General features: G+C 45.8%; 3 protein-coding genes and 1 non-coding gene across 8 annotated transcripts; 1 reads left to right on the forward strand and 3 right to left on the reverse strand.

Moving 5' to 3' along the window:
• Positions 1 to 13451: 13451 nt before the first annotated feature.
• Positions 13452 to 209109, reverse strand: LOC148454266 (uncharacterized). The gene is made up of 6 exons (XM_088461122.1): positions 209076 to 209109; positions 208859 to 208956; positions 208300 to 208420; positions 203848 to 204714; positions 98273 to 98794; positions 13452 to 14128 (listed from the first exon to the last, which is right to left on the reverse strand). Exons 1-6 carry the CDS (start codon positions 209107 to 209109, stop codon positions 13452 to 13454), a joined length of 2319 nt encoding a protein of 772 aa, XP_088317248.1.
• LOC148454267 (uncharacterized) lies at positions 14141 to 37982 on the reverse strand. Its single transcript, XM_088461121.1, has 8 exons — positions 37937 to 37982; positions 35329 to 35445; positions 34235 to 34257; positions 33712 to 34051; positions 29742 to 29846; positions 18254 to 18520; positions 14272 to 14590; positions 14141 to 14165 (listed from the first exon to the last, which is right to left on the reverse strand). The coding sequence occupies exons 1-8, from the start codon at positions 37980 to 37982 to the stop codon at positions 14141 to 14143; spliced, it is 1242 nt and encodes a 413-aa protein (XP_088317247.1).
• On the reverse strand, positions 135553 to 135669 carry LOC148454268 (U5 spliceosomal RNA). Its single transcript, XR_015874820.1, has one exon. It is a non-coding gene; the product is annotated as a U5 spliceosomal RNA (small nuclear RNA).
• LOC148454269 (uncharacterized) lies at positions 139803 to 160360 on the forward strand. 5 transcript variants are annotated; one of them, XM_088461116.1, is made up of 7 exons: positions 139803 to 139901; positions 142074 to 142223; positions 142791 to 142982; positions 143415 to 143493; positions 143613 to 143710; positions 155815 to 155974; positions 158370 to 160360. In XM_088461116.1, exons 2-7 carry the CDS (start codon positions 142146 to 142148, stop codon positions 159224 to 159226), a joined length of 1464 nt encoding a protein of 487 aa, XP_088317242.1. In that variant the 5' UTR covers positions 139803 to 139901; positions 142074 to 142145; the 3' UTR covers positions 159227 to 160360. The 5 variants fall into 5 exon arrangements, with proteins under 5 accessions (XP_088317242.1, XP_088317246.1, XP_088317243.1 ...); XM_088461120.1 differs by having other exon boundaries at positions 158373 to 160360; XM_088461117.1 differs by having other exon boundaries at positions 139825 to 139901; positions 142078 to 142223.
• Positions 209110 to 288358: the final 79249 nt, after the last annotated feature.

The following is a 288358-nucleotide window of genomic DNA, read 5'->3' on the forward strand; positions in this document are numbered from 1 at the left end:
ACACTGCTCCATGCTAACATATTACTGGTGTCATACAGGGGCTGTGACCGCTGGTGCTTTCCCTACTAGATAATCATCACACTGACTGCACACACTGCTCCATGCTAACATATTACTGGTGTCATACAGGGGCTGTGACCGCTGGTGCTTTCCCTGCTAGATAATCATCACACTGACTGAACATCACACTGACAGCACACACTGCTCCATGCTAACATATTACTGGTGTCATACAGGGGCTGTGACCGCTGGTGCTTTCCCCGCTAGATAATCATCACACTGACTGCACACACTGCTCCATGCTAACATATTACTGGTGTCATACAGGGGCTGTGACCGCTGGTGCTTTCCCCGCTAGATAATCATCACACTGACTGAACACACTGCTCCATGCTAACATATTACTGGTGTCATACAGGGGCTGTGACCGCTGGTGCTTTCCCCGCTATATAATCATCACACTGACTGCACACACTGCTCCATGCTAACATATTACTGGTGTCATACAGGGGCTGTGACCGCTGGTGCTTTCCCTGCTAAATAATCATCACACTGACTGCACACACGGCTCCATGCTAACATATTACTGGTGTCATACAGGGGCTGTGACCGCTGATGCTTTCCCTGCTAGATAATCATCACACTGACTGCACACACTGCTCCATGCTAACATATTACTGCTGTCATACAGGGGCTGTGACCGCTGGTGCTTTCCCCGCTAGATAATCATCACACTGACTGCACACACTGCTCCATGCTAACATATTACTGGTGTCATACAGGGGCTGTGACCGCTGGCGCTTTCCCTGCTATATAATCATCACACTGACTGCACACACTGCTCCATGCTAACATATTACTGGTGTCATACAAGGGCTGTGACCGCTGGTGCTTTCCCTGCTATATAATCATCACACTGACTATACACACTGCTCCATGCTAACATATTACTGGTGTCATACAGGGGCTGTGACCGCTGGTGCTTTCCCTGCTAGATAATCATCACACTGACTGCACACACTGCTCCATGCTAACATATTACTGGTGTCATACAGGGGCTGTGACTGCTGGTGCTTTCCCGGCTATATAATCATCACACTGACTGCACACACTGCTCCATGCTAACATATTACTGGTGTCATACAGGGGCTGTGACCGCTGGTGCTTTCCCTGCTATATAATCATCACACTGACAGCACACACTGCTCCATGCTAACATATTACTGGTGTCATACAGGGGCTGTGACCGATGGTGCTTTCCCCGCTAGATAATCATCACACTGACTGCACACACTGCTCCATGCTTACATATTACTGGTGTCATACAGGGGCTGTGACCGCTGGTGCATTCCCCGCTAGATAATCATCACACTGACTGCACACACTGCTCCATGCTAACATATTACTGGTGTCATACAGGGGCTGTGACCGCTGGTGCATTCCCCGCTAGATAATCATCACACTGACTGCACACACTTCTCCATGCTAACATATTACTGGTGTCATACAGGGGCTGTGACCGCTGGTGCTTTCCCTGCTAGATAATCATCACACTGACTGCACACACTGCTCCATGCTAACATATTACTGGTGTCATACAGGGGCTGTGACCGCTGGTGCTTTCCCTGCTAGATAATCATCACACTGACTGAACATCACACTGACAGCACACACTGCTCCATGCTAACATATTACTGGTGTCATACAGGGGCTGTGACCGCTGGTGCTTTCCCCGCTAGATAATCATCACACTGACTGCACACACTGCTCCATGCTAACATATTACTGGTGTCATACAGGGGCTGTGACCGCTGGTGCTTTCCCCGCTAGATAATCATCACACTGACTGCACACACTGCTCCATGCTAACATATTACTGGTGTCATACAGGGGCTGTGACCGCTGGTGCTTTCCCCGCTATATAATCATCACACTGACAGCACACACTGCTCCATGCTAACATATTACTGGTGTCATACAGGGGCTGTGACCGCTGGTGCTTTCCCCGCTAGATAATCATCACACTGACTGCACACACTGCTCCATGCTAACATATTACTGGTGTCATACAGGGGCTGTGACCGCTGGTGCTTTCCCCGCTAGATAATCATCACACTGACTGCACACACTGCTCCATGCTAACATATTACTGGTGTCATACAGGGGCTGTGACCGCTGGTGCTTTCCCTGCTAGATAATCATCACACTGACTGCACACACTGCTCCATGCTAACATATTACTGGTGTCATACAGGTGCTGTGACTGCTGGTGCTTTCCCGGCTATATAATCATCACACTGACTGCACACACTGCTCCATGCTAACATATTACTGGTGTCATACAGGGGCTGTGACCGCTGGTGCTTTCCCTGCTATATAATCATCACACTGACTGCACACACTGCTCCATGCTAACATATTACTGGTGTCATACAGGGGCTATGACCGCTGGTGCTTTCCCTGCTAGATAATCATCACACTGACTGAACATCACACTGACAGCACACACTGCTCCATGCTAACATATTACTGGTGTCATACAGGGGCTGTGACCGCTGGTGCTTTCCCCGCTAGATAATCATCACACTGACTGCACACACTGCTCCATGCTAACATATTACTGGTGTCATACAGGGGCTGTGACCGCTGGTGCTTTCCCCGCTAGATAATCATCACACTGACTGCACACACTGCTCCATGCTAACATATTACTGGTGTCATACAGGGGCTGTGACCGCTGGTGCTTTCCCCGCTATATAATCATCACACTGACAGCACACACTGCTCCATGCTAACATATTACTGGTGTCATACAGGGGCTGTGACCGCTGGTGCTTTCCCCGCTAGATAATCATCACACTGACTGCACACACTGCTCCATGCTAACATATTACTGGTGTCATACAGGGGCTGTGACCGCTGGTGCTTTCCCCGCTAGATAATCATCACACTGACTGCACACACTGCTCCATGCTAACATATTACTGGTGTCATACAGGGGCTGTGACCGCTGGTGCTTTCCCTGCTAGATAATCATCACACTGACTGCACACACTGCTCCATGCTAACATATTACTGGTGTCATACAGGTGCTGTGACTGCTGGTGCTTTCCCGGCTATATAATCATCACACTGACTGCACACACTGCTCCATGCTAACATATTACTGGTGTCATACAGGGGCTGTGACCGCTGGTGCTTTCCCTGCTATATAATCATCACACTGACTGCACACACTGCTCCATGCTAACATATTACTGGTGTCATACAGGGGCTATGACCGCTGGTGCTTTCCCTGCTAGATAATCATCACACTGACTGAACATCACACTGACAGCACACACTGCTCCATGCTAACATATTACTGGTGTCATACAGGGGCTGTGACCGATGGTGCTTTCCCCGCTAGATAATCATCACACTGACTGCACACACTGCTCCATGCTAACATATTACTGGTGTCATACAGGGGCTGTGACCGCTGGTGCTTTCCCCGCTAGATAATCATCACACTGACTGCACACACTGCTCCATGCTAACATATTACTGGTGTCATACAGGGGCTGTGACCGCTGGTGCATTCCCCGATAGATAATCATCACACTGACTGCACACACTGCTCCATGCTAACATATTACTGGTGTCATACAGGGGCTGTGACCGCTGGTGCTTTCCCTGCTAGATAATCATCACACTGACTGCACACACTGCTCCATGCTAACATATTACTGGTGTCATACAGGGGCTGTGACCGCTGGTGCTTTCCCTGCTAGATAATCATCACACTGACTGAACATCACACTGACAGCACACACTGCTCCATGCTAACATATTACTGGTGTCATACAGGGGCTGTGACCGCTGGTGCTTTCCCCGCTAGATAATCATCACACTGACTGCACACACTGCTCCATGCTAACATATTACTGGTGTCATACAGGGGCTGTGACCGCTGGTGCTTTCCCCGCTAGATAATCATCACACTGACTGCACACACTGCTCCATGCTAACATATTACTGGTGTCATACAGGGGCTGTGACCGCTGGTGCTTTCCCCGCTATATAATCATCACACTGACTGCACACACTGCTCCATGCTAACATATTACTGGTGTCATACAGGGGCTGTGACCGCTGGTGCTTTCCCTGCTAAATAATCATCACACTGACTGCACACACGGCTCCATGCTAACATATTACTGGTGTCATACAGGGGCTGTGACCGCTGATGCTTTCCCTGCTAGATAATCATCACACTGACTGCACACACTGCTCCATGCTAACATATTACTGGTGTCATACAGGGGCTGTGACCGCTGGTGCTTTCCCCGCTAGATAATCATCACACTGACTGCACACACTGCTCCATGCTAACATATTACTGGTGTCATACAGGGGCTGTGACCGCTGGTGCTTTCCCCGCTAGATAATCATCACACTGACTGCACACACTGCTCCATGCTAACATATTACTGGTGTCATACAGGGGCTGTGATCGCTGGTGCATTCCCCGCTAGATAATCATCACACTGACTGCACACACTGCTCCATGCTAACATATTACTGGTGTCATACAGGGGCTGTGACCGCTGGTGCTTTCCCCGCTAGATAATCATCACAATGACTGCACACACTGCTCCATGCTAACATATTACTGGTGTCATACAGGGGCTGTGACCGCTGGTGCTTTCCCTGCTAGATAATCATCACACTGACTGAACATCACACTGACAGCACACACTGCTCCATGCTAACATATTACTGGTGTCATACAGGGGCTGTGACCGCTGGTGCTTTCCCCGCTAGATAATCATCACACTGACTGCACACACTGCTCCATGCTAACATATTACTGGTGTCATACAGGGGCTGTGACCGCTGGTGCTTTCCCCGCTAGATAATCATCACACTGACTGCACACACTGCTCCATGCTAACATATTACTGGTGTCATACAGGGGCTGTGACCGCTGGTGCTTTCCCTGCTAGATAATCATCACACTAACTGCACACACTGCTCCATGCTAACATATTACTGGTGTCATACAGGGGCTGTGACCGCTGGTGCTTTTCCTGCTAAATAATCATCACACTGACTGCACACACTGCTCCATGCTAACATATTACTGGTGTCATACAGGGGCTGTGACCGCTGATGCTTTCCCCGCTAGATAATCATCACACTGACTGCACACACTGCTCCATGCTAACATATTACTGCTGTCATACAGGGGCTGTGACCGCTGGTGCTTTCCCCGCTAGATAATCATCACACTGACTGCACACACTGCTCCATGCTAACATATTACTGGTGTCATACAGGGGCTGTGACCGCTGGTGCTTTCCCCACTAGATAATCATCACACTGACTGCACACACTGCTCCATGCTAACATATTACTCGTGTCATACAGGGGCTGTGACCGCTGGTGCATTCCCCGCTAGATAATCATCACACTGACTGCACACACTGCTCCATGCTAACATATTACTGGTGTCATACAGGGGCTGTGACCGCTGGTGCTTTCCCCGCTAGATAATCATCACACTGACTGCACACACTGCTCCATGCTAACATATTACTGGTGTCATACAGGGGCTGTGACCGCTGGTGCATTCCCCGCTAGATAATCATCACACTGACTGCACACACTGCTCCATGCTAACATATTACTGGTGTCATACAGGGGCTGTGACCGCTGGTGCTTTCCCTGCTAGATAATCATCACACTGACTGCACACACTGCTCCATGCTAACATATTACTGGTGTCATACAGGGGCTGTGACCGCTGGTGCTTTCCCTGCTAGATAATCATCACACTGACTGAACATCACACTGACAGCACACACTGCTCCATGCTAACATATTACTGGTGTCATACAGGGGCTGTGACCGCTGGTGCTTTCCCCGCTAAATAATCATCACACTGTCTGCACACACTGCTCCATGCTAACATATTACTGGTGTCATACAGGGGCTGTGACCGCTGATGCTTTCCCTGCTAGATAATTATCACACTGACTGCACACACTGCTCCATGCTAACATATTACTGCTGTCATACAGGGGCTGTGACCGCTGGTGCTTTCCCCGCTAGATAATCATCACACTGACTGCACACACTGCTCCATGCTAACATATTACTGGTGTCATACAGGGGCTGTGACCGCTGGTGCTTTCCCCGCTAGATAATCATCACACTGACTGCACACACTGCTCCATGCTAACATATTACTGGTGTCATACAGGGGCTGTGACCGCTGGTGCTTTCCCTACTAGATAATCATCACACTGACTGCACACACTGCTCCATGCTAACATATTACTGGTGTCATACAGGGGCTGTGACCGCTGGTGCTTTCCCTGCTAGATAATCATCACACTGACTGAACATCACACTGACAGCACACACTGCTCCATGCTAACATATTACTGGTGTCATACAGGGGCTGTGACCGCTGGTGCTTTCCCCGCTAGATAATCATCACACTGACTGCACACACTGCTCCATGCTAACATATTACTGGTGTCATACAGGGGCTGTGACCGCTGGTGCTTTCCCCGCTAGATAATCATCACACTGACTGCACACACTGCTCCATGCTAACATATTACTGGTGTCATACAGGGGCTGTGACCGCTGGTGCTTTCCCCGCTATATAATCATCACACTGACTGCACACACTGCTCCATGCTAACATATTACTGGTGTCATACAGGGGCTGTGACCGCTGGTGCTTTCCCTGCTAAATAATCATCACACTGACTGCACACACGGCTCCATGCTAACATATTACTGGTGTCATACAGGGGCTGTGACCGCTGATGCTTTCCCTGCTAGATAATCATCACACTGACTGCACACACTGCTCCATGCTAACATATTACTGCTGTCATACAGGGGCTGTGACCGCTGGTGCTTTCCCCGCTAGATAATCATCACACTGACTGCACACACTGCTCCATGCTAACATATTACTGGTGTCATACAGGGGCTGTGACCGCTGGCGCTTTCCCTGCTATATAATCATCACACTGACTGCACACACTGCTCCATGCTAACATATTACTGGTGTCATACAAGGGCTGTGACCGCTGGTGCTTTCCCTGCTATATAATCATCACACTGACTATACACACTGCTCCATGCTAACATATTACTGGTGTCATACAGGGGCTGTGACCGCTGGTGCTTTCCCTGCTAGATAATCATCACACTGACTGCACACACTGCTCCATGCTAACATATTACTGGTGTCATACAGGGGCTGTGACTGCTGGTGCTTTCCCGGCTATATAATCATCACACTGACTGCACACACTGCTCCATGCTAACATATTACTGGTGTCATACAGGGGCTGTGACCGCTGGTGCTTTCCCTGCTATATAATCATCACACTGACAGCACACACTGCTCCATGCTAACATATTACTGGTGTCATACAGGGGCTGTGACCGATGGTGCTTTCCCCGCTAGATAATCATCACACTGACTGCACACACTGCTCCATGCTAACATATTACTGGTGTCATACAGGGGCTGTGACTGCTGGTGCTTTCCCCGCTAGATAATCATCACACTGACTGCACACACTGCTCCATGCTTACATATTACTGGTGTCATACAGGGGCTGTGACCGCTGGTGCATTCCCCGCTAGATAATCATCACACTGACTGCACACACTGCTCCATGCTAACATATTACTGGTGTCATACAGGGGCTGTGACCGCTGGTGCATTCCCCGCTAGATAATCATCACACTGACTGCACACACTTCTCCATGCTAACATATTACTGGTGTCATACAGGGGCTGTGACCGCTGGTGCTTTCCCTGCTAGATAATCATCACACTGACTGCACACACTGCTCCATGCTAACATATTACTGGTGTCATACAGGGGCTGTGACCGCTGGTGCTTTCCCTGCTAGATAATCATCACACTGACTGAACATCACACTGACAGCACACACTGCTCCATGCTAACATATTACTGGTGTCATACAGGGGCTGTGACCGCTGGTGCTTTCCCCGCTAGATAATCATCACACTGACTGCACACACTGCTCCATGCTAACATATTACTGGTGTCATACAGGGGCTGTGACCGCTGGTGCTTTCCCCGCTAGATAATCATCACACTGACTGCACACACTGCTCCATGCTAACATATTACTGGTGTCATACAGGGGCTGTGACCGCTGGTGCTTTCCCCGCTATATAATCATCACACTGACAGCACACACTGCTCCATGCTAACATATTACTGGTGTCATACAGGGGCTGTGACCGCTGGTGCTTTCCCCGCTAGATAATCATCACACTGACTGCACACACTGCTCCATGCTAACATATTACTGGTGTCATACAGGGGCTGTGACCGCTGGTGCTTTCCCCGCTAGATAATCATCACACTGACTGCACACACTGCTCCATGCTAACATATTACTGGTGTCATACAGGGGCTGTGACCGCTGGTGCTTTCCCTGCTAGATAATCATCACACTGACTGCACACACTGCTCCATGCTAACATATTACTGGTGTCATACAGGTGCTGTGACTGCTGGTGCTTTCCCGGCTATATAATCATCACACTGACTGCACACACTGCTCCATGCTAACATATTACTGGTGTCATACAGGGGCTGTGACCGCTGGTGCTTTCCCTGCTATATAATCATCACACTGACTGCACACACTGCTCCATGCTAACATATTACTGGTGTCATACAGGGGCTATGACCGCTGGTGCTTTCCCTGCTAGATAATCATCACACTGACTGAACATCACACTGACAGCACACACTGCTCCATGCTAACATATTACTGGTGTCATACAGGGGCTGTGACCGATGGTGCTTTCCCCGCTAGATAATCATCACACTGACTGCACACACTGCTCCATGCTAACATATTACTGGTGTCATACAGGGGCTGTGACCGCTGGTGCTTTCCCCGCTAGATAATCATCACACTGACTGCACACACTGCTCCATGCTAACATATTACTGGTGTCATACAGGGGCTGTGACCGCTGGTGCATTCCCCGATAGATAATCATCACACTGACTGCACACACTGCTCCATGCTAACATATTACTGGTGTCATACAGGGGCTGTGACCGCTGGTGCTTTCCCTGCTAGATAATCATCACACTGACTGCACACACTGCTCCATGCTAACATATTACTGGTGTCATACAGGGGCTGTGACCGCTGGTGCTTTCCCTGCTAGATAATCATCACACTGACTGAACATCACACTGACAGCACACACTGCTCCATGCTAACATATTACTGGTGTCATACAGGGGCTGTGACCGCTGGTGCTTTCCCCGCTAGATAATCATCACACTGACTGCACACACTGCTCCATGCTAACATATTACTGGTGTCATACAGGGGCTGTGACCGCTGGTGCTTTCCCCGCTAGATAATCATCACACTGACTGCACACACTGCTCCATGCTAACATATTACTGGTGTCATACAGGGGCTGTGACCGCTGGTGCTTTCCCCGCTATATAATCATCACACTGACTGCACACACTGCTCCATGCTAACATATTACTGGTGTCATACAGGGGCTGTGACCGCTGGTGCTTTCCCTGCTAAATAATCATCACACTGACTGCACACACGGCTCCATGCTAACATATTACTGGTGTCATACAGGGGCTGTGACCGCTGATGCTTTCCCTGCTAGATAATCATCACACTGACTGCACACACTGCTCCATGCTAACATATTACTGGTGTCATACAGGGGCTGTGACCGCTGGTGCTTTCCCCGCTAGATAATCATCACACTGACTGCACACACTGCTCCATGCTAACATATTACTGGTGTCATACAGGGGCTGTGACCGCTGGTGCTTTCCCCGCTAGATAATCATCACACTGACTGCACACACTGCTCCATGCTGACATATTACTGGTGTCATACAGGGGCTGTGACCGCTGGTGCATTCCCCGCTAGATAATCATCACACTGACTGCACACACTGCTCCATGCTAACATATTACTGGTGTCATACAGGGGCTGTGACCGCTGGTGCTTTCCCCGCTAGATAATCATCACACTGACTGCACACACTGCTCCATGCTAACATATTACTGGTGTCATACAGGGGCTGTGACCGCTGGTGCTTTCCCTGCTAGATAATCATCACACTGACTGAACATCACACTGACAGCACACACTGCTCCATGCTAACATATTACTGGTGTCATACAGGGGCTGTGACCGCTGGTGCTTTCCCCGCTAGATAATCATCACACTGACTGCACACACTGCTCCATGCTAACATATTACTGGTGTCATACAGGGGCTGTGACCGCTGGTGCTTTCCCCGCTAGATAATCATCACACTGACTGCACACACTGCTCCATGCTAACATATTACTGGTGTCATACAGGGGCTGTGACCGCTGGTGCTTTCCCTGCTAGATAATCATCACACTAACTGCACACACTGCTCCATGCTAACATATTACTGGTGTCATACAGGGGCTGTGACCGCTGGTGCTTTTCCTGCTAAATAATCATCACACTGACTGCACACACTGCTCCATGCTAACATATTACTGGTGTCATACAGGGGCTGTGACCGCTGATGCTTTCCCCGCTAGATAATCATCACACTGACTGCACACACTGCTCCATGCTAACATATTACTGCTGTCATACAGGGGCTGTGACCGCTGGTGCTTTCCCCACTAGATAATCATCACACTGACTGCACACACTGCTCCATGCTAACATATTACTGGTGTCATACAGGGGCTGTGACCGCTGGTGCTTTCCCCACTAGATAATCATCACACTGACTGCACACACTGCTCCATGCTAACATATTACTCGTGTCATACAGGGGCTGTGACCGCTGGTGCATTCCCCGCTAGATAATCATCACACTGACTGCACACACTGCTCCATGCTAACATATTACTGGTGTCATACAGGGGCTGTGACCGCTGGTGCTTTCCCCGCTAGATAATCATCACACTGACTGCACACACTGCTCCATGCTAACATATTACTGGTGTCATACAGGGGCTGTGACCGCTGGTGCATTCCCCGCTAGATAATCATCACACTGACTGCACACACTGCTCCATGCTAACATATTACTGGTGTCATACAGGGGCTGTGACCGCTGGTGCTTTCCCTGCTAGATAATCATCACACTGACTGCACACACTGCTCCATGCTAACATATTACTGGTGTCATACAGGGGCTGTGACCGCTGGTGCTTTCCCTGCTAGATAATCATCACACTGACTGAACATCACACTGACAGCACACACTGCTCCATGCTAACATATTACTGGTGTCATACAGGGGCTGTGACCGCTGGTGCTTTCCCCGCTAAATAATCATCACACTGTCTGCACACACTGCTCCATGCTAACATATTACTGGTGTCATACAGGGGCTGTGACCGCTGATGCTTTCCCTGCTAGATAATTATCACACTGACTGCACACACTGCTCCATGCTAACATATTACTGCTGTCATACAGGGGCTGTGACCGCTGGTGCTTTCCCCGCTAGATAATCATCACACTGACTGCACACACTGCTCCATGCTAACATATTACTGGTGTCATACAGGGGCTGTGACCGCTGGTGCTTTCCCCGCTAGATAATCATCACACTGACTGCACACACTGCTCCATGCTAACATATTACTGATGTCATACAGGGGCTGTGACCGCTGGTGCTTTCCCCGCTAGATAATCATCACACTGACTGCACACACTGCTCCATGCTAACATATTACTGGTGTCATACAGGGGCTGTGACCGCTGGTGCTTTCCCTGCTGGATAATCATCACACTGACTGCACACACTGCTCCATGCTAACATATTACTGGTGTCATACAGGGGCTGTGACCGCTGGTGCTTTCCCTGCTAAATAATCATCACACTGACTGCACACACTGCTCCATGCTAACATATTACTGGTGTCATACAGGGGCTGTGACCGCTGATGCTTTCCCTGCTAGATAATCATCACACTGACTGCACACTCTGCTCCATGCTAACATATTACTGCTGTCATACAGGGGCTGTGACCGCTGGTGCTTTTCCTGCTAGATAATCATCACACTGACTGCACACACTGCTCCATGCTAACATATTACTGCTGTCATACAGGGGCTGTGAACGCTGGTGCTTTCCCTGCTAGATAATCATCATTTTTATTCCTCTTTGGATAAACTGTGATGAGTATTTTTACTCTGCTGAAAAAAATGTGGCACAGCCATTGCCAAATGTACACTCGCAGAGATTTAGCTGCACAAGTGTATCCGCAGGTGTCTCCTTATACTGCAAAGCCCAGTTGAGTATGGTGACCACTTCTAGTGTATACGCTGTTAGCCTGTAAGAATGAAGCTGGTAATCACACACAGCACTCAGATGTGTCTCAAGAGATCGATATACCACAATATTCATGGATCCCCCAGGGAGACAGCAGCTTTGTAGTGGGAGTGATCCAATTGCTGCATAACATTAGCCCACAGATGTTTGTGGACCTTCTAGTTTGTGTACATGACATATAAAACAAAATAAACCGTAAAGAAAAAATTGGATGAATGAAACTGGTTCAGTATAATAAATAGCAGTTTTTAATAATACTTTGTTTAGTTAATTAACATATGACAAACATTTGGTCCCTCGAATCCCAATACATGAAGATGATTGGCTGCATTTTGTACATGGAGAACCAGAGAAATAAAACTACACAATATTACAATGTAGCATGTATACAATTATTAGTACATACAACACAATATTACATTTCATAGATCTTTATAGCCTCTTTCTCTAAACTCGGGAAGGAGAGAGAATAGTATATATACATACACAGAAATATACACATACTGGGGACACCACTCGGAGCACCAGGGACATGCACATATAGGACAGTCCTTACTGCTCACGGTTGTTGTGCCCTGATAATGATATATATATATAATTATTTGTCACACTAACTGTTTATATCTACCCATTGCTCTGGGTACTTGGTCTCCTTGCAGGATATAATGGAGGGGAGGGGGCTGGTGTCAGAAACTTTTCTGTCAGGTCTCAGAACTTATGGTCTGTTATTAGATGACAGAACTCTGTTTCCGCCTTGGTCACTGTTCCTAGTGTCATTCTACACCCTTTTATACCATTTGGGTGATCCAAATCCAAAAACTACTACACACACTGCAGTCACTTTCCGTTCAAAATAGAGCAAGAGAAGTAACAGCAGATATGAGGACTGTAATACAAACTATGACCACTCACAAAACAGAAATGTCAGAGGTCAGGATAAATGCAGTTTAATAAGATGTTATTTTTTAAAAATACATTTTCATTTGTAAACACTGCTTCTCTAGTGTAAATAAAGGGTGGTCTAATTATACCTAATTTCTGATGATCAGGACATGAGAGTAGCTAATCTGTGTGACATCTTTTATGTGAAACAAGATCTGATTTCTGTGTAATAGTTTTCCCACACTCAGAACATGGAAATGTCTTTTCCCCTGTGTGACATCTCTGATGTGTAACAAGACCTGATTTCTGTGTAAAACATTTCCCACACTCAGAGCATGAAAATGGTTTCTCACCTGTGTGATATCTCTGATGTATAACAAGATATGATTTCTGTGTAAAACATTTCCCACACTCAGAGCATGGAGATGGTTTCTCACCTGTGTGACGTCTCTGATGTGTAACAAGATCTGATTTCTGTGTAAAACATTTCCCACACTCAGAGCATGAAAATGGTTTCTCACCTGTGTGACATCTCTGATGTGCAACAAGATATGATTTCCGTGTAAAACATTTCGCACACTCAGAACATGGAAATGGCCTCTCACCTGTGTGAGTTCTCTGATGTATAACAAGATCTGATTTCTGCGTAAAACATTTCCCACACTCAGAGCATGGAAATAGTTTCTCATATGTGTGACTTTTCTGATGTGTAACAAGAACTGATTTCTGTGTAAAACATTTCCCACACTGAGAACATGAAAATGGTTTCTCACCTGTGTGACTTCTCAGATGTATACGAAGCTGTGATTTCTGTGTAAAACATTTCCCACACTCAGAACATGGAAATGGTTTCTCACCTGTGTAACTTCTCAGATGTATACGAAGCTTTGATTTCTGTGTAAAACATTTCCCACACTCAGAACATGGAAATGGTTTCTCACCTGTATGACGTCTCTTATGTATAACAAGCTCCGATTTCAGTGGAAACCATTTTCCACACTCAGAGCATGGAAATGGCCTCTCACATACCTTAGGTGGCTGATGGGTAATATGATTTGTATTCTGTGTAAGACATTTGGCATCTATAGAAGAGGGAAATACTTTATCTGCTCTAAAGGCTGTAATAGAGGTACCAGGAGAGCATTCCTTATTATACACAGGATCAGGTGATACATCTGCAATGTGAGGTACGTTATGTATAATTTGGGTAATGGGGTTTTCTCCCAGGGAATCTTGTTTGATGTCATTATCTTCTACTTCACAATCTGTAGATAAAACTATATTCTCCTTCCAGAAATTCCTGCTGTTACATCCATCTGCTGGGAATAAAATAAATATATGAATGTACCATAAAAATTATTTTTCATAAGGACTGTTATCAAAAGGTCCTTATATCACCATCAAATAGATAGTCATTTTATTAAATTGTCTAATGTTTAAGATTTTCACACGACTCTATTTTTATACCAGATATTTACCAGTCAATCATTTCATGGTTATTGCATTTACTAGCCACACATGCGCCGTAGTGTGTATACACACATCTTTGGTTCAAATAGATAAAGTCACAATGCTCTAAGGTACAATGCAACACTCATCACCTGAGATGTTACGCTGTTATGTATACAGCAGGGATTACATCTTTATTATAGTCTTTTGTGCTGGTTACTCTGTAACATAAGAGCAACATGCAGTGATAACACAGTACAGTGATGACATAAACCTCTCTGCATATTATCAGGGTTAGTGCTGGCATCTGACTGTGACATAACCCTGTCCCCCCTAACTACGGTGTATACCCATTAACACAGGGCTCGACAAATCCTGGGGTCCAGTTCACCATGGTGACCAGATTTTGCAAGGAGGGCGGAAGCAGATCCTTGTCAGCCCCAGCGGAGATTAGTTTCTGTAGCATTGCAGTGGTCATTTCATGCACAGGAGTGCATGTGCTGAGAGTTGCCTGTGGTGACTGCTGTGCCTGACCATCCTGGACCGCGCAGACTCTTCCTCTCCATCCCAGCCTGTGGTGACGTCACCACTCTGTCCCGGCCTGCAGCAACTCCTCCTCTCTACCCCAGTCAGAATCCTAACTCCGGCTACATAGACCTCTCCGGTAAGAGGGTCTATGCATGGCCAGGGATTGCAGAGCAGCTTCAGAAAGATAGCGGTGTGACCACGAGGGGGAATGGAGGGCTAGATGGTTCCAGAGGGGTGGTTTGCCGTCGGGTACCCTATAGTTGTGTGGCCATTGCAGTTAATTTAACGGGGGGGTAAGGTTAGCTGCTCATTATTGTGGCCGTGGGGAAGGGTTTGTCTGCCTGGGGGACAGCTGCACAGCATTGTGGCTGCGGAGGAGTGGTTTGCCTGGGGTAACCCCTTTGTAGCGGGGGTTGTAGTACTTTCTGGCTCCATTGTTTTATGTGCAAATGGGGTCTGTTATTATTAGGGGGGGGTGGAGCAGAAGAGCTGTGCAGAGAAGTGAGGAGGGCTCCATGTTACTATATCCATTCAACTGCGGCCATTTTGTGGACTAGTATAGTGTGTATAACAGTTGCAAAACACACAGAGCTGTGCTCCTCACTCAAATAATTTTTTTTTTTTTAGGGGGGGGGACGGTGGTCTGGCTCTTACACTTTCATCCTGGCTCCTAGATTTTAGAAAAATGTGACAAGCCCGGCATTAACACTTATTTTATCAGCAAGTTACAAATCAATTTAAGAGGATTATACTACCATTCCAATTATTATTATTCACAGACATTGGGATTAGTCTATATGATCGTGAGAGGAGGCAGTTAGTCCTACTTGGATGTTGTTTTGATGTATAGTGATAATAATATATAGATTTATTATTGTAAAACATCTGTATTATGCTGGGGCCCATGCAATATCTATTAGACAACTTTTAATAAATTAGATATTCTTCTGAATTGCACCTGGGAATTACATTTAGCACACAGACTGGTATAGCGCAGTTCATGTGATGTTTTTCTTTGGTTCATATTTATGAAGCTGCAGAGATTCTTTTTTTTAACAGCTGCTTAGCCAGTTCTAAGGGATTATTATTATTTATGTTAGTGTTAATTAGCACCATGTGGTTTTGTATAAGTATAAAAATCCTGGTTATTCTATCATCCAATCAGGGGGACACCGGACCATGGGACATTCAGAAGCTGTCCCTAGGGGAGGGTACACTCAGAGAACCCAACACTAGCATCCTTGCATGCAAACAGCCGGTCGCCCCTCACAAGCTGGAAGCCCCTGGATACAAGGAGAGACAGGAGGGCTGGGCTCCACAGACTGGTGTGTGACCTCCGGAACTTGGTGACCAGGAACAAAGTGCTGTCCTGTCTCTATGTCTGTCATTGGGAGTTTTATGTACACTCTGCTTGTATATTTCCAACTGCCTCCAGATCAGTACAGCCACCCCTTCAGGCTCCAGCCTCTGTACTCTGTGTCATCCAGTACAAGCAGACCTCGGGCAGCAGGCAGTGGGAGGTGGTAACAGCGATGGAAGAATGTAACAGGGGCCGAGGCTGCAGCAGCCAACAGCAGAGAAGCTGGGCTCTTCAGCAGCAGGATGCTGGCGCTTGGTTCTGCCTCCTTCCAGCAGCACCCCCTCTTCTGCAGCCGACTCCATCTTCCATTCTGTTTCCATCTGCTCCCCCCCTTATCTCTACCACTTCCTACTGCTCCTTCCTTCCTTTTCCCAGCTTTCCTGGTGCCCCCCAAGGGCTAGATCTAGGTTTAGATTCCTAATAAACCAGCAGCAGTTGCATGGCATGGCCAGGGTGACCCACTACTACAACCTGCTCCAGTGCCCATCACCTCTTCCAAATCCTATCTCCTCTGCCCTGAGTGGGCCAGGTATGGACAGAAATGACAGCAGACCCCCATAGGGAGTATGGTAACCCCACTTCCCTCCATTATGAACAAAGAGGAGAGTAACAACCACTGAGAACCATCACCATCACGTAATGTCCCCAGCAGGTAGTGGTGGATGTTATTTCTGCTACTTTCCAAATTGCCAAGAGAACGACCAATGAAAATGTGTCGGACAAGTTTACAGTGTACACAAAGTTTATACAGTCACTGCTGGGTACTCTCATTACATAGGACATTAGTGACCGGCCTTACTATAACTACAAACCATGGCTGCTACTGTACCCATGAGATCATGGAATGTAGGGAAGAAATAAAGTAACATAACAAGAAGGCGCTCATAGTGTAGTAAATAAAACACGAAATTAAAAGTATGGTTCCACTCATGGGTAATAGAAATCAGGATTACGTCTTCCACTTGGACACTTTTTGAACCACTTTTAATGATGTCAAAATCTGGAATACAGCCCTGCACCAAGCACACAGAGAACTACTAAATGCGTCAGTATAAAACATCTAGTGGGTTAGACCGTGCACTCATCCACTGACTTATTTCAGAGCCCTGATTCATCACAGTGGGCAGAGTGTGTGTGGAAACCAGTCTACAAAAGTGAGGTGAGGATTCACATATTTCTACTTGATACATACTACGGGTTACAGTCCGTATCCCAGCAGCCACAATGCCGGCACTGATATTACCGGAGCCGGAATACTGATGCCTATCACAATCCCAACATCCTGACCACCAGAATAACGAAGGTAAGTAGCGGGTTGGGGGGAGGGTTAGCTTACCGAACAAAAAGTGTAGGTATTCTAGATGACTGCCGGCATCCCATACCAATTCCTATACTAAGATCCACCATTTATGCTATTGTCTGGTATGAGTAAAACATGACATCCATTAAAGACATTCAGTCATGGTCTGATTACCTTTCCATGTCTCATTTAAATTGTGGACAGATCTGCAGTAACCGCCTATAATTAGCTTTAGAAATTAACAAACTGCTCACTAACAGAGGAGGGTGTAGGATAAGAGATTGTTGTAGTGACTGAGCAAGGAGAATTCGCAACTCTTTTCTGTAATACGTGTTTATTACTCACCTGTACTGATATCTGTAGGGATTTCCTCCTCTTCTACCTTTATATCAGTCACATACGTCTCCTCTTCTCCCTCTATATCTTCTGCCTTCATAACAGTCACATATGTCTCTTCTTCTCCTTCTGTATCTTCTGCCTTCATATCAGTCACATATGTCTCTTCTCCCTCTATATCTTCTGCCTTTATATCTGTCACATACGTCTCTTCTTCTCCCTCTGTATCTTCTGCCTTATCAGTCACATATGTCTCCTCTTCTCCCTCTGTATCTTCTGCCTTCATAACAGTCACATATGTCTCTTCTTCTCCTTCTGTATCTTCTGCCTTCATATCAGTCACATACTTCTCTTCTCCCTCTATATCTTCTGCCTTTATATCAGTCACATACATCTCTTCTTCTCCATCTATATCTTCTGCCTTTATATCAGTCACATACGTCTCTTCTTCTCCATCTATATCTTCTGCCTTTATATCAGTCACATACGTCTCTTCTTCTCCCTCTGTATCTTCTGCCTTATCAGTCACATATGTCTCTTCTTCACCCTCTGTATCTTCTGCCTTCATAACAGTCACATACGTCTCTTCTTCTCCTTCTGTATCTTCTGCCTTTATATCAGTCACATATGTCTCTTCTTCTCCATCTATATCTTCTGCCTTTATATCAGTCACATACGTCTCTTCTGCCTTCATATCAGTCACATACGTCTCTTCTGCCTTCATATCAGTCACATACGTCTCTTCTGCCTTCATATCAGTCACATACGTCTCTTCTTCTCCCTCTGTATCTTCTGCCTTATTATCAGTCACATACAGCTCTTCTTCTCCCTCTATATCTCTTGCCTTCACATCAGTTACATAACTCTCTTCTCCCTCTATGTCTTCTGCCTTAATATCAATCAGGTCTTCATCCTATATTACCCACCAAACAACAAAATAATATTTTAATAATGTCTGAGTAATTTATATCTAAGTAAATATTATAATGGTATAATATCAGCATGTAATACAATCAATTAGGTGCAGATTAATTATTTAATGCAGGTCAATTAATGAAAAGTCACCTTTGTATTTCAATTTTCGGGAAGAGCCTCTATTACCTGATGCCCCTGTGCGATCCTGTGATTCTCCTTTGTACAGTCCTGTGAATAAAGAGGACGGGGACATCTCTCTGGGGTATTTCTGTTACTGGGTCCATCTGTAGGAGACACACAGTGACTGAGTACATTGTATATAAGTGATGTGTGTACAGTAACCTAACCATATATACTGGATGGGGAAAGCTCTCTAGGTATAACTCCTTATGAGGCATTTACCAAGTATATAAGGAGGCTTCTCATAAATGTTGCAATAAACAGGTTGGAACAATAGGAAATGTCAAAGCTCTTTATATCAGGGAATAAATATCTATCATTAGTGTTTCATTTTAACATATTTCCAAAATATATTGTCCATAGTATCTCTAAGGGTCTCCTCACCCCCATCAGTGTGACAAGGCAGACGTGTGACACTATGTCTAGGGTCCCCACATCCCCAGCAGTGTGAAGGGCAGATCTGTGACACTATGTCTAGGGTCCCCACATCCCCAGCAGTGTGACAGGGCAGATCTGTGACATTATGTCTAGGGTCATCACATCCCCAGCAGTGTGACAGGGCAGATCTGTGACATTATGTCTAGGGTCCTCACATCCCCAGCAGTGCGACAGGGTAGATCTGTGACATTATGTCTAAGGTCCACACATCCCCAGCAGTGCGACAGGGCAGATCTGTGACACTATGTCTAGGGTCCCCACATCCCCAGCAGTGTGATGGGGCAGATCTGTGACACTATGTCTAGGGTCCTCACATCCCCAGCAGTGTGACAGGGCAGATCTGTGACACTATGTCTAGGGTCCTCACATCCCCAGCAGTGTGACAGGGCAGATCTGTGACATTATGTCTAGGGTACCCACATCCCCAGCAGTGTGACAGGACAGATATGTGATACTAGGTCTAGGGTCCCCACTTCCCCAGCAGTGTGACAGGGCAGATCTGTGACACTATGTCTAGGGTCCCCACATCCCCAGCAGTGTGACAGGACAGATCTATGACACTATGTCTATGGTCCTCACATCCCCCGCAGTGTGACAGGGCAGATCTGTGACATTATGTCTAGGGTCCTCACATCCCCAGCAGTGTGATGGGGCAGATCTGTGACATTATGTCTAGGGTCATCACATCCCCAGCAGTGTGACAGGGCAGATCTGTGACATTACGTCTAGGGTCCTCACATCCCCAGCAGTGTGACAGGGCAGATCTGTGACACTACGTCTATGGTCCTCACACCCCCAGCAGTGTGACAGGGCAGATCTGTGACACTACGTCTATGGTACTCACATCCCCAGCAGCGTGATGGGGCAGACCTGTGATATTATGTCTAGGGTCCTCACATCCCCAGCAGTGTGACGGGGCAGATCTGTGACATTATGTCTAAGGTCCTCACATCCCCAGCATTGTGACGGGGCAGACCTGTGACATTACGTCTAGGGTCCCCACATCCCCAGCATTGTGACGGGGCAGATCTGTGACACTATGTCTAGGGTCCTCACATCCCCAGCAGTGTGACGGGGCAGATCTGTGACACTATGTCTAGGGTCCCCACATCCCCAGCAGTGTGACGGGGCAGATCTGTGACATTATGTCTAGGGTCCCCACATCACCAGCAGTGTGACGGGGCAGATCTGTGACATTATGTCTAGGGTCCTCACATCCCCAGCAGTGTGACGGGGCAGATCTGTGACATTACGTCTAGGGTCCTCACATCCCCAGCAGTGTGACGGGGCAGATCTGTGACACTATGTCTAGGGTCCTCACATCCCCAGCATTGTGATGGGGCAGATCTGTGACACTATGTCTAGGGTCCCCACATCTCCAGCAGTGTGACGGGGCAGATATGTGACACTATGTCTAGGGTCCCCACATCCCCAGCAGTGTGACGGGGCAGATCTGTGACACTATGTCTAGGGTCCTCACATCCCCAGCAGTGTGACAGGGCAGATCTGTGACATTATGTCTAGGGTCCTCACATCCCCAGCAGTGTGACACGGCAGATCTATGACATTATGTCTAGGGTCCCCAAATCCCCAGCAGTGTGACAGGACAGATATGTGATACTAGGTCTAAAGTCCTCACTTCCCCAGCAGTGTGACAGGGCAGATCTGTGACACTATGTCTAGAGTCCCCACATCCCCAGCAGTGTGACAGGACAGATCTATGACACTATGTCTATGGTCCTCACATCCCCAGCAGTGTGACAGGGCAGATCTGTGACATTATGTCTAGGGTCCTCACATCCCCAGCAGTGTGACGGGGCAGATCTGTGACATTATGTCTAGGGTCATCACATCCCCAGTAGTGTGAAAGGGCAGATCTGTGACATTATGTCTAGGGTCCTCACATCCCCAGCAGTGTGACAGGGCAGATCTGTGACATTACGTCTAGGGTCCTCACATCCCCAGCAGTGTGACAGGGCAGATCTGTGACACTACGTCTAGGGTCCTCACATCCCCAGCAGTGTGACAGGGCAGATCTGTGACACTACGTCTAGGGTCCTCACATCCCCAGCAGTGTGACAGGGCAGATCTGTGACACTACGTCTATGGTCCCGACATCCCCAGCAGTGTGACAGGGCAGATCTGTGACACTACGCCTAGGGTCCTCACATCCCCAGCAGTGAGACGGGGCAGATCTGTGACATTATGTCTAGGGTCCTCACATCCCCAGCAGTGTGATGGGGCAGACCTGTGACATTATGTCTAGGGTCCTCACATCCCCAGCAGTGTGATGGGGCAGACCTGTGACATTACGTCTAGGGTCCTCACATCCCCAGCAGTGTGACGGGGCAGACCTGTGACATTACGTCTAAGGTCCTCACATCCCCAGCAGTGTGACGGGGCAGATCTGTGACACTATGTCTAGGGTCCTCACATCCCCAGCAGTGTGACGGGGCTCTTCTGTGACACTATGTCTAGGGTCCTCACATCCCCAGCAGTGTGACGGGGCAGATCTGTGACACTATGTCTAGGGTCCCCACATCCCCAGCAGTGTGACGGGGCAGATCTGTGACATTATGTCTACGGTCCCCACATCACCAGCAGTGTTACGGGGCAGATCTGTGACATTAAGTCTAGGGTCCTCACATCACCAGCAGTGTGACGGGGCAGATCTGTGACACTATGTCTAGGGTCCTCACATCCCCAGCAGTGTGACGGGGCAGATCTGTGACATTATGTCTAGGGTCCTCACATCCCCAGCAGTGTGACAGGGCAGATCTGTGACATTATGTCTAGGGTCCCCACATCCACAGCAGTGTGACAGGGCAGATCTGTGACATTATGTCTAGGATCCCCACATCCAGATGTCAGAGAAAAATACCTAAAGAGCGTCCAGGAGAAACGCCAAACAATAAAGTAACAGCAGCCCAGGTGACAGCAGGAGGAGAGCAGGAGTATAATAGGGGCTGATGGCTACTGATATATGAGATACACCAGAGAGTGTGGGGAGGAGACTGGTCAGATCTCTGGGCTGGTAACACACAGTGACATGATGTGATGAGAGCAGGAGTATAATAGGGGCTGATGGCTCCTGATATATGAGATAATATGAGATATGGTAAGAACTTACCCTTGTTATCTCTATTTCTACGAAGTCCATAGGGTTCCACAGGATACCTTGGGTATAGGTGATGATGTCAGGCATCGGGCACCATAGAGTTAAGTTTTCAGCCTCCCAGGATGCACTAGGGTCCCCCTCCTATACCCCGCCCCCGAGCCAAGGCATCTCAGTTTCGTACCAAGCCATAGGCCGGAGGAGGAGAAGGAAGAGAGAGAAAAAAGATCTGGACACACACAAGAATCACATTCTCACCAAAGGGAGACGGAAAAAACGGTGACCAGAGCAAAGCCCATCTGCAGCACAGGTGTGACAGGGCGGGAGTCCTGTGGAACCCTATGGACTTCATAGAAATAGAGATAACAAGGGTTTCTTACCATATCTCATATTTTCTACTTCAGGGTCCATAGGGTATCCACAGGATACCTTGGGGATGTCCCAAAGCAGTATCCTTTAAGGGTGGGGACGCTCCTCTGCTGAAAGGAGAATCTGCCGCCCGAAGGAAGCATCCTGAGAGGCAAAGGTGTCAAACGCGTAATACCTCACAAAGGTATGGACAGAGGACCACGTGGCTGCCTTGCAGATCTGGACTGTAAAGGCACCACATCGAGCTGCCCACAAAGGACCCACAGACCTAGTGGAATGAGCCTTCACAGAAGGAGGAACCGGCAGGCCTTCATGAAGATAAACTTCTGAAATCGCCATACGGATCCACACTGCCAAAGTTTGCTTTGAAGCAGGCCAACCCTTTTTACGAAAGCCATAGAGGACAAACAAGGCGTCCGACTTCCTAAACGAAGAAGTGAGGTCAACATAAGTCCTTAAGGCCCGCACAACATCCAAAGTGGCCTCACCCACAGAAAGGCCAGGTGAGTTAAAAGCCGGTACAACTATTTCCTCGTTAACATGAAACCAGGAAACAACTTTGGGAAGAAATTCAGGACGAGTGCGTAGCACTGCCCTGTTCCCATGAAAAATCAAGAAAGGGTGTCTACAAGAGAGAGCCCCTAAATCAGAAACACGTCTGGCCGAAGCAATAGCCAGAAGGAAAACAGTCTTAGCTGTCAGCCATTTAAGATCGACTGAGCCCAGTGGTTCAAACGGCGGTCCCTGGAGAGCCCTCAGGACCACAGCCAAGTCCCAAGGCGCCACAGGTGGAACAAAAGGCAGCTGAATTCGCAGAACACCTTGCATAAAGGTGCACACATCAGGGATTGTAGCAATCCTACGATGAAACCAGACAGACAGGGCAGACACCTGCACCTTTAAAGAAGCAAGGCGAAGCCCATGGTCTAGTCCCGCTTGTAGGAAGGCTAGCACTCTAGACAGACGAAACTCCCGCGGTGCATAACCTCTCGGTAGACACCACTGGAAGAACGTATGCCACACGCGATGATATATTCTCGTGGAAGACGGTTTCCGAGCTCTTAGCATGGTTCGCACTACAGAGCTGGAAAACCCCCTGGACCTCAACATGGCCGTCTCAACAGCCACGCCGTCAAAGACAGCCGAGTCAGGTCCGGGTGAAGACAAGGACCCTGTGACAGAAGGTCCGGTCGTAGCAGTAACCGCAGAGGACTGTCCACGGACAGATCCTGCAGGTCTGAGAACCAGTGCTGTCTGGGCTATGCGGGAGCTACCAACAGGAGCGTCCCTCCTTCCTGTTTGAATTTCCAGATCACTCACGGAAGGGAAACCGGAGGAAACAGATACGCGAAATGGAACATCCACCGGACGGACAGAGCATCCACCAGAGACGCCTTTTCGTCTCTTGTGTGAGACCTGTACACCGGCAACTTGTTGTTGTGCCGGGACGCCATGAGGTAGATCTCTGGAAGACCCCACCTGTCCACCAGTAGTTGAAAAACGTCCGGGTGCAGAGACCATTCCCCCAGATGAACGTCCTGGCGACTGAGAAAGTCCACCTCTCAGTTTAGCACTCCCGGGATGAAGACTGCTGATATGGCTGGAAGATTGCGCTCCGCCCATACCAGGATTCGGGACACCTCTACGAGAGCCCCCCGACTTCGGGTTCCTCCTTGCCGATTTATGTAGGCCACGGTGAGTCCACCTGCCCTGGAACAAGTGTGGACCCGAGACTGCTCCCCAGCCCTGAAGACTGGCGTCCATTGTTAACAGGACCCAATTCCCCACCCAGAACGGACGACCCTTGTTGAGATGGGTCGTCTGCAACCACCAGGCAAGAGACAGGCGAACCTCCGGAGTAAGCACCATCATCTGGGACTTTAGGCTCTGAGGCAGTCCATTCCATTTGGACAAGATCAGGTGCTGCAGAGGTCTGGAGTGAAACGGCATATTCCACCATGTCGAAAACTGACACCATGGAACCCAGTAACCTCATCGCCGAGTGTAGAGACACCCGGCGGCTCTGCAGACAACTGCGCACCCGCAACTGCAAGGCAGAGATCTTTTTCCCCGTCACAAAGATCCTTTGCTGTCCAGAGTCCAATAAGGCTCCGAGGTGCAGAATCCGCTGAGACGGGATCAGGGTGGACTTCTGCCAGTTTATTAACCAGCCGTGCCGTTGCAGTACCGCAATGGTCAGGTCCAAGTGGCGTAGAAGGAGCTCCAGAGATCCTGCCACTAAGAGAAGGTTGTCCAAGTACGGCAACATGCTGACTCCCTGCAGCCGCAGGGAAGCCGCCATGACCGCCATCACCTTGGTGAAAACACGTGGTGCTGTCGCCAGCCCAAAAGGTAACACCCGGAACTGAAAGTGGTCGCTGCGGATTGCAAACCTGAGGAACTGCTGATGGCGTAAAAGAATAGGGACATGCAGGTAAGCGTCCTGTATGTCCAATGACACTATGTAATCCCCAGGTTCCAGCGCCAGAATGATGGACCGTAGGGTCTCCATCCAAAACTTTGGCACCCGCAAAGACTTGTTGAGAGCTTTGAGGTTGAGTATCGGACGAAACGACCCATTGGGTTTCTGCACCAAAAAGAGATTCTAATAGAAACCCTGGCCCTTCTGGGAGAATGGAACAGGCACTATAACTCCAGCCTGGAGCATAGTGTGCAAGACCTTCCACAGCTCCGCGGCTTTGTTCCGGTCTGATGGCAGACCCATGATGAAAAAACGAGACGGGGGTCTGTGCCGGAAGGAGAGGGCATACCCGTGTGAGACCACCTTGAGAACCCAAGTGTCTCTCGTGGTGACCGACCAACACCGGGCAAACTGCAGCGGGCACCTCCCACTTTGGGATCCCGAAAGGGAGGCCCGGACCGCCAGGCCGCAGGCTTGTCGTCTGGCTTAGGGGCCGGACGTCTGGTACTCCAGGCCTGCTTCCGGGGCTTGGCCGATTTTTTGGGGCCAGCCTGTCGGGGAAAGGACTGTGCTTTAGGCCTACCCTGGGCCCTATAAGGCCGAAAGGACGACGTACCTGAACCGGAAGGAACTGCAGCAGACGGGAGACAAGCCAATTTGTCTGCCGCCAGCGTGGTTACAATTTTGTCCAGGTCCGGACCAAAGAGAACTTCTCCGTTAAAAGGCAACTCTTCCAAACCCTTTTTGGAATCAGCGTCCACCTTCCAAGATCGCAACCACAAGGTACGACGAGCAGCTACAGCTGCCGAAAAAATTCGAGACGCCAGGGAACTAATATCCAAGGCCGCTTCGTTGATATAAGTGGCCGAATCCCGGAGATTTCCGATCAACTCCGTCTGTTCAGCCGAACAGTCGGATTCTAAGGACGCCTCCAACGTATCCGCCCAGCGCTCCATAGCTCTGGAAACCCAGCAAGTAGCCATGGCTGGCCACGCTGCCCCCCCCCCCCGCAAGGGAATAAACGGACTTTAGGCAGATCTCCACCTTGCGATCCGTAGCATCCTTAAGGGAGGACATGGATGGCATGGGTAAAGTGGCACTACGGACGAGGCGTGTCACATGAGAATCCACCTGTGGAGGGGATTCCCACTTAGAAAAATAATTATCCGCGAACGGATAAGCCACCGCCAAACGCCTCTGCGGCTGGTATCGTTTGCCAGGCTGTTTCCACGCCTCCTCTAAATGGTCCACCAACTGACCCGAAAGAGGAAAGACTGTGGCGTCACCCTTAACATCCTTAAAAAAGGCATATTTGGATTTAGACGCCGGAGGCACTTCGTCCTCAATCACCAAAGCTGTGCGGACTGCCCGAATAAGTCCAGGAATATATACCTTGGACCTAGCGTCCGCCTCTTTAGTATGGAGAGGTTCCTGGTCGGAAAGATCCAGAATCTCCCCATCATCAGACGTCACTTCGTCATCCTCATAAGGAGCAGACAGAGACGCCACCGGCCGCATATGTGGCCGCAACACAGACTCCCCTTGTAACACCTCTGACAAGTGCTGTACAGAACTAGTCAGGGAATTAACTCACGCTGGCTCCTGAGAGATCGGGAGAGGGGAAATAGGGAGACTGCGGGGTACCACCAATTGCCTCGGGAAACCGTGTAAGGGTGACGACACCACTGATTGCTGGGACAATCCCATCTGTGAGAACGTGGGCTGCGGAGCTAACTGGCCCACTAAGGTTGTAAGCGCCTGAGCGAAACAAGCCCAGGGCAGCTCCGGTACCGGTGCTGTGATCGTAATTGGCCGCGCCAATAAAAAACACTTCCGGCATAGGCCCTCCGCGTTACCCTCCCCCTCCGCTATAGGTACTTTACACGTAGTACACTGAAGCTGGAGAGGAAAGTCACTCTCAGACATAATGGTAGAAAGTATGTGACCCCTCTCACCAATACTTTTAGTATAGCGAGAGACCACCCTGCAGCACCGCACCGCAAGGGCTTTAGCAGAAAGAGCAGGGACAGTGATAAGGCTGACAGTTTTAGAAAAGAAAAGTACAGGCAGCAGCGCTAGCACAGTCACATACAATGCAAAGAAAATTAATTCCTGCACTAACAGCGCTGATAAATCAACTACACAGACACAGAGTTTGGTAGGACACAGCGCTGCATACACAGACCTGACCACAGCGGAGGAGAGGTATGCGGGGGGACCCAGACCACAATGCCTCCGTCCAGACTTCCAGCATGCGTTCTAGAAGATGGCCACCGAGGAGCATAGAGGAGGCTGGCCTGGGGGAGGAGCGCTGCCACAGGGCAAGTCGGCGTGTGCAGAGAGGGCTGTGTGCAGCGGGGGAGGCGCCGGCTGTGAGACAGGGAAGGCGCGCTCCCCTGGAATGCATTTAACCCCTGGGAAGCTGCAGCGCTACCGCTCTGCCGCAGTCCTGATGTACCAGGGGGGTAGTGGAAGCGCAGGTTAGTACCTGGCTCCATGCTGCAGCCAGTCCCCAGGGAGCCCCCTGCCTGGGGACTCTGGACCATGTATCAGTGGGGACCCACCGCGGGACCCCGCTGCGTACCTGCTGACCCCCTTAAACCGGCCATGGTCCTAAACATCTGGGGTCACCGCTAGCTGTGACCCCAGATGCCTAACAGCATCCCCGGATCGGTACCGGCGTTCTGGTACCGGCGGGGGTGTAGGGAAGACAGCATGGACGTCAGGACTGACTGTCCATGCTGTACTTCCAGATGTGCAGCCACAGCTGCATGATGAAAACTTCAGGGGCTCTTCATGGCCCCCCTCTAACATGTGCATCCGACTCCGGCCGGGCACCAAACTAAACTGAGATGCCTTGGCTCGGGGGCGGGGTATAGGAGGGGGACCCTAGTGCATCCTGGGAGGCTGAAAACTTAACTCTATGGTGCCCGATGCCTGACATCATCACCTATACCAAAGGTATCCTGTGGATACCCTATGGACCCTGAAGTAGAAACACCAGAGAGTGTGGGGAGGAGACTGGTGAGATCTCTGGGCTGGTAATACACAGTGACATGATGTGAGGAGGAGAGCAGGAGTATAATAGGGGCTGATGGCTCCTGATATATGAGATACACCAGAGAGTGTGGGGAGGAGACTGGTCAGATCTCTGGGCTGGTAACACACAGTGACATGATGTGAGGAGAGCAGGAGTATAATAGGGGCTGATGGCTCCTGATCTATGAGATACACCAGAGAGTGTGAGGAGGAGACTGGTCAGATCTCTGGGCTGGTAACACACAGTGACATGATGTGAGGGGGAGAGCAGGAGTATAATAAGGGCTGATGGCTCCTGATGTACAAGATACTCCAGAGAGTGTGGGGAGGAGACTGGTCAGATCTCTGGGCTGGTAACACACAGTGACATGATGTGAGGGTGAGAGTAGGAGTATAATTGGGGCTTATGGATCCTGATGTATGAGATACACCAGAGAGTGTGGGGAGGAGACTGGTTAGATCTCTGGGCTGGTAACACACAGTGACATGATGTGAGGAGGAGAGCAGGAGTATAATAGGGGCTGATGGCTCCTGATGTATGAGATACACCAGAGAGTGTGGGGAGGAGACTGGTCAGATCTTTGGGCTGGTAACACACAGTGACATGATGTGAGGGTGAGAGTAGGAGTATAATAGGGGCTGATGGATCCTGATGTATGAGATACACCAGAGAGTGTGGGGAGGAGACTGGTCAGATCTCTGGGCTGGTAACACACAGTGACATGATGTGAGGAGGAGAGCAGGAGTATAATAGGGGCTGATGGCTCCTGATGTATGAGATACACCAGAGAGTGTGGGGAGGAGACTGGTCAGATCTCTGGGCTGGTAACACACAGTGACATGATGTGAGGAGGAGAGCAGGAGTATAATAGGGGCTGATGGCTCCTGACTCTCCAACTGGGCAGATACATTTCCCTCATTAGTTTGTAGTGACAGAGGAGGGTGAAGGATTAGAGATTGTTGTAGTGACTGTACAAGGAGAAAATGTGACTCTTCAGTAATAAGTGTTTGTTACTTACCTGCGCTGATATATATAGTGATTTCCTCCACTTTAAACTGCTGACTACCCATCATATATGCCTCCTCCATTATATCTTCTGCCTTTAGATCAGTAATTTCTTTACCTTATAAAACACAAATAACACATAAATACCAATAAATGATACAAGACATAAGTAAAACAGAAGAATATCAGTGTGGAAGGTTAACTACAGCTGCTCTAAGAGCATATCTATATAATACGCGAGAAAGCGTGCATCTGTCTGTTTGTCCTTTATACACGGCCAGAGTTTTATACCTAGCTTCACTAAATCTAAAGTGAAGTCTGAAGGTCGTCAGGGCCATGGAGATCTAACATGGTGCCTACCAACTAGGCCGTGGAGTCTCTCATTTGAAATTTTAGTTTAATCAAGTTTCGCTCCGGGTGGTTTCCAGTGCCTAAAACAGCACTGATCTCAAGGCACAGGATATGTACCAGTGGGGGGCAGGCAGAACTCCAACGGGAGAGCAGTGAGTCAGATGATCAACTGTCACACTGCACCTGCACTGATAGTTACTAATTACCTCCAGCTATCACACTACACCCTCACTGACCATTACTAATTACCTCCAACTGTCACAATGCACCTGCACTGACAGAAGTAGAAAAAAACCTATTCTCTCTGCGAACCAAACTTAATGAGGTGCAGGTTAAATAAATATTTGTGACCTACACATGTTTATTGACTTTTATTTAAGAAGATTTGATGGCTGTTATTTACACAAGTGACTATTCCCTATACCTCAGAGGAGCGCTTATTTTTTCACATGCACTGACAGTTACTAATTACCTCCAACTGTCACACTGCACCTGCACTGACCGTTACTAATTACCTCCAACTGTCTCACTGCACTGACAGATGCTCTTCAAGGTCATTCTGCAACCAAGGCAATGCCGGGTATCCCAGCTAGTACTAAATGTGAAATTTTGTACGTGTTACTAGAAATATGGCACACACCACTATAAGTATACTATGGAATAGTACAAGAAGAAGCAGAAATTTGTTCATGGCCCTCACAGACACTGGCAAATTATAAATAGCCACATAAACATTATGTCACTACAAACCTGTTTTGATAGTTTGAAAAAATACAAACGCACGGTAGAATCCCTGACTTCTGCCCAAGTTTGGCTGATAACGGCCACACTTACATACCAATGCGCAATCCTGGACTCTCCCCTTTATAATAATAATAATGCAACATATCAGTGTGTGCTGTGTTATTCCTCCTCATATCACTGTACAATCCCCTCTCCCCTATATAATAATAATACCACATATCAGTGTGTGCTGGGAGCTGTGTTATTCCCCCCTCATATATCACTGTACAGTCCTCTCTCCCATTATAATAATAATACCACATATCAGTGTGTGCTGGGAGCTGTGTTATTCCCCCTCATATATCACTGTACAGTTCCCTCTCCCCTATATAAAAATAATACCACATATCAGTGTGTGCTGGGAGCTGTGTTATTCCTCCTCATATATCACTGTACGGTCCCCTCCCCCTATATAATAATAATAATACCACATATCAGTGTGTGCTGGGAGCTGTGTTATTCCCCCCTCATATCACTGTACGGTCTCCTCTCCCCCTATATAATAATAATACCACCTATCAGTGTGTACTAGGAGCTTTGTTACTCCCCCTCATTTATCACTGTTCAGTCCCCTCTCCCCCTATATAATAATAATACCACCTATCAGTGTATACTGGGAGCTTTGTTACTCCCCCTCACATATCACTGTTCAGTCCCCTCTCCCCTATATAATAATAATACCACCTATCAGTGTGTGCTGGGAGCTGTGTTATTCCCCCTCATATATCACTGTACAGTCCCCTCTCTCCTATATAATAATAATACCACATATCAGTGTGTGCTGGGAGCTGTGTTATTCCCCCTCATATATCACTGTACAGTCCCCTCTCCCCTATATAATAATAATACCACATATCAGTGTGTGCTGGGAGCTGTGTTATTCCCCCTCATATATCACTGTACAGTCCTCTCTCCCCTATATAATAATAATACTACATATCAGTGTGTGCTGGGAGCTGTGTTATTCCCCCTCATATATCACTGTACAGTCCCCTCTCCCCTATATAATAATAATACCACCTATCAGTGTGTGCTGGGAGCTTTGTTACTCCCCCTCATATATCACTGTTCAGACCCCTCTCCCCTATATAATAATAATACCACATATCAGTGTGTGCTGGGAGCTATGTTATTCCCCCTCATATATCAGTGTACAGTCCCCTCTCCCCTATATAATAATAATACCACATATCAGTGTGTGCTGGGAGCTGTGTTATTCACCCTCATATAGCACTGTACAGTCCCCTCTCCCCTATATAATAATAATAATACTACATATGTGTGTGTGCTGGGGGCTGTGTTATTCCTCCTCATATATCACTGTACAGTCCCCTCTCCCCTATATAATAATAATACCACATATCAGTGTGTGCTGGGAGCTGTGTTATTCCCCCTCATATATCACTGTACAGTACCCTCTCCCCTATATAATAATAATAATACCACATATCAGTGTGTGCTGGGAGCTGTGTTATTCCCCCTCATATATCACTGTACAGTCCCCTCTACCCCTATATAATAATAATATAATATATACAGGACGTGTTACCTGGTTCTGGCTGTCAGGAATGTCTATGACACAATGGCAGCTAAAGCCCCTGTGGCCCTGACTGGGAGACTATAAGAAAATGGCTGCCGGTCACTTTATATGAGGACACCATTTGACTATACGGTTGTTACTCTAGTGATGAAGCTGGTTGCTAGTTACAGGACATCTCTCCTACTTTGTGGCGCCCGATTGGATACTCACTGCTGCCAATCACCGCACTGAGGGGAATGAGAGGAGGGCGGGGACTATGATATGAGGGGCGGGGCAGGCAGTAGCCATAGCTACACGGGGGATAGAGAGGGGCATGGTTATGTATAGGGGGCGTTTTTCTATTACAGGAAGAGGCAGAGAGCGGCTGGGAGCAGGTAATTGTATGTAATTATTATTATTATACAGGGGGAGCAGACTGTGGTGTCCTGTTGTTGTTATTATTATTATACAGGGGGAGCAGTCTGTGGTGTCCTGTTATTATTATACAGGTGGAGCAGCCTGGGGTGTCCTGTTATTATTATTATGAGGGAGGAGCAGCCTGTGGTGTCCTGTTATTATTATTATACAGGAGTAGCAGCCTGTGGTGTCATGTTATTATCATTATACAGGAGGAGCAGCCTGTGGTGTCCTGTTATTATTATTATGCAAGAGGAGCAGCCTGTGGTGTCGTGTTATTATCATTATACAGGTGGAGCAGCCTGTGGTGTCCTGTTATTTTTATTATACAGGAGGCGCAGCATGTGGTGTCATGTTATTATCATTTAAGGCGTCCATAACTTTATTGCAATTAAACACAATATATAACAGCTTACACTAACTTATACTAAAATAAAGACAGGACACAGACTGCTTTGGTTAAATGGTCATAACTTTCTTTATTAAAGGTATGACCCTGAATTATACTTAAATTATTGAATTTACTTAATTGGGAGGCAAAGAAGGATGCTACAACCAGCTCCAGCCATATGATCTTAGCCAATATTAGGGGACGACTGATACGCCCCCCCTGTGGCCATTGTGACCAATATTAGGGAGCGACTGAAACGCCCCCCCTGTGGTCATTGTAAGCTAAGCTGCGAAGACTCACAACCCCTATGATATTGCATAGTACGAGCATGTCCGCAGAGACTGACGCCAAAAGTTCTCCCGCAGAGGTAGGCCATACTACGACCATTTAAAGGATATGTGCTCCACAACGAATACTCTTACACTTTACGTGGCCGCTGGATTGTAGCACCTTCCCGCCACCGCCAGGTTCCAAAGAACCGCAGCCTGCCACCCAAACCAAAACACTAGACCGCATCCAAACAGGAAATAACATCACCCAAAAACACACCTAACCCCAAATCTGATAAATGCACCCCATCAGGGCGAAAAAACGGAGCCTGCTCTAAACGTAAACTTGGGTGCCGAACCACCAAACCACCTGACCCGGAGATAAAACGAGAAACAGCCTTGTTAATCTTCCTGCGAGCCTTATCCAAAGCCAACAAGTCCCTTGAACCCCTCCATACATGGCGAGGAATAATTTCCGACCATACCAAGCGCACCTCCGGCCACTGGGACCGAAGGGCGCACAAATCAGCCTGCATCCGCAAGATCAGATCTATACCCTTAGACTGCCCCACATCATTGCCTCCGAGGTGAATCACCAGCCATGCCGGGCGCCCACAGCGCATCTCCTGCTGAAACAAGAATTCTAAAAGAGCTGGCCACCGCATGCCCCTGACTCCAAACCAACTAACCTGACGCCCCCCTAACAACAGGGATGCCCTTTTTACCATCGCATGCCTTTCAGCCCAATAAATAAACGAATGGCCCACAAGCCAGACTTGCTCAGAAGACACGGACATAGCTGTAAAAGAGCAAAAGGAACTAAAACGTCAGTAAAGAAACATTATATGAAGAGGATAGAGGTAACTTAGGAGGAGAATGTTAGTAACAATGCCCAGGCGAAGGAGAAAATCCAAAAAACCTCCTTTTTGTCTTAGTGATCCATGAGCCGTGTATAATAAGCCAATTGAATTACGGCCCTTTTTTCTTTGGATGAAAAATTAAAAAATCCCTTCACACCCTCAATTTTTGAATGCTAGCCATTCAAAAACTGGCGGGTAAACTACGTTTCTGGGTGAGAAAAACACAACTTAAAGCTTATCACATCTAACATATGATTTATAGGCGGATGACCTCCATCTCCCAATTGCTTGAATGGCAGATGGAGGCAATCCGCTAGCTGCTGCACAAGTAGCCGCGCCAATACGGAAAGAATGCGTCCCGTAATGTGCAACATCTAAACCCAGCTGACCCAAACAGCGCTTAAACACAGCAGCAAACTGAAACTTAGTCAAAGGAGAGGAGTCAGCATGTAATAACCATTGCACGCCAACCGACGGGCGCAGACCCGCATATATCCCAGCCAAGCGCAAAGGGCAAATCTCAGAATTAGCATGCGGCTTGATGGTAACCCAACGCCCACGCCCTAACTGATCAGTTTTGGAACGTGGAATTTTGCACAGGATAGCCCCCGCCTGGATTACCACATGCTTAAATAATAGCCCTGAATCAGCAGACCTCTTACTAGATGCCACAAGCTCACTAATCCGAAACGCGCCAAAAAAAGCAAGCGCAAATGCTAAACGTAACAAAAAAGACTAAAATTCGGAAGATGTAATCAATGAAACTACCCCTATCAACCTCTGCAGCAGGGCCAGGTCAATCGGCCGGCGAGAATCAGCCACCCTGGGATTTTCTTTAGCCCAACCCTTAAGGGCCTTAGACAGCACAAAGGACTTTGTGGGATCATGACCGCCATGAAGGCGAGAGAAAAAAACAATACCTGCAAGGGCGGAAGCCATGGCCGCCTTAGATCGGCCCCTCTGATAATGGTCCCACACAAATTCAACTAAACACTGATCTAAAGACTTACCCACCGCAGGATGCCTAACCCGATAAGCCTCCCAGTCGCGCCAAGCTGCCTCGTAAACTCGCAAAGTTGACGGAGCCAGGGACTTCCGGGCCAGACCAATTAGTCCGGCTCGACAATCTGCCAGACAGAAGACGGACACGTCATCCCAATCGGATTAGCCTCAGGGGCCAACACCCGAAACCTATCAAATTGAAAGCGGGATAGTGAATCCGCTATCCCGTTTTCAATGCCCGGTACATGCCTCGCCCTAAAGACAATATTCGCCTTCAAACATCTCAAAACTAAAAACCTCAACAGACGCAGCGCCATAGGAGAAGAAGAACGCTGATTATTAATAGCGTGCACCACGCCCAGGTTGTCACACCAAAAAATTATGTTCTGGTTAGACAAACTGTCAGCCCACAAATCCACAGCCACAATTATCGGAAAAAGTTCCAATAACAACAGGTTATACTGCCATCCGCGAGCTATCCATGATGCCGGCCATGGAGCAGCGCACCATTCCCCCTGAAAATATGCCCCGAAGCCAGTTGAACCTGCAGCATCGGTGAACAACTGCAATTCAGCATTGTCAACCGGCTGCAATGGCCAAATTAACTCGAGGTTGAAATCCAACAAAAATGAAGCCCACACCCGGAGGTCATCTAGGATTTCCCTGGAAAGGCGAACACTAAAATGCGGGTTGGAGACCCCCGCAATGGCCCGCTCCAATTTACGGCAAAACACCCTCCCCATCGGGATGATCCGACACGCAAAGTGAAATGAACCGAGAACCGACTGCACATGGCGCAATTTAACCCGCCGAGAATCTAAGCAACATTGAATCTGACCTAGCAATCGCTGCACGTTATCATCCGGCAAACGGCAGCACCCAGCAACTGTGTCCACTTCGATACCTAGGTAAGACAAGCAAGAAGTCGGACCCTCTGTCTTGTCTGTGGCCACAGGAATGCCGAGCACCCGAAAAAGGGCCTGCGCAGAAAACAACACATCCCCACAAACTGTGCTATCATGCGGGCCGACGAACAAAAAGTCGTCCAAATAATGTGCGATACCGGCATGGCCAGTGCCAGCCTGGATACACCAATGCAAAAAGGTGCTGAACTTTTCAAAATAAGCACACGAGATAGCACAGCCCATGGGGAGGCACCTGTCAACAAAAAATTGACCATCCAACATAAAACCCATAAAACGTAGGGACTCGGGGTGCAACGGAAGCAGGCGGAAAGCAGATTCCACATCCAATTTTGCCATCAACGCCCCAGGACCAAAACCCCTAATCATAGCGAGCGCCTCATCAAATAGCTGGTACTGCACTTGGCAAAGCGAGTGGGGTATAGCATCGTTCACAGAGCCCCCATGAGGGTACGACAAATGCTGTATCAAACGGAGTTTACCCTGGACCTTTTTGGGCATGACTCCAAGGGGAGAAATGCATAGGTCCTGCAAAGGAGGGGAGGGAAAAGGCCCGGACATACGGCCCAATGCCACTTCAGCAAAGACTTTCAGTCGTACCACATGGGGAAGCTCTCTGGCCAACCGCAAGTTCCGGGAGGAGACTACATGCAAAGCGCCAGCTACAGGTAATCGGAAACCCAAACGAAAACCATCCAGCAAAAATTGGGACTCGTCCCGCAAAGGATACCAGCCCAACCATTTAGCTAACTCGTCTAGTACCACCGGAGAATAGGCCTTACTTGTCAACTCCGGTAGCGTCAGACCTGCTCCCTGAACCACCCTTTGTTCCTGACTTACAGTCTTTAGTGGGGTGACTACCGTTACAGATGCGGCAGGAGTGACGAAAACGACACCCTGACCTCCGGGAACACCGAGAGTCATTATAGGCGAAACACTTCCCTTTACCGAGCATGTTCGCTCCAGCACGCGAAGGGAGAGAAGCCTTCCTACCTTGTGCCCCTTCCGCAGGCGCCTTAGTTTCCTGTGTAACAGCTAACCAGACCTCCACATCTTTACGGCCCAGAGGCATAACCAGCTGACCGTCCTGCTTCCTACGAAACTGTTCGTCGTAATCTCTCCAAACAAAGCCCTTGGATTTGATAAAAATATCATGCACCAAATGAATATACTTTATTACATTACGGTGCTCCGTTGGGCGCGTTTCAAGGTAGCAGGCCGAAAAAAACAGTATACCGCTAAGCCAATGATGAAAACCACGGCAAGAATCCTCCCCGCCACCCCCAGGTTTTTTGGCTTTATCTAAAGCTTTCTTCATGTCTTCGGTTAGAGAAAAAACATCCACAAACTTACCCTTGCGAATCTTGTCCCTAACTCGCTTACGCAAACCCGTCCACTGCCGTATTGGCACAGTGAACCATACCCGCATCTTCAACAGGCGCTACAACAGCAGCCGGAGCTGACTGACGCTTAGCCGCTTTCTTAACCAAACGCTGCGCAACCAGTTTAGCTCATTTTCGCGGGTGCGGCGGAGAGCTAGACGAGGAGCTACTATCGCTAGACCCTGAAGATTCCGTATCGAACTGCAAAGGAGGGACAGCAGACTCACCACCAGCCAGACCCGACATCCCGTCACCGACAGCCTCCGGCACCGCAACATCAGGGGCAACGATCACGTCCCCTGTATCAGGACCGGCCACGGCGCTACCACTCGAGATCCCCGCACCACCAGAAGCCATCGCTGGAGCACTAGGCAAAACACTGCGGTGAGACATAGAGGATGGTAAATCACTGGACACCGCAGCGGGGGTACTCGGAACTGTTGCTGGGTGAAAAACCGGGACAGGAGGAGAAGGAGTTAAAGGGGGAGGGGCGGCGCAAACCGCACTGAGAAAAGGCACTGGTGGGCGTGGGGCAGGACCCTGTGGGGGAACAAACTGTTGCGGCCAAGATGGGGCGGAAGGAGAATTAACAGGCACAGGGTAATTTGGGAAAGTATAAGGCTGGGCAAAAGAGGGGTGCCAATAAGGAAAAGGGGCCCCCGCAGGAGGAAAAAGGGGGTAATTGGAAAATTGGCCAGGAAAAGTAGGAAAAACCGAAGGTTGGGAAACTGAAGGAAAAACTGGGGAGGACCATGAAGTGAGGGAATGGAGGACTGGGCCCCCCGCAGCTTGGTACAGCATCACGGGGGTGAAGGGGCTTGCAGTGCTGGCCGGAAGGTGGGCCGGGACCCCCGCAGCCTTATACAGCGCCACGGGGGGGCACCCGGCAGCGGAGGACATCATGGGGACAGGAGCGAAGGGAGGAGGCGCCTGGCTGGAGCCGCCTGCGGGCGCAATGAAGGCCGGGCCCCCCACAGCTTTATACAGCGCAGCGGGGGGGGACCCGGCAACGGGGGGCATCAGGAGGCCAGGAGCGGAGGAAGGAAGGGCCGGGATGTAGATGCGCGCGGGCACCGGAGGTGACCGCGCGCCCGCGAGCAGTTGGAGGGAGGTTGCCGGAGCGAGCGGTGACCCCGCAGGAGACGGGGACCGCTCGCCCGGGGAGGAATAAGGCCCGGCAGGAGGGAGGCTGTAGTCGGCGGCGGGGGGCGTGGCCAGTCCCCAGGCAGCATTTGAGACTTCTGCCGGGGACAAAATGGATTGCAAACTCAGGTGGCGCCGAGCAGGAGGAGGTGGGGGGGGCTTGAGAATCCATAAATTGGCGGGGGGGGGTACTGAATGTTTTGGGCGAGGCATGAAAAAAAGGGGGGGGTGGACAGAGGTGAAAGGGAAAGGGAAAGTGATAAATTGAAGAAGAGTGAAAAAGAAAAATGAAAAAACCAGAGGGGAAGCAAACAGACAAGAGGTGCACAAAAACAGGAGAATACAAGGCACAGGGAGATATAAAAGACAGGGAGATACAAGTATAAATGTCACCGGATACAGTTCCTGAGAATGGCACCCAGGACAAACACCGTCCAGAAAAGGAAGTTGCTGGGCATACCCCAGTCCTATAAAGTCCACCAAGCCACTCCCACGAGCTCCCACATGGTCAGCGACCAACCAACCATGACAACCCCCCCCAAACTACTCTACCTAGCAACTACTGACAAATTCCAACCAATTACAAAAAACTAAGGACTCTTATATAGATTTAAACTTAGTCAGTTCTCATCTCTTCATACAAGAGGAGCAGCCTGTGGTGTCCTGTTATTATTATACAGGAGGAGCAGCCTATGGTGTCCTGTTATTATTATTTTCATACAGGAGGAGCAGCCTGTGGTGTCCTGTTATTATTATTATACAAGAGGAGCAGCCTTTGGTGTCGTGTTATTATCATTATACAGGAGGAGCAGCCTGTGGTGTCCTGTTGTTATATAGCAGCAGATGCAGAGTAATAATAACACTAATGAGCTGTCAGAGAAAGAAATAACACATAATATGTATAACATGTATGTATGAGAATTAGTCTGTATCCTGACAGTCAGAATCCTGATGCGCCCAATACCGTCTGCTGGATTCGGACGGGTCCAAATGCCGACAACTTGAAATGGTGAATTTTAGGGTTAGGTTGCGGGAGTGGAGAGTTAGAGTACCAAAGGGGAGGGTTACGGTAAGGCCGCGGGGGGCTGTTAGGGTTAGGTTGCGGGAGTGGAGGGTTAGGGTACCAATGGGGAGGGTTATGGTAAGGCTGCTGAAATTAGGTAAGGCCGCAGAGGGGGTGTGTGGTTAGGGTTAGGCTGTGGGAGGGGAGGGAACTGGTGCCAAAGGAGATGGTTAAGCTAAGGCTGAGGGTAGAGGGGGGGTGGTTAGGGTTAGGGTGCGGGAGTATGGGTTAGGTTTAGCCTTAGAATACTTACTGAAAATCGCCCGCATTTTCACTGTCAGGATTCCGATGCCGGCATTCTGACCATCTGGATTGTAAGATGGCGGGGCTGGCGGTAACATGGTCACACATTAAGGTGCATAGTGTGATCAGATTTCTGTGTATAAAGGGCACATCAGCAGCTGTAATTCATCACCAGCTTATTGGGGTGTACGGTGATAATGTCATGGTAACAGGTTTGGGGTTGGTGTCTTTGATAATGGCAGGACATACATTCAAGATGAGAAGCCAAGAACATCCACTTAGCCAACCGCACATGTGTGTTGTTACAGTGCTACCATTGGGAGGTACTGGACCATCCTCCCTACTGCCCTGACCTGGCACTAAGTCATTCCCATCTCTTTGGACCATGGAAGAAGTACCTGGGTGGAAGGCGATTCACAGCCAACTGTGGATAAACAATCTGTACCATGGCTATACTATTTATTATACGTATATGTACAAGGTGAATACATTTACGCAATGAGAGGTCTTGTTACTTTATTTATTGAACCACCCTCGTATATACCAGATGATACATAACAGGAGCTGGGGAAGGATGTGTGAGAAGGACACAGACAGGCCATGTAACAAAGGGCTGCACTCACTCAGCTGAGACTGTCTGTCAGGGTGTCTTGTTATCCTGAGCAATAGAGACTCTCTCAGTGACAGCCAGTGGCTGTGACAGTCCGCAGAGTGTCACTGATTATCCCCCAGGACATGTCTCACCCCATCTTACGCTGCACACACACGGCCGGCAGGCTGGTCACCAGGGATCGCAAAATACGCACTATATCGCGTTTTTACGCGCTACAGGCACTGTGGGACTCAGTTTCTAAAAATGAGTGGGTCCCACATGACGCGCTGTCAGTCACTGGTCTGTGCTCACCGCAACAGCCAATGGCAATAACAGCCCTCAAAGTCTCCCCAACCAATCACAGGTGGCACAGTTTTCTTGTCCAATTGCCGCCAGAACCCTGCAGACAACCTCCCTCTGCCTCCTACCCTTCCCCCGGCAGTTGCTATGATGTTATCGCGGGCTGCCGCTTGTGACTGCAGGGACTGCTGCCTCCTCCCTGGTAAGCTAACTGGGAGGGGATTGCCTGTATGACCCACGGGCCGTGGCTGTATTGTAATCGGCCCTGCAGTGTCTTGTCATGCAGGGCCGGTTCGAGGGCTGTTCCAGTGTGCCTACAACTGGGCACATGATTTGTGATAACCCCCCAGGCGCCGGCAACAGTGCTGGGGTCTAGGGCAAGTGACACTGTCAGTGTGCCACTGGCCACCCTACTATGCCTCCAGTCTGCCCCTCCCCGGAAGCCACTAGGATATTATTGCAGGCTGGTCCTTGGGATTGTTGGTACTGCTGCGCCTCTCCAGTAAACGGCTCCCTGAGGGGACTGCCTATTTCATCTGCGGCTGCATCATAGTCGGCTCAGAATTTTCAGGTCACACAGGGCAGCCACCACTGAGACCTTGACTTGTGCTGAACCTCAACTGTCAACAACAGTACGAGGGTCCAGGGCAGGTGACATTGTCAGTGCACCACTGCCCAGCCCACTCTGCATCCATCTGCCCTGCAGCTTCAAGTTCCTCTGTCTGGGCCTGGCTGCCGGCATTGCGCCCCTCCTGCCATTATGCGAAGACTCCCAGGCTACAGACTTATCAGCATTTCGGCCTCTCCCACAGTCCACGGACAAAACTCAAAAGTAAGCAGTTAACCCCCTTCCTGCCTTCCACTACTGCCCCAGCTGCTATATATCCTTACCCCTCACCCTAACACCAATACTGCCTGCCCTTATCCCCCCATTACCGCCAGTACTGCCCCAGCTGTTATCTATCCTTACCTCCTCCCTACACTGCCTGTTGCTAACCCCCTCCTTGCCCCCAGTACTGCCCTATCTGCTATCTACCCTTACCGCTCGCCCTAACCCCATTACCCCCAGCCTTTAACCCCCATTACCCCCAGCTGCTATCTATCCTTACCCCTCACCCTAACCCCAGTACTGCCTGCCCTTATTCCCCCATTACCCCCAGTACTGCCCCAGCTGTTATCTATCCTTAACTCTTCCCTACTCCCTGCACTGCCTGCTGCTAACCCCATCCTTGCCACCAGTACTGCTACTGCCCCAGCTGCTATCTACCCTTATCCTACCCTTACACCTCACCCTAACCATAGTACTGCCTGCCTTTAACACCCCCTTACCCCCAGTAATGCCCCAGCTGCTGTCTATACTTACTCCTCACCCTAACCCCAGTATTGCCTGCCCTTAAGCCCCCCTTACCCCCAGTACTGCCCCAGCTGTTATCGGTTACCTCCTCCCTACCCCCAGTAGTGCCTGCCATTAACCCTCATTACTGCCCTAGTAGCTATCCCTACCCCTCCACCTAACTCCAGTACTACCTGTCTTTAACCTCCTGTTACCCCCAGTACTGCCCCAGCTGTTATATATCCTTACCTCCTCCCTAACCCAGTACTGCCTGCCGCTAACCCCAACTACTGCCCTAGCTGCTATCTATCCTTACCCCTCCCCCTAATTCCAGTACTGCCTGCCCTTAACACCCCTCCTTGCCCCCAGAGCTGTCCCATCTGTTGTCTGCCCTCATCCCCATAATATGTGATGGGACCCAGAAACCATGGAGTAGGACCCCAATTTCTTAAAGTGAGGGGACCCTGGTACCCACAAATTTTTTGCGACTAGCGTGATCACTGGTCACACATGACACCTACATCAGAGGTGCTGTAATTTGTGATTTTGTCATTTGTGCAGAGTGACTGATGGAATTCTGAATTGCTTAACCCTTTGTCTTCTGGGCTGCCTGCTCTCCTATTTCTGTGTTATTATCCTCTTCTGTTCCCTTCCCCATCCCCTATGTTACTGCCACCTCTACAGCTGTTACACCCTCTGCTGTGTGCTGACATAACTGGGGAGATGAGGGGATCTGTATTCAGTGATATTTTGAGTCTCCCCCAATACACAGGATTACACAGTAGTGAAGAAGACATCCGGTGAGTGTGAGACAAACAGCAGCCATCCCCGTGTGTCAGGAGGACTGAGCAGGACCCAGAGCCCTATCACGGTGCCTCCACCTCACTCACTGATACATGAGAGACACAATGACCAGAAGATCCTGGAACTCACCAATGCGGTCATTCAGCTGCTGACTGGTGATTGCTGTGAATGGGACATTATACAGTAACACCAGTGGATGTGTCTGGGTGATGACTGGAGAGGTGACTGCTGGGAATGGCACATTATACAGTAACACCAGATGACTGTATCATTGTGTGTGTCAGGTTCCAATAAGGTGTCAGTATGTCACTGTCTATGGCTCCATACAGGAGGGGGAGTATATAGAGGAACACGGGTCTATACAAGAATATGATGATGGAGAATCGCCAGCCCCTCACATCACTGGGTAAGAGAAGACTGACATTTATTATACAGGGGAGAGCAGCTATGGGGGCCCTCCTATATACACACATCATCTGATAATCACATAGATCCAACATACTCAGTCGCTGTGTGTCTCCTACAGATGGACCCAGTAACAGAAATACCCCAGAGAGATGTCCCCATCCTCTTTATTCACTGGATTGTATAGAGGAGAATCACAGGGTCCCCCAGGAGCATCAGGTAGGTGGGATTTAGGGTCTCACCAGTATACCAAAGTGACAGTCACTATATGATGTGTAGAGATGCAGTGTGTGTTTTATCCACTGATATTGTACTGTTTATTCTCAATCAATGAAATCAAACATTTTTACAAAAAAACAATTTTTGATTAGGGTACAGCTCAGACTAATAAGGTAGAAGATATAGAGGGAGAAGAAGAGACATATGCAACTGATATAAAGGCAGAAGATATAGAGGAAGAAGAAGAGACGTATGTGACTGATAATAAGACAGATGATACAGAGGGAGAAGAGACTTATGTGACTGATATGAAGGCAGAAGATATAGAGGGAGAAGAAGAGACGTATGTGACTAATATGAAGGCAGAAGATACAGAGGCAGAAGAAGAGATGTATGTGACTGATATAAAGGCAGAAGATATAGAGGGAGAAGAAGAGACGTATGTGACTGATATAAACACAGAAGATATAGAGGGAGAAGAGACGTATGTGACTGATATAAAGGTAGAAGATATAGAGGGAGAAGAGGAGACGCATGTGACTGAAATGAAAGCAGAAGATACAGAGGGAAAAGAAGAGGCGTATGTGACTGATGGGAAGGCAGAAGATATAGAGGGAGAAAAAGAGACGTATGTGGCTGATATGAAGGTAGAAGATGTAGAGGGAGAAGAAGAGACGTATGTGACTGATATGAAGGCAGAATATATAGAGGGAGAAGAAGAGACGTATGTGACTGATATGAAAGCAGAAGATACAGAGGGAGAAGAAGAGGCATATGTGACTGATAATAAGGCAGAAGATATAGAGGGAGAAGAAGAGATGTATGTGACTGATATGAAGGCAGAAGATATAGAGGGAGAAGAAGAGACATATGTGACTAATATGAAGGCAGAAGATATAGAGGGAGAAGAAGAGATATATGTGAGGAGTGATCAGCAGTGTAAGGAGGAGGAAATACCTACAGATATCAGCACAGGTGAGTAATAAACACATGACAAAAAAAAATCACATATTCTCCTTTCTAAGTCACTTCAACAATCTCTTATACACCTTCCACTGTCAGTACAAACTAATGAGGAAAATGTATCTGCCCAGTTGGGGAGTTGGGAGCCATCAGCCCCTATTATACTCCTGCTCTCCCCCTCACATCATGTCACTGTGTGTTACCAGCCCAGAGATCTGATCAGTCTCCTCCCCACACTCTCTGGTGTATCTCATACATCAGGAGCCATCAGCCCCTATTATACTCCTGCTCTCCCCCTCACATCATGTCACTGTGTGTTACCAGCCCAAAGATCTGACCAGTCTCCTCCCCACACTCTCTGGTGTATCTCACTTACTGAGATATAGATCACAGCAGGGTGCAGCTAGTATGACCTGTGTGTGATATAATGTATAGGCCACGCCTGCACTCTGTTACACATACTGAGATGGAGATCCGGTGAGTGTGAGTACACAGGAAGATGCAGCTAGTATGACCTATGTGTGATATAATGTGTAGACCAAGGGGTAGCTAATCTCGGTCCTCGAGAGCTACCAGCAGTTCACATTTTCCAGGTCACCCAACATGTGCACAGGTGTAGTTATTACTCACTGACACATTTGAAAAGATCCACAGGTGGAGCAAATTATTTCACTTGCGATTCTGTGAGGAGACCTGGAAAACATGCACTGTTAGTAGCTCTCGAGGACCAGGGCTGGCTAACCCTGGAATAGACCATGCCTGCACTGTGCTACACATACTGTGATGGAGATCCAGAGAGTGTGAGGACACAGCAGGGTGCAGCTAGTATGTCCTGTGTGTGATATAATGTATGGAATAGGCCCACACCCTTTTACACATACTGTGATGGAGATTCAGAGTGTGTGAGATCACAGCAGGATGCAGCTAGTATGACCTGTGTGTGATATAATATATAGACCATGTCTGCACTCTGTTACACATACTGAGAAGGAGATACGGAGAGTGTGAGGACACAGCAGGCTGCAGCTAGTATGACCTGTGTGTGATATAATGTATAGACCATGCCTGCACTCTGTTACACATACTGAGATGGAGATCAGGAGAGTGTGAGGACACAGCAGGATACAGCTAGTATGATGTGTGTGATATAATGTATAGACCATGCCTGCACTCTTTTACACATACTGAGATGGAGATATGGAGAGTGTGAGGACACAGCAGGGTGCAGCTAGTATGTCCTGTGTGTGATATAATGTATAGACCATGCCTGCACTCTGTTACACATACTGAGAGGGAGATCCGGAGAGTGTGAGGACACTGCAGGATGCAGCTAGTATGACCTGTGTGTGATATAATGTATAGACCATGCCTGCACTCTGTTACACATACTGAGATGGAGATACGGAGAGTTTGAGGACACATCAGGGTGCAGCTAGTATGACCAGTGTGTGATATAATGTATAGACAATGCCTGCACTCTGTTACACATACTGAGGAGATACGAAGAGTGTGAGGACAAAGCAGGGTGCAGATAGTATGACCTGTGTGTGATATAATATATAGACGATGCCTGCCCTCTGTTACACATACTGAGATGGAGATACGGAGAGTGTGAGGACACAGCAGAGTTAGTATGACCTGTGTGTGATATAATGTATAGACCATGCCTGCACTCTGTTACACATACTGAGATGGAGATACGGAGAGTGTGAGGACACAGCAGAGTTAGTATGACCTGTGTGTGATATAATGTATAGACCATGCCTGTACTCTGTTACACATACTGAGATGGAGATCCAGAGAGTGTGAGGACACAGCAGGATGCAGTTAGTATGACCTGTGTGTGATATAATGTATAGACCATGCCTGGACTCTGTTACACATACTGAGATGGAGATCCGGAGAGTGTGAGGACACAGCAGGATACAGCTAGTATGACCTGTGTGTGATATAATGTATAGACCATGCCTGCACTCTGTTACATATATTGAGATGGAGATACGGAGAGTGTGAGGACACAGCAGGGTGCAGCTAGTATGACCTGTGTGTGATATAATGTATAGACCATGCCTGCACTCTGTTACACATACTGAGATGGAGATACGGAGAGTGTGAGGACACAGCAGGGTGCAGCTAGTATGACCTGTGTGTGATATAAAGTATAGACCATGCCTGCACTCTGCTACACATACTGAGATGGAGATACGGAGTGTGAGGACACAGCAGGATGCAGCTAGTATGACCTGTGTGTGATATAATGTATAGACCATGCCTACACTCTGTTACACATACTGAGATGGAGATCAGGAGTGTGAGGTCACAGCAGGATGCAGCTAGTATGACCTGTGTGTGATATAATGTATAGACCTTGCCTGCACTCTGCTACACATACTGAGATGGAGATCCGGAGAGTGTGAGGTCACAGCAGGATGCAGCTAGTATGACCTGTGTGTGATATAATGTACAGACCATGCCTGCACTCTGTTACACATACTGAGATGGAGATCCGGAGAGTGTGAGGACACAGCAGGATACAGCTAGTATGACCTGTGTGTGATATAATGTATAGACCATGCCTGCACTCTGTTACACATACTGAGATGGAGATACGGAGTGTGAGGACACAGCAGGGTGCAGCTAGTATGACCTGTGTGTAATATAATGTATAGACCATGCCTGCACTCTGCTACACATACTGAGATGGAGATCAGGAGAGTGTGAGGTCACAGCAGGATGCAGCTAGTATGTCCTGTGTGTGATATAATGTATAGCCCATGCCTACACTCTGTTACACATACTGAGATGGAGATCAGGAGAGTGTGAGGTCACAGCAGGATGCAGCTAGTATGACCTGTGTGTGATATAATGTATAGACCTTGCCTGCACTCTGCTACACATACTGAGATGGAGATCAGGAGAGTGTGAGGTCACAGCAGGATGCAGCTAGTATGACCTGTGTGTGATATAATGTACAGACCATGCCTGCACTCTGTTACACATACTGAGATGGAGATCCGGAGAGTGCGAGGACACAGCAGGATACAGCTAGTATGACCTGTGTGTGATATAATGTATAGACCATGCCTGCACTCTGTTACACATACTGAGATGGAGATACGGAGTGTGAGGACACAGCAGGGTGCAGTTAGTATGACCTGTGTGTGATATAATGTATAGACCATGCCTGGACTCTGTTACACATACTGAGATGGAGATCCGGAGAGTGTGAGGACACAGCAGGATACAGCTAGTATGACCTGTGTGTGATATAATGTATAGACCATGCCTGCACTCTGTTACATATATTGAGATGGAGATACGGAGAGTGTGAGGACACAGCAGGGTGCAGCTAGTATGACCTGTGTGTGATATAATGTATAGACCATGCCTGCACTCTGTTACACATACTGAGATGGAGATACGGAGAGTGTGAGGACACAGCAGGGTGCAGCTAGTATGACCTGTGTGTGATATAAAGTATAGACCATGCCTGCACTCTGCTACACATACTGAGATGGAGATACGGAGTGTGAGGACACAGCAGGATGCAGCTAGTATGACCTGTGTGTGATATAATGTATAGACCATGCCTACACTCTGTTACACATACTGAGATGGAGATCAGGAGTGTGAGGTCACAGCAGGATGCAGCTAGTATGACCTGTGTGTGATATAATGTATAGACCTTGCCTGCACTCTGCTACACATACTGAGATGGAGATCCGGATAGTGTGAGGTCACAGCAGGATGCAGCTAGTATGACCTGTGTGTGATATAATGTACAGACCATGCCTGCACTCTGTTACACATACTGAGATGGAGATCCGGAGAGTGTGAGGACACAGCAGGATACAGCTAGTATGACCTGTGTGTGATATAATGTATAGACCATGCCTGCACTCTGTTACACATACTGAGATGGAGATACGGAGTGTGAGGACACAGCAGGGTGCAGCTAGTATGACCTGTGTGTAATATAATGTATAGACCATGCCTGCACTCTGCTACACATACTGAGATGGAGATCAGGAGAGTGTGAGGTCACAGCAGGATGCAGCTAGTATGTCCTGTGTGTGATATAATGTATAGCCCATGCCTACACTCTGTTACACATACTGAGATGGAGATCAGGAGAGTGTGAGGTCACAGCAGGATGCAGCTAGTATGACCTGTGTGTGATATAATGTATAGACCTTGCCTGCACTCTGCTACACATACTGAGATGGAGATCAGGAGAGTGTGAGGTCACAGCAGGATGCAGCTAGTATGACCTGTGTGTGATATAATGTACAGACCATGCCTGCACTCTGTTACACATACTGAGATGGAGATCCGGAGAGTGCGAGGACACAGCAGGATACAGCTAGTATGACCTGTGTGTGATATAATGTATAGACCATGCCTGCACTCTGTTACACATACTGAGATGGAGATACGGAGTGTGAGGACACAGCAGGGTGCAGCTAGTATGACCTGTGTGTAATATAATGTATAGACCATGCCTGCACTCTGCTACACATACTGAGATGGAGATCAGGAGAGTGTGAGGTCACAGCAGGATGCAGCTAGTATGTCCTGTGTGTGATATAATGTATAGCCCATGCCTACACTCTGTTACACATACTGAGATGGAGATCAGGAGAGTGTGAGGTCACAGCAGGATGCAGCTAGTATGACCTGTGTGTGATATAATGTATAGACCTTGCCTGCACTCTGCTACACATACTGAGATGGAAATCAGGAGAGTGTGAGGTCACAGCAGGATGCAGCTAGTATGACCTGTGTGTGATATAATGTACAGACCATGCCTGCACTCTGTTACACATACTGAGATGGAGATCCGGAGAGTGTGAGGACACAGCAGGATACAGCTAGTATGACCTGTGTATGATATAATGTATAGACCATGCCTGCACTTTGTTACACATGCTGAGATAGAGATCCGGAGAGTGTGAGGACACAGCAGGGTGCAGCTAGTATGACCTTTGTGTGATATAATGTATAGACCATGCCTGCACTCTGTTACACATACTGAGATGGAGATACGGAGAGTGTGAGGATACAGCAGGATGCAGCTAGTATGAGCTGTTTGTGATCTAATGTATAGACTATGCCTGCACTCTGTTACACATACTGAGATGGAGATCTTATTATCATTACAGAGTATGGATATGTATGGGTACAGCCGGGCACGTCTTATAGCTACACAGTATGGAGATGTTGGGGTACTGCCGGGCATGTCTTATTATAGTTACACATCATGGAGATGTTGGGGTACAGCTGGGCACGTCTTATAGTTACACAGTATGAGATGTTGGGGTACAGCCGGGCATGTCTTATTATAGTTACACAGTATGGAGATGTTGGGGTACATATGGGGACGTCTTATTATAGTTACACAGTATGGTATAGCTCTGCAGGGAGGCTAATTCCCATATAATCTGTTCCCAGCAGATGGACAAAGCAGCAGGAATAACTCGGGGAGACGTCTCATATTATTTCCAGATTGTGACCTAGATGATAACTTCTCTCAGGACTCTCCAGGAGAAAACCCCATTACCCCCAGTATACATCCAGCATCTCACAGTGCAGATATGTCATCTGATCCCTCTAACCATGAGGAATGCTCCCCTGATAATCCCAGTAGTGTTACACACAGCTCAGAACACACAGGTGATAAACCATTGTCATGTTCTGAATGTGGGAAAGGAATTACCAAGCAGATCAGTCTTTCTATACATCAGAAGAGAGTTCACGCAGCTGAAAGGCCTTTTCTGTGTTCTGGGTGTGGGAAATGTTTTACACTTAAATCAGTTCTTGTTACACATCAGAGAACTCACACAGGTGAGAAACTATTTCCATGCTCTGAGTGTGGGAAATGTTTTACACAGAAATCATTTCTTGTTAGACATCACAGAAGTCACACAGGTGAGAAACCTTTTCCATGTTTTGAGTGTGGGAAATGTTTTACACAGAAATCAAGTCTTGTTTCACATCACAGATGTCACACAGGTGATAGGCCATTTTCATGTTCTGCGTGTGGGAAATGTTTTACATTTAAATCAGATCTTGTTAGACATCAGAGACGTCACACAGGTGAGAAACCATTTCCATGTCCTGAGTGTGGGAAATGTTTTAAACGGAAATCAAATCTTGTTGAACATCAGAGAAGTCACACAGGTGAGAATATATTTCCATGTACTGAATGTGGGAAATGTTTTACATTTAAATCAGATCTTGTTACACATCAGAGACGTCACACAGGTGAGAAACCTTTTTCATGCTCTGAGTGTGGGAGATGTTTTACACAGAAATCAGCACTTGTTCGACATCAAAGACGTCACACAGGTGAGAAACCATTTACATGTCATGAGTGTGGGAAATGTTTTGCACAGAAATCACATCTTGTTATACATCAAAGACGTCACACAGGTGACAAACCATTTCCATGCTCTGAGTGTGGGAAATGTTTTACACAGAAATCAGAACTTGTTAAACATCAGAGACGTCACACAGGTGAGAAATCATTTCCATGCTCTGAGTGTGGGAAATATTTTACATGCTATTCAATACTTGCTTCTCATAAGAGAACTCACTCGCGTGAGAGGCCATTTTCATGTTTTGAGTGTGGGAAATGTTTTACATTTAAATCAGATCTTGTTACACATCAGAGAACTCACACTGGTGAGAAACCATTTCCATGTCCTGAGTGTGGGAAATGTTTTGCACAGAAATCACAGCTTGTTATACATCAGAGACGTCACACTGGTGAGAAACTATTTCCATGTCCTGAGTGTGGAAAATTGTTTACAAAGAAATCAGCTCTTGTTGCGCATCAGAGAAGTCACATAGGTGAGAAACCATTTTCATGTTCTCAGTGTGGGAAATGTTTTACACAGAAATCACATCTTGTTAGACATCAGAGAAGTCACACAGGTGAGAAACCATTTCCATGTTCTGAATGTGGGAAAAGTTTTACACGTAAACCATACCTTGTTGTACATCAGAGAAGTCACACAGGTGAGAAACCATTTCCATGTTCTGAATGTGGAAAATGTTTTACACTTAAATAAAATCTTGTTAGACATAAGAGACATCACATAGGTGAGAAACCATTTCCATGTTCTGAGTGTGGGAAATGTTTTACAACGAAATCTGCTCTTTTTAGTCATCAGAAACGTCACACAGGAGAAAAACAATGTGTATGAGCCTATAGAAATATATAGAAATTGCAGCGGTATTTGCAGTACTGTCATTTTATTGAATATTTTCAGAGGCATAAATACAGTTTTAGCCTAGATTGCTGTCCCTGCTTGATGAAGGGTAAATTATATTTGCATTATCACACTGTGGGTCTGATTCAGCAGCGGAAGCAAATGTAGCTGCAGTCTCTTACAGATTGCAGGTACTAATATATGCTAATGCCGAGGTACAGCCGCCATAACCACGCCCACTGCTGCCTTCTCATCATCCAATGTCACCCTCCTGTGTAATCATCAGTACCATCTCCGCACAAAAAGCAGTCACATAGCATTTACATCAGGTCTGACCAGCCGCAGACACTGCAGCTCTCCTAACATGCAGAGAGGTGCAACTGCCATCGCTATGGCTAATTTATATATGCCCATGACATGGTGATCACACGGACAGACACGGCTGCAGTTTTCTGTCCACCCCCCTGCTACCTCCCTGAAACATTGTCACCCTGCCACTTTCTATGTGATGAATTCCTCTGTGCATCCGTAATAGCAATGTGATCGCTGTGTGTGCGCAGTGTAACTTATACGTAGGTGTGATGGGAGACAATCGCTCTATCTGCGTAACTATCATCATTGTGTCCTCTGCTGAATCAGCCCCTATATACTAATATATTACACTTTATTATATATCCACACGGATGTCACCAACATAGGGCTCCAACAGGTTCCTCATGTAATGGCTTTCAGTTTCCTTATTCTATAAGATCAGAGGTTCCCAAACTCCGCTATTACAGGCCAGGTATTAAGGATAATCCATGCTTGAGCACAGGTTACTTAATTTAACCATTTGGACTGAAGCATGGATATCCTTAAGCTCTGGCCTGTAATGGGGGAGTTTGGGAAGTTCTGTATTAAATTATTATTGTGCTATTGGCCTATTTGTGAAATAACAAGACCACTTGATGTAATATAGGGACATAACTAATCTGTCACCATGACAATGTGCTGGGGATGTAATATGGAAGGTGGGAAACTATAACATCATGTGATGACTGGGCTGTATGTGACGGGGTGAGATGGATGATATAATGAAATATGTAACCTCTGATTTTATCTCACTGGATCCAGTATTCTCTGGTTGGGTTTCCTGGTAAATGGATCTCTAATCTCCTTACAGCAGTCTGATGTCTAGGTTACAGAGGATCTAATTAGAATTAAGCAGTTACACTATTCCAAAGGATAAGAACATTAAAATCATGATCACTTATGTAATTTATACATTATTAGGTAATGTTGTTAGTGTAGGGACATGGGAAGCTGCTGGTCCTGGTATAAACCACTAACAGTAATGTCCATTAGGTGCATCAGGCTCCTGATAAGCCCAGCAGAATACAGATGTGAGCAGGGTACATAGTAATGGAGGAATAATACAGGGACATCACAGGTTAAGTAGGATCAGTACCGATTGTCCTCAGTATGTCCTGCACTGTTATAAACCTACAAAAATATGAGCTCAAAGAGTTTGGTAACAAGTAAGAAAACCAGACACTGCACGATCCTGTCTGACGTCCATGTGGGGTAACACAGCTGCGTGTGGTGCTTGTTTGTTAGTATTTTCCACACTTTTTTGACCTGAATGTTTTTGTACATTGTTAGTAAAGCTGGAATAGTGCCCAGTTGTCCTCTTGGTGGTGCACATGTTCTGTGATGGCCTAGATGTAAGATCTAGTGATTTGCTGTAAGACGGGATTTAGTGAAAACACTGATGTTACCAGAGATGTCACAAGGAAGTATAGAGGTTTCTGCATGAGGGTGAGTTGTGTCTCATGGGCTTGTCACACTAGGCCACAGCTGGCAAAAGAAAATAACAGAGATAGGGACAGGGCAGTTAGCTATTGACCAGGGTACAAGCCAAGGTCAGGGCCACCGAAGAACAAATGTCAGACATAAGCCGGGTCAGTATTGGTCAGTCAGACAATTACTATGGACCATATTCAATTAGGCTGCGAAAATACATCATTTTTGCAGGTTTGACTTATCCCTGTATACAATTTTCATGACTTTTCGCCGGAGCGAAAAGTCAATGTATCAGACCCAGCGAAAAAGTACCACCTATGAATAGGTGGCAAAATAAAGTGCAGAACTGGGGTTTTGGGGTACAAACTTAAAAAAAAAAACACCCTACACCCCTTGGACAGTCCCCAAAAGATGTTCTGTGTTAAAAAAAAATTAAAAGCACCACAGGAAACCCCAAAAAAGGTACTTTCATTTTGGGGCCGAAAAAAAAAAAGTTGGGGGACAAACTTCTAACTAGCAAAATAGATTTCAGGGGGGGGGTCCCCAAGTATGCCCCAGGTGTTTTTTTTTATTGCAGGTGGTTGCATCAGGTGGATTTTTCACGATTTTTAAAACTTCACATTAGCCACTTTAAAATATGCTAGTACCCATTTTCTTGTACCCCAAATTTAATGGGACACCTTATTTTCACCCCCAAAATACTGCTAAATGCTATTCACCACTAGTGCAAAGACACTAAATATCACCTATTGAGACCATTTAAAGACCCCAAATACCTTTCAGCAGGGCTATTCGGGGGTACCCATAGTGAACCCCCATGTCAGAGCATCTTTTGGGGGGTGTCAGACTGATTTGGGCAAAAATTACAGGACTTTTTGCTGATTTCGTTTTTTTGCCGGGTCCCGTTTTCAACGATTTGGAATTGAATACGGGAATACGCGGGGAAGAGCGCGATAAGTTTTTGACCCTGCAACCTGTGATGACGCAAAAAGTCCGGCAACTGACTTTTCGCTCCAAATTGAATATAGCCCTATGTCTCATTCAGAACTGGATATAAACTGACATAAAGCTGTATTACTCTGTCACTTTAGGTACCGGTGATTATAGGTATATATTGGGGTGACTATAGGTATATATTGGGGTGATTATAGGTATATATTGGGGTGATTATAGGTATATATTGGGGTGATTATAGGTATATATTGGGGTGATTATAGGTATATATTGGGTGATTATAGGTATATATTGGGGTGATTATAGGTATATATTGGGTGATTATAGGTATATATTGGGGTGATTATAGGTATATATTGGGGTGATTATAGGTATATATATTGGGGCTGTACCAGCTCTCCGTATTCCCAGGTTCTTGTTATGCAGTTTTTTATTGTTTGTTTTTTAGATTTATCCTAACTTTGCTTTTAGTACCTTTATACTGTGACTGTCTTAGTATCCATTTCTCATACCCAAACAAGAAAGGTTTTGTCTTACACGTGTGCCCCTCTTTCCTGTCTCCTGTCACTGTGACACCGCTCTGGTGTTGGGGATTTGCTCTCTGATGGGCACCTGCATGGATACACTGGCCTGTCCTGTTATTACCTCCTATCATGGTATATATCAGCATTTTGTTGGTACATATGTAATAGATAATATGTCATCTCTATTGTATGTGTCATGGATGAAATGACAGCACTGTGCGAGTATCATATCCTGCAGCTTATAATACATGAGTAATACAGAAATGACACATTGTACACAAGCCATGAATAATAACAGGAATTGCTCTGTATGAATAACTGGACGTTACAGGACTATTATGTGCAGGATGTTACTCTCATCATTAATGTAAGGACCATATTATACCAAAGAGAGAAAGCCAGGACAGCTATTCCTCATGGATGGCTCCTAATACGTACAGACCCCACTTGATGGAAAATGCCAGGATGCTGCACATCTCTGAGCGTTGGATGTATGATCTGTTATCTATATACAGGTGCACAGCACAGCGTCACTGCACCAGTATGCCGGGAGCCTCACATCATTACTCTGTACTGTTACCTAGCTGTATCCTTGTCAGTCTTGTCTGATCATAGTTGTAATGGAGTTATATGAGCTGAAATACTCTGTGCTGCTGTTACTTTCACGCTCCACCCACCTTATCTGCTGCTTGTGTGTCTGCCCCCAGGTTTGCAGGATACAGCAGCTGCTCATTTTATATTCTGCTTTTCTTGCCATATTCACACAATATTAAAGTAAACTGTGGTATTACGTATGCAATAAATAACATTCCAAGTGTTACTACAGGAGGAAACTATATTGTAATCTTGCAATAAAATGACACTGATGTAGAAAATTCTGCCTCACTGCTGTGTTTGGTATAACTTGGGTGTAAAGGGGCCTATCCATTAGCAGATCTTTCTGATAGACAAAAGATTTATCTTTTGAAAACTCCTGGGGCTGCTGTGACAGATATCTGACATGTACATGACAGATTTTTTGCAAACGACGAACGATATCGCATGACATCATCAGTGGATTTTTTTTTATGTTTCTATTCATTTACATTAAAAAAATCGTTCGTCGTTTACCGCAACAGATATTTCTAATATCTGTCAGCGATAAACGATAATTGACCAACTTGTTGGAGAGACAAAAGACCAAATTTGTCGGCCGCGGGAGTGTGCAATTTTATAGTTCAGAGCCTGTCCATTAGCAGATAAATGGAATGACTGAATGATAAATCGTTCATCTTTCAAATTTATCTGCTAATGGATAGGCCCCTTAAAGGAAAGGGCGGGGTGTGGGGGGAATGAGGGAGAGCGTGATATAAATATAATGCTAATGTTCAGTAATCGGGAAATATAATTGATTGAAAAAAAAAACTACAAATGTAAGTAAAGCCCATAATGTGGTGTAATGGGTACGAGGACCTGTGTATAATGTGGTGTAATGTGTACGAGGACCTGTGTATAATTTGGTGTAATGGGTACGAGGACCTGTGTATAATGTGGTGTAATGGGTACGAGGACCTGTGTATAATTTGGTGTAATGGGTACGAGGACCTGTGTATAATGTGGTGTAATGTGTACAAGGACCTGCGTGTAATGTGGTGTAATGGGTACGAGGACCTGTGTATAATGTGGTGTAATGGGTACGAGGACCTGTGTATAATGTGGTGTAATGTGTACGAGGACCTGTGTATAATGTGGTGTAATGTGTACGAGGACCTGTGTATAATGTGGTGTAATGGGTACAAGGACCTGTGTATAATGTGGTGTAATGGGTACGAGGACCTGTGTATAATTTGGTGTAATGGGTACAAGGACCTGCGTGTAATGTGGTGTAATGGGTACGAGGACCTGTGTATAATTTGGTGTAATGGGTACGAGGACCTGTGTATAATGTGGTGTAATGGGTACAAGGACCTGTGTATAATGTGGTGTAATGGGTACAAGGACCTGTGTATAATTTGGGGTAATGGGTACGAGGACCTGTGTATAATGTGGTGTAATGGGTACGAGGACCTGTGTATAATTTGGTGTAATGGGTACGAGGACCTGTGTATAATGTGGTGTAATGGGTACGAGGACCTGTGTATAATGTGGTGTAATGGGTACAAGGACCTGTGTATAATTTGGGGTAATGGGTACGAGGACCTGTGTATAATTTGGTGTAATGGTACGAGGACCTGTGTATAATGTGGTGTAATGGGTACGAGGACCTGTGTATAATGTGGTGTAATGGGTACAAGGACCTGTGTATAATTTGGTGTAATGGGTACGAGGACCTGTGTGTAATGTGGTGTAATGGGTACAAGGACCTGTGTATAATGTGGTGTAATGGGTACAAGGACCTGTGTATAATTTGGGGTAATGGGTACGAGGACCTGTGTATAATGTGGTGTAATGGGTACGAGGACCTGTGTATAATTTGGTGTAATGGGTACGAGGACCTGTGTATAATGTGGTGTAATGGGTACGAGGACCTGTGTATAATGTGGTGTAATGGGTACGAGGACCTGTGTATAATTTGGTGTAATGGGTACGAGGACCTGTGTATAATGTGGTGTAATGGGTACAAGGACCTGTGTATAATGTGGTGTAATGGGTACAAGGACCTGTGTATAATTTGGGGTAATGGGTACGAGGACCTGTGTATAATGTGGTGTAATGGGTACGAGGACCTGTGTATAATTTGGTGTAATGGGTACGAGGACCTGTGTATAATGTGGTGTAATGGGTACGAGGACCTGTGTATAATTTGGTGTAATGGGTACGAGGACCTGTGTATAATGTGGTGTAATGGGTACGAGGACCTGTGTATAATGTGGTGTAATGGGTACAAGGACCTGTGTATAATTTGGGGTAATGGGTACGAGGACCTGTGTATAATGTGGTGTAATGGGTACGAGGACCTGTGTATAATTTGGTGTAATGGGTACGAGGACCTGTGTGTAATGTGGTGTAATGGGTACAAGGACCTGTGTATAATGTGGTGTAATGGGTACAAGGACCTGTGTATAATTTGGGGTAATGGGTACGAGGACCTGTGTATAATGTGGTGTAATGGGTACGAGGACCTGTGTATAATTTGGTGTAATGGGTACGAGGACCTGTGTATAATGTGGTGTAATGGGTACGAGGACCTGTGTATAATGTGGTGTAATGGGTACGAGGACCTGTGTATAATTTGGTGTAATGGGTACGAGGACCTGTGTATAATGTGGTGTAATGGGTACGAGGACCTGTGTATAATGTGGTGTAATGGGTACGAGGACCTGTGTATAATTTGGTGTAATGGGTACGAGGACCTGTGTATGATGTGGTGTAATGGGTACAAGGACCTGTGTATAATTTGGTGTAATGGATACGAGGACCTGTGTATAATGTGGTGTAATGGGTACGAGGACCTGTGTATAATGTGGTGTAATGGGTACGAGGACCTGTGTATAATGTGCTGTAATGGGTACGAGGACCTGTGTATAATGTGGGGTAATGGGTATGAGGACCTGTGTATAATGTGGGGTAATGGGTACGATGACCTGTGTATAATGTGGGGTAATGGGTATGAGGACCTGTGTATAATGTGGGGTAATGGCTGCGAGGACCTGTGTATAATGTGGGGTAATGGGTACGAGGACCTGTGTATAATGTGGTGTAATGGGTACGAGGACCTGTGTATAATGTGGTGTAATGGGTATGAGGACCTGTGTATAATGTGGTGTAATGGGTACGAGGACCTGTGAGTAATATGGTGTAATGGGTACGAGGACCTGTGTGTAATGGGTACGAGGACCTGTGTGTAATGTGGTGTAATGGGTACGAGGACCTGTGTATAATGTGGTGTAATGGGTACGAGGACCTGTGTGTAATGTGGTGTAATGGGTACGAGGACCTGTGTGTAATGTGGTGTAATGGGTATGAGGACCTGTGAGTAATGTGGTGTAATGGGTACGAGGACCTGTGTGTAATGTGGTGTAATGGGTACGAGGACCTGTGTGTAATGTGGTGTAATGGGTATGAGGACCTGTGTGTAATGTGGTGTAATGGGTACGAGGACCTGTGTGTAATGTGGTGTAATGGGTACGAGGACCTGTGTATAATGTGGTGTATTGGGTACGAGGACCTGTGTATAATGTGGTGTAATGGGTACGAGGACCTGTGTATAGTGTGGTGTAATGGGTACGAGGACCTGTGTATAATGTGGTGTAATGGGTACGAGGACCTGTGTATAAGCCTGTCTGGGTCACAGCGTCTCCCTATGTCAGTAATGTGTCTATTTGCTCTATGTCGGTCATACAGATATAATTGGACAATACCACCTTATACATGGACACATGTAGCTGCCCCTCTGCACATTTCCCACCTTTAGTTACAGGACTGGAGGAAGTTACATCATTGCTGGAACCATCTATGATAAATCTCCACATTTTCTCACATGACAGCATTAATAACTAGTGTTACAGATGTTTGTATTATAGTAGGGATTGGACATAGTTTCAGTGTAATTAGCATTCATCACACAACATTGTTTAGGCCTAAGCACTGATCCCGGAACATCGATGGTTTTCCGATGTTTTCACACAAGACTCCTCGTCGTCTCCTCAGGGCTGGCTGAGCTGACTCCTCCTGTTACTAATAGTGGTGGACTGGCTGCTGCTGTGCTTCATGTTCTGCAGTGATCACACATTGCTCCGCAACCATGTGACTGCCCTGACAGACTGTGAGCTTAACCAATCGCTGAGTGCCACCCTCACGTCATAGACACAGTGACAGGCTCAGAGTGACTGCCCACCACCCAAGATACCTGCTCCTGTGCTGCATGCCTGACTGATAATTCTCTGCAATAGGCGGGGAAAGGCCGCGGGAGCGAGTTACACTGAGCCAACATCGGAACAACACTATTGTGAGGAAACATCGGAACCTCACCATCTTTGGATAAACCATCGACCACTGAAAACAAACCAATCAACTCCCATCATTACCTTATAGCTGACCATAGTGTTAGAGCCACTCAGTTATATTTGGTGAGGTAAAGCCTATAGGTCCATTCATGGCTCATTTGGCTTCCATCATGATTTTTTTTTTTTTTTTTTTTTTAAACCTTTTTTTATTGGTATCCAAAATACAATACAAAAAAAAAAAACCATATGGAGATTAGTCAACATAATGGGTAATATACATTAAAAAAAGAATATTTTTTTACTGGAGACAGAGAGTAGTATAAACAAAATGCACCAGTATATAATTAAAGTAATAACAAACATTGCAAATCATACAATATGGAGTATTAGTGGCGTATGATGAAAATCGAAAGGTTTAGCATTATCCTCTATCTCACACTCCATAGCAACCATAAAAATAAGGTCTAAATACCAATATTTCAACATTAAAAAAAGAGGGACAAATAAAAATAAGGGAAAAAATTAGAGAGAAATTGAAGAAACTTTATATTGTTACTTTACTATAGATACAAATGGCATAGAAAGAGATTATCATTTGGTTGTTAAGTAATATTCCATAGCCAAAAAACTTACGGTTTCACATGTCCCATTAAACTTCAAAAAGCAATAAAATCATGATCATTAAGGCTAACGCCTTAATGGACGTGTTCCTTGCATAATACAGATATGGTATGCCATCACACCCTGTGGTTAACTGCAGATTCAGCACTCTCTTCCCTGGCCCTTCCCCATGAGGCCATGGCCTTTTTTCAGGTGCACTATCTAATGTCTCTATTTATAAAAAGGTGGAGGGAGGGCACCAATGCTCTCTCTGGCAAAGGGTACCAAAAAGTTTAGTTACGGCTCTGGTGTATTCCAATGAGCACACAATTCTGTAAATTAGCAGCTCCACCATTTTGTGACTGACAGCATTCACACTCTGTAAGAGTGCTGAATCTGCAGTTAACCACATGGTGTGATGGCATACCATATCTGTATTATGCAAGGAACACGTCCACTAAGGCGTCAGCCTTAATGCTCGTATTTTCATTGCTTTCTAAAGTTTGAGTGGCAGAAATTCAATAGGTTTTGTGAAATTTCAGATCATGTCTAAGAAGCCCTAATGAGACATGAGAAACCGTGACCAGTGGCAGCAGTGCACAGGGGCATCAGCGGTGCTCACTGGCGCTGGACATGCATCTAAGAAAGTAAGACAGATGCATGGATGAATCAATGAGATGCATCTGTGTTAAAATGTAAATTTGTGTAAAGTCAAAAAAGGGAAATCCCCCCCAAACACAAACAGCCCCTGGCTTTTCACCGCCGGTCCTGGTTGTGAAAATATGGAGTACAAATGACGTAGGGGTCCTCCATATTAAGCACAACCATCACCAGGCTTTTCTGAACCAGTCCTGGTTGCCAAAATATGGGGGACAAAAGACGTTGGGGTCCCCCATATTCAGCACAACCAGCACTGGGCTCTGAGCCGGTCCTGGAAATACAGGGGGAAAAAAGTATGGTTCCTCTGTATTTACCAGAACCAGCACCAGACTTTTTCTAGCGGGGGGCTGATGCCACAGCCAGGGGAGCCCTAACACCAGGCCCCCCAGCCGAAGCATTAACATTGACCGCTAGTCAGCCCAGGCCGGGGATCCCTGCGGACCCCCAATAAAGTGGTCCCCCTCTCTAGGGCACCCCAGGCCCAGGCTGATAACCCGGGGCTATCCCCGGCACCCCTGGGGAGGTGGGTGCCAGGTTGATAGTGTAATGTGGTGTAAAAAAATAGAACTATAATATTGTCTTTTGCAGTAGAACTACAGGTCCCAGCAAGCCTCCCCCGTATGCTGGTACTTGGAGAACCACAAGTACCAGCAAGCAGGGCATTAATGGCCCTCTAGTACCTATAGTACCCCTGTAAAAGAAATATATAAAAAAAAAAACAGACCTATTGTTTTAACATTTTATTGTTCTGCTCCTTCACCTGGGGGGCAGCAGCCTTTAAGCTTTTTTACATGGCTGCCTCCTGCCACAGGACTTCCATGGCATTTTCACCTGGAGGGTGGCGGCCTTTAAGCTCTTTTGTATAGCCACCGCCCATCTAGGACTTCCCCGGCGTCTTCTGTCTTCGGCAGCACTTCATTGCTGCCACTCGGCTGACATACTGGCTGGACAACGCCTCATGCTGGCTTTATATAAGGCAACTGAGGGGGTGGGGCGATGATATCACAAGCCATGATTGGCTTGCGGCGGCCATCTTTGAATTTCAAAAATGGTGCAGAGGCGCCATTTTTTAAATGGGCACCCGCGGTTCTCACCATTGAAGTCAATGGTGAGAACAGCTCATTGGCTAAGAGGCGGAAGGCTCACCTCTCAGCCAAAGAGCGCTCTGCACTGGGATTTCTGTACTGAAATCCAGTGGCGGAGCTGTCATCAGCATGGGTCCGGGTATTTTTGTTTTGCCGCATTTTTTTCCCCCTGTATTTCCAGAACTAGGACTGGCTCAGAGGCCAGTGCTGGTTGTGCTGAATACGGGGGACCCCTACATCATTGGTCCCCAGTATTTTGGAAACCAGGACTGGTTCTGAAAAGCCAGGGGCTGGTTGTGCTTAATACAGGGGACCCCTAAGTCATATGTCCCCTGTATTTAGCAGTACCAGTACTGGGTCTCCAAAGCCCAGTGCTGGTTAGGTTTTTTTAGGGGCGGCACAAATTTTTTTTTTTTTTTTTAACACAGGTTTTTTTTTTTTTCAAACACAGAAGCACAGTCAGGTCTCACTGATCCATCCCTGCTTCTGTTTGTTTATTTAAACACAGATGCAGGTATCACGGATTTTTCAGATCCGAGCCTGCATCTGTCTCCTGCTACCTTCTCTGGGTCCTGCCACCCGCACCACCGCCACCTGCACTGCTGCTGCTGCCTGCACTGCCGCCGCTAATGTCATCTACTATCCCCGGGTACTGGCTGCAGCTAAAGCCCGCTACCCACCTCCCCCGGGTCCCGGCCACAGCTAATGACAGCATTCTTCTCCAGAGCCCACCATCGCTACCACCTGCTAGAGGCAGCCATCTTGGTACACCCAAGTAAAGCCACAGTGAGTACACCTGCTGAAGGTTCCTACTGAGGCTGCGCAAGGACTTGAGGTGAGCCTCGGGGATACAACTTATTACTCAATACTTTAATAAAGGAACGATCATAATTTGTAGGGGCATAAATATCACATAAAGTGTAAAGAACACCAGAAAGCGTAATCTGAGGAATAACAAATCGGGCATTTGGTTCAGATATCTGCTTTTCAACTACAAATGGGAGCCCTTTCCGTATAAGAATAGAAACTCCACGCACTTTAGAGGTATACGATGAAAAAGCTACAACCCGTTGTCCCAACATAGATAATTTCACATGTTCCGAATCGGTCAGGTGTTTCCTGTAAAAAAAGATATATCGGCTTTTTTCAAATTGAGATATGAAGTTGTTTTGTGACATTTCACAGGGGAATTGGGGCCTGATTCAGACCCACTTGCGAGCGCATAGCATAGCGCTCGCAAGCGGGTCGATGGTGGCGCGGTGCACACGTGCGGTGCGCAAGCCCCATAGCGAGTGAGAACTTCACTTCCTCCGGGGCTCGCAACAAAATGGGGCAGCTGTCGATGTTGATCGTCAGCTCGCCCCATTTTGTGGGCGGGTAGGGAGGTAGGGACTCGCCCCATTTTGTAGGCGGGCAGTGGACTTCCTGCTCTATTACAGCAGGAAGTCCACTCGGCATTGAGAGTGCTGAGACCCTACCTTAGGGTCTCCTCGCAATGCCGATGGTCGTGATAATCGCAACCATCTCCAGCCCGCTCTCAGAAGCTGTGGGTGGGCACCCACAGCTTAGCGATAGGGCAGGAGAAAAAAAGAAATAAAAATCCTGCCCTGATTCAGAGCTCTTAATGCCTTGGACATTCCAAGAACACACTCTAATATTATTCAATATTTAGGGAGTTTAGAGAAAATAGTGCAGACATCCCACACAAAAAAGCACACCATCGCATTGCTATAGAACAAAAAACATTGATTTTATTAGTTGTAACATCTCCCCAATCTCGGAAAAAAGAGGAAAACAGAAGAAAATAAAGGAAAAGAAGGAACCAGAGAAAAAATGGAAAAAATTTAAATAAAACAGAAATAATCCACGGTATGAATACAGTTAGAGACATACGAGAACAAGGAAGAGCCGCGCGCCCCTGTAATAATGTTGATAAAAATATATAGAGTAGTGGTGTCAAAATCGGGCCCTTCAGCTGCAATGGAACTACACATCCCAGCATGCACTGTCAGAGTTTTGCTATTAGGACTTGCTAAAATTGTGGCAGGGCATGCTGGGATATGTAGTCCCACAGCAGCTGGAGGGCCCGAGTTTGACACCACTGATATAGAGTATCAGAAAGAAATATATACATAGGCATATCAATATCAGATGTTCAAATAATAATATGCCGGAATATTTCTAACATGAAAAGCACAAAAGTCTAAAGAGAAAAATCGGTTAGAATTAAACCAATTTTAAATATGCTACAAAGTTTCAACAATGATATCCCAGGGCAGCAACATAAAAGTGCAACCATATAGAAAAACCATCATCGAAAAACACACAACAGAATCAAAGTATTAATTGTATTAGAGCAAAGCAGTATCTGAGAGTCCAGTACAAGAATCTGACAATAAGTAGAAAATGATACTTAGGTATATCAAAGAAGTCTATCAGTCAGGATTAGCCATGTGCTCTTTCTCCTCCTCTTCCAAGTACGCTCGGGCATCGGCGGGCACAGTAAAGTCTTTAAAATCTTTACCTTGGAAGGTTCTGAGCTTAGCGAGATAAAGAAGAGCGAATTTCCTCTGTGTCTGGACAAGCTTTGAGCAGATAGGGCTCATCTCCTTGCAGGCCCTAGTGACTTTGGCCGATTAGTCTAGAAAAATGAGCAGGTGATGGTTATTCCACATAATCCTGTCCATTTTACGAGCAGCAGACCATAAAGTCATTTTATGAGCAGAGTTCAAGCAACAAAGTATCACTGTGCGTGGGCGCGAGGAATCGGAGAAAGATCCTAAACGGTGCGCCCTTTCAACAGTAAAGTCAGGTATAACATCAGCAACTCCCAAAATCTGTGGTAGATCAGAGGGTAGGAATTTGATGAGGTCAGGGCCCCTCAGACTTTCTGGAAGGCCTACCTCACGCAAATTATTCAGGCGGGAATGATTTTCCAAGTCATCTACTTTGCCGATCAGCTGGTAGCTGGATTTTTGCAGGGATGCTGCCTGTTCTTTCAATTCGAAGATATCTTGTTCATGCTCACTAATCTTCTGTTCGTTAGATACCGGTGGAATCAAGTTGGGATTTTACCTCTTTCAGAGCTGCCGCAAATGTAGCAGACTGCTGTTGCATAATTGGGGCCATTGTATCCTTAATCGCTCTCACCATATCTTCATAGACTAATGGAAATGCAGGGGAGCATCTGCTTGGGGCCCTGTGGAGAGTGGTAAGTTGGTGGTACTCATAGAGGACGTCTGAGAAGACATCCCGACTAGCGATGAAGGCTCTGCAGGGATAGCAATATCTCCACGTTTACCCGATTTGTTTCTGAGGGTTTTTCCTGGGGTAGGAACCATTACGAATTTCTCCATGTCCCGTATTGATAATATTGATAAGTAGGCATGTACTATATAGATTATGAGCACCACTAGTAGCAGATGAGGTGTAATAAAGCAAAACAGTAGTTCCGAAAAATAGTAGGCAAGAAATAGATCAGGATGGATACCCTTGCGCACTGAGTGTGTGTTTGTGTAACTAAGGTAAGTGCTGCTGCCACGAGTGGGGATACTAGAAAATTGGGTTGTGTAGCGCTCAGACATATTGCTAAGTGGTATTGTTATAAATGATTGGGTGATGTGTAAAAGAAGAATGGACCCAAAATGTTGTAAGATACAGTAATAGTTTACTGGTCTCAATAGACAGCAGCAGTAAACAGAATATTGGTGCTTGTACAGAGAGATGTAGCAATAATAGATGTGGGTTGGTTGGTATGAACAAATATTGTAATGTGCACAATGACACAAGTGGGGCAATCTTGGACATGCAGGATGCAGCAAATCAAAAACAAATGCAAAACAAGTCAGTGTGGCAATGTCCAGTATGCACTCATACTCCCTGAGGAAGGAAACATAAGTTAGGAACCAGAACTAGGCTGCAGGGCCAGTCTGTTTTAATTATAGGGGGAAAAAACTGTCCCCTTATAATTAAAACCAGCACCGGACCCTTTCTAGCGGGGGGCTAATGCCACAGCCAGGGGAGCCCTTTCACCGGGCCCCCCAGCCGCAGCATCAGTCCTGACCGCTAGTCAGCCCTGGCCAGGGATCCCTGGGGAGTTGGGGACCCCACCAATAATTTGTGAGACGTTATAAAGGAGGATAGTTACAGGATATATATATATATATATATATATATATTATAGGATTAGTTATAGGTGTATAGTTACACCAAATTATACACAGGTCCTCGTACCCATTACACCACATTATACACAGGTCCTCGTACCCATTACACCAAATTATACACAGGTCCTCGTACCCATTACACCACATTATACACAGGTCCTCGTACCCATTATACACAGGTCCTCGTACCCATTACACCACATTATACACAGGTCCTCGTACCCATTACACCAACTTATACACAGGTCCTCGTACCCATTACACCAAATTATGGGCTTTACTTACATTTGTAGTTTTTTTCCCATGGTTATATTTTATTACTGACCATTATATTATATTATATATCACCCTCTCCCTCATTCACTCCACACCCACCTTTTCCTTTATACCCAAGTTATTACTAAACACAGCAGTGAGGCAGAATTTCCTACATCAGAGTCATTTTATTACAAGTTTACAAGAATCTAGTTTCCTTCTGAAGTAAACACTTGGAATGTTATTTGTTGAATATTTAATACTACAGATTACTATAATATTGTGTGAATGCAAGAAAAGCAGATTATAAAATGAGCAGCTGCTGTATCCTGCAAACCTGGGGGCAGACACACAAGCAGAAGATAAGGTGGATGAAGCTGGAAATCTTTGCTACAAAGAGAATGGTAACAGCAGCACAGAGTATTTCAGCTCATACAACTCCATTACAACTATGATCAGACAAGACTGACATGGATACAGCTAGGTAACAGTACAGAGTAATAATGTGAGGCTCCCGGCATACTGGTGCAGTGACGCTGTGCTGTGCTCCTGTATATAGATAACAGATCATACATCCAACGCTCAGAGATGTGCAGCATCCTGGCATTTTCCATCAGGTGGGGTCTGTACGTATTAGGGGCCATCCATGAGGAATAGCTGTCCTGGCTTTCTCTCTTTGGTATAATATGGTCCTTACATTAATGATGAGAGTAACATCCTGCACATAATAGTCCTGTAACGTCCAGTTACTCATACAGAGCAATTCCTGTTATTATTCATGGCTTGTGTACAATGTGTCATTTCTGTATTACTCATGTATTATAAGCTGCAGGATATGATACTCGCACAGTGCTGTCATTCCGTCCATGACACACATACAATAGAGATGACTGATTATCTAAGACATATGTACCAGCAAAATGCTGATATATACCATGATAGGAGGTAATAACAGGACAGGCCAGTGTATCCATGCAGGTGCCCATCAGAGAGCAAATCCCCAACACCAGAGCGGTGTCACAGTGACAGGAGACAGGAAAGAGGGGCACACGTGTAAGACAAAACCTTTCTTGTTTGGGTATGAGAAATGGATACTAAGACAGTCACAGTATAAAGATACTAAAAGCAAAGTTAGGATAAATCTAAAAAGCAAACAATAAAAAACTGCATAACAAGAACCTAGGAATACGGTGAGCTGTTGCAACCCCATATATATACACAGCGGGAAAATAAGTATTGAACACATCAACATTTTTCTCAGTAAATATCTGTAATGGGGCTATTGTAATGACATTTTCACCAAATGTCAGCAACAACCCATGCAATCCACACATGCAAAGAAATCAAAACATAGATGTCCATAAATTAAGTTATGTGTAATAATATGAAATGACACAGGGAAAAAAGTATTGAACACATGAAGGAAGGTGCAAAAAGGCATGGAAAGCCAAGACATCAGCTGAAATCTATCAGTAATTAGAAAGCGATCCTGCATCTTGTCAGTGCAAATGAATATAAACTGGTTCAATCCCAACTGACCACCTATAAAAAGGTGTCTCATTATCAAGGTGTCACACAAGATACATCTCATGATGGGACAAAGCATTCTCTTAAGACCTTCGCAACCTTATTGTTAACATACTGATGGCATTAGTTACAGAAGGATTTCTAAACTTCTGAATGTTCCATTGAGCACTGTTGGGGCCATAATCCGGAAGTGGAAAGAACATAAATTGACCATAAACACTGCCTTGAGAAAGCAGCCTTCTGGTGAAACATGCGTCGGCGTTTCCCGATTAGTCACCATTTAGTATGTTGTAATTTGACAGTATACCTTTGTCTATTGTTATAATAATCTGATTTAGAAGAGACGGTATATGGGATTGGGCATAGAGTGAAAATAATGACGTTTTGCGCAGTTGAGCCGGGATCATAAGAGAGGTCTGAACCTCGCAGATATATAAATAGATCCTGTGGAGAGTACTAAAGAAAGTAACATATTGTCCACTAATAGATACTGGGGAGACTGCGGACACTGAGTTGCAGGAAATAAATCAGCAACGTGATAGATATATTGGTTGGATGTGAGAAATCACTTAGAAAGACAACAGACTGTCCCTTATTACATACTGTCCCTTATTACAGACTGTCCCTTATTACATACTGTCCATTATTACATACTGGGGACAGTGAGATACAAAGTTGCAGATTCTGATAATATATCTGCAGTGTGACAGATCTTTTTATTAAACAACCACCTTATATCGTGCTCTCACTATAAACTGCAAAGGACCTATTATATTTATGTATATGCCAGCTACAATATCATATTACATAATTAGCTGTTTAATACACTATGCTACCAGTGACATATAAGTTTGATCACTGAGATAATTAAACAGCTATATACCGTATATTATTTAGTAACGTTGATCTTATACGTTGATAGTAAGATCAGTAGATTATTATACTATATATGACTAGCAGTGAAAGGGAATTTTAATCTATTTCTTTCTTATCATTTCACATTCTAACTACAAGCACGATCTATAATTATAACCAATATTTCGCCTTTCCTTTTTTCTTGAACACATTATTTTTAGTGATATTATAAAGATGGATATATTTTAATACTTATTGACAGAAGAATAAATGGGGGAGGTGAGAGTGGAGGACATACTGAGGACAATCTGTACTGATCCTACTTATCCTGTGATGTCCCTGTATTATTCCCCCATTACTACGTACCCTGCTCACATCTGTATTCTGCTGGGGATATCGGGAGCTGGATGCACATTACTGTTGATGTCACCACTGTGGGAGGTGACAGTGCAGGACATACTGAGGACAATCTGTAAATGGTCATGATGACAGAATAGTTATGTTCCCATATTACATCATGTAGTCTTGTTATTGCACAAATAGGCCAATAGTACTATAATAATCTAATACAGAGAGTTTTCCAAATTCCGCCATTACAGGCCAGGGTTTAAGGCTATCCATGCTTGAATCCATATGGTTAAATCAAACTGACTGAGGCACTAATTGAGTAACCCTGTGCTCAAGCATGAAATTCCTTTAAGTCTGGCCTGTAATAGTGGAGTTTGGGAACCTCTGATCTGATAGAATAAGGAAACTAAAAGCCATTACATGAGGAACCGGTTAGAGCCCTATGTTGGTGACATCCATGTGGATATATAATAAAGTATAATATATTAGTATATAGGGGCTGATTCACCAGAGGACACAATGGCGATAGTTACACAGACAGAGCGAATGTTTGCCATCACACCTGTGTATAAGTCACACTGCGCATACACAGCGATCACACTGCGATCACAGACGCACAGAGGATACATCACATAGTGAGCGGCAGGGTGACCGTTTGGGGGAGGTAATGGGGGTGGACAGAAAACTACAGGCATCTCTGTCCGTGTGATCGCCATATCATGGTCGTGTGTCCGTGTGATCGCCATGTCATGGGCGTGTCTGTCCGTGTGATCGCCATGTCATGGGCGTGTGTCCGTGTGATCGCCATGTCATGGGCGTGTCTGTCCGTGTGATCGTCATGTCATGGGCGTGTATAAATTAGACATAGCGATGGCCGCTGCAGCATGAGACCTCTCTGGGTGGCAAAAAAGCTGAGTGATATATAAATCCTGTTTCTGAGATCCACATAAACCTGTGACCATCTGAGAGGCCATAGATGAGAGCTTCTCTGGTGGGTCACACCAATGACTAAACACAATCACAATGACCATCCTGCTGTACAAAATACTGCCTGTGAGATAACCAGCCATGTGTGACCATCTGAGAGTCCATAGATAAGAGCTGTCCTGTTGGGTCGCACCAATGACTAAGCACAATCACAATGACCACCATGCTGTACAAGATCCCGCATGTGAGAGATAACCAGCCATCTGTGACCAAGTGACTTAATTTCCTGATATTGTGGAGAGAAGACAAACCAAGCTGGCACAGTGATACCTGAGAGCCCAGCCCCTGCATGATGTATGAGACTTTCCTGGGATCTAAGAGGACTCTGGACCTATGGACATTGAGTTTCAACCAAGGACATTTGCATACAAGCAATAGGGATTAAGTAATGTCACTTTACATTCTCCAAGATGAAGATTGAGGACACTGATTACATGTTGGCACTGGTTATTTATGAATACTGTAATGAGCTATAAAGTGAATGTTGTAATGAGATACTTAGCTTTCAGAATTGAAGCCGAGACATGCATGTAGCTGTGCGATATCTATATGCCAATGACTGCAGACTGGTAATTCCCTGATATAAAAACATCATATAAAGAAGATGATTTGTTTTTACCTTTTCCCTGATGCACAAGTTATTCCCAACTTTAACACCGGGATAGTGCATTTGTACCTGCAATTCTGTGTAGTCCCTCCTGGGTGACTCAGATGCCTCTGATGAAGCTGTATCATGCAGGGAAACGCATTAGCCAGACTTCAGGCATGGACCCCAGACCCAATTGTGTTTACGGTAACTTCATCACTCATCACATAAACATCGGATAAAGCTAAAGACCACCATCTGATGATGATGATGTAATACTTCATTTTGCTGGTCCAACTCAAGTCCTAATGATCCAAATATCAGCAATATAGGAGTCACCCAGGAGGAACTGCACAGAGCTGGAGGCACAAATCCAACACCCTGGGTATCCTGCCGGTTACATTGGACTATTCACAGTGGACACTATAATATTACATGTACTCTACCTACCTGCAGGTCATTATTATGTGAGGTATCATGTGACTCTGACACAAACATCCTATTGGTCAGGGCCTTATATCTACTGGTTATAGCTATACATTTATTTTATATATTTTACCAACATGTAATTGTACTATACATTTTCTATGCTAAATGTGAATAAATGTTATTGTTAGATACACCCTATTGAACAGTGTTTAAATACTAATCAATACTTTTGTTTTTTAAATATATTTATGCTCTACATGATCTCAGGTGACCTGATTTTATACAACAGCAAATGTGTATGAAGATATTTTGTACCCTATAGTTCATTCTAATTGGGGTATAACAGTATCGCTGTGCCCTATAAAATTGAGTCTCATATTTCCTGTAGGACACAGAAGTGACACCAGGTAGCACAGTCCTTTAGTTTCTTTATTCCTATGTGGAAGAAGTTGGGAATCTTCAACTTCCAGGTAAACAAAGTCTGTATAAAATGGGATTGGTGACCCAAGATATCCTGAAAGGGCCGATGTAGCCTGGGGCAGACTTCATGAAGGATACTCGTAGATGCAGTTTTATTAATGCACAGGCTGCACATTAGGAATGGCTTTCCTTCTCTTCTACTAAAATATTGGAAACCATAGAAAATTCTACTGCACTGGAGTCTAAATATTTTAATCCATTGTTTTCCCTCCCTTCAGACACATCAAAGGTATAACAGTAAATGATATAGTTAATGGAGTCAGATAGAGAGGGGTGCTACCAAAGATTAACCATAGATACAAAAATATTTATTACAGGGAATGGGGAAATGGGAAAAGAATCTTTTAACTAGGTGCACATAAACAATGTATTACATATAAAATATAACTTTTAATAGATCATGTAAAATGTTTATTATTGATGAGCACATGTGAAGCTAGCGAAATAAAAACAAGACATAAAGAAGAATGTGAAGAAAAGTAAATACAAGTGTTTAAAATGAAATTCCGCTGACGTATAGATAACTCGGCATCCAAAATATATTTGTGCTTTTCACCTTAATATAATGATGAGAAGTAGTGCTATTCTTACTATCTAGTGTGCAGTTGTAATAGACCACACATAGATTATGCAGAGATTTCTCCTATAATCATAACATGGTAATATTATAATGTTCATTCAGGCTATCAACAAAATTGTTATATATTAATTGTATCCAAAAGCCGATATTTATAACACCACACTGTAATCAGATGAATATGTTTAACTCAGTGATGATAGTATGATATGGCTCCTAAAATCACTGCCGTCAGGGACCTGACATCCAGCAGAGTCAATATATCACTGGAACAAGGTATCTTAATATGGATACATAATGGGGTCTCAGGGAGATAGTTTCCTATCAGTTTATACTGGCAATGCGGTGTTCACGTCCAACATGCATATGTATACTGTATCTCCCATGTATAGCCCCATACTGTGACAGCATAAATGTATATTTAACTCAGTGATGATAGTCTAACACGGCTCCTAAAGTCACTGCCGTCAGGGACCTGTCATCCAACAGGTGTTCGCGTCCATCATGCACGTGTGCACTGTATAGGTCTACAAACACATTTACTGCATAGCACTAGTTCTAAAACTCCTTGTACGGAGTCACATAATCACAAATAGCATATTAATACATATACATTGGTACATTCTTTCAGCGGAACTGCCGCGGCAGTTTGTAGACCTATGGGAGATACAGTGCACACGTGCATGATGGACGCGAACACTGCGTTGCTAATATAGATTGATAGAAACTATCTCCCTGAGACCTCGTTACTATGTACTCATATCAAGATACCTCATTCCAGTGATACATTGACTCTGTTGGATGACAGGTCCCTGACGGCAGTGACTTTAGGAGCCGTGTTAGACTATCATCACTGAGTTAAATATACATTTATGCTGTCACAGTATGGGGCTATACATGGGAGATACAGTATACATATGCATGTTGGACATGAACACCGCATTGCCAGTATAAACTGATAGGAAACTATCTCCCTGAGACCCCATTATGTATCCATATTAAGATACCTTGTTCCAGTGATATATTGACTCTGCTGGATGTCAGGTCCCTGACGGCAGTGATTTTAGGAGCCATATCATACTATCATCACTGAGTTAAACATATTCATCTGATTACAGTGTGGTGTTATAAATATCGGCTTTTGGATACAATTAATATATAACAATTTTGTTGATAGCCTGAATGAACATCATAATATTACCATGTTATGATTATAGGAGAAATCTCTGCATAATCTATGTGTGGTCTATTACAACTGCACACTAGATAGTAAGAATAGCACTACTTCTCATCATTATATTAAGGTGAAAAGCACAAATATATTTTGGATGCCGAGTTATCTATATGTCAGCGGAATTTCATTTTAAACACTTGTATTTACTTTTCTTCACATTCTTCTTTATGTCTTGTTTTTATTTCGCTAGCTTCACATGTGCTCATCAATAATAAACATTTTACATGATCTATTAAAAGTTATATTTTATATGTAATACATTGTTTATGTGCACCTAGTTAAAAGATTCTTTTCCCATTTCCCCATTCCCTGTAATAAATATTTTTACTAAAATATTGGATGCAGATAAGAAAAGTCATGGCGTAGAAATTTGGCAGCTAGATCTGAAGGAGGAGGGATGGAAGAGAAGGAAGGAACCTGGGGACGCATACCATGGACTGTATGGATGGGAATAGTAGAGGATGACTCATGGTAGTGATTGTTGTGAGTTAGTTCTGCTGAAGGGTGACGCTCGGACCAGTTATCCTGAGATGAGAGAATGTACACACTTGTAATGTCTGACACAAAGACCTCCAGAATTTGGCCACAAACTGTACACCCCGGTCAGAGACTATTCCAATAATACAGCCGGAGACAGAATATATTTATTTAGTTGAGCTGGAGCAGAAGGAAGATCTCGGAGTGTTATGAAATAGGCCATTTTGGAGAATTCTACTCATGAAGAGATGCTGGTGTATTAGTTTAAGGTTGGTAGCTTGGCCCATGGAAATGTTTGACCAGGGAATGCTTGGAATGGGCAGCAGTAGTAACTGTCCTGCTGGAAACTGCCAGGGACATTTACGTTGAAAACACTGGAAATAGGTGACCACAAAGTGCTTGTTATCATTGTATCAGTTTTTCTCACCACTCATATGACTGAGAATTCTCATCTATTTATATTCATTCTTCTTAATCCCAGAACACTCCGATACTTACCTTCCCCTTCACTATTCCTTCATCACTGACCTTGGCACATTCCCCACATTCATTCCCACTGTGATCAATGATGAGACTCGCTTCCTATAACAATATAATTACACATGATGCTACCTCTATATGTCCCCTCTCGTTTCCCTCTTATTCCTATGTTAATATATATGTACGTACACATTGACATATTTATAAACACAATTTTTATTTATTTTTCATTTTATTTTCATGACTTATTATTATCTTTTGTAGCAATTATATCGATTATTTGTGTCTATACACACACCCCTTATGTTTGATTAATTTTCCACTTTCTGTTAATTTTCTTATTTCATATTTTGGTGATTCGCTGTAGTTAAAATCCCCCTGATAGATACTGCCAATCTCCTATACTGTCACATAAACCAAGATCACTATAAGTAACATAGTGGAGTCTCAGAATGACTCCCTTCTGGTTACGATGCGATTAATTTACGTTTGCAGTTGGATATAGACTCCGGAGCTAATATATTAATATAGAGATGTACCAGTATGACACAAACCCGGCAGGGAGATGGGTGGATCGTATGACCAATCCACATACCCTTACCTGCATATCCGGGGTCGAATTAATGACTATAGAGAGAGGTTTAAATATTACAGACTTCCGTCAGGGAGACGAATGGATCATATGATTGATCCACACACCCTCACCTGCCTTTGTTTCACTACTCACAGAGGCACGACATGACTGACCATAGGACACGCTGGATAGGTGGTTGTACTTCCGAGTCAGAATTGCACACAATGATTGGTCATGCGCAGACCTACATGTGATCACAAACCCCAGGGAATACCAAGCTCTCAATGATATGTTGAAATGTCAATCATGCATCTGGTTACATGATTGGTTCAACTACGCCTGTATTTGAGAACTGTTTGGGATACACACATGACTAATCTGTGAACAAACCCTACACGGGTGAAACAGATAGGACTGCATATTCTTGAGCACTCTCCCTGAACATCAGGTATTCTGACAATCTCTAATCTGGTTCCCTACCTTCACCAAGTTTTCATTCCAACCAGCCAGATTGGACAGATATCTGACAGATAATTGTATAGTGTATGGTCAGCATAAGATACACTATACAAGTGTTTAATTGTCACATTACGCTTTACATGTGATTTTTTTTTCTTAGTACAATTAGATGCACCAGGAATATCAGTCTGGTCTAATTATTTGAACCAGCTATGATTACGGGCTCATCAAAGATTTTGGATGAGCCATAGATGTATTATTATTTGAATTAAGGATCAAAGCTGCAAGCTATTATTTGAAACAATCAAAGGTTATGTTTTAACTGTGTGATTTATGATAAGAGTGCCCCCACAAAGGAATGACTTTACACTCTTAGCAAAGTGTAAACCACCACGATCCTGGAGAATGAGTTCTAGTGTCTTCAGCACTCCTGCATGTCCAGTAACTCGGGAACAGTGTGCCCATTGAAGACTTTTCATTTCCATTGTCTAGGAGGAATAAAACTATTCCTGTAAGGAGTGAAAATTTGCGTAACAGCTGTCACTCATTCAGGATTGAGAATATGCCATTTCTCTTCTAGTGATGGTTCCTCATTCCATACCATGGATAGAGAGTCTGCATTACAGTCATGGTGTCCAGGGCAAATGGAGATATAGGGCCGTATTCAACTATTAATATTACCAGTTATTTATATAGCGCAATTTTTTACAGAGAATATTTGCCAATTCAAATCAGTCCCTGCCCCAGTGTAGCTTACAATCTATATTCCCTATCACATACACACACACTAGGGTTATTTTTGTTGGGAGCCAATTAACCTACCAGTATATTTTTGGAGTGTGGGAGGAAACCGGAGCACTCCCACATACATACAAGCATACAAACTCTGCACAGTTAGGGCCATGGTGGGAAATGAACCCACAACTTTAGTGTTGTGAGGCAGTAACGCTAACCATTACACCATCTGTGCTTCGGAGCAAGAAGTCAGTTTTTGCAGATAAGTTTCGCCAATGACGTCATTTTTGCCCATGTTCACTTATCCCCGTATTCAATTTTACGTATTTTTGCCGGTGCAAAAACGCAATGCAATGTAATAGGCGAAAAAGTTTCTCCTATGAATACCTGGTGGAAAAAGTGCAGAATTGGAGTTATGGGGTGCAGAGGTGCGGAAACCACCCTGTACCCTTTGTACACCCCCTTCTCGCAAATTGTGTAACAAAATGCAAAAAATCCCACAAAGGACACCCCAGAAAAGCACTTTGAAAAAATGGGCGATAAAAATTAAAAGTGGGCGTACAAATTCAAAAACTAGCGAAATAGAGTTTGGGGGGGTCTGCTAGTATGGGGGAGGTGTATTTTTGATTGCAGGTGCTTGCTGAAGGTGCGTTTTTGGTGCTATTTAATGCTTGACTTTAGCAACTTTAAAATATGCTTGCACCCATATTCATGTACCCCAAATTTGATGGGACTACTTATTTTCCCCCCAAAAAGCTGCTAAATACTATTCTTCGCCACTTAACCAAAGACGCTAATTAGCACCTATTGAGACCATTTATAAACCCCAAATACCTTTTGCAGGGCTATTCGGGGGTACCCATAGTGAACTCCCATGTCAGAGCATTTTTGGGGGGATCTCCCCAAAAATTACTCTTCCGCTCATTCCAGTTTCGCCGTGTCCTGTTTTTGCCGATTTTCAATTGAATACGGGGAATCGTGGGTGCGCATGTGATACTTTTTCGCCGGCAAAACCTCTGATGACGGCGAAAAGTCCGGCCTCTGACTTTTTGCTTCAAATTGAATACAGGCCATAGATGTAAAAGATTGGTAAGAACAAAGATCATCGAGCCAGAGGATGAGTCATACTTTAGGCTGACATGAGGTATAGAAGGTTCTTTTGGTCAATGTAGATGGTTAAAGGACATCAAGCTCCTTTAAAAAATGTCCATACTCCTTTTAAAATCAGTTTCATGGCCAGCAGCTCTGTCACCAAAGGAATAGATTAGTTTTAGATGGCAGATATTTCTTAGAGAGGAACCCACATGGGTGAAATATGCCATCTGCCACGCTCTGGGGGAGAACTGCTTCCACTCCAACTGAAGATGCGTCTACCTCCAAGCAGGATGGGAGTCAGATTTGAGGATGGGTGCAGAGTTGAAGGCTTGTTTTTGTTAGCACTTTCCAGGAAATCTACTGGATTGTAACCCTTCTTGGTAAGGGCCATAATAAAGAGTCCACTCTTGGGTATCCTCGTGAGAACTTGCAGCAATAGTATGCGAACCCAATAAACTATTGTGTGGCTATAAGACTCGTGTTTTGCAGCCAATTAAGGATAGCCTGGACTTTTTCTTATTCCATCTGGTTGGTGTTGACCTCGACAAGACATTTCTCTGATTTGCAGAATTAATTACACATTATTGACTGAGTAGTATTTGTTTTACATTCTTATGAAGGGAATCTAGGTTTTGGAGAACATTAGAACGTTATCTGAATATACTACAATGGTTACATATAGCATGTCCTGGAAGATCTCATTAATAATGTTTTTGAAAACTGCAGGAGCACTGCATAAACCATAGTGCATCTGTTTTCCATTTATCCACTTGATGAGGTTGTAAGCCCCTTAGAGAGCCAGTTTAGTGAGGATGTTCACCCTTTGACTTGATGAAATAAATCAGAAATCATGTCATTCAGCCCACTAATGTTTGGAGCTCACCATCTTCTTAACAAATAAGATCCCAGCAATGGCTAGAGTGGTGGAATGGTGGATAAAACCCCTTACCGTGTTTTCTTTAATGAACCCTGGTATGGACTGTGTTTCGGTAAAGAAAAGAGGGTAAGCCCTTCCTACGGGAGGTGTTTTTCTCTGCATTACATCTATAGGACAGTCCCAGTCTCGGAGATAATGTTTCAGCTGCTTGTTTGTTAAACATCATGGAACTCTTTGTAGACTAGAGGAATGGCAGGATTCTCAGAAGCAGAGATTGTAGGAAGGACTTGTTCAGATCACAGTCTGGCACAACAGGAACCTCTGGCCAAGATTTGAAGAGACCAGTCAACATGTGAATTATGCAGACATACAGTAACCATAGAAGTCGAAGGATGACTGGGGGGCTTTTGGGATGACTAGGAAGGAAACTGACTCAGCATAAAGAACAAATATGGAGAGGCTCACCACATTAGTATGTTAAAGAATGGTACTGCCAGGTATGACTTCTGTCCAGGTACGAATAGATGTTATTGGAACTGCTAACTCCTTTCCAAAGGCAAAGGAAATTAAGTTACCAGCTGCTCTGGAATTGAGCAGGGCCAGTAAGTATACAGACCCCTTAGGATATTTTATAGTCATGGAGATGAAACCGCCCTGTTTGTTACTTAAACCAGGAGAGCAAGTGGAAACTCCTGCGCTGACCAGTCCACCATCAGTTAAGATCGTACATGTCCAGACTCCTTGGACATGAACCTAGCACATATTTGGGCCGGCATAGTAGAGGAACAATTTCTCCTGAAACCATCATCATTCATTGGAAAAAGAGGCAACAATTACCTAATTGCATTGGCTTTTCCATGCAGGTTGGTGGAGGTTGTAAGCATGGAGCCGGGTGAAGCTTGGGATGCTCCAGTCTGCTCCTCTCCTGAGCTCTTTCTTGGAAGCAGAGAGTTTAGTTCATCCAGGTTAGTATGTAGTTTATGGAAAGATAATGTTTTTAATACAGTCTAATAGACCTTGCCAGAAGATAGTGACAAGCACCTGTTCCATTGGAGTTCAGATAAGAGTCTGACACTGCACCACATATTGCCCCATTGCGAGCCATCGATGAATTGCCAGATGTCAGATTCTGAAGACTTCGTTCTCCAGGGATGATCGAATATCCTTTGAAAGGTGGCTAGGAAGCTGATGGAGTATGACAGGATAAGATCAGATCCTTCCCATAGCATAGATGACAATGCCATGGCTTGCTGGGAGAGCAAGAAGATAATGTAGGCTATTTTGGTCCTGTCTGTAGGGAAGTTCCCAGGCTGTAGCAGAAAGTGAATATCACATTGGTTAAGGAAACCCCAACAGGCCTTAGCAGAGCCTGGATGCCAAAAATGGTGATCTGGGCCTCTCCTGATTAGGCATCAGTGGTGCAGCTTGGTTATTTTGATTTTACTTGGATTGCATCCATATGATTAAACAGGTGCTGTAGGAACTGCATAAATTAGCCGTGATGATTTTTTTGTTTTTCCAGTCAGTTTCTGTTACAACACACTTGTATACATCAGATGGCTTCCTGAAACTAGCTCTGCCCCACCAGCTCTCTCTATTGTCTGGCTGCTAGTAAGTGTCAGAAGCCCTGCCCACTGGACCCCACAATCCTTTTATGCTTCACACAATCCAGAGCAGTCACATCCATGCAGTGCAGCTGTGTGTAAAACCTTTCCTTTCCTGTAGAAGACAGCAGTATCCATAACAATGTCTGCCATTTGTCCTAGGGAGCAAGTCCTGTTCTGTACATCAGAGCATGGCAAAGTACCCTCTTTGCCACAAACCCTTCCACTTTAGATGGTGAAGCTGACTTTATCTGGAATAGATTTCCCTTTTCCCAGCTCTCAGCCCTCTCTTCGCATCGCCAACTTTGCCGAATCAGCTGCTCTGAGCAGCGCAAACTTCCATGAGAGGGTATTGGCATTTATATGGAAAACCCCAGCTCTACGTTCCATCCACTGTCACAAGCTGCCGAGACCTCCGCAACAGACCTCGCTGCTTACCTGTCCAGGTGCTGTCCCGCGGCGCTCTGACTCACCGCCGATCCTCTGCTGCTGCTGCCCCTGCACTTGCTCCCCGCCGGCACCTGCACTCCATTTCCCTCTGCTGGGCTATCATCCACGAGTGCTCCAACCGCACTTCCAGTGAACATGGGCGCAGCCATCTTGGCTGTAGACATGTGATGCTGTCTCCACCAATGGAGCAGCTCCCCCTCTGGCTCTGGCCAGTCAGCTTCCAGCAGCTGGTATAAAGGGACCTCCTGTCCCACTAGCAAATTGCCAGTGCAACTAGTTTCTTAGTTTACTAAGTGAGCCTTCCCACTGTGCTCCATAGGTGTTTATTGCTATCTGGCTTAGCATTCACCTTACGGCTACCCAGCCACTCCAAGTAGTGCCCCAGCTACCACTGTCACCTTATGACTACCCAGCTGCTCCAAGTAGCATCCCAGCTACCACCGTCACCTTACAGCTACCCAGCCGCTCCAAGTAGTGTCCCAGCTACCACCGTCACCTTACGGCTACCCAGCTGCTCCAAGTAGCGTCCCAGCTACCACCGTCACCTTAAGGCTACCCAACCGCTCCAAGTAGCGTCCACACTACCACCATCTCCATACGGCTCCCTAGCTGCACCAAGTAGTTTTCACGCTACCACCTCACGGCTTCTCAGCCACTCCAGGCAGTCCGTACTGCCACCTCTCACGTCACGGCTTCTCAGCTGCTCCAAGCAGTCTGTACTGCCACCCTTCACCTAGTGGCTGCCCAATTGCATCAAGCAGTCTCCAAGTTGAACCAAACTCTCCACCAGTCTTCTGTATCTGCTCATGCGGAGAAACTTCATAAAACCAAGTCTCCAGAGAGCACCTGAGTTGAGTAATCCAGGGCCCAACCCGGGAGCACAGCCTCAAAATCCCACGATTGTGACACACTGTAGCAGGGCATGGTCAGTGACCATTGTGAACACCCTACCAAACAGTTAGTACTTGAGGGACTCCACTGTCCACTTAATGGCCAGGCATTCCTGCCCCACTGTAGCATACATTTTATCTCTTGGGAGTAGTTTGGTTCTTTTCCTCAGGAGTAGTCTTTCCTCATCCTTCACTCTCTGTGACAACACTTTCCCCGAAATTAGTTGCCTGCAGCTCTGGTGCTATATACCGTATAAGGCTTCTTTCAAATCCCTCCATGTGGCCTCCGAGTATTCTGACCAATGTAACCTTTCCAGTTTGTTCTTTTTCAGGGAGTCTGTCAATAGACTGGCCCTAGTAGCAAAGTTTTGAATATATCGCCAGCAGTAACTGACTAAAGCCAGAAAGTCTGTAGCTGAGATTTCCTTTCTGGTTTTGGCCATTCCCTCACTGCTTCTACGTTATTCACCTGGGGTTTTACATTTCCCCGGGTGACCTCATAGCCTAGGTACTTGGCCTCTGACATGGCTATTGCATATTTGGCACAAGACTGTGGTGTCTCAAAGAATTTAGAACAGTCTCCACCTTGGGAAAATGGGATTCCCAGTCTTGACTATGGATGACTGTCATTGAGATAAGCGGTGGCATATTCTCTGTGAGGCTTTAGCAGTCTATCTATTTCCCGCTGGAATGTGGTTAGTGCCCCATGCAGGCCAATCAGTAACATCTTTTACTGGAACTGCCCTTTCAGTGTATTAAAATCCTGTTTTGGGTTTGGCTGAGGCAGTGAGTGGTATTTGTATGTATCCTATTGTTACATCTGGGGTAGTCAAATATGGACTACTGGCCAGATTCTCCACCAGCTCATCCACACGTGGCATTGGAAAGTCGTTAAACCTGGACACATTATTCAATTTCCTAAAATCATTGCAAAAGTGAATTGTTTCCAAGAGTTTTGGTACCAGGACTATGGGATTATTCCCCTCGCTGGTGGATTCTCCCACTACCCTGAGTTACTACCTGTCCTCCACTTCTCACTTCACTGCAGCCCTTCTTGCCTCAGGTATTTTATACGGCCGTTGCTTAACTATAACTTCTGATGGAGTAACGATATTATGCTCAGTTATCTTAGTATGTCCTGGAATAGCTGAAAAATATCCTTATTCTGAGCTACCATTTCCAACGCTTGTTGTCTTTGAGTTGGTGTGAGGGAAGACTCTATGGGAACTAAGCAGTCCTTGGTTTTGAAACAAGAACAATGGTATGATCCCAGTGTGGACAAAAAAGCTGCCTATGCTCAACAACTGAACAAAGATTCACACACCAGCTCTTAAGTGATATTTGTAGAGACATATATGTGACTGTGTTACACCAGAAAGTATTGTGTTTGTTCTTTTTCATGTTTATACAACCTTGAGTCATACGCTAAAAGAAAGGATTCTCCCACTGACCATCACAAGAGAAGTGACATCCATTTTCATTTGGGTATATGTTACGTTGAGCACCACTTGCTGATGACTGTTATCCATTGTTTGTTTAGTCCTCAGTTTTTCATGGTTTCACATATTCCAATGTTAGTATTAGAGATTCCTCCCCCCATGATTGTAACAGGTTGATGTGATATACTTGCTCTATTTGCCGTCTACCCAGCTGCCATACTCGATGGTTCACAGGTCCTACGGCCTCTGTCACTTCATAAAGGCCTTGCCAATGTGTATTCAACTTGCTCTCTTGGGTGGGCACCAGGACAAGCACCTTGTCACCTGGATTAGAGGTGTGTATGGTGGCTTGGGTATCGTAACCCCTCTTTTGCTGCCCCTATGATACCATTAGGTGTTGCTTACCTATGGAACTATACGTTGTAATCATACAATTGGGCCACAAACTACCACATTAATTCCCTGCTGTTCCCACTCTTTAAGAATATCCAAATTTCCTCAGGGTGCCTCCCAAATAGAAGTTCAAAGGGAATGAACCCTGCTAACACTTGGGGCACCTCCTATACTGCGAACATGAGGTAAGGCAACAGGGTATCCCAGTCTTTTTTTCTTGGGCCATGGCTCACCTAATTATTTATTTATGGGTCCTATTCAACAGCTCAACCAATTTATGTGTCTGTGGGTGATAGACCGAGGTCTGTAGCCTCTGTACCACCAGCAACTTACACAACTCCTTCATTAAACCTGACATGAAGGGAGTGCCCTGATCAGTCAGGATTACTTTTGGGATTCCTAGACAAGTGTTTAGTAGTAGCTCTTTTTGCTATTGTACTTGACTTAATATTCCAAAGCAGTATTTCCACAGGATATCATGTCGCTAGTCAAGTACTACTGCCTGGGATTCCGGCATATACACATAGGCTCACTGTGCTTTGCCCATCAAATAAGGAGCAAATTGTGCCACACACTCTTCTATTGGCCACTTAAGCCGATTTGCCGTCCCCTAAAAGGACAACCGAAAGGCCTCAACATCATCTGAGGGTGTCATCTTCTGCATCACAGCAGGCCCGTGTCCACCCAGCTGGAGCTGACTGAGCTCTGCCCACAACTATTTGTTGCTCTCCACCTGGGCCTCAGCAATGATTAGCAATTGGGCCTGCTGAGTCTATTACACAGTAGACAAGTTAATTAAGACCGGAAGGATTTCTGTCTGAGCCAATGGAGTAGCATAATTGGGTCTCCCTAACATACACCGACAAGCCATTCATATAATTTTATCTGTCAGTGGCTGCTGCGTATTACCTCCTGAGTAGGAATAACACACACATACACAAAAAAAAATTTTCCCCTGTCTACGTCAGGGTCCATAGGGGGTCCACAGGGTTGACCTTGGGGTATAGCTGGATCTGGATACACGGGCACCACACAGTTAAAGCTTTCACTGCTCCCAGGATGCACTTGGGTCCATCCTCCTCTATACCCCGCCCCCGAGCCACAGGCACCTCAGTTTTAGTTGGTGCCCGGCCGGAGTCGGGTCACCCTGTCGCAGTGGGGCTGTAGGAGCAGCCCTTAAGCTTTTTTTTTTTTTTTTAAATATTTTTATTATTGTAATATTGTAAATCAAACATACAAAGTTAATAAAAGAAAATTACAATGTATTACAGGTATTCTTCTTTTCTTGAGACATAGTTTTATACACTATAAGTACCATATGAAGCACACCTATATATATATTCCAAGAACCTTGTTAGTGCATTCAAAGACAAAAATGTGAACCTTTGAGACTATATAATATAGATTTTATATATAAAAAACTGGGAACAACCAGTATTCCCTATATTAGTCTCCAGAGATTGATACATACTGTATATGCAGAATATAAAATAAAGTACCATACATACATATAGGACATACAGATGACTCACAGGGGTAAAGAAGAAACAATAGGGAAGAGAGACATAGGGTAATTTGGACATTACAAGTGTCCTATGATCATATATCATAAATACTATTCATGTATCACTGTAATCTTTGGTATAAATACCAATTGGTGTATTCAAAAAGTTTTAGAACTTTTTCTTTAGAAGAGGAGTCTAGGGTTTCAATATATGGCCCCATTTTTTATAAAAACAAAATCCTCCATTTTCTATATCGGGAAGTATACACTGTCTCTCCAAATAGAGTGTACGCATAATAGCTGTAGTTACATGTTCCAGTCTTGGAGAAGACCGCTCTATCCACTTATTGAGTATCACCTTTCTGGCAAGAGTTATAATAACAGTGATCAAAGGTATAAGGTGTTTATTAGAAGAGTCCAGTTCCTATGATGAGAAGTTGGCACACACTAAAGCAACTGGATCTAATCGTAAATTAAGTTTAAAGATATCATTCATATACACAATTATTTTGTTCCAAAATTTTTGTATCTTTGGACAGGACCAGAAATTGTGAAAAAATAAAGCATCAGGAGCACCACACTTGGGGCAGTGTCCTGTCTCTTCCCTGACCATGTGTTTACGTTGTCCTTGTGAAATGTATGCTCTATGCAATGTTTGAATATGGACTTCTTGTAATTGAGCAGAGCTTAAATATCTAAGAGTAACTTCCATTCCTGACAATTTATCAGAGGGGGATGTAATACTTGGACAATCGGAAGTCCATTTACACACCGTTGCCCCCCATATTTTTTTTAAGTTAGAGGGAATCAAATCCCAGTATAATAAACAAGTTTTATAGGGAAGGGCTGACACAAATTGCAATAGTGATACTAAAGAGTCCGACTCATTATCCGATTAATGAGCTTGCGGTAATGAATGTACATAATGTCTAAGTTGTAGGTACATGTAAAACTGTCTATTGTCTATACCATATTTACTAACCATCTCCTGGAATGAGAGCAAAGCCCCCCAGGGTCAAAAACATCCTTAATTTTTGCTATACCCTTGACGCCCCAGGTCTGGAATTGTGAATTTTCCAGTCCTGGTTGGAAGTTAGGATTTCCACAAAACATAATGTAAGGAGAGATCAGTGGATTTCTATTTAATGATCTGTTAATGGCCCACCACGAAAGATACGTGTCTCTGAATAAAATGTTATGCATGACCGTCTGAGGAAGAGAGCCTCTCGGAATGTGCAATAATGTGCCAGGCGTAAATGGGGAAAGTAATGATTTCTCAATCTCCAGATTAACATAGGAAGATCTACAATGCAGCCAAACCGACACATATCGGAAATGAATCGCGCGAGGAAAAGCAAGTACATCTGGTACTGCCAATCCTCCATCTTTTCGCCCCTAAGCTTTCTTTAATGGAAGACATTTTTTTTATTTTTTTCTGTTTTTACACTGTAAGAGCGGCAGCATCAGACTGTCCTTTAGGACGGCCACGCTGCCGCTCTTATCCCTGCTGGCGCTGCAACACCAGTACAGATCTGGGGATCGTGGCGGGACCCCAGAGTCTGTACTAGCCGGGCTCTGGGGATTCCCAAGACTGCTGCCGGAAGTGCCGGGGATCAAGGTAAGCCGCGGGTCGCCGCGTGCTGCATCCCGCGGATACTTATTATGCAGTCGGCTGACTCCGGTCTCTGGGGACAGACTGGAGGCACTAGCAGCAGCGGCAGGCTCCCCCTCTCTGAGGCATACCCCGCGTGACCGCTAGATCACCAGGGTAACAGGCTGGAAGCGGGACCGGCAACCCTGGGGTTAATTGCTAGCTAGAGGAGGCAGCTTTCCCTGTCTAGCGGCTCCTCCACTCAGCTGAGCGTGCCTTTCTACTTGGGTCTGGCGTCGCTGAGCTGCTGTTATCTCTTGGCCACTCCTCCTCTGAGGTCTCCGGCGGCCATCCTCTCTTGGCAGATCGCAGAGCTCCCAGGTGGTACAAGTGGACCGGTCCCCCTGTGTACCTCTCCCCTGCTAAAGGACAGTGTACACAGCACTATAGCCCTCCCAGACACTGAATCGGGGTGGTTGATTGTGGCGGAAGATGCAGTGAGTATTACTTTCTGCATGTATGTGACTTTTGCTAGTGCTGCCTGTCTGTGACTTATTTCTACTTACTGTCAGCTTATACCTATCCCTTTCCTTCTCCTACGGCCCAGCAGGTGTGTGGGGGAAGGGCATTTTCTGTGGACCTCACATATATAAAACACATATTTGTGGGGTCAGTCACATACAGTTGTGTGCTACACAGTACCATATTTTGGGCTGTCTGTGTTGCATACTGGTGAGTGCATGGGTGTTGGCACCATAATTCCTCTGGTAATACGTATTTATTGAGTATTTACTGTATCATGTCTGATGAGGAGATTGAGCGCTCCGTGGCTCCTGTGTTGGTATCCTGCAGACACTGTTCTGCAGGGGTTGATAGGGAGGATTTATCTCAGGATGGTCTGTGCGGGTGGTGCTAGCTGGTACCTGGCCCCTCTAAACCCCCTGTAGTGCAGGATCCTCCTTGGGCGATGTTTGCCCAGGTGCTGGCATCAATTGCGGACCGTTTATCGGTGCCAACAATGGTCCCTTCCAGGGCATTGCCCCAGCCCACCATCCCCCGTTCCATGGGTATTCCGCAAGTATTGCAGTCTCCCCCCGGATCCCAGACTGTGGGTCCCTATACGGGGCTGCCTGTGTATGTTCAGTCTCCCCCTGTGATGCATCAGTCTGTGGTGCCTTTTCAGTTTTCCTCACCCACCCTGGGTGGATGTTCTCTCCAGTTCTGTTCAGAGTCTGGTGGCCTCATCTTCGATGTTCCAGTTCATGTTGTAGAGTGATGTGCCACCAAAGGCGTCCAAGCGTCATGTCGTGGGTTCACGGACGACGCAATTGTCGGACTCGGATGTGTCTTCAGATGACGGAGAGATTCATGAGGACTCGGACTCTGATGCCATGGGCCAGGAGGTGGAGACTAAGTCCTCCATTAATGTGCCGGCATTGGTTAGGGCGGTGCGGGCTATCCTCCATATAGAGGATGATGCGCCAGCTCCTAGGTCGAAGTATCCAAATTTAAAAAAAGCTAAGGTAACGTCTAATGTTTTTCCCCTGTCTGACCAATTGTCGGATTGTATGGCGGTGGCCTGGCAGTTGCCCAGTAAGAGATTCCAACCACAGAAAATGTTGGCGTCTAATTATCCTTTTCCTGAAACTCATTGCAGGAAATGGGAAACCCCACCGGCGGTGGATTCCCACGTCACCCGCTTGATTAAAAGCGCTACGCTGCCATTGCCGTCCATCTCTTTGAAGGATCCCACAGACAGGAAGGTGGAGACTTGTTTGAAGTCCATTTACTCTCTCTCAGGGGAGGTGGCTCAGCCGTCCATGGCCATCTCCTGGGTGGCTAAAGCCATTGAGAGCTGGGCCAATGCTTTGGAGGATTCCTTTCCTGAGGATGCTCCGGACATCCAGAGAGCGTTAATAGGACAGATGAGGGATGCGGCTTCCTATATTGGGGAAGCGTCATTGGATGCCAGTCTGCTGACCTCTAGGGTTTCCGCTGCAGCTGTGTCTGCTCGTCAGTCCTTGTGGCTGAGGTCCTGGAGGGCTGATGCAGACTCCAAAAATGGCCTGGAGGCTTTGCCGTTTAATGGCGAGTTGCTATTTGGTCCAGACTTGGACAAAATAGTAGATACCCTGGCTAAATCGTAGTCGTCTTTCCTCCCTTTGGCTTCAGCGCCGGCTAAGGTGAGGAGCTCTGCTTTTTCGGTCCTTTCGGGTTCAGGGTAAGGCCAAGGGTCAGTCCTTCCTGAGGCATTCGGTGACCAAGGCCGTCTCAAAGCCCAAGAAGCAAGCATGGAGTGCTAGGCGCCCTTCTTCCAAGCAGGAGGATAAACCTGCTGCCTGATGGGACGGTCCTCCCTCTGGGGGACCTCAGAGTGGGGGGCCGACTTCTTCAATTTGCCCAGTGCTGGCACAATACCACCATGGATGCTTGGGTTTGAGAAGTAGTCTTCCAGGGGTACGCCCTGTCTTTTCGGTTCAGGCCACTGCACCAGTTTTTCTGCATGAGTCCTTCTCTGGACAAGACCAAAGCCTCACAGATTCAGGTAGCTATAGAGTCCTTGCTGCAAGCAGGGGTCATTGTTCCCATTCCACAGTCTCAACATGGGATGGGGTACTACTCTACTCTGTTTCTGGAGCAGAAGTCCAATGGTTCTCATCGTCCTATCCTCAATTTGAAGTCTCTGAACAAATACCTCAGAGTTCCCAAATCCAGGATGGAAACCTTGCATTCCATCATTCTGGCGATGGAACCCGGGGATTACATGGTCTCCCTGGATATCTAGGATGCCTAACTTCATGTGCACATAGCACCTGCAAACCAGCTGTATCTGAGGTTTGCTACTCTGCAACATCATTACCAGTTTCAGGCATTACCTTTTGGCCTTTCCACGGCTCCGAGGGTGTTCACCAAGGTGATGGCAATTATGGCCGCCCACCTTCGGAGCCAGGGTATATGGCTGTTGCCGTATCTGGACGATCTTCTGCTGGCAAGCTCCCCAGAGGTACTGCTTCGACATCTCCACCTGACAATTGCTTGTCTGCAAGCACACAGGTGGTTAATAAATTGGAAGAAGTCCTCTCTGATCCCATCACAATGGATGGTCCATTTGGGAGCCCTTCTGGATTCTCGTCAGCAAAGGATCTTTCTGACTCCGGAAAAGGTCTCCTCCCTACAGCTGAGGATACACAGTTGCCTGAGCAGTGGCAGGGTGTCGGTCCACTCGGCAATGAGAGTCCTAGGGTCCATGGTGTCGGCATTCAACATGGTGGAGTTTGCCCAGTTCCATTCCAGACCCCTGCAGGGGCAGATTCTATCCGAATGGAACAGGTTACCTCACCGGATCCAATCCCAGAGACTGGTGTTGTCTCCGGAAGTGCACCTGTCTCTAGCTTGGTGGCTTCAGACAGCTCATCTCATCGAGGGTCGCCCCTTTTGGATCCCGGACTGGGTTCTGCTCACAACAGATGCCAGTCTCCGGGGTTGGGGGGCAGTGACCGGCTCGTTGTCTCTTCAGGGCCGTTGGTCTGCGGAGGAAGCAGTTCTTCCCATAAATGTTCTGGAGCTGCGGGCCGTGTACAGGGCTCTGCTGTCGTCAGGCACCGCTCTTCACGGAAGGGCGGTTCAGGTGCAATCCGAAAATGCCACCACGGTGGCGTACATCAATCACCAGGGAGGAACTCGCAGTCGAGCAGCGATGTCGGAGGTGTCTCGGAACCTGGCTTGGGCGGAGTGCTACCTTCCTGCAATCTCAGCCGTCTTCATCCCAGGAGTCCTCAATTGGGAGGTGGACTTCCTCAGCCAGCACGACGTGCATCCCGGGGAATGGTCGCTTCACCCGGAGGTGTTTCAACTTCTCGTGGACAAATGGGGACTGCCGGAGTTGGACCTGATGGCCTCCCGTCACAACTACAAGTTGCCCGTGTACGGCTCAAGGACAAGAGACGCAGGCGCAAGTCTGGTGGATGCGCTATCAGTGAAATGGACATTTCACCTTGCGTACCTGTTTCCTCCGATCTCCCTGCTGCCTCGAGAACTAATAAAAATCAAACAGGATGGAGGCATGTGTCTGCTGGTAGCTCCAGCGTGGCCCAGACATCCTCGGTACTCCGATCTCAGGAGCTGGTCCATTGACGTTCCGTACCCTCTGCCTCAGCGTCGGGAGCTGCTCTCAGGTGCCCTGCCTTTACCCGGATCTGGGTCGGCTGTCTTTGACGGCGTGGCTCTTGAGACAGCCGTGTTAAGGTCCCAGGGCTTTTCCAGCACTGTCATCAGTACCATGCTGAGGGCACGTAAGCCATCTTCAGCATGGATTTACCACAGAGTGTGGCACACTTACTTTCAGTGGTGTGAGTCCAGATACCTTGATCCTCAGGTGTTCAGGGTTTCTAAGGTTCTGGCTTTTCTTCAGTCAGGTCTGGACCTGGGCTTACGTCTTGCTTCCCTGAAGGTTCACGTGTCTGCCTTGTCGGTGTGGTTTCAACGTAGAATCGCTACTCTGCTACTCTGTCTGACATACACACCTTTTTCCAGGGGGTTCTTAGAATCCAGCCTCCCTTTGTGCCTCCAGTGGCTCCGTGGGATTTGGCGGTGGTTCTTCGGGTCCTGCAGGGCCCTCCTTTTGAACCCCTTGGGTCGGTTGATCTCAAATGGTTAACACTCAAGACTGTTTTTCCCCCAACTCTGCCAGGAGGGTGTCAGAGTTGGGGGCACTCTCCTGTAGTCCCCCCTTCTTAATTTTTCACCAGGACAGAGCGGTGCTCCGCACTCGTCCTGAGTTTTTGCCTAAAGTGGTTTCAAAGTTCCACATCAATCAGGAACCAGCTTTTCAGTCTCCTGATCTTTCAGCTGGTGAGGCTTCATTGGATGTAGTCCGTGCTCTCAGAATTTATGTGGACCGGACTGCTTCTGTTTGGAAGTCCGATTCTTCGTTTGTCCTCTTTGGTTTTCACAGGAGGGGTTGGCCTGCCAACAAACAAACTTTAGCCCATTGGCTTTGTTCTGTTACTCGTGAGGCTTATATACAGGAACGTTTGCCTGTACCAGCCTTTGTTAAGGCTCATTCCACTCAGTCTGTGGGTCCTTCTTGGGCTGCTAGACCTGGTGCCTCTGCTGTTCAGCTATGTTCAGACATTTTTAAGGTTTTATGCGTTTGACATCTTTGCCTCTCAGGATGCATCCTTCGGGTGCAGGATTCTCCTTTCTGCACAGGAGCGTCCCCGCCCTTAGTTGGACTGCTTTGGGACATCCCAAAGGTCAACCCTGTGGACCTCTTATGGACCCTGAAGTAGAAAACAAGAGATATGTTAAGAACTTACCTTTGTTATCTGTTTCGACGAAGTTCATAGTGTCCACAGGGCGCCCGCCCTGACGCACCTGGCTTCATATGGGCTGTGTAACTGGTCACTGGTTTTTCCATCTCCCGTTTCTGCGAGTATGGTTTTCTTGTGTGTTCCAGTCTTCCTTCTCTCTGTTTAGTCTCCTCCTCCGGCCTTGACTTCTTACCAACTGAGCTGCCTGTGGCTCAGGGGGGCGGGGTATAGAGGAGGATGGACCCAAGTGCATTCTGGGAGCAGTGAAAGCTTTAACTGCATGGTGCCCGTGGATCCAGCTATAAACCAAGGTCAACCCTGTGGACCCTATGGACTTCGTATAAATAGAGATAACAAAGTTCTTACCATATCTCTTGTTTTAACTGGGTTTACCAACTCGCAAATTATTTTTTTGCTCACAATACACACAGGGACAATTACTCTGGTAACTCTCTGAAACACCTTGTTTTAAAGAGCCAGAGAAACTTTTTTCTTTAACCCTTTTTCTGCTGCAAAATATTTCACAAACAGCTGCTTTAAAATGTTCACCGTGTAAACACTTAGGGGCATATTCAATAGGCTGCAAGAATAGCAAAAAAACAGCACCTGCTAGGTTTATCCTGCAGGTTTTTTGCTATTCTATTAGGTGCGTGGTTTTTTATTAAACACGCACTGGGAGGTTTTCTACACGCACCTCCTGAGCAAGCGTGATTTTCCTAAATTGTTGATTACATCTCCCAGCAGCCCCTGGGACTCCCAGCAGCCCCCTCTCCAGTAAGAAGAGGGGAGGCCACCGGGAGCTGCGGAGATGACTGGAGACCCCCGGTAAGGTATGTGGTTTTTTTTTCAGTAAAAAATACGTGCTGCAGGGTTTTCAGAACTGAAAACCCTGTGACCAGTATTTTTGAAATTGAATACCGCAGGTATCGGGAGCGCACATACCCGCGGTATTTCTAAATTGGGCGCAAAAACATAATATGAGGATTTGGGATTACCGTATATACTCGAGTATAAGCCAAGTTTTTCAGCACATTTTTTGTGCTGAAAAAGCCCCCCCTCGGCTTATACTCGAGTGATGCCCGCATGGTACGCAGCTGAGTAGCGTACCATGCGGGCCGCAGTGCAGACTGTGTCTCTGTGACACAGCTGCACCGCGCATGTAGCGCTGACCGGACAGAGTTCGGTCAGTGCTACACAGTGCCAAACACACAGCCGCCGGTGCTGGCAGCTGTGTTTGTTTCAGCAGCTGATGAGTCTGTCAGACTCTCATCGGCTGCTGTAGCTCCCACTGCGGGAGCCATCTTCCGGCTCCCGCAGTGGGTAATGGGAGAGACGTCATGATGACATCTCTCCCATAATGCAAAGCGGCCGGAGGAGCCAGTAGCAGCGTCGGGACCAGGAGCGGGGTTTCAGGTTAAGTGTTTTTTTTTATATTACATCTCTCTCTACTGGGGGGGCTACTACTGGGGGCAGTACCAGGGGGGGATTACTACTGGGGGTACTACCAGGGGGGATTAATACTGGGGGCACTACCAGGGGGGATATTTCTACTAGGGGCACTACCAGGGGGGGATATTTCTACTGGGGGCACTACCAGGGGGGATATTACTACTGGGGCACTACCAGGGGGGTATTACTACTGGGGGCACTACCAGAGGGGGAATATTACTACTGGGGGCAGTACCAGGGGGGGGATTACTACTGGGGCACTACCAGGGGGGGATTAATACTGGGGGCACTACCTGGGGGGATTACTACCAGTAGCTGCTGCATTTCCCACCCTAGGCTTATACTTGAGTCAATAAGTTTTCCCAGTTTTTTGTGGTAAAATTAGGTACCTCGGCTTATATTCGGGTCGACTTATACTCGAGTACGGTAATCTAAAGCTTCAACTGTGAGTTTTCTCTGACACTCTGTTAGGACCACTTTTCTGCTGTTCTCTATGGAGGATTTTTGGGAAGGCATAACTCAGGCTAGGGGGCAAATTTAGATTTAGGGTGTCTTATTAGGTAGCTATTGTTCCAGGGTAGGTGCTTTTGGGGTTCAGGTAAATTAGAAAGTTCGTTATTAAACTATTACCTCAAGAATCTGCCATTGTAGAGATAGGAAGATTCAACTTGTTGTGCAGCCTCAATAGGAGCCTCCAGCTGGTGTACTCACTGTGGCTTCACTTGGGTGAACCAAGATGGCTATCCTATGCGGGCGATAACGGGCCGTGTCCGGGGGGAAGCCAGCATTTGCTGTGGCTGGGACCCTGGGGAGGGTAGCGGGTGTTAGCGGCAGCTGAGACCCAGGGGGAGAAAGCAGGAGGCGGCAGAAGCAGTGCGGCCATTAGTGGCCGAGGCGGGGTGAGCAGCAGGCAGTAGGACCCGGGGGAGGTAACCAGTGTCTAAAAATATGGAGGACAAGCTTTTAGTGACACAATGCTGATTGTGCTAAATATGGAGGACAATCGACATAGGAGGCTAATCAGAACCAGTCCTGGTTGCCATGTGTGTATTCCAATGGGCACACAATTCTGTGAATTAGCAGCTCCACCATTTTGTAATTGACAGCAATCTCACTGTGAGAGTGCTGAATATGCCGTTAACCATATGGTGTCATGGCATACCATATCTGTTTGACGGAAGAAACATGTCCATTAAGGTGTCAGCCTTAATGATCATAATTTCATTGCTTTTTGATGTTTGAGTGACAGAAATTCAATAGGTTTTGTGAAATTTCAGATCATGTCTAAGAAGCCTTAATGGGACATGTGAAGCCGTAAGGTCTTTTGTCTATGGAATATATATATATATATATATATATATATATTAGTACATACTGCAAAATATCACAATATATCAGATATAAATATATTAGTACATACTACACAATATTATATTTTAGAAAATATCTTTATAGCATCATCCTCTAAGCTTAGGAAAGAGCCATAGAGAGAAAAGTGTATTTATAGCAAATTGATTTTATTAAATAACAGTACCAAGTCATTACAGACATAAGAAAGAAAAAAAACATCAAAATTGGTAATACAAAATGAACTTGCAAAGTGAGGTTTCAATCAGATCCTAAGAATATAAAATTTCCTGATCATAATAGAGAAAACCTCTATAATCAAAATATTACATATTGAAACATTGATTAGAGACTATGACATTTAGGGGAGAGACAAGACAATTTGTAAAAGGGGGAAGGGAAAATACTAAATTATACAAAGAGGAAAGAAGGAGTCAAAGAATTAAAGATACCGTATATATAAACAAAAAAGAAAAAAGGGGGAATATAGAAGAGAGGAAAAAGAAAGTTGCTGCATGATTGAAGTGTAGATCAAAAACGAGGCCATGACAATTTTTAAGCTATATATTGTCTCCGCTAGGTCACATAGGGCCCATGCAGGGAATAGCTAAAACTTACACAGGTGTAGGTCGGCTCGAGAAAATGGTTCTAGAATAAATCTATTTTCCTGAACCAATCAGTTACCGTGGGAGAAGAGGAGCGCTATCTCACCGGAATAACAGCCTTTGCCCCGTTATTCAAATGACATAATAAAGACCTTTTGTACCTCGAGAGGGTCCCGGACGACAGATGGAATAACCAAAACGGGGTCCGTGGGAATCAGTTCACCAAGAATTATGGTTGAGAGGCAAATCACTTCTGACCAAAAGGGCCGGAAAAGTTGGCATTGCCACCAGATATGAAAAGGGTTAACCGGGGCATTAGAGCAGCACCAACATATATTGGGCACTCCAATCCCCATGTTAGAGTATCTGGGCATCAGTACCATCTAGAGATGAGCTTGTACTGAGTCTCCACAACGGTGGTACTCTTAGAGCAAGCGTGTGCTAGTGCAAATATTTTTCTCCATTGAGTTTCATCTAGACTGGAATCAAGGTTACGGTACCATTGCTCAGTAAAGCTGGGGAGGGAGATACCAGCATCTGAGGAGAGAGAGCTGTAGAGTTATGAAATAGTATGAGTGGGAGGAGTGGGACCTGCGCGCAGCCGCTCAAAAGGAGCTTAAACCCTGCTCGGTGTCTGGGGTGTTCCCAAGGAGTGTAAGAAGTGATGGACCTGGAAATAGTGCCAGTATTAATTAGCCTGCAACTGCCATCGCTCACATACCTCTGCAAAAGATAATACGCTACCATTGCTAACCAACTGTCCGACTCTAAAAAGGCCTACCTTCAACCAAGAATGGAAGGCAATATGGTGCATCCCCAGAGGGAAACTATCATTATAGAGGAACGATGTCAGAGGGGAGTTAGGAGCAAATATCGATGGGGATCTCATGTTCCTCCAACAGGAGAACATAGGACCAATAGAGGGGTGCATGATATTGGGGAGGACAGGAAGCCACAGAGCTATTGACAGGGGGGACTCAAGTGCTTGTTCTATACGTATCCATTGTTTAGGGGAGACAGATCTAGTCCATTCTAAAATGCAGTGTAGAAGGCATGCTTGATGGTATCTTTTAATATTTGGAAGGCAAATGCCGCCTCTGTCCTTGTGATGGGACATAAGATCTAACTTCAAATGATGTCTACTTCCCTTCCAGATGAAGTCTATAATTAGAGTTTGGCCATCTAGTATCCACTTAGGTGGTAGTTTGATTGGGAGAGTTTGTAGGAGGTATAGGATCCTAGGTAAGAAGTTAATCTTTAGCACACCTAGTCTTCCAAACCACGAAAACGGTTTGGTTTTCCATATCTGCAAGTCTGAACGGAGTTTGGCTAGCAGGGGGACAAAATTAGATTCACATAGGTGTGTAAGGTTTCTAGTTATGGTAACACCGAGATATTTTAAATTTGTTGTATGCCAGGCAAAGGGGAATGATGATTTGAGACCAGCTACCATCTGGGAAGGGGCAGTAATGTTTAGAGCAACAGATTTCGAGTAGTTACTTTAAAGTTAGAAAGGTCCCCAAAGATCTTAAACTCCTCTAATAAATTTGGAAGTGAGACTATAGGGTTCGTAATTGTGGCCAATAAATAGTCGGCAAATTATATTCCTTCCTGGCTACTCTGAAACCCGATATATCTAAGTTTAAGCGTATGGGTTGTGCCAGGGCTTCCATACAAAGCACAAAAATCAGGGGAGGCAATGGGCATCCCTGTCTGGTTCCATTTGATATGGAGAAAGAGTTTGAGAGGGAGCCATTAATTCTGATTCTCGCAGATGGAGACCTATATAAGGCAAGGATACGTTGAAGATAAATAGGACGCAATCACAATTGCCTCAAAACCCGACATAAAATCCCAATCAACGTGATCGAACGCCTTCTCAGCGTCGGTAGACAGAATAGCTGGGGTATCCAACGAGGAAATATGGTGGATAAGAGCTATAAGTTTGGAGGTGTTATCTCTGGCCTCGCGTCCTGTGACAAACCCCACCTGGTTGCTATGAATGAGAGAAGGTAGGGAATGTTTTAGTCTATTTGCGAGAAACTTTGCGAACAGTTTGACATCAATATTAAGAAGGGAAATTGGTCGATACCTGGGGCAGAGAGGAAAAGTGTATTTAAATACACAGAAATATACACATAGTGGGACACCACCCGGAGCACCAGGAACACCCATATATTTTTTATTTTATTACCAATTATTTATATAGCGCCCACACATTATGCAGCACTTTACAGAGAATATTTGCCCATTCACCTCCCTGGCCCAGTGGAGCAATCTATATTATGTACATGCACATACACACTAGGGGTAATGTTTTGCCAGGAGGAGCCAATTAACCTACCAGTATGTTTTTGGAATGTGGGAGGAAACCCACACAAGCACAGGGAGAATATACAAACTCCAGTTAGGGCCATGGTGGGAATCAGTGCTGTGAGGCAGTAATGCTAACCATTACACCAACCATTCCGCCCAAGGCAGTCCTTACTCCTCACTGTTGCTGTGTCCTGATGGTGTGTGACAGATGTTATTTCTTTCTCTAGCAAATCATTCTCTGATATAACTTAGTGTTTATATTCTCCCATTGCTCTGGCCTCCCTGCAGCATATAATAGGTATTACATAGAGGGGAGGAGGTGGGTGGCAGGAACTTCTATTATTACATGATAGCACTCTGCTACCACCTTAGTGGTCACTGTTCCTTGTGTCTTCTTTACACTTTTATACCATTCAGGTGATCCAATTCCAAATACTGCTATACACACTGCAGAGTAATTCTCCATACAAAATAGATTAGATATAACAAGAATACAATAAGGACAGTAATACAAAAAATTACTATTCAACCTTCTGGATTACACAACAGAAGAGGCCAATGAAGCAGTCGGGTCGGAGAAATACTATCCTTAAGTAGTATTCATTTTATTTGTAGAATTTACACTGGAGAAACTTTGCATGTCTACAAGTGTAAATTAAAGATGAATTAACAAGATCTAATTTCTGTAATTTCTATCAATGAGAATAGCTAATCTGTGTGAAGTCTCTGGTGTCTATAAAGAGCTGATTTCTGTGTAAAACATTTCCCACACTCAGAACATGGAAATGGTTTCTCACCTGTGTGACTTCTCTGATGTGTAACAAGATGTGATTTCCGTGTAAAACATTTCCCACACTCAGAACATGGAAATGGCCTCTCACCTGTGTGACTTCTCTGATGTGTAACAAGATGTGATTTCTGTGCAAAACATTTCCCACACCCCGAACATACAAATAATTTCTCAACTGTGTGACTCCTCTGATGTGTAACAAGATGAGATATATTTGAAAAACATTTCCCACACTGAAAGCATGAATATGGTTTCTCACCTGTGTGAGTTCTCTGATGTATAACAAGATCATTTTTATTTGTAAAACATTTCCCACACTCAGAGCATGGAAATGGTTTCACACCTGTGTGACTTCTTTGATGTATAACAAGACACGATTTTTGTTTAAAATATTTCCCACACTCATAGCATGGAAATGGTTTCTCCGCTGTGTGACTTCTCTGATGTGTAATAAGATGTGATTTCTTTATAAAACATTTCCCACACTGAGAACATGGAAATGGCCTCTCACCTGTGTGATGTTTCTCATGTATAACAAGAGTTGACTTGTCTATAAAACATTTCCCACACGCAGAACATGGAAATGGCCTCTCACCTGTATGACGTCTCTGATGTCTAATAAGCTGTGATTTGTATGTAAAACATTTGCCACACTCAGAACATAGAACTGGTTTACCTGCCTTAGCTGGCTGCTGGGTAATATGCTTTTTATTCTGTGTAAAACATTTGTCATCTCTAGAAGAGGGAAATACTTTATCTACACTAAGAGCTGTAATAGATGTACCAGGAGAACATTCCTCATTATAAGCAGGATCAGGAGATACATCTGCAATGTGAGGTACTGGATGTATAATTGGGGTAATGGGGTTTTCTCTTGGAGAATCTTCTTTGATGTCATTATCTTCTATTTCACAATCTGGAGATAAAATTAGATTTTCCTTTGAGATATTCCTGCTGTTACATCCATCTGCTGGGAATAAAATAAATATATAAATGATGCCCCATAAATTAAATTTTTCAATAAAGACTTATCAAAGATTCTTATATCACCATCAAATGGATAAATTCACGATGCTCTAACGTACAAAGTAAAACTCATCACCTGACATTTACGCTCGGTTATGCATAGAGCAGGGATTACAGCTTTATTATAATCATTTGTGCTGGAATTTACTCTCTAACATGAAAGCAAAGTGTTATAACACGTTGAAAGCAATACAGCTATAACATGTGCTGTAATATATTAGACCGGTGTTTATAAAAAAATGACAGCAGAAATGTGTGAGAATAATACGGCTGCCTCCAGGCTTGTAGGTAAGATGAGCAATATCCAGGAGAACCGTACCTGCAGCAATGCAGAGGTGTCACCATCTCTCTATACTACTGTGATTAGCTACACCACCATGGTGTACCGTGATTAGCTGTACCGCCATGGTGTACCGTGATTAGCTGTACCGCCACAGTGTACCGTGATTAGCTGTACCGCCACGGTGTACCGTGATTAGCTGCACTGCCACGGTGTACCGTGATTAGCTGTACCGCCATGGTGTACCGTGATTAGCTGTACCGCCACGGTGTACCGTGATTAGCTGTACCGCTACGGCATACCGTGATTAGCTGTACCGCCATGGTGTACCGTGCTTAGCTGTACCGCCATGGTGTACCGTGATTAGCTGTACAACCATGGTGCACTGTAATTAGCTGTACCGCCATGGTGTGCTGTGATTAGCTGTACTCCCATGGTGTACTGTGATTAGATATACCGCCATATTGTGCTGTAGCTGTACCACCATGGTGTGCTGTGATTAGCTGTACCACCATGGTGTGCTGTGATTAGCTGTACCGCCATGGTGTACCGTGATTAGCTGTACCGCCATGGTGTGCTGTGAATAGCTGTACCGCCATGGTGTAGGGTCCTTCTTTGTTGGTTTTCCCACAATGGACACCGGACAGTGTAAAGATCAGTTTTCATGGTGAGAATACAGTGAGATGTTAAATTGCATAAATTCAATGAAAAATGTCCCAGACCATTCCCAAAATTGAGGCCTTAAAATGTCTAAGGAACGTAACAATAACAACAAGATGGGTCATCCTCAAGTACCGGAGCACACTATGCATAATGTACAGTCCCTGATCCGCTATAGCTGAGTCATGTGCATAATGTACAGTCCATGATCCGCTATTGCTCTCAGAGGCATGTGTGTATTATACAGTCCCTGGCCCGCTATTGCTCTCAGAGGCACGTGTGTAATATACAGTCCCTGGCCCGCTATTGCTCTCAGAGGCATGTGCAAAGACCGTACAAAATGTAGAAGGAATGAGAGAATTTATACATCTACACCCTACACAGGAGAGGTCTCCAATGATTACTCCGAGTTACTTTCCTCCAGCTCTGGCAAATGACCTTTCTACCTTCCTTCCACGGCACAGGCCGGCCCTTATCCTGTATGATGACATTTATACCTTCCTCCCACGGCACAGGCCGGCCCTTATCCTGTATGATGACCTTTCTACCTTCCTCTCACGGCACAGGACGGCCCTTATCCTGTATGATGACCTTTCTGCCTTCCTCCCACGGCACAGGACGGCCCTTATCCAGTATGATGACCTTTCAACCTTCCTCCCACGGCACAGGCCAGCCCTTATCCAGTATGATGACCTTTCTACCTTCCTTCCACGGCACAGGCCGGCCCTTATCCAGTATGATGACCTTTCTACCTTCCTCCCACGGCACAGGACGGCCCTTATCCAGTATGATGACCTTTCTACCTTCCTCCCACGGCACAGGACGGCCCTTATCCAGTATGATGACATTTATACCTTCCTCCCATGGCACAGGCCGGCCTTTATTCAGTATGATGACCTTTTTCTTTGTTCTGACTCATGTGAAAGTTCTCTATCAGATACCAAAGACCTGATCCATTTCCTTCCCCAGAATGGACAGTGTATCTAAAATTAAATTGCAAGCAGCCACTCTGCCTCCAAAGGACAGCTTACACATACATTCACTTTCTGCCCCACTTGATACCCGTCATTGACATGGATAGGATCACTGCATTGCAACAATCAATGGCAGCTTTCAAACCTCCCCATGTGGGAAAACAATTGGTGTAGTCAACTGCCTCCAGCAATATGGGTAGTCTATTATGGTGTTATGAGTTGCCAGCGTGTCTCATCACTTCAGCAGGTTCCGGTCCCGCCAGTTGCTGAGCGATTGAGATGCCGGGTGGCCACAGGGCACTCTGGGTCGGAATTTACTTGACAGCCAGGGCCTGGGTGTACGTGCCTTTACGCACATGCTATTATCATTAGAGGGGCTGGTCCTCTACTCAGCTGGAGATTGGTTCATACTCTTGTTATTACCCAGGCAGTGCTGCACTTCCACGCTGGTGATAGCTTATACCTCAGTGTTGATGCCTGGTCCGTTCTATGTGTATCGTTCTGGTCTCCCACTCTGCATATGCCCAGACGTGTCTGTTTCCAGTTTACTACGTTCTTGTGGAACTTTAATTATTGTTTCTACCAACTGCAAGTACTACCAAATCTACACAGTGATCTCTATCTCTGCTGTCTTCCAACTACAAGTACTACCTAATCTACACAGTGATCTCTACCTCTGCTGTATTCCAACTGCCAGTACTACCTAATCTACACAGTGATCTCTCTCTCTGCTGTATTCCAACTGCAAGTACTACCAAATCTACACAGTGATCTCTATCTCTGCTGTATTCCAACTGCAAGTACTACCAAATCTACACAGTGATCTCTATCTCTGCTGTATTCCAACTGCAAGTACTACCAAATCTACACAGTGATCTCTCTCTCTGCTGTATTCCAACTGCAAGTACTACCAAATCTACACAGTGATCTCTATCTCTGCTGTCTTCCAACTGCCAGTACACAGTGATCTCTATCTCTGCTGTCTTCCAACTGCCAGTACTACCAAATCTACACAGTGATCTCTATCTCTGCTGTCTTCCAACTGCCAGTACTACCAAATCTACACAGTGATCTCTATCTCTGCTGTATTCCAACTGCCAGTACTACCAAATCTACACAGTGATCTCTATCTCTGCTGTATTCCAACTGCCAGTACTACCAAATGTACACAGTGATCTCTATCTCTGCTGTATTCCAACTGCCAGTACTACCAAATGTACACAGTGATCTCTATCTCTGCTGTATTCCAACTGCCAGTACTACCAAATCTACACAGTGATCTCTATCTCTGCTGTCTTCCAACTGCAAGTACTACCAAATCTACACAGTGATCTCTATCTCTGCTGTCTTCCAACTGCCAGTACTACCAAATCTACACAGTGATCTCTATCTCTGCTGTATTCCAACTGCCAGTACTACCAAATCTACACAGTGATCTCTATCTCTGCTGTATTCCAACTGCCAGTACTACCAAATCTACAGTGATCTCTATCTCTGCTGTATTCCAACTGCCAGTACTACCAAATCTACACAGTGATCTCTATCTCTGCTGTATTCCAACTGCCAGTACTACCAAATCTACACAGTGATCTCTATCTCTGCTGTATTCCAACTGCCAGTACTACCAAATCTACACAGTGATCTCTATCTCTGCTGTATTCCAACTGCCAGTACTACCAAATCTACACAGTGATCTCTATCTCTGCTGTCTTCCAACTGCCAGTACTACCAAATCTACACAGTGATCTCTATCTCTCCTATATTCCAACTGCCAGTACTACCAAATCTACACAGTGATCTCTATCTCTGCTGTATTCCAACTGCCAGTACTACCAAATCTACACAGTGATCTCTATCTCTGCTGTATTCCAACTGCAAGTACTACCAAATCTACACAGTGATCTCTATCTCTGCTGTCTTCCAACTGCCAGTACACAGTGATCTCTATCTCTGTTGTCTTCCAACTGCCAGTACTACCAAATCTACACAGTGATCTCTATCTCTGCTGTCTTCCAACTGCCAGTACTACCAAATCTACACAGTGATCTCTATCTCTGCTGTATTCCAACTGCCAGTACTACCAAATCTACACAGTGATCTCTATCTCTGCTGTATTCCAACTGCCAGTACTACCAAATCTACACAGTGATCTCTATCTCTGCTGTATTCCAACTGCAAGTACTACCAAATCTACACAGTGATCTCTATCTCTGCTGTATTCCAACTGCCAGTACAGTGATCTCTATCTCTGCTGTCTTCCAACTGCAAGTTATATCTATCTATGTTCACACTGCAAGTACAAATGCTATTCTGCTAATTACCAACGTGGAGCTATAGTACCTCTGCCATTCAATATATGCTGTGTTGTATTCTATGCTGTTGCTATATCTGCTAGTCTTGCTGATGTGGATAATTGTTTCTGTCTGCTAAATTCACCTGGTTGCTATCCAGACAATCTGTCCTGCAATTAACCCTGTTGATGCTGGTTCTTGTTCTGCAATTATCCTGACCCTTTTATTGTATCTGTATCTACTCCAGTCAATATCTTGCGATCACCCTTGTATAAGCCCTTACTCCCTGAACTTAAGACCTGGTGGCCGCCTAAGTACCGGTGAGTGTATTCAACTCTCTGGGAATAACAGGTTGCTGTTATAGGCAGAATATCTCAGTAGGAGGCTCTAGGGATCTTATACATATGCAGGGGTGTTTCATAACATTTTCACCGCCCAACAAACAGCTGGTAGTAATGCAGTGAATTATGGCGCAGACTCCACAAAGTCCAGTGCGAATCCTGGCAAATAAAATCCAGAATTTAACCCAGATGGTTCAAGAGTAAACCTTATGGGTAACGTCACAGGAAGAAAATCGTAGGTTGGCTCCAATTGCCCGGGGTGCCATAAACAAACCCAAAATCATCCTGCCTGTTTGTTTCTCTGGTGACCGGAATATATTCTTTAATTTCAGAGAAAGCTGCAAACTTTATTTTTAATTAAGGCCATATATCTCTGGCCCTGAAGCACAAAGAGTTGGAATCATAATCTCTTTATTAAAAGAGGATCCACAAACATGGGCTTTGGATTAACCCTGGAACACCCAGCTCTGTTAACCTTGGAAGCATTCTTTAAAGTGCTTGGCATCTTGTATGATGATCCTGACCGGGTCTCGTCTGCTTAATCACATCTTCAGGCCCTTAGGCAGAGCCAAAATTCTGCTGAGATTTACAGCATGGAATTCAGACACTGGGCCACGGACCGTGGATGGAAGCTTTGCGCAGCCAGTTCCACCTTGTCCTATCGGAACAAATTAAGGACTTCCTAATCCAATACTCGATTCCTGAGTCCCTGGCCAGTCTCATGCAGCTAGCAATTCAAATTGACAGGCTAATTAGAGAACAAAAGACGGAAAGAGATTTGCCTCAGTGGTCGTCTTCTGCCTCTGTATCTACTACTCAGGAGGATTCTGTAGAAATTATGCAGATTGGAGCATTCCAGATTTCTGCAGAAGAGAAAAACAGGAGACAGATTCTAGGATTATACCTCTATTGTAGTGGCAAAGGTGTCCTAGACATGGCCTAAATGAAATGGAAGGGATTCATATAGGTATACGCTCTGTCTCTTCCAAAAACTCTGTACTAATTCCTGCCCAGATCTCTTTCAACAAGTGGAGGACTAAGATTTCTCCCTTTTTAGACAGTTTTGCTTAAACTATTGGTATTCTCACTCTGGATATAACTCCAGCCATTACTATCTGTGGCCTTGATGGTAACCCACTTTTGGATGGCAAGATTTCTTTGCAGACACCCACAGTTCTTTAGCTATTGATGCTCTTCACACTGGGACTTTGAGCTTCTATTTGGTACAGTGTCCTATGGTTCCTCCTCGGTCATCCTTGGCTGAGGGTACACAACCCTGTGATCAATTGGTAGACTGGAGAGATTATGCTGTGGGGTATCGGATTGTGCTAACGGGAGTTTGTCTCTACCTCTCAGAAGTGTACAAGTTCCAGAAGGACTACCTCCCAAATATCACAAATTCCTTATAGGTTTTCTCTAAAAACAAGGCAGATACCTTGCCTCCCCATCATGATTACGATTCTGCCATTAAGTTGATGCCAGGTACTCGGTTGCCTAAAGGTAGGCTGTATGCCTGGTCCATTCCAAAAACTAAAGCTATGGACAAGTACAACCAGGAAAACCTTATTAAGAGGTTCATCCGACCCTCCAAGTCACCGGTGGGTGCAGGGTTTTTCTTTGTTGTAAAAAAGGATGGCAGTCTCAGGCCTTGCATTGAATATAGGGGTCTAAACAAAATCACAATTAAAAACACCCATTACCATTAATTTCTGTGTTGTTTGACCACCTCAGAGAAGTTACCATTTGACTTGCGGGGTGCATATAACCTAATCCGCATCAAAGACGGCGTTTAACACTCACTCTAAGCACTATAAATATCTGGTGATGCCCTTTGGACTCTCTAACGCTCCTGCTTTCAAGATTTTATCAGTGATGTGTTATGTGAATTCTCTGGGAGATTTGTGGACGTCTATTTAGACGATATTTTGATTTATTCTCGGTCCTTGGAAAAACATTGCAGTCATGTCCAGCAAGTTCTGATAAAACTCTGTGAATATCACCTGTTTGCAAAACTTGAAAAATGCGATTTTGAGGACAAAGAAGTGTCTCTCCTGGGCTATGTCATCACTCTTTAAGGGTTCTCCATGGACCCCGGAAAACGTAAATCAATACTCAACTGGGAACAGCCCAATAACCTTAAAGCTATCCAGAGGTTTTTGGGTTTCGCTAATTATTATAGGTGGTTTATTCCAGCATTTTCTGTCTTAGTTGTTCCCATCACCGCCTTGACAAAAAAAAAAAGGATCTGACGCTTGCAATTAGTTCCCACAAGCAATCCAAGCCAGTGAAGCCTTAAAACAGGCCTTAATCTCAGCACCAGTTCTTCTCCATCCAAACACAGAGTTACCCTTTATCATTGAGGTCGGAGCCTCCAGAGCTGGAGTGGGAGCAATTCTTTCTAACAAACTCCATCCTTCTGCTTTTTTATCTCGAAAATTTCCTTTGGCAGAGACTAATGATGAGGTTGGTAATGGAGAGTTTCTCGCTGTCACATGGGCATTGCAGAATGGAGATATTGGCTGGAAGGGGCTAAGCATACCATTACGGTCTTTACCCATCACAAAAACATTATATATAGTGAATTCAGCTCAACGTTTAAGCTCCAGACAGGCGCGGTGGGCATTATTCTTCAATATACTATCCTGCACTCCCGATTCAGCAAGGAACGCAGATAAGAATTCACTTGCAGTCGGCCGATGATTGCGTTCTACACATGCATACGCATCGCATTGAGCGAACTAGCCACTGCGACTGGGGAAGCGGTCGCAGGGTATACGCAGACCCATCAACCATTAATTGACAGGAAGTGTTGTTTGTGGGTGGTGACGGGGGGGGGTCAAGTGAACGCAGGTGTGCCAGTGCGTTGGAACGGCGTTGCAGGGGCGTGCATGAATTACCCACTGTGGCGGTATACGCAGCCTGAGATCTAGATGCACACAGGAAGTTTAGCAGTTTGTGAGTGAGGTCAGGTCAGCCATAACTGTGCATATGGGTCCGATGGTTCCCGATTGTACCGATGTTTTTGCAGACTTGCCACGATGTTTTTGCAGACTTGCCAGGTATTCCGGATGTGAGTAAAGGAAAGTGGGCGGATTTATGTACTGTTGGACGTCTGCATATCATGCTGCGGCGGCTTTGCCATCACATTCTTTTGGAAAATTTCGCAGCGGTAGGGTGCGTACGTGTTAGAACTTGTGATCCGTGCTGAACCAGGCCCTCAGTCCCAATATTTCAGGGACCGACAGATTTGGCTTGCGACCCAAATATATGTATAATATTGGTCAAATAGTGCTGAACAATCCGAAAACAGCAGGAAGGAACTAATAATATAACCAGGCTGCTAGGAGTAAGGTATAGAGGAGACAGGAGCCCGAGCTTCTCTCCCTGCATGTGCTGAGGCAATGTCATTACAATGGCCGCCCAGCTGTAATTAGGGGGTGGAGGGGGGAGATTTGAATCACCTGAGAAAGGCTGTCTGCACTGAGGGAGCGCGCTCAGATGTGGCGGTAGGGGATAACCGGAGGAGCCTGCCTCCCCCTCTGTTATGGTCCCCAACGCAATGGTCTCCACTGCTACAAGCAGTGTTCCTATTCTAAATGCCCTGGTGGTTTGGTATACAGAGCAGGTATCCATGGACCGACACTATACGAGCACCACCGGTGATCTCCACACTGGTGGTGCAAAGCCGCAAGTATGTGGCTCGGTGTAAGCAGGGAGCAGCACTTACCTGGCCTCCCCTTGTGTCCGGCTGTGGCTGTGGGCTCTGAAAGGTGAGTGCAAAACACTATGGAGCCAGCGGCATAGTGCACAACCCAGTTGTCGATGCTGCCACCCTGGCACTGGGGTTGCTAGAGCGGCAGTGAGAGAGTGCATAGGAAGCCTTTCACTGCCCGCTCTCTAAACAATAAAAATGAAACAAAATAAAGTACGGGGGACAACTTAAGCAATCCACCTAGCAAACGGTGCCGATATTGTCACCACCTAACTGAAAACTGTCTAGCAGTCGGCTGTGGGTGGGGTATAGGAGGGAGCCCTGGACTGCTAGGTAATTAAAATTAACTATTTAGTGCCAAGACTCTCCTCTACAGGCTATACCCTTAGTCCTCCCTGTGCCCCCTAATGGAGGAAGAACGGATCCAAGCCTTCCAGAGATTTAGGAAGCCCTCACACCCTAATATGGTTATACCTGTGATGACTTCTAAAATGTTTAAATGATAGATAGCAGGAGTATAATAAGGGCTGATGTCTCCTGATGTGTGAGATACACCAGAGAGTGTGGGGAGGAGACTGGTCAGATCTCTGGGCTGGTAAAACACAGTGACATGATGTGAGGAGGAGAGCAGGAGTATAATAGGGGCTGATGGCTCCTATGTATGAAAATATGAGATATGGTAAGAACTTACCCTTGTTATCTCTATTTCTACGAAGTCCATAGGGTTCCACAGGATACCTTGGGGGGGTATAGGTGTGACGTCAGTCGCAGGGCACCAACGAGTTAAGCTTTCAGCCTCCCAGGATGCACTAGGTCCCCCTCCTATACCCCGCCCCCGGGCCAAGGCACCTCAGTTAGTTACCAAGCCATAGGCCGGAGGAGGAGAAGGAAGAGAGAGAACAAAGATCTGGACACATACAAGAATCACATTCTCACCAGAGGGAGACGGAAAACCGGTGACCAGAGCAAAGCCCATCTGCAGCACAGGTGCGACAGGGCGGGAGTCCTGTGGAACCCTATGGACTTCGTAGAAATAGAGATAACAAGGGTAAGTTCTTACCATATCTCATATTTTCTACTTCAGGGTCCATAGGGTATCCACAGGATACCTTGGGGATGTCCCAAAGCAGTATCCTTTAAGGGTGGGGACGCTCCTGTGCAGAAAGGAGAATCCGCCGCCCGAAGGAAGCATCCTGAGAGGCGAAGGTGTCAAACCTGTAATACCTCACGAAGGTATGGACAGAAGACCACGTAGCAGCCTTGCAGATCTGAACTGCCGAGGCACCACGTCGAGCTGCCCACGAAGGACCCACAGACCTAGTGGAATGAGCCTTCAGAGAAGGAGGGACCGGTAGGCCTTCATGAAGATAAGCTTCAGAAATAGCCATACGGATCCAGGCTGCCAAAGTTTGCTTTGAAGCAGGCCAACCCTTTTTACAGAAGCCATAGAGGACAACAAAGCGTCCGACTTCCTAAACAAAGAAGTGCGGTCAACATAAGTCCTTAAGGCCCGCACAACATCCAAAGAGGCCTCACCCACGGAAAGACCCGGTGATTTAAAGGCCGGAACAACTATTTCCTCGTTAACATGAAACTGGGAAACAACTTTGGGAAGAAACTCGGGCCGAGTGCGGAGCACTGCCCTGTTCCCATGAAAAACCAAGAAAGGGGGTCTACAAGAAAGAGCCCCTAACTCAGAAACTCGTCTGGCTGAAGCAACGGCCAGAAGGAAAACAGTCTTAGCTGTTAGCCATTTAATATCCACTGAGCCCAGTGGTTCAAACGGCGGTCCTTGGAGAGCCCTCAGGACCACAGCCAAATCCCAAGGCGCCACAGGTGGAACAAAGGGCGGCTGAATACGGAGAACACCTTGCATAAAGGTGCGCACATCCGGGATTGTAGCAATCCTACGGTGAAACCAGACAGATAGGGCCGAAACCTGTACCTTCAAAGAAGCAAGGCGAAGCCCATGATCTAGTCCCACTTGCAGGAAGGCGAGAATCCGAGACAGACGAAACTCCCGCGGTGCATAACCTCTCGGTCGACACCACTGGAAGAACGTATGCCACACGCGATGGTATATCCTCGCGGAAGACGGTTTCCGAGCTCGTAACATGGTACGCACCACAGAGCTGGAAAACCCCCAGGACCTCAGCATGGCCGTCTCAACAGCCACGCCGCCAAAGACAGCCGAGTCAGGTCCGGGTGAAGACAAGGACCCTGAGACAGAAGGTCCGGTCGTAGCGGCAACAGCAGAGGACTGTCCACGGACAGACCCTGAAGGTCTGAGAACCAGTGCCGTCTGGGCCACGCGGGAGCTATCAACAGGAGCGTCCCTCCTTCCTGTTTGAATTTCCGGATTACCCGTGGAAGAAGGGAGACCGGAGGGAACAGGTATGCGAACCTGAACGTCCACCGGACGGACAGAGCATCCACCAGAGACGCCCCTTCGTCTCTTGTGCGAGACCCGTACACCGGCAACTTGTTGTTGTGCCGGGACGCCATGAGGTCGATTTCTGGAAGACCCCACCTGTCCACCAGTAGTTGAAAAACGTCCGGGTGCAGGGACCATTCCCCTGGATGAACGTCCTGGCGACTTAGAAAGTCTGCCTCCCAATTTAGCACTCCCGGGATGAAGACCGCTGATATGGCCGGAAGATTGCGCTCCGCCCAAACCAGGATCCGAGAGACCTCTACGAGAGCCGCCCGACTGCGAGTTCCTCCTTGCCTGTTTATGTAGGCCACGGTGGTAGCATTGTCCGACTGGACCTGCACCGGGTGACCCTGGAGAAACCGCTGTGCCTGCAGGAGAGCATTGAAGACCGCACGGAGTTCCAAGATATTTATTGGAAGCTCCGCTTCTGTCGGCGTCCACCTGCCCTGGAACAAGTGTGGACCCGAAACTGCTCCCCAGCCCCGAAGACTGGCGTCCGTTGTCAACAGGACCCAATTTGGAACCCAGAACGGACGTCCCTTGTTGAGGTGGGTCGTCTGTAACCACCACGTAAGGGACAGGCGAACCTCCTGGGTGAGCACAATCGTCTGGGACTTCAGAGACTGAGTCAGCCCGTTCCACTTGGACAGGATCAGGTGCTGCAGAGGTCTGGAGTGAAACTGGGCGTATTCCACCATGTCGAACACCGACACCATGGAGCCCAGTAACCTCATCGCCGAGTGTAAGGACACCCGGCGGCTGTGCAGACAACTGCGCACCCTTGACTGTAAAGCAGAGATCTTGTCCTCCATCACGAAGATCCTTTGCTGTCCCGAGTCCAATAAGGCTCCAAGATGCAGAATCCTCCGAGACGGGATTAGAGTGGACTTCTGCCAGTTGATTAGCCAGCCGTGCCGTTGCAGCAGTGCAATGGTCAGGTCCAAGTGGTGTAACAGGAGCTCTGGAGATCCTGCCACCAATAACAGGTCGTCCAAGTACGGCAACATGCGGACTCCTTGCAGCCGCAGAGAAGCCGCCATGACCACCATAGCGTCCTGTATGTCCAATGACACCATGTAGTCCCCAGGTTCCAGCGCCAGAATGATGGACCGTAGGGTCTCCATCCGAAACTTCGGGACCCGCAAAGACTTGTTGAGTGCTTTGAGGTTGAGAATCGGATGATATGACCCATTGGGTTTCTGTACCAAAAATAGATTTGAATAGAAACCCTGGCCCCTCTGGGAGAATGGAACAGGCACTATAACTCCAGCCTGGAGCATAGTGTGCAATACCTTCCGCAGCTCCGTAGCCTTGTTCCGGTCTGATGGTAGACCCGTGGTGAAGAATCGAGCCGGGGGTCTGTGCCGGAAGGAGAGGGCGTACCCGTGAGAGACCACCTCCAGAACCCAAGTGTCTGTCGTAGTGAACGACCAACACCGGGAGAACTGCAGCAGGCGGCCTCCCACCCTGGGATCCCCCAAGGGGAGACCCGGACCGTCAGGCCGCAGGCTTGTCATCTGGCTTGGGGGCCGGACGTCTGGTACTCCATGCCTGTTTCCGGGGCTTGACCGATTTCTTAGGGCCAGCCTGTCGAGGAAACGACTGTGGTTTGGGCCTGCCCTGGGCCCTAGATGACCGAAAGGACGATGGTCCAGAACCAGAAGGAGCAGCGGCCGACGGGAGACAAGCAGATTTGGCTGCCGCCAGCGTGGCCACAATCTTATCCAGATCCGGACCGAAGAGAACTTCTCCGGTAAACGGCAACGCTTCCAGACCTTTCTTGGATCTGCGTCCGCCTTCCAGGATCGCAGCCACAAGGTGCGACGAGCAGCTACCGCTGCTGAAGAAATTCTAGACACCAGAGTACTAATGTCTAGAGCCGCCTCGTTGATGTAGGTGGCCGAATCACGGAGATTGCCAATCAACTCCGCCTGATCGGCCGGACAGTCGGATTCAAAAGAAGCCTCTAATGAATCCGCCCAGCGCTCCATCGCTCTGGCAACCCAGCAAATGGCCATAGCCGGCCGTGCTGCCCCCCCTGCAAGGGAATAAGCGGACTTCAGGCAGATTTCTACCTTGCGGTCCGTAGCATCCTTAAGGGAGGACATGGATGGCATCGGCAATGTGGCACTACGGACAAGACGGGTCACGTGAGAATCCACCTGTGGAGGGGATTCCCACTTCGCAAAATAATTATCCGCGAACGGATAAGCCACCGCCAGGCGTCTCTGCGGCTGGTATCTTTTGCCAGGTTGTTTCCACGCCTCCTCTAAATGGTCCACCAACTGACCCGAAAGAGGAAAGACTGTGGCATCGCCCTTCACATCTTTGAAAAAGGCATACTTAGATTTAGCCGCTGGGGGAACTTCGTCCTCAATCACCAAGGCTGTGCGGACCGCCCGAATAAGTCCAGGAATATATACTTTGGACTTAGCATCAGCGTCCTTAGTATGGAGAGGTTCCTGATCGTAAGGATCTAGAATCTCCCCATCATCAGACGTCCCTTCGTCATCCTCATAAGGAGCGGACAGAGACGCCACCGGCCTTTTATGAGACCGCATCACAGACTCCCCTTGCAACACATCCGACAAGTGCTGTACAGAACTCGTCAGGGAGTTAACCCACGCTGGCTCCTGAGAACCCGGGAGCGGGGAAATAGGGAGACTGTGGGGTACCACCAATTGTCGTGGGAACCCCTGCATGGGTGACGACACCACAGACTGCTGGGACAAACCCATCGGAGTAAACGCGGGCTGCGGAGCTAACTGGCCCACTAAAGCTGTTAACGCCTGAGCGAAACAAGCCCAGGGCGGCTCCTGTACCGGTGCTGTAACCGTAATAGGCCGCGCCATGGACAAACACTGCCGGCAAAGGCCCTCCGCGCTACCCTCCCCCTCCGCTAACGGTACTTTGCACGTGGTACACTGTAGCCGGAGGGGAAAATCACTTTCAGACATGATGGCACCACGTATGTGACCTCTCTCACCAATTAAGTATTAAATAGGCGAGAGACCACCCTGCAGCACCGCACCGCAAGGGCTTTAGCAGAAAGAACAGGGACAGTAATAAAGCTGACAGTTTAGAGAAGAAAAGTTACAGGCAGCGCTAGCACAGTCACATACAATGCAGAGAAATAACAATTCCTGCACTAACAGCGCTGATCACTCAACTACACAGACACAGGGCCTGGTAGGACACAGCGCTGCATACACAGACCTGAGCCACAGCGGAGGAGAGGTATGCGGGGGGACCCAGACCACGATGCTTCCTTCCAGACTTCCAGCAGCGTTCACCATGCGTTGCAGAGAAGATGGCCGCCGAGGAGCAGAGAGAAGCTGGCCTGGGGGAGGAGCGCTGACACAGGACCAGTCAGCACAGTGCAGAGAGGGCTGTGTGCAGCGGGGGAGGCGCCGGCTGTGAGACAGGGAAGGCGCGCTCCCCTGGCATGCATTTAACCCCTGGGACGCTGCAGCGCTACCGCTCTGCTGCGGTCCGCTGTCCCAGGGGGTAGTGGAAGCGCAGGTTGGTCGCCTGGCTCCACGCTGCAGCCAGTCCCCAGGGAGCCCCCTGCCTGGGGACTTAGGACCATGTGATCAGCGGGGACCCACCGCGGGACCCCGCTGCTTACCTCTGTCCCCCTTGAATCCGGCCATGGTCCGGAGCATCTGGGGTCACCGCTAGCTGTGACCCCAGACGCCCACCAGCATCCCCGGATCAGTACCGGCGTTCTGGTACCGGCGGGGTGTAGGGAAGACAGCATGGACGTCAGGACTGACTGTCCATGCTGTTCATCCAGATGTGCAGCCACAGCTGCATGAAGAAAAAGCTTCAGGGGCTCTTCTAGCCCCCACTCCAACAGGTGCACCCGACTCCGGCCGGGCACCAAACTAAACTGAGGTGCCTTGGCCCGGGGGCGGGGTATAGGAGGGGGACCTAGTGCATCCTGGGAGGCTGAAAGCTTAACTCGTTGGTGCCCTGCGACTGACGTCACACCTATACCCCCCCAAGGTATCCTGTGGATACCCTATGGACCCTGAAGTAGAAATACACCAGAGAGTGTGAGGAGGAGACTGGTCAGATCTCTGGGCTGGTAACACACAGTGACATGATGTGAGGGGGAGAGCAGGAGTATAATAGGCGCTGATGGCTCCTGATGTATGAGATACACCAGAGAGTGTGGGGAGGAGACTGGTCAGATCTCTGTGCTGGTAACACACAGTGACATGATGTGAGGGGGAGAGCAGGAGTATAATAGGGACTGATGTCTCCTGATGTATGAGATACACCAGAGAGTGTGGGGAGGAGACTGGTCAGATCTCTGGGCTGGTAACACAAAGTGACATGATGTGAGGAGGAGAGCAGGAGTATAATAGGGACTGATGGCTCCTATGTATGAAATACACCAGGGAGTGTGAGGAGGAGACAGGTCAGATCTCTGGGCTGGTAACACACAGTGACATGATGTGAGGGGGAGAGCAGGAGTATAATAGGGACTGATGGCTCCTGATGTATGAGATACACCAGAGAGCGTGGGGAGGAGACTGGTCAGATCCCTGGGCTGGTAACACACAGTGACATGATGTGAGGGGGAGAGCAGGAGTATAATACGGACTGATGTCTCCTGATGTGTGAGATACACCAGAGAGTGTGGGGAAGAGACTGGTCAGATCTCTGGGCTGGTAACACACAGTGATATGATGTGAGGAGGAGAGCAGGAGTATAATAGGGACTGATGTCTCCTGATGTATGAGATACACAAGAGAGTGTGGGGAGGAGACTGGTCAGATCTCTGGGCTGGTAACACACACTGACATATTGTGAGGGGGAGAGCAAGAGTATAATAGGGACTGATGGCTCCTGATGTATGAGATACACCAGAGAGTGTGGGGAGGAGACTGATCAGATTTCTGGGCTGGTAACACACAGTGACATGATGTGAGGGGGAGAGCAGGAGTATAATAGGGACTGATGGCTCCTGATGTATGAGATACACCAGAGAGCGTGGGGAGGAGACTGGTCAGATCCCTGGGCTGGTAACACACAGTGACATGATGTGAGGGGGAGAGCAGGAGTATAATACGGACTGATGTCTCCTGATGTGTGAGATACACCAGAGAGTGTGGGGAAGAGACTGGTCAGATCTCTGGGCTGGTAACACACAGTGATATGATGTGAGGAGGAGAGCAGGAGTATAATAGGGACTGAAGTCTCCTGATGTATGAGATACACAAGAGAGTGTGGGGAGGAGACTGGTCAGATCTCTGGGCTGGTAACACACACTGACATATTGTGAGGGGGAGAGCAAGAGTATAATAGGGACTGATGGCTCCTGATGTATAAGATACACCAGAGAGTGTGGGGAGGAGACTGATCAGATTTCTGGGCTGGTAACACACAGTGACATGATGTGAGGGGGAGAGCAGGAGTATAATAGGGGCTGATGGCTCCTGATGTATGAGATACACCAGAGAGTGTGGGGAGGAGACTGGTCAGATCTCTGGGCTGGTAACACACAGTGACATGATGTGAGGGGGAGAGCAGGAGTATAATAGGGGCTGATGGCTCCTATGTATGAAATACACCAGGGAGTGTGAGGAGGAGACTGGTCAGATCTCTGGGCTGGTAACACACAGTGACATGATGTGAGGGGGAGAGCAGGAGTATAATAGGGACTGATGGCTCCTGATGTATGAGATACACCAGAGAGTGTGGGGAGGAGACTGGTCAGATCTCTGGGCTGGTAACACACAGTGACATGATGTGAGGAGAGCAGGAGTATAATAGGGGGTGATGGCTCCTGATGTATGAGATACACCAGAGAGTGTGGGGAGGAGACTGGTCAGATCTCTGGGCTGGTAACACACAGTGACATGATGTAAGGGGGAAGAGCAGGAGTATAATAGGGACTGATGGGTCCTGACACCCCCACTTGGCAGATACATTTAACTCTTTAGTCTGTACTGAAAGAAGTGGGTATAGGATAAGAGATTGTTGTAGTGACTGAGCAAGGAGAATATGTGTGACTAGTTTCTGTAATAAGTGTTTATTACTCACCTGTGCTGATATCTGTAGGAATTTCCTCCTCCTTACACTGCTGATCATCCATCATATACATTTCTTCTTCTACCTCTGTATCTTCTCCCTTATTATCAGTCACATACGTTTCTTCTTCTCTCTCTACATCTTCTGCCTTTATATGAGTCACATACGTGTCTTCTTCCTCTATAACTTCAACCTTTATAAATGCCAGACCTTCATCCTAAATAACCCACAACACAAAAAATAATTTTCGAAAGTCTGATTAAATTACATGAAATAAAACACAAAAAAAAAATCAGTGTTTAAGACACACACAGCTTCTCTACAGATCATATAAAGACACTTTGGTATATTGGTGAGACCATAAATCCCATCTACCTGATGCTCCTGTGGGGTCTTGCGATTCTCCTCTGTACAGTCCAGTGAATACAGAAAACGGGGACATCTCTCTGGGGTATTTCTAATACTGGGTCCATCTGTAGGAGACACACAGTGACTGAGTACATTGTATATATGTGATTATCAGGTGATGTGTATATAGGGGCCCCCCATACCTGCTCTCCCCTGTACAATAAATGACAGTCTCCTCTTACCCAGTGATGTGACGGGCCGGTGATTCTCCATTATCACGTCCTTGTACAGACTCCTGTGTTCCTCTATATACTCCCCCTCCTGCATGGAGACATAGACAGTGACATCCTGACACCTTATAGGAACCTGACACACACAATGATACAGTCATAACCCAGACACATCCCCTGGTGTTACTGTATAATGTCCCATTCCCAGCAGTCACCTCTCCAGTCATCACCCAGACACATCCCCTGGTGTTACTGTATAATGTCCCATTCCCAGCAGTCACCTCCCCAGTCATCACCCAGACACATCCCCTGGTGTTGCTGTATAATGTCCCATTCCCAGCAGTCACCTCTCCAGTCAGCGGCTGAATTACCTTGTTGGTGAGTTCCAGGATCTTCTGGTCATTGTGTCTCTCATGTATTAGTGAGTGAGGTGGAGGCACCGTGATGGGGCTCTGGGTCCTGCTCAGTCCTCCTGACACACGGGGATGGCTGCTGGGTGTCTCACACTCACCGGATGTCTTCTTCACTACTGTGTAATCCTGAATATTGGGGAGACAACAATGAAAAGGTCAATTAAACCTCACCTAAATGGGTCTGTTCATTCAGGTGGTTACTTTGCATAATATACAAGAAGACTACCACTTAGACCTAAATGGGTGGATGATTTGGGTCCATTAGAGGATGAAGAGTGGTCTTTAATGCTGAAAAGCCCTCTGTCTGCCACCTCTGCAATGCCATTTCAACAGATTCAGTTCTTTTTATTACACAGGGTGTATCTTACCCCCTTATTACTGAGTAGACTTGGGACTGGTGCATCTGGTAGGGGTCCTAAATGATCTACTCCACAGTGCTCATTGGCATCTCCTCTGGGAGTGTTCTGCTGTCCGGGTGTTTTGGTCACCAACTCTATCACCAACACGGGAGGTGCTATTCCCCTTTTATTCCCTAAAATGTGTATTTTTGGTTTGGGTCTCTTGAACAGGGTTCATTGTTTAACGGGCCAATACGTAATTAATGCATTGACTCTGGCCAAGGTTTGTATTGCCCGTACTTGGATAGCATCTAGGGGCCCTACCTTTGCTGAGTGGTGTGGACTGATGAATGAAGTAGTGGGGCATGAACGATTTCTATATACTATATACTAATTGTAATCTCAAATATGGTCATATTTGGGGCCCAAGGATTGCTTCTTCCCATTACGTTGCTGGAGGGAGTGAGATTTCAGACGCTGATGGGTTGGCACCCAGCGGGGTGGCACAAAAATGTATGGAGTCTTTCCTTGTGATTTTTCTGCTGAATTGGACAGCTGAGAATTATTTTATGCAGATATCTTAATTTTGTTTTATTTATTATATATTGGATATGACTTGTACTTGTATTAATGAGTCTATATGTTAATGGATGAATCTTATGATTTTTGGCTGATATATATATTTATGTATACATTTTTTCTGGGGGGGGGTTTATTAGGGGCGGGGGGATTTTGTTTCTTGTATTGTTGTTTCTTTCTGTTATGGAAAAAGTTTTATAAATAAACTCAATTTCAAAAAACTATATATACAAGAAGACTATTTCACAATATCAAGTCTTGTAAGAATCTCATATATAGGAAAATGTTGTCATGACCAGGGGTTCCTTACTGGTAAGTCCGCGGTCTTTGCCCGTTAGGGCACTCTGGCGTGGGCCTTCCGGTGGCGGTGCTGGAGTATGGAGCAGGCACGGGGTGCATCTGGTGGTTCCTTGTTGGTAGGCCGTGCCAGCATGGGAGTGTTGCGCAGCGTTTTCACGCTGCGGTTCTATGGGCGCCACCATCTTGCATTGGGCCATGTGACCTAGGGAACCAATCCTCTAAAAGGTCAGCTGTTCTGTCCGGCCAATCTCGCTCTGCTGTTGGGGATTTCGGGGAGTTCACAGCTCCCTTACTTTGCCAGTGCAACGTGTATCAGCCGAGTCTGTTCACATTTATTTGAGCTCCTCTACGCTGCTGACCAGTTCTGCCTAGCTTCCTGCCGGTTTCAGGTAGCCTCAGGAATCCCAGCATCTACCAGCAACTCCTCCTCCCGCTACTGTTGTAACCCCACTCACCAGCCAGACTACCTACTTACCGCATCGACCCATGTCTACAGTTTGTTTCCCTCTGGACATACCTAAACATTATCGTTCCACTCCTGTTACCTTCATTCCGGATTTTATTATTTGACTCTGACCCATCTTCACTTTTGTCCTGGGCTTGCTTCTTTCACGTCTACCAATCCATTCATTAAACAACCCAAGTTTTTCTACAGTTCTGATTCTGTGTCCCCTCCTGTATCCACCCCGGGTCTACAAGAAAACCAACCCCTGACAGTTTGCACTGGCCAAATGGATTCGGCCAATGGACAGTCCAGAACAGTTCTGCTTCAGGACATAGCTACTGGGTAACATGGAGACTTTCAGCAGCAAATGACACAGTTCCTAAAGGAAGTAGCCCACCGGCAATATACCCTGCAGGCCTCACTGACCTCCACCAGATCCTCTGCTGTAACATCAGTACCCACATCGGTGGTTCAGCTTCAGGAGCAGTTCCTCCTCTACATCTACTTACCCCAAGTAAATTCGATGGGAACACCAAGCTATGCCGTGGATTTATCAATCAGTGTGATGTACATTTCAACCTACAGCCCTCCAACTTCCCTACCTCTAAAGCCAAAGTGGCATATATGTGTCTTTGTTATCCGGCCCAGCCTTGGACTGGGTTTCTCCGCTCTGATCCCATTCTGGATGACTATTCAGTGTTTCTGACCTCTTTTAGGAGGATATTTGATGAGCCAGGGAGAACTACTTCTGCAGCATCTGCTATTATGGGCTTGAATCAAGGTACTCGTCTTGTCAGCCAGTACGTTATGCAATTTCAAACATTAGCATCCGAGCTAAGGTGGAATGAGGAGGCCCTAACATCAGCCTTCTGGCACGGACTTTCTGATTGTATTAAATATGACCTGGCCACTCGAGACCGCCCTACAAATTTAAATGATCTTATCTCCTTGTTTAACAAAGTGGATCTTCGTTTTAGGGAATGTCAAGCTGAGAAGCAGCTTAAAACCGACCGTCTTAGGTCTTACCAGGCTACCCCATCTGCTCCTATCCCTCCTGCACCTACCGATGAAGAGCCTATGCAGGTCAACCATACCTGTCTCTCCAGAGGAGAATGCTTGAGGCATCGCAGAGAGAATCTCTGCATGTATTGTGGAGAGGCAGGACATCTTGTGGCTTCTTGTACTCGCAGGCCGGAAAACTCCTGCTCCTAACTAACTCCGGGGACACCCAGTTAGGAGTGATACTTCCGTTCCCTAAGAAAAAAAAAGCCTCTGAGCTGTCCTTAGCCATATACTTTAAAAATGGTCCCATTGTAGAGTCAGCTCTTCTGGATTCTGGTGCCGCAGAAAATTTCCTGACCTCCCAGATGGCTGATCAACTTCAGGTGCCCTGTGAGAATTTAAGTCTTCCCATCACTTTGACCTCCATCGATGGGGGACCCATTTCTAATGGAATTGTGACCAGGAAGTCGATTGGAATACCATGCAAGTAATGTTCTGGAGTGAGGAGTGTCGGAGGTCTTGCCTACCCAAGATTCGACCTGTAAGAGAGATACAAATTTCTGAAGAGTCACGGATTCCTGTGGAGTATCGATCCTTCGCGGATGTGTTCTCTGAGAGAAAGGCCAATACCTTGCCTCCACATTGGGACTGGGACTGTCCTATTGAGTTAATTCCGGGTAAAACCCCTCCACGAGGGCAAACCTATCCCTTATTGGTACCAGAGACAAGTGCCATGTCAGAATACATTTTAGAAAACTTGAGAAAAGGCTTTATAAGACCTTTTACATCACCTGCTGGCGTGGGATTCTTTTTTGTTTCCAAGAAGGATGGGTCTCTCAGACCTTGCATTGACTATAGAGGACTGAATGACGTTACAATTAAGAACAGATATCCTTTACCTCTCATTACGGAGCTCTTTGATAATGTTAAAGGATCCACCATTTTTTCAAAATTAGACTTGAGAGGAGCCTACAATCTTATTAGAATCCGGGTTGGAGACGAATGGAAAACCGCGTTCAATACGCGTGATGGGCACTTCCAATACCTGGTTATGCCCTTCGGGCTCTGCAATGCACCTGCAGTTTTCCAAGGGTTCGATATTTAGAGATCTGTTGTATGTTTCGGTCGTGGTTTATCTGGAAGACATTTTCATTTTTTCATCCTCTCTTCCGGAACATCACAGTCATGACAAAAAAGTCTTGTGGCGATTGAGACAGAATCATCTTTACTGTAAACTGGAGGTGTCTCTTTAGTGTATCCAGTATTCCTTTCTTGGGATATTTTTTCCGGTTCTGGTTTGGAGATGGACCCTCAGAAGGTCAAGGCAGTCCTGGATTGGTCCCGACCTACCTCCTTGAAAGCCATTCAGAGACTCCTCGGGTTCACCAACTATTACCGACGCTTCATCAAGGGATGCTCCTCATTGGTTGCCCTGATTATCGCTTTGACACGCAAAGGTGCTGATCCATCCCGATGGCCTCCTGAAGCTGAGTCTACCTTCCAGCTTCTAAAACAAGTCTTTATATCCGCTTCGGTTTAGAAACAACTTTACATTGACAGACTGTTTCTTTTGGAGGTTGATGCCTCATCAGAAGCCATTGGTGCTGTTCTCTCCCAGAAATTCAAAGATGGTAAGATCCACCCATGTGGGTTTTTCTCAAAGAAATTTTCACCTGCAGAGAGAAACTACGCCATCGGAGAGCAAGAGTTACTGGCAGTCAAATTGGCACTTGAGGAGTGGCAATACTTAATAGAAGGTGCCAAACATCCCTTCATTGTCTTCACGGACCATCGGAATCTACTCTTCCTGAAGAGCATACAGTGCGTTAGCCCTCACTTGGCTACTTGGGCAATTTTCTTTTCCCGCTTCAAGTTTACCCTTACCTATCATTCTGGATCCCTCAACCAGAAAGCAGACGCACTTTCCTGTTCCTTTCTTATGGACAATAATCTGGATCTACTCCGGGAGTCCCCCGTTCTGAATACTAAAGTTTTTGCCACAGTTAAATTGCAGCCTCCTACCGGGAAAACATACGTACCTCCTGATTTGCGAAAACAGCTTCTAACCTAGGCACATTCATCTCGCTTTGCCAGACATTCGGGCACTCATAAGACCCTGGAGTTCTTGCAACGCTCCTACTGGAGGCCTTTTATGAGATCTGAAGTAGCAGAGTTCATCGCTTCGTGTAACCAGTGTGCCCAGCACAAGACTCCTCGTCAAGCATTTATACCTCTTCCGCTTCCTTCCCATCCTTGGTCTCACCTATCCATGGATTTTGTGACGGACTTGACTCCTTCCAATGGGTATACTACCATCTGGGTGGTGGGCGACCGGTTCTCTAAAATGGTTCATTATACACCACTCAAGAAGTTGCCTTCGGCTCCGGAGCTGGCTCGTCTTTTCATCCTCCACATCTTCCGTTTGCATGGGCTCCCAACGGAGATAGTGTCTGACCGTGGGGTACAGTTTGTTGGACAGTTCTGGAGAGCTTTATGTTCCACCATGCAAATCAAGCTGAACTTTTCTACAGCCTATCATCCTCAGCGCAACGGTTCCACTGAGAGGGTGAACTAAGACCTTGAAACATTCCACCGCATTTATGTCATCATCACAAGATAACTGGTCAGAGTCCCTTACGTGGGTCGAGTTTGCTCACAATTCCTCATACCATTCATCCTCCGGTCAGTCTCCTTTCTTCGTTGTTTTTGGTCGTTACCCAAGGATTCCGGAATTCCAAAGTCTGCCTGACTATGATGTGCCAGCCGTTAATTCCACCATAAAGGATTTTGCATCCATTTGGTCTCAGGTCCATGTTGCCCTGCTGAAAGCTTCTTCCAGGTACAAGAAGGGAGTCAACAAGAAGCGCAGGGTCATTCCCAGAATGCTAGTCGGTGACCAGGTGTGGCTCTTTAACAGTAACCTTTGCCTTCGTGTTCCTTCGCACCTCACTTCATTGGTCCCTTTGCCATTATTGAGGTGATCAACCCCGTGGCCTACAGACTGCAGCCTCCCTCTTATCTCCAAGTCCGGCACGGACATTTGCAGTACCTTCTGGATTGGAGGGATTATGGCCCAGAGGAGTGCTGCTGGATCCGAGCGGATGACGTCCATGGTTCTGCTCTTGTTCTCAGTTTTCACCGGGACCATCCCGACAAACCCAGAAGGTGTCCTGAAGCCACCCAAAAGGAGGGGGTACTGTCACTACCAGGGGTTCCTTACCGGTAAATCCGTGGTCTTTGCCCATTAGGGCACTCTGGCGTGGGCCTTCCGGTGGCGGTGCTGGAGTATGGAGACTGAGACGGGGTGCATCTGGTGGTTCTTTGTTGGTAGGCCGTGCCAGCATGGGAGTGTTGCGCAGCGTTTCCACGCTGCGGTTCTATGGGCGCCGCCATGTTGCATTGGGCCATGTGACCTAGGGAACCAATCCCCTAAAGGTCAGCTGTTCTGTCCAGCCAACCGCGCTCTACTTTTGGGGATTTCGGGGAGTTCACAGCTCCCTTACTTTGCCAGTGCAACGTGCATCAGCTGAGTCTATTCACTTTTATCTGAGCTCCTCTACGCTGCTGACTTCGGTTCTGCCTAGCTTCCTGCCTGTTTCAGGTAGCCTCAGGAATCCCAACACCTACCAGCAGATCCTCCTCCCACTACTGTTGTATTCCCACTCACCAGCCAGACTACCTTCTTACCGCATCGACGCCTGTCTACAGTTTGTTTCCCTCTGGACATATAACATTATTGCTCCACTCCTGTTACCTTCATTCCGGATTTTATTATTTGCTGCTGGACTTATTATTTGACTCTGCCCAATTTTCACATTTGTCCTGCGCTTGGTTTTTTCATGTCTACCATTCCATTCATTAAACAACTCAAGTTTTTCTACAGTTCTGATTCTGTGCCCCCTCTTGTAACCACCCCGGGTTCACAAGAAAACTAACCCCTGACAAATGTAGACTATAGTCTACAGATCTAACATGTTTGTGTCAGTGACAAAAAGAAAAGAACATACAATGTGCTAAATCCCAACTTCAGTGAGGACTGTGGGATGTATACTAGATCTGAGGCTGGCTACCTGCTGCTCGGTTATTACTATAGATATAAGTGATATCACTGTGATACTCCCAGATCCCCTCACCTCCCCAGTCATGTTCCTGTATTATTACTATAGATATAAGTGATATCACTGTGACACTCCCAGATCCCTTCACCTCCCCAGTCATGTCCCTGTATTATTAGTATAAATATAAGTGATGTCACTGTGACACTCCCAGATCCCCTCATCTCCCCATTCATGTCCCTGTATTATTACTATAGATATAAGTGATGTCACTGTGACACTCCCAGATCCCCTCACCTCTCCAGTCAGCTCGTAGATGATCTCCAGGATGAGATGTAAGATCCTCTCAGTCCTGTGACTCCCATCCTTGTCCATCCTCAGTGAATCAGAGAGAATATAGAATGTGTAATAAATAATAATAAAGACTCTGGTTCCTCAGAGCAGGGCTGTCTAGGAGTAAATAGAATAAATATAACAGACATCACAGAGAACACATGTAACACAGACATGTAACACTGAGTGTTTCCCCAGTGTCATTTCATGTCAAATCACCCAGAAAAAAATATATTATGACACTCACCAACTCATATTTTCCTGAAACTTTGTACACTTGATACTACCACATAGCAACTAACCCATGTACATTTTTTTCTTCTCTAGCCCTCATAGTTTTTGAGATATAGGGGGGACAAAGTTTTAAAAAATTGCTCGGAAATACCACTCCTGATGCTTCGTTTTTATGTGAGGTGTATGTGGAAAAACATTCCTATCTCAGTGCCTAATCCACATATCACTTTGAAATTTTGGCCCTTTGTCAATCAGAATATGTAGATTCCAGAAAAAATGTTTTATCAACCTTGCCCGACTCTGAGAGTCATTATACAGTCCTTACTTCATTATTTTTTTTGTGCCAAAAAGGTGGGTACAATACTCATTATCAATCTAAGGCAAATGCGTTATGTCCGTTGTTTTTTTACATTTAACCTTTTAAGTATATTTTAAAAGCCTGTGAAAGAAAAATAATGGGATTTTGATCGCCTGTATGAGTATTTTAATGTTTAATTAAAAATCTCTCTTTAAAAACAAAAATTACTATTAGGTATAATTTTGCCCCTCAGGGGGAGTATTTTAATTTGTATATTTCTATATATATATGTGCATCATTTCCTATTACACATAGGGGGGTATTCAATTAATGCAAAAAACTGCTATTTTACAGTGAAAACCCCTATTCAATTAGCCACAATAATTTATCAGCGGTAAAGTCTTTTTTTGGGATAACAAAGAGAAAAGTGATGGAATTTTGGATTCAAGGTATGGGGCAGGTATACTGGGGTGCTTTATGAGTGAAACAAGTGTTTTTAGTCTTGCAGGTAGGGGTAGTCTTTTTGCACTTTATTTTTAAACTTCCCTAAAATGACCCAAATATATATTTATAGTTATACCCATTTTTATCTACCCCAAATTTAATGAGAGCACTTATTTTGCTGAAAAAAATAGCTTTTTATCATTTTGTTGAATTTTTTTCAAATGCATATAACATCCATTTGACTGAATTTAAGTATCCCAAGTCTATCTAATATGACATCTAATACACTTCTATACTGTTATCCTTTGTTAGTTTGGTATTTTTTGGGGTACAGGCTGATTTCCCCATTTTTATCTACACTTTTCACAGCAAGAATGTTCACTCAAATCCTGTTTTTGCGAGTTTGGAATTGAATAGGTGCGAAAACAGGAGCGAGCATACACACTAAAAGCCGTTTTATATACATCAGCTTATTAATCTTACTTATTATTAACCCGAGATGCTTGATGTCTAACTGAAGATGAGACTGTACTGCCATTGTACATAATCAACTTCCTTTTCAGGGAAGTAATACATCCTCCCAGTACCCTTCGTGATAGGAGGACAGAAAGAGGAAATTATATTGCACATAGGAACATTACAGATGTCTTCTTTCTTCTGTAGAGGCCAGTGACATGATCGCGCAGGGCCATAGGTGTGCATGAACTTAACTTCAACATCACATTCCTCCTCATCTTATCCAAAAAACAACAACGATTATCGTAAACACATGCTATGTATGTAGTGTTAACTCTAGCTCCGGCGGCAGGCAGGGCACCGGAGCTAGACAGGGCAATTTTATGCGCGCGCCCGAAAAGGGGGCGTGGTCATGAAATGGGGGCGTGTCTATAAGACGCGTTCCCTTTTCGTCATACTTGGGGGCGTGCCCGGCGCTTACGGAGCCCCCAAGCGCTGCAGAAAGGGATAATAGATGCCGGGTGCATGCGCCCGGCGTCTATTCTCCGATGGTGACCGGGTCACCGCATGTTTCTCCACCCGCGGGACACTGCATCCCGCGGGTGAGAACGGCACCCGCAGGCTGTGAGGGCAGGGCGCTTTCTGCCCTTCTCCTGGAGGGCAGGGTGCTTTTTGCCCTCCATAAGGAGGGCAGGGCGCCCCGCTAAAACAGCCTAGCGGGAACGCTATGTATGAATCTGTACAGATCTGTGACATAATGACTGGTGTTAGATTGTTCTGATCTGAGAAATGGAAAATGGAACTGAAGTTTTTATCTGACCTGAGTCGCTATGTTCCTATGGAAGCTTCAGATATAGGGGTGAAGTGATGAAATCCTCTTGTACCAGGTACTGTTTTTGCCTGGGAAAATCGGTCTTGCAGCTGCTTGCGTGTTTCTTTAGATATTAGACGTAACTTTATATTTGCAATTCTTGACTTGCAGAAATGTAAGACTTCTTCAGCTGAGTCAATCCGATCACCTGTTAGTCTCCGTAGGCTCTCTCTGGCAACCAGAGGATTAATTGTTCCACCAATGCCATCACAAGGAGATTTACCGTGGCTGGTGGCAAAAAAGTATGTTTAGGAGAGCACCTCAGAGACATAAAAAAGGCCTGGGATCTCATGCTCTCTCTAATCATTTTAAACAACATCATAATTGCTCTACCTCTGCTATTAAATGCTTTTTGGGCTTGCAATGGGTGAAAGGACATTGGCGACGAAGAGATTTAACTAACCAATTGGCCAAAGCAAGGATGAGAACAATTTATGATTTGGGAACCTTACAACCAGGAGGTCTCAACATAGATTTTGGGGTAAAGTGGTTTTTATGATGCTTTTTAGATATTTATGGTTAGAAATAGAGGGAATACAGAAATAATATTGGTGCTATCTTCATATTTAACATTTTATACACAGATGCTATATTATATGTACTATATTGGATGTTTTATGTGTACTTATATTAAATTACTCTTGTTTTATATACCCTCTTTAGATATGATGCACTTTAAGGAAATCCCGATCAGAGACTAAAGCTTACCACCTCCTAAGAAAAAGGGATCAGTAGAAATATATGAAATCGAGTTAGTGATCTCTTTACATACGTGGACTGTTTGCTAACAATGTGAGAGGCAGGAGGATAAGGGACGCCTAAGAGCGCTATGGCAACAGACTTGACAGCTATCGTGAGAACTTCTCACTCCTGTGTAAAGCATCTGACGTTTAGTATTGTGACTAGAGACCACCGAGATACAGACGAATGGCCGCGTCTAAGCCTCGCCATGGCAACTATAGACCTGTTGCTGCAGCCGGGTTCACACACGGAAGACTGAAGAAACAAAAAATAAAAATACCAAGACTCAGGGAGCCATAGGTGGTACAAAAGGTGGCTGCACCCGCAACACCCCCTGAAGAATGACTGCATCGCCGGTAGGAGGCCCAACATGCATTGAAAGAAAATAGAAATTTGCACTTTTAATGATCCTAGGCAAAGACTAGAATCTAATCTCGTTTGGAGAGAAGTAAAAACGGGAGAACGAAACACCCCTAACGGAAGGCCCCAACTGTAAGACCCTATGCAATGATAATGCGCAGCCGAAATCGGTTTCCTGGCGCGAAGCATGGTGGGAATACCCGAGTCTGGGATGCCCGTCCATCTTAAGATATCGGATTCAAGAGCCACCACGTTACACGCAGTTGTGCTAAGTTGGGGTGGACTAAAGGACCCTGCTGCAGAAGGTCCGGACGAAGAGGAAGTGGCCCGGATCGACTGCCAAGAAGGACCGAAGAACCAACTCCTCCTAGGCCAGGTCGGTGTCACGAGAATGACTAAGGCCGATTCGTGTTTTATTCGTTTTAGTAGACGAGGAATTAGTGGAATCGGAGGAAACAGGTAAACCATGTCGTAGGTCCATGGAATTGTTAGGGCGTCAACAGCCTCTGCCTGCGGATCCAGAGTTCTTGACACGTATCTTGGTCACTGATGTTTAAATCGAGACGCCCTGAGGTCCGCCTAAAGACGACCCCAGTGCGTGAAACGCGTGTGGGTGAAGCTTCCATTCCCCAGAATGGATATCCTGGCGACTTAGGTAATCTGCTTTCCAGTTGTCCACTCCAAGGATGAATACTGCCGACAAGATTACTTGACTGACTCTCGTCCCACTAGAGAACCTGAGATACTTCTCTCATTGCCATGCGACTACGATTGCCGGTCCGGCGTGGATGTAAGCGACGGCCGTCGCGTTGTCTGACAGAACTCGTACAGGAAGAGACCTTAGACACTGTGCTGCTTCTAGCAGAGCATGGGAAACTGCTCTGAGTTCCAACATTTATGGGCCACTGTCTTTTCTGTAGGGACCACCAATGAAAGTGATAGACGAGGACAACCGGTCCCCATCCTCGGAGGCTGGCGCCTGTCATATCCACCCAAGGAGTACCACCCTGGTTACCAGGGCCAAATGGATCAGTTGATATAGATGCAGGCGAGACCCTGACCCCTGTGTTAGCAGGGCCAGCTGGAACACTCGGAAGTGGAATCGTCCATATTGTAGTGCCTTGAAAGCAGCTAACATCTTCCCCAAGAGACGAAGACCAAGAACACACTCCTTGATCCTAGGGCTAGCTGAAAGAGCAACTCGATTTTCCTGGCCTTGTCTTCCGGAAGGAAAATCCTCTGTAATGTCGTATCTAGGACCATCCCCAGAACTGGAGTCTTTCGGACGGACTCAGATTGGGTAACTAGAAATTGATGATGTCAGTAAGTCATAGTCCAAGAGAAGTGATTCCGATGGAGCCTTGATTAACTAGTCGTCATGACAGACAAACTTAGTGGAAACACGGGGAGCCGAGGATAACCCGAACAGCCAAGCCCGAAACTGATTGTGAGTTTGCAAAACCGCAAAATGCTGTAAAGCCTGATGCGGTTCCCAATTTGGGACATGGTGATGCGCATCCTTTATATACAGAGAAACTCTGCCAGTTCCAAGCTTGCAATGACAAACTGAAGCGACTCCATAGTGAAATGCTACAGTTTAAGATATTGGTTTAAGACTTTAGGTTTAATAGGGGCCTTGTCCGTGGGCACCGGCAGACTCATAGAAAAGAACCGATGTGGAGTGGAAAGCTCGAAAGCTATTCGGAACCGCACGGAAAGCAAGGTCCCATCGCAGGAGATCCCAGGCGGGATGGGAGACAGTCAGCCACCTGTTGGTCGACTGGTCTTTGATCCTGTCGACGTGTAACTGTATGTGGGCAACCTTTTCCTCTGCCACCCCTAATGTGCGAGGGGGTATCTCTGGCCCTTTAACAAAAGGGATGGGCACGAAAATATGAGATATGGTAAGAACTTACCCTTGTTATCTCTATTTCTACGAAGTCCATAGGGTTCCACAGGATACCTTGGGGTATAGGTGTGACGTCAGTCGCAGGGCACCAAAGAGTTAAGCTTTCAGCCTCCCAGGATGCACTAGGTCCCCCTCCTATACCCCGCCCCCGGGCCAAGGCACCTCAGTTAGTTACCAAGCCATAGGCCGGAGGAGGAGAAGGAAGAGAGAGAACAAAGATCTGGACACATACAAGAATCACATTCTCACCAGAGGGAGACGGAAAACCGGTGACCAGAGCAAAGCCCATCTGCAGCACAGGTGCGACAGGGCGGGAGTCCTGTGGAACCCTATGGACTTCGTAGAAATAGAGATAACAAGGGTAAGTTCTTACCATATCTCATATTTTCTACTTCAGGGTCCATAGGGTATCCACAGGATACCTTGGGGATGTCCCAAAGCAGTATCCTTTAAGGGTGGGGACGCTCCTGTGCAGAAAGGAGAATCCGCTGCCCGAAGGAAGCATCCTGAGAGGCGAAGGTGTCAAACCTGTAATACCTCACGAAGGTATGGACAGAAGACCACGTAGCAGCCTTGCAGATCTGAACTGCCGAGGCACCACGTCGAGCTGCCCACGAAGGACCCACAGACCTAGTGGAATGAGCCTTCAGAGAAGGAGGGACCGGTAGGCCTTCATGAAGATAAGCTTCAGAAATAGCCATACGGATCCAGGCTGCCAAAGTTTGCTTTGAAGCAGGCCAACCCTTTTTACGGAAGCCAAAGAGGACAAACAAAGCGTCCGACTTCCTAAACGAAGAAGTGCGGTCAACATAAGTCCTTAAGGCCCGCACAACATCCAAAGAGGCCTCACCCACGGAAAGACCCGGTGAGTTAAAGGCCGGAACAACTATTTCCTCGTTAATATGAAACTGGGAAACAACTTTGGGAAGAAACTCGGGCCGAGTGCGGAGCACTGCCCTGTTCCCATAAAAAACCAAGAAAGGGGGTCTACAAGAAAGAGCCCCTAACTCAGAAACACGTCTGGCCGAAGCAATGGCCAGAAGGAAAACAGTCTTAGCTGTTAGCCATTTAATATCCACTGAGCCCAGTGGTTCAAACAGCGGTCCTTGGAGAGCCCTCAGGACCACAGCCAAATCCCAAGGCGCCACAGGTGGAACAAAGGGCGGCTGAATGCGGAGAACACCCTGCATAAAGGTGCGCACATCCGGGATTGTAGCAATCCTACGGTGAAACCAGACAGATATTGCCGAAACCTGTACCTTCAAAGAAGCAAGGCGAAGCCCATGATCTAGTCCCGCTTGCAGGAAGGCGAGAATCCGAGACAGACGAAACTCCCGCGGTGCATAACCTCTCGGTCGACACCACTGGAAGAACGTATGCCACACGCGATGGTATATCCTCGCGGAAGACGGTTTCCGAGCTCGTAACATGGTACGCACCACAGAGCTGGAAAACCCCCGGGACCTCAGCATGGCCATCTCAACAGCCACGCCGTCAAAGACAGCCGAGTCAGGTCCGGGTGAAGGCAAGGACCCTGAGACAGAAGGTCCGGTCGTAGCGGCAACCGCAGAGGAATGTCCACGGACAGACCCTGAAGGTCTGAGAACCAGTGCCGTCTGGGCCACGCGGGAGCTATCAACAGGAGCGTCCCTCCTTCCTGTTTGAATTTTCGGATTACCCGTGGAAGAAGGGAGACCGGAGGGAACAGGTATGCGAACCGGAACGTCCACCGGACGGACAGAGCATCCACCAGAGACGCCCCTTCGTCTCTTGTGCGAGACCCGTACACCGGCAACTTGTTGTTGTGCCGGGACGCCATGAGGTCGATTTCTGGAAGACCCCACCTGTCCACCAGTAGTTGAAAAACGTCCGGGTGCAGGGACCATTCCCCCGGATGAACGTCCTGGCGACTTAGAAAGTCCGCCTCCCAATTGAGCACTCCCGGGATGAAGACCGCTGATATGGCCGGAAGATTGCGCTCCGCCCAAACCAGGATCCGAGAGACCTCTACGAGAGCCGCCCGACTGCGAGTTCCTCCTTGCCTGTTTATGTAGGCCACGGTGGTAGCATTGTCCGACTGGACCTGCACCGGGCGACCCTGGAGAAACCGCTGTGCCTGCTGGAGAGCATTGAAGACCGCACGGAGTTCCAAGATATTTATTGGAAGCTCCGCTTCTGTCGGCGTCCACCTGCCCTGGAACAAGTGTGGACCCGAAACTGCTCCCCAGCCCCGAAGACTGGCGTCCGTTGTCAACAGGACCCAATTTGGAACCCAGAACGGACGTCCCTTGTTGAGGTGGGTCGTCTGTAACCACCACGTAAGGGACAGGCGAACCTCCTGGGTGAGCACAATCGTCTGGGACTTCAGAGACTGAGTCAGCCCGTTCCACTTGGACAGGATCAGGTGCTGCAGAGGTCTGGAGTGAAACTGGGCGTATTCCACCATGTCGAACACCGACACCATGGAGCCCAGTAACCTCATCGCCGAGTGTAAGGACACCCGGCGGCTGTGCAGACAACTGCGCACCCTTGACTGTAAAGCAGAGATCTTGTCCTCCATCACGAAGATCCTTTGCTGTCCCGAGTCCAATAAGGCTCCAAGATGCAGAATCCTCCGAGTCGGGATTAGAGTGGACTTCTGCCAGTTGATTAGCCAGCCGTGCCGTTGCAGCAGTGCAATGGTCAGGTCCAAGTGGCGTAACAGGAGCTCTGGAGATCCTGCCACCAATAACAGGTCGTCCAAATACGGCAACATGCGGACTCCCTGCAGCCGCAGAGAAGCCGCCATGACCGCCATCACCTTGGTGAAAACACGTGGTGCTGTTGCCAGGCCAAAAGGTAACGCCCGAAACTGGAAGTGGTCGCTGCTGATTGCAAACCTGAGGAACTGTTGATGGCGCCAAAGAATAGGGACATGCAGGTAAGCGTCCTGTATGTCCAATGACACCAAGTAGTCCCCAGGTTCCAGCGCCAGAATGATGGACCGTAGGGTCTCCATCCGAAACTTCGGGACCCGCAAAGACTTGTTGAGTGCTTTGAGGTTGAGAATCGGACGATATGACCCATTGGGTTTCTGTACCAAAAATAGATTTGAATAGAAACCCTGGCCCCTCTGGGAGAATGGAACCGCCACTATAACTCCAGCCTGGAGCATAGTGTGCAATACCTTCCGCAGCTCCGTAGCCTTGTTCCGGTCTGATGGGAGACCCGTGGTGAAGAAGCGAGCCGGGGGTCTGTGCCGGAAGGAGAGGGCGTATCCGTGGGAAACCACCTCCAGAACCCAAGTGTCTGTCGTAGTGGTCGACCAACACTGGGCGAACTGTAGCAGGCGGCCTCCCACCCTGGGATCCCCCAAAGGGAGGCCCGGACCGTCAGGCCGCAGGCTTGTCATCTGGCTTGGGGGCCGGACGTCTGGTACTCCATGCCTGCTTCCGGGGCTTGACCGATTTCTTAGGGCCAGCCTGTCGAGGAAACGACTGTGGTTTGGGCCTGCCCTGGGCCCTAGATGACCGAAAGGACGATGGTCCCGAACCAGAAGGAGCAGCGGCCGACGGGAGACAGGCAGATTTGGCTGCCGCCAGCGTGGCCACAATCTTATCCAGATCCGGACCGAAGAGAACTTCTCCGGTAAACGGCAACGCTTCCAGACCTTTCTTGGAATCTGCGTCCGCCTTCCAGGATCGCAGCCACAAGGTGCGACGAGCAGCTACCGCTGCTGAAGAAATTCTAGACACCAGAGTACTAATGTCTAGAGCCGCCTCGTTGATGTAGGTGGCCGAATCACGGAGATTGCCAATCAACTCCGCCTGATCGGCCGGACAGTCGGATTCAAAAGAAGCCTCTAATGAATCCGCCCAGCGCTCCATCGCTCTGGCAACCCAGCAAATGGCCATAGCCGGCCGTGCTGCCCCCCCTGCAAGGGAATAAGCGGACTTCAGGCAGATTTCTACCTTGCGGTCCGTAGCATCCTTAAGGGAGGACATGGATGGCATCGGCAATGTGGCACTACGGACAAGACGGGTCACGTGAGAATCCACCTGTGGAGGGGATTCCCACTTCGCAAAATAATTATCCGCGAACGGATAAGCCACCGCCAGGCGTCTCTGCGGCTGGTATCTTTTGCCAGGTTGTTTCCACGCCTCCTCTAAATGGTCCACCAACTGACCCGAAAGAGGAAAGACTGTGGCATCGCCCTTCACATCTTTGAAAAAGGCATACTTAGATTTAGCCGCTGGGGGAACTTCGTCCTCAATCACCAAGGCTGTGCGGACCGCCCGAATAAGTCCAGGAATATATACTTTGGACTTAGCATCAGCGTCCTTAGTATGGAGAGGTTCCTGATCGTAAGGATCTAGAATCTCCCCATCATCAGACGTCCCTTCGTCATCCTCATAAGGAGCGGACAGAGACGCCACCGGCCTTTTATGAGACCGCATCACAGACTCCCCTTGCAACACATCCGACAAGTGCTGTACAGAACTCGTCAGGGAGTTAACCCACGCTGGCTCCTGAGAACCCGGGAGCGGGGAAATAGGGAGACTGTGGGGTACCACCAATTGTCGTGGGAACCCCTGCATGGGTGACGACACCACAGACTGCTGGGACAAACCCATCGGAGTAAACGCGGGCTGCGGAGCTAACTGGCCCACTAAAGCTGTTAACGCCTGAGCGAAACAAGCCCAGGGCGGCTCCTGTACCGGTGCTGTAACCGTAATAGGCCGCGCCATGGACAAACACTGCCGGCAAAGGCCCTCCGCGCTACCCTCCCCCTCCGCTAACGGTACTTTGCACGTGGGACACTGTAGCCGGAGGGGAAAATCACTTTCAGACATGATGGCACCACGTATGTGACCTCTCTCACCAATTAAGTATTAAATAGGCGAGAGACCACCCTGCAGCACCGCACCGCAAGGGCTTTAGCAGAAAGAACAGGGACAGTAATAAAGCTGACAGTTTAGAGAAGAAAAGATTACAGGCAGCAGCGCTAGCACAGTCACATACAATGCAGAAAAATAACAATTCCTGCACTAACAGCGCTGATCACTCAACTACACAGACACAGGGCCTGGTAGGACACAGCGCTGCATACACAGACCTGACCACAGCGGAGGAGAGGTATGCGGGGGGACCCAGACCACGATGCTTCCGTCCAGCGCTTCCAGCAGCGTTCACCATGCGTTCTGGAGAAGATGGCCGCCGAGGAGCAGAGAGGAGGCTGGCCTGGGGGAGGAGCGCTGCCACAGGACCAGTCGGCAGCATGCAGAGAGGGCTGTGTGCAGCGGGGGAGGCGCCGGCTGTGAGACAGGGAAGGCGCGCTCCCCTGGCATGCATTTAACCCCTGGGACGCCGCAGCGCTACCGCTCTGCTGCGGTCCGCTGTCCCAGGGGGTAGTGGAAGCGCAGGTTGGTCGCCTGGCTCCACGCTGCAGCCAGTCCCCAGGGAGCCCCCTGCCTGGGGACTTAGGACCATGTGATCAGCGGGGAACCACCGCGGGACCCCGCTGCTTACCTCTGTCCCCCTTGAATCCGGCCATGGTCCGGAGCATCTGGGGTCACCGCTAGCTGTGACCCCAGACGCCCACCAGCATCCCCGGATCAGTACCAGCGTTCTGGTACCGGCGGGGTGTAGGGAAGACAGCATGGACGTCAGGACTGACTGTCCATGCTGTTCATCCAGTTGTGCAGCCACAGCTGCATGAAGAATAAGCTTCAGGGGCTCTTCTAGCCCCCACTCCAACAGGTGCACCCGACTCCGGCCGGGCACCAAACTAAACTGAGGTGCCTTGGCCCGGGGGCGGGGTATAGGAGGGGGACCTAGTGCATCCTGGGAGGCTGAAAGCTTAACTCTTTGGTGCCCTGCGACTGACGTCACACCTATACCCCAAGGTATCCTGTGGATACCCTATGGACCCTGAAGTAGAAAGGAATGAAATGAGGGACCTGTAAGTAAGCCTGCCAAGCATTCAAAGGGAAGAGAGAAGACTTACTTGTCTTGGGATATCCATTTGTCCAGTTCTGGACTAAAAAGCATATGTGAACCATAGATCCTCAACAGCCCGTTTGGATTCTGCATCCGCCTGCCAAGAGAGTAAGCAGAGAACTCTGCAGGCAGAAATAGCAAAAACGGACATACGAGCACTGATCTGTCTCTCTGGAAACCCTGGTCATTTTTAAAACCCATTAAGCTGGTGCATGAAAATATTGAGACAAAACTCAGTTTTGCTTTTCTCCACGGAAATCTTTAGTAAAAGGCGAACGATTTGTGCATTCTAAAGAGAAGCCTGAGCATGTAAACTGCTGACTCACAGAGTTCTGCTAGTAATCGTAACTCTGCTCTGGAAGTATCCAAGCCCCTAATCAACTGGTCCACCCAGCAAATTACAGCATAGATAACCGAAGCGCTAACAGGCGTAGGTCTAAATTGGGCTCATGCTGCAGTGTAAATTGGATCGCAGTGTTGTTCCAAATCACTAGCAGAAGAGTCCTAAATTAACGTAGCACCTGGCAAAGGAAGCGTTTTCTACAGGAGGAGGTGTTTCCCAATGTTCCATCATGGATGATGGAAATGGATAGCTGGAAGGGAAATGACATGGATTTGGAGCCGCTTATCCAGTTGTTTCCAGGCCACAGAAAGCTGTTCTAGAAGCTCTAGCTGAGCTGCAGGGACTACTTCCTCAGGTACATTAAGGATCTGCCTGACCGCTAGAATTAAAAAGGCTCCACTCCCTGAGAGGTAGATTCTAAGTACAGCGGCGAAGAGCTGTGAGGGGTTCCTCATTTGACTGGAGGACAGTCGGCAGAGGATGCTTAGTGCAGGCTTATGATAGGCAGTGGAGGACAATGTAGAAATGGTACACAATCTGTACCAGTTCAGATAGTTGGTTAACCTCCTATTGGTCGTTAATTCAGACATTACAGCCGCCATAACTCCTGCTATGTCAGTGGCCCATGCAGGAGTAGGTGAGTCCGCAATAGCCACAGAGGATTATAATGGTATCTATAGTGGGAGGAAACCCACGCAAGCACAGCGAGAACACACAAACTCCACACCCCAGGGCGTAGTGCACCGTCTGCGCTGCCCCTTCGGTTACTAAACAAGCATCACATAGCGTGGTGCCAGCAGCATTCGGCTTAGTTTGTTGTTACATTTGGAACAAACATTTTCTAATAAGCCATAGTCCAGACATAGGTATATACACATACAGCCACTCACGCAGAATCAGACTGAATAAACAGAGACAGAATATAGAGACAGAAGGCTAGTGAGAAACAGAGGAGTTCACAGCACTCCTCCCAATAATTCAGATTCCCTGCACTTTGTACACCTCAGTCAGCCCCTTTTGGATAGGATCCTGTAGAAGGGGTGTGTGCTAGGAGAATCAATCCTTCTGCCCAGTGTGTGGCTTCTGCACTCTCCTGTAATGAGGAGAGTTGCAGGTAGTGTGTTAAAAAAAAACCGGCAGCCACGCTGTTGTGACAGCCGCTTGCCGCGTATAGAGAGATAGAGAGCCCGCCTGGTCCGCCCCTGAGGCATGCAATATGGTTGCTTAACGCTGGCCATATATTAACTATTCCTCTCTGACTGCCCCGCTATTTGCCGCTCTACTAGCTGGGGGAGGGGCGCCTGTGTAACGCTGGCTGCGGCACCTGTCAGCCCCTCTACATTGTAAACTAACGGGGAGAGGGGAGACTTGTTAGATAGAGAGCATAGCGCTGCTCTAACCAGCGTTGTAGAGAGACAGCCCGCGCTGCTAAGCTCCGCCCCCATCTTCATCCAGGCTTGCCGCGCTAACCTGGCTGCCCACTGCCTAACGGGGGAGCCCAGCTCTCACAGACTCGCTCGCCGCGACTGAAGGAGTGAAGCAGCGCTATAGTGCTGTATACAACATAGGGCGGTTAGACGCCGGCGGGGGGGAGGGAGGAGACGCGCAGCCATACTCACTGCGCTCCCCAGCGGCTCTCTCAGCTGCAGCACACTCTGCTCTTGTGTTAGAGATGTGCTGTGGCGATAAAGGAGCTGTCAGTGCTTTTTTAATAAGCCCTGTGCACTCCTTCCTGTTCTTCTAAGAACAGGGCGCCAGGTACCCGGACCCCACCTTTAGAGAGGTGGCGAAGGGTACTTAGTAAATGTAAAAGATGTAGGAAAATAAATAAATATCCTAAATAAAAGAAAACAATAAACATATGTGTTGCTGGAGCACAGCAAATTGTGACCAGCTCCGATGGCACATTTTCTAAACTGAGGGCTGGTGGGGAATAGAGGGGGAGCAGCTTCACACTTCTAAATTAATTAAAGTGCCAGCTCCAGCTATCCAAGCCTCTATACCCCAGCGTAAGCACCTCCAGTGTCCCCTAGTGGAAGAAAGAGAAAAGACTGACTACTCCCACCTGCAAGACTAAAAACACTTGGTTCACTCATAAAGCGCCCTAATATACCTGTCCCATAGTTGAACCGAAAATTCCATAACTGTGCACTCTTTTAACCCAAAAACGACATGTCGTTATTGGCCAATTAAAAATAATTAAAAACGTCAAAGTGCCCAATTAGTCATTGGATGGGGGGTAGCTGTCCCAGTGGTTCTGAACCAAATCCCGACATTTTTACATTAAAATAGGTATGTTCCCCAACTTTGCACCTGCTTATAGTAGGTGAAGTGAAATTTGAGGTAAAATTAACGATGATAAATTATTGCGGCAAAATGAATACGGGGTTTTCACTGTAAAATAGCAGTTTTTCCCATGAAAACGTGTAATCGCAGGCTAATTGAATACACCCCCAAAATATACAAATTAAAATACTCCATAGTCAAGCAAAATTATACCTAATGGTAATTTTTAAAGAGAGATTTTTAATTAAACATTAAAATACTCATACAGGCAATCAAAATCCCATTTTCTTTCATAGGCTTATAAAATATACTTTAAGGTTCAATTTAAAAAAAAAGAAAAAAAAAAGGGACATGATAACTCATCTGCCTTAGGTTGATAATGCATATTGAACCCACCTTTTTATTAGCACCAAAAAATTATTAAGAATGAAGTAAAGGAACGTATAATGAATGTCAAAGTCGGGCAAGGTTGATAAACATTTTTTTCAGGAATATCCATATTCTGATTGACAAAGGGCCAAAATTTCAAAGTGATATGCGGATTAGGCACTGAGATAGGAATCTTTTTCCACATACACCTCACATAAAAACGGAGCATCAGGAGTGGTATTTAAAGCAATTTTTTTAAAACTTTCACCCCCTATATCTCAAAAACTATGAGGGCTAGAGAAGAAACATTTTACATGGGTTTGTAGATATGTGTTAGTATCAAGTGTACAAAGTTTCATGAAACGCTGAGTCGGTGGGAGTCATGGCCTGGGTGAACTGACATGGAATGATTACCCTATATAATAATAATACCACATAGTGTGTGGCGGGAGCTGTGTTATTCCCTCTGATATATCACTGTACAGTCCCCTCTCCCCTATATAATAATACCACAGATCAGTGTGTGCCTGTACCTGTGTTATTCTCCCTTAAATATCACTGTATGGTCCCCACTCCCCTATATAATAATACCACATATCAGTTTGTGCCAGGGGCCGTACGGTCCTCTCCCCCTTATATAATAATATTACCACATATCAGTGTGTGCCGGGAGCTGTGTTATTCCCCCTCATATATCTCTGTACGGTCCCCTCTCCCCTATATAAAAATACCACATATCAGTGTGCACGGGGCTGTACGGTCCCCTCCACCCCATATAATAATAATAATACCACACATATCAGTGTGGTATATCAGTGTATGCCGGGAGCTGTGTTATTCCCCCTCATAGATCACTGTATGGTCCCCTCTCTCCAATATAATAATACCACATATCAGTGTGTGCCAGGGGCTGTACGGTCCCCTCCCCCCTATAAAATAATAATACCACATATCAGTGTGTGCTGGGAGCTGTGTTATCCCCCCTCATATATCACTGTACAGTCCCCTCTCCTCTATATAATAATACCACATATCAGTGTGTGCTGGGAGCTGTGTTATTCCCCTCATATATCACTGTACGGTTCCCTCTCCCCTATATAATAATAATATAATATATACAGGACACGTTACCTGGCTCCGGCTGTCAGGAATGTCTATGACAAAATGGCAGCTAAACCCCCTGTGGCCCCGCCCCCTCTGCTCTGTGACTGGGAGACTATAAGAATATGGCCGCCGGTCACCGTACATGAGGACACTATGAGACTAAACAGCTGTTACTCTAGTGATGAAGCTGTGAGCGGCAGGTGCAGGTGGCTGTTAGTTACAGGACGTCCTTCCTACTTTGTGCCGCCTGATTGGCTACTCGCTGCTGCCAATCACCGCACTGAGGGGAATGAGAGGAGGGTGGTCCCCATGAGAGGAGGGGCGGGGCAGATAGAAGCCATAACTACACGGAGAAGAGAAGGAAAGGGCGTGGCTATCTAGAGGGGCGTGTCTTCTATATCTGCAGTTTCCGGATGATTCCAGGAGGAAGAAGCAGCAGGTAATCGTATTTATAATTGTTATACGGGGGAGTGGCCTTTGGTATCGTACTATACAGGGGGAGCAGCCTGCGGTGTCCAACTATACAGGGGGTGCAGTCTGCAGTGTTCTACTGTAAAGGAGGAGCAGTCTGTTGTATCCTAGTATGCAGGAAGGGTAGGCTGTGGTGTCTTACTATACAGGACGAGTAGCCTATGGTGTCTTTCTTTACAAGGATAGCGGCCTGTGTTGACCTACTATACAGGAGAAGCGGCCTGTGGTGTCCTACTATACAGAGGGAGCAGCCTGTGGTGTCCTACTATACAGGGGGTATAGCCTGTGGTGTCCTGCAATACAGGGGCAGCAGACTTTGGTATCCTACTATACAGGAGGAGCGACCGAATCCTACCATACAGGGAATGGCCTGCGGTATCCTACTATACAGGGGGAGCAGCCTGTGGTGTCCAACTATACAGGGGGTGCAGTCTGCAGTGTTCTACTATAAAGGAGGAGCAGTCTGTTGTATCCTAATATGCAGGAAGGGTAGGCTGTGGTGTCTTACTATACAGGACGAGTAGCCTATGGTGTCTTTCTTTACAAGGATAGCGGCCTGTGTTGTCCTACTATACAGGTGGAGTGGCCTGTGGTGTCCTACTATACAGAGGGAGCAGCCTGTGGTGTCCTACTATACAGAGGGAGCAGCCTGTGGTGTCCTACTATACAGAGGGAGCAGCCTGTGGTGTCCTACTATACAGGGGCAGCAGACTTTGGTATCCTACTATACAGGAGGAGCGACCGAATCCTACCATACAGGGAATGGCCTGCGGTATCCCACTATACAGGGGGAGCAGCCTGTGGTGTCCTCTACAGGGGGGGGCCTGCAGTGTCCTACTACAAAGGAAATGCAGCCTGTTTTGTCCTACTATGCAGGAAGGGTAGTCTGTGTCCTACTATACAGGACCTACTATATAGGGAACTGGTCTGCGGTGTTCTACTATAAAGGGAGTGGCCTGTGATGTCCTATACAGGGGGAGCAGCGTGCACTGTCTTACAAAACAGGGAGAGCAGCATGTGGTGCAATACTGTACAGTGGGAGCAGCTTGTGGATTCCTGTTAGTACTGTTATACAGGGGGAGCAGTCTGTAGTGTCCTGTTATTATTATACAGAGGGAGCAGCCTGTAGTGTCCTGTTATAGCAGCAACTGCAGAGTAATAATGAGTAGTAATGAGTGGTCGAGGAATAACACATAATAGGTATAACATGTATGTACTGTATATACCAGATGATACATAACAGGAGCTGGGGAAGGATGTGGGAGAAGGACACAGACAGGCCATATAACAAAGGGCTGCACTCCCTGAGCTGAGACTGTCTGTCAGGGCGTCTTGTTATCCTGAGCAATAGAGACTCTCTCAGAGACAGCCAGTGGCTGTGACAGTCCCTAGATCCTCAGAGTGTCACTGATTATCCCCCAGGACATGTCTCACCCCACCCTACGCTGCACACACACGGCCGGCAGGCTGGTCACACATGTAACATACATCTGAACTGCGGTCATTTGTCATTTCATTATTTGTGCAGAGTGACTGATGGGATTCTGTATTGTGTAACCCTTTGTGTGTGTCCTGGGCTGCCTGCTGTCCAATCCCTGTGTTATTAACCTCTTCTGTTCCCTTCCCCCTCCCCTGTGTTACTGACACCTCTGTACAGCTGTTACACCCCCTGTTGTGTGCTCTGTATTCCTACGTTACTTCTTCTCTCCCCATATCTGCACCCCTTCTGCTCTCCTGTGTACTCTCCCCTCACACCCCTGTTATCTGTATGACCTCAGTATAGTCACAGATTCTCTCCGTTTCTGGAATAAATGTAAAACAAAAGTAAAAAATCCCAACATCCCTAATTAATGTGTTTGTAAAAGATTCACGTGGAGCAAATTGCACCAAATCTGTGTCTGGGAGGAATAAGACCCTCGGCCAGGAGAGGAGCATTGGTGTAACCTTATACAGTACAGCGTTGTGTGACGGCCTCTGAGGAGTCTTATGGGGCTGGGTCACAGGAACCTCTGACAGACACTCACCAGGGCTCTATGGCTGGGGGGAAAGGGGAGACTTACTGGTCACTCAGTGTTACATGTCTTACTGTGTTACATGTGTTCTCTGTGATGTCTATTATATTTATTCTATTTATTCCTAGATAGTCCCGCTGTGAGGAACCAAAGTATTTAATTCACGTCACACGTTCTGTATTCTCACTGATTCACTGAGGATGGACATGGATGAAAGTCACAGGACTGAGAGGATCTTGCATCTCACCATGGAGATCATCTACCTGCTGACTGGGAAGGTGAGGGGATCTGGGAGTGTCACAGTGACATCACTTATATCTATAGTAATAATACAGGGACATGACTGGGGAGGTGAGGGGATCTGGGAGTGTCACAGTGACATCACTTATATCTATAGTAATAATACAGGGACATGACTGGGGAGGTGAGGGGATCTGGGCGTGTCACAGTGACTTCACTTATATCTATAGTAATAATACAGGGACATGACTGGGGAGGTGAGGGGATCTGGGAGTGTCACAGTGACATCACTTATATCTATAGTAATAATACAGGGACATGACTGGGAGGGTGAGGGGATCTAGGAGTGTCACAGTGACTTCACTTATATCTATAGTAATAATACAGGGACATGACTGGGGAGGTGAGGGGATCTGGGAGTGTCACAGTGACATCACTTATATCTATAGTAATAATACAGGGACATGACTGGGGAGGTGAGAGGATCTGGGAGTGTCACAGTGACATCACTTATATCTATAGTAATAATACAGGGACATGACTGGGGAGGTGAGGGGATCTGGGACTGTATGCAGTGATATTTGGTGTCTTCCCCCAATAAACAGGGTTACTCAGTAGTGAAGAAGACATCCGGTGAGTGTGAGACACCCAGCAGCCGTCCCCTTGTGTCAGGTATACTAAGGAGGACCCAGCGCCCCATCACGGTGCCTCCACCTTACTCACTTTTACATAAGAGACACAATGACCTGAATATCTTGGAATTCACCAAAAAGAACATTCAGCTGCTGACTGGAGAGGTGACTGCTGGGAATGGGACATTATACAGTAACACGAGGGGGTGTGCCTGAGTGATGACTGGAGAGGAGACTGCTGGAAATGGGACAGTGTCTGGGTGATGACTGGAGAGGTGACTGTTGGGAATGGGACATTATACAGTAACACCAGGGGGTGTGTCTGGGTGATGACCGGAGAGGTGATTGCTGGGAATGGGACATTATACAGTAACACCAGGGGATGTGTCTGTGTGATCATTGGAGAGGTAACTGCTGGGAATAGGACATTATACAGTAACACCAGGGGATGTGTCTGTGTGATCATTGGAGAGGTGACTGCTGGGAATAGGACATTATACAGTAACACCAGGGGATGTGTCTGGGTGATGACTGTATCAGTGTATGTGTGAGGTTCCTATAAGGTGTCAGGATGTCACTGTCTATGTCTCCATGCAGGAGGGGGAGTATATAGAGGAACACAGGGGTCTGTACAAGGACGCGATGATGGAGAATCACCGGCCCCTCACATCACTGGGTAAGAGGAGACTGGCATGTATTGTACAGGGGAGAGCGGGTATGGGGGCCCCCTATATATACACATCACCTGATAATCACATATATACAATGTACTCAGTCACTATGTGTCTCCTACAGATGGACCCAGTAACAGAAATACCCCAGAGAGATGTCCCCGTTCTCTTTATTCACAGGATTGTACAGAGGAGAATCACAGGACCCCACAGGAGCATCAGGTATGTGGGATATAGGGTCTCAACAATATACCACAGTGACACTTTATATGATGTGTACAGAAGCTGTGTGTGTATTATACACTGATATTATACTGTGTAATCTCGGTCTATGACATCAGACATTAGTAACGTGTTGTATAGCTGCTGTAGTGTGTGGTGTGAGCTATCTGCACTGTGTCCTACTCCTAGTAATACCTAGAACCCAGTGATACGTCTCTGTGCGTTGTTGGGGAGCGCTGTGGGCGGTGTCTTTATTTCCCGTAGACAGATTACTGCAGTGATGTATAGCTGGATCTCTGCGGATGTGGATTGTTGATAGCATGCAGGAGGAGGGACGGCTAAGAAGCTGCGACGGAGGGTGTCACTGTTACATGTAGTGCATGTAGGCTTACATGCACTATGATAGCTACAATAGGGAGAGAGGAAGAGGAGACGTCATATAGGACAAGTGTTGGGATAGAATAGGGGGGATTGGAAAGTAAGAGACAGGAGAGAGACTGGAAGGAGAATCAGTTACATAACAGACAGGAGTAAGGACAGAAGGGTCATTATTATATAATCACCACATGGGGGAATGTGACATACATGGAATATAATATGGAGAGGATAAAGTATACATAACAGACAGGAGTAAGGACAGAAGGGTAATTATTATATAATCACCACATGGGAGAATGTGACATACATGGAATATAATATGGAAAAGTATACATACCAGACAGGAGTAAGGACAGAAGGGTCATTAATTTTTTTTTAAGTATTGTTTTTATTGAGCAAATCACAATAAAATAGAACAGACAAATATTCAAACATAGATTACAGCACAAAATATGCATATGGAATATAAGCTGTAACTATAACAATAATATAGTAATTACTTTTTTTTAATTATAAAACAAAATATAGATGCAAGAAAAATATCTCACAGCAACGGTGTGGCAAACCATCAAAAAGTAGTAGAGAAAAAAACTATAAAAAAAAACAAAAGTAGATATAAGGAGATAAGGGTGGGTGGACTCTAAACGGGAAGGCATTCCTTCAATCTAGATGTAAAAGAGAAAAAAAAAAAAAGGGTTAAATATTGAATGGAGATGGAATATTTTGGTGTGTCAACCAAGGGCCCTACACCTTATCAAAAGATTTTGATGAGTTATGTAATATAGCAGTCATATAGTCCATCTTGTAGATGTTCCAAACCCGTGATAGTATTACCTGCATAGGAGAAGGATCAGGGTTTTTCCAATCCGCTGCTATCTGGTAGGTCATAGCGGACACTATGTGTCGGAATAACTTATTCTGATATCGTGATAGGGAGGGCAGATATAAGGGGAGAAGAAAATGCTGAGGGTCAGAGGGAATAGTGGTCTCAAAGAGGCACGAGAGAAGATCAACAACCTCCTGCTATATACTAGTGAGTTTGGGACAAGTCCACCAAATGTGCAAAAAAGTGCCCTCGCCACTACAGTTCCTCCAGCACCTATCCGAAACATCGGGAAACATTACTTGCAGGCACGAAGGCACATAATACCATCGATACAGCAATTTATAGATATTTTCTTTAATTTTGACGCAGATAGAACTGGCAGCGGCGTTGTCCCAAATTTCCGTCCAATCCTCAGCATCTATAGGGTGCCCCAGATCACGCTCCCACGCCAATTCATGAGAGTCCCGATCAGGACTGACCTCCTCCCCCAATAAAGAATAAATAGTAGAGATAAGACCCCTAGTGGAAGGACGTCTCCAACATATAGACTCAAAACAGGTCAAAGGTCTACTAATCAAAATTGAACTAATTTTAGAATGGAAGTGTCTAATTTGTAAAAAGCGAAAAAAATCTTTGGATGGAATTGCTACTCTATCTTGAATTTCAGAAAATTGTGGAAAATTATTATCTATAGTGATGTCATTTAAATAGTAAATATCACCCAATGACCAAGCAGTAAAGGATGATTTGTGTAAGCCTGGAGGGAAAATGGGATTGTGGAGTAATGGTATCAAAGGGGATGGGCTTGGAGCTAACTTAAACCGTCTGTTAACCAAGTCCCAAATTGCTAAAGAACGGGAAATTACAGGGTGGGAAGAAACTAACTGGGGGCGATGAATCCTAGATAGCCATAACAGGGAAGATACAGTGGTCAGTCCCAATTCCTCGGCTTCGATAGCAACCCAGACCCTCCTTGCATTAAAGTTACACCACTGAGCACAGTGAGAAAGCTGCGCAGCATAATAATATTTTTTAAAATCAGGAATGCCCAAACCTCCTCCCCTGGAGGGACGCTGAAGCAGCTTTAGTCTGATCCGCGGGCGTTTCCGGTTCTATATGAAATATGAAGTCTGATACTGAAGGAATTTGAAAACGTAGGGGGGAATATAAATCGGGAGGGTCTGAAATAAATACAAGAGTCGGGGGAGAACGCTCATCTTAACAGAATGAATTTTGCCTATCCAAGAAATAAAATAATTGGACCAGTCATACAAATCAGACTTAATACTATCTAGCAGGCGAGGAAAGTTTGCCTGAAATAGCTGATGATAATGATGGGTTAAGAAAACACCAAGGTATTTGATCTTCTTTTTATGCCAGGTACAGGGCAGAATGGCTTCAAGGGTTTGTTTTAGGGTAGCAGGGATATAGAAATCGAGAACTTTAGTCTTGGAAACATTAATTTTATAACCCGAGTGTTGAGAATATAAATTTATTTCCTTTAGAAGTGAACTTAGGGATTGGGCTGGGTCAGTGAGAGAAACTAAGACATCATCGGCATATAATGCAATTTTATATTCAGATGAGCCTGTGGATATTCCAGAAATAGAGCTATTACAACGGATCCTTGCAGCCAATGGTTCCATAACAAGTGCAAATATTAAGGGAGAGAGGGGGCAACCCTGCCGAGTACTGTTAGTGATCCCAAAACTAGAAGAGTAAACACCATTAACCGAGACCCGTGCCATGGGGGAACGATAGAGCGCCGAGACACCATCTAAAAATTTGCCCGAGAAACCCATTTTGTCTAGGACAGCAAATATAAAGGGCCAGGAAATGCGGTCGAAAGCCTTCTCCGCGTCTAGAGCTAAAATCAAGGAGGGGAGTTTCCTCTTATGAATAGAGTGTATCAAATCGATAGCCCGTCTAGTGTTATCTGATGCCTGACGTCCAGGTATAAAACCAACCTGATCCGGATGTATCAAATAAGATAGCAAAGGAGCTAACCGCGTCGCTAAGATTTTAGCATAAATTTTCAGGTCAACCTTTAGTAATGAAATCGGCCTATAGTTAATACATTGAGTAGGATCACTATCCGGTTTGGGGATCACCACCATATCGGCCCGGATCGTATCGGGAGCAAAAGAAGCGCCCTCTAAAACATCATTAAATAAAGATGTAAGATGTGGGGCAAGTTCCTTTGCAAATAGCTTATAATATTGGGCTGAAAACCCATCGGGTCCAGGGGCGGCAGAGGAACGCATTGATCTAATGGCAGCTACTGTCTCTTCATCTGAAATACAGTCATTAAGAATATTTAATTGGGATTCTGAAAGACTAGGCAGGGAGGTAGAGGACAAATATGAGCGTACCCCCTCGGCTCCAGCAGAAGTGGCAAGAGGAGGATCTAATAAGTTATAAAGGGAGCTATAAAAGTTCAGAAATTCCTCAGCCATAACTTCGGGATCATAGGTAAGAGAATCAGAAGATGGGGAGTGCAGTTTGTCTATCGCACTCAATGCCTGCCTGCCTGCGCCGCAATTTATTGGCTAATAGTGAATCAATTTTGTCAGCTTTATCATAAAAGCGTTGACGAAGTTTTTGCAAGATAAGCGCAGCGCATCGAGACAGAAGGGCATTAAGCTGACCTCGTAGTTTCTCTATTTGGGTTAGCACAGAGGCGCTAGGGGATGTCTTATGTTGAATCAAAAGTACTGAGATTTGTGACTCAAGGGAATGAATTTCTTGTGCAGACGCTTTCCTGACCGCTGAGGTTTTAGAGATAAGAAAACCACGTATAGTAGCCTTATGGGCTTCCCAAAGGATACTGGGAGTAATATCAGGAGAGGTATTCTCTTCAAAGTAGCGGGTCACTGCCAATTTTATTTCTAGCAAAGCGGAGGGATGTTGTAAGAGGGAGTCATCAAGGTGCCAATTATTCTTCCTTCTATATTGTTACAATAATTAAATAGACATATAAATGACATTGCTAATTAGTAGGATTTCTCTATAGCAATGCCTAACATAAAAGTGGAGGAATTATCTCCAGCCGATGCTGACAATCGCTCAGTAGCACAAGAAATGTTACTTCTGCTCACACTCCTCAATCAGCAGCAGGAAAACGCCTGCTTAGTAATTGTAGCACAGCACATTGTTAGTTCAGCAGCAGGAAAACGCCTGCTTAGTAATTGTAGCACAGCACATTGTTAGTTCAGCAGCAGGAAAACGCCTGCTTAGTAATTGTAGCACAGCACATTGTTAGTTCAGCAGCAGGAAAACGCCTGCTTAGTAATTGTAGTGCAGCACATTGTTAGTTCAGCAGCAGCTGGCAGTATATCCCTCATACTCAGGGACTTGTCCACCTCCTTCCTGCATTGTACATGGGACTGTCACCCAATGACATATTTCTGGAGAGGTTTTCAGTTGTATTCCTCTACTCCCTTAAATGCACCACTCTTCTCCCCCCTCCCCAGGTATGTGCAGTGTCAGGGATCCTCCACTCGCAGAAAAGGGGTAACTGATAGTCTCAGCTGTATCAGGTAACTGTGTCCTCCAAACCATGATACGGACATACCCTCCTTCCGTAGTTTTATTCAAGAATATTGTTTCTTTTTGTGCATGTGTCATATGAATTGGGTGGTATCCTCTTTCCACACTAGTGTCAGGAGACTCTTAGTCTTTTGGAAAAGTTTTATTGATCATATATATATATATATATATATATATATATATATATATATATATATATATATATATATATATATATATATATATATATATATATATATATATATATATATATATATATATATATATATGTGTGTGTAGGTGTAAGGACAGTGAACGATCACAAATTCCCTCAGAGTAAATTAATTGTTAAACATTATATAAAAAATAAGTGTATACATAAAGTGCTCAAATAGCACAAAAAAGTCACTGATCCCTGAAATGAAAGGTGGCCACAGTCTTCATTAGATCCCGTTTGGCAGACGGATAAGGCCGTTCTGGAAAGAGGTTAATAAGACATGCGCCTCATAGTGTAATATTATTAATTAAAGTGGCAACCGATGCTCAAATCAAATGTGCGTACCAAAAGAAAAATCTTTAAAGCTTATCTGAATTCCAAATTTTAAAGTTCACACTGAATGGGATGGGCTCAGGACAGGGCCGTGACTAGGGTAGTGCGGCCAGTGCCATGGCACAGGGCACTGCAGGGCAGGGGGCGCTGTTTGGCTCTGTCAATTTTCCTGTTATCATTCTCACTTGTAGCTTCCTCTTCTATTATCCCCAGCATCTCCTGGCCTCCTCTATCTCTTCCCTGGCCCTTCCCCATGAAGCCATGGTCCTCTCTCAGGTGCACTATATTATGTCCCTATTTATCCCCAGCATCTCCTGGCCTCCCCTATCTCTTCTGGCCCTTCCCCATGAGGCCATGGCCCTTTTTCTGGTGCGCATTTTATTTTTATGTCCCTAAAAAATAGGGGGGGGGGATCGCCAATGCTCTTTCTGGCACAAAGCACCAAAAAGTCTTGTTACGGTTCTGGCTCAGGATGTCATCAGCTGGATCACCTTAAGAGAGTTCATTCAAATCCATAAGGGAGAGGGATAATATAGTATAGTGTAGTATTTCCTTCATATATATTGTGGCAAATATAATAAATAATGGTTTAACAGTAGACCTGTGCACTTTGTGTAAACGGCGAAGACTTCTTTATGGTGTGTTGCTGCACTTATGGATGTCTGACTTCCGGTTTAATCGTCATCTCGGGGCTTGGAGGTGGGGCTTGCTTGAGCAAACGTCGAGGATCCCCTACTCTGTGGTGCCCTGCCAGAGCGCAGGCAGCGAGCGGTGTACCTGCATCCAGGGGACACACCCGCGTCAGTGCTGTAGGAGTGCACCTGTGGCCACGGGTGAGGCAACAGCGGTCAGGGCTCCTGGGAACCGAGGTCGCGGCCGCCCCCTCCACAACAGGTGACTGAGCTCCCGGGTAAGTATCCCCTGTTGTCCAGGGGATCCTCGACGTTTGCTCAAGCAAGCCACCTCCAAGCCCTGAGAAGACGATCTAGACAACAAACAAAGGACTTGGGTAATTAGTCACCCCTTCTCAACAAGAAGAGACTGACGGGACACCGATTGACTGATCACTGACTTTTGATTGAGATACTGTGGGCTCACTAAGGATTAGGTGGGTTCACCCCCTTTTTAGTGTGGATTTCCCCCACAGATACCCTATATGCATTTGTAATGTAAATTATCTGTGCATGGATTAGAATCATTACATCATTACATTACAATCAATAAATTCCCTATATAGCTGTCAAAGATACACAGTATCTCATAATAGGGATCAGGTTGTGCGCAGCATTTCATTTTTATATTTCGCAAATATAATAAAGGCTGCGTACCAAATATTGCTATATTATGTATATGATGAGTACACACGAGCTTCAAATCAAAGACAAATGATCCCCCATCAGTACATTTTTAACACTGGTTTTATTTGCATACAATAACACAGGAAGAAAACTTAGGAAACATAAAAATAGATATAAGATAAAAGTGCGCTTATCGTTTAGAATGGTGCCCAGTCCTCTTATGTATTAACCACTTAACTGACTAAATATTTTTCCATAAACCGCTCAGAAATTGTCGGGTTTTTTTTATGACTGAATTAGGTCAAGAACATCATTTTAAAACGTATTCCACACAATTTTCTTAAAAAATAATTTTTTAAAACGCTGTATATCATAAAATTGCAATTTTGGCCGATGTGTTCAACTATTTATAGAAACCATTGATTGTTTGAGGCCACAGCCACCGATGTTTCCTTAACATCAGTTCGCAAACCATCGATGGTCCCACACCCCTGCTGGTCCCCTTCGCACCCCACCACGGAAGCCGCTGGACCCTCACACCCCGCCATCAATGCCGCTGAACTCCCGCAACGCAAGCCAGACCCCCACATATTGTAAATACTGAAAAAAAATCCCAAATCCGAAATGCTCCTGGTCCCCATCAATTCAGATATGGAAAATTCAACATGTATGTAGTGTGTGTGTGTGTATATGTATGTGTGTGTGTGTGTATATATATATATATATATATATAATCCTCCATCTACTACTTGTATAACACAAGGTAGAAATGTCAGCCAGCACTCCATTTGAAAAAATAGCAAAATATTTAATAAAGTCCTATAAATGAGTGAAAAGCCATCACAAAAAAGTGGTGCTTGCGCACAATAGTCCTTACGCGAATCTATATATGCACATTTATGAAAAGAGATATATCGTGGCGAATCCCTAATTTTCCATTTATTACATTTTACGTAAGATACATCGATGACCTGTTTATGCTTTGGACTAGTGATGTGCTTTGGATGAGTTTGATAAGGGCCTGAATACAATACCTGGTTCCATTCGATTTACATGTACATGTAATAAAGAAAAAATTGAGTTCCTTGATGTTTGTATTAAGATCATTAAAGGAGAGTTTTTCTACTGAAATATTTAGAAAACCGACAGACAAAAATACGCTGTTGTCAGCAATGAGTTTCCATCCACAACCCCTGAAACGTGGGCTACTTCACTCTCAATTAGTTTGCGTGGTCAGGATTACATCCAATAAGGAGAACTTATTGGGGGCGTTGGAACAGATGGGCCAGAAATTTATAGATAGGGGCTATGACCTCAGAGAAGTCCGTAATGCTATACACAAATGCCAAGCACTGGATAGAGATGAATTACTCACTCCAGCCATAAAGGACGATGCTAGTACCAAAATGGTATTTACAAGTACTTACTCCATCACCTCAGGAGTTTTAAGAAAAGCCATCCTTACACACTGGCACATAGTCCAAACTGACCCGATCCTTAAGGACTATTGTGCGCAAGCACCACTTTTTTGTTATAAAAGAAGCCGCAACTTAAAGGAATTAATAAGTTGTTCTGATATCAGCCGAGAGCCAATAAAGCGAATAATTGGCTGCAATTGCAAAATGGTGCCTTTAGATGTGCAGGGTGTGTTAATTGCAAGTTTATGCAAATGGAGAAAACATTCACACACCCACTGAATGGGACATTATTTCAGTTGAGACACCGTATGTGCTGCGAAACCCGTTTTGTGACCTATATCATCATATGTCCCTGTAAAATGATCTACGTGGGCAAAACGATCAGGATGCTTAAAGAAAGAATTGCCATGCATCGGTCCTCTATTAAAAAGGCTGCTGTTAAAAGTGAACCTAACACACCACCTGTTGCGAGGCATATGGTCACACCATTAATTACTTCCTCTTTATGCCCATTGCCCATGTTCCACCCATGAGAAGGGGAGGTGATCGGCATAAGAACCATGGTGCCCCACGGGCTGAATGAAGAGTCTTTACTCACTCCATTCTTGTGAACTCAATTCATTTCAGGACTCTATTATTTATTTTTGATATATAGAGATTTGAATTCTATATCCAGGATTTTGTTTCCTTGACCGATAAGACTGTAAAGGTCTATACAAGACTGTACCTTTAAATAAGCTTTCCACCAGTTTTGGTTTTTTGAACAATTTGACCAATGCCTTCCTATTTTCACTTTGTGTCTCCACATCTATTCCATATATGCTGCTATATATGTTTTTTCTTATATGAAATATGTTTAATTTTTTTTGTGGATGAATTGTGTATGCCTTGTGATAGTATTGCTAGATATTATGCACCATACGTCTATTTAGGAACCATGACCTTACAGACTGTTTATTTTACTTGAGCCATTTGTTTAATTGCCACCTTTTTCTAAGTTAAATAGGGTTAAAGCAGGTTGCCTAGCAACCCATTAATGTTTACTACTGAGAATATTACAGGTTGTGGTTACCTAGGTGTTGATGACATCACATCCGGTGGCTCGGAACCTTTTTAGTTTCCCCAGAAATTAGTGGGGATGTTTTGGTTCCGCTAACAGGCTAATGCCTTATGGTGCCTTCCTAGCCTACATGTGGTATGGCCCGCTCTGCAGGAGTGACCACTATCAGTCGATGCATGCACTGTCTATTTTGTTTTATGTGTGATGTTGTTATGGGGTTTGTTTTGTAAAGCGTTGTTTGCGCTGCGTCACTTCCGGTGACAGGGAACGATGCTGTCTTCCCCGGGGCACTTGTGCGTTCACTCTGGTTCCGTCCGCTGGTTTGATGTATGCTGCCGGGCGGCCAGTGGACGCGACCTGTGCCGTGAGAGGCGGCTCGCCTGTACACATGATGACGCAGCTGCCGGGTGTTATATCACCCAGGTGAGTTGCATTACTTGTTGATGCAGTGTGGGTTTATAAGCCGACTCATGGATATAGTAGTTTCACAGCAGTCCCCTGAGGAAGGAGGAACCGAAACAGCTGTTGGGGCTGGTCACTGGGTTCAGAGCTTGGCTCCCCAGTTTATATGGAAACTATTAGCTAAGTATTTTTTCTGTTTTCCCTAACAAGTGTTTTCTGTGATGGCTTTTCACTGTGATGCATTTCTGACTGGTCGTATCAGATCCGACCATGTCAGTGAAAGCCCTGTCTGGTATAGTCGTATCTGATACACCGTGCCAGGTAAGTGGCTAATGTCCACAAATAGAAAGCCTGGGTCAGCTGATCTCAACACATTTTGGAGCTCATTCAGAGTCGGTCATGGCAGACGGGGCGAGCTGTCGATTTTGAGTGACAGCTCGCCCCGTTTGCTGGGTGGGCCGGGGGCGTGCCTGGCCAAACGGAGGCGTTCCTGTCGGAACGCTTGCCATTTGGGGGCGGCCCCACTGACATCATCAGTGATGTCAGTGGGGAGCTTCCTGCTCGATCAGAGCAGGAAGCTCCCTGGGGCTTAAGGTTGATGAGACCCTACCTTAGGGTCTCGTCGTAAGCCCCGATGGTCTTGACCATCGCGACCATCACCCTTGTCGGTCGTTAGAGCTGTGGGTGTTAACCCACAGCCTAACAACCGACATGGAGGCGGCCGTTCAGGATGCAAGCGGCCGCCCTGTTTCAGAACGACCGCTTGCATTCTACGACTGCCTCTGAATGAGGCCCTTTGTCCTATAGGGACTTCCTCAGGAGTGGTCACTCCTGAAGAAATCCCTGTCAGGATCCGGCCTGGGATCGGCCTTTACTCACTGCTGGACTGGTGTCTTTAGGCTCCAAGGCATTCAGACGCCAATAGCAGTGGTGGGTTATGGCTGAGGATTTTCCCCGGGGTCCGTTAGGACTTCCATGCGTGTGTCCTGACTCCTGTGTTAGCAGGCATGGGCGCAACCATGTTGGTTCATCTCACCTGATCAGTCTCCTCCAATGGCAGCACTGCAAGTCTCCCAGCTGATCTCATGATCCAATGACCAGCTGCCTAGGGGTACTTAAGTCCTACTCCTGCAACAGGAAGTTGCTGATCAACATCACTGTATGACTGCACGTAGTCATTCCTTGTGACAACCGTCTTATTCTCCAGAGGCTGTATTCCTTCCCTCTGTGTTTCCTTGTTTCCTGTTTGTTCTCTGTGACCTCTGTGTGTCCAGTACAATTCATCCTGTGTTTCCCAAGTCACACTTCTGTGTATCCAGTCCCTATGTCCAGTACAATTCATCCTGTGTGTCTCAAGTTGGACCTCTGTGTATCCAGTCCCCGTGTCCAGTACAATTCATCCCGTGTGTTTCAAGTGCACCTCCGTGTATTCAAATCTCCATTTTCAGTACAAGTTCATCCTGCGTGTACAGATACACACCACTGTACATCCTTTCAAGTCCTCTGCCATTGCGTCCGGAGTCGCACCTTTGTGTACAAGTACACATCGTTAGGTACTATTCCAAGGTCATCTGCCGGTGCGTCCCCATCGTGTACAAAGTACGCACCATTGTGCATCAGTACAAGTTGTCCACACCTCCAGTGCGCCCCAAGTGGCATCTTTGTGTACTCCGTTCTGGAATCTCAGTATATCTCCATCTCTGCATTTCCAGTACCTTTCTGGAGCATCCCTGTGTATTCAGTCCCTGTGTTTTAGTACAAGCCATTCCTCTGTGTTATTTCCAGTGTTCCCTGTGTTAGTCGTGTTCAGTATATTATCCTAGTCTTCTGTCATTCCCAAGTACCTGTCCAGAGGGCTGCGACCTGCTTACTTGGAGCGGCGAAAACCATATCCCAATTGGAGGGGTCACTGGAGAGAACCACCAAGTGAGTTAGACTCAGCGCATCTGGGCAGGTCTAGCCAAACCTGGGTTTGGCCGCAATTGGGAGACTTAGTCGGTCACCCCCGTCTTTTCCCTACAAATATCCTAACCTGTTCTTAACCTCATCAGAGGTAGTCCCATTACCCGGTTGTGACAGTCCCTATAGGACGAAACGCGTTACTCAGGAGTGGTCACTCCTGAGGAAGTCCCTATAGCTCATGTGTACTCATCATATACATTCCTGTGGAGTACTAAAAAGGGGTACTAGGAGATCTTTGGAAAGACGTTACTGCAGGCTATAAATATAGAATCATTTGGTACGCAGCCTTTATTATATTTGCCATAATATATATGAAGGAAATACTATACTATATTATCCCTCTCCCTTATGGGCTGGAATGAGCTCTTTTAACTTGATCCAACTGAGGACATCCTGAGTCCATCCCATTCAGTGTGAACTTTGCAATTTGGAATTCTAATAAGATTTAAAGTTTTTTTTCTTTTGGTACGCACATTTGATTTGAGCACCGGTTGCAACTTTAATAATATTACACTATCGGGCATGTTTATTTAACCTCTTTATAATCTCCATACATTTCTAATTAATAAAATATGTATAAATAATGGTGTAGGATGTGTTTCAACACAAGTTTGTGGCTTCCTCAGTTGGTTTTTTTTCTAAAAGGATGTATTTTATATTTTTGTGTTTTGTAATTTATTAGGTTGATGTTACGATTAATATTAAGGTTGAAGATATAGAGGGAGAAGAAGAAACGTATGTGACTGATATGAAGCCAGAAGATATAGAGGGAGAAGAAGAGACGAGTGTGAGTGGTGATCAGCAGTGTAAGGAGGAGGAAATCCCTACAGATATCAGCACAGGTGAGTAATAAAGACTTATTGAAGAAAAGAGTCACATACCCCTTGCACTACAACACAGGGCTGTAGCGAGCTATGGGCAACTGGTGCTGTCGCACAGGTTGCAGAGGCTTTGTGGGAAGCACCTTTAACCGCCTTCCACCGGCCCTTGCTCCTGGCTAGCAGTATGCCCGCAGCCAGGATTGTTGGAGTACCCGGGGAGCATCCTGTGGATGCTCCAGACGAGCAGTAATCCCCCTATGCATTACCCCTAGTAGTAATCCCCCTATGCTTTATCCCTAGTAGTAATCCCCCTATGTATTGCCCCTAGTAGTAATCCCCCTACGCATTACCCCTAGTAGTCCCCCTATGCATTGCCCCCAGTAGTAATCCCCCTATGCATTGCCCACAGTAGTAATCCCCCTATGCATTGCCCCCAGTAGTAATCCCCCTATGCATTGCCCCAGTAGTAATCCCCCCATGCATTGCCCCCAGTAGTAATCCCCCTATGCATTGCCCCAGTAGTAATCCCCCCATGCATTACCCCTAGTAGTCCCCCTATGCATTGCCCTCAGTAGTAATCCCCCCTATGCCTTACCCCAGTAGTTTACCTCTCTATGCATTGCACCCAATATTACCCACTATGCATTGCCCCCAGTAGTTTACCCTCTATGCATTGCCCCCAGTATTGGCCTACCTATTTGCCCTTTGGTGACCTGGGCCTAATGCCCAGGTCACTCACACCTTCAATTGGGCCTTATGACCCCTATGTAGCCCAGGCCTTGTGCCCACCTATATACCCACAGGCCTATTGCCTGAAATTATTCCAAGGGCCTAGTGCCCGACAACCCTGGTGGTCTAGGGAGGGGTTAAATAACTGTAGCCGAAGGCCGCCTACCCGTAAGGTGGAAGAGGCTGCGGGGGGTGCTTCGTTAGCTCTTTTTCTTTCCATCCCCGCAGTCCTTTTCGGTCCTCAGCTTCAGTCTTCTGCCGTTGGCCCATCCTGGCCAGCGGCACCGCCTCTTCCTTTCTTCCTCCTTGATCACGCCGTCTTCTGGCCTCTTGCGCGGCCGCCCGAACTGTTGCCGCACCGCTCTTCTCGTTTTCGGGAGGTCTTCACTCCTCCCCTCCACCACCGGACTGAACTTTCCCGCTCAGCGGCGGCTGATTCAAGACACCGTGAGTGGGCGGGGCTGTGACGTGGCGAGCCACGTTTGGCTCGTCACACCTGCCTCCTATTGGCTGCTGGACCGCGAGCCGTGTTTGGCTCGTGGCCAGTGCCAAACAACCGCCGCTTCTGGGCAGTGAGCTCCGCTTAGCTTCCGCCTGGGGCCAAGCTTCTCCCGCCGCCACTTTACCACTGACGCTGGTGGAAGGGACCAGGTGGCCCCTTCACCAGGTACCTGCCGTGGTGGCTTACCCGGCGCTGGGAACAAACACACTATCCCAGCGCCCGGCACGGATGCTGTGCCGATGCAGGGATCATACACTTGATCCCAGCATGGCTTTCCACAGCAGCAGCCAATAACAGACAGCATTGTGTCTTTCTCAGGGGGACGCACTGCTGCAGCCAGCTGTCAGGGATTGGCCACAGCACAACGCGTCCCCGAGGACCCGGCTACTTTTTAAAAGTGAGTCCCCATTGCTCAATAGCGGGTAAAATACGTTCTATAGCGCGTATTTGTGAACACTGAAAGGACAGTATAGGGATTTGTTCATATTTTGGTCAAAACATTTAAGCTTGTAATCCGGCATCAGGAGTTCCTAATATTCTGCTAGTTACTCTATGAATGATCCTTCATACACCACTAACTTGTAGTTACATCTTTCTTGTCTCTCAGCTACAGAAGCTAAGTGTGAAACAAAAACCTACTGCCACGCGGCTGGTACCATGTAACGTATGAGTAACATCCAGGACTGGCCTGTTTTATTTTGTTTGAAAATTGTGCCTAAAGTCCTGAATGCTGTCAATCATGCCGATATGAGGCTGTTTTGGGTGTGGCTCACTAGTTTATGCTTGTTTAGGCGTTAGCCTCTGGATCTGGGAGGTGAGCACGTTACCAGCAGTGTAATGGTGTTTGTATATACAATATAGATACTTGCAGGAACCTTGATACTGGGCTGCAAGCTTAAATGTTTTGCTTACGTCCTTGTGCTTGGATTGCTAGATGTACCCAGGTTTGTAGTGGTGACGCCAAAGCCGACAACAATTGTCTTTATGTTTTGTATTAGAATAAACATGTAACCCCTGTGATAATTATAGCATAGTATAATATGTGACCGTTATACATTGTACCATGACACAACGGAACTTCCCCATTTGTTACTAATTTGGGGAACTGTCACCGTAGTCCCTATTAGAAAACTATCCATGTTACAGGGAAACAATACTTTTTTCATATATTTATTTTATTCCCAGCAGATGGATGTAACAGAAGGAAGATCTCAGAGGGACATCTCATCTTATCTACAGATGGTGACATAGAAGATCACAACATCACCCGAGATTCTCTAGGACAAACCCCTAACACCACAATTATACATCCAGCACCTCACAGTGCACATGTGTCATCTGATCCCTCTGATTATGGGGAATGTTCTCCTGATACCTCAGATAGTGGTACACCTATTACAGCTCATGCAGTAGATAAAATGTATTCCTGTTCCATAGATCCCCAACAGAACACAAAAGTCATTAATGACCAACCAACTAAGACCAGTGCAAAGCACCATACATGCTCTGAGTGTGGGAAATGGTTTGTCTATAAATCAGCTCTTGTCACACATCAGAGAAGTCACACAGGTGAGAAACCATTTTCATGCCCCGAGTGTGGGAAATGTTTCGTCTATAAATCATCTGTTGTTATACATCTGAGACGTCACACAGGTGAGAAACCGTTTCCATGCTCTGATTGTGGGAAATGTTTCAGAGACAAAAGATATCTTGTTAGATATCAAATATGTCACACAGGTGAGAAACCATTTCCATGCTCTGAGTGTGGAAAATGCTTTACAAGAAAATCAAGTCTACTTAGACATCAGAGATGTAACACAAGTGAGAAACAATTTCCTTGCACTGACTATGGGAAATGGTTCACACATAAATCAAATCTTGTAAGACATCAGAGAAGTCACACAGGTGAGAAACCATTTCCATGCTCTGAGTGTGGGAAATGTTTTACACAGAAATCAAATCTTGTTACACATCAAATAATGCATAAAAAAAATGAGCTGATAGACATAAAACACAATACTTTAAGCAATTCAAATGCTTAAAATTCTTTTGCTAATTTATTGTGTTTTGAGGGTATGCAGTCGGGATGCCGATGGTCTAAATGCCGACCGTCGGCATCCCGACTGTCTAATCCCGGCTAGGCTCTAATGACAGGTGTCGAAATCCCGACAGCTGTCATTTTACCTTCGCTGGGAGCCTGATGCCCGGCATACTGATCGAAGTTAAGGGGCTCCCGTGGGGGACTTGGGGGTTAGGCACCCCCCCCCGGGAGACTTAGGGTTAGGCTGCGGGGAAGTTGGGGGTTAGGTTTAGGCACTTAGAGGGGGGTAGGAGCCCCTAAGGAAGGTTAGGGGGGGGGGTGTTAGGTTAGCGATACTTATCTTAATGAACGATCAGGATTATCACCTCTGCCGGGCTGTTGCTGTTGGGATTAAATATTACACACTGATTCCGTTTTGAGTACCAGTAATAGCATTTCATACAAATGCAGCCAGCCCCCCCCTCCCTCCCTGGCACCACACATGAATATACTAACACACACCTGCGGTCAGCAGAGGTTCCCCCCCATGCACCAGCTTGGTCCCCTCCGCCCCCCTCTATACACACTTGCGGTGAGCGGTAGTCTCCCACCTCTTACCACTGCAGCTTAGCCCCCCAATATATACCTCCAGTGACTCAAGCGGAGAGAGCCCCAGGGAAGGAAGAATCACTCTTCACCGGGTCAGACGGCAACTCTCAGGTCAGGATAGAGAATTGGGAAGAAGACAGTCTGGGCAAGGTAGCAAGCTTCCGCTGCAACTCCCTCTACAGGCACCCCAGCAGGCACACTTGTCTTCTCGTTACACCAATGCTCCCAATGGATTACTCTACTCATCAGGAGGGTCACTGCCTTGTTCTGCTAACACCAAGGAAGAACTAGAAGAGGTTGTCTGTCATTGATGCACATGTATAATATATAACTTATTGTTAGCTGTAACATGAATAGATTATATACAGTCAGTGAGATATTAAAGGAAAGAATTAGAGATGTGAATATAGAATGAAGCGTGTGTAATAAGGAAATTCTGAGCCGTACGGCCCTACCATTACTTGCTCATATTTATGTGTATATATACGTGTCTTTCTCACTTGTATATCGTTATATATTGTGATAATAAATTCTTTATTCCAAATCCCTCAATATTGATCAGCGTTTTATTCTCTGTACTCATGTCTATTTACTTCACATTCATTGGTGATCCCAACACAGATGTTTCATAGAGAATCTGAGTCATTTTTATTGCACTTTATTTTATTATTATGTTGTACTTTAAAAAAATAAGTGTACATGGCAGACAGGAAACATTAAATGTGGCATATGTAATTCCACATGGCAATGCTGACTGATACTTCGCTGTACAGTCACTTTCCTCCCTCCCGGGTGATCTGTAATCCAGCAGAGAAGATGCAATGTATCACACAGGGGTAATCCATCAGGCAGCATAGGTAACAGGGCCATAGGAGACAGAGCGTCCTAGCTGACTGAGACTCAGGCTGTACAGTCACTTTCCTCCCTCCCGGATGATCTGTAATCCAGCAGAGAAGATACAATGTATCACATAGGGTAATCCATCAGGCAGCATAGGTAACAGGATACAGGGATGAATAGAAGCAGGAGGATTTATCTCACTAGCAGGGTGATGATTATCGGGCTTCCCCACGCCCTCCCCTAACGTGAGCAAGTCACAGCACAGTGTGTAAGTCTGCCTGCAATGCCACAAGCTCATCCAGCACACGGTATGTACAGTCACTCACCGCCCGCAATGCCACAAGCTCATCCAGCACACGGTATGTACAGTCACTCACCACCTGCAGCTCCACAAGCTCATCCAGCACACGGTATGTACAGTCACTCACCACCTGCAGCTCCACAAGCTCATCCAGCACACGTTATGTACAGTCACTCACCACCTGCAATGCCACAAGCTCATCCAGCACACGGTATGTACAGTCACTCACCGCCTGCAACACTTGCTGTACAGTAACAGAAGATAGGAGGGAAGCTCTGTGTCCCTGTGAGGGCTGGGAGACTGACTGCTCCATAGCACACAGTAAGGCAGATTACCTGGGAGGATGAGAGCCCAGCAGGAGCAAATGAGGACAGCAGAGGAGTATTATGTGTATTACATTACATCGGTGCTCATGGACACCACGCTCTATGTGGATGCTATAATTATACAGAGCATAAGTTGATTTGTATGTAAATACAGGAGGTTGCTGCCCAGCATGTGTACATCATCTAAGCCGTAGGCGGCATATTCTCTATAACACGCAGTGAGCGGGGCCCTTAGCATAGACCCGATGCGCATTTTGCTGGCGGCTTCATCAAGGAACCATTATACTAGTTCACAAATCTCTATTGGAGAATATTACATATGAGATAATGTGCATCAGCCCATATCCTCAATTGGCACATTAAGGGGCAAATTTACTAAAGCGAGAGTTTTTAGAAGTGAATTTTAGAAGAGATGTTGCCCATAGCAACCAATCAGATTCTACTTAACATTTAACTAGCACCTTCTAGAAGATAATAGCTAGAATCTGATTGGTTGCTATGGGCAACATCTCTTCTAAAACTCACTTCTAAAAACTCTCACTTTAGTAAATTTACCCCTAAGAGTACAGGAATAGATATAATACAGACAGACAGATACATTATTGCTGACACTGCAGAGTGAATATAAACTACAACTTGTTACAACTAGATACCAACAAGGCTGCTCTTATTCACCTATCTGCATTGTGCTGGTATCACAGTATGATGAACAACTGAGTATTAATCTCATATATCCACTTCTGTTGTAGTGACGATCTATACAGAGGATGAATCATTGGTCTAGTATCTGAGAAAGATAACCAGCTTCACACCTAAAATAAGTTATATTATATATAATATCCACCTACAGCACATGGTTATTATTGTATCTATATTATATTACATATAGTATCCACCTACAGCACATGGTTGTTATTGTATCTATATTATATTACATATAATGTCCACCTACAGCACATGGTTATTATTGTATCTATATTATATTATGTATAATATCCACCTACAGCACATGGTTATTATTGTATCTATATTATATTATATATAATATCCACCTACAGCACATGGTTATTATTGTATCTATATTATATATAATATCCACCTACAGCACATGGTTATTATTGTATCTATATTATATATATCCATCTACAGCACATGGTTATTATTGTATCTATATTATATATAATATCCACCTACAGCACATGGCTATTATTGTATCTATATTATATATAATATCCACCTACAGCATATGGCTATTATTGTATCTATATTATATTTAATATCCACCTACAGCACATTGTTATTATTGTATCTATATTATATATAATATCCACCTACAGCACATGGTTATTATTGTATCTATATTATATTATATATAATATCCACCTACAGCACATGGTTATTATTGTATCTATATTATACTATATATAATATCCACCTACAGCACATGGCTATTATTGTATCTGCTGATCTAAGGATATAAATAAATGAGACAATAAAATAACTGGGTAATATTTATTCATATCAGCCACACATAGAAGAGACTTTATACTCCATACAACACAAACGCATAATTAATCATTATCTATAGATATAATAGTTGATTCTGAGAGAGGTGAATACTAATAGAAGTCTGCCCAATAAAGTGACATAACCCTTAGCATATCATTTTAATTCTATTTTCTCTCTTCAATCCCCATTTTTATACTTAGCCATTCATGAATCTTTAGAGGGACCATATACGTTTTTAGTACATACTTAATAAGAGTTAATTTTTAGTAATTCATTATAAACCACTGGATTGGTGCACCTATATAATACCCCTTCTCTTCCTTTTCTTGTACCGGGGAGCAGGTTATGTAAGGAATATAGACTGGGTCCTGTATACGTTTGGTAGTACAGTCTCCTCCACAGCCTAATATTACATTCATTTCTCAGTGATGTCAGATACACTTACTGCTATTATATCAGGGTATATATACCTACATGATCTAACTGTATATAATGTGTCTGTGATGTCACCAGATGTCAGATACACTTACTGCTATTATATCAGGATATATAACTACATAATCTAACTGTATATAATGTGTCTGTGATGTAACCAGATGTCAGATACACTTAATGCTATTATATAAGGGTATATAACTACATGATCTAACTATATACAATGTGTCTGTGATGTAACCAGATGTCAGATACACTTACTGCTATTATATCAGGGTATATAAATACATGATGTAACTGTATATAATGTGTCTGTGATGTACCCAGATGACAGATAATTGGTGACAAATTTACCTGTGTGACCTCCTTCAGGTGTTGTTATTGGTAATTTATACCCCAGGATAATTCACTTTGCAGCCCCATTGGGACAAAACATTGTAACATTTAAAATGTAACCAAAAACAAAAATGTGTTATCCTGGAGAGATACAAGAATCCACAGAGTGTATATGAGCTGCAGAATAGATACAGTATACATATGAGTATAATAAATGATACATTGTAGTAACCACAGAGTGTATATGAGCTGCAGAATAGATATATTATACATATGAGGATTATAATAAATGATACATTTTAGACACCACGGAGTGTATATGAGCTGCAGAATAGATACAGTATACATATGAGGAGTATAATAAATGATACATTGTAGAAACCACGGAGTGTATATGAGCTGCAGAATAGATACAGTATACATATGAGAAGTATAATAAATGATACATTGTAGTAACCACGGAGTGTATATGAGCTGCAGAATAGATACAGTATATATATGAGTATAATAAATAATACATTGTAGACACCACGGCATGTATATGAGCTGCAGAATAGATACAGTATACATATGAGGAATATAATAATTGATACATTGTAGACACCACGGAGTGTATATGATCTGCAGAATAGATACAGTATACATATGAGGGGTATAATAAATGATACATAGTAGTAAACACGGAGTGTATATGACCTGCAGGATACAGTATACATGAGTATAATAAAAGACACATTGTAGACACCATGGAGTGTATATGAGATGCAGGATACAGTATACATGAGTATAATAAAAGACACATTGTAGACACCACGGAGTGTATATGAGATGCAGAATAGATACAGTATACATATGAGGAATATAATAAATGATACATTGTAGTAACTACGGAGTGTATATGACCTGCAGAATAGATACAGTATACATATGAGTATAATAAATGATACATTGTAGACACCACGGAGTGTATATGAGCTGCAGAATAGATACAGTATACATATGAGGATTATAAATGATACATTGTAGACACCACGGAGTGTATAAGAGCTGCAGAATAGATACAGTATAAACATGAGGAGTATAATAAATGATACATTGTAGTAACCACAGAGTGTATATGAGCTGCAGAATAGATACAGTATACATATGAGGAGTATAATAAATAATACATTGTAGTAACCACGGAGTGTATATGAGCTGCAGAATAGATACAGTATACATATGAGGATTATAATAAATTATACATTATAGTAACCACGGAGTGTATATGAGCTGCAGAATAGATACAGTATACATATGAGTATAATAAATGGTACATTGTAGACACCATGGAGTGTATATGAGCTGCAGAACAGATACAGTATTCACATGTTTATAATAAATGATACATTGTACTAACCACGGAGTGTATATGAGCTGCAGAATAGATACAGTATACATATGAGGAATATAATAAATGATATATTGTAGTAACCATGGAGTGTATATGACCTGCAGAATAGATACAGTATACATATGAGTATAATAAATAATACATTGTAGTAACCACGGAGTGTATATGACCTGCAGAATAGATACAGTATACATATGAGTATAATAAATGATACATTATACTAACCACAGAGTGTTTATGAGCTGCAGAATAGATACATTATACATATGAGGAGTATAATAAATGATACATTGTAGTAACCAAAGAGTGTATATGAGCTGCAGAATATATACAGTATACATATGAGTATAATAAATGATACATTGTAGACACCACGGAGTGTATATGAGCTGCAGAATAGATACAGTATACATATGAGGAGTATAATAAATGATACATTGTAGTAACCACGGAGTGTATATGATCTGCAGAATATATACAGAATACATACGAGGAGTACAATAAATTATACATTGTAGACACCACGGAGTGTATATGATCTGCAGAATAGATACAGTATACATATGAGGAGCATAATAAATGATACATTGTAGTAACCACTGAGTGTATATGAGCTGCAGAATAGATACAGTATATATATGAGGATTATAATAAATGATACATTGTAGACACCACAGAGTGTATATGAGCTGCAGAATAGATACAGAATACATATGAGGAGTATAATAAATGATACATTGTAGTAACCACAGAGTGTATATGAGCTGCAGAATAGATACAGTATACATATGATTATAATAAAAGACACATTGTAGACACCACGGCATGTATATGAGCTGCAGAATAGATACAGTATAGATATGAGTATAATAAATGATACAATGTAGTAACCACGGAGTATATATGAGCTGCAGAATAGATACAGTATACATATGAGGAATATAATAAAAAAACACATTGTAGACACCACGGAGTGTATATGAGCTACAGAATAGATACAGTATACATATGAGGAGTACAAATGATACATTGTAGACACCACAGAGTGTATATGAGCTGCAGAATAGATACAGTATACATATGAGCAGCATAATAAATGATACATTGTAGACACCACAGAGTGTATATGAGCTGCATAATAGAAACAGTATACATATGAATATAATAAGTGATACATTGTAGACACCACAGAGTGTATATGAGCTGCAGAATAGATACAGTATACATATGAGTATAATAAATGATATATTGTAATAACCACAGAGTGTATATGAGCTGCAGAATAGATACAGTATACATATGAGGAATATAATAAATGATACATTGTAGACACCACGGAGTGTATATGAGCTGCAGAATAGATACAGTATATATATGAGTATAATAAATGATACATTGTAGACACCACGGAGTGTATATGAGCTGCAGAATAGATACATTATACATATGAGGAGTATAATAAATGATACATTGTAGTAACCACAGAGTGTATATGAGCTACAGAATTGATACAGTATACATATGAGTATAATAAATGATACATTGTACACACCATGGAGTGTATATGAGCTGCAGAATAGATACAGTATACATATGAGTATAATAAATGATACTTTGTAGTAATCACGGAGTGTATATGAGCTGCAGAATAGATACAGTATACATATGAGTATAATAAATGATATATTGTAGTAACCACGGAGTGTATATGAGCTGCAGAATAGATACAGTATAGATATGAGGATTATAATAAATTATACATTGTAGACACCACAGAGTGTATATGAGCTGCAGAATAGATACAGTATACATATGAGGAGTATAATAAATGATACATTGTAGTAACCACAGAGTGTATATGAGCTACAGAATTGATACAGTATACATATGAGTATAATAAATGATACATTGTACACACCATGGAGTGTATATGAGCTGCAGAATAGATACAGTATACATATGAGTATAATAAATGATACTTTGTAGTAATCACGGAGTGTATATGAGCTGCAGAATAGATACAGTATACATATGAGGAGTATAATGAATGATACATTGTAGTAACCACTGAGTGTATATGACCTGCAGAATAGATACAGTATACATATGAGTATAATAAATGATACATTGTACACACCATGGAGTGTATATGAGCTGCAGAATAGATACAGTATACATATGAGTATAATAAATGATACTTTGTAGTAATCACGGAGTGTGTATGAGCTGCAGAATAGATACAGTATACATATGAGGAGTATAATGAATGATACATTGTAAAACCACGGAGTGTATATGACCTGCAGAATAGATACAGTATACATATGAGTATAATAAATGATACATTATACTAACCACAGAGTGTATATGAGCTGCAGAATAGATACATTATACATATGAGGAGTATAATAAATGATACATTGTAGTAACCAAAGAGTGTATATGAGCTGCAGAATATATACAGTATACATATGAGTATAATAAATGATACATTGTAGTAACCACGGAGTATATATGAGCTGCCGAATAGATACAGTATACATATGAGGAGTATAATAAATAATACATTGTAGTAACCACGGAGTGTATATGACCTGCAGAATAGATACAATATACATATGAGGAGTATAATAAATGATATATTATACTAACCACAGAGTGTATATGAGCTGCAGAATAGATACAGTATACATATGAGGAGTATAATAAATTATACATTGTAGTAACCACAGAGTGTATATGAGCTGCAGAATAGATACAGTATACATATGAGGAGTATAATAAATTATACATTGTAGTAACCACGGAGTGTATATTAGCTGCAGAATAGATACAGTATACATATGAGGAGTATAATAAATAATACATTGTAGTAACCACGGAGTGTATATGAGCTGCAGAATAGATACAGTATACATATGAGGATTATAATAAATTATACATTATAGTAACAACGAAGTGTATATGAGCTGCAGAATAGATACAGTATACATATGAGTATAATAAATGGTACATTGTAGACACCATGGAGTGTATATGAGCTGCAGAATAGATACAGTATACATATGATAATAATAAATGATACATTGTAGTAACCACGGAGTGTATATGAGCTACAGAATAGATACAGTATACATATGAGGAATATAATAAATGATATATTGTAGTAACCATGGAGTGTATATGACCTGCAGAATAGATACAGTATACATATGAGTATAATAAATGATACATTGTAGTAACCACTGAGTGTATATGAGCTGCAGAATAGATACAGTATACATATGAGGAGTATAATAAATGATACATTGTAGTAACCACGGAGTGTATATGACCTGCAGAATAGATACAGTATACATATGAGTATAATAAATGATACATTATACTAACCACAGAGTGTATATGAGCTGCAGAATAGATACATTATACATATGAGGAGTATAATAAATGATACATTGTAGTAACCAAAGAGTGTATATGAGCTGCAGAATATATACAGTATACATATGAGTATAATAAATGATACATTGTAGACACCACGGAGTGTATATGAGCTGCAGAATAGATACAGTATACATATGAGGAGTATAATAAATGATACATTGTAGTAACCACGGAGTGTATATGATCTGCAGAATATATACAGTATACATACGAGGAGTACAATAAATTATACATTGTAGACACCACGGAGTGTATATGATCTGCAGAATAGATACAGTATACATATGAGGAGCATAATAAATGATACATTGTAGTAACCACTGAGTGTATATGAGCTGCAGAATAGATACAGTATATATATGAGGATTATAATAAATGATACATTGTAGACACCACAGAGTGTATATGAGCTGCAGAATAGATACAGTATACATATGAGGAGTATAATAAATGATACATTGTAGTAACCACAGAGTGTATATGAGCTGCAGAATAGATACAGTATACATATGAGGAGTATAATAAAAGACATTGTAGACACCACGGCGTGTATATGAGCTGCAGAATAGATACAGTATACATATGAGTATAATAAATGATACATTGTAGTAACCACGGAGTATATATGAGCTGCAGAATAGATACAGTATACATATGAGGAATATAATAAAAAACACATTGTAGACACCACGGAGTGTATATGAGCTACAGAATAGATACAGTATACATATGAGGAGTACAAATGATACATTGTAGACACCACAGAGTGTATTTGAGCTGCAGAATAGATACAGTATACATATGAGGAGCATAATAAATGATACATTGTAGACACCACAGAGTGTATATGAGCTGCATAATAGAAACAGTATACATATGAGTATAATAAGTGATACATTGTAGACACCACAGAGTGTATATGAGCTGCAGAATAGATACAGTATACATATGAGTATAATAAATGATATATTGTAATAACCACAGAGTGTATATGAGCTGCAGAATAGATACAGTATACATATGAGGAATATAATAAATTATACATTGTAGACACCACGGAGTGTATATGAGCTGCAGAATAGATACAGTATATATATGAGTATAATAAATGATACATTGTAGACACCACGGAGTGTATATGAGCTGCAGAATAGATACAGTATACATATGAGTATAATAAATGATATATTGTAGTAACCACGGAGTGTATATGAGCTGCAGAATAGATACAGTATACATATGAGGAATATAATAAATGATACATTGTAGACACAACAGAGTGTATATGAGCTGCAGAATAGATACAGTATAGATATGAGGATTATAATAAATTATACATTGTAGACACCACAGATTGTATATGAGCTGCAGAATAGATACAGTATACATATGAGGAGTATAATAAATGATACATTGTAGTAACCACAGAGTGTATATGAGCTACAGAATAGATACAGTATACATATGAGTATAATAAAAGATACATTGTAGACACCATGGAGTGTATATGAGCTGCAGAATAGATATAGTATACATATGAGTATAATAAAAGATACATTATACTAACCACAGAGTGTATATGAGCTGCAGAATAGATACAGTATACATATGAGGAGTATAATAAATGATACATTGTAGTAACCAAAGAGTGTATATGAGCTGCAGAATATATACAGTATACATATGAGTATAATAAATGATACATTGTAGACACCACGGAGTGTATATGAGCTGCAGAATAGATACAGTATACATATGAGGAGTATAATAAATGATACATTGTAGACACCACGGAGTGTATATGAGCTGCAGAATAGATACAGTATACATATGAGTATAATAAATGATACATTGTAGTAACAACGGAGTGTATATGAGCTGCAGAATAGATACAGTATACATATGAGTATAATAAATGATACATTGTAGTAACCACGGAGTATATATGAGCTGCAGAATAGATACAGTATACATATGAGGAATATAATAAAAAACACAATGTAGACACCACGGAGTGTATATGAGCTGCAGAATAGATACAGTATACATAGGAGGAGTACAAGTGATGCATTGTAGACACCACAGAGTGTATATGAGCTGCAGAATAGATACAGTATACATATGAGGAGTATAATAAATGATACATTGTAGAAACCAAAGAGTGTATATGAGCTGCAGAATATATACAGTATACATATGAGTATAATAAATGATACATTGTAGACACCACGGAGTGTATATGAGCTGCAGAATAGATACAGTATACATATGAGGAGTATAATAAATGATGCATTGTAGTAACCACGGAGTGTATATGATCTGCAGAATATATACAGTATACATATGAGTATAATAAATCATACATTGTACACACCACAGAGTGTATATGAGCTGCAGAATAGATACAGTATACATATGAGGAGTATAATAAATGATACATTGTAGTAACCACAGAGTGTATATGAGCTACAGAATAGATACAGTATACATATGAGTATAATAAAAGATACATTGTAGACACCATGGAGTGTATATGAGCTGCAGAATAGATATAGTATACATATGTGTATAATAAAAGATACATTATACTAACCACAGAGTGTATATGAGCTGCAGAATAGATACAGTATACAAATGAGGAGTATAATAAATGATACATTGTAGTAACCAAAGAGTGTATATGAGCTGCAGAATATATACAGTATACATATGAGAATAATAAAAGATACATTGTAGACACCACGGAGTGTATATGAGCTGCAGAATAGATACAGTATACATATGAGGAGTATAATAAATGATACATTGTAGACACCACGGAGTGTATATGAGCTGCAGAATAGATACAGTATACACATGGAGTATAATAAATGATACATTGTAGTCACCACGGAGTGTATATGAGCTGCAGAATAGATACAGTATACATATGAGGATTATAATAAATGATACATTGTAGTAACCACTGAGTGTATATGAGCTGCAAATAGATACAGTATATATATGAGGATTATAATAAATGATACATTGTAGACAACACAGAGTGTATATGAGCTGCAGAATAGATACTGTATACATATGAGGAGTATAATAAATGATACATTGTAGTAACCACAGAGTTTATATGAGCTGCAGAATAGATACAGTATACATATGAGTATAATAAATGATACATTATACTAACCACAGAGTGTATATGAGCTGCAGAATAGATACATTATACATATGAGGAGTATAATAAATGATACATTGTAGTAACCAAAGAGTGTATATGAGCTGCAGAATATATACAGTATACATATGAGTATAATAAATGATACATTGTAGACACCACGGAGTGTATATGAGCTGCAGAATAGATACAGTATACATATGAGGAGTATAAAAAATGATACATTGTAGTAACCACGGAGTGCATATGATCTGCAGAATATATACAGTATACATATGAGGAGTATAATAAATGATACATTGTAGACACCACAGAGTGTATATGATCTGCAGAATAGATACAGTATACATATGAGGAGTATAATAAATGATACATTGTAGTAACCACTGAGTGTATATGAGCTGCAGAATAGATACAGTATATATATGAGGATTATAATAAATGATACATTGTAGACACCACAGAGTGTATATGAGCTGCAGAATAGATACAGTATACATATGAGGAGTATAATAAATGATACATTGTAGTAACCACAGAGTGTATATGAGCTGCAGAATAGATACAGTATACATATGAGGAGTATAATAAATGATACATTGTAGTAACCACGGAGTATATATGAGCTGCAGAAAAGATACAGTATACATATGAGGAATATAATAAAAAACACAATGTAGACACCACGGAGTGTATATGAGCTGCAGAATAGATACAGTATACATATGAGGAGTACAAATGATACATTGTAGACACCACAGAGTGTATATGAGCTGCAGAATAGATACAGTATACATATGAGGAGCATAATATATGATACATTGTAGACACCACAGAGTGTATATGAGCTGCAGAATAGATACAGTATACATATGAGGAGTATAATAAATGATACATTGTAGTAACAACGGAGTGTATATGACCTGCAGAATAGATACAGTATACATATGAGTATAATAAATGATACATTGTAGTAACCAAAGAGTGTATATGAGCTGCAGAATATATACAGTATACATATGAGTATAATAAATGATACATTGTAGACACCACGGAGTGTATATGAGCTGCAGAATAGATACAGTATACATATGAGGAGTATAATAAATGATACATTGTAGTAACCACGGAGTGTATATGAGCTGCAGAATAGATACAGTATATATATGAGGATTATAATAAATGATACATTGTAGACACCACAGAGTGTATATGAGCTGCAGAATAGATACAGTATAAATATGAGGAGTATAATAAATGATACATTGTAGTAACCACAGAGTGTATATGAGCTGCAGAATATATACAGTATACATATGAGGAGTATAATAAATGATACATTGTAGACACCACAGAGTGTATATGAGCTGCAGAATAGATACAGTATACCTATGAGGAGTATAATAAATGATACATTGTAGTAACCACAGTGTGTATATGAGCTACAGAATAGATACAGTATACATATGAGTATAATAAAAGATACATTGTAGACACCATGGAGTGTATATGAGCTGCAGAATAGATATAGTATACATATGAGTATAATAAAAGATACATTATACTAACCACAGAGTGTATATGAGCTGCAGAATAGATACAGTATACATATGAGTATAATAAAAGATACATTGTAGACACCACGGAGTGTATATGAGCTGCAGAATAGATACAGTATACATATGAGGAGTATAATAAATGATACATTGTAGACACCACGGAGTGTATATGAGCTGCAGAGTAGATACAGTATACACATGGAGTATAATAAATGATACATTGTAGTCACCACGGAGTGTATATGAGCTGCAGAATAGATACAGTATGCATATGAGGATTATAATAAATGATACATTGTAGTAACCACTGAGTGTATATGAGCTCCAGAATAGATACAGTATATATATGAGGATTATAATAAATGATACATTGTAGACACCACAGAGTGTATATGAGCTGCAGAATAGATACAGTATAAATATGAGTAATATAAATGATACATTGTAGACACCACGGAGTGTATATGAGCTGCAGAATAGATACAGTATACATATGGAGTATAATATATGATACATTGTAGTAACCACGGAGTGTATATGATCTGCAGAATATATACAGTATACATATGAGGAGTATAATAAATGATACATTGTAGACACCACGGAGTGTATATGATCTGCAGAAATAGATACAGTATACATATGTGTATAAGAAATGATACATTGTTGTAACCACGGAGTGTATATGATCTGCAGAATAGATACAGTATACATATGAGGAATATAATAAAAAACACATTGTAGACACAACGGAGTGTATGTGAGCTGCAGAATAGATACAGTATACATATGAGGAGTACAAATGATACATTGTAGACACCACAGAGTGTATATGAGCTGCAGAATAGATACAGTATACATATGAGGAGCATAATAAATGATACATTGTAGACACCACAGAGTGTATATGAGCTGCAGAATAAATACAGTATACATATGAGTATAATAAGTGATACATTGTAGACACCACAGAGTTATATGAGCAGCAGAATAGATACAGTATACATATGAGTATAATAAATGATATATTGTAATAACCACAGAGTGTATATGAGCTGCAGAATAGATACATATGAGGAATATAATAAATGATACATTGTAGACACCACGGAGTGTATATGAGCTGCAGAGTAGATACAGTATACATAGGAGTATAATAAGTGATAAATGATACATTGTAGACACCACGGAGTGTATATGAGCTGCAGAAAAGATACAGTATCATATGAGTATAATAAATGATATATTGTAGTAACCACGGAGTGTATATGAGTTGCAGAATAGATACAGTATACATATGAGGAATATAATAAATGATACATTGTAGACACAACGGAGTGTATATGAGCTGCAGAATAGATACAGTATACATATGAGGATTATAATAAATTATACATTGTAGACACCACGGAGTGTATATGAGCTGCAGAATAGATACAGTATACATATGAGGAGTATAATAAATGATACATTGTAGTAACCACGGAGTGTATATGAGCTGCAGAATAGATACAGTATATATATGAGGATTATAATAAATCATACATTGTAGACACCACAGAGTGTATATGAGCTGCAGAATAGATACAGTATACATATGAGGAGTATAATAAATGATACATTGTAGACACCACAGAGTGTATATGAGCTGCAGAATAGATACAGTATACATATGAGGAGTATAATAAATGATACATTGTAGTAACCACAGAGTGTATATGAGCTACAGAATAGATACAGTATACATATGAGTATAATAAAAGATACATTGTAGACACCATGGAGTGTATATGAGCTGCAGAATAGATATAGTATACATATGAGTATAATAAAAGATACATTATACTAACCACAGAGTGTATATGAGCTGCAGAATAGATACAGTATACATATGAGGAGTATAATAAATGATACAATGTAGTAACCAAAGAGTGTATATGAGCTGGAGAATACATACAGTATACATATGAGTATAATAAAAGATACATTGTAGACACCACGGAGTGTATATGAGCTGCAGAATAGATACAGTATACATATGAGGAGCATAATAAATGATACATTGTAGACACCACAGAGTGTATATGAGCTGCAGAATAGATACAGTATACATATGGAGTACAAATGATACATTGTAGTAACCATGGAGTGTATATGAGCTGCAGAATAGATACAGTATACATATGAGGAGTATAATAAATTATAAATTGCAGACACCATGGAGTGTATATGAGCTGCAGAATAGATACAGTATACATATGAGGAGTACAAATGATACATTCTAGACCCCACGGAGTGTATATGAGCTGCAGAATAGACACAGTATACATATGAGGCGCATAATAAATGATACATTGTAGACACCACAGAGTGTATATGAGCTGCAGAATAGATGCAGTATACATATGCATATAATAAATGATATATTGTAGTAACCACAGAGTGTATATGAGCTGCAGAATAGATACAGTATACATATGAGGAGTACAAATGATACATTCTAGACCCCACGGAGTGTATATGAGCTGCAGAATAGATACAGTATACATATGAGGAATATAATAAATGATACATTGTAGACACCACGGAGTGTACATGAGCTGCAGAATAGATACAGTATACATAGGAGTATAATAAATGATACATTGTAGACACCACGGAGTGTATATGAGCTGCAGAATAGATACAGTATATATATGAGTATAATAAATGATACATTGTAGACACCATGGAGTGTATATGAGCTGCAGAATAGATACAGTATACATATGAGGAGTATAATAAATGATACATTGTAGTAACCACGGAGTGTATATGATCTGCAGAATATATACAGTATACATATGAGGAGAATAATAAATGATACATTGTAGACACCACGGAGTGTATATGAGCTGCAGAATAGATACAGTATACACATGGAGTATAATAAATGATACATTGTAGTCACCATGGAGTGTATATGAGCTGCAGAATAGATACAGTATACATATGAGGATTATAATAAATGATACATTGTAGTAACCATTGAGTGTATATGAGCTGCAGAATATATACAGTATATATATGAGTATAATAAATGATACATTGTAGTAACCACAGAGTGTATATGAGCTGCAGAATAGATACAGTATACACATGGAGTATAATAAATGTTACACTGTAGACACCACGGAATGTATATGATCTGCAGAATAGATACAGTATACATATGAGGAGTATAATAAATGATACATTGTAGTAACCACTGAGTGTATATGAGCTGCAGAATAGATACAGTATATATATGAGGATTATAATAAATTATACATTGTAGACACCACAGAGTGTATATGAGCTGCAGAATAGATACAGTATACATATGAGGAGTATAATAAATGATACATTGTAGTAACCACAGAGTGTATATGAGCTGCAGAATAGATACAGTATACATATGAGGATTATAATAAAAGACACATTGTAGACACCACAGAGTGTATATGAGCTGCAGAATAGATACAGTATACATATGAGTATAATAAATGATACATTGTAGTAACCACGGAGAATATATGAGCTGCAGAATAGATACAGTATACATATGAGGAATATAATAAAAAACACAATGTAGACACCACGGAGTGTATATGAGCTGCAGAATAGACACAGTATACATATGAGGCGCATAATAAATGATACATTGTAGACACCACAGAGTGTATATGAGCTGCAGAATAGATGCAGTATACATATGCATATAATAAATGATATATTGTAGTAACCACAGAGTGTATATGAGCTGCAGAATAGATACAGTATACATATGAGGAATATAATAAATGATACATTGTAGACACCACGGAGTGTACATGAGCTGCAGAATAGATACAGTATACATAGGAGTATAATAAATGATACATTGTAGACACCACGGAGTGTATATGAGCTGCAGAATAGATACAGTATATATATGAGTATAATAAATGATACATTGTAGACACCATGGAGTGTATATGAGCTGCAGAATAGATACAGTATACATATGAGGAGTATAATAAATGATACATTGTAGTAACCACGGAGTGTATATGATCTGCAGAATATATACAGTATACATATGAGGAGAATAATAAATGATACATTGTAGACACCACGGAGTGTATATGAGCTGCAGAATAGATACAGTATACACATGGAGTATAATAAATGATACATTGTAGTCACCATGGAGTGTATATGAGCTGCAGAATAGATACAGTATACATATGAGGATTATAATAAATGATACATTGTAGTAACCATTGAGTGTATATGAGCTGCAGAATATATACAGTATATATATGAGTATAATAAATGATACATTGTAGTAACCACAGAGTGTATATGAGCTGCAGAATAGATACAGTATACACATGGAGTATAATAAATGTTACACTGTAGACACCACGGAATGTATATGATCTGCAGAATAGATACAGTATACATATGAGGAGTATAATAAATGATACATTGTAGTAACCACTGAGTGTATATGAGCTGCAGAATAGATACAGTATATATATGAGGATTATAATAAATTATACATTGTAGACACCACAGAGTGTATATGAGCTGCAGAATAGATACAGTATACATATGAGGAGTATAATAAATGATACATTGTAGTAACCACAGAGTGTATATGAGCTGCAGAATATATACAGTATACATATGAGTATAATAAATGATACATTGTAGACACCACGGAGTGTATATGAGCTGCAGAATAGATACAGTATACATATGAGGAGTATAATAAATGATACATTGTAGTAACCACGGAGTGTATATGAGCTGCAGAATAGATACAGTATATATATGAGGATTATAATAAATGATACATTGTAGACACCACAGAGTGTATATGAGCTGCAGAATAGATACATATGAGGAATATAATAAATGATACATTGTAGACACCACGGAGTGTATATGAGCTGCAGAGTAGATACAGTATACATAGGAGTATAATAAATGATAAATGATACATTGTAGACACCACGGAGTGTATATGAGCTGCAGAAAAGATACAGTATCATATGAGTATAATAAATGATATATTGTAGTAACCACGGAGTGTATATGAGTTGCAGAATAGATACAGTATACATATGAGGAATATAATAAATGATACATTGTAGACACAACGGAGTGTATATGAGCTGCAGAATAGATACAGTATACATATGAGGATTATAATAAATTATACATTGTAGACACCACGGAGTGTATATGAGCTGCAGAATAGATACAGTATACATATGAGGAGTATAATAAATGATACATTGTAGTAACCACGGAGTGTATATGAGCTGCAGAATAGATACAGTATATATATGAGGATTATAATAAATGATACATTGTAGACACCACAGAGTGTATATGAGCTGCAGAATAGATACAGTATACATCTGAGGAGTATAATAAATGATACATTGTAGTAACCACAGAGTGTATATGAGCTGCAGAATATATACAGTATACATATGAGGAGTATAATAAATGATACATTGTAGACACCACAGAGTGTATATGAGCTGCAGAATAGATACAGTATACATATGAGGAGTATAATAAATGATACATTGTAGTAACCACAGAGTGTATATGAGCTACAGAATAGATACAGTATACATATGAGTATAATAAAAGATACATTGTAGACACCATGGAGTGTATATGAGCTGCAGAATAGATATAGTATACATATGAGTATAATAAAAGATACATTATACTAACCACAGAGTGTATATGAGCTGCAGAATAGATACAGTATACATATGAGGAGTATAATAAATGATACATTGTAGTAACCAAAGAGTGTATATGAGCTGCAGAATACATACAGTATACATATGAGTATAATAAAAGATACATTGTAGACACCACGGAGTGTATATGAGCTGCAGATTAGATACAGTATACATATGAGGAGCATAATAAATGATACATTGTAGACACCACAGAGTGTATATGAGCTGCAGAATAGATACAGTATACATATGGAGTACAAATGATACATTGTAGTAACCATGGAGTGTATATGAGCTGCAGAATAGATACAGTATACATATGAGGAGTATAATAAATTATAAATTGCAGACACCATGGAGTGTATATGAGCTGCAGAATAGATACAGTATACATATGAGGAGTACAAATGATACATTCTAGACCCCACGGAGTGTATATGAGCTGCAGAATAGACACAGTATACATATGAGGCGCATAATAAATGATACATTGTAGACACCACAGAGTGTATATGAGCTGCAGAATAGATGCAGTATACATATGCATATAATAAATGATATATTGTAGTAACCACAGAGTGTATATGAGCTGCAGAATAGATACAGTATACATATGAGGAATATAATAAATGATACATTGTAGACACCACGGAGTGTACATGAGCTGCAGAATAGATACAGTATACATAGGAGTATAATAAATGATACATTGTAGTCACCACGGAGTGTATATGAGCTGCAGAATAGATACAGTATACATATGAGGATTATAATAAATGATACATTGTAGTAACCACTGAGTGTATATGAGCTGCAAATAGATACAGTATATATATGAGGATTATAATAAATGATACATTGTAGACACCACAGAGTGTATATGAGCTGCAGAATAGATACTGTATACATATGAGGAGTATAATAAATGATACATTGTAGTAACCACAGAGTTTATATGAGCTGCAGAATAGATACAGTATACATATGAGTATAATAAATGATACATTATACTAACCACAGAGTGTATATGAGCTGCAGAATAGATACATTATACATATGAGGAGTATAATAAATGATACATTGTAGTAACCACGGAGTATATATGAGCTGCAGAAAAGATACAGTATACATATGAGGAATATAATAAAAAACACAATGTAGACACCACGGAGTGTATATGAGCTGCAGAATAGATACAGTATACATATGAGGAGTACAAATGATACATTGTAGACACCACAGAGTGTATATGAGCTGCAGAATAGATACAGTATACATATGAGGAGCATAATATATGATACATTGTAGACACCACAGAGTGTATATGAGCTGCAGAATAGATACATATGAGGAATATAATAAATGATACATTGTAGACACCACGGAGTGTATATGAGCTGCAGAGTAGATACAGTATACATAGGAGTATAATAAATGATAAATGATACATTGTAGACACCACGGAGTGTATATGAGCTGCAGAAAAGATACAGTATCATATGAGTATAATAAATGATATATTGTAGTAACCACGGAGTGTATATGAGTTGCAGAATAGATACAGTATACATATGAGGAATATAATAAATGATACATTGTAGACACAACGGAGTGTATATGAGCTGCAGAATAGATACAGTATACATATGAGGATTATAATAAATTATACATTGTAGACACCACGGAGTGTATATGAGCTGCAGAATAGATACAGTATACATATGAGGAGTATAATAAATGATACATTGTAGTAACCACGGAGTGTATATGAGCTGCAGAATAGATACAGTATATATATGAGGATTATAATAAATGATACATTGTAGACACCACAGAGTGTATATGAGCTGCAGAATAGATACAGTATACATCTGAGGAGTATAATAAATGATACATTGTAGTAACCACAGAGTGTATATGAGCTGCAGAATATATACAGTATACATATGAGGAGTATAATAAATGATACATTGTAGACACCACAGAGTGTATATGAGCTGCAGAATAGATACAGTATACATATGAGGAGTATAATAAATGATACATTGTAGTAACCACAGAGTGTATATGAGCTACAGAATAGATACAGTATACATATGAGTATAATAAAAGATACATTGTAGACACCATGGAGTGTATATGAGCTGCAGAATAGATATAGTATACATATGAGTATAATAAAAGATACATTATACTAACCACAGAGTGTATATGAGCTGCAGAATAGATACAGTATACATATGAGGAGTATAATAAATGATACATTGTAGTAACCAAAGAGTGTATATGAGCTGCAGAATACATACAGTATACATATGAGTATAATAAAAGATACATTGTAGACACCACGGAGTGTATATGAGCTGCAGATTAGATACAGTATACATATGAGGAGCATAATAAATGATACATTGTAGACACCACAGAGTGTATATGAGCTGCAGAATAGATACAGTATACATATGGAGTACAAATGATACATTGTAGTAACCATGGAGTGTATATGAGCTGCAGAATAGATACAGTATACATATGAGGAGTATAATAAATTATAAATTGCAGACACCATGGAGTGTATATGAGCTGCAGAATAGATACAGTATACATATGAGGAGTACAAATGATACATTCTAGACCCCACGGAGTGTATATGAGCTGCAGAATAGACACAGTATACATATGAGGCGCATAATAAATGATACATTGTAGACACCACAGAGTGTATATGAGCTGCAGAATAGATGCAGTATACATATGCATATAATAAATGATATATTGTAGTAACCACAGAGTGTATATGAGCTGCAGAATAGATACAGTATACATATGAGGAATATAATAAATGATACATTGTAGACACCACGGAGTGTACATGAGCTGCAGAATAGATACAGTATACATAGGAGTATAATAAATGATACATTGTAGTCACCACGGAGTGTATATGAGCTGCAGAATAGATACAGTATACATATGAGGATTATAATAAATGATACATTGTAGTAACCACTGAGTGTATATGAGCTGCAAATAGATACAGTATATATATGAGGATTATAATAAATGATACATTGTAGACACCACAGAGTGTATATGAGCTGCAGAATAGATACTGTATACATATGAGGAGTATAATAAATGATACATTGTAGTAACCACAGAGTTTATATGAGCTGCAGAATAGATACAGTATACATATGAGTATAATAAATGATACATTATACTAACCACAGAGTGTATATGAGCTGCAGAATAGATACATTATACATATGAGGAGTATAATAAATGATACATTGTAGTAACCACGGAGTATATATGAGCTGCAGAAAAGATACAGTATACATATGAGGAATATAATAAAAAACACAATGTAGACACCACGGAGTGTATATGAGCTGCAGAATAGATACAGTATACATATGAGGAGTACAAATGATACATTGTAGACACCACAGAGTGTATATGAGCTGCAGAATAGATACAGTATACATATGAGGAGCATAATATATGATACATTGTAGACACCACAGAGTGTATATGAGCTGCAGAATAGATACATATGAGGAATATAATAAATGATACATTGTAGACACCACGGAGTGTATATGAGCTGCAGAGTAGATACAGTATACATAGGAGTATAATAAATGATAAATGATACATTGTAGACACCACGGAGTGTATATGAGCTGCAGAAAAGATACAGTATCATATGAGTATAATAAATGATATATTGTAGTAACCACGGAGTGTATATGAGTTGCAGAATAGATACAGTATACATATGAGGAATATAATAAATGATACATTGTAGACACAACGGAGTGTATATGAGCTGCAGAATAGATACAGTATACATATGAGGATTATAATAAATTATACATTGTAGACACCACGGAGTGTATATGAGCTGCAGAATAGATACAGTATACATATGAGGAGTATAATAAATGATACATTGTAGTAACCACGGAGTGTATATGAGCTGCAGAATAGATACAGTATATATATGAGGATTATAATAAATGATACATTGTAGACACCACAGAGTGTATATGAGCTGCAGAATAGATACAGTATACATCTGAGGAGTATAATAAATGATACATTGTAGTAACCACAGAGTGTATATGAGCTGCAGAATATATACAGTATACATATGAGGAGTATAATAAATGATACATTGTAGACACCACAGAGTGTATATGAGCTGCAGAATAGATACAGTATACATATGAGGAGTATAATAAATGATACATTGTAGTAACCACAGAGTGTATATGAGCTACAGAATAGATACAGTATACATATGAGTATAATAAAAGATACATTGTAGACACCATGGAGTGTATATGAGCTGCAGAATAGATATAGTATACATATGAGTATAATAAAAGATACATTATACTAACCACAGAGTGTATATGAGCTGCAGAATAGATACAGTATACATATGAGGAGTATAATAAATGATACATTGTAGTAACCAAAGAGTGTATATGAGCTGCAGAATACATACAGTATACATATGAGTATAATAAAAGATACATTGTAGACACCACGGAGTGTATATGAGCTGCAGATTAGATACAGTATACATATGAGGAGCATAATAAATGATACATTGTAGACACCACAGAGTGTATATGAGCTGCAGAATAGATACAGTATACATATGGAGTACAAATGATACATTGTAGTAACCATGGAGTGTATATGAGCTGCAGAATAGATACAGTATACATATGAGGAGTATAATAAATTATAAATTGCAGACACCATGGAGTGTATATGAGCTGCAGAATAGATACAGTATACATATGAGGAGTACAAATGATACATTCTAGACCCCACGGAGTGTATATGAGCTGCAGAATAGACACAGTATACATATGAGGCGCATAATAAATGATACATTGTAGACACCACAGAGTGTATATGAGCTGCAGAATAGATGCAGTATACATATGCATATAATAAATGATATATTGTAGTAACCACAGAGTGTATATGAGCTGCAGAATAGATACAGTATACATATGAGGAATATAATAAATGATACATTGTAGACACCACGGAGTGTACATGAGCTGCAGAATAGATACAGTATACATAGGAGTATAATAAATGATACATTGTAGACACCACAGAGTGTATATGAGCTGCAGAATAGATACATATGAGGAATATAATAAATGATACATTGTAGACACCACGGAGTGTATATGAGCTGCAGAGTAGATACAGTATACATAGGAGTATAATAAATGATAAATGATACATTGTAGACACCACGGAGTGTATATGAGCTGCAGAAAAGATACAGTATCATATGAGTATAATAAATGATATATTGTAGTAACCACGGAGTGTATATGAGTTGCAGAATAGATACAGTATACATATGAGGAATATAATAAATGATACATTGTAGACACAACGGAGTGTATATGAGCTGCAGAATAGATACAGTATACATATGAGGATTATAATAAATTATACATTGTAGACACCACGGAGTGTATATGAGCTGCAGAATAGATACAGTATACATATGAGGAGTATAATAAATGATACATTGTAGTAACCACGGAGTGTATATGAGCTGCAGAATAGATACAGTATATATATGAGGATTATAATAAATGATACATTGTAGACACCACAGAGTGTATATGAGCTGCAGAATAGATACAGTATACATCTGAGGAGTATAATAAATGATACATTGTAGTAACCACAGAGTGTATATGAGCTGCAGAATATATACAGTATACATATGAGGAGTATAATAAATGATACATTGTAGACACCACAGAGTGTATATGAGCTGCAGAATAGATACAGTATACATATGAGGAGTATAATAAATGATACATTGTAGTAACCACAGAGTGTATATGAGCTACAGAATAGATACAGTATACATATGAGTATAATAAAAGATACATTGTAGACACCATGGAGTGTATATGAGCTGCAGAATAGATATAGTATACATATGAGTATAATAAAAGATACATTATACTAACCACAGAGTGTATATGAGCTGCAGAATAGATACAGTATACATATGAGGAGTATAATAAATGATACATTGTAGTAACCAAAGAGTGTATATGAGCTGCAGAATACATACAGTATACATATGAGTATAATAAAAGATACATTGTAGACACCACGGAGTGTATATGAGCTGCAGATTAGATACAGTATACATATGAGGAGCATAATAAATGATACATTGTAGACACCACAGAGTGTATATGAGCTGCAGAATAGATACAGTATACATATGGAGTACAAATGATACATTGTAGTAACCATGGAGTGTATATGAGCTGCAGAATAGATACAGTATACATATGAGGAGTATAATAAATTATAAATTGCAGACACCATGGAGTGTATATGAGCTGCAGAATAGATACAGTATACATATGAGGAGTACAAATGATACATTCTAGACCCCACGGAGTGTATATGAGCTGCAGAATAGACACAGTATACATATGAGGCGCATAATAAATGATACATTGTAGACACCACAGAGTGTATATGAGCTGCAGAATAGATGCAGTATACATATGCATATAATAAATGATATATTGTAGTAACCACAGAGTGTATATGAGCTGCAGAATAGATACAGTATACATATGAGGAATATAATAAATGATACATTGTAGACACCACGGAGTGTACATGAGCTGCAGAATAGATACAGTATACATAGGAGTATAATAAATGATACATTGTAGTCACCACGGAGTGTATATGAGCTGCAGAATAGATACAGTATACATATGAGGATTATAATAAATGATACATTGTAGTAACCACTGAGTGTATATGAGCTGCAAATAGATACAGTATATATATGAGGATTATAATAAATGATACATTGTAGACACCACAGAGTGTATATGAGCTGCAGAATAGATACTGTATACATATGAGGAGTATAATAAATGATACATTGTAGTAACCACAGAGTTTATATGAGCTGCAGAATAGATACAGTATACATATGAGTATAATAAATGATACATTATACTAACCACAGAGTGTATATGAGCTGCAGAATAGATACATTATACATATGAGGAGTATAATAAATGATACATTGTAGTAACCAAAGAGTGTATATGAGCTGCAGAATATATACAGTATACATATGAGTATAATAAATGATACATTGTAGACACCACGGAGTGTATATGAGCTGCAGAATAGATACAGTATACATATGAGGAGTATAAAAAATGATACATTGTAGTAACCACGGAGTGCATATGATCTGCAGAATATATACAGTATACATATGAGGAGTATAATAAATGATACATTGTAGACACCACAGAGTGTATATGATCTGCAGAATAGATACAGTATACATATGAGGAGTATAATAAATGATACATTGTAGTAACCACTGAGTGTATATGAGCTGCAGAATAGATACAGTATATATATGAGGATTATAATAAATGATACATTGTAGACACCACAGAGTGTATATGAGCTGCAGAATAGATACAGTATACATATGAGGAGTATAATAAATGATACATTGTAGACACCACAGAGTGTATATGAGCTGCAGAATAGATACAGTATACATATGAGGAGTATAATAAATGATACATTGTAGTAACCACGGAGTATATATGAGCTGCAGAAAAGATACAGTATACATATGAGGAATATAATAAAAAACACAATGTAGACACCACGGAGTGTATATGAGCTGCAGAATAGATACAGTATACATATGAGGAGTACAAATGATACATTGTAGACACCACAGAGTGTATATGAGCTGCAGAATAGATACAGTATACATATGAGGAGCATAATATATGATACATTGTAGACACCACAGAGTGTATATGAGCTGCAGAATAGATACAGTATACATATGAGGAGTATAATAAATGATACATTGTAGTAACAACGGAGTGTATATGACCTGCAGAATAGATACAGTATACATATGAGTATAATAAATGATACATTGTAGTAACCAAAGAGTGTATATGAGCTGCAGAATATATACAGTATACATATGAGTATAATAAATGATACATTGTAGACACCACGGAGTGTATATGAGCTGCAGAATAGATACAGTATACATATGAGGAGTATAATAAATGATACATTGTAGTAACCACGGAGTGTATATGAGCTGCAGAATAGATACAGTATATATATGAGGATTATAATAAATGATACATTGTAGACACCACAGAGTGTATATGAGCTGCAGAATAGATACATATGAGGAATATAATAAATGATACATTGTAGACACCACGGAGTGTATATGAGCTGCAGAGTAGATACAGTATACATAGGAGTATAATAAATGATAAATGATACATTGTAGACACCACGGAGTGTATATGAGCTGCAGAAAAGATACAGTATCATATGAGTATAATAAATGATATATTGTAGTAACCACGGAGTGTATATGAGTTGCAGAATAGATACAGTATACATATGAGGAATATAATAAATGATACATTGTAGACACAACGGAGTGTATATGAGCTGCAGAATAGATACAGTATACATATGAGGATTATAATAAATTATACATTGTAGACACCACGGAGTGTATATGAACTGCAGAATAGATACAGTATACATATGAGGAGTATAATAAATGATACATTGTAGTAACCACGGAGTGTATATGAGCTGCAGAATAGATACAGTATATATATGAGGATTATAATAAATGATACATTGTAGACACCACAGAGTGTATATGAGCTGCAGAATAGATACAGTATACATCTGAGGAGTATAATAAATGATACATTGTAGTAACCACAGAGTGTATATGAGCTGCAGAATATATACAGTATACATATGAGGAGTATAATAAATGATACATTGTAGACACCACAGAGTGTATATGAGCTGCAGAATAGATACAGTATACATATGAGGAGTATAATAAATGATACATTGTAGTAACCACAGAGTGTATATGAGCTACAGAATAGATACAGTATACATATGAGTATAATAAAAGATACATTGTAGACACCATGGAGTGTATATGAGCTGCAGAATAGATATAGTATACATATGAGTATAATAAAAGATACATTATACTAACCACAGAGTGTATATGAGCTGCAGAATAGATACAGTATACATATGAGGAGTATAATAAATGATACATTGTAGTAACCAAAGAGTGTATATGAGCTGCAGAATACATACAGTATACATATGAGTATAATAAAAGATACATTGTAGACACCACGGAGTGTATATGAGCTGCAGATTAGATACAGTATACATATGAGGAGCATAATAAATGATACATTGTAGACACCACAGAGTGTATATGAGCTGCAGAATAGATACAGTATACATATGGAGTACAAATGATACATTGTAGTAACCATGGAGTGTATATGAGCTGCAGAATAGATACAGTATACATATGAGGAGTATAATAAATTATAAATTGCAGACACCATGGAGTGTATATGAGCTGCAGAATAGATACAGTATACATATGAGGAGTACAAATGATACATTCTAGACCCCACGGAGTGTATATGAGCTGCAGAATAGACACAGTATACATATGAGGCGCATAATAAATGATACATTGTAGACACCACAGAGTGTATATGAGCTGCAGAATAGATGCAGTATACATATGCATATAATAAATGATATATTGTAGTAACCACAGAGTGTATATGAGCTGCAGAATAGATACAGTATACATATGAGGAATATAATAAATGATACATTGTAGACACCACGGAGTGTACATGAGCTGCAGAATAGATACAGTATACATAGGAGTATAATAAATGATACATTGTAGTCACCACGGAGTGTATATGAGCTGCAGAATAGATACAGTATACATATGAGGATTATAATAAATGATACATTGTAGACACCACGGAGTGTATATGAGCTGCAGAGTAGATACAGTATACATAGGAGTATAATAAATGATAAATGATACATTGTAGACACCACGGAGTGTATATGAGCTGCAGAAAAGATACAGTATCATATGAGTATAATAAATGATATATTGTAGTAACCACGGAGTGTATATGAGTTGCAGAATAGATACAGTATACATATGAGGAATATAATAAATGATACATTGTAGACACAACGGAGTGTATATGAGCTGCAGAATAGATACTGTATACATATGAGGAGTATAATAAATGATACATTGTAGTAACCACAGAGTTTATATGAGCTGCAGAATAGATACAGTATACATATGAGTATAATAAATGATACATTATACTAACCACAGAGTGTATATGAGCTGCAGAATAGATACATTATACATATGAGGAGTATAATAAATGATACATTGTAGTAACCAAAGAGTGTATATGAGCTGCAGAATATATACAGTATACATATGAGTATAATAAATGATACATTGTAGACACCACGGAGTGTATATGAGCTGCAGAATAGATACAGTATACATATGAGGAGTATAAAAAATGATACATTGTAGTAACCACGGAGTGCATATGATCTGCAGAATATATACAGTATACATATGAGGAGTATAATAAATGATACATTGTAGACACCACAGAGTGTATATGATCTGCAGAATAGATACAGTATACATATGAGGAGTATAATAAATGATACATTGTAGTAACCACTGAGTGTATATGAGCTGCAGAATAGATACAGTATATATATGAGGATTATAATAAATGATACATTGTAGACACCACAGAGTGTATATGAGCTGCAGAATAGATACAGTATACATATGAGGAGTATAATAAATGATACATTGTAGTAACCACAGAGTGTATATGAGCTGCAGAATAGATACAGTATACATATGAGGAGTATAATAAATGATACATTGTAGTAACCACGGAGTATATATGAGCTGCAGAAAAGATACAGTATACATATGAGGAATATAATAAAAAACACAATGTAGACACCACGGAGTGTATATGAGCTGCAGAATAGATACAGTATACATATGAGGAGTACAAATGATACATTGTAGACACCACAGAGTGTATATGAGCTGCAGAATAGATACAGTATACATATGAGGAGCATAATATATGATACATTGTAGACACCACAGAGTGTATATGAGCTGCAGAATAGATACAGTATACATATGAGGAGTATAATAAATGATACATTGTAGTAACAACGGAGTGTATATGACCTGCAGAATAGATACAGTATACATATGAGTATAATAAATGATACATTGTAGTAACCAAAGAGTGTATATGAGCTGCAGAATATATACAGTATACATATGAGTATAATAAATGATACATTGTAGACACCACGGAGTGTATATGAGCTGCAGAATAGATACAGTATACATATGAGGAGTATAATAAATGATACATTGTAGTAACCACGGAGTGTATATGAGCTGCAGAATAGATACAGTATATATATGAGGATTATAATAAATGATACATTGTAGACACCACAGAGTGTATATGAGCTGCAGAATAGATACATATGAGGAATATAATAAATGATACATTGTAGACACCACGGAGTGTATATGAGCTGCAGAGTAGATACAGTATACATAGGAGTATAATAAATGATAAATGATACATTGTAGACACCACGGAGTGTATATGAGCTGCAGAAAAGATACAGTATCATATGAGTATAATAAATGATATATTGTAGTAACCACGGAGTGTATATGAGTTGCAGAATAGATACAGTATACATATGAGGAATATAATAAATGATACATTGTAGACACAACGGAGTGTATATGAGCTGCAGAATAGATACAGTATACATATGAGGATTATAATAAATTATACATTGTAGACACCACGGAGTGTATATGAGCTGCAGAATAGATACAGTATACATATGAGGAGTATAATAAATGATACATTGTAGTAACCACGGAGTGTATATGAGCTGCAGAATAGATACAGTATATATATGAGGATTATAATAAATGATACATTGTAGACACCACAGAGTGTATATGAGCTGCAGAATAGATACAGTATACATCTGAGGAGTATAATAAATGATACATTGTAGTAACCACAGAGTGTATATGAGCTGCAGAATATATACAGTATACATATGAGGAGTATAATAAATGATACATTGTAGACACCACAGAGTGTATATGAGCTGCAGAATAGATACAGTATACATATGAGGAGTATAATAAATGATACATTGTAGTAACCACAGAGTGTATATGAGCTACAGAATAGATACAGTATACATATGAGTATAATAAAAGATACATTGTAGACACCATGGAGTGTATATGAGCTGCAGAATAGATATAGTATACATATGAGTATAATAAAAGATACATTATACTAACCACAGAGTGTATATGAGCTGCAGAATAGATACAGTATACATATGAGGAGTATAATAAATGATACATTGTAGTAACCAAAGAGTGTATATGAGCTGCAGAATACATACAGTATACATATGAGTATAATAAAAGATACATTGTAGACACCACGGAGTGTATATGAGCTGCAGATTAGATACAGTATACATATGAGGAGCATAATAAATGATACATTGTAGACACCACAGAGTGTATATGAGCTGCAGAATAGATACAGTATACATATGGAGTACAAATGATACATTGTAGTAACCATGGAGTGTATATGAGCTGCAGAATAGATACAGTATACATATGAGGAGTATAATAAATTATAAATTGCAGACACCATGGAGTGTATATGAGCTGCAGAATAGATACAGTATACATATGAGGAGTACAAATGATACATTCTAGACCCCACGGAGTGTATATGAGCTGCAGAATAGACACAGTATACATATGAGGCGCATAATAAATGATACATTGTAGACACCACAGAGTGTATATGAGCTGCAGAATAGATGCAGTATACATATGCATATAATAAATGATATATTGTAGTAACCACAGAGTGTATATGAGCTGCAGAATAGATACAGTATACATATGAGTAATATAATAAATGATACATTGTAGACACCACGGAGTGTACATGAGCTGCAGAATAGATACAGTATACATAGGAGTATAATAAATGATACATTGTAGTCACCACGGAGTGTATATGAGCTGCAGAATAGATACAGTATACATATGAGGATTATAATAAATGATACATTGTAGTAACCACTGAGTGTATATGAGCTGCAAATAGATACAGTATATATATGAGGATTATAATAAATGATACATTGTAGACACCACAGAGTGTATATGAGCTGCAGAATAGATAGTGTATACATATGAGGAGTATAATAAATGATACATTGTAGTAACCACAGAGTTTATATGAGCTGCAGAATAGATACAGTATACATATGAGTATAATAAATGATACATTATACTAACCACAGAGTGTATATGAGCTGCAGAATAGATACATTATACATATGAGGAGTATAATAAATGATACATTGTAGTAACCACGGAGTATATATGAGCTGCAGAAAAGATACAGTATACATATGAGGAATATAATAAAAAACACAATGTAGACACCACGGAGTGTATATGAGCTGCAGAATAGATACAGTATACATATGAGGAGTACAAATGATACATTGTAGACACCACAGAGTGTATATGAGCTGCAGAATAGATACAGTATACATATGAGGAGCATAATATATGATACATTGTAGACACCACAGAGTGTATATGAGCTGCAGAATAGATACAGTATACATATGAGGAGTATAATAAATGATACATTGTAGTAACAACGGAGTGTATATGACCTGCAGAATAGATACAGTATACATATGAGTATAATAAATGATACATTGTAGTAACCAAAGAGTGTATATGAGCTGCAGAATAGATACAGTATACATATGAGGATTATAATAAATGATACATTGTAGACACCACGGAGTGTATATGAGCTGCAGAATAGATACAGTATACATATGAGGAGTATAATAAATGATACATTGTAGTAACCACGGAGTGTATATGAGCTGCAGAATAGATACAGTATATATATGAGGATTATAATAAATGATACATTGTAGACACCACAGAGTGTATATGAGCTGCAGAATAGATACAGTATACATCTGAGGAGTATAATAAATGATACATTGTAGTAACCACAGAGTGTATATGAGCTGCAGAATATATACAGTATACATATGAGGAGTATAATAAATGATACATTGTAGACACCACAGAGTGTATATGAGCTGCAGAATAGATACAGTATACATATGAGGAGTATAATAAATGATACATTGTAGTAACCACAGAGTGTATATGAGCTACAGAATAGATACAGTATACATATGAGTATAATAAAAGATACATTGTAGACACCATGGAGTGTATATGAGCTGCAGAATAGATATAGTATACATATGAGTATAATAAAAGATACATTATACTAACCACAGAGTGTATATGAGCTGCAGAATAGATACAGTATACATATGAGGAGTATAATAAATGATACATTGTAGTAACCAAAGAGTGTATATGAGCTGCAGAATACATACAGTATACATATGAGTATAATAAAAGATACATTGTAGACACCACGGAGTGTATATGAGCTGCAGATTAGATACAGTATACATATGAGGAGCATAATAAATGATACATTGTAGACACCACAGAGTGTATATGAGCTGCAGAATAGATACAGTATACATATGGAGTACAAATGATACATTGTAGTAACCATGGAGTGTATATGAGCTGCAGAATAGATACAGTATACATATGAGGAGTATAATAAATTATAAATTGCAGACACCATGGAGTGTATATGAGCTGCAGAATAGATACAGTATACATATGAGGAGTACAAATGATACATTCTAGACCCCACGGAGTGTATATGAGCTGCAGAATAGACACAGTATACATATGAGGCGCATAATAAATGATACATTGTAGACACCACAGAGTGTATATGAGCTGCAGAATAGATGCAGTATACATATGCATATAATAAATGATATATTGTAGTAACCACAGAGTGTATATGAGCTGCAGAATAGATACAGTATACATATGAGGAATATAATAAATGATACATTGTAGACACCACGGAGTGTATATGAGCTGCAGAATAGATACAGTATATATATGAGTATAATAAATGATACATTGTAGACACCATGGAGTGTATATGAGCTGCAGAATAGATACAGTATACATATGAGGATTATAATAAATGATATATTGTAGTAACCACAGAGTGTATATGAGCTGCAGAATAGATACAGTATACATATGAGTATAATAAATGATACATTGTAGACACCACAGAGTGTATATGAGCTGCAGAATAGATACAGTATACATATGAGGAGTATAATAAATGATACATTGTAGTAACCACGGAGTGTATATGAGCTGCAGAATAGATACAGTATACATATGAGTATAATAAAAGATACATTGTAGACACCATGGAGTGTATATGAGCTGCAGAATAGATATTGTATACATATGAGTATAATAAAAGATACATTATAGACACCACGGAGTGCATATGAGCTGAAGAATAGATACAGTATACATATGAGGAATATAGTAATAGATACATTGTACAAAACGTTATTCTCTGGCTAACTTCTCTGTACTATAAAAGGAATCAGATGATATTCTCTATGAAAGATCTGTGTTGGGATCACCAATGAATGGGATATAAATAGACATAAGAGTACAGAGAATAAAACACTGATCAATATTGAGGGATTTGGAATAAATAATTTTTTATCACAATATATAACTATATACAAGTGAGAAAGACACATATATATACACATAAATATGAGCAATTAATGGTAGGGCCGTACAGCTCAGAATTTCCTTATTACTCACACTTCATTCTATATTCACATCTCTAATTCTTTCCTTTAATATATCACTGACTGTATATAATCTTTTCATGTTACAGCTAACAATAAGTTATATATTATACATGTGCATCAATGACAGACAACCTCTTCTAGTTCTTCCTTGGTGTTAGCAGAACAAGGCAGTGACCCTCCTGATGAGTAGAGGAGACCATTGGGAGAGGCAGAGAGGAGGTTACAGAGAGTAGATTGGAGACATGAGGTGATTGTGGGCTGTCAGTAGTGATACTGATATCACCCATGATGATGGTGGAGATGTCTGAGGATAGGAAGTGAGGGAGCCAGGCAGAAATATGTTCCAGAAATTGTTGGGGTGGCCCAGGTGGGCGATAGACAGCAACACGCAGAGAGAAAGGGGTGACAGTCCTGATAGAATGTACAAATGATGTAACTGTGAGTGATGGTACCTGTGGGAGAACTGTGTATGTGATAGATTGGGACAGTAATATTCCTACCCCACCTCCTTTACTATTACCAGGCCTGGAGGTGTGTGTGACGTGTAGGTCACCGTGTGACAGTGCTGCAGGGGAGGGAGTGTCTGATTGTGTGACAGTGCTGCAGGGGAGGGAGCGTCTGATTGTGTGACAGTGCTGCAGGGGAGGGAGTGTCTGATTGTGTGACAGTGCTGCAGGGTAGGGAGCGTCTGATTGTGTGACAGTGCTGCAGGGGAGGGAGTGTCTGATTGTGTGACAGTGCTGCACTGGAGGGGGTGTCTGATTGTGTGACAGTGCTGCAGGGGAGGGAGTGTCTGATTGTGTGACAGTGCTGCAGGGGAGGGAGTGTCTGATTGTGTGACAGTGCTGCAGGGGAGGGGGTGTCTGATTGTGTGACAGTGCTGCAGGGGAGGGGGTGTCTGATTGTGTGACAGTGCTGCAGAGGAGGGAGTGTCTGATTGTGTGACAGTGCTGCAGAGGAGGGGGTGTCTGATTGTGTGACAGTGCTGCAGGGGAGGGAGCGTCCGATTGTGTGACAGTGCTGCAGGGGAGGGAGCGTCCGATTGTGTGACAGTGCTGCAGGGGAGGGAGTGTCCGATTGTGTGACAGTGCTGCAGGGGAGGGAGCGTCCGATTGTGTAACAGTGCTCTAGGGGAGGGAGCGTCTGATTGTGTGACAGTGCTGCAAGGGAGGGAGTGTCCAATTGTGTGACAGTGCTGCAGGGGAGGGAGCATCCGATTGTGTGACAGTGCTGCAGGGGAGGGAGCGTCCAATTGTGTGACAGTGCTGCAGGGGAGGGAGCGTCCGATTGTGTGACAGTGCTGCAGGGGAGGGAGCATCCGATTGTGTGACAGAGCTGCAGGGGAGGGAGCGTCTGATTGTGTGACAGTGCTGCAGGGGAGGGAGCGTCTGATTGTGTGACAGTGCTGCAGGGGAGGGAGTATCTGATTGTGTGAGCCATGTTTCGGTTTAAACTATTTAGAAAACCCACTTAGTTATTGCACACTTTGGACCTAATTCAGAGTCGGTCGAGCGCAAATTCCGATCGTACGGCAGGTCGATCGTAAACAAAGTGACGCCCATTCGTTAACACTGCACCTCCTCTAGCTACCGACTGATCTGATCGTACGAACAGAACAATCGTAGTCAGGCGCTGTCAGTCGCTGTATGCTAATTATGTTCTGATGTTTGCGGCCGTATGTGTTGTTTTGATGGTCACATGTCATGTTTTCATGGACTATCGATCAGCTTGTTATGAGCTTGTTGTCAATTATCTAATTAAGAGTGTTTAACTCTTGCTGTTCTTTAAAACGAGTTTTTTATCATGTGTCAATAAATTTTATTGTTCATTTCATGGGTGTTTTCTCCGTTCTCTTTTTTTTCACACAATTTAAAAAACAAAGCAAGTATTATTATCTGTGAATGTACTGTTGATAAGTGTGTTAACTTTAAAAATGCATGTGCATTTTGCGTTAGGATCATTTGCACTCTTATGTTTGCAATTGCACACTGTGTGTTGTAGCCAATCAAATGTGACTTTATTTTTCGGTCCACATGATTAAAGGATTGGCCAATAGTGGGTTTTTTTGGAAACTGAGTAAATATTTTAGCCAATCATCTTTTTTTTAGCCCAAGTATATTTCATGTTTTCTGAAAAATCGTCCATTGCCATCATGAGAGCTTGCTGATCCTGGTGCAGATAATGGACAGGCGGATTACGTCCGCACAGCTGCCCATTTCCAACCGCATAAAGCAGGCGGCCTATGCGGAGGTGAGGCGAGCCCTTAGAAGTGCGGGATACAGGCGCAATATAGCGCAATTAGAGAGGCGCTGGTCAGATCTGCGCTGCCGGTCACCTGTCCTTTTGAGGAATTTGCGGGCGCGACTACGCAGACATAAGTATGCGTTTGTATAAATGTAATAATCAGTGGACTGTTAAAAATGTATGTTCCTTTTCCAATTCTTTTAGTCAATGTTAAAAAACCCTCCTGTATGTTGTCCCTATTGTCCTCAATATGTAAAGTGTACTTGTATTGTGTAACTGAAATTGAAAACTAATCTTTTTTTTTTTCTTATCTTTAAATTTTAGAAACACAGCGGAGACAGAGAAGGGCACGCAGAAATCTAGGAAATGCAGGTGCCAACCTGCAGCCCTCACCCTCACATTCCCCATCTGCTCAACCCAGCCCTCCCTCCCCACCACCATACTCCCCCAGTAACCCTCCCTCCCTCTTCCAATACTCCCCGAGTATTCCTCCATCCCCTTCCCACTCATCCGAAATATCCCCTCCCTTTGATATTTGCAACTCTATTTCCCCTCCCACCATTCCCCCAACTCCAAATTACTCCCCATCTCCTGCACCATCTCAGGTAACATCTACATCTGGGGTTTTGCCACACCACTCTGATGGTATTTATTTTGTAATTTTTTTTTGGTGTTGTTGTTATCCATGTTTTTGTAAACATTTTTGGGCGTTGGTTTTTTTTTGGTAATTTCAGTATGGGTGTCAAAATCATTGCGCAGTAATGCTGTTTTTCAAAATTTCTACCTTATGTTTTGTGCCTGGGCCTTTTTTTTTATTGGGGACCACAAAAATGTAGGTCTTTTGGGCTTTTAAAAATGTTTTGTATTTTAATAAAAAAAATTTTACATTTGGATAAGTATTTTAGAATGTTAAAAAACATGTCACACAACTTGGCAAGGTGCTAGGAACCAGACTACTCTTGTTAATGTTGTGTACACGTGTTTAAAATGTACTAAGATGTAACTTCATTAGGCAAAGTGATGTTTGCCATTGCAAACAAACACATTGTATTTTAGGATTATCAAGAACATTCTAGAAGTGAATACATGCATTGTGTTTTAAGGATATGGCCATCATGACTTAAGAATACACCTCCCATTATTTTTAACATCATCATAGGGAATTTTGGCTTATGCCACATAGTTAGGGTTTCCAATTGTTTTTACACCATAAAAGTATAAACATATTAATAATGTTGTGTGGATGATCATCATTGTGTTTACCCACTTTTTGGTACATTGAATAATGTGTAATGTTCAAATGTTGGTAATTTTTAATAAGTTTTTAAACCAAAAAAAAATGTTTCTGTCCACAGATCTAACCCACATCCTGGGGCAAATGAGGGAGGAGCTGCGAACCACAAGTGGACATATAATGCAGGCCTACTGCTGCCTCCAACGCATTGTGGGGAGTTTGGAGCAATTTAAGTTTTTTTTTTTCATATTTGTCCATTACATTAAAGTTTTTGTTGGTCAAACATTTGTCCTCTTTTTTTGAACGAATTAAAGGGTGTAATTCTGCATTTCAAATACTTTGTGAACAAAGCTGGGTGCCTTTCCATAGTGTAAGAAATGCAAAAATGTATTTGTAAACCTTAAGAACATTTGCAGTAATGTTGTTTCATTTTTTTTTAGGGGTTGGCATACATTATCCACCTCAAAATGGCTTTCATAAAAAAACAAAAACAAACCATTTGTATTTAATTGAAAAAAATTATTAAATAACAGACATGTTGCCAACAGGCTTTTACTCGTAAAAAGAATTTCAGCACAGAATCACACATAACAAATGTCCTCAGGGTTTTGCCAAAGAAAATATCTGGCTTAGTCAGACATAAACAACAATAGTAAAAAACAAACAGATTTTTGAATGGAAAACAAAGAAAAGGCAAATTAACTAAACATGTTGGGGTATATCCGGGCTAAATTTGTTAGTTGTCCAAAAACATACAGGGTATTGCCAATGGGTTCCATTAGTTTTGCAGTTTTGGAAAGTGTTGTGATTTTGTTATTAGGAAAAGAAAAAAAAATTAGGTACACATTAAAATACATTTGCACTAAGTGTTAAAAAAAAAAACAGGTAAATATTCTTACCTAAAAAAACGTGAAACAACATAATCGCGTCTGGTCCCCCCCCGACAGTATCACAACACCTTCCTCCGGGGGGCCATCCTCTGGCAATGCATCCTCTGGCTGCGTGGGTACTCGACTCCTTATTGCAATGTTGTGTAAAATCCCACACAGGACCACAACGCGAGAAACCATATCCGGCGAGTACATGAGTGCACCACCAGAGTGATGGAGATACCGGAACCGACCCTTTAAAAGGCCGATACAGCGCTCCACCACCTGCCTGGTGGCAGTAAATGTGGCATTATATTGAGTTTGTGGCCCTGGTGTGGGAGTCAAATAAGGAGTCAGCAGCCAGGGTGTGCAAGGATATCCACTGTCACCTGATGGAAATGGGACACCAAAAGATACATAAATTGACCAAGCCTATAGCTACATACTGGATTTTTACTTACCAAGAAGCCACGCGTCACCAGCTTGCATTGTGCTTAATTTTGGCCAAATCCCTGAATGCTGGATCACGTACGCATCATGGCTGCAGCCTGGGAATTTGGCATTCATGGAGAGGATCTGGAGGGAGGCATCACATAGCACCATTACATTTAGGGAATGGAAATGTTTACAGTTCCTATATATTTGTTCCCTGCATGCAGGGGGCTGAAGTGCTATGTGAGTGCCATCCACTACCCCTATGATGTGTGGAAAGCCTGCACTTTAAAAAAACTTCTGCTTTACCACATCAAGGGCTTCCGTATCCAAAGGCATACTAATGAAATGTGCTATATGATTGAAGAATGCATCTAGCACACACCTCAGGATCCGTGAAAATGAGGGCAGGGAGAGGCCACCCACCAGCCCCACAGAGGTTTGGAAGGACCCTGAGGTGCAGAAATGTAACACCGCCAACAACTGTGTAAGTTGTTGGCGGTGAGATTGCTGTTGGAATGTGAATCTGACTTTCTAGATCATTCTTTATTATTGAAAACGTGTCTAGGATAATATTTGGAGGCAGGCGATAAGTGGTTACAACCACATCATCAGGCATTCCAAAAAGGGTGACACGTGTTCTATATATCTTGGCCCTTGCACACCTCCTATGCCTACGCCCAGGAGGAGGCTGAGGAAGGTTGGTGGGGGGCAACATGGCCACTATTAGCTGTCCCACATCGCTCTGTAAATTTAATTTTTTGTAAAATTAAATAAACAAAAAATGCAGTAGGCTGGCACACTTACTTGAGTCTTCTAATAACATTGTTTTTTGAAGCCTACAAAAGCATGGCCACCCAAACACAACAAGTAACCGGGTTTCGTAAATGTATGCACCAAACAAATTTGTAAAAAAAAAAACACCACCCAAAATAAAAATAAAACCACCACCCCAAAACAAAAAACTAAAAAAAAACTCCACCCAAAAAAAAAAATAAATAAAACACCAAAAAAAATAAAAACCACCACCCAGAAAAAAAACCACCACCAAGAAAAAAAAAACACCAGCAAAAAAAAAAACTAAATAAAACCACCACCCAAAAAAAAAAAAAACCACCACCACCAAAAAAAAAAAAACTAAATAAAACCACCACCCAAAAAAAAGAAAACACAAAAAAAAAACACTCAAACAACACAAAAGCACCACTCCAAAAACACACACAAGCACCTCTCAAACACACACAAGCACCTCTCAAACAACACACACAAGCAACACTCCAAAAACACACACAAGCAACACTCCAAAAACACACACAAGCACCTCTCAAACACACACATGCACCTCTCAAACAATACACACAAGCAACACTCCAAAAACACACACAAGCAACACTCAAACAACTCCAAACAATGTAACCACTAACAATCCCTTCTGCACCACAAATCACTCCAACTACAACCCACAAGTAAGGGAACATTTGGCTTTTCCTTAAATAAAGAAAAAAAACACAATTATTGAATCATGCAGGAAAGGTGTGCATTTGTACTTAGGCAAATAAGGATGCACGGGTAACCAATCCAGGGATGCGCTCACATCTATAAAAAAGTCTGCACAAGCAGTATTCTTCATGCTCTCTCACAGGTTTGAAAAATGTCAAGCGAGTAGCATGGTGAGCAGAGGCCAACTGAGGCAGGTAAGTGCGAATCACATTTTTGAAACAACACAAGAACAGTTAATATTTCCAAAAATATACTTTTTTTTATTTTATCTAGTTTTAAAAATGTTGTAGGTGCTGGGAATCCAATTCCACCACTAGAGGAGGAGGAGGCGGGCCCAAGCAGGCCAAGGCCAAGAAACCCTCCGATTTCACGGATCGAGCTTGAGACATTGGTGACCATGACAATGGATAACCTTGTCCATGCCCCAAGAAATATGGGGGCTGGAGCCAAAGACAGGATTTGGGAGAAGATATCCAGGGCTGTTAATGCTGTGGGGACAACCCACAGAACCATGAAAGTCGTTTAAAAATGGTAAGAAAATTATATTGTGAGTGCACTGAAGTCAAAAGCTTGATGTTATTTTAAAAAACTAACCCTTAAAAAATGGCAAATCAAATTGACAGCTGGACTGATTTCAAGTACCAACTGAAGAGGAAACTACGGAGTAGGGTGGACCATGCTGCAGGGACATGTGGTGGTACCATCCCTGAGGAGCTGGCCTTGACGAGGTTGGAGACATTGGCTCAGGGATGTGTGATGGAAGAGGAGATAGTCGGCATGTCCACTATGGACACTGACATGGCCGACTTCAACGCTCCACATGTGCAAGAATGTAAATATTTTTAAGACTCAAAAAAGTATAAAGCTAAAACATGTATGTGTTTTTAAAAAAAAAAAATTATTATTATTTTTTTTTTTTTTCCAGACTCAGAGGAGGTAGTGCCTGCTCCTGAGGTCAGGTCTGGGTCCAGCACAGATGGAGACTCTGCAGGGGAGGATCAAAGTACTCCAACTGGGGACCCTGTGGAGTCTACTCCAGGGCAACCATCAGACCGAGCTGTGCCTCTCCTCACCAGGTTGGTCTTCCAAACTGAGAACACATCTCTTCCACTCTGGTGAGGGTGGCGGTGGCCCTGGAGACCATTGCTGGGGCCTTTGATCGTTGGGCCAATACCCAGGAGCAGGCCAACCCACCTGCCATGATGGAGCGAGACTTCCTTCCTCACAGGACCACCACCTCTGGCAGCTCAACAGCCACCCCCGCAAGTATGGAGAGCCCTATGCCTAGGCCAGAGGAAATCCCATCTACCTCTGTCCAGGCCAGTCGGCGTGTTACACGCCAGTCGGCTGTTCTTAGCTTTCCTCTTCCTCCGAGCCGGCCCAAACGACGAAAGTAGCCCTGGATGTCTCCTCCCTCTCACCTGTTGTCCAGTCCCCATATTTCCTGTCACCAATGTCTCAAGCTCTTTTTTTTATTATAAAAAAAAAAAATTCTGTTTGTTTTTTTTTTATTTTATTATTTTAATTATATGCAAATATTGCCGTAACAATTGTTATTTAAATTGTGCTGAAAGGCGAATTTAAAAAAAAAAAAAAAATTTATTACCAAAAATGTCTATCTTTAACTATATCAATGTATACAAGGTTTAAAAAGTATGGTATCTGAAAAGGCTGCTATGCAAAACACAATGCTAGATGTTTTAAAAACTGTTTTACAAAAAAAATGTTTAAAAAGCACAAATAAACATTTGGGTTACGAATTCCCTAATGCACATGCAAGTGAAATCATTTACAAGGTAATTAGCAGTGTTAATAGTTACAATGCAGCAATCTTAGCTGCTTGGTTTGTGTGGTTCCAAATAGAAACATCGCAGGTAACATCGGATTAACGATTGTACTGTTGTGGCTTACGGACGCTTCTTGCCTACCTTAGCCTGGACGATCATCCTGTTCGTAGAGTGACGTTGTCATGCATCCGCAATTCTTGGTCATACGAAGCAGATAATTTATGCACTCCCCTAAAATGCCTGGAAATGCTGAAGAACGCCTCCGTTTGCAGACCACCACCCCCGTATACTCCCACAAACGGTCTTTCCTGTCAATCAACTTTAGCAATCCACTTCCGTGTCGGAAGCCCTACGACCGACAGTATTTTTCATCGGTAGAGCTCGTACGCACATGCGCACAGCTAGCCGTGCGCAGGCGCAGAAAGAAAAACATCGTATACGTACGACCGTGCGGCCACTACAACCGACTCTGAATGAGGTCCTTTGTGTATTACCACAGTTAGTTGCCCCCTCAGCTAGCTGCCCCCTAAGACTGAATGGTAAGATATAGTCTGGCTGATAAGATACAGGACTACATCTGAGCCAATTGGTCAGTGGAATGAAATGCAGAGTGATGAAAGGAAATACATAGCACTATGTGTGTGTGTGAGTATATAACAGGCAGTGTGCTACTATAATCTATGCTTCACTGATCCCCATCACACACAGGTAATGACAATTACAGCAACTCATTACATCACATACGTATAACATCAGATGTCTGTTCCATTCTGTTCTCCATGACTGTGTAATATATACTTCCCTTTTTAAAGTTAGATTGTTTGAAAATGTACCAATGTTTGGTCTACTGATGGTGCTATGTATTGTCCATTCTGCTATTGCTTGTACTCAAACTGCAAAAGATTTGCTTGAAGATTTAAAGTGTTTTAATTATTTAAAGTATTGTCTTTTATGTCTATCAGTTCATGTTTTGTATGTATTATTTGATGTGTAACAAGATTTGATTTTGCTGTAAAACATTTCCCACACTCAGCACATTTAAATGGTTTCTCACCTGTGTGAGTTCTCTGATGTTTAACAAGATCTGATTTATCTGTGAAACATTTCCCACACTCAGAGCATGGAAATGGTTTCTCACCTGTGTGAATTCTCTGATGTTTAACAAGATTTGATTTATCTGTGAAACATTTCCCACACTCAGAGCATGGAAATGGTTTCTCACCTGTGTGAGTTCTCTGATGTTTAACAAGATTTGATTTCACTGTAAAACATTTCCCACACTCAGAACATGAAAATGGTTTTTCACCTGTGTGACTTCTCTGATGTATAACAAGAGTAATTATTTGTGTAAAACATTTCCCACACTGAGAGCATGTAAATGGTTTTTCCCCTGTGTGACATCTCAGATGTCTAACAAGATGTGTTTTGTCTCTGAAACATTTCCCACACTCAGAACATGGAAATGGTTTCTCCCCTGCGTGAAGCGTCTCATGTATAACAAGATGTGATTTCTCTGTAAAATATTTCCCACACTCAGTACATGTACATGGTTTCTCACCTGTGTGATATCTCTGATGTATAACAAGATGTGATTTCTTTGTGAAATATTTCCCACAGTCAGAACAGAGAAAGTTTTTATCACCTCTGTGAGCTGTACTGTGTGTAGAGGTATTAGGGGAACATTCCTCATGATTAGAGGGACCAGAAGATATATCTGCACTGTGACATACTGGATGCAAATTTAGAGTAATGGGGATGTCTCCTGGAGAAAACTGTCTGATGTTATCTTCCATTTTAAAATGTAGACTCAAACTGATATCTCCCTCCGAGGTCTGGGTCTTGATTGTGCGTCCATCTGTAGGAAATAAAATGTATGTATAGAATTCCTACTATTACTAAGTTCTCAATCTTTTGTGGTTTTGTTTCTTTTTGCCAGACTACAAGTAATTGTGATACATTTACAAAATTACAAAGGTGACCCTTGTCTTAAAATATAAAGAGAACCACATCACCCAGCTGTGACAGCCAGCCCTCGTCAGATGGCATTGGGTATTTCATGGACTGTAGGTTTGTGCAGCAATATACTGTGGGTGAGGGGTAAAGACAGCACATAAGGGGGTGTATAGTAGTAATGTGCAGCATATACTGTGGGTGAGGGGTATAGACAGCACATAAGGGGGTGTATAGTAGTAATGTGCAGCATATACTGTGGGTGAGGGGTTTAGACAGCACATTAGGGGGTGTATAGTATAATGAGCAGCATATACTGTGGGTGAGGGGTATAGACAGAAGATAAGGGGGTGTATAGTAGTAATGTGCAGCATATAATGTAGGTGAGGGGTATAGACAGCAGATAAGGGGGTGTATAGTAGTAATGTGCAGCATATACTGTGGGTGAGGGATATAGACAGTACATAAGGGGGTGTATAGTAGTAATGTGCAGCATATACTGTGGATGAGGGGTATAGACAGCACATAAGGGGGTGTAGAGTAGTAATGTGCAGCATATACTGTGGGTGAGGGGTATAGACAGCACATAAGGGGGTGTATAGTAGTAATGTGCAGCATATACTGTGGGTGAGAGGTATAGACAGCACATAAGGGGGTGTATAGTAGTACTGTGCAGCATATACTGTGGGTGAGGGGTATAGACAGCACATAAGGGGGTGTATAGTAGTAATGTGCAGCATATACTGTGGGTGAGGGGTATAGACAGCACATAAAGTGGTGTATAGTAGTAATGTGCAGCATATACTGTGGGTGAGGGGTATAGACAGCACATAAGGGGGTGTATAGTAGTACTGTGCAGCATATACTGTAGGTGAGGGGTATAGACAGCACATAAGGGGGTGTATATTAGTAATGAGCAACATATACTGTGGGTGAGGGGTATAGACAGCACATAAGGGGGTGTATAGTAGTAATGTGCAGCATATACTGTTGGTGAGGGGTATAGACAGCACATAAGGGGGTGTATAGTAGTAATGTGCAGCATACACTGTGGGTGAGGGGTATAGACAGCACATAAGGGGGTGTATAGTAGTAACGTGCAGCATACACTGTGGGTGAGGGGTATAGACAGCACATAAGGGGGTGTATAGTAGTAACGTGCAGCATATACTGTGGGTGAGGGGTACAGACAGCACATAAGGGGGTGTATAGTAGTAACGTGCAGCATATACTGTGGGTGAGGGGTACAGACAGCACATAAGGGGGTGTATAGTAATTATGTGCAGCATATACTGTGGGTGAGGGGTATAGACAGCACATAAGGGGGTGTATAGTAGTACTGTGCAGCATATACTGTGGGTGAGGGGTATAGACAGCACATAAGGGGGTGTATAGTAGTAATGTGCAGCATATACTGTGAGTGAGGGGTATAGACAGCACATAAGGGGGTGTATAGTAGTAATGTGCAGCATACACTGTGGGTGAGGGGTATAGACAGCACATAAGGGGGTGTATAGTAGTAATGTGCAGCATATACTGTGGGTGAGGGGTACAGACAGCACATAAGGGGGTGTATAGTAGTAATGTACAGCATATACTGTGGGTAAGAGGTATAGACAGCACATAAGGGGGTGTATAGTAGTAATGTGCAGCATATACTGTGGGTGAGGGGTATAGGCAGCACATAAGGGGGTGTATAGTAGAAATGTGCAGCATATACTGTAGGTGAGGGGTATAGACAGCACATAAGGGGTGTATAGTAGTAAAGTGCAGCATATACTGTAGGTGAGGGGTATAGACAGCACATAAGGGGGTGTATAGTAGTAATGTGCAGCATATACTGTGGGTGAGGGGTACAGACAGCACATAAGGGGGTGTATAGTAGTAATGTACAGCATATACTGTGGGTAAGAGGTATAGACAGCACATAAGGGGGTGTATAGTAGTAATGTGCAGCATATACTGTGGGTGAGGGGTATAGGCAGCACATAAGGGGGTGTATAGTAGAAATGTGCAGCATATACTGTAGGTGAGGGGTATAGACAGCACATAAGGGGTGTATAGTAGTAAAGTGCAGCATATACTGTAGGTGAGGGGTATAGACAGCACATAAGGGGGTGTATAGTAGTAATGTGCAGCATATACTGTGGGTGAGGGGTATAGACAGCACATAAGGGGGTGTATAGCAGTACTGTGTACTGTGTACAGTTAGGCTGTCATGTTGTGTATATGTAACATTACCAGGTGACATATGAAAGGTATTAGAGGAAGTCTATCTGTGTCCTCTGTCTGTCTCTGAGGCAGGAAGCACAGAACAGCTGGAGGGTGCGGGATGTCACATATGACGAGGAGATAACTAGAGGAGGGACCACTCATTATCATAGATCCCCCTCCTCATTACCAATACTCTGAGTCCCATTGTTCTATCCCGGTAACTCTCAGACACTAAGGCACTCACACCACAGGGGGTAACTAGTAATCAGGGGGAGTGTACATCACACCCAGCCCCCCTGCAGGGATACCCAATACCAGGGGACACACTAATGAGTTACCTGCACAGGGGTTTACACCTACATTGTGGGTAGTGAGCTGTATTACAAGGACAGGACAGGAGGGGGTTGGGGCTCAGTACTGCGTAACGTCCTCTGGGGTGTGGAGTTTAGTCTCCTACAAAGAGATACTGGAGAGTGGAGCTTTGTCTCCTGCCAGCAGGACGGTATTACAGGATGGTACAGTGGGAAGAAGTCCCGGCCTTGGTGGCTGCTGGACTATGGATCTCCTCACACTTCTGCAGAACATTGCACCTGAGAGTTGTGTCACTGGATGGACATACAGGAGGTGATTGCAGTGACTGACATCAGTCAGTACTTGGGTTGTGCGCTGCTGCCCCCTGCCAGGTACATTGTGTGGGTAACATCTGATCTAGGGGACTGAAGATTAACATGGCAACTGCTTTAGGTACAACTTAGTATGATGTACTGTATTGTATTGCTACAATAACACACAATAAAGATATAGTTCTCTGTTGTCCTGTCTGTGCGATCCATGAACTGTAATATTATGTAGGGGTACGTAATAAGCTAAGTCTCAATACCCAGGTAACTAACACCAGCACATTGTATAGAGAGTGTGAGGGGGATGAGACTGATCAGACCTCTGGGCTGGTAACACACAGTGACATGATGTGAGGGGGGAGAGCAGGAGTATAATAGGGGCTGATGGCTCCTGATGTATGAGATACACCAGAGAGTGTGGGGAGGAGACTGGTCAGATCTCTGGGCTGGTAACACACAGTGACATAATGTGAGGAGGAGAGCAGCAGTATAATAGGGGCTGATGGCTCCTGACTCCGCCACTGGGCAGATACATTTCCCTAATTACTTTGTACTGACAGAGGAGAGTGTAGAATAAGAGATTGTTGTAGTGATTGAGCAAGGATAATATGTGACTCTTTTCTATAATTATGTAAATGTAATTGTTTATTACTCACCTGTGCTGATATCTGTAGGCATTTCCTCCTCCTTACACTGCTGAACACCCCTCACATACATCTCTTCTTCTCCCTCTATATCTTGTGCCTTCATTTCAGTCACATATGTCTCTTCTTCTCCCTCTATATTTTCTGCCTTCATATCAGTCGCATACGTCTCTTCTTCTCCCTCTATATCTTCTGCCTTCATATCAGTCGCATACATCTCTTCTTCTCCCTCTATATCTTCTGCCTTCATATCAGTCGCATACGTCTCTTCTTCTCCCTCTATATCTTCTGCCTTCATTTCAGTCGCATACGTCTCTTCTTCTCTCTATATATCTTCTGCCTTCATATCAGTCACATACGTCTCTTTTCTCTCTGTATCTTTTGCCGTTTTATCAGTCAGACTTTCACCCTAAGTAACCCACAAAACAATAAAATAACATTTTAAAAATGTCAGATTTCATTAAATCACATTAAGTAGAAGAATTCTGATTAATAAGACACACACAGCTTCCTACACATCATATAGTGACAGTCACTGTGGTACATTGATAAGACCCTAAATCCCATCTACCTGATGTTCCTGTGGGGTCTTGTGATTCCCCTCTGTACGATCCTGTGAATAAAGAGGATGGGGACATCTCTCAGGGGTATTTCTATTACTGGGTCCATCTGTAGGAGACACACAGTGACTGAGTACATTGTATATATGTGATTATCAGGTGATGTGTGTATATAGGGGGCCCCAATACCTGCTCTCCCCTGTACAATACATGACCATCTCCTCTTACCCAGTGATGTGAGGGGCCGGTGATTCTCCATCATCACGTCTTTGTACAGACCCATGTGTTCCTCTATATACTCCCCCTCCTGCATGGAGACATAGACAGTGACATCCTGACACCTTATAGGAACCTGACACACACAATGATACAGTCATCACCCAGACACATCCCCTGGTGTTACTGTATAATGTCCTATTCCCAGCAGTCACCTCTCCAGTCATCACCCAGACACATCCCCTGGTGTTACTGTATAATGTCCTATTCCCAGCAGTCACCTCTCCAGTCATCACCCGGACACATCCCCTGGTGTTACTGTATAATGTCCTATTCCCAGCAGTCACCTCTCCGGTCATCACCCAGACACATCCCCTGGTGTTACTGTATAATGTCCCATTCCCAGCAGTCACCTCTACAGTCATCACCCAAACACATTCCCTTGTTTTCCTCTATAATGTCCCATTCCCAGCAGTCACCTCTCCAGTCATCACCCAGACACATCCCTTGGTGTTACTGTATAATGTCCCATTGCCAGCAGTCACCTCTCCAGTCATCACCCGGACACATCCCCTGGTGTTACTGTATAATGTCCCATTCCCAGCAGTCACCTCTCCAGTCATCACCCAGACACATCCCCTGGTGTTACTGTATAATGTCCCATTCCCAGCAGTCACCTCTCCAGTCAGCAGCTGAATGATCTTGCTGGTGAGTTCCAGGATCTTCTGGTCATTGTGTCTCTCATGTATCAGTGAGTGAGGTGGAGACACCGTGATGGGGCTCTGGGTCCTGCTCAGTCCTCCAGATACACGGGGACGGCTGCTGGGTGTCTCACACTCACCGGATGTCTTCTTCACTACTGTGTAATCCTGTGTTTTGGGGTAAACATCAATAAAAGGGTAAAATTATACTCATGGAGCTGTTTTTTGAGGTGTTATCAGTGCATAATATGCAAGAAATGGTCAGTTTTACAAATAAAACCCCTATCCTATCTGTAACTGTTTACCATATATAGGAAAATGGACAGAATATAGCACATCTCCTGCCATCTTCATTTCAGTGATAGAAAAGAAACAAAACTAGATACTATGAGCAGTGTAATATATTCCAGCTCCTGTGAGGACTGAGGCGCTAACCCTTTCACCTCCCCAGTCATGTCCCTGTATTATTACTATAGATATAAGTGATGTCACTGTGACACTCCCAGATCCTTTCACCTCCCCAGTCATGTCCCTGTATTATTACTATAGATATAAGTGATGTCACTGTGACAACCCCAGATCCCCTCACCTCCACAGTTATGTCCCTGTATTATTACTATAGATATAAGTGATGTCACTGTGACACTCCCAGATCCCCTCACCTCCCCAGTCATGTCCATGTATTATTACTATAGATATAAGTAATGTCACTGTGACACTCCCAGATCCCCTCACTTCCCCCAGTCATGTCCCTGTATTATTACTATAGATATAAGTGATGTCACTGTGACACTCCCAGATCCCCTCACCTCCCCAGTCATTTCCCTGTATTATTACTATAGATATAAGTGATATCACTGTGACATTCCCATATCCCCTCACCTCCCCAGTCATGCCCCTGTATTATTACTATAGATATAAGTAACGTCACTGTGACACTCCCAGATCCCCTCACCTCCCCAGTCATGCCCCTGTATTATTACTATAGATATAAGTGATGTCACTGTGACACTCCCAGATCCCCTCACCTCCCCAGTCATGTCCCTGTATTATTACTATAGATATAAGTGATGTCACTGTGACACTCCCAGATCCGCTCACCTCCCCCAGTCATGTCCCTGTATTATTACTATAGATATAAGTGATGTCACTGTGACACTCCCAGACCCTCTCACCTCTCCAGTCATGTCCCTGTATTATTACTATAGATATAAGTGATATCACTGTGACACTCCCAGATCCCCTCACCTCCCCAGTCATGTCCCTGTATTATTACTATAGATATAAGTGATGTCACTGTGACACTCCCAAATCCCCTCACCTCCCCAGTCATGTCCCTGTATTATTACTATAGATATAAGTGATGTCACTGTGACACTCCCAGATCCCCTCACCTCCCCAGTCATGTTCCTGTATTATTACTATAGATATAAGTGATGTCACTGTGACACTCCCAGATCCCCTTACCTCCCCAGTCATGTCCCTGTATTATTACTATAGATATAAGTGATGTCACTGTGACACTCCCAGATCCCCTTACCTCCCCAGTCATGTCTTGTATTATTACTATAGATATAAGTGATGTCACTGTGACACTCCCAGATCCTCTCACCTCCCCAGTCATATCCCTGTATTATTACTATAGATGTATGTGATGTCACTGTGACACCCCCAGATCCCCTCACCTCCCCAGTCATGACCCTGTATTATTACTATAGATATAAGTGATGTCACTGAGATGTTCCCTGATCCCCTCACGTCCCCAGCCATGTCCCTGTATTATTACTATAGATATAAGTGATGTCACTGTGACACTCCCAGATCCCAATTCCCCAGTCATGTCCCTGTATTACTATAGATATAAGTGATGTCACTGTGACACTCCCAGATCCCCTCACCTCCCCAGTCATGTATTATTACTATACATATGTGATATCACTGTAACACTCCCAGACCCTCTCACCTCCCCAGTCAGCAGGTAGGTGATCTCCAGGGTAAGATTTAGTATCCTCTCCATCATGCGACTCCTGTCCTTGTCCATTCTCAGTGATTTGTACAGGACACGTATTACCCTCAAGGTACTTCTAGTAACAAGGATCTGACTCCTCACTGCACAGAAATCTAGGAATAAATATAATTATTAGAAGCTATCTCTTTCCAATTATTTATGTAGTGTGCACATATTACACATCGCTTTACAGAGAATATTTAGTCACTGGCATCTGTTCCTGGCCCAGTGGAGCTTACAGTCTACATTTTCTACCACATAGACACACACACACTAGGGGTATTTATAAAGAGGCCAATTAATCTACCAGTGTGGCTTTGGAGAGGGGGAGGAAACCCAAGCACCTGGAAGAAACCAATGCAAACATGGGGAGAACATAGAAAATACACACAGACAGGAACTTGGTCGGGAATTGAATTCACGAACCCAAAGCGGAGTAAAAATTATGTCCACTATGCTATCATGTTGCCCATTTAAACATAAGAGTACACTAAGTGACCACTAAGTCCCCTCATTCCCAGAGACAGAGTCTAGGTCAATGTTTCTCAGAAGTACCTGTGACCCAGCTTCATAGGGCTGCTCAGTGACCGCCACACGGCATTGCTGGAGGTTATACGAATGGTCCTGTCATGACAGAGTCCTGGATCTCCATGACGCATACTTGATGCAACTTGCCTGACGAAGCTGACCTGATCAGTGTATAGGGGGTTACACCGACACTCCCAGATGCCTCCCTCTATTAGTGAATGGGTAACAATGGTTGGCATGAGCCTTCCTGGGTGAGAGGGTTATTAGTCCCCTCTCTAGATATGATGATGTTGCCCGCAAGTGTTCCAGTATTGGGGGCAGAGTAATGTATGACTTGTTATTATGGAGACCTTGTATGTAGATGTCCTCCCTTAGGGTGTGTTTTGCAGTGGACCCTTCAAAATGTTGCTGTGGGGCCACAATGCTCTAGTTACACCCATGGTACTGAGACACCTATTCCAGGAGCTGGAAGAGATGAAATTAGTAACCTAACACCTGTTCTGGCAACTCAAACAGATAGAACTACTTCTCCAACTCCTATTCCAGCAGCTGAGATGATGGGATCAGGTAATTACAGCCCTATTCCAGTACCCAGAGCAGCAGCCAATGTACTCAGAGCTACATTCCTGCACATGACACAGATGATTAGTGTACTATACCGTAACTTAGTCACACTGGGAGGACACTGTTATATATTACATTCCTGCACATGACACAGATGACTAATGTACTATACCGTCACTTAGCCACACTGGCAGGACACCGTTATATATTACATTCCTGCACATGACACAGATGACTAGTGTACTATACCATCACTTAGTCACACTGGCAGGACACCGTTATACATTACATTCCTGCACATGACACAGATGACTAGTGTACTATACCGTCACTTAGTCACACTGGCAGGACACCGTTATACATTACATTCCTGCACATGACACAGATGACTAGTGTACTATACTGTCACTTAGTCACACTGGCAGGACACCGTTATATATTACATTCCTGCAAATGACACAGATGACTAATGTACTATACCGTCACTTAGTCACACTGGCAGGACACCATTATATATTACATTCCTGCCAATATATATATCTTTTATGTTTATATAAATTTAGCACATTGATGTAGTGATTATATCAGGATGAACTATCCGTTTGTCATACATTGAAGGTTCAGAATTATATAATTAACTCACAAGTCCATGAGAGTGAGATTTATTGCCTCTGAGGAAACGGTCAGTTTATACAAGGGCGAGAAACACGTTAGTAACTCTCACCACGACCTATTTCTACTTGTTGGGATACTTGTTTTTGACCCCGGATTACGGTGTTTTTTAACCGTGCTTTCAGCGCTACATGGCGAATCCAGCAGCTCTCTAGCATCTTCTATCACTAATAGCCGCTGTCACATACAGCGCCAGACAGAGAGGACTCACAGTCTGCACCACTATTCACTTCACCCGGCCGGGATCAGTTGTGGAGTAGACAGCGGGTGTTCCTTCCCCTGACTATTACAGGATTGGAGTCACAGGAGGTTACCCAGCCGGGATCAGTTGTGGAGCAGACAGCGGGTGCTCCTTCCCCTGACTATTACAGGATTGGAGTCACAGGAGGTTACCCGGCCGGGATCCATTGTGGAGCAGACAGCGGGTGCTCCTTCCCTTGAATATTACAGGATTGTAGTCACAGGAGGTTACCCGGCCGGGATCAGTTGTGGAGCAGACAGCGGGTGTTCCTTCCCCTGACTATTACAGGATTGGATTTAAAGAAAAAGAGAAGAAAAGGATTCTTTTTGGGGGCACACAATAGGTGATGAGATAAGGCTTATATAGCCAAAATAAAAATTAACTTTTAATGAGAATATATTAAAAGGAGCAAATATTACAAATATAACATACAACAAAAAACATGTAGTTTTAATTGGAGACTGTAATCTATCAGTTTAGACAAACAAATGCACAACACAAACATATAATTTAGACACTATTTGTCTTTGAAGGTAAAGATATATGGAGGTATATTCCTCCTGGAATTAACAAAAAGCCAGGCGAGATAATTGAAAACCAATAAAGTATATATATTGCTGATTCAGCACTATAATGTAACGCCAGAAAAGCACAGACTAGGCATATAGAAATAATAGATATGGTATATCTGTATCATGTATGTTATTAAATACCAATGCCTGCATGCATCTTATCAATCGGCAACAGGACTGTATGTTTAGGACAACCCACTGATAATATGTAAAAGTCGCCAATAAAATAATATAAATGGCCAGGAAATCAGGAAGATAACTGATGTGACATATATAAGAATTATAATTCAATACCATCTGATAACACATAGGCCATTTGACATGTCGTCAGCATCATATTTAGAAAAGCACTCAAACATGTACATGCTGCTGCAGTCAAAAATGTCAAAAAGAGTAAGCTGACAAGGTTCGTGGCCGTCTGCCCTGATGCGCCTGGCAGTGCAGGGGGTGTACGCCACTTACCTGATCAGCTGGCAGTCCAAAATACAGTCTGTGTTGATGTCAGTTGCACGAGTGCATGCCGCTGTGCCTGGGGAAGAAGCCGGCGTCACGTGTGCGCATCACCAGGAATCAGCCAATCGCATACTCCCTATAATGAGTGACTGATTGACTGGCCAGTGTCTGTGAGTAATTTGTAGTCCAATGATATGGATTCAAAGTGAACAGACACATGGATTAACCAATAGAAAGGCTCAGAAATCGGCAATTGTATATTGTATGATACTAATGAGTCTCTCTCAGTCCTTATTGCACCCTACAAATAGCTGGAATCAGCAAATCGCATAATCCCTACAATGAGTAACTGATTAACTAACCAGTGCCTGCAACTAATTTGTAGTCCATTGATATGGAGTCAGAGTGAACAGACACATAGGTTGACCAATAGAAAGGCTCAGAAATCGGCAATGTAAAAGGTCAATAAGTAATTAACACGTTTACTCAAAAGGATGCTGTTATTTAGAGAGGGGGTGATAAATATTAAAAAAGTTTTGTAATAAGCTTGTGCATAAGCAAATTGACATTTAGTGAATTATATGTCAATATTGTAAACACAGCATGATATTAACCTAGTGAATGCCAATGAAGTGTCACAAAAATAGAATAGATAGGAAATGAAAAGCTGCTCACCAAGCAGAGTATCATACTGGTACTAAGGAAAATATAACAAGTAGCCACCTGTCATATTGCTACAAATAGCAGCTGCTACACATCATTATAACATATAGTGAATGATGCGTGAGCGTACCATAAGAGCATACAGGGGTTGAAATCAAAAATTATGGCATCTACTGTTGCATTGTATCAGCTGAGGGGTACCTGTTGCAACGCATTGCAGGCACCTCTCCTGAAAGTCTACAATGAGAGTACAATGAAAAGGAAAATGAGAGAAGTGGTTGATAGAGGTGTTATTAGTATAATAGGAGAAAAATACATCAGTATAATGATGTCAGGGACCCAGGTATCCACTACTCATTTCCATGGAATTGATGATTAGGGAGTGCTGGGAACCTGTATACCGGTATGAAGAAAGAAAGAACATATTGCAAACCTGGCAGCTGTATTAGGCACTGAACTCTGTTACCTCAGCATTGCAGAGTAAAAGATACCATATATACGTTGCCATGCTACATATTAGAATTGAAAAGAAAGAGTGATACGAGTGAAAAAAATTATATAGAAATGTGAAAATAGCAAATTGAATGTGAATTAAAATATTAGTGATGATTAGTGACTAGGAGTAAATGATGAGAATATAGGGTCAGCCCATTAATTCTAATATGGGTCAACATACAATATTTGAGTGAATGTGACTGGATATTGATACCAATGTGCTGTGAGTGTATAAGTGTTTATATATAACATATATAATCAGTGTGGTGGTAGGTGAAATTTAAATGAGATTCAATTACCAACTGTAACCAAAATAAAGTGAAGTAATTAATAAATTCTTATATATTGGTTCTCTTAATAGTGAAACTTAGTGAAAGAACTTTCTTTAATTATTGATAAAACTTCAGGTAGGTAAGAAAACCCCAAAGTTGATATATTCAATCATACCGGAAGGAGCAACAGTTCCCAGTCTGAATATCCATTCGCTTTCTTTTCTAAGCAGAACATTGGTATTGTCCCCTCCACGTATACCTAGTTTGATTTTTTCAAGTCCACAGACTTTTAGATCGTGATGGGATTTATTATGGTAATAATAAAAATGTCGAGCTACTGTGGTGATTTGCTTCATTCTCTGTAAATCCCTGGCTGCATTGCGTATGGTGCCAATGTGTTCCAATTAGGGGTGTGCACCGGCCACTTTTCGTGTTTTGTGTTTTGGTTTTGGATCTGGATCTTTCTTCATGTTTTGGATCTGGATTGGTTTTGCCAAAACCACCCTTCCGTGTTTTGGGTTCTGGGTTTTGTGTTTTGGATCTGTATTTTTTTTTTAAAAAGCATAAAAACAGCTAAAATCACAGAATTTGTAGGTTTTTCTGCTCCTATGCTATTATTAACCTCAATAACCTTAATTTCCACTCATTTCCAGTCTATTCTGAACACCTCACACCTCACAATAGTGTTTTTATGTCCAAAACGTTGCACCGAGGTAGCTGGATGACTATGCTAAGCGACACGAGTGGGCGGCACAAACACGTGACCCATCTAGGCGTGAAACTGCAGTGGCAGACAGGATGGCAGTTTGAAAAACTAGGCCCCAAACTGTACATAATGCAAAGAAAAAAAAGAGGTGCAAGATGGAATTGTCCTTGGGCCCTCCCACCCACCCTTATGTTGTATAAACAGGACATGCACACTTTAACAAACCAATCATTTCAGCGCCAGGGTCTGCCACACAACTGTGGCTGAAATGATTGGTTCGTTTGGGCCCCCACAAAACAAGCTGGCAATTAATGTGTCCCTGCACAAACTGGCTCTATGGAGGCAAGATGTCATCCTCATCCTCCTCATCCACCGATTCCTCACCCTCTTCAGTGTGTACATCCTCACAAAGTATTAACTCGTCCCCACTTGAATCCACCACCACAGGTCCCTCTGTACCTTCTGGAGGCTGGTCTCCCTGGAAGAGCTGATAATTCATTTTGATGAACATCATCTTCTCCACATTCTGTGGAAGCAACCTCCTACGCCTTTCGCTGACAAGGTTCCCGGCTGCACTAAACACTCTTTCGGAGTACACACTGGAGTGGGGGCAACTCAGGTAAAATAGAGCCAGTTTGTACAGGGGCCTCCAAATTGCCTCTTTTTCCTGCCAGTACAGGTATGGACTGTCTGCCATGCCTACTTGGATGCTGTCACCGATGTAATCCTCCACCATTCTGTCAATGGTGACAGTATCATATGCAGTGACAGTAGACATGTCAGAAATTGTTGCCAGGTCCTTCAGTCCGGACCAGATGTCCAAACTTGGTCCTGCCTGCCCTGCATCACCGCCAGCGGGTTGCTTAGGATACCTAAGTTTTTTCCTGGCAGCCCCAGTTGCAGGAGAAAATGAAGAAGGAGCCGTTGACGTGTCACGTTCCGCTTCAGCTGACAGTGTGTTCACCAGCAGGTCTTTGCACCTCTGCAGGCTTGTGTCGGCCGGAAAGAGAGACACCACATAGGCTTTAAACCTAGGATCGAGCACGGTGGCCAAAACGTAGTGGTCTGATTTCAACAGATTGACCACCCTGGAATCCTGGCAAAGCGAATGAAGAGCTTCATCCACAAGTCCCACATGCCGAGCGGAATCGCTCCGTCTTAGCTCCTCCTTCACTTTCTCCAGCTGCTTCTGCAAAAGCCTGATGAGGGGAATGACCTGACTCAAGCTGGCAGTGTCTGAACTGACTTCACGTGTGGCAAGTTCGAAGGGCTGGAGAACCTTGCACAACACGGAAATCATTCTCCACTGCGCTTGAGTCAGGTGCATACCCCCTCCTTTGCCTATGTCATAGGTGGATGTATAGGCTTGTATGGCCTTTTGCTGCTCCTCCATCCTCTGAAGCATATAGAGGGTTGAGTTCCACCGCGTCACAACCTCTTGCTTCAGGTGATGGCGGGGCAGGTTCAAGAGTGTTTGCTGGCGCTCCAGTCTTCGGCACGCAGTCGCTGAATGGCGAAAGTGGCCAGAAATTTTTCGGGCCACCCAAAGCGTCTCCTGCACGCCCCTGTCGCTTTTCAGAAAATTCTGCACCACCAAGTTTATTGTGTGAGCAAAACATGGGACGTGCTGGAATTTGCCCAGATGTAATGCCCGCACAATATTGGTGGCGTTGTCAGATATCACAAATCCCCAGGAGAGTCTAAGTGGGGTAAGCCACTGGGCGATGATTTCCCTCAGTTTCTCTAAGAGGTTGTCGGCGGTGTGCCTCTTACTGAAACCGGTGATACACAGCGTAGCCTGCCTTGTAACGAGCTGGCATTTCTGAGATGCTGCTACTGGTGACGCTGCTGCTGTTGCTGCGTAAGGTGATACATCTACCCAGTGGGCTGTCACAGTCATATAGTCCTTAGTCTGCCCTGTTCCACTTGTCCACATGTCCGTGGTTAAGTGGACATTGTGTACAACGGCATTTTTCAGGACACTGAGGACACTTTTTCTGACGTTTCTGTACAGTCTCGGTATCGCCTGCCTAGTGAAGTGGAATCTAGATGGGATTTGGAACCGGGGACACACTACCTCCATCAATTGTCTAAATCCCACTGCACTAATGGCGGATACCGGACGCACGTCTAACACCAACATAGCAGTCAAGGCCTCAGTTATACGTTTTGCTTCAGGATGACTGCTGTCGTACTTCATCCTCCTCGCTAAGGACTGTTGGAGGGTCAATTGTTTAGTAAAAGTAGTGGTGTTCCTACTTCCTCTCTGGGATGATGAACGACTCCCAGCAGCAGCAACAGCAGCAGCGGCAGCAGTAGGCGTAGCAATGCAGGATCCTCCGGAGGAATCCCGGATAGGAGAGTCAGTCATGCCAGTGACATGGCCTGCAGGACTACTTCCGATCCTAACTAAGGAGGAAATTGACGAGGAGGGAGTTGACGGTGTGGTTTGCAGGCGCTTGGATACAACAGGACAACGGGATTTAGGTGTCCCTGGACTGCTTACGGTCTTAGCCAAAGTTTCTGAACTTGACAGTAACTTTTTATGAACGCGCTGCAGGTGCCGTATAAGGGAGGATGTTCCTAGGTGGTTGACGTCCCTACCCCTACTTATTTCACCTTTACATATGGTACATATGGCAAGACAGTTGTTGTCCGGATTTGGATAGAAATATTGCCAGACCAAAGAGGTGGAATGTTTGGTCTTCTGCCCAGGCATGACCGTGATGGGCTTTTTCATCCCACGGACAACAACTGTCTCCCCCGGAGCCTGATTTAAACAAACCACATCACCATCAGAATCCTCCTCGCCAACTTCCTCCTCAGCGCCAGCTACACCAGTATCCTCATCCTGTTGTACTTCAACAGTGACATCTTCAATTTGCATATCAGCAAGTGGACTGTGGGTGCTCCTTTCAGCACTTGCAGGGGGCGTGCAAATGGTGGAAAGAGCCACCTCTTCCCGTCCAGTGCTGGGAAGGTCAGGCATCGCAACCACCACCACACTTGGACTCTCCTTGGGGATTTGTGATATCTTCTTAGAAAGCACAGTTCTTCGCTGTGCTTTTGCCAGCTTAACTCTTTTGATTTTTTTAGTGGGAGGAGGGCTTCCATCGTCATGTGAAGCTGAACCACTAGTCATGAACATACTAGGGATCGACCTTAGCCGTTCCTTGCCACTCCGTGTCGTAAATGGCATATTGGCAAGTTTACGTTTCTCTTCAGCTGATTTAAATGTCTTTTTCAAGGTCATTTTCCTGAACTTTGCCATTTGGGATTGTATGTGCCCTCTACTATGACATTGGGCATCGGCCTTGGCAGACGACGTTGATGGCATGTTATCGTCTATGTCATGACTAGTGGCAGCAGCTTCAGCACTAGGAGGAAGTAGTTCTTGATCTTTCTCTATTTTATTTTTATCGGAGAAAGTTTGGTCCTCCATTTATGTTATATCGATTTGATATATACGTGCGGCTAAACACAGAAAATAATTTTTTTTGGGGTTGGACTGGAGTGTACTTTGTGGGTTACAGCACCCTTTAACGGTCAAGCCAGCCGGCCCTTTACTTATGACACAGGCGCACGCTTGGCACTACTTTGTTGATGCACGTGCGGCTACTGCGCACCACAATTCACAAACACAGAAAATAATTTTTTTTTGGTTTGGACTGGAGTGTACTTTGGGGGTTACAGCACCCTTTAACGGTCAAGCCAGCCGGCCCTTTACTTATGACACAGGCGCACGCTTGGCACTACTTTGTTGATGCACGTGCGGCTACTGCGCACACAATTCACAAACACAGAAAATAATTTTTTTTTTGGTTTGGACTGGAGTGTACTTTCGGGGGTTACAGCACCCTTAACGGTCAAGCAGCCGGCCCTTTACTTATGACACAGGCGCACGCTTGGCACTACTTTGTTGATGCACGTGCGGCTACTGCGCACACAATTCACAAACACAGAAAATAATTTTTTTTTGGTTTGGACTGGAGTGTACTTTCGGGGGTTACAGCACCCTTTAACGGTCAAGCCAGCTGGCCCTTTACTTATGACACAGGCACACGCTTGGCACTACTTTGTTGATGCACGTGCGGCTACTGCGCACACAATTCACAAACACAGAAAATAATTTTTTTTTTGGTTTGGACTGGAGTGTACTTTTGGGGGTTACAGCACCCTTAACGGTCAAGCCAGCCGGCCCTTTACTTATGACACAGGCGCACGCTTGGCACTACTTTGTTGATGCACGTGCGGCTACTGCGCACACAATTCACAAACACAGAAAATAATTTTTTTTTGGTTTGGACTGGAGTGTACTTTCGGGGGTTACAGCACCCTTTAACGGTCAAGCCAGCCGGCCCTTTACTTATGACACAGGCGCACGCTTGGCACTACTTTGTTGATGCACGTGCGGCTACTGCGCACACAATTCACAAACACAGAAAATAATTTTTTTTTTGGTTTGGACTGGAGTGTACTTTGGGGGTTACAGCACCCTTTAACGGTCAAGCCAGCTGGCCCTTTACTTATGACACAGGCGCACGCTTGGCACTACTTTGTTGATGCACGTGCGGCTACTGCGCACACAATTCACAAACACAGAAAATAATTTTTTTTTTGGTTTGGACTGGAGTGTACTTTCGGGGGTTACAGCACCCTTAACGGTCAAGCCAGCCGGCCCTTTACTTATGACACAGGTGCACGCTTGGCACTACTTTGTTGATGCACGTGCGGCTACTGCGCACACAATTCACAAACACAGAAAATAATTTTTTTTTTGGTTTGGACTGGAGTGTACTTTCGGGGGTTACAGCACCCTTAACGGTCAAGCCAGCCGGCCCTTTACTTATGACACAGGCGCACGCTTGGCACTACTTTGTTGATGCACGTGCGGCTACTGCGCACACAATTCACAAACACAGAAAATAATTTTTTTTTGGTTTGGACTGGAGTGTACTTTCGGGGGTTACAGCACCCTTAACGGTCAAGCCAGCCGGCCCTTTACTTATGACACAGGCGCACGCTTGGCACTACTTTGTTGATGCACGTGCGGCTACTGCGCACACAATTCACAAACACAGAAAATCATTTTTTTTTTGGTTTGGACTGGAGTGTACTTTCGGGGGTTATAGCACCCTTAACGGTCAAGCCAGCCGGCCCTTTACTTATGACACAGGTGCACGCTTGGCACTACTTTGTTGATGCACGTGCGGCTACTGCGCACACAATTCACAAACACAGAAAATAATTTTTTTTTTGGTTTGGACTGGAGTGTACTTTCGGGGGTTACAGCACCCTTAACGGTCAAGCCAGTCGGCCCTTTACTTATGACACAGGCGCACGCTTGGCACTACTTTGTTGATGCACGTGCGGCTACTGCGCACACAATTCACAAACACAGAAAATAATTTTTTTTTTGGTTTGGACTGGAGTGTACTTTCGGGGGTTACAGCACCCTTAACGGTCAAGCCAGCCGGCCCTTTACTTATGACACAGGCGCACGCTTGGCACTACTTTGTTGATGCACGTGCGGCTACTGCGCACACAATTCACAAACACAGAAAATAATTTTTTTTTGGTTTGGACTGGAGTGTACTTTCGGGGGTTACAGCACCCTTTAACGGTCAAGCCAGCCGGCCCTTTACTTATGACACAGGCGCACGCTTGGCACTACTTTGTTGATGCACGTGCGGCTACTGCGCACACAATTCACAAACACAGAAAATATATTATTTTTTTAGCACTTGGGGGGAGCACCCCTGATGGACAGAGCACCCCCTGGACAACACTACAGCACTCCTTTAGGACTGGGACACTGCACAGGACTTTGGAGTGGACACAGCCCCTATGGAGAACTGACTGCACAACACAGTCCAGCCAGCCCCTATGGACTTTGAAGTAGTGGACACAGCCCCTATTAACAACAGCAGCACAGCACAACACAGCCAGCCCCTATGGACTTTGAAGTAGTGGACAACAGCAGCACTACACTACACTACACTACACTACACTACACAGCCCTAACTCCCACCCTCCCTCTTCACTGTCCACAGCCGAGTGAGAAAATGGCGCCGACGCGGGTACCTTATATAGGATCCAAAACCCGCGAGACTCGGAAGGCGGGATGATGACGTTTTGCCTCGATTTCAGATCCGAGTCAGGCGGGAAAAGTCGAGCCTGACTCGGATCGGACTCGGATCGGGGGGGCTCGGGGGGGGTTCGGATTTCAGAAATCCGAACCCGCTCACCCCTAGTTCCAATATTCGTTGTTTTAGAGGCCGGGTGGTCATACCCACATATTTTTTGTCACATGTACACATGATACAATATATGACTCCTTCAGTCTTACAAAGTGCCAGATACAATAGGTTTTTTTTGTGAGATCTACACCAAAAAACCAAAAAAACCTATTGTATCTGGCACTTTTCCCTGCGGTACATGCAAAATATGCAATCATATTTTAAAAACTGATAGGATTAAAGATAGGTAAAACAAGGATGTCATGATTCATGATTACATAAATTGTAAGACTGAAGGAGTCATATATTGTATCATGTGTACATGTGACAAAAAATATGTGGGTATGACCACCCGGCCTCTAAAACAACGAATATTGGAACACATTGGCACCATACGCAATGCAGCCAGGGATTTACAGAGAATGAAGCAAATCACCACAGTAGCTCGACATTTTTATTATTACCATAATAAATCCCATCACGATCTAAAAGTCTGTGGACTTGAAAAAATCAAACTAGGTATACGTGGAGGGGACATCACCAATGTTCTGCTTAGAAAAGAAAGCGAATGGACATTCAGACTGGGAACTGTTGCTCCTTCCGGTATGAATGAATATATCAACTTTGGGGTTTTCTTACCTACCTGAAGTTTTATCAATAATTAAAGAAAGTTCTTTCACTAAGTTTCACTATTAAGAGAACCAATATATAAGAATTTATTAATTACTTCACTTTATTTTGGTTACAGTTGGTAATTGAATCTCATTTAAATTTCACCTACCACCACACTGATTATATATGTTATATATAAACACTTATACACTCACAGCACATTGGTATCAATATCCAGTCACATTCACTCAAATATTGTATGTTGACCCATATTAAAATTAATGGGCTGACCCTATATTCTCAGCATTTACTCCTAGTCACTAATCATCACTAATATTTTAATTCACATTCAATTTGCTATTTTCACATTTCTATATAATTTTTTTCACTCGTATCACTCTTTCTTTTCAATTCTAATATGTAGCATGGCAACGTATATATGGTATCTTTTACTCTGCAATGCTGAGGTAACAGAGTTCAGTGCCTAATACAGCTGCCAGGTTTGCAATATGTTCTTTCTTTCTTCATACCGGTATACAGGTTCCCAGCACTCCCTAATCATCAATTCCATGGAAATGAGTAGTGGATACCTGGGTCCCTGACATCATTATACTGATGTATTTTTCTCCTATTATACTAATAACACCTCTATCAACCACTTCTCTCATTTTCCTTTTCATTGTACTCTCATTGTAAACTTTCAGGAGAGGTGCCTGCAATGCGTTGCAACAGGTACCCCTCAGCTGATACAATGCAACAGTAGATGCCATAATTTTTGATTTCAACCCCTGTATGCTCTTATGGTACGCTCACGCATCATTCACTATATGTTATAATGATGTGTAGCAGCTGCTATTTGTAGCAATATGACAGGTGGCTACTTGTTATATTTTCCTTAGTACCAGTATGATACTCTGCTTGGTGAGCAGCTTTTCATTTCCTATCTATTCTATTTTTGTGACACTTCATTGGCATTCACTAGGTTAATATCATGCTGTGTTTACAATATTGACATATAATTCACTAAATGTCAATTTGCTTATGCACAAGCTTATTACAAAACTTTTTTAATATTTATCACCCCCTCTCTAAATAACAGTATCCTTTTGAGTAAATGTGTTAATTACTTATTGACCTTTTACATTGCCGATTTCTGAGCCTTTCTATTGGTCAACCTATGTGTCTGTTCACTCTGACTCCATATCAATGGACTACAAATTAGTTGCAGGCACTGGTTAGTTAATCAGTTACTCATTGTAGGGATTATGCGATTTGCTGATTCCAGCTATTTGTAGGGTGCAATAAGGACTGAGAGAGTAGGGTGGAGATTGTGAGCAAGCCCGACGACAACGAAACGTGCGTCTTTACTTCCGGGTCACGTGATGCGCACACGTGACGCCGGCTTCTTCCCCAGGCACAGCGGCATGCACTCGTGCAACTGACATCAACACAGACTGTATTTTGGACTGCCGGCTGATCAGGTAAGTGGCGTACACCCCCTGCACTGCCAGGCGCATCAGGGCAGACGGCCACGAACCTTGTCAGCTTACTCTTTTTTACATTTTTGACTGCAGCAGCATGTACATGTTTGAGTGCTTTTCTAAATATGATGCTGACGACATGTCAAATGGCCTATGTGTTATCAGATGGTATTGAATTATAATTCTTATATATGTCACATCAGTTATCTTCCTGATTTCCTGGCCATTTATATTATTTTATTGGCGACTTTTACATATTATCAGTGGGTTGTCCTAAACATACAGTCCTGTTGCCGATTGATAAGATGCATGCAGGCATTGGTATTTAATAACATACATGATACAGATATACCATATCTATTATTTCTATATGCCTAGTCTGTGCTTTTCTGGCGTTACATTATAGTGCTGAATCAGCAATATATATACTTTATTGGTTTTCAATTATCTCGCCTGGCTTTTTGTTAATTCCAGGAGGAATATACCTCCATATATCTTTACCTTCAAAGACAAATAGTGTCTAAATTATATGTTTGTGTTGTGCATTTGTTTGTCTAAACTGAGAGATTACAGTCTCCAATTAAAACTACATGTTTTTTGTTGTATGTTATATTTGTGATAATTGCTCCTTAATATATTCTCATTAAAAGTTAATTTTTATTCTGGCTATATTAGCCTTATCTCATCACCTATTGTGTGCCCCCAAAAAGAGTCATTTTCTTCTCTTTTTCTTTAAATGCCATTAATTGACTCTGGGGAGCACCAGGAACTTACCCATATATTGATTTTTTTAGACTAAGGTCTTGTTATCACTTGTTTGGGAATATGCATATTGGAAGAATATGCAATATATATTTGTTTCTTGAATAGGTCAGTTTAAGAGATATATATCATACATTAAGATCAACAGTCACTCTTTCCTGTGCGGTTTTCCTTTCCCTGTTTCTATGTATTACAGGATTGGAGCCAGAGGAGGTTACCCGGCCGTGATGACTTGTGGAGTAGACAGCGGGTGCTCCTTCCCCTGACTATTACAGGATTGGAGTCACAGAAGGTTACCGGGCCGGGATCAGTTGTGGAGCAGACAGCGGGTGCTCCTTCACCTGACTATTACAGGATTGGAGTCACAGGAGGTTACCCAGCCGGGATCAGTTGTGGAGCAGACAGCGGGTGCTCCTTCCCCTGACTATTACAGGATTGGAGTCACAGGAGGTTACCCAGCCGGGATCAGTTGTGGAGCAGACAGCGGGTGCTCCTTCCCCTGACTATTACAGGATTGGAGTCACAGGAGGTTACCCGGCCGGGATCAGTTGTGGAGCACACAGCGGGTGCTCCTTCCCCTGACTATTACAGGATTGGAGTCACAGGAGGTTAACAGGCCGGGATCAGTTGTGGAGCAGACAGTGGGTGCTCCTTCCCCTGACTATTACAGGATTGGAGTCACAGGAGGTTACCCGGCCGGGATCAGTTGTGGATCAAACAGCGGGTGTTCCTTCCCCTGACTATTACAGGATTGGAGTCACAGGAGGTTACTCGGCCGGGATCAGTTGTGGAGCAGACAGCGGGTGCTCCTTCCCCTGACTATTACAGGACTGGAGTCACAGGAGGTTACCGGGCCGGGATCAGTTGTGGAGCAGACAGCGGGTGCTCCTTACCCTGACTATTACAGGATTGGAGTCACAGGAGATTACTGGGCCTGGGATCAGTTGTGGAGCAGACAGCGGGTGCTCCTTCCACTGACTATTACAGGATTGGAGTCACAGGAGGTTACCCGGCTGGGATGAGTTGTGGAGCAGACAGCGGGTGCTCCTTCCCCTGACTATTACAGGATTGGAGTCACAGGAGGTTACCCGGCCGGGATCAGTTGTGGAGCAGACAGCGGGTGCTCCTTCCCCTGACTATTACAGGATTGGAGTCACAGGAGGTTACCCGACCGGAATCAATTGTGGAGCAGACAGCGGGTGCTCCTTCCCCTGACTATTACAGGATTGGAGACACAGGTGGTTACCCGGCCGGGATCAGTTGTGGAGCAGGCAGCGGGTGTTCCTTCCCCTATTACAGGATTGGAGTCACAGGAGGTTACCGGGCCGGGATCAGTTGTGGAGCAGACAGCGGGTGCTCCTTCCCCTGACTATTACAGGATTGGAGACACAGGTGGTTACCCAGCTGGGATCAGTTGTGGAGCAGACAGCGGGTCCTCCTTCCCATAGCTATTACAGGATTGGAGTCACAGGTGGTTACCTGGCCGGGATCAGATGTGGAGCAGACAGCGGGTGCTCCTTCCCCTGACTATTACAGGATTGGAGTCACAGGAGGTTACCAGGCCGGGATCAGTTGTGGAGCAGACAGTGGGTGCTCTTTCCCCTGACTATTACAGTATTGGAGTCACAGGAGGTGACCCGGCCGGGATCAGTTGTGGAGCAGACAGCAGGTGCTCCTTCCCCTGACTATTACAGGATTGGAGTCACAGGAGGTTACCCAGCTGGGATCAGTTGTGGAGCAGACAGCGGGTGCTCATTCCCCTGACTATTACAGGATTGGAGTCACAGGAGGTTACCGAGCCGGGACCAGTTGGGGAGCAGACAGTGGGTGCTCCTTCCCCTGACTATTACAGGATTGGAGTCACAGGAGGTTACTGGGCTTGGGATCAGTTGTGGAGCAGACAGCGGGTGCTCCTTCCCCTGACTATTACAGGATTGGAGTCACAGGAGGTTACCGGGCCGGGACCAGTTGGGGAGCAGACAGCGGGTGCTCCTTCCCCTGACTATTACAGGTTTGGAGTCACAGGAGGTTACTGGGCTTGGGATCAGTTGTGGAGCAGACAGCGGGTGCTCCTTCCCCTGACAATTACAGGATTGGAGTCACAGGAGGGTACCCGGCCGGGATCAGTTGTGGAGCAGACAGCAGGTGCTCCTTCCCCTGACTATTACAGGATTGTAGTCACAGGAGATTACCCGGCCGGGATCAGTTGTGGAGCAGACAGCGGGTGCTCCTTCCCCTGACAATTACAGGATTGGAGTCACAGGAGGTTACCCAGCCAGGATCAGTTGTGGAGCAGACAGCGGGTGCTCCTTCCCCTGACTATTACAGGATTGGAGTCACAGGAGGTTACCCGGCCGGGATCAGTTGTGGAGCACACAGCAGGTGCTCCTTCCCCTGACTATTACAGGATTGGAGTCACAGGAGGTTACCTGGCCGGGATCAGTTGTGGAGCAGACAGCGGGTGCTCCTTCCCCTGACTATTACAGGATTGGAGTCACAGGAGGTTACCCGGCCGGGATCAGTTGTGGAGCAAACAGCGGGTGCTCCTTCCCCTGACTATTATAGGATTGGAGTCACAGGAGGTTACTCGGCCGGGATCAGTTGTGGAGCAGACAGTGGGTGCTCCTTCCCCTGACTATTACAGGACTGGAGTCACAGGAGGTTACCGGGCCGGGATCAGTTGTGGAGCAGACAGCGGGTGCTCCTTACCCTGACTATTACAGGTTTGGAGTCACAGGAGGTTACTGGGCCTGGGATCAGTTGTGGAGCAGACAGCGGGTGCTCCTTCCACTGACTATTACAGGATTGGAGTCACAGGAGGTTACCCGGCTGTGATGAGTTGTGGAGCAGACAGCGGGTGCTCCTTCTCCTGACTATTACAGGATTGGAGTCACAGGAGGTTACCCGGCCGGGATCAGTTGTGGAGCAGACAGCGGGTGCTCCTTCCCCTGACTATTACAGGATTGGAGTCACAGGAGGTTACCCGGCCGGAATCAATTGTGGAGCAGACAGCGGGTGCTCCTTCCCCTGACTATTACAGGATTGGAGACACAGGTGGTTACCCGGCCAGGATCAGTTGTGGAGCAGACAGCGGGTGTTCCTTCCCCTATTACAGGATTGGAGTCACAGGAGGTTACCAGGCCGGGATCAGTTGTGGAGCAGACAGCGGGTGCTCCTTCCCCTGACTATTACAGGATTGGAGACACAGGTGGTTACCCAGCTGGGATCAGTTGTGGAGCAGACAGCGGGTCCTCCTTCCCATAGCTATTACAGGATTGGAGTCACAGGTGGTTACCTGGCCAGGATCAGTTGTGGAGCAGACAGCGGGTGCTCCTTACCCTGACTATTACAGGATTGGAGTCACAGGAGGTTACCAGGTCGGGATCAGTTGTGGAGCAGACAGCGGGTGCTCTTTCCCCTGACTATTACAGGATTGGAGTCACAGGAGGTGACCCGGCCGGGATCAGTTGTGGAGCAGGCAGCAGGTGCTCCTTCCCCTGACTATTACAGGATTGGAGTCACAGGAGGTTACTAGGCCGGGATCAGTTGTGGAGCAGACAGCGGGTGCTCCTTCCCCTGACTATTACAGGATTGGAGTCACAGGAGGTTACCCGGCCGGGATCAGTTGTGGATCAAAGAGCGGGTGCTCCTTCCCCTGACTATTACAGGATTGGAGTCACAGGAGGTTACTCGGCGGGATCAGTTGTGGAGCAGACAGCGGGTGCTCCTTCCCCTGACTATTACAGGACTGGAGTCACAGGAGGTTACCGGGCCGGGATCAGTTGTGGAGCAGACAGCGGGTGCTCCTTTCCCTGACTATTACAGGATTGGAGTCACAGGAGGTTACTGGGCCTGGGATCAGTTGTGGAGCAGACAGCGGGTGCTCCTTCCACTGACTATTACAGGATTGGAGTCACAGGAGGTTACCCGGCTGGGATGAGTTGTGGAGCAGACAGCCGGTGCTCCTTCCCCTGACTATTACAGGATTGGAGTCACAGGAGGTTACCCGGCCGGGATCAGTTGTGGAGCAGACAGCGGGTGCTCCTTCCCCTGACCATTACAGGATTGGAGTCACAGGAGGTTTCCCGACCGGAATCAATTGTGGAGCAGACAGCGGGTGCTCCTTCCCCTGACTATTACAGGATTGGAGACACAGGTGGTTACCCGGCCGGGATCAGTTGTGGAGCAGGCAGTGGGTGTTCCTTCCCCTATTACAGGATTGGAGTCACAGGAGGTTACCGGGCCGGGATCAGTTGTGGAGCAGACAGCGGGTGCTCCTTCCCCTGACTATTACAGGATTGGAGACACAGGTGGTTACCCAGCTGGGATCAGTTGTGGAGCAGACAGCGGGTCCTCCTTCCCATAGCTATTACAGGATTGGAGTCACAGGTGGTTACCTGGCCGGGATCAGATGTGGAGCAGACAGCGGGTGCTCCTTCCCCTGACTATTACAGGATTGGAGTCACAGGAGGTTACCAGGCCGGGATCAGTTGTGGAGCAGACAGTGGGTGCTCTTTCCCCTGACTATTACAGTATTGGAGTCACAGGAGGTGACCCGGCCGGGATCAGTTGTGGAGCAGACAGCAGGTGCTCCTTCCCCTGACTATTACAGGATTGGAGTCACAGGAGGTTACCCAGCCGGGATCAGTTGTGGAGCAGACAGCGGGTGCTCCTTCCCCTGACTATTACAGGATTGGAGTCACAGGAGGTTACCGGGCCGGGACCAGTTGGGGAGCAGACAGTGGGTGCTCCTTCCCCTGACTATTACAGGATTGGAGTCATAGGAGGTTACTGGGCTTGGGATCAGTTGTGGAGCAGACAGCGGGTGCTCCTTCCCCTGACAATTACAGGATTGGAGTCACAGGAGGGTACCCGGCCGGGATCAGTTGTGGAGCAGACAGCGGGTGCTCCTTCCCCTGACTATTACAGGATTGTAGTCACAGGAGATTACCCGGCCGGGACCAGTTGGGGAGCAGACAGTGGGTGCTCCTTCCCCTGACTATTACAGGATTGTAGTCACAGGAGATTACCCGGCCGGGATCAGTTGTGGAGCAGACAGCGGGTGCTCCTTCCCCTGACTATTACAGGATTGGAGTCACAGGAGGTTACCCAGCCGGGATCAGTTGTGGAGCAGACATCGGGTGCTCCTTCCCCTGACTATTACAGGATTGGAGTCACAGGAGGTTACCCAGCCGGGATCAGTTGTGGAGCACACAGCGGGTGCTCCTTCCCCTGACTATTACAGGATTGGAGTCACAGGAGGTTACCTGGCCGGGATCAGTTGTGGAGCAGACAGCGGGTGCTCCTTCCCCTGACTATTACAGGATTGGAGTCACAGGAGTTTACCCGGCCGGGATCAGTTGTGGAGCAAACAGCGGGTGCTCCTTCCCCTGACTATTATAGGATGGAGTCACAGGAGGTTACTCGGCCGGGATCAGTTGTGGAGCAGACAGTGGGTGCTCCTTCCCCTGACTATTACAGGACTGGAGTCACAGGAGGTTACCGGGCCGGGATCAGTTGTGGAGCAGACAGCGGGTGCTCCTTACCCTGACTATTACAGGATTGGAGTCACAGGAGGTTACTGGGCCTGGGATCAGTTGTGGAGCAGACAGCGGGTGCTCCTTCCCCTGACTATTACAGGATTGGAGTCACAGGAGGTTACCAGGCTGGGATGAGTTGTGGAGCAGACAGCGGGTGCTCCTTCCCCTGACTATTACAGGATTGGAGTCACAGGAGGTTACCCAGCCGGGATCAGTTGTGGAGCAGACAGCAGTTGCTCCTTCCCCTGACTATTACAGGATTGGAGTCACAGGAGGTTACCCGACCGGAATCAATTGTGGAGCAGAGAGCGGGTGCTCCTTCCCCTGACTATTACAGGATTGGAGACACAGGTGGTTACCCGGCCGGGATCAGTTGTGGAGCAGACAGCGGGTGTTCCTTCCCCTATTACAGGATTGGAGTCACAGGAGGTTACCGGGCTGGGATCAGTTGTGGAGCAGACAGCGGGTGCTCCTTCCCCTGACTATTACAGGATTGGAGACACAGGTGGTTACCCAGCTGGGATCAGTTGTGGAGCAGACAGCGGGTCCTCCTTCCCATAGCTATTACAGGATTGGAGTCACAGGTGGTTACCTGGCCGGGATCAGTTGTGGAGCAGACAGCGGGTGCTCCTTCCCCTGACTATTACAGGATTGGAGTCACAGGAGGTTACCAGGCCGGGATCAGTTGTGGAGCAGACAGCGGGTGCTCTTTCCCCTGACTATTACAGGATTGGAGTCACAGGAGGTGACCCGGCCGGGATCAGTTGTGGAGCAGACAGCAGGTGCTCCTTCCCCTGACTATTACAGGATTGGAGTCACAGGAGGTTACCAGGCCGGGATCAGTTGTGGAGCACACAGCAGGTGCTCCTTCCCCTGACTATTACAGGATTGGAGTCACAGGAGGTTACCCGGCCGGGATCAGTTGTGGAGCAAACAGCGGGTGCTCCTTCCCCTGACTATTACTGGATTGGAGTCACAGGAGGTTACTCGGCCGGGATCAGTTGTGGAGCAGACAGTGGGTGCTCCTTCCCCTGACTATTACAGGACTGGAGTCAAAGGAGGTTACCGGGCCGGGATCAGTTGTGGAGCAGACAGTGGGTGCTCCTTACCCTGACTATTACAGGATTGGAGTCTCAGGAGGTTACTGGGCCTGGATCAGTTGTGGAGCAGACAGCGGGTGCTCCTTCCACTGACTATTACAGGATTGGAGGCACAGGAGGTTACCCGGCTGGGATGAGTTGTGGAGCAGACAGCAGGTGCTCCTTCGCCTGACTATTACAGGATTGGAGTCACAGGAGGTTACCCGGCCGGGATCAGTTGTGGAGCAGACAGCGGGTGCTCCTTCCCCTGACTATTACAGGATTGGAGTCACAGGAGGTTACCCGACCGGAATCAATTGTGGAGCAGACAGCGGGTGCTCCTTCCCCTGACTATTACAGTTTTGGAGACACAGGTGGTTACCCGGCTGGGATCAGTTGTGGAGCAGACAGCCGGTGTTCCTTCCCCTGACTATTACAGGATTGGAGACACAGGTGGTTACCCAGCTGGGATCAGTTGTGGAGCAGACAGCGGGTCCTCCTTCCCATAGCTATTACAGGATTGGAGTCACAGGTGGTTACCTGGCCGGGATCAGTTGTGGAGCAGACAGCGGGTGCTCCATCCCCTGACTATTACAGGATTGGAGTCACAGGAGGTTACCCGGCCGGGATCAGTTGTGGATCAAACAGCGGGTGTTCCTTCCCCTGACTATTACAGGATTGGAGTCACAGGAGGTTACTCGGCCGGGATCAGTTGTGGAGCAGACAGCGGGTGCTCCTTCCCCTGACTATTACAGGACTGGAGTCACAGGAGGTTACCGGGCCGGGATCTGTTGTGGAGCAGACAGCGGGTGCTCTTTACCCTGACTATTACAGGATTGGAGTCACAGGAGGTTACTGGGCCTGGGATCAGTTGTGGAGCAGACAGCGGGTGCTCCTTCCACTGACTATTACAGGATTGGAGTCACAGGAGGTTACCCGGCTGGGATGCGTTGTGGAGCAGACAGCGGGTGCTCCTTCCCCTGACTATTACAGGATTGGAGTCACAGGAGGTTACCCGGCCGGGATCAGTTGTGGAGCAGACAGCGGGTGCTCCTTCCCCTGACTATTACAGGATTGGAGTCACAGGAGATTACCCGACCGGAATCAATTGTGGAGCAGACAGCGGGTGCTCCTTCCCCTGACTATTACAGGATTGGAGACACAGGTGGTTACCCGGCCGGGATCAGTTGTGGAGCCGGCAGCAGGTGTTCCTTCCCCTATTACAGGATTGGAGTCACAGGAGGTTACCAGCCCGGGATCAGTTGTGGAGCAGACAGCGGGTGCTCCTTCCCCTGACTATTACAGGATTGGAGACACAGGTGGTTACCCAGCTGGGATCAGTTGTGGAGCAGACAGCGGGTCCTCCTTCCCATAGCTATTATAGGATTGGAGTCACAGGTGGTTACCTGGCCGGGATCAGATGTGGAGCAGACAGCGGGTGCTCCTTCCCCTGACTATTACAGGATTGGAGTCACAGGAGGTTACTGGGCTTGGGATCAGTTGTGGAGCAGACAGCGGGTGCTCCTTCCCCTGACAATTACAGGATTGGAGTCACAGGAGGGTACCCGGCCGGGATCAGTTGTGTAGCAGACAGCAGGTGCTCCTTCCCCTGACTATTACAGGATTGTAGTCACAGGAGATTACCCGGCCGGGATCAGTTGTGGAGCAGACAGCGGGTGCTCCTTCGCCTGACAATTACAGGATTGGAGTCACAGGAGGTTACCCAGCCAGGATCAGTTGTGGAGCAGACAGCGGGTGCTCCTTCCCCTGACTATTACAGGATTGGAGTCACAGGAGGTTACTGGGCTTGGGATCAGTTGTGGAGCAGACAGCGGGTGCTCCTTCCCCTGACTATTACAGGATTGGAGTCACAGGAGGTTACCGGGCTGGGACCAGTTGGGGAGCAGACAGCGGGTGCTCCTTCCAATGACTATTACAGGATTGGAGTCACAGGAGGTTACTGGGCTTGGGATCAGTTGTGGAGCAGACAGCGGGTGCTCCTTCCCCTGACAATTACAGGATTGGAGTCACAGGAGGGTACCCGGCCGGGATCAGTTGTGGAGCAGACAGCAGGTGCTCCTTCCCCTGACTATTACAGGATTGTAGTCACAGGAGATTACCCGGCCGGGATCAGTTGTGGAGCAGACAGCGGGTGCTCCTTCCACTGACTATTACAGGATTGGAGTCACAGGAGGTTACCCAGCCGGGATCAGTTGTGGAGCAGACAGCGGGTGCTCCTTCCCCTGACTATTACAGGATTGGAGTCACAGGAGGTTACCCGGCCGGGATCAGTTGTGGAGCACACAGCGGGTGCTCCTTCCCCTGACTATTACAGGATTGGAGTCACAGGAGGTTACCTGGCCGGGATCAGTTGTGGAGCAGACAGCGGGTGCTCCTTCCCCTGACTATTACAGGATTGGAGTCACAGGAGTTTACCCGGCCGGGATCAGTTGTGGAGCAAACAGCGGGTGCTCCTTCCCCTGACTATTATAGGATTGGAGTCACAGGAGGTTACTCGGCCGGGATCAGTTGTGGAGCAGACAGTGGGTGCTCCTTCCCCTGACTATTACAGGACTGGAGTCACAGGAGGTTACCGGGCCGGGATCAGTTGTGGAGCAGACAGCGGGTGCTCCTTACCCTGACTATTACAGGATTGGAGTCACAGGAGGTTACTGGGCCTGGGATCAGTTGTGGAGCAGACAGCGGGTGCTCCTTCCACTGACTATTACAGGATTGGAGTCACAGGAGCTTACCAGGCTGGGATGAGTTGTGGAGCAGACAGCGGGTGCTCCTTCCCCTGACTATTACAGGATTGGAGTCACAGGAGGTTACCCGGCCGGGATCAGTTGTGGAGCAGACAGCAGTTGCTCCTTCCCCTGACTATTACAGGATTGGAGTCACAGGAGGTTACCCGACCGGAATCAATTGTGGAGCAGAGGGCGGGTGCTCCTTCCCCTGACTATTACAGGATTGGAGACACAGGTGGTTACCCGGCCGGGATCAGTTGTGGAGCAGACAGCGGGTGTTCCTTCCCCTATTACAGGATTGGAGTCACAGGAGGTTACCGGGCTGGGATCAGTTGTGGAGCAGACAGCGGGTGCTCCTTCCCCTGACTATTACAGGATTGGAGACACAGGTGGTTACCCAGCTGGGATCAGTTGTGGAGCAGACAGCGGGTCCTCCTTCCCATTGCTATTACAGGATTGGAGTCACAGGTGGTTACCTGGCCGAGATCAGTTGTGGAGCAGACAGCGGGTGCTCCTTCCCCTGACTATTACAGGATTGGAGTCACAGGAGGTTACCAGGCCGGGATCAGTTGTGGAGCAGACAGCGGGTGCTCTTTTCCCTGACTATTACAGGATTGGAGTCACAGGAGGTGACCCGGCCGGGATCAGTTGTGGAGCAGACAGCAGGTGCTCCTTCCCCTGACTATTACAGGATTGGAGTCACAGGAGGTTACCAGGCCGGGATCAGTTGTGGAGCACACAGCGGGTGCTCCTTCCCCTGACTATTACAGGACTGGAGTCACAGGAGGTTACCCGGCCGGGATCAGTTGTGGAGCAAACAGCGGGTGCTCCTTCCCCTGAATATTACTGGATTGGAGTCACAGGAGGTTACTCGGCCGGGATCAGTTGTGGAGCAGACAGTGGGAGCTCCTTCCCCTGACTATTACAGGACTGGAGTCACAGGAGGTTACCGGGCCGGGATCAGTTGTGGAGCAGACAGCGGGTGCTCCTTACCCTGACTATTACAGGATTGGAGTCTCAGGAGGTTACTGGGCCTGGGATCAGTTGTGGAGCAGACAGAGGGTGCTCCTTCCACTGACTATTACAGGATTGGAGGCACAGGAGGTTACCCGGCTGGGATGAGTTGTGGAGCAGACAGCGGGTGCTCCTTCCCCTGACTATTACAGGATTGGAGTCACAGGAGGTTACCCGGCCGGGATCAGTTGTGGAGCAGACAGCGGGTGCTCCATCCCCTGACTATTACAGGATTGGAGTCACAGGAGGTTACCCGGCCGGGATCAGTTGTGGATCAAACAGCGGGTGTTCCTTCCCCTGACTATTACAGGATTGGAGTCACAGGAGGTTACTCGGCCGGGATCAGTTGTGGAGCAGACAGTGGGTGCTCCTTTCCCTGACTATTACAGGACTGGAGTCACAGGAGGTTACCGGGCTGGGATCTGTTGTGGAGCAGACAGCGGGTGCTCCTTACCCTGACTATTACAGGATTGGAGTCACAGGAGGTTTCTGGGCCTGGGATCAGTTGTGGAGCAGACAGCGGGTGCTCCTTCCACTGACAATTACAGGATTGGAGTCACAGGAGGTTACCCGGCTGGGATGAGTTGTGGAGCAGACAGCGGGTGCTCCTTCCCCTGACTATTACAGGATTGGAGTCACAGGAGGTTACCCGGCCGGGATCAGTTGTGGAGCAGACAGCGGGTGCTCCTTCCCCTGACTATTACAGGATTGGAGTCACAGGAGGTTACCCGACCGGAATCAATTGTGGAGCAGACAGCGGGTGCTCCTTCCCCTGACTATTACAGGATTGGAGACACAGGTGGTTACCCGGCCGGGATCAGTTGTGGAGCCGGCAGCGGGTGTTCCTTCCCCTATTACAGGATTGGAGTCACAGGAGGTTACCAGCCCGGGATCAGTTGTGGAGCAGACAGCGGGTGCTCCTTCCCCTGACTATTACAGGATTGGAGTCACAGGAGGTTACCCGACCGGAATCAATTGTGGAGCAGACAGCGGGTGCTCCTTCCCCTGACTATTACAGTTTTGGAGACACAGGTGGTTACCCGGCTGGGATCAGTTGTGGAGCAGACAGCCGGTGTTCCTTCCCCTGACTATTACAGGATTGGAGACACAGGTGGTTACCCAGCTGGGATCAGTTGTGGAGCAGACAGCGGGTCCTCCTTCCCATAGCTATTACAGGATTGGAGTCACAGGTGGTTACCTGGCCGGGATCAGTTGTGGAGCAGACAGCGGGTGCTCCATCCCCTGACTATTACAGGATTGGAGTCACAGGAGGTTACCCGGCCGGGATCAGTTGTGGATCAAACAGCGGGTGTTCCTTCCCCTGACTATTACAGGATTGGAGTCACAGGAGGTTACTCGGCCGGGATCAGTTGTGGAGCAGACAGCGGGTGCTCCTTCCCCTGACTATTACAGGACTGGAGTCACAGGAGGTTACCGGGCCGGGATCTGTTGTGGAGCAGACAGCGGGTGCTCTTTACCCTGACTATTACAGGATTGGAGTCACAGGAGGTTACTGGGCCTGGGATCAGTTGTGGAGCAGACAGCGGGTGCTCCTTCCACTGACTATTACAGGATTGGAGTCACAGGAGGTTACCCGGCTGGGATGCGTTGTGGAGCAGACAGCGGGTGCTCCTTCCCCTGACTATTACAGGATTGGAGTCACAGGAGGTTACCCGGCCGGGATCAGTTGTGGAGCAGACAGCGGGTGCTCCTTCCCCTGACTATTACAGGATTGGAGTCACAGGAGGTTACCCGACCGGAATCAATTGTGGAGCAGACAGCGGGTGCTCCTTCCCCTGACTATTACAGGATTGGAGACACAGGTGGTTACCCGGCCGGGATCAGTTGTGGAGCCGGCAGCAGGTGTTCCTTCCCCTATTACAGGATTGGAGTCACAGGAGGTTACCAGCCCGGGATCAGTTGTGGAGCAGACAGCGGGTGCTCCTTCCCCTGACTATTACAGGATTGGAGACACAGGTGGTTACCCAGCTGGGATCAGTTGTGGAGCAGACAGCGGGTCCTCCTTCCCATAGCTATTATAGGATTGGAGTCACAGGTGGTTACCTGGCCGGGATCAGATGTGGAGCAGACAGCGGGTGCTCCTTCCCCTGACTATTACAGGATTGGAGTCACAGGAGGTTACTGGGCTTGGGATCAGTTGTGGAGCAGACAGCGGGTGCTCCTTCCCCTGACAATTACAGGATTGGAGTCACAGGAGGGTACCCGGCCGGGATCAGTTGTGTAGCAGACAGCAGGTGCTCCTTCCCCTGACTATTACAGGATTGTAGTCACAGGAGATTACCCGGCCGGGATCAGTTGTGGAGCAGACAGCGGGTGCTCCTTCGCCTGACAATTACAGGATTGGAGTCACAGGAGGTTACCCAGCCAGGATCAGTTGTGGAGCAGACAGCGGGTGCTCCTTCCCCTGACTATTACAGGATTGGAGTCACAGGAGGTTACTGGGCTTGGGATCAGTTGTGGAGCAGACAGCGGGTGCTCCTTCCCCTGACTATTACAGGATTGGAGTCACAGGAGGTTACCGGGCTGGGACCAGTTGGGGAGCAGACAGCGGGTGCTCCTTCCAATGACTATTACAGGATTGGAGTCACAGGAGGTTACTGGGCTTGGGATCAGTTGTGGAGCAGACAGCGGGTGCTCCTTCCCCTGACAATTACAGGATTGGAGTCACAGGAGGGTACCCGGCCGGGATCAGTTGTGGAGCAGACAGCAGGTGCTCCTTCCCCTGACTATTACAGGATTGTAGTCACAGGAGATTACCCGGCCGGGATCAGTTGTGGAGCAGACAGCGGGTGCTCCTTCCACTGACTATTACAGGATTGGAGTCACAGGAGGTTACCCAGCCGGGATCAGTTGTGGAGCAGACAGCGGGTGCTCCTTCCCCTGACTATTACAGGATTGGAGTCACAGGAGGTTACCCGGCCGGGATCAGTTGTGGAGCACACAGCGGGTGCTCCTTCCCCTGACTATTACAGGATTGGAGTCACAGGAGGTTACCTGGCCGGGATCAGTTGTGGAGCAGACAGCGGGTGCTCCTTCCCCTGACTATTACAGGATTGGAGTCACAGGAGTTTACCCGGCCGGGATCAGTTGTGGAGCAAACAGCGGGTGCTCCTTCCCCTGACTATTATAGGATTGGAGTCACAGGAGGTTACTCGGCCGGGATCAGTTGTGGAGCAGACAGTGGGTGCTCCTTCCCCTGACTATTACAGGACTGGAGTCACAGGAGGTTACCGGGCCGGGATCAGTTGTGGAGCAGACAGCGGGTGCTCCTTACCCTGACTATTACAGGATTGGAGTCACAGGAGGTTACTGGGCCTGGGATCAGTTGTGGAGCAGACAGCGGGTGCTCCTTCCACTGACTATTACAGGATTGGAGTCACAGGAGCTTACCAGGCTGGGATGAGTTGTGGAGCAGACAGCGGGTGCTCCTTCCCCTGACTATTACAGGATTGGAGTCACAGGAGGTTACCCGGCCGGGATCAGTTGTGGAGCAGACAGCAGTTGCTCCTTCCCCTGACTATTACAGGATTGGAGTCACAGGAGGTTACCCGACCGGAATCAATTGTGGAGCAGAGGGCGGGTGCTCCTTCCCCTGACTATTACAGGATTGGAGACACAGGTGGTTACCCGGCCGGGATCAGTTGTGGAGCAGACAGCGGGTGTTCCTTCCCCTATTACAGGATTGGAGTCACAGGAGGTTACCGGGCTGGGATCAGTTGTGGAGCAGACAGCGGGTGCTCCTTCCCCTGACTATTACAGGATTGGAGACACAGGTGGTTACCCAGCTGGGATCAGTTGTGGAGCAGACAGCGGGTCCTCCTTCCCATTGCTATTACAGGATTGGAGTCACAGGTGGTTACCTGGCCGAGATCAGTTGTGGAGCAGACAGCGGGTGCTCCTTCCCCTGACTATTACAGGATTGGAGTCACAGGAGGTTACCAGGCCGGGATCAGTTGTGGAGCAGACAGCGGGTGCTCTTTCCCCTGACTATTACAGGATTGGAGTCACAGGAGGTGACCCGGCCGGGATCAGTTGTGGAGCAGACAGCAGGTGCTCCTTCCCCTGACTATTACAGGATTGGAGTCACAGGAGGTTACCAGGCCGGGATCAGTTGTGGAGCACACAGCGGGTGCTCCTTCCCCTGACTATTACAGGACTGGAGTCACAGGAGGTTACCCGGCCGGGATCAGTTGTGGAGCAAACAGCGGGTGCTCCTTCCCCTGAATATTACTGGATTGGAGTCACAGGAGGTTACTCGGCCGGGATCAGTTGTGGAGCAGACAGTGGGAGCTCCTTCCCCTGACTATTACAGGACTGGAGTCACAGGAGGTTACCGGGCCGGGATCAGTTGTGGAGCAGACAGCGGGTGCTCCTTACCCTGACTATTACAGGATTGGAGTCTCAGGAGGTTACTGGGCCTGGGATCAGTTGTGGAGCAGACAGAGGGTGCTCCTTCCACTGACTATTACAGGATTGGAGGCACAGGAGGTTACCCGGCTGGGATGAGTTGTGGAGCAGACAGCGGGTGCTCCTTCCCCTGACTATTACAGGATTGGAGTCACAGGAGGTTACCCGGCCGGGATCAGTTGTGGAGCAGACAGCGGGTGCTCCATCCCCTGACTATTACAGGATTGGAGTCACAGGAGGTTACCCGGCCGGGATCAGTTGTGGATCAAACAGCGGGTGTTCCTTCCCCTGACTATTACAGGATTGGAGTCACAGGAGGTTACTCGGCCGGGATCAGTTGTGGAGCAGACAGTGGGTGCTCCTTTCCCTGACTATTACAGGACTGGAGTCACAGGAGGTTACCGGGCTGGGATCTGTTGTGGAGCAGACAGCGGGTGCTCCTTACCCTGACTATTACAGGATTGGAGTCACAGGAGGTTTCTGGGCCTGGGATCAGTTGTGGAGCAGACAGCGGGTGCTCCTTCCACTGACAATTACAGGATTGGAGTCACAGGAGGTTACCCGGCTGGGATGAGTTGTGGAGCAGACAGCGGGTGCTCCTTCCCCTGACTATTACAGGATTGGAGTCACAGGAGGTTACCCGGCCGGGATCAGTTGTGGAGCAGACAGCGGGTGCTCCTTCCCCTGACTATTACAGGATTGGAGTCACAGGAGGTTACCCGACCGGAATCAATTGTGGAGCAGACAGCGGGTGCTCCTTCCCCTGACTATTACAGGATTGGAGACACAGGTGGTTACCCGGCCGGGATCAGTTGTGGAGCCGGCAGCGGGTGTTCCTTCCCCTATTACAGGATTGGAGTCACAGGAGGTTACCAGCCCGGGATCAGTTGTGGAGCAGACAGCGGGTGCTCCTTCCCCTGACTATTACAGGATTGGAGACACAGGTGGTTACCCAGCTGGGATCAGTTGTGGAGCAGACAGTGGGTCCTCCTTCCCATAGCTATTATAGGATTGGAGTCACAGGTGGTTACCTGGCCGGGATCAGATGTGGAGCAGACAGCGGGTGCTCCTTCCCCTGACTATTACAGGATTGGAGTCACAGGAGGTTACTGGGCTTGGGATCAGTTGTGGAGCAGACAGCGGGTGCTCCTTCCCCTGACAATTACAGGATTGGAATCACAGGAGGGTACCCGGCCGGGATCAGTTGTGGAGCAGACAGCAGGTGCTCCTTCCCCTGACTATTACAGGATTGTAGTCACAGGAGATTACCCGGCCGGGATCAGTTGTGGAGCAGACAGCGGGTGCTCCTTCCCCTGACAATTACAGGATTGGAGTCACAGGAGGTTACCCAGCCAGAATCAGTTGTGGAGCAGACAGCGGGTGCTCCTTCCCCTGACTATTACAGGATTGGAGTCACATGAGGTTACACGGCCGGGATCAGTTGTGGAGCACACAGCGGGTGCTCCTTCCCCTGACTATTACAGGATTGGAGTCACAGGAGTTTACCTGGCCGGGATCAGTTGTGGAGCAGACAGCGGGTGCTCCTTCCCCTGACTATTACAGGATTGGAGTCACAGGAGGTTACCCGGCCGGGATCAGTTGTGGAGCAAACAGCGGGTGCTCCTTCCCCTGACTATTACAGGATTGGAGTCACAGGAGGTTACTGGGCTTGGGATCAGTTGTGGAGCAGACAGCGGGTGCTCCTTCCCCTGACTATTACAGGATTGGAGTCACAGGAGGTTACCGGGCTGGGACCAGTTGGGGAGCAGACAGCGGGTGCTCCTTCCAATGACTATTACAGGATTGGAGTCACAGGAGGTTACTGGGCTTGGGATCAGTTGTGGAGCAGACAGCGGGTGCTCCTTCCCCTGACAATTACAGGATTGGAGTCACAGGAGGGTACCCGGCCGGGATCAGTTGTGGAGCAGACAGCAGGTGCTCCTTCCCCTGACTATTACAGGATTGTAGTCACAGGAGATTACCCGGCCGGGATCAGTTGTGGAGCAGACAGCGGGTGCTCCTTCCACTGACTATTACAGGATTGGAGTCACAGGAGGTTACCCAGCCGGGATCAGTTGTGGAGCAGACAGCGGGTGCTCCTTCCCCTGACTATTACAGGATTGGAGTCACAGGAGGTTACCCGGCCGGGATCAGTTGTGGAGCACACAGCGGGTGCTCCTTCCCCTGACTATTACAGGATTGGAGTCACAGGAGGTTACCTGGCCGGGATCAGTTGTGGAGCAGACAGCGGGTGCTCCTTCCCCTGACTATTACAGGATTGGAGTCACAGGAGTTTACCCGGCCGGGATCAGTTGTGGAGCAAACAGCGGGTGCTCCTTCCCCTGACTATTATAGGATTGGAGTCACAGGAGGTTACTCGGCCGGGATCAGTTGTGGAGCAGACAGTGGGTGCTCCTTCCCCTGACTATTACAGGACTGGAGTCACAGGAGGTTACCGGGCCGGGATCAGTTGTGGAGCAGACAGCGGGTGCTCCTTACCCTGACTATTACAGGATTGGAGTCACAGGAGGTTACTGGGCCTGGGATCAGTTGTGGAGCAGACAGCGGGTGCTCCTTCCACTGACTATTACAGGATTGGAGTCACAGGAGCTTACCAGGCTGGGATGAGTTGTGGAGCAGACAGCGGGTGCTCCTTCCCCTGACTATTACAGGATTGGAGTCACAGGAGGTTACCCGGCCGGGATCAGTTGTGGAGCAGACAGCAGTTGCTCCTTCCCCTGACTATTACAGGATTGGAGTCACAGGAGGTTACCCGACCGGAATCAATTGTGGAGCAGAGGGCGGGTGCTCCTTCCCCTGACTATTACAGGATTGGAGACACAGGTGGTTACCCGGCCGGGATCAGTTGTGGAGCAGACAGCGGGTGTTCCTTCCCCTATTACAGGATTGGAGTCACAGGAGGTTACCGGGCTGGGATCAGTTGTGGAGCAGACAGCGGGTGCTCCTTCCCCTGACTATTACAGGATTGGAGACACAGGTGGTTACCCAGCTGGGATCAGTTGTGGAGCAGACAGCTGGTCCTCCTTCCCATTGCTATTACAGGATTGGAGTCACAGGTGGTTACCTGGCCGGGATCAGTTGTGGAGCAGACAGCGGGTGCTCCTTCCCCTGACTATTACAGGATTGGAGTCACAGGAGGTTACCAGGCCGGGATCAGTTGTGGAGCAGACAGCGGGTGCTCTTTCCCCTGACTATTACAGGATTGGAGTCACAGGAGGTGACCCGGCCGGGATCAGTTGTGGAGCAGACAGCAGGTGCTCCTTCCCCTGACTATTACAGGATTGGAGTCACAGGAGGTTACCAGGCCGGGATCAGTTGTGGAGCACACAGCGGGTGCTCCTTCCCCTGACTATTACAGGACTGGAGTCACAGGAGGTTACCCGGCCGGGATCAGTTGTGGAGCAAACAGCGGGTGCTCCTTCCCCTGAATATTACTGGATTGGAGTCACAGGAGGTTACTCGGCCGGGATCAGTTGTGGAGCAGACAGTGGGAGCTCCTTCCCCTGACTATTACAGGACTGGAGTCACAGGAGGTTACCGGGCCGGGATCAGTTGTGGAGCAGACAGCGGGTGCTCCTTACCCTGACTATTACAGGATTGGAGTCTCAGGAGGTTACTGGGCCTGGGATCAGTTGTGGAGCAGACAGAGGGTGCTCCTTCCACTGACTATTACAGGATTGGAGGCACAGGAGGTTACCCGGCTGGGATGAGTTGTGGAGCAGACAGCGGGTGCTCCTTCCCCTGACTATTACAGGACTGGAGTCACAGGAGGTTACCCGGCCGGGATCAGTTGTGGAGCAGACAGCGGGTGCTCCATCCCCTGACTATTACAGGATTGGAGTCACAGGAGGTTACCCGGCCGGGATCAGTTGTGGATCAAACAGCGGGTGTTCCTTCCCCTGACTATTACAGGATTGGAGTCACAGGAGGTTACTCGGCCGGGATCAGTTGTGGAGCAGACAGTGGGTGCTCCTTTCCCTGACTATTACAGGACTGGAGTCACAGGAGGTTACCGGGCTGGGATCTGTTGTGGAGCAGACAGCGGGTGCTCCTTACCCTGACTATTACAGGATTGGAGTCACAGGAGGTTTCTGGGCCTGGGATCAGTTGTGGAGCAGACAGCGGGTGCTCCTTCCACTGACAATTACAGGATTGGAGTCACAGGAGGTTACCCGGCTGGGATGAGTTGTGGAGCAGACAGCGGGTGCTCCTTCCCCTGACTATTACAGGATTGGAGTCACAGGAGGTTACCCGGCCGGGATCAGTTGTGGAGCAGACAGCGGGTGCTCCTTCCCCTGACTATTACAGGATTGGAGTCACAGGAGGTTACCCGACCGGAATCAATTGTGGAGCAGACAGCGGGTGCTCCTTCCCCTGACTATTACAGGATTGGAGACACAGGTGGTTACCCGGCCGGGATCAGTTGTGGAGCCGGCAGCGGGTGTTCCTTCCCCTATTACAGGATTGGAGTCACAGGAGGTTACCAGCCCGGGATCAGTTGTGGAGCAGACAGCGGGTGCTCCTTCCCCTGACTATTACAGGATTGGAGACACAGGTGGTTACCCAGCTGGGATCAGTTGTGGAGCAGACAGTGGGTCCTCCTTCCCATAGCTATTATAGGATTGGAGTCACAGGTGGTTACCTGGCCGGGATCAGATGTGGAGCAGACAGCGGGTGCTCCTTCCCCTGACTATTACAGGATTGGAGTCACAGGAGGTTACTGGGCTTGGGTTCAGTTGTGGAGCAGACAGCGGGTGCTCCTTCCCCTGACAATTACAGGATTGGAATCACAGGAGGGTACCCGGCCGGGATCAGTTGTGGAGCAGACAGCAGGTGCTCCTTCCCCTGACTATTACAGGATTGTAGTCACAGGAGATTACCCGGCCGGGATCAGTTGTGGAGCAGACAGCGGGTGCTCCTTCCCCTGACAATTACAGGATTGGAGTCACAGGAGGTTACCCAGCCAGAATCAGTTGTGGAGCAGACAGCGGGTGCTCCTTCCCCTGACTATTACAGGATTGGAGTCACATGAGGTTACACGGCCGGGATCAGTTGTGGAGCACACAGCGGGTGCTCCTTCCCCTGACTATTACAGGATTGGAGTCACAGGAGTTTACCTGGCCGGGATCAGTTGTGGAGCAGACAGCGGGTGCTCCTTCCCCTGACTATTACAGGATTGGAGTCACAGGAGGTTACCCGGCCGGGATCAGTTGTGGAGCAAACAGCGGGTGCTCCTTCCCCTGACTATTATAGGATTGGAGTTACAGGAGGTTACTCGGCCGGGATCAGTTGTGGAGCAGACAGTGGGTGCTCCTTCCCCTGACTATTACAGGACTGGAGTCACAGGAGGTTACCGGGCCGGGATCAGTTGTGGAGCAGACAGCGGGTGCTCCTTACCCTGACTATTACAGGATTGGAGTCACAGGAGGTTACTGGGCCTGGGATCAGTTGTGGAGCAGACAGCGGGTGCTCCTTCCACTGACTATTACAGGATTGGAGTCACAGGAGGTTACCCGGCTGGGATGAGTTGTGGAGCAGACAGCGGGTGCTCCTTCCCCTGACTATTACAGGATTGGAGTCACAGGAGGTTACCTGGCCGGGATCAGTTGTGGAGCAGACAGCGGGTGCTCCTTCCCCTGACTATTACAGGATTGGAGTCACAGGAGGTTACCCGGCCGGAATCAATTGTGGAGCAGACAGCGGGTGCTCCTTCCCCTGACTATTACAGGATTGGAGACACAGGTGGTTACCCAGCCGGGATCAGTTGTGGAGCAGACAGCGGGTGTTCCTTCGCCTATTACAGGATTGGAGTCACAGGAGGTTACCGGGCCGGGATCAGTTGTGGAGCAGACAGCGGGTGCTCCTTCCCCTGACTATTACAGGATTGGAGACACAGGTGGTTACCCAGCTGGGATCAGTTGTGGAGCAGACAGCGGGTCCTCCTTCCCATAGCTATTACAGGATTGGAGTCACAGGTGGTTACCTGGCCGGGATCAGTTGTGGAGCAGACAGCGGGTGCTCCTTCACCTGACTATTACAGGATTGGAGTCACAGGAGGTTACCAGGCCGGGATCAGTTGTGGAGCAGACAGCGGGTGCTCTTTCCCCTGACTATTACAGGATTGGAGTCACAGGAGGTGACCCGGCCGGGATCAGTTGTGGAGCAGACAGCAGGTGCTCCTTCCCCTGACTATTACAGGATTGGAGTCACAGGAGGTTACTAGGCCGGGATCAGTTGTGGAGCAGACAGCAGGTGCTCCTTCCCCTGAATATTACAGGATTGGAGTCACAGGAGGTGACCCGGCCGGGATCAGTTGTGGAGCAGACAGCAGGTGCTCCTTCCCCTGACTATTACAGGACTGGAGTCACAGGAGGTTACTAGGCCGGGATCAGTTGTGGAGCAGACAGCGGATGCTCCTTCCCCTGACTATTACAGGATTGGAGTCACAGGAGGTTACCCGGCCGGGATCAGTTGTGGATCAAACAGCGGGTGCTCCTTCCCCTGACTATTACAGGATTGGAGTCACAGGAGGTTACTCGGCCGGGATCAGTTGTGGAGCAGACAGCGGGTACTCCTTCCCCTGACTATTACAGGACTGGAGTCACAGGAGGTTACCGGGCCGGGATCAGTTGTGGAGCAGACAGCGGGTGCTCCTTACCCTGACTATTACAGGATTGGAGTCACAGGAGGTTACTGGGACTGGGATCAGTTGTGGAGCAGACAGCGGGTGCTCCTTCCACTGACTATTACAGGATTGGAGTCACAGGAGGTTACCCGGCTGGGATGAGTTGTGGAGCAGACAGCGGGTGCTCCTTCCCCTGACTATTACAGGATTGGAGTCACAGGAGGTTACCCGGCCGGGATCAGTTGTGGAGCAGACAGCGGGTGCTCCTTCCCCTGACTATTACAGGATTGGAGTCACAGGAGGTTACCCGACCGGAATCAATTGTGGAGCAGACAGCGGGTGCTCCTTCCCCTGACTATTACAGGATTGGAGACACAGGTGGTTACCCGGCCGGGATCAGTTGTGGAGCAGACAGCGGGTGTTCCTTCCCCTATTACAGGATTGGAGTCACAGGAGGTTACCGGGCCGGGATCAGTTGTGGAGCAGACAGCGGGTGCTCCTTCCCCTGACTATTACAGGATTGGAGACACAGGTGGTTACCCAGCTGGGATCAGTTGTGGAGCAGACAGCGGGTCCTCCTTCCCATAGCTATTACAGGATTGGAGTCACAGGTGGTTACCTGGCCGGGATCAGATGTGGAGCAGACAGCGGGTGCTCCTTCCCCTGACTATTACAGGATTGGAGTCACAGGAGGTTACCAGGCCGGGATCAGTTGTGGAGCAGACAGTGGGTGCTCCTTCCCCTGACTATTACAGGATTGGAGTCACAGGAGGTTACTGGGCTTGGGATCAGTTGTGGAGCAGACAGCGGGTGCTCCTTCCCCTGACAATTACAGGATTGGAGTCACAGGAGGGTACCCAGCTGGGATCAGTTGTGGAGCAGACAGCGGGTCCTCCTTCCCATAGCTATTATAGGATTGGAGTCACAGGTGGTTACCTGGCCGGGATCAGATGTGGAGCAGACAGCGGGTGCTCATTCCCCTGACTATTACAGGATTGGAGTCACAGGAGGTTACTGGGCTTGGGATCAGTTGTGGAGCAGACAGCGGGTGCTCCTTCCCCAGACAATTACAGGATTGGAGTCACAGGAGGGTACCCGGCCGGGATCAGTTGTGGAGCAGACAGCAGGTGCTCCTTCCCCTGACTATTACAGGATTGTAGTCACAGGAGATTACCCGGCCGGGATCAGTTGTGGAGCAGACAGCGGGTGCTCCTTCCCCTGACAATTACAGGATTGGAGTCACAGGAGGTTACCCAGCCAGGATCAGTTGTGGAGCAGACAGATGGTGCTCCTTCCCCTGACTATTACAGGATTGGAGTCACAGGAGGTTACACGGCCGGGATCAGTTGTGGAGCACAGAGCGGGTGCTCCTTCCCCTGACTATTACAGGATTGGAGTCACAGGAGGTTACCTGGCCGGGATCAGTTGTGGAGCAGACAGCGGGTGCTCCTTCCCCAGACAATTACAGGATTGGAGTCACAGGAGGGTACCCGGCCGGGATCAGTTGTGGAGCAGACAGCAGGTGCTCCTTCCCCTGACTATTACAGGATTGTAGTCACAGGAGATTACCCGGCCGGGATCAGTTGTGGAGCAGACAGCGGGTGCTCCTTCCCCTGACAATTACAGGATTGGAGTCACAGGAGGTTACCCAGCCAGGATCAGTTGTGGAGCAGACAGATGGTGCTCCTTCCCCTGACTATTACAGGACTGGAGTCACAGGAGGTTACCGGGCCGGGATCAGTTGTGGAGCAGACAGCGGGTGCTCCTTACCCTGACTATTACAGGATTGGAGTCACAGGAGGTTACTGGGCCTGGGATCAGTTGTGGAGCAGACAGCGGGTGCTCCTTCCACTGACTATTACAGGATTGGAGTCACAGGAGGTTACCCGGCTGGGATGAGTTGTGGAGCAGACAGCGGGTGCTCCTTACCCTGACTATTACAGGATTGGAGTCACAGGAGGTTACTGGGCCTGGGATCAGTTGTGGAGCAGACAGTGGGTGCTCCTTCCACTGACTATTACAGGATTGGAGTCACAGGAGGTTACCCGACCGGAATCAATTGTGGAGCAGACAGCGGGTGCTCCTTCCCCTGACTATTACAGGATTGGAGACACAGGTGGTTACCCGGCCGGGATCAGTTGTGGAGCAGACAGCGGGTGTTCCTTCCCCTATTACAGGATTGGAGTCACAGGAGGTTACCGGGCCGGGATCAGTTGTGGAGCAGACAGCGGGTGCTCCTTCCCCTGACTATTACAGGATTGGAGACACAGGTGGTTACCCAGCTGGGATCAGTTGTGGAGCAGACAGCGGGTCCTCCTTCCCATAGCTATTACAGGATTGGAGTCACAGGTGGTTACCTGGCCGGGATCAGTTGTGGAGCAGACAGCGGGTGCTCCTTCCCCTGACTATTACAGGATCGGAGTCACAGGAGGTTACCAGGCCGGGATCAGATGTGGAGCAGACAGCGGGTGCTCTTTCCCCTGACTATTACAGGATTGGAGTCACAGGAGGTGACCCGGCCGGGATCAGTTGTGGAGCAGACAGCAGGTGCTCCTTCCCCTGACTATTACAGGATTGGAGTCACAGGAGGTTACTAGGCCGGGATCAGTTGTGGAGCAGACAGCGGGTGCTCCTTCCCCTGACTATTACAGGATTGGAGTCACAGGAGGTTACCCGGCCGGGATCAGTTGTGGATCAAACAGCGGGTGCTCCTTCCCCTGACTATTACAGGATTGGAGTCACAGGAGGTTACTCGGCCGGGATCAGTTGTGGAGCAGACAGCGGGTGCTCCTTCCCCTGACTATTACAGGACTGGAGTCACAGGAGGTTACCGGGCCGGATCAGTTGTGGAGCAGACAGCGGGTGCTCCTTACCCTGACTATTACAGGATTGGAGTCACAGGAGTTTACTGGGCCTGGGATCAGTTGTGGAGCAGACAGCGGGTGCTCCTTCCACTGACTATTACAGGATTGGAGTCACAGGAGGTTACCCGGCTGGGATGAGTTGTGGAGCAGACAGCGGGTGCTCCTTCCCCTGACTATTACAGGATTGGAGTCACAGGAGGTTACCCGGCCGGGATCAGTTGTGGAGCAGACAGCGGGTGCTCCTTCCCCTGACTATTACAGGATTGGAGTCACAGGAGGTTACCCGACTGGAATCAATTGTGGAGCAGACAGCGGGTGCTCCTTCCCCTGACTATTACAGGATTGGAGACACAGGTGGTTACCCGGCCGGGATCAGTTGTGGAGCAGGCAGCGGATGTTCCTTCCCCTGTTACAGGATTGGAGTCACAGGAGGTTACCGGGCCAGGATCAGTTGTGGAGCAGACAGCGGGTGCTCCTTCCCCTGACTATTACAGGATTGGAGACACAGGTGGTTACCCAGCTGGGATCAGTTGTGGAGCAGACAGCGGGTCCTCCTTCCCATAGCTATTACAGGATTGGAGTCACAGGTGGTTACCTGGCCGGGATCAGATGTGGAGCAGACAGCGGGTGCTCCTTCCCCTGACTATTACAGGATTGGAGTCACAGGAGGTTACCAGGCCGGGATCAGTTGTGGAGCAGACAGTGGGTGCTCTTTCCCCTGACTATTACAGTATTGGAATCACAGGAGGTGACCCGGCCGGGATCAGTTGTGGAGCAGACAGCAGGTGCTCCTTCCCCTGACTATTACAGGACTGGAGTCACAGGAGGTTACCCAGCAGGGATCAGTTGTGGAGCAGACAGCGGGTGCTCCTTCCCCTGACTATTACAGGATTGGAGTCACAGGAGATTACTGGGCTTGGGATCAGTTGTGGAGCAGACAGCGGGAGCTCCTTCCCCTGACAATTACAGGATTGGAGTCACAGGAGGGTACCCGGCCGGGATCAGTTGTGGCGCAGACAGCGGGTGCTCCTTCCCCTGACTATTACAGGATTGGAGTCACAGGAGATTACCCGGCCGGGATCAGTTGTGGAGCAGACAGCGGGTGCTCCTTCCCCTGACTATTACAGGATTGGAGTCACAGGAGGTTACCCAGCCGGGATCAGTTGTGGAGCAGACAGCGGGTGCTCCTTCCCCTTACTATTACAGGATTGGAGTCACAGGAGGTTACCCGGCCGGGATCAGTTGTGGAGCACACAGCGGGTGCTCCTTCCCCTGACTATTACAGGATTGGAGTCACAGAAGGTTACCAGGCCGGGATCAGTTGTGGAGCAGACAGCGGGTGCTCCTTCCCCTGACTATTACAGGATTGGAGTCACAGGAGGTTACCCGGCCGGGATCAGTTGTGGAGCAAACAGCAGGTGCTCCTTCCCCTGACTATTACAGGATTGGAGTCACAGGAGGTTACCCAGCTGGGATCAGTTGTGGAGCAGACAGTGGGTGCTCCTTCCCCTGACTATTACAGGATTGGAGTCACAGGAGGTTACCAGGCCGGGATCAGTTGTGGAGCACACAGCGGGTGCTCCTTCCCCTGACTATTACAGGATTGGAGTCACAGGAGGTTACTGGGCTTGGGATCAGTTGTGGGGCAGACAGCGGGTGCTCCTTCCCCTGACTATTACAGGATTGGAGTCACAGGAGGTTACCGGGCTGGGACCAGTTGGGGAGCAGACAGCGGGTGCTCCTTCCCCTGACTATTACAGGATTGGAGTCACAGGAGGTTACTGGGCTTGGGATCAGTTGTGGAGCAGACAGCGGGTGCTCCTTCCCCTGACAATTACAGGATTGTAGTCACAGGAGGGTACCCGGCCGGGATCAGTTGTGGAGCAGACAGCAGGTGCTCCTTCCCCTGACTATTACAGGATTGTAGTCACAGGAGATTACCCGGCCGGGATCAGTTGTGGAGCAGACAGCGGGTGCTCCTTCCCCTGACTATTACAGGATTGAAGTCACAGGATGATACCCAGCCGGGATCAGTTGTGGAGCAGACAGCGGGTGCTCCTTCCCCTGACTATTACAGGATTGGAGTCACAGGAGGTTACTGGGCCTGGTATCAGTTGTGGAGCAGACAGCGGGTGCTCCTTCCACTGACTATTACAGGATTGGAGTCACAGGAGGTTACCTGGCTGAGATGAGTTGTGGAGCAGACAGCGGGTGCTCCTTCCCCTGACTATTACAGGATTGGAGTCACAGGAGGTTACCCGGCCGGGATCAGTTGTGGAGCAGACAGCGGGTGCTCCTTCCCCTGACTATTACAGGATTGGAGTCACAGGAGGTTACCAGACCGGAATCAATTGTGGAGCAGAGAGCGGGTGCTCCTTCCACTGACTATTACAGGATTGGAGACACAGGTGGTTACCCGGCCGGGATCAGTTGTGGAGCAGACAGCGGGTGTTCCTTCCCCTATTACAGGATTGGAGTCACAGGAGGTTACCGGGCCGGGATCAGTTGTGGAGCAGACAGCGGGTGCTCCTTCCACTGACTATTACAGGATTGGAGTCACAGGAGGTTACCCAGGTGGGATGAGTTGTGGAGCAGACAGCGGGTGCTCCTTCCCCTGACTATTACAGGATTGGAGTCACAGGAGGTTACCCGGCCGGGATCAGTTGTGGAGCAGACAGCAGTTGCTCCTTCCCCTGACTATTACAGGATTGGAGTCACAGGAGGTTACCCGACCGGAATCAATTGTGGAGCAGAGAGCGGGTGCTCCTTCCCCTGACTATTACAGGATTGGAGACACAGGTGGTTACCCGGCCGGGATCAGTTGTGGAGCAGACAGCGGGTGTTCCTTCCCCTATTACAGGATTGGAGTCACAGGAGGTTACCGGGCCGGGATCAGTTGTGGAGCAGACAGCGGGTGCTCCTTCCCCTGACTATTACAGGATTGGAGACACAGGTAGTTACCCAGCTGGGATCAGTTGTGGAGCAGACAGCGGGTCCTCCTTCCCATAGCTATTACAGGATTGGAGTCACAGGTGGTTACCTGGCCGGGATCAGTTGTGGAGCAGACAGCGGGTGCTCCTTCCCCTGACTATTACAGGATTGGAGTCACAGGAGGTTACCAGGCCAGGATCAGTTGTGGAGCAGACAGCGGGTGCTCTTTCCCCTGACTATTACAGGATTGGAGTCACAGGAGGTGACCCGGCCAGGATCAGTTGTGGAGCAGACAGCAGGTGCTCCTTCCCCTGACTATTACAGGATTGGAGTCACAGGAGGTTTCCAGGCCGGGATGAGTTGTGGAGCAGACAGTGGGTGCTCCTTCCCCTGACTATTACAGGACTGGAGTCACAGGAGGTTACCGGGCCGGGATCAGTTGTGGAGCAGACAGCGGGTGCTCCTTACCCTGACTATTACAGGATTGGAGTCACAGGAGGTTACTGGGCCTGGGATCAGTTGTGGAGCAGACAGCGGGTGCTCCTTCCACTGACTTTTACAGGATTGGAGTCACAGGAGGTTACCCGGCTGGGATAAGTTGTGGAGCAGACTGCGGGTGCTCCTTCCCCTGACTATTACAGGATTGGAGTCACAGGAGGTTACCCGACCGGAATCAATTGTGGAGCAGACAGCGGGTGCTCCTTCCCCTGACTATTACAGTTTTGGAGACACAGGTGGTTACCCGGCCGGGATCAGTTGTGGAGCAGACAGCGGGTGTTCCTTCCCCTATTACAGGATTGGAGTCACAGGTGGTTACCTGGCCGGGATCAGTTGTGGAGCAGACAGCGGGTGCTCCTTCCCCTGACTATTACAGGATTGGAGTCACAGGAGGTTACCCAGCCGGGTTCAGTTGTGGAGCAGACAGCGGGTGCTCCTTCCCCTGACTATTACAGGATTGGAGTCACAGGAGGTTACCGGGCCGGGACCAGTTGGGAAGCAGACAGTGGGTGCTCCTTCCCCTGACAATTACAGGATTGGAGTCACAGGAGGTTACTGGGCTTGGGATCAGTTGTGGAGCAGACAGCGGGTGCTCCTTCCCCTGACAATTACAGGATTGGAGTCACAGGAGGGTACCCGGCCGGGATCAGTTGTGGAGCAGACAGCGGGTGCTCCTTCCCCTGACTATTACAGGATTGTAGCCACAGGAGATTACCCGGCCGGGATCAGTTGTGGAGCAGACAGCGGGTGCTCCTTCCCCTGACTATTACAGGATTGGAGTCACAGGAGGTTACCCAGCCGGGATCAGTTGTGGAGCAGACAGCGGGTGCTCCTTTCCCTGACTATAACAGGATTGGAGTCACAGGAGGTTACCCGGCCGGGATCAGTTGTGGAGCACACAGCGGGTGCTCCTTCCCCTGACTATTACAGGATTGGAGTCACAGGAGGTTACCCAGCCGGGATCAGTTGTGGAGCAGACAGTGGGTGCTCCTTCCCCTGACTATTACAGGATTGGAGTCACAGGAGGTTACCCAGCCGGGATCAGTTGTGGAGCAGACAGTGGGTGCTCCTTCCCCTGACTATTACAGGATTGGAGTCACAGGAGGTTAACAGGCCGGGATCAGTTGTGGAGCACACAGCGGGTGCTCCTTCCCCTGACTATTACAGGATTGGAGTCACAGGAGGTTACTGGGCTTGGGATCAGTTGTGGAGCAGACAGCGGGTGCTCCTTCCCCTGACTATTACAGGATTGGAGTCACAGGAGGTTACCGGGCTGGGACCAGTTGGGGAGCAGACAGCGGGTGCTCCTTCCGCTGAATATTACAGGATTGGAGTCACAGGAGGTTACTGGGCTTGGGATCAGTTGTGGAGCAGACAGCGGGTGCTCCTTCCCCTGACAATAACAGGATTGGAATCACAGGAGGGTACCCGGCCGGGATCAGTTGTGGAGCAGACAGCGGGTGCTCCTTCCCCTGACTATTACAGGATTGGAGTCACAGGAGGTTACCCAGCCGGGATCAGTTGTGGAGCAGACAGCGGGTGCTCCTTCCCCTGACTATTACAGGATTGGAGTCACAGGAGGTTACCCGGCCGGGATCAGTTGTGGAGCACACAGCGGGTGCTCCTTCCCCTGACTATTACAGGATTGAAGTCACAGGAGGTTACCTGGCCGGGATCAGTTGTGGAGCAGACAGCGGGTGCTCCTTCCCCTGACTATTACAGGATTGGAGTCACAGGAGGTTACCCGGCCGGGATCAGTTGTGGAGCAAACAGCGGGTGCTCCTTCCCCTGACTATTATAGGATTGGATTCACAGGAGGTTACTCGGCCGGGATCAGTTGTGGAGCAGACAGTGGGTGCTCCTTCCCCTGACTATTACAGGACTGGAGTCACAGGAGGTTACCGGGCCGGGATCAGTTGTGGAGCAGACAGCGGGTGCTCCTTACCCTGACTATTACAGGATTGGAGTCACAGGAGGTTACTGGGCCTGGGATCAGTTGTGGAGCAGACAGCGGGTGCTCCTTCCACTGACTATTACAGGATTGGAGTCACAGGAGGTTACCCGGCTGGGATGAGTTGTGGAGCAGACAGCGGGTGCTCCTTCCCCTGACTATTACAGGATTGGAGTCACAGGAGGTTACCCGGCCGGGATCAGTTGTGGAGCAGACAGCGGGTGCTCCTTCCCCTGACTATTACAGGATTGGAGTCACAGGAGGTTACCCGACCGGAATCAATTGTGGAGCAGAGAGCGGGTGCTCCTTCCCCTGACTATTACAGGATTGGAGACACAGGTGGTTACCCGGCCGGGATCAGTTGTGGAGCAGATAGCGGGTGTTCCTTCCCCTACTACAGGATTGGAGTCACAGGAGGTTACCGGGCCGGGATCAGTTGTGGAGCAGACAGCGGGTGCTCCTTCCCCTGACTATTACAGGATTGGAGACACAGGTGGTTACCCAGCTGGGATCAGTTGTGGAGCAGACAGCGGGTCCTCCTTCCCATAGCTATTACAGGATTGGAGTCACAGGTGGTTACCTGGCCGGGATCAGTTGTGGAGCAGACATCGGGTGCTCCTTCCCCTGACTATTACAGGATTGGAGTCACAGGAGGTTACCAGGCCGGGATCAGTTGTGGAGCAGACAGCGGGAGCTCTTTGCCCTGACTATTACAGGATTGGAGTCACAGGAGGTGACCCGGCCGGGATCAGTTGTGGAGCAGACAGCAGGTGCTCCTTCCCCTGACTATTACAGTATTGGAGTCACAGGAGGTTACCAGGCCGGGAAAAGTTGTGGAGCACACAGCGGGTGCTCCTTCCCCTGACTATTACAGGATTGGAGTCACAGGAGGTTACCCGGCCGGGATCAGTTGTGGAGCAAACAGCGGGTGCTCCTTCCCCTGACTATTAGTGGATTGGAGTCACAGGAGGTTACTCAGCCGGGATCAGTTGTGGAGCAGACAGTGGGTGCTCCTTCCCCTGACTATTACAGGACTGGAGTCACAGGAGGTTACCGGGCCGGGATCAGTTGTGGAGCAGACAGCGGGTGCTCCTTACCCTGACTATTACAGGATTGGAGTCACAGGAGGTTACTGGGCCTGGGATCAGTTGTGGAGCAGACAGCGGGTGCTCCTTCCACTGACTATTACAGGATTGGAGTCACAGGAGGTTACCCGGCTGGGATGAGTTGTGGAGCAGACAGCGAGTGCTCCTTCCCCTGACTATTACAGGATTGCAGTCACAGGAGGTTACCCGGCCGGGATCAGTTGTGGAGCAGACAGCGGGTGCTCCTTCCCCTGACTATTACAGGATTGGAGTCACAGGAGGTTACCCGACCGGAATCAATTGTGGAGCAGACAGCGGGTGCTCCTTCCCCTGACTATGACAGTTTTGGAGACACAGGTGGTTACCCGGCCAGGATCAGTTGTGGAGCAGACAGCGGGTGCTCCTTCCCCTGACTATTACAGGATTGGAGTCACAGGAGGTTACCCGACCGGAATCAATTGTGGAGCAGACAGCGGGTGCTCCTTCCCCTGACTATTACAGTTTTGGAGACACAGGTGGTTACCCGGTCAGGATCAGTTGTGGAGCAGACAGCGGGTGCTCCTTCCCCTGACTATTACAGGATTGGAGTCACAGGAGGTTACCCAGCCGGGTTCAGTTGTGGAGCAGACAGCGGGTGCTCCTTCCCCTGACTATTACAGGATTGGAGTCACAGGAGGTTACCGGGCCGGGACCAGTTGGGAAGCAGACAGTGGGTGCTCCTTCCCCTGACTATTACAGGATTGGAGTCACAGGAGGTTACTGGGCTTGGGATCAGTTGTGGAGCAGACAGCGGGTGCTCCTTCCCCTGACAATTACAGGATTGGAGTCACAGGAGGGTACCCGGCCGGGATCAGTTGTGGAGCAGACAGCGGGTGCTCCTTCCCCTGACTATTACAGGATTGTAGCCACAGGAGATTACCCGGCCGGGATCAGTTGTGGAGCAGACTGCGGGTGCTCCTTCCCCTGACTATTACAGGATTGGAGTCACAGGAGGTTACCCAGCCGGGATCAGTTGTGGAGCAGACAGCGGGTGCTCCTTTCCCTGACTATAACAGGATTGGAGTCACAGGAGGTTACCCGGCCGGGATCAGTTGTGGAGCACACAGCGGGTGCTCCTTCCCCTGACTATTACAGGATTGGAGTCACAGGAGGTTACCCAGCCGGGATCAGTTGTGGAGCAGACAGTGGGTGCTCCTTCCCCTGACTATTACAGGATTGGAGTCACAGGAGGTTAACAGGCCGGGATCAGTTGTGGAGCACACAGCGGGTGCTCCTTCCCCTGACTATTACAGGATTGGAGTCACAGGAGGTTAACGGGCTGGGACCAGTTGGGGAGCAGACAGCGGGTGCTCCTTCCCCTGACTATTACAGGATTGGAGTCACAGGAGGTTACTGGGCTTGGGATCAGTTGTGGAGCAGACAGCGGGTGCTCCTTCCCCTGACAATTACAGGATTGGAGTCACAGGAGGGTACCCGGCCGGGATCAGTTGTGGAGCAGACAGCGGGTGCTCCTTCCCCTGACTATTACAGGATTGGAGTCACAGGAGGTTACCCAGCCGGGATCAGTTGTGGAGCAGACAGCGGGTGCTCCTTCCCCTGACTATTACAGGATTGGAGTCACAGGAGGTTACCCGGCCGGGATCAGTTGTGGAGCACACAGCGGGTGCTCCTTCCCCTGACTATTACAGGATTGAAGTCACAGGAGGTTACCTGGCCGGGATCAGTTGTGGAGCAGACAGCGGGTGCTCCTTCCCCTGACTATTACAGGATTGGAGTCACAGGAGGTTACCCGGCCGGGATCAGTTGTGGAGCAAACAGCGGGTGCTCCTTCCCCTGACTATTATAGGATTGGATTCACAGGAGGTTACTCGGCCGGGATCAGTTGTGGAGCAGACAGCGGGTGCTCCTTCCCCTGACTATTACAGGATTGGAGTCACAGGAGGTTACCCGACCGGAATCAATTGTGGAGCAGAGAGCGGGTGCTCCTTCCCCTGACTATTACAGGATTGGAGACACAGGTGGTTACCCGGCCGGGATCAGTTGTGGAGCAGATAGCGGGTGTTCCTTCCCCTACTACAGGATTGGAGTCACAGGAGGTTACCGGGCCGGGATCAGTTGTGGAGCAGACAGCGGGTGCTCCTTCCCCTGACTATTACAGGATTGGAGACACAGGTGGTTACCCAGCTGGGATCAGTTGTGGAGCAGACAGCGGGTCCTCCTTCCCATAGCTATTACAGGATTGGAGTCACAGGTGGTTACCTGGCCGGGATCAGTTGTGGAGCAGACATCGGGTGCTCCTTCCCCTGACTATTACAGGATTGGAGTCACAGGAGGTTACCAGGCCGGGATCAGTTGTGGAGCAGACAGCGGGAGCTCTTTGCCCTGACTATTACAGGATTGGAGTCACAGGAGGTGACCCGGCCGGGATCAGTTGTGGAGCAGACAGCAGGTGCTCCTTCCCCTGACTATTACAGGATTGGAGTCACAGGAGGTTACCAGGCCGGGAAAAGTTGTGGAGCACACAGCGGGTGCTCCTACCCCTGACTATTACAGGATTGGAGTCACAGGAGGTTACCGGGCAGGGACCAGTTGGGAAGCAGACAGCGGGTGCTCCTTCCCCTGACTATTACAGGATTGGAGTCACAGGAGGTTACTGGGCTTGGGATCAGTTGTGGAGCAGACAGCGGGTGCTCCTTCCCCTGACAATTACAGGATTGGAGTCACAGGAGGGTACCCGGCCGGGATCAGTTGTGGAGCAGACAGCAGGTGCTCCTTCCCCTGACTATTACAGGATTGTAGTCACAGGAGATTACCCGGCCGGGATCAGTTGTGGAGCAGACAGCGGGTGCTCCATCCCCTGACTATTACAGGATTGGAGTCACAGGAGGTTACCCAGCCGAGATGAGTTGTGGAGCAGACAGCGGGTGCTCCTTCCCCTGACTATTACAGGATTGGAGTCACAGGAGGTTACCCGGCCGGGATCAGTTGTGGAGCAGACAGCGGGTGCTCCTTCCCCTGACTATTACAGGATTGGAGTCACAGGAGGTTACCCGACCGGAATCAATTGTGGAGCAGACAGCGGGTGCTCCTTCCCCTGACTATTACAGTTTTGGAGACACAGGTGGTTACCCGGCCAGGATCAGTTGTGGAGCAGACAGCGGGTGTTCCTTCCCCTATTACAGGATTGGAGTCACAGAAGGTTACCGGGCCGGGATCAGTTGTGGAGCAGACAGCGGGTGCTCCTTCCCCTGACTATTAAAGGATTGTAGACACAGGTGGTTACCCAGCTGGGATCAGTTGTGGAGCAGACAGCGGGTCCTCCTTCCCATAGCTATTACAGGATTGGAGTCACAGGTGGTTACCTGGCCGGGACCAGTTGTGGAGCAGACAGGGGGTGCTCCATCCCCTGACTATTACAGGATTGGAGTCACAGGAGGTTACCAGGCCGGGATCAGTTGTGGAGCAGACAGCGGGTGCTCTTTCCCCTGACTATTACAGGATTGGAGTCACAGGAGTTGACCCGGCCGGGATCAGTTGTCGAGCAGACAGCAGGTGCTCCTTCCCCTGAGTATTACAGGATTGGAGTCACAGGAGGTTACCCAGCCGGGATCAGTTGTGGAGCAGACAGCGGGTGCTCCTTCCCCTGACTATTACAGGATTGGAGTCACAGGAGGTTACCCGGCCGGGATCAGTTGTGGAGCACACAGCGGGTGCTCCTTCCCCTGACTATTACAGGATTGGAGTCACAGGAGGTTACTGGGCTTGTGATCAGTTGTGGAGCAGACAGCGGGTGCTCCTTCCCCTGACTATTACAGGATTGGAGTCACAGGAGGTTACCGGGCCGGGACCAGTTGGGGAGCAGACAGCGGGTGCTCCTTCCCCTGACTATTACAGGATTGTAGTCATAGGAGGTTACTGGGCTTGGGATCAGTTGTGGAGCAGACAGCGGGTGCTCCTTCCCCTGACAATTACAGGATTGGAGTCACAGGAGGGTACCCGGCCGGGATCAGTTGTGGAGCAGACAGCGGGTGCTCCTTCCCCTGACTATTACAGGATTGTAGTCACAGGAGATTACCCGGCCGGGATCAGTTGTGGAGCAGATAGCGGGTGCTCCTTCCCCTGACTATTACAGGATTGGAGTCACAGGAGGTTTCCAGGCCGGGATCAGTTGAGGAGCAGACAGCGGGTGCTCCTTCCCCTGACTATTACAGGATTGGAGTCACAGGAGGTTACTGGGCTTGGGATCAGTTGTGGAGCAGACAGCGGGTGCTCCTTCCCCTGACTATTACAGGATTGGAGTCACAGGAGGTTACCGGGCAGGGACCAGTTGGGGAGCAGACAGCGGGTGCTCCTTCCCCTGACTATTACAGGATTGGAGTCACAGGAGGTTACCCGGCCGGGATCAGTTGTGGAGCAGACAGCGGGTGCTCCTTCCCCTGACTATTACAGGATTGGAGTCACAGGAGGTTACCCGACCGGGATCAGTTGTGGAGCAGACAGCAGGTGCTCCTTCCCCTGACTATTACAGGATTGTAGTCACAGGAGATTACCCGGCCAGGATCAGTTGTGGAGCAGACAGCGGGTGCTCCATCCCCTGACTATTACAGGATTGGAGTCACAGGAGGTTACCCAGCCGGGATCAGTTGTGGAGCAGACAGCGGGTGCTCCTTCCCCTGACTATTACAGGATTGGAGTCACAGGAGGTTACCCGGCCGGGATCAGTTGTGGAGCACACAGCGGGTGCTCCTTCCCCTGACTATTACAGGATTGGAGTCACAGGAGGTTACCTGGCCGGGATCAGTTGTGGAGCAGACAGCGGGTGCTCCTTCCCCTATTACAGGATTGGAGTCACAGGAGGTTACCGGGCCGGGATCAGTTCTGGAGCAGACAGCGGGTGCTCCTTCCCCTGACTATTACAGGATTGGAGACACAGGTGGTTACCCAGCTAGGATCAGTTGTGGAGCAGACAGCGGGTCCTCCTTCCCATAGCTATTACAGGATTGGAGTCACAGGTGGCTACCTGGCCGGGATCAGTTGTGGAGCAGACAGCGGGTGCTCCTTCCCCTGACTATTACAGGATTGGAGTCACAGGAGGTTACCAGGCCGGGATCAGTTGTGGAGCAGACAGCGGGTGCTCTTTCCCCTGACTATTACAGGATTGGAGTCACAGGAGGTGACCCGGCCGGGATCAGTTGTGGAGCAGACAGCAGGTGCTCCTTCCCCTGACTATTACAGGATTGGAGTCACAGGAGGTTACCCGGCCGGGATAAGTTGTGGAGCACACAGTGGGTGCTCCTTCCCCTGACTATTACAGGATTGGAGTCACAGGAGGTTACCCGGCCGGGATCAGTTGTGGAGCAAACAGCGGGTGCTCCTTCCCCTGACTATTAGTGGATTGGAGTCACAGGAGGTTACTCGGCCGGGATCAGTTGTGGAGCAGACAGTGGGTGCTCCTTCCCCTGACTATTACAGGACTGGAGTCACAGGATATTACCGGGCCGGGATCAGTTGTGGAGCAAACAGCGGGTGCTCCTTACCCTGACTATTACAGGATTGGAGTCACAGGAGGTTACTGGGCCTGGGATCAGTTGTGGAGCAGACAGCGGGTGCTCCTTCCACTGACTATTACAGGATTGGAGTCACAGGAGGTTACCCGGCTGGGATGAGTTGTGGAGCAGACAGCGGGTGCTCCTTCCCCTGACTATTACAGGATTGGAGTCACAGGAGGTTACCCGGCCGGGATCAGTTGTGGAGCAGACAGCGGGTGCTCCTTCCCCTGACTATTACAGGTTTGGAGTCACAGGAGGTTACCCGACCGGAATCAATTGTGGAGCAGACAGCGGGTGCTCCATCCCCTGACTATTACAGGATTGGAGTCACAGGAGGTTACCAGGCCGGGATCAGTTGTGGAGCAGACAGCGGGTGCTCCTTCCCCTATTACAGGATTGGAGTCACAGGAGGTTACCGGGCCGGGATCAGTTGTGGAGCAGACAGCGGGTGCTCCTTCCCCTGACTATTACAGGATTGGAGACACAGGTGGTTACCCAGCTAGGATCAGTTGTGGAGCAGACAGCGGGTCCTCCTTCCCATAGCTATTACAGGATTGGAGTCACAGGTGGCTACCTGGCCGGGATCAGTTGTGGAGCAGACAGCGGGTGCTCCTTCCCCTGACTATTACAGGATTGGAGTCACAGGAGGTTACCAGGCCGGGATCAGTTGTGGAGCAGACAGCGGGTGCTCTTTCCCCTGACTATTACAGGATTGGAGTCACAGGAGGTGACCCGGCCGGGATCAGTTGTGGAGCAGACAGCAGGTGCTCCTTCCCCTGACTATTACAGGATTGGAGTCACAGGAGGTTACCCGGCCGGGATAAGTTGTGGATCACACAGTGGGTGCTCCTTCCCCTGACTATTACAGGATTGGAGTCACAGGAGGTTACCCGGCCGGGATCAGTTGTGGAGCAAACAGCGGGTGCTCCTTCCCCTGACTATTAGTGGATTGGAGTCACAGGAGGTTACTCGGCCGGGATCAGTTGTGGAGCAGACAGTGGGTGCTCCTTCCCCTGACTATTACAGGACTGGAGTCACAGGATATTACCGGGCCGGGATCAGTTGTGGAGCAAACAGCGGGTGCTCCTTACCCTGACTATTACAGGATTGGAGTCACAGGAGGTTACTGGGCCTGGGATCAGTTGTGGAGCAGACAGCGGGTGCTCCTTCCACTGACTATTACAGGATTGGAGTCACAGGAGGTTACCCGGCTGGGATGAGTTGTGGAGCAGACAGCGGGTGCTCCTTCCCCTGACTATTACAGGATTGGAGTCACAGGAGGTTACCCGGCCGGGATCAGTTGTGGAGCAGACAGCGGGTGCTCCTTCCCCTGACTATTACAGGATTGGAGTCACAGGAGGTTACCCGACCGGAATCAATTGTGGAGCAGACAGCGGGTGCTCCATCCCCTGACTATTACAGGATTGGAGTCACAGGAGGTTACCAGGCCGGGATCAGTTGTGGAGCAGACAGCGGGTGCTCTTTCCCCTGACTATTACAGGATTGGAGTCACAGGAGGTGACCCGGCCGGGATCAGTTGTGGAGCAGACAGCAGGTGCTCCTTCCCCTGACTATTACAGGATTGGAGTCAAAGGAGGTTACCCACCCGGGATCAGTTGTGGAGCAGACAGCGGGTGCTCCTTCCCCTGACTATTACAGGATTGGATTCACAGGAGGTTACCCGGCCGGGATCAGTTGTGGAGCACACAGCGTGTGCTCCTTCCCCTGACTATTACAGGATTGGAGTCACAGGAGGTTACTGGGCTTGGGATCAGTTGTGGAGCAGACAGCGGGTGCTCCTTCCCCTGACTATTACAGGATTGGAGTCACAGGAGGGTACCCGGCCGGGATCAGTTGTGGAGCAAACAGCGGGTGCTCCTTCCCCTGACTATTATAGGATTGGAGTCACAGGAGTTTACTCGGCCGGGATCAGTTGTGGAGCAGACAGTGGGTGCTCCTTCCCCTGACTATTACAGGACTGGAGTCACAGGAGGTTACCGGGCCGGGATCAGTTGTGGAGCAGACAGCGGGTGCTCTTTACCCTGACTATTACAGGATTGGAGTCACAGGAGGTTACTGGGCCTGGGATCAGTTGTGGAGCAGACAGCGGGTGCTCCTTCCACTGACTATTACAGGATTGGAGTCACAGGAGGTTACCCGGCTGGGATGAGTTGTGGAGCAGACAGCGGGTGCTCCTTCTCCTGACTATTACAGGATTGGAGTCACAGGAGGTTACCCGGCCGGGATCAGTTGTGGAGCAGACAGCGGGTGCTCCTTCCCCTGACTATTACAGGATTGGAGTCACAGGAGGTTACCCGACCGGAATCAATTGTGGAGCAGACAGCGGGTGCTCCTTCCCCTGACTATTACAGGATTGGAGACACAGGTGGTTACCCGGCCGGGATCAGTTGTGGAGCAGACAGTGGGTGTTCCTTCCCCTATTACAGGATTGGAGTCACAGGAGGTAACCGGGCCGGGATCAGTTGTGGAGCAGACAGCGGGTGCTCCTTCCCCTGACTATTACAGGATTGGAGACACAGGTGGTTACCCAGCTGGGATCAGTTGTGGAGCAGACAGCGGGTCCTCATTCCCATAGCTATTACAGGATTGGAGTCACAGGTGGTTACCTGGCCGGGATCAGTTGTGGAGCAGACAGCGGGTGCTCCTTCCCCTGACTATTACAGGATTGGAGTCACAGGAGGTTACCAGGCCGGGATCAGTTGTGGAGCAGACAGCGGGTGTTCTTTCCCCTGACTATTACAGGATTGGAGTCACAGGAGGTGACCCGGCCGGGATCAGTTGTGGAGCAGACAGCAGGTGCTCCTTCCCCTGACTATTACAGGATTGGAGTCACAGGAGGTTACCCAGCCGGGATCAGTTGTGGAGCAGACAGCGGGTGCTCCTTCACCTGACTATTACAGGATTGGAGTCACAGGAGGTTACCGGGCCGGGACCAGTTGGGGAGCAGACAGCGGGTGCTCCTTCCCCTGACTATTACAGGATTGGAGTCACAGGAGGTTACTGGGCTTGGGATCAGTTGTGGAGCAGACAGCGGGTGCTCCTTCCCCTGACAATTACAGGATTGGAGTCACAGGAGGGTACCTGGCCGGGATCAGTTGTGGAGCAAACAGCGGGTGCTCCTTCCCCTGACTATTACAGGATTGGAGTCACAGGAGATTACCCGGCCGGGATCAGTTGTGGAGCAGACAGCGGGTGCTCCTTCCCCTGACTATTACAGGATTGGAGTCACAGGAGGTTACCCAGCCGGGATCAGTTGTGGAGCAGACAGCGGGTGCTCCTTCCCCTATTACAGGATTGGAGTCACAGGAGGTTACCTGGCCGGGATCAGTTGTGGAACAGACAGCGGGTGCTCCTTCCCCTATTACAGGATTGGAGTCACAGGAGGTTACCCGGCCGGGATGAGTTGTGGAGCAGACATCGGGTGCTCCTTCCCTTGACTATTACAGGATTGGAGTCACAGGAGGTTACCCGGCCGGGATCAGTTGTGGAGCAGACAGCGGGTGCTCCTTCCCCTGACTATTACAGGACTGGAGTCACAGGAGGTTACTGGGCCTGGGATCAATTGTGGAGCAGACAGCGGGTGCTCATTCACTTGACTATTACAGGATTGGAGTCACAGGAGGTTACCCGGCCGGGATCAGTTGTGGAGCAGACAGCGGGTGCTCCTTCCCCTGACTATTACAGGACTGGAGTCACAGGAGGTTACTGGGCCTGGGATCAGTTGTGGAGCAGACCGCGGGTGCTCCTTCCCTTGACTATTTCAGGATTGGAGTCACAGGAGGTTACCGGGCAAGAGCCTCTAACCACAAATAAGACTTATAACCCACTTCATATAAAGTTTATTCAACCTTTCATGCTGGATACAAATATACGGGTCATCCATTATCCTGGGAAACATTATCCAACATACTTATTATCCGGATTTCTGTTACAATAACTGGACGTGTAACATACATATATATCCTCCACCCAGGAGTTACAGGATTTCTTCTTCCTTCATCTGCAACAATTGTTTATATTTTACTTAGAAATTGTTTTTATGTTTGTAGTTAATATGATAAATGCTACTACTTAGTGACACAAACAGAATTTTATTGGTCAATATTTTATTAAACATCCAGAGTTAATAATCTCTTTCAATTTGGATTTGTGATCTTTGTTAATTTGTATCAGTATCATACATGACATCTATCAGCGCTCCCTATTTCCTTCTCTTTAGAGTAACAAGGTCTGCACCACCTGTATTATAGCAACAACTGGGTCTGCTCCACCTGTATTATAGTAACAACAGAGTCTGCACCACCTGTATTATATCAACAACTGGGTCTGCTCCACCTGTATTATAGCAACAACTGGGTCTGCTCCACCTGTATTATAGCAATAACTGAGTCTGCATCACCTGCATTATAGTAACAAGGGAGTCCGAGCCATCTGTATTATAGTAACAACAAGGTCTGCACCACCTGCATTATAGTAACAACGATGTCTGCGCCACCTGTATTATAGTAACAATGGAGTCTGCGCCACCTGTATTATAGTAACAACTGGGTCTGCTCCATCTGTATTATAGTAACAACGGGGTCTGCATCACCTGTATTATAGCAACAACTGGGTCTGCTCCACCTGTATTATAGTAACAACAGAGTCTGCACCACCTGTATTATAGCAACAACTGGGTCTGCTCCACCTGTATTATAGCAACAACTGAGTCTGCACCACCTGTATTATAGCAACAACTGGGTCTGCTCCACCTGTATTATAGCAACAACTGAGTCTGCACCACCTGTATTATAGCAAGAAGGGAGTCTGCGTCACCTGTATTATAGTAACAACAAGGTCTGCACCACCTGTATTATAGTAACAATGGAGTCTGCACCCCCTGTATTATAGTAACATTGGAGTCTGCGCCACCTGCATTATAGCAACAACTGAGTCTGCACCACCTGCATTAGAAAAATAGGACACTAGAGTATAGCCTACCTGCACAGTGACAATGCAACACCACAGTCTGCTCCAGCTGTACTATAGCAAGGAATCAGTGTCTGGTCTCCCTGTAGTACAGCAAGGTGACACCAATGTCTGCTCAGCCTACAGAATAATAATAATAGTAATAATAATAATAATAATAATAATAATAATAATAATAATAATATAATTACCTGCTGTCAGACACAACACTGGCTGCTCCCTGTCCCTGCTGCTTCCTGTGGGAATGATGGAGAAAATGGCCGCCGCTCCTAATTAACCTCAGGCCCAGGGAACATGATATTGCAGCTGGACTGGTATACAGGAAAATGTCCGCCGCCCTCCCGCACTGAGGACATGTATTATAGATAAAACTGTCATTATAGAGAGGATTACCGGGTTGACTAACACGGCTCCGCCCACCCGCCGTCTCTATGGCTGCAGTCTTCCACTCTTCCCTGATAATGAGTTGAGTGACGTATGGAGGAGCCAATCAGATTGTTAAAATTACAAAGCAGAGATAAAGCCTAATACAGATTAACAACAAGTGGGAAGTGGGCGGAGTAACATAGAGCGCAAAGAAGGCGACGTCTCTGTGTCCAGCAGCAGCAGGTAATGTGTCCTACTGTACAGAGGGAGCAGCATGTGGTGTCCTACTATACAGGGGGAGCAGCCTATGGTGTCCTACTATACAGGGGGAGCAGCCTATGGTGTCCTACTATACAGGGGGAGCAGCCTATGGTGTCCTACTATACAGGGGGAGCAGCCTGTGATGTCCTAATGTACAGGGGAGAGCGGCCTGTTGTGTTCTATCATACAGGGAGAGCAGCCTGTGGTGCCCTACTATACAGTTTGAGTGGCCTGTGGTGCCCTACTATATAGGAGGAACGGCCTGTGGTGCCCTACTATACAGTTTGAGTGGCCTGTGGTGCCCTGCTATACAGTTGGAGCAGCCTGTGGTGCAATACTATACAGGTGGAGCGGCTTGTGGTGTCCTACTATACAGGTGGAACGGCCTGTGGTGCCCTACTATACAGGAGGAACGGCCTGTGGTGCCCTAGTCTACAGGGGAACGGTCTGTGGTGCAATACTATACAGGGGGAGCGGCTTATGGTGCCCTACTATACTCAGGCTTGCCTACCCTCCCGATTTGTCCGGGCGCCTCTGCCGGCCCTCCGGAAAGGCAGGCAAGCCTCCCGACATTCCCCAACCCTCCTGACCTTCCCCCAGAATACATTAGCAATCCCCGCAGCGGGGGGGGGGGCGACACGCCCCCCGCTGTTAGCTGATAATCGCCTTCCTTCCGGAAGGAAGGGGCTGAATGTCTGCAAGTATGACTATACTGCGGGAGCGGCCCCTACTATACAAGGAGATCGGCCTGTGGTCTTCTACTATATAGAGGGAGTGGCTTTTGGTGTCCTACTGTACAGGCTAAGGGCTTGTGGTGCCCTACTATAAAGTGTGAGTCTCCTCATACAGCACAACTGGGGGTTGCTATACCTATAGTATATACCAGTGAGGGGAGGCCTGGGCTATATACCCTGTACTGTCACACGGTCTCCTCATACAGCAGCACTGGGGGTCTCTGTGCCTATAGTATATACCAGTGAGGGGAGGCCTGGGCTATATACCCTGTACTGTCACACGGTCTCCTCATACAGCAGCACTGGGGGTCTCTGTGCCTATAGTATATACCAGTGAGGGGAGGCCTGGGCTATATACCCTGTACTGTCACACGGTCTCCTCATACAGCAGCACTGGGGGTCTCTGTACCTATAGTATATACCAGTGAGGGGAGGTCTGGGCTATATACCCTGTACTGTCACACAGTCTCCTCATACAGCAACACTGGGGGTCTCTGTACCTATAGTATATACCAGTGAGGGGAGGCCTGGGCTATATACCCTGTACTGTCACACAGTCTCTCATACAGCAGGACTGGGGGTCTCTGTATCTATAGTATATACCAGTAAGGGGAGGCCTGGGCTATATACCCTGTACTGTCACACAGTCTCCTCATACAGCAGCACTGGGGGTCTCTGTACCTATAGTATATACCAGTGAGGGGAGGCCTGGGCTATATACCCTGTACTGTCACACAGTCTCCTTATACAGTAGCACTGGGGGTCTCTGTACCTATAGTATATACCAGTGAGGGGAGGCCTGGGCTATATACCCTGTACTGTCACACAGTCTCCTCATACAGCAGCACTGGGGGTCTCTGTACCTATAGTATATACCAGTGGGGGGAGGCCTGGGCTATATACCCTGTACTGTCACACAGTCTCCTCATACAGCAGCACTGGGGGTCTCTGTACCTATAGTATATACCAGTGGGGGGAGGCCTGGGCTATATACCCTGTACTGTCACACAGTCTCCTCATACAGCAGCACTGGGGGTCTCTGTACCTATAGTATATACCAGTGGGGGAGGCCTGGGCTATATACCCTGTACTGTCACACAGTCTCCTCATACAGCAGCACTGGGGGTCTCTGTACCTATAGTATATACCAGTGGGGGGAGGCCTGGGCTATATACCCTGTACTGTCACACAGTCTCCTCATACAGCAGCACTGGGGGTCCCTGTACCTATAGTATATACCAGTGAGGGGAGGCCTGGGCTATATACCCTGTACTGTCACACAGTCTCCTCATACAGCAGCACTGGGGGTCTCTGTACCTATAGTATATACCAGTGAGGGGAGGCCTGGGCTATATACCCTGTACTGTCACACAGTCTCCTCATACAGCAGCACTGGGGGTCTCTGTACCTATAGTATATACCAGTGAGGGGAGGCCTGGGCTATATACCCTGTACTGTCACACAGTCTCCTCATACAGCAGCACTGGGGGTCTCTGTACCTATAGTATATACCAGTGAGGGGAGGCCTGGGCTATATACCCTGTACTGTCACACAGTCTCCTCATACAGCAGCACTGGTGGTCTCTGTACCTATAGTATATACCAGTGAGGGGAGTCTTGGGATATACAGTATAACCTGAATGGGACATTATACAGTAACACTGGGGGATGTGGCTGGGTGATGACTGGAGAGGTGACTGCTGGGAATGGGACGTTATACAGTAACACCAGGGGATGTGTCTGGGTGGTGACTGGACAGGTGACTGCTGGGAATGGGACGTTATACAGTAACACCAGGGGATGTGTCTGGGTGGTGACTGGAGAGGTGACTGCTGGGAGTGGGACATTATACAGTAACACCAGGGGATGTGTCTGGGTGGTGACTGGACAGCTGACTGCTGGGAATGGGACATTATACAGTAACACCAGGGGATGTGTCTGGGTGATGACTGGAGAGGTGACTGCTTGGAATGGGACGTTATACAGTAACACCAGGGGATGTGTCTGGGTGATGACTGGAGAGGTGATTGCTGGGAATGGGACGTTATACAGTAACACCAGGGGATGTGTCTGGGTGATGACTGGAGAGGTGACTGCTGGGAATGGGACATTATACAGTAACACCAGGGGATGTGTCAGGGTGGTGACTGGAGAGGTGACTGCTGGGAATGGGATGTTATACTGTAACACCAGGGGATGTGTCTGGGTGGTGACTGGAGAGGTGACTGCTGGGAATGGGACGTTATACAGTAACACCAGGGGATGTGTCTGGGTGATGACTGGAGAGGTGACTGCTGGGAGTGGGACATTATACAGTAACACCAGGGGATGTGTCTGGGTGGTGACTGGACAGCTGACTGCTGGGAATGGGACATTATACAGTAACACCAGGGGATGTGTCTGGGTGATGACTGGAGAGGTGACTGCTTGGAATGGGACGTTATACAGTAACACCAGGGGATGTGTCTGGGTGATGACTGGAGAGGTGATTGCTGGGAATGGGACGTTATACAGTAACACCAGGGGATGTGTCTGGGTGATGACTGGAGAGGTGACTGCTGGGAATGGGACATTATACAGTAACACCAGGGGATGTGTCAGGGTGGTGACTGGAGAGGTGACTGCTGGGAATGGGATGTTATACTGTAACACCAGGGGATGTGTCTGGGTGGTGACTGGAGAGGTGACTGCTGGGAATGGGACGTTATACAGTAACACCAGGGGATGTGTCTGGGTGATGACTGGAGAGATGACTGCTGGGAGTGGGACATTATACAGTAACACAGGGGATGTGTCTGGGTGATGACTGGAGAGATGACTGCTGGGAGTGGGACATTATACAGTAACACCAGGGGATGTGTCTGGGTGATGACACTATCATTGTGTGTGTCAGGTTCCTATAAGATGTCAGGATGTCACTGTCTATGTCTCCATACAGGAGGGGGAGTATATAGAGGAATACAGGGCTATGTACAAGGACGTGATGATGGAGAATTATTGGCCCCTCACATCACTGGGTAAGAGGAGACTCGTTTTCTGTACTGGAGAGCAGGTATGGGGGCTCCCTATATATACATGTAAACTATTAATCACATATACAGTGTATGTATGTATATATAAATATATATATATTATTATTACCAGTTATTTATATAGCACACATATATTCCGCAGCGCTTTTACAGAGAATATTTGGCCATTCACATCAGTCCCTGCCCCAGTGGAGCTTACACTCTATGGCCCTCATTCAGAGCCGTACGCTCTGAGCAGAGCGCACGCTCTGAATGAGGGCCGGGCTCCATTTTCATGGAGCGTCCTCCTGGACGCTCGTATAGCTGTGGGTCACCACCCACAGGTTATACGAGCGTGCATTGTGATGGCCGCGATGGTCGTTACCATCGCGACCATCGAAATTGCGAGCCGGAGCCTGCGGTTGAGGTTTTCAACCGCAAGCTCCGGAGTGATTTTGGCTCTATCAGAGCCAAAATCACTCCCACTGACATCACTAGTGATGTCAGTGGGCCGGCTTTTGACGGGAGGCGTTCCCGTGGGAACGCCCCCGTCAGGGAGGCACGCCCCCGGCACGCCCACCAAAGGGGGCGTGCTGTCAATCAACATTGACAGCACGCCCCCTTTGATCGGACACAACGAGCGAAGGACTTTCCTTCGCTCGTCGCGTCTGGCGCATGCGCACGACGGAGCTCCCTCCGTCGTGCGCATGCTCAGTCCATAACATCGACCCACTTGCGAGCGGACAGCCGCTCGCGAGTGGGTCTGAATCAGGCCCTATATTCCCTAACACATGCTCACACACATACACACTAGGGATAATTTTTGCTGGGAGACAATTAACCTACCAGTATATTTTTGGAGTAGCCGGAGGAAACCTACGCAAACACAGGGAGAATATACAAACTCCACACAGTTAGGGCTGTTGTGGGAATTGAACCCAAGACCTCAGTACTGTGAGGCAGTAACGCTAACCATTACATATATATAGCACCAAGTTACTGTGTGTCTCCTACAGATGGACCCAGTAACAGAAATACCCCAGAGAGATGTCCTCTGTATTCATAGGATTGTACAGAGGAGAATCATACGATCCCACAGGAGCACCAGGTAGATGGGATTTAGGGTCTCACCAATATACCAAAGTGATTGTCACTATATGATGTGTAGAGAATCTGTGTGTGTCTTATACACTGATATACTATTGTTTTATTTCATGTAATTACATCAGACTTTCTTAAATAATTTTTTTGTTTTATGGGTTATTTAGGATGAAGGTCTGGCATTTATAAAGGTTGAACATATAGCAGAAGACACGTATGTAAGTGATATAAAGGCAGAAGATCTAGAGCGAGAGGAATAGACGTATGTGACTGATATGAAGGCAGAAGATATAGAGGGAGAGGAAGAGACATATGTCACTAATATGAAGGCAGAAGATATAGAGGGAGAAGAAGAGACATATATGACTGATATGAAGGCAGAAGATCTAGAGGGAGAAGAAGAGATGTATGTGAGGGGTGATCAGCAGTGTAAGGAGGAGGAAATCCCTACAGATATCAGCGCAGGTGAGTAATAAACACTTATTACAGAAAAATAGTCAAATGCTCATTCAGTCACTACAACAATCTCTTAGCCTACACCACCTTTTTTCAGTAAAAACTAAGGCATTAAGGCCTTCATTCAGAGGCGGCCGTACGGTCTACGACCGCACGGTCGCCTCGATGTTTGTCAAGTGCGCATGCGCACGAGGGAGCCGGCTCCTTCGTGCGCATGCGTGAGACCCGCTATGACCGACAGCGCCGGTCGTATCGGGTCTCTTTCCAAAGGGGGCGAGCCGTCGATGTTGATTGACAGCTCGCCCCGTTTGGAAGGCGGGCCGGGGGGGGGTGGCAGCCCAAACGGAGGCGTTCCCATGGGAACACCTATTGTTTGGGGGAGGCCCCACTGACATCGCTAGTGATGTCAGTGGAGAGCTTCCGGCTCTGACAGAGCCAGAAACTCTCCGGGGCTTACGACAAGTGAGACCCTACCCTAGCGTCTCGTTGTAAGCCCCGATGGTCGCGATGGTCTCTGACCATCGCGACCATCACCCTAGCGGTCGTTAGAGCTGTGGGTGTAAACCCACAGCCTAACGACCGAAACAGAGGCGGGCGATCAGGAAGCAAGCGGCCGTTCAGTTTCTGAGCTACCGCTTGCATCCTCCGACCGCCTTTGAATGAAGCCCTAAATGTGTCTGCCAAGTGGGGAAGTCAGGACTCATCTGCCCCTATTAAACTCCTACTCTCCCCCTCACATCATGTCACTGTGTGTTACCAGCCCAGAGAATTGAATAGTCTCCTCACCACACTCTCTGGTGTATCTCATACATCAGGAGCCATCAGCCCCTATTATACTCCTGCTTTACTCCTCACATCATGTCACTGTGTGTTACCAGCCCAGAGATCTGACCAGTCTCCTCCCCACACTCTATGGTGTATCTCATACATCAGGAGCCATCAGCCCCTATTATACTCCTGCTCTCCCCCTCACATCATGTCACTGTGTGTTACCAGCCCAGAGATCTGACCAGTCTCCTCCCCACACTCTCTGGTGTATCTCATATATCAGGAGCCATCAGCCCCTATTATTATTATTATTATCCTTTATTTATATGGCGCCACAAGGGTTCCGCAGCGCCTTACAAAGTACAAAAACAAACGAGCACACAAGACAACAGTTATTAACAGTACAGACAATGCAGGACAAGTACATGATTTATAAACAATGCTGCATAACACCTAAATAAGCAGCAGGGTGTCAGTAAGCAGTTTTAGGCACCATTGTAAATGAAAGTAAAAGTAAGGCAAGAAGAAGCACGTGAGGAAAGAGGGCCCTGCTCGTGAGAGCTTACATTCTGAGGGGAGGGTCAGACAAACAGGGGTGACACAGATGGGCTAGATAGTGAGGAAGGAGCATAGAGTAGTGGGTTAGGATGAGCGCTGGAAAGCATTGAGGAAGAAATGGGTCTTGAGGGCCCAGTTGAAGATTAAAAGCCAGGAAGCCAAGTGATGGAGGAATTTTGCAGGAGCAGTGGTGTCAGAGGGGTATAGCCAGGGTTTGGTGATGGCAAGGAGAATCAAGGCATTACAGATGAAGTGCTCATGAACAGGGACCAGTTTATTATAGACAAAACTGGCTTTCCAGAGGGAACAGGAGAGAGGGACAGAGTTAAGAGGCGAGAGGAGAATGAGATTATTAGGGTTGATGTAGTGTGGAGGTGATATTGATCTAGAGAAGGGGGATAAGGAGTGTGGGGTTATGTGGCTGGCTTCTGAATGAGGAAGGGTGACAGCAGGTGATGGGTAAGGTGGAGGTTTAGTGTGGTGTGGGGGGGGAGAAGGATAAGTATCTTGGAGAAAAGAGAGGGTGCAGAGTTTAGTGGTGGTGCAGCAGGACCATGGTGGGAGAGTAGAGAATAATACTGGAGTTGTGGAAGATGCAGTTGAGAGACTAATATGTGATGAAGAGAGACAGAGGAGGGGGATAATGTAGAGGGGACTATGGATGGAGAAAAGAGGTGAAAACTGGTGGTAGAGGAGAAAATAATGTAGCAGCTGAGTGAGGGAGGAGTAGAAGAAAAGAGACATCGTGTAGATGAGGCAGTTGGGGGGGGGGGAGTCAGTAGTAGTAATGAGTGTGAGATGAGGGAGCAGTACAGGTCAAAGGTCAAAATCAGATAAAAGGAAGAACAGTGCTGGAAGATGTAAAGGCACAACTACAATAGTATATTATAACCAAAAAAAGAGTATACTCCTGCTCTCCCCTTCATCATGTCACTGTGTGTTCCCAGCCCAGATATCTGACCAGTCTCCTCCCCACACTCTCTGGTGTATCTCATACATCAGGAGCCATCATCCCCTATTATACTCCTTCTCTCCCCCTCACATCATGTCACTGTGTGTTACCAGCCCAGAGATCTGACCAGTCTCCTCCCCACAATCTCTGGTGTATCTCTTACATCAGGAGCCATCAGCCCCTATTATGCTCCTGTTCTCCTCCTCACATCATGTCACTGTGTGTTACCAGCCCAGAGATCTGACCAGTCTCCTCCCCACACTCTCTGGTGTATCTCATACATCAGGAACCATCAGCCCCTATTATACTCCTGCTCTCCTCCTCACATCATGTCACTGTGTGTTACCAGCCCAGAGATCTGACCAGTCTCCTCCCCACACTCTCTGGTGTATCTCATATAACTGGAGCCATCAGCCCCTATTATTCTCCTGCTCTCCCACTCACATCATGTCACTGTGTGTTACCAGCCCAGAGATCTGTCCAGTCTCCTCCCCACATGCTCTAGTGTATCTCATACATCAGGAGCCATCAGCCCTTATTATACTCCTGCTCTCCCCCTCACGTCATATCACTGTGTGTTACCAGCCCAGAGATCTGACCAGTCTCCTCCCCACACTCTCTGGTGTATCTCATACATCAGGAGCCATCAGCCCCTATTATACTCCTGCTCTTCCCCTCACATCATGTCACTGTGTGTTACCAGCCCAGAGATCTGACCAGTCTCCTCCCCACACTCTCTGGTGTATCTCATACATCAGGAGCCATCAACCCCTATTATACTCCTGCTCTCCCCCACACATCATGTCACTGTGTGTTTCCTACTTAGAGATCTGACCAGTCTCCTCCCCACACTCACTGGTGTCTCATACATTAGTGTAAGGGATGTAGCTCTACTAAATAAATCACTGGTCAATGTGATGAAAGCCCATATAACAGCCATGATTCTGGCTTGTGCACTACCACATGTGACAGCACCCATTGTTTTTTGAATAATATGTGATTGTCAGTATACTGTGTACTACCCATCACACACAGACACACAACCATACACCCGTAATTTCACAGTTGCTTCTCCACTTTCTGTGGTTGGATGTTCTGTCCTCATACACTTTATCTGCTGACCTGTCTCTGTATCCTGCTCTGCCCTCCTGGTGTGTTCCTCTTTCTGCGGTTACTTATCTGTGTCCTGCACCATTCCCCTACCCTGTCCTGCTCTCTCCCCGCTCTGTGCCATTCCCCTATCCTGTTCTTCTGCCTCCCCTGCTCTGTGCCATATGCCTACCCTATCCTGCTGCCTCCCTTGCTCTGTGCCATACCCCTACCCTGTACTGCTGCCTCCCCTGCTCTGTGCCATTCCCCTACCCTGTCCTGCTGCCTCCCCCACTCTGTGCCCTGCGCCATTCCCCTGCCCTGTCCTATTGCCTCCCCTACTCTGTGCCCTGCGCCATTCCCCCTAGCCTGTCCTGCTGCTTCCCCTACACTGTGCCCTGCGCCATTCCCCTAGCCTGTCCTACTGCCTTTGTGCCGTTCCCCTACCCTGTCCTTCTGCCTCTCCTGCTCCGTGTCATTCCCCTACTGTGTCCTGCTGCCTATCCCACTCTGCCCTTGGACATTCTCTACCCTGTCCTGCGGCCTCCCCCGCTCTGCCCTTGGACATTCCCTACCCTGTCCTGCTGCCTCCCTCGCTCTGTACACTTGGGCATTCCCTTACCCTTTCCTGCGGCCTACCCCGCTCTGTACGCTTGCGCATTCCGCTACCCTGTCCTGCCTCCCTCGCTCTGTACCCTTGGGCATTCCCCTAACCTGTCCTGCTGCCTCCCCTGCTCTGTGCCCTGCTCTGTGCCATTCCCCTCTCCTGCTGCCTCCCCCGCTCTGTGCCATTCCCCTCTCCTGCTGCCTCCTCTGCTCTGTGCCTTTCCTCTACTGTGTCCTGCGGCCTCCCCCGCTATGCCCTTGGACATTCGCTATCCTGTACTGCTGCCTCCCCTACTCTGTGCCCTCTGCCGTTCTCCTACCTTGTCCTGCTGCCTCCTTTACTCTGTGTACTGCGCCGTTCCCATAGTCTGTCCTGCTGCCTCCCCCGCTCTGTGCCCTGCTGTATTCCCCTACCCCGTCCTGCTGCCTCCCCGCTCTGTGCCCTGCTCTATTCTCCTACCCTGTCCTGCTGCCTCTGTGCCCTGCTCTATTCCCCTACTGTGTCCTGCTGCCTCCCCCGCTCTGTGCCGTTCCCCTACCCTGTCCTGCTGCCTCCCCTGCTCTGTGCCCTGCTCTATTCCCATACTCTGTCCTGCTGCCTCCCCTGCTCTGTGCTGTTCCTCTACCTTGTCCTACTGCCTCCCCCATTCTGCCCTTGGACATTCCCTACCCTGTCCTGCTGCCTCCCCCTCTGTGTTCCATTATCATTCTGTGTTGCTCTGTCCTATCGCTCTTCCTCCCTCTGAGCAATTAAATACAGTGAATCATTACCCTAAGTTAGTAACATGACTCTGGTGAGAATACTCTCCCTGAGGATGACCAGAGGACCATATAGAGGCTGCTTTTGCTATTTATGTATCCACCTGGAGAACTTTGTGTAGTGTGGATGCAGCTGTTAGTAATTATCCCACAAGTTTCCCGTGTTTATGTGTGAGGGCGGTCTAGATGGATATTGTGGTTCACCAACATCACTGGTTGAGATTGTCCTTGTGGCTGGATCTATGACTTGTGCAGATAATGTGCTTGTGTCATTTTATCTGTTCAATTAGAGTCTTGTTTCTTGTTGGTTCATTTGTTAATGTAATAATGTGGTCACTGTTTGTATATGCAAATTATACATAAAATTAAACAGCTAAACCTCTTAATTTATAATAATATGGTGGTGTAGTGGGGTTAGGATTGCTGCCTCACAGCACTAAATTCATGAGTTTAATTTTCAACCAAAGTGATGTGTGGAGTTTTGCATTTTTTTCCTGGAAAAATCATACAGGTAGGTTAATTGACCTCTGACCCAAATTAAGCATATTGTGTGTGCTAGTAGATATGGTTGTGAATATAGATTGTAAGCCTATTGGCCAAATATTCTCTGTAAGGTGCTGAGAAATGTGTGAGCTTTATGAAGAACTCTGAATAATAATAATAGTTATTGTATTTCCAGCAGATGGACTCACAAGAAGGAATGACTTATAGGGAGATCTCATCTTGTCTACAGATATTAAAATAGAAGATAACATCACACAGGAATCTCCAGGAGATAATCCCATTATGCTAAATATACATCCAGTACCTCACAGTGCAGCTATATCATCTAATCCCTCTAATTGTGACCAATGTTCTCCTGATACCTCAGCTTTTGTTACACATAGTGCAGCTCATACACCTAATAAAATATTTCCCTGTTCTGTGTGTGGGAAATGCTTTCCATATAAATCAGATCTTGTTTTTCATCAGAGACGTCACACAGGTGATAAACCATTTCCATGCTCTGAGTATAGTAAATGTTTTACACAGAAATCAAATCTTGTTACACATCAGAGAAGTCACACAGGTGAGAGGCCATTTCCATGCTCTGAGTGTGGGAAGTATTTTAAACTGAAATCACATCTTGTTATACATCAGAGAAGTCACACAGGTGAGAAACCATTTCCATGTTCTGAGTGTGGGAAATGTTTTACACAGAAATCATATCTTGTTGCACATCAGAGAAGTCACACAGGTGAGAAACCATTTCCATGTTCTGAATGTGGGAAATATTTTACATGGAAATCATATCTTGTTGTGCATCAGAGAAGTCACACAGGTGAGAGGCCATTTCCATGTTCTAAGTGTGAGAAATGTTTTACATATAAATCAGATCTTGTTATTCATCAGAAAAGTCACACAGGTGAGAAACCGTTTCCATGCTCTGTGTGGGAAATGTTTTACACAGAAATCTGTTCTTGTTACACATCAGAGAAGTCACACAGGTGAGAAACCATTTCCATGTTCTGAGTGTGGGAAATATTTTACACGGAAATCATATCTTGTTGTGCATCAGAAACGTCACACAGGTGATAAACCATTCCATGTTCTGAGTGTAGTAAATGTTTTACACAGAAATCAAATCTTGTTACACATCAGAGAAGTCACACAGGTGAGAAGCCATTTCCATGCTCTGAGTGTGGGAAATGTTTTACATATAAATCAGATCTTGTTACACATCAGAGAAGTCACACAGGTGTGAAATCATTTCCATGCTCTGAGTGTGGGAAATGTTTTACACGTAAAACGAACCTTGCTACACATCAGATGTCACACATGAGGAAAGTTTTTCTATGAACTAATACAAAACATGGTTTTAGTAACTCTCCAGTCACACAGCATTTTATGTTCTTCATCCGCAGATAATTGGTATGTGTCATTAATATAAAAAGAGGAGGAATGTACAGCGCTAGAGAAATTTCAACAACAATAAATAATATAGGGCTTGGTAAAGATGCATTAAAATGTATAATATCTAATATTAATACACACAGGGAATTATATTTATATAAGTATGATTCCAGTATCAGAATATACCGTGATACTTTCCATGTGGTTCTCATTATGCCTAAATCTAAGCTCTTCATATTCTAAGTATTGGCAGAATAAGTCACCTAGGACGAATATTAATTTGCTTAGATAGATAGATATCTATCTGCCCTCATTAGTTTAATTGGGCGCGTGGGTGTGATCATATCATGTGACTCACTAGTGGACCCTATCGTACGTTATTACTAATATTATCAACATTATAACTATGCAATATGATATTATGTGTTTATAACGTGATCTTGATCACAGTGATGCTGCCGCTATACAGATCACAAATCCATTATCTTTACTATATCATGTATGTAATTTATACCTTATGGTGTTATAACTTAGGAGAATCGCTATGATATATATAACATGTGATGATTGGGATTGGTCAGCTCCATCACGTGACATTGTACTCATGCTATGTGCTTGGAGACCTGTATTTCTATATCTTCACCATGACAACTCTTACTCATTGTTACTGGTGTAACTGGTAACATGATTGCAGTTTACCATGTGACTCGGTGGAACAAATCATCCAAGCCTCGTGCTGGTTTTTCTACAGATATCTCCTTGATTGGTCCATTCCAGTCATGTGTGTCATGTGTGTGTGTTGATATCACATGATGGGGTGGATCTGATTATCCAGACTCACTCTCTAGTTCATTCTGGGACTCTGCAGAGATTGACATGATTGGTTCGTTCCAATCATGTGCTGTTGAATACATCATGTGCCAAGGACTTGGGCCCGGCTGCTGTGCTGCATTAATTGGTAAATGGAATTTTTTATTCTTACGTTTTATATTGTTTTTACAAACTCATTATACATTAGATACTGATTGTTTTCTATGTAATATATTTATTCTTACATATGGCATGGCTAATTATGGTTCCCCTCCTGATGCCTGTTTGATCTGCTCCTTGGGTATATAAGGCAGCCATGTTATACTGTATTATACACGCTTCTGACAAGGTTGTGGGTCTAATTCCTCACCGAAATGCGTTAGAAACTTTATCCACTGGACACGTTTGGGCCACTTATCCTTCCTTATCTGGACCAGGAGTGAAAGCAGGAATATGGGGACACCCAGCGATTACACCTGCCAGCCATCACCCACTGCGAGCTTTCCTGCTAAAGACTGGACGGACTTCTGTCACAGCAACCTGGTAATATAACTATCTGCCAACTGGCAATTACCCGGATGCACCAAACTTCTTTCCATCACCTATTAGCTTGTGACGTCACCATTTACATCTGGTTCTCTATTTACTATTATTGGTGCCCACTTATTTGTAATCAGAATTAGCCTGAATATCAGTGACCTCTGTTTTATATGATTTCTATGTATTATGTTTGTAATTTCGATCATTGATATTTTCATATTAAATACTGTACATTTAATTTATAATGCATCTTTATTAAGCCACATGTGAATTAATTATTGTTTTTAGATTTCCCTAGCGCTGTACAACGCTCCTCTTTGTATAATGTGTTATATCTTATTAGAGGATGAACCCCATCTATGTATAGCTGCTATATAACTCCTCAGACATCACCTATCAGATCTAATCTTTCCTAATCCTCCATGTGTCAGTAATATAAGACTGGGATAGATCACTCAGGTGACACCTTTAGTACTGTCTTTATTCTATTAGATATCTGCACCAGTCTCCGCAGTACTAACAGACCACGTCATTGTTATATAGGGGATACATTTTATGTATATCAGTCATACACAGAGAAGATAAAATACATTATTATTCTATTAGATATCAGCACCACTCTCTGCAGTAATAACAGACCACGTCATTGTTATATAGGGGATACATTTTATGTATATCATTCATACACGGAGAAGATAAATACATTATTAGTCTATTAGATATCAGCACCACTCTCTGCAGTAATAACAGACCACGTCGTTGTTATATAGGGGATACATTTTATGTATATCAGTCATACACAGAGAAGATAAAATACATTATTATACTATTAGATATCGGCACCACTCTCCGCAGTAATAACAGACCACGTCGTTGTTATATAGGGGATACATTTTATGTATATCAGTCATACACAGAGAAGATAAATACATTATTATACTATTAGATATCGGCACAGCTCTCTGCAGTAATAACAGACCACGTCGTTGTTATATAGGGGATACATTATATGTATATCAGTCATACACAGAGAAGATAAAATACATTATTAGTCTATTAGATATCAGCACCACTCTCTGCAGTAATAACAGACCACGTCGTTATATAGGGGATACATGTTATGTATATCAGTAATACACAGAGAAGATAAATACATTATTATACTATTAGATATCGGCACAGCTCTCTGCAGTAATAACAGACCACGTCGTTGTTATATAGGGGATACATTATATGTATATCAGTCATACACAGAGAAGATAAAATACATTATTAGTCTATTAGATATCAGCACCACTCTCTGCAGTAATAACAGACCACGTCGTTATATAGGGGATACATTTTATGTATATCAGTCATACACAGAGAAGATAAATATATTATTAGTCTATTAGATATCAGCACCACTCTCTGCAGTAATAACAGACCACGTCGTTGTTATATAGGGGATACATTTTATGTATATCAGTCATACACGGAGAAGATAAAATACATCATTTTTGAAAACAGAGTTTATTATGGAAACTTATGGGTAGAATCCAGCTGTTTGCTACTTTGGAATGGTGGATTTATGGTGACGCACAAACCACAAAGTATTTTATGGAGGTGGTTACAGAAAATAAATAAATACATTCACTTTTTATCACTTGCAATCCAATGAAAAATGTTTTTGCCTATTTTGGGGAGATGTTGGCCTCTTTAGGAGAAATAAAGAAACTAATGGTATCTCTAATAAACAAGGTAATAATTGTGTGCGTTCTGCATAAATAATACCAGAGACAATTATTGTCAGCACCACAAATCTACACTACAAGGGCCGGGAATAAAGGCCTCAGTGATCTGGCTGCTGTCTCCTAACAACACTACAAGATCCATCCCGCAGACCTTCATAGACTAAGTGATATAATGTGTATAGTGCTGAAGAGCGGCGCTGCCAAGGTGGTCACTGGTGAGGGTACATAGACTATGTGATATAATGTGTATAGCGCTGAAGAGCGGCGCTGCCAAGGTGGTCACTGGTGAGGGTACATAGACTATGTGATATAATGTGTATAGCGCTGAAGAGCGGCGCTGCCAAGGTGGTCACTGGTGAGGGTACATATACTATGTGATATAATGTGTATAGTGCTGAAGAGCGGTGCTGCCAAGGTGGTCACTGGTGAGGGTACATAGACTATGTGACATAATGTGTATAATGCTGAAGAGCGGTGCTGCCAAGGTGGTCACTGGTGAGGGTACATAGACTATGTGATATAATGTGTATAGTGCTGAAGAGCGGCGCTGCCAAGGTGGTCACTGGTGAGGGTACATAGACTATGTGATATAATGTGTATAGCGCTGAAGAGTGGCGCTGCCAAGGTGGTCACTGGTGAGGGTACATAGACTATGTGATATAGTGTGTATAGCGCTGAAGAGCGGCGCTGCCAAGGTGGTCACTGGTGAGGGTACATAGACTATGTGATATAATGTGTATAGTGCTGAAGAGCGGCGCTGCCAAGGTGGTCACTGGTGAGGGTACATAGACTATGTGATATAATGTGTATTGCGCTGAAGAGCGGCGCTGCCAAGGTGGTCACTGGTGAGGGTACATAGACTATGTGATATGTGTATAGCGCTGAAGAGCGACGCTGCCAAGGTGGTCACTGGTGAGGGTACATAGACTATGTGATATAGTGTGTATAGTGCTGAAGAGCGGCGCTGCCAAGGTGGTCACTGGTGAGGGTACATAGACTATGTGATATAATGTGTATAGTGCTGAAGAGCGGTGCTGCCAAGGTGGTCACTGGTGAGGGTACATAGACTATGTGATATAATGAGTATAGAGCTGAAGATCGGCGCTGCCAAGGTGGTCACTGGTGAGGGTACATAGACTATGTGATATAATGTGTATAGTGCTGAAGAGCGGCGCTGCCAAGGTGGTCACTGGTGAGGGTACATAGACTATGTGATATAATGTGTATAGTGCTGAAGAGCGGCGCTGCCAAGGTGGTCACTGGTGAGGGTACATAGACTATGTGATGTATATTATGGTGTTACAGATAATGACTGTAAATGTAGGTTCCTTATATATATTACTCATCCCGAGGTCATTATTCTCCATTTCTCTCCCATGGATGGATTATACTGATCAGCGTGTGCTCGTCACAAATACATGTAATATATAAGAGGATCCAGCAATGTGTAGTGTTTTATGCTGATCACAGTAAGCTCAGTTGTTCATTTGGGGTATTATACAGGTGACATGTACCACCCACAAGGTGCAAATTATAATGTGCACCATACTCACCACTATGCATACTCTGCCTCTCATATACAGGTATCATTAGCTGGTATAAGTAATGTTACTGGTATTAGCAGTCAGTGATGATGGTGTACCTCACACTGACAGTAGTGACACCAAACATGTATGTGTGTCTATGCAAATGGGAGATGATAATCACATGTGTACTGTACTCACCACTATGCATACTCTGCCTCTCATATAAAGGTTTCCTGTAGTACCAACAGATTTCCTCTTTGTTTAAAAACAGGTTTTTATTAAAACAAAGGTAAGATTAAAGTGAATAGATATGCTTGACACATTATATAGAAACAAAATGTATTACAATGTGGGTTTCATGCTCCCCCTGGAGTGAGGTGACCAGTGATGCTGTTAGGAATCAAACTAGATGGTGCAAACAAGGGTGTTACCTCCATCCAGGGTATCGGTATGCAGCTCCCCGGGCACTACCTCCTACAGCCAACATGTTTCCAGATATATCTCTTTATGAAGGCATGGAGGGTAACTTCCAAAGTGTCCACTTATATAGTAACAGTAATAGTTTTCTCTTTAAAATGGTGTCATTTCCGGTTCCGGTGCTGAGGAGCCTTAATATTTAAAATAAGTATATTCAGGGGAGGGGCACAGTAGTAGCTGGTATCATAGTGACGGTCTCCAGATAAAAAAAAAGCGATCTCCGGATCTTCAGGTAATAAAATACCTTGATTGGGATGGCGGAAGTGATGTCACCACGATCCCGGAAATTAATAGGTCCGATATCGGAAGCATCTTCAGGGAATTGTGTGATACGTAGTCTCCTTGTGCCTGAGAATTGGGTCCAGCCGCCATCTTTAGGGTGCTTTGTGTTTGAAAGAAAACTGGAAGGAAGTGACGGCGTCCGGAGGACAGGAAGTGGTGTTACTTGTCCTCCAGGGATCATGGGAAATGTAGGTCAATGGGACATTTCTTTTGGAATCTTACTGAAATTAGATCTGAGAGACAACTGAGGTATCTTTTTTTCAATATTAAATTTTTATGGTTTCACAAATTTAAACAGTAAAACAAAAGACATAAGAAAAAACAAAGTGGGAAGGGAGAGGATACACATAAAGAAATGATCCCTATATTTATTCATAACAATAAAGAATCACCAGTCCATTTACAATATAGTATTCTAAATTCAATCAGAATTGAGAAATAATAAAATATTAAAGTTATATAACAATAGAACCGAGATGGGGATGACTATTTCTTGGCCAACTATCAATTATCTGTGATTCCAATACACACTCCAGCTAAATCAGCGAGTCGGGGTTGGAGTAAGAGCACCCAGCTGTCTCACATTCATAACATGGGCTTGTATCTTGGTTTCAATAGTATATACAGTATACTTGGAATAAAGCTGGGCATCCACTATACAATTTTCTGTCAGATATCTGATACCTAGCTGGGACGCCGCGGCTGTAGACTACTTTTATACCTAGGCGGGACACCGCAGCTGTAGTCTATTTTTATACCTAGCCGGGACGCCGCGGCTGTAGACTACTTTTGCACCTAGCCGGGACGCAGTGGCTGTAGACTACCTTTATACCTAGCCGGTACGCCGCAGCTGTAGTCTACTTTTATACCTATCCGGGACGCCGCAGCTGTAGACTACTTTTACACCTAGCCGGGATGCAGTGGCTGTAGACTACTTTTATACCTAGCCGGGACGCCGCAGCTGTAGTCTACTTTTATACCTAGCCAGGACGCCGCGGCTGTAGACTACTTTTACACCTAGCCGGGACGCAGTGGCTGTAGACTACTTTTATACCTACCCGGTACGCCGCGGCTGTAGACTACTTTTATACCTAGCCAGGACGCCGTGGCTGTAGACTTTTATACCTAGCTGGGATGCTGCGGCTGTAGACTACTTTTATACCTAGCCAGGACGCCGTGGCTGTAGACTACTTTTATACCTAGCTGGGATGCTGCGGCTGTAGACTACTTTTACACCTAGCCGGGATGCCGCGGCTGTAGACTACTTTTACACCTAGCCGGGACGCTGCGGCTGTAGACTACTTTTACACCTAGCCGGGACGCCACGGCTGTAGATGACTTTTATTCACAGTTATGAAGTGTAGGTATAAATCAACAGTGCAGGGGTAACATATGACATCTCTCCATATGGTAAAGTTCCTTCATTAAGGTCTCCACCACCCCGATCAAAGCACACATAATAACGGAACACAGGTGATATAGACACATAGTGACCATACAGTAAGTAGCCCCCACAAAGGGCACACATTACTATTCACTATATGTGGAAGAAGTTTATACGGGTGGAATGAGTAACTTATGCACGGCAGGTGCTCATGGTGAACACGTAGTTAGAGGTACTACGGATAGTAGCACCCTAGGGAGCTTAGTAAACACCTATACCAATACCCCCTTCAATGGACATACCATAAATATTTTAATTGATTTGTTTCATTACCATCTACAGGAAGGCCTTAAAAACTCTTGGAGCACTGTGACTCCATATAATTAAATAACGACCTAATTTTATATGTGCAACAGTGTGATCATTTCATTAGAAAGAATTCCACTCTACATAATACAACACTTACTTCATAGAGGTTTAGCCCTAACCATAGTTCCTTTTACCAACATATATGACATGAGAGGGGATAACTCGCCTGCTAATAAATCCCTATAGTGTTCTATTACAGTTTATCTTCTACCTTACAGCTAGTTTGTTGCAAAAGTAGTTTGCCACATGAATCCAAACTAGATTCTTTCTGTAACATGGATATAGCCACTTCTACAGCTTCACTTGCTGCTAGTTATGCCGACAGTCATTTGTTTGTAAATTCACATGAAAGTGTTAAAAACCAGAAAAAATTGCTGCCTTTGTGCAGGGGGCCAGCCACTTACTCTGAGGGAAACTGATCCTGAACTTTATTCCCAATCCAAGATGCTCTGGAGTGAAGCCGGCGTTAACGGTAAATGGACCTGGAGCCTGTCTGGCTGTGGAGCAAGTGAGGTCTCTGGGTATAAATCCCGTCCTTGCAACAAATCTAGTCAGTTGAGTGAAACACCAATGCAGCAAAAGCTCACTATGAGGGCACTTTGTGTAAAGGAGCAAGAAGTCCTGTTGATGTCACAGAGAGGCGGGGCTTGACGCGTTTCTCAGCTGCTATGACATATCCTCAAAAGCCCCGCCCCTATGCAAAAACTCACTGCCTTATGGACTTCCGACAGCCAATAAGGAGAAGTTAAAAAAAACTCAGTTCAGCAGTAATTAAAGCTCACAGATGGAAATGGTCATTTGCATTAAGGCAAAGTGGATCGTCTCTGGAACAAGCATTCTAAATGACATTTAGAGCTATAGTGTTACGATGCATAATAATTATGAATTATGCAACAATATAATAATAAAGGATATGCAAAATAGAATTAAGGAAAAAAATAAGATTGAAAAATAATACAATAAAAGTTATAAATAACAAATAAATAAAACCACAGGCATAAATAATTTGACAAAAAGTACATATTTATGCAACCAATTGGCAAAGAAACCCAAGGTCAGTACAGTAATCTTACACTTCTTCAAAGTAGGGTATAAGAGATTGTTGGAGAAGAATATAGACCAATCTCATAATGGATATAAAAATCTGACATCTATCCCAGTATGGGGTAGAGACAATAGATACAGGGGTGGGAGGCTGTGTGTGCCACACGGAGGCTTGATACAAAATAATAATAAACTGAATCTTTCTATCCTTGGGATCCTTCAATGAAGAAGCTGTAGGAACAGGTAATGTGGAGCTTTTAATAAATCGCGTAACATGGGAATCCCC

This window comes from Taudactylus pleione, unplaced genomic scaffold, assembly GCF_031769625.1.
Source record: "Taudactylus pleione unplaced genomic scaffold, aTauple2 ptg001018l, whole genome shotgun sequence".
In the NCBI taxonomy this organism is placed as follows: Eukaryota; Metazoa; Chordata; class Amphibia; order Anura; family Myobatrachidae; genus Taudactylus; species Taudactylus pleione.

Bases quoted from the DNA above. Each gene is read 5' to 3' on its own strand.
- LOC148454266 (XM_088461122.1), bottom strand. From the start codon at position 209,109: ATGATGGAGAATCACCGGCCCCTCACATCACTGG. The intron at 208,421-208,858 runs GTAGATGGGATT...GAAAATATAGAG, and splicing joins AGACCCCACAGGAACATCAG to GGAGAAGAAGAGACATATGT. The intron at 98,795-203,847 runs ATCAAATAATAC...CTCTTGTTATAC, and splicing joins AAAATCAAATCTTGTTACAC to ATGAGAAACATCACACAGGT.
- LOC148454267 (XM_088461121.1), bottom strand. From the start codon at position 37,982: ATGGCTTCTGGTGGTGCGGGGATCTCGAGTGGTAGCGCCGTGGCCG. The intron at 14,591-18,253 runs GTGAGTAATAAA...TTTTATTCCCAG, and splicing joins CCCTACAGATATCAGTACAG to CAGATGGATGTAACAGCAGG. The intron at 14,166-14,271 runs GTGTGGAAAATG...TGTTTTACACAG, and splicing joins AGGCCATTTCCATGCTCTGA to AAATCAAAGCTTCGTATACA.
- LOC148454269 (XM_088461116.1), top strand. From the start codon at position 142,146: ATGGACATGGATGAAAGTCACAGGACTGAGAGGATCTTGCATCTCACC. The intron at 143,711-155,814 runs GTATGTGGGATA...GTAATTTATTAG, and splicing joins GGACCCCACAGGAGCATCAG to GTTGATGTTACGATTAATAT. The intron at 155,975-158,369 runs GTGAGTAATAAA...TTTTATTCCCAG, and splicing joins CCCTACAGATATCAGCACAG to CAGATGGATGTAACAGAAGG.